Below are 288,358 nucleotides of genomic sequence, written 5' to 3'. Positions count from 1 at the left end.
CCAATTGTGCTGGCACCCAGTTATCCTATTCCTCATTATTTTGATGTACCTACTGACTGCTATTTCATTTGCTAAAATACGTGATTTTCTTACTATAGTCATTTGTTATCTCATATTTTAATTAGATCTTTAGAAGTGTTACAATATTATAGTAATTAATTATAAAAATACACTCGCAACCTCGAATTATTCACATCTGACACAATCAAACTGCAATAGCTTCCATTAAAATAATAGTATGCGCAAAGCACAGTATGTACCTATACGTTGCATAATTTAAAAACATTGTAATATTACAATGAATGTCGAGTAAGACGAAGGAATTCAATGCTTCTGCTTTTAATGCGCTTGACGATTAGAATGGTCGGTTATTTGAAATATTACTTGAGTTTTGCGTTTGTGAATACAGTTTCCCTGTGAACTGCGATTATTATCTTTGTTTCATTCTGAATAATGGAGTATTTTTTTTTTAAAACTAGGAAACGAGTGCAAGGTCGAGTTACGTCAAAATACATGGTGATTGTTCTACATTTTCATCTGTTTAGCCATTCAAGACATGTGAATCTTTTTTATTGTCAAAGTCAAAATAATAACAAAGCAAAAGAAATTTATTATTAAAGAATTTTTTTCTGTTATGAATTGATAAAAAAATAAATATCCGCAAAAAAAAATAAACCGGAATACGATGATAACTAACATTTTTATAAAATATTATAATACTGTAATATGGTACCTAATCTTATATAATACATAATATATATATATATATATATATATATATATATATATATATATAGTCTTCTTCTTCTTCTTACACCCTGTCACGTCCCTACATTGGGGCATAGGGCAAGCACAAGTTCGCGCCACTTCCCTCGGTCCGTCGCCAACTCTTGCGCCTCTCGCCATGTCAGACCTATAGCACGTAGGTCACTCTTGTAGTACCGCTACAAGGTGAAGGAGGGCCGGCCACGGTGATGGAACTCTTGAGGCTGTTCCACAAGGGAACGAAGTGTCGCACTCTTTGGCGGCATCCGGAATACGTATCCCAGCCACGTAAAGCGTCTCTTTGTGATAGCCTTAATCACCGAAAGCTGCTGTGTCTGCTCACGAACTCGGGTGTTTGTAACGTGGTCGTATCAATGTACCCGTAAGATTCGGCGGCGACATCGATTCTCAGCTGAGACTCTTGTAGCTTAGTAAGATGCCATGTCACACAGCCATACAGAAGCATTATAGCACGTACGCGTTAAACAAATGACATTTGGACGACGCTTGCAAGTGCCTCACCAGCTAGGAACCTATCTCCGAACGACTACTCCGTGCTACTTTTTTTTGTTTTTTTTATTTATTTATTAAGGAAACAAACAGTTACATATTGATTACAAAAATTTAAAACATAATAATGAAAAGTTATTGCAACCAGCAAAGTTTCCATGTATACCTACATTACAATATAGTTAAGCCTTACAAGATAGAGAGTAAGAATAACATAAATATAAAGAAATTACATAATAAAATTACATGAGAAAAATGAGAAAGAATAATGAATAATTACATTATATACTTACATATATATATATATATATATCTATTTATACAAAATTTTGGAGATATCGCGTTTAAATAAAACAGGTGAATTATTAAAAGGATCAACGGTGAAGAAGTACATATTATAATTTAAACAAGAGCGCCGAATAAAAAAGTTTTGTGCATAATTCGAACCGCTACGGCTGATATGGTACAAAGTTTGGTTTCGCGTAAATCTTGATGGACAATGGAAACCCACCCTTTCGAGTAGGTTTGGCGAGTCAACAAAACCATTGATAATTTATTAAAAAAATATTGATCAAATATAGAACGTCGACTTTCCAAAGATGGTACCATAAAAGTTGCAGTGGTCGAAATAGAATGAGATAAATCATAACTTTCGTCGTCTTCTTCGTTCTTAAGTCGGGTTCCATTACTTTTCTGCAGTACTATGCTCCCACAGAAGCTGCTAGCAATGCAGATAAGGATACATTCTACGATATATATATATATATATCGTATACAATTTCACACTTTCTACAAGTTACACCTGAAATGCACATGTGGTCTTTTGCGCAGTTTTCAATTTTAAAATCGTTTTTTTTTTTTGAAAAATAGTTACCAATTAAATTATACCAAGATGATAAAATATTATTGGCAAAGTGGAAAAAGTACTAAAAAAATGCGTTTCGTTAAATTAAATCAATTGTAGAATTGACGTAATGGGGGTGAAATTGGTATTTATTTATCATATGGGCCTCCATAGAGTAGAGGTTTGTATTAACAGATTTTGCTTTATACGAGAAATGGATGTCAGCCACTTGCTCAACCTATTAGGTCCATATCCTGAGAGACACAAATTGAAAAACAATATGTGTACTTGCTAGACCCCGGATTCGAACCTGGGACCCACAGCGTTATAGTCCAACGCTTAAGCCGCGCGGTGACCGTGGGTATAAGATAGGTAAATATAAATGATGTATATCTTCACAAATAGTTAAATATTTGAATCTATTTCCTTGATAGAACGAAGACTTTTTAGTATTTCAATAACAATCTTGCATCATACTATAAGAAACAATCGTCCAAATTAAACCAAAAATAATTAATACTAAATTAAACGTGCGTGTTTGCAGATACGTGTTTTCTTTTTAAAACACGAGTTTAATGTCTTGTTCTTGTTTTTATTGTTGATTGTTCTATATGAATGCACTTTGTATTTGTTGTTATATTCCGCTTAATATTTTTGATACCTATTGTATGTATAGTTTGTGTAATATTAGTTATAAATAATAATAACAACATAGAAATAACTTTTTATGTACAACGTTTTTAAAATTTCTGTTGAATTATTATGCTCAATATGCTCAAACTTGTACTTGATAATTATGAAGTAAATAAAAAACAAACAAATATAGAATACTGATATGTCATTTTGACATTTCAATTTGATTTCCATAGTAACGCACGTATATATTAATAATTTAGTTGATAGGACCACCTCCTTAGCAACCAATAATAGTTTTTTACTTTTTACGGATTTTTCTGAAATAACTTTCCATACAATACAGAATTAACTGAAAATAAATTCAATTCTGCTTAAAGGTGTCTAAAACTGCTAAAAGTATTAAAAGAATGCATTGGGATCGTATTCTGATATATTCTAAAAGTTTCAAATGTCTAGCTAGTCGGAAAGTTAGTACTGGACAAGCAATCACCAGACAAACAAGAATACAAGCTTATAAAAACGTTGTAAAATACCAATTTATCAGTGCAGATAATTAAATTTTCAAAATTCAATTAAATATACCGAAACAGTAATCGGTTAAAACACTTGTATAAGTACCACAATGACATACTAAGTTTATTTGAAAGTTTTGTATAACATTGTTTTTTTTTATAAGTGAGGTAGAAGAAAAAAACACACAGTTTTAGATTTGTCACATCAAAATTTTTAATACCTCGACGATGATGTATTGAGAATTCAAAATTAGTTTAATTATTACAATAGTTTTCTGTCAAAAAATATAGTTAAATATGTACTTTGAAGTACTATTATCAGTAATCTAAGTAAAACAATTATACATACCCATGCCTTGAAAAAATCTCATAAATGTGATGTGACCTCATCAATTATGAAAGATAAAATGACGGCAGTGCAAGTCAAGATTCTTTTTTATTTTCTTAAATTTTTCTTCAAGCACTAATGTGCATGGTTGCTACATCAGTACCGTGCAGCTTCGTTTCGGGACACGGAAGTGTAGCACTCAAATCTTTTAATTCTGATACGTTTATAGTGTCATGGAAGGCGGCCGTGCACAAATCTCCGCTGCATATACATGACGGATGGAGGTGGGATAACTCAAATCATAAAGGGTACTACAATCATGTCATCGCTCTTCGATAGATGACGCACTATTCGAAAAATAAACAAATAAATAATTAGACCTTCAGGTATTTAAATTGTTTGCATTTTATTATATTCATTTTAAATACATAAATACAATAATTTATTGAATCGAAATAACAAACCATAGGTACACACTACACAGTGTAATACCTGTGTACGATTTGTTCGTTATAAACGTTCTTGTTTATATTATCAACACCATATTATTGTAAATTTAATGTTGACTACATTTTTTATGACAAGTACAGTAGCATAAAAGGATTATTTAGAATTCTACCGTGAAGCAACTTATTACAATGAATGATTTAATATTTAATTCATTTGCTATTGTCCGTAGAAGGTAATCCCCGCAGCCAATTGGATTAGCACGTACGACCGTAATAAATTTCTAAATATGTATTATGGCAACCCCGAACCGTTACAGATTTTTATAAAAAAAAAATAGTGCATACTAATATAGACACGATAAAAAGTGTGTAACTGTCATAAAGAATAAGATGTTCGTTCTTTGAATTGGCGACAGCCGTATAATGAGATTATTTTGTTCCAAATTCAACTATTTCAAATGTAATACAATGATCATCGGTTGCTAAAAATGACATGTGTTTGTAAAATACATCTGCACTTTTACTTAAGTTAATATATTAAAATGTATATGTAGGATGACTGCATTCAGAGGCGGAGTTTTAAATGCATTAAAATGCTGAACCTTTTTATGGAAAACCGTAAATAATATATTAAATTCCAAATAATATTATGATTTCACAAAAAAATACTCTTGAAATATAGTATGCAATTATTTCTACCGCTTTGTTGTGTTATATTATGTTAAGTAAATTTTATAACTCTCCAAGTTGTTCAACTTTTCGATTATGCTTTTACGAACTTTGCTGGTTGAGGCGAGGTTGGCTACGATGATGGAATCCGCATGGCTGTGACGTGAGCATTTAACTACATAAGTGTTTTTCAAAACCACATAAATAAAATACACATAAAGCTTTTTTTCTAAGATTTGGTACTTTCAATTGACGCGGTTTCATAATAATATGTATCCAATAATAAGGACAATTTAAACAATTCTTTAATTTTGTAGAGCAACAAAGTCTTTCTTTTACTTCCACATTATATTATACCTAATATAATAAATATAATGTTGTTTTCTTCTTTTATTAAAACGTTGGGCATTATATTTTTCTTATCAGGTATAGCTGAGGTATTTTCTTGTTATGTAAGTTTAATAATGAATTTTACATTGTCAAATCTTGTGAATTATTTGTTGAATATAGAAAAATAGTTTATTATTTTTTTTATCAAGTGTACTAAAATGTAGAGAGGTCTAGTCGTCGGTAAGTGTTATAATAATAAATACATAAATTTAAATCAAAAAACTTTTGCCAAACTTAACGCAATTTGTTGAGTAGGTACTTCAATATATAAATGTTACTAGTTAATGTTGTCGTAATTAGATAGAATGCACATAGTTTAGTTGGTAAAACATACAATGCAGGTTTGAGTCATTTTTAGTATTGTATATAAATCTGAAGTGTTTTAAAGTTATTTAAATGCTAGAATGTTTTTTACATTATCATCCTTCTCGAGAACTATATACTATATAACTATAATACATTATTGAAATTAGATTTAAATAATATGAGATACCAACATAAAACTCAATAATTACAAGATAAAAAGAACTTTTTATATACCACGCTTTTAATTCTGTTGAATCATATAAACTTGACAATTCTTTGTATTAATAAATACTTTTTTTTGTACTTGATAGAAATACTGAATAAATATAGAATACTGAAATGTCAATTTGAAATTTTATATTGATTTCCATAGTAACGCACATATATATTAATAATTTAGTTGCTAGGACCCGCTTAGCAACCAATAATAGTGTTTTACTTTTTACGGATTTATTCCGAAATAACTTTCCATACAAAACAGAATTAACTGAAAGTGAATTCAATTCTGCTTAAAGATGGCTAAAAGTATTAAAATAATGCTTTATAATCGTGTTCTGATATATTCTAAAAGTTTCAAATCTCTAGCTAGTCGATATGTCAACTTAGTCAAAAATCGATTGCAAGATTTGGACAAACAAAAAAAAATTGTATTGGACAAACAAGAATACGACCTAATAAAAACGTGGCAAAATAAGAGGTAGGTACTTTACTTTAAAAGTATTCAGTCAGCCGTTATACTAATATCATACCCATATAACTTTTCGTCTAGATTTTAAAATAATATTTTAATTAAAATATATTAGGCCTGAAACTACACGCATAAATATAATCTATCTTTATAATTACATGAATATTAAATTGAAAACACATTATTCTTAATTTGTGCGGAGTTAGGCGCTTATAAAAATGTATATCGCGTGAAAAAAGTGGCATTTAAGGTAGGTACGCCTCGTTTGACCGCGTTCGTTGCAAAAAATCTAATTACTTCATTTATTGAACTAGTAATTATTCAAAATGATGAACCAGTTCGATTAAAAGCATGCTTACTTCTGATAATTACATTATCTGACCCTTTATTGGTCCAGTTAATAACTATGTATTTTTCTTATAAATGGTAAAGTTCCGTAAAATTTTGAGCAAAGTGTAGTGCACACAAGGTGTACGCCAGATTCTGCTTATTTATGTAGAAAAACAGGACTATTCTAACCTTAGACTATAGATACATCTAGACGCCACCCATTGCATTGCTAAATGAAGCTGCGTGCCGTGCGTTTGCTTTGTGGGCGAGCGAACGCATTCGTATAAAAATGTTCGAGATCATAGACCATTTCACTAGTGCTCGCCCAAAGTGCTCGCACTAGATGCTCAGAATTAAGATATAATTTTCTATTTTATTACGTTATATAGTATTTTTAAGCGGTCAAAATGCAACCATTAGGTAAAGATATTCATAATTTAAGTTATTTTAAAGAAAAACTAGGTCACTTGATGTTAAAATACATAATTATATACAAATAAATTAAACCGAACATGTATAAACTTACCTATGAAACGTAATACTATCTTCTTGCTTATCAGTATGGCTACCACATTTTAATACAACATACAGAACTATCTTTTCTACTTAATTAATTAAAAATATTTACCATTGACTTTATGTTTAATACAAAAATAGCAATTTTAGCAACACGGTTATCGACGCTTAGATAAGCAATAAAGTGAGATTTGGCGGCGACACCATAGCAAACCATCTTTCACATCTTTAAACCTTTTATCTTACTCTAGCGCGTGTCGCAGAGATTATAAGGGTGCCGAATACTTTCTTACTCGCACTTATGCATCGTTTTTGTTCAGGCCTCGATTTTAACTAACACGATAATACGTTGTTATTCTTGATTCAAACTATTTCACTCGGATCAATTTTGTCAAAGCGGTTATCTTTAATGTACGTTAACATGATAGAGCTGCTGCGCACTGACATTTTTTTGGATTTTTATTAAACCATTATGACGTTTGCTATAATAATGTATGTGCAATATCTCGGTCAGCTTTTAAATTGCGTTTATAATATATAATACATTATATTAAAATTTATATATTCTTCATTCTATAAACGGGGATGTAATAATTTAGTTCACACAAAATCGTCGCATCTGCAGGCTTATTCTAATAATACATCACTTTAACATCGAAAAAGAACTAATTATGATAAATACATCACATTTAGCACTTTACGTATTTTGGCGGTAAATTATGTAAAAAAATTACCCGTCCGTATCTATAGTCTAAGGTCTGAACTGTCAAAAGGTGACATCTTTTAACAGCTCCTCTCGCCGTACTAACTTTGAGAACAATACAAACTATGATAATTTTACATATTGAGAATTGAGACGCAAGATTCAACTATTTTTTTGCAATTGCATTGACATGACTAATAAAATTGTAGGTTATGTTGATTATGTCAGACGTGTCATTACAAAACCCTTGTGTTGATGAAGATGGCGCTGGTTCGGCTTTATACGCTTGTATTCGATCTTATCCGCTTGGGTTCGGCAGTACAAACATATCCAAATTTAAATTCTAATGGATTCAAACTCTATACTATTCCATTTAAGTCGTTTTTTGCGACCTGAGTTTCGCCTTTCGGCATCTTCAGGCGCCGTGTATACTAACCAAAGATAAACACACACTGACAACGAACTCTCCTTACTCTATTATGTTCTATTCTATTATTATATACTATTCTATTACTATATTCTATTATTATAGAGTAAAGAGAGTTCATTGTTAGTGTATGTATACTTTTGGTGAGTGTACACGGCGCCTGAAGATGCCGAAAGGCGAAACCCGGGTCGCAAAATACGACTTAAATGGAATAGTACAGAGCTTGAATCCATTAGAATTTAAATTCAAATTCCATCAAGTACCTTCAGTCGATAGTATTAATATATCCAAATTTGACCAACATGTCTACCAACCCAAATTTTTGCCGTATTACCAATAGATAGCTGCCACTAATCGTTTAGTGTAAAGAATACCTTCCGTGCTAATTTTGAAAAATGGAAATGACGGAAACGTGATAAATTGTATTGTAAAAAAAAATAGACCTGCTGGACATCTAAATAATTTAATTGTCATCCTCTGTCTCGCTGATAGAATTTACATTAACATATCACTTTAAAAAACATACCGCATATAAAGTTTATTTTTAAAAAGCTTACTAAAATTGTGTTTTAACGGGTTAATGAATAGCCAACATTACGTAATGTGTTTTTATTTGAAGCAACTCACTATTAAATCGCGATTATAACTTTATTTTGCTTCATTTTACTGCACCCATAGACAAGACAATAGTCTTTCCTGTACTGCCATATTTGTAATAATGAGAACAAGGTCAGTTGTTCTGATTGTTGATATCTGTATTACACTATTAATTAGTAATTAGTTTAAATCTTACATTTCAGAATTTAAAAATATATTTTTGTTTTTAAATGTAAACTATTCTCTTTAAAACTTTGTATACATATAAGTAATAACAATAATATTCAGTGACTAGTTTAGGAACTTTGAGGCTAGACTGATTTTCAGATCCCCTACGATAAAAAATATAATAAATTCCAACTAGATATCAACGTAATTAGTGAACCTATTATCAATGTATCACTTTCGTAGAATCACACCAGTCACACACGAGGGTAGTTTATCATATTTTACAACGTTTTTCTTAGCTCGTATTCTTGTTTGTCCGGTGGTTGTTTGTCCAGTACAATTCTTGCAATCGATTTCAACTAACTTCCCGACTAGCTAGACATTTGAAACTTTTAGAGTATATCAGAACACGATGCCAGTGCATTCTTTTGATACTTTTAGCCATCTTTAATACTTTGGACGCGGAAGACGCACACGGCGCGTAATGACCAAGCGGCCGATCGATGTAATTAACGTGCATTTTAAAGGGGGCAATTAAAATCTCATTATATCTTCAGCAGCGAAAGCGTTAAGCAGAATTGAATTCAGTTTCAGTTAATTCTGTTTTGTATGAAAAGTTATTTCAGAAAAATCCGTAAAAAGTAAAATACTATTATTGGTTGCTAAGGAGGTGGTCCTAGCAACTAAATTATTAATATATTATACGAGCCTTACTATGGAAATCAAAATGAAATGCCTAAGTGACATTTCAGTATTCTATATTTTTGTTTTTTGTTTTTTATTTACTTCATATCAAGTACAAGTTTGAGCATATTGAGTATAACAATTCAACAGAAAATTTAAAAACGTTGTATGTAAAAAGTTATTTTTATCTCGTAATTATATGACATATTGAGGTGTTTAATTGTTACAAAAAGTTAACCGTCCGAACTGTCAAAAAGTGCTATGTTTTAACAGCACCTCTCTTGGCTGTGTTAACTTTAAGAGAGAGATAAACAGTTTAGACGGCTAACTTATTGTAGCAATAATAATACATAAATACATTAATAAGATAAACTACCCTCAATAGCCGCCCTGCGTATAGAATAGATGCGTAGATAATTAACAATAGTTATTGTTGAGATTACAGTAAGTAATAAGTAATTACATAATATCATATTTTTTTATGTACAAGTACATATATTATTATGTTTTAGTGGTTATATTATAACCTAATGTTGGTTGCAGGATTTCTTAGGTTATGCGTTGGGTAATATCGTAAACCTACTCACTTTGTGAAAAATACAGATCATTTAAAGATTTTTAACTAATTTTATAATTGGTTTTCACTGTTAAAGGCCCCCTTTTAAAATATTCTGGCAAAATAACGTCACCGCTGCTAATGTTATTAAAATATAACATGCTCATGTTGTTTACAACTCAACATCATCACAAACTGCATTAGCCTTAATCATTTCACCTTCATTGATTTATAGCTCTTTTCTACCGAGTACATTCTTCATACTTATTAATTTGTCAAACCAAAGGGTTTTAGCAAGAGCCTGTAATCGTGTGTTGACTCGTGGGTAACACAACATGGCTGTATTTATCTCAGGGTTGTACACTTGTCGAGCGATATGTCCAGCCCATTACCGTCCAACCAGCTTTATGGCGTCTATCATATCACGTGCTTTTGTCTGCCTCATAATCTATTACATCATTTTGTTATATTCCCGCGTTGTGCGCAACATGCACATTGTGATGTTGCACTTCTAATAGTTTTTAGATTTTCCTTACAATATGCGTCGATTCATTTAGTTTCGAAGATAATATAAGAGAAGGATGACATTGCTTTTGCGCATATCGACTAATACCTACTCTATTATCAATCATCACAATCAATTTTATTATCCTCCTCTAGAAGCATTATATAAAAACTTTACTTTTTGAGTTTCATATTTTTTTTAAATAATATACCTGCCCACTTGATCTAATAAAATAGTTTTTAATTAAAAAATACTACTATTTTTAATATTTTAATATTTTATAAGTACTTTGCTGTTATATTGTTATCAGTATCCCTTTAATAATCTCAGTAAAACCCACCATTTTGTGATTCTTTAATAGCTGAATAAACAATTCACACAGCATCCATTCACTTCTCTTCCTGTTAATGCAAATTTACTGCAATTTGTCTATCTGTTATTTATTGTTGGCAAAATCTCGTACAAAATTAACAAAACAAAGTGTTACTGTTACCTTGTAAAATTAAAACAAGACACGTTAAAACTGACTTTTATTTATATGTTGATACCTATTGAATCAGATTTTAAAATTCATAACGCTTCAGGTTAAAATATTATATGGGTATCTAGTTACGTGTCATCTATTGCAGGAAAATTTTAATAAATTGTATAGTCACACGATGGCTTAGTAGTTGAACCGTGTCTGAAGTCATATAAGAAGGTGTGTATTGCGCATTTGTATTATCTTATATTATATGTGTTGTTTTTCAATTTTTATTTAATACAGAAGCAATGACTCTTCCCTAATACACACCAATGGCGAAGAATGTCTTTTGGAAAGAAATAGGCTGTAGAGATTAGAGAAAACGGACACACTTGTCATGTATATACCTACAGGAAATAAGAAAAGAATACGATATTACTACTAATTAATTAACACACTAAATCGATGATGTTTCAAAAGCTCACTGACGATATAAAATTAAGCGATGAGTTTAAATTATTTATTTTCCTACAGATTTATACACATCAAAAATCATTGAATAAAATGATTTTTAATTTTTTAAAACAATTTATGTATGTGATTGAATGCCATGGAAATTATTTTTTGTAATTTCTTATTATTAATCATTTTGAACAAAGCTGCAGTCATATACAATAGTATTATCCGCAAAAGTTTTCGGGTTTGCCTTTCGAGCCATATTGCATATTATATTACGGTACATAAGGCTGAGGTTTGTGAGGTAAAATCCACACAAAAAATCTGACATTCATCGCACAATAATCTGATATAAGTATACAATAGTTGAAGAGAGATTGCGCTGCGGCATATTTTTACATTTTCATATACATATACATTTCTACATATTATACGACAGATGTCATTGGCAAATAAAATTATTTTTGTAGAATAAAAAATAATCAAGCTATTATTTAAATACGTTAATACGCAATTATAAATTATTTTTCTTTAGATGGTAGACTTTAACTAATCGCTTAATATGGAGTTTTTGCCACTGATACATATATAATATTAATATTACCTCTACTATATGAAAATCTATATTCTCTGCTCACGAGCAATATTAAAATCATACCTAAAACATTGAAGAAACATCGTATATAAGATGAATCTTAAATATATAAAAATCATCATAAAAGTAGGATTACTGTGTCAAATATTTAGTGGTTAGTCATTTTTCGTTGCCGTTTTATTAATTGATAACAACATTTACACTTCCTCCAGTTTTTTTTTTCATTTATTTTAAAAATGATTTTAATCATTATGAATCATTAATAATTAAGATATTACATTTTATAATGCTTACTTTTATTTTAGTGAGTACTGATAACAACTGTTTTTTCCGGTTAGTTAATTAAACTAAATTCTACTTGATAGGTACCTAAAAGAGAAAATAAATGGTACAAAATTATTTTTTAATATTAAGATAGTTTTAATTAAAGTTATTGTTTATAAAATAATTGAATAAATAAACAACGAAACAAACAAATTGTTTATATAAGTAATTATTAATAAAGAAATAGGTAATTAAATATTTTTATTTAAAAAATATGACTTAATAATAATTAGGTTAAATATCTACTTGAAGCTAGTGTCTAAAACTACATCTATATGAAAATTAGTTTTTTTATATTCTAAAAATGATATGCAACACGTAAAAATAATATAATATAAATACTATGATACCGTAGAAATGTGAATCAATCTTTAAACAGCCTATTTCTGGTTTGATACTATTTTGATTCTAGGATTAATTATTTACCGTTTGATATTAATAAAGTAGTTTCCTGCTTATCTTTTTGACTAATTTTTAATCCTTTAAAATGTTTCTTACGAAATACCTACTTTATTAATGTGTTTGATATATTTATCTGTTTTTATTGTGTTAATATTTTTTCTCTATGGTCATACTATGAAATATAATAAACTTAAACTAAGTATTTTCTAATTTTCACTCATTTGCCTAATTATAGGTATGGTTCAGAGTACCAAAAGTTATAATAATATTATCATGTGAGATAATAAAAAAATCAGAATATATTTTATACTAACTAGACCAATAAATATGTTAGATAACTCGCAAAAGCGGTAAATTAACTAAATGTAGGATGAAAAATAGAAAAAATTGACAATATTAGAAGTCTGTAGAGAACGTTTGTAGAGCAGGCAAATCTCTTATTGGGATGAAGCGCTGAGAATGAAATAAAACGTACCGATTTAGTTTGTTGATTTTATTTTAAATTCTTCTTAATGTTTTTAAAGTACTTTAAAAAAAACTTAATAGTTACGGTCAGCTTCATCTAGATCTATCCTACGTTTTAATTAAATAGTTCATTAAGACAACTCATACAGTCCATGCCCAGCGGGGCAACCTTAATGATAATATGAAATTTTCAAGACGTAGTAGTGGAACAGATTATATTATTTTATATGGACCAGAGGTATGAAGATGTCTTACAAGGTATGTTCCCCAGTATTATGGCTATGAATAATATTAATTACACGCAATGAATTTGAAACGAAAGCTGTCTGAGGCCATGTGCTTTACAACATGGTCTGTGTAATGAACCTGCTAAACATCTTGTCCCGGAAAACATGCATGAAAGTGACTATTAAAACGCAATAATCCTGCATATAAAGTAGAATTCAATTTAACCAATACATTTTACATTCATTTACAAATTTATTAATCTTATCAATAATTATGATCATTTATAGTATGTGTTTTTATTTGTTTATTTATCCGCATTCACTTTATGATAAAAAAACAACCTTTTATTATTAATTTATCGAAGTATATTGCTAAAGCATTTTACAGTCAGCATATCACACAAAACTGTAAACTTTGATAGTAGTGCTAGTTATAGCTTTTACTTTGAATGCAATATAGTTAATAAATGTTTATAATTTGAACAAAATGTGCAATCTAAAACCTTCATTTATTGCAAACCGGTTATTGCATTGCATTCGAATATAATCAATAATAAGCACTACTATCGTCATTCATAATTCAAAGCCACGGCTTGAATATAGTCTACCTTTAATTATGACATAATATATAAATAATCATAAAATTCTAATAATAAAAACCGATAAGTCAGGTGGTCAATAGCTAACAATAAATTCACCATAATTATAGTACCTATGTGCAATATAATAATTTCTAAAAAGGCCTTAAATCACACGAAAAAAATATTTTAAGACCTAACGATTTATAAAAAACCATAAATTGATACAAATCAGTGTCAATTGACAATGGTATGTATGGTGATATTGGCTGCAGAACCTAACTGGCATGAAGTATATTTGGGCACCTAAATGAATAATTTCAAAAGTGTTGTCTCACTTAACGCTTTCGCTGCTGACTATATAATGAGATTTTAATTGCCCCCTTTAAAATGCACGTTAATTACATCGATCGGCCGTCTGGTCATTACGCGCCGTGTGCGTCTTTCGCGTCCAAAGTATTAAGCGTAAAGTGTTTAACCATTGTGTGCTACCAACATTCACGTATGCGTGTAAAATATAGACTTTTAATGTAAGATAAACCCAAACATTACGGGTAGCGCAACTTGGCATGAAAATGTGCATGTGAGCCATAACGTGGGAAGATCATAAAATAAATCAATGGATCAGGAAGCAGACAAATGAGTACGCGATGTTATAAAGGTCGCTAATCAATTGAAATGGCAATTGGCTTGACAATCCAAGGAGCACTAAATGACCTTGGGGACACCCTAAAACCCGCTGTATAGACAAACTTATAAATTTTGGTGGATTTACGTGACAGTGGAGAACGAATGATCAAGAAGAGTGGAGGGAGCTATGAAAATACCTTCATCCAGCAATGGATCGCCTCCGGCTGATGATGACAATGATGAAATAAAATGTTGACACGTTCAACTTTATGTATCTTGGATCTATTGTATGATGAGGTTAATCAGCCAGAAACTAAACAATTATTGTATTAGAGTGGTATACGTTTTATAACTTTGCACTTTTTTACACTTTTTACTATACTTATACGCCTCTTTGCTTGATTATCTCGCATAAAATTAGATCAAATGATGTTCATTTGTATTAATATAATATTATGTAGTAATAAATAAATAAACAGGTAATATATATCTATATATATTTTGATAAAAATGCTTGATTTAAATTAACAATCAAATCAAATGTTGTGCAAAAGTGAAAATTTTTAATTTTAACTCATATTTTATAACATACATAATTTCGAAAACACTTCTGAGAAAATATATTATAACCAATAGAAAAAAGTTAAACACCCCGCAAGAATCGAACCTGCGTCTTTCAGGTTTCACGCCCATGCACATAGACCACTATGCTAAAGGCGCCGTACTTGGTTTCGACAAATTTTAACTAATGGCTCTTAACTCATTTGGTGCTAACACCGCGACTGGCGCGTTTCGAGTCGTTGGCCATTAGATATAATTAACGTGTTATTTAAATGTGGTAATTAAAATGCAATTAAAAGTTTATCAGTGATTCTGTTTTCTCTTTGAAGCGCTTTCTAAATTGAGCTACTATTGGCGATCGGCTTCTGTATTTTAAATCAAAGTAGGTATTACTTTAACTACTAACGTCATGGATCACTCTAAGATTTTTTGTTGTAACTTACTTGTTAATAATTTTTAATTAACTATTTTTTTATTCAACGAATAATTCACAAGATTTAAGAATAAACCATTCTAATTATTATTGAACATACATAATTTTGAAAACACTCAAGAGAAAATATAGCCAATAGAAAAAATCTTTTTTGAGCTGGTATTAAAAAGGCTAATAGTAAAATGTGTCGCAATTAAGCATGGCAACCGTAGCATAGTGGTAATTATGATCAATAGTTAGAATGTTACATTCTGAAATCTTGTGAATTATTCGTTAAATAAAAGATATAGTTATTTAAAATTGTATTACACTTGATGCCAGTAAAGTCCCGTGGAAGAAGACAGAGACAGCTTTGCTTAGAGGCGGCAGTTACTCGAAGGGCGGCAAATCGAGGAGAACTATTTAGTATATAGAAATAGCTCCCTAAGCTGAGTACTTACTTAATAACGAAGATTTTTTCCTTTAAAAATTCAACTCACTGGTTTGAAACAAAATGTATTAATTAACATAAAAGGTTTAACAGGACTGTATGTTTTTGTCGGGTTCGCGATGTCTAGTTTACTTCCGTTGCCGTTGCCGTCGACTTATTTGGTAACCAAAAACGACACGAGCACAGATGATAAAAAATATTGTATAAAAAAATGGGTCGGCATTTTGTCTACGGACGTCACTGCTTTAAGCACAAAAACGTCCCAGTAATATTGAATAGTGGACTAATTAGTTTTTGTTATTAGACACCTCATCTCTCATAACTAAAGACTCTCATGTCAGTATCACTTGATTTAATTTAACACTCAAATAAAAAATGTTGTGCAAACGTTAAAATTACTTATATTATATACTTGTAATTTAAAATACAGCATACAATACTCTCAATATAGAAGATATTAACTTCCTGTTTATTTTGGCATACAAAATTCCTTATCAAAATTTCGTGCACAAAACACTTTATAGATAATAATAATGTATATAGAGATGTCTTAATTAACCTAATACAAACGTAATCTGTGCATTTCCATATCGGAAACGCCCTCTAACTGAGCGTCGTGTCTATGAGCCAGTGATTGCCATCTCAACGTAATAGCCGACACTAGAGCACGCTTCATTATCGATCAAAGTGAGAAAATTTTATATAAATCTCCTATATGAAAAAATAACATATTTATACTAATTTAATTTATATATCAGACCGAAACCTGATACCGTTTCGAGATTCCGTACATACTGTGTGGCGCAACGAACGTACTACGTGACTCTTGGTCAATATAAACACATTTCGAGCCGGATAGACAAATTTATAAAAAATAACTTATTTTATTATTTGCTGTTATATCAAATTAAATAATTACAAGATAATAAGAACTTTTTATATACAATGTTTTTAAATTTCGGTTGAATCATATAAACTTGACTTGACTAGCTTAAACGATCAAAAAAATTGTACATGATAGAAATAATACTAAAATGTCATTTTGACATGTCAAATTGTTTTCCATAGTAACCCACGTATATATTATTAATTTAGTTGCTAAGACCCCAGCCCCTAGCAATCAATAATAGTGGATTGGATTACGGATTTCTTCCGAAATAACTTTTCATACAAAACAGAATTAACTGAAAATGAATTCAATTCTACTTTAAGATGTCTAAAAGTATTAAAATAATGCATTGGCATTGTGTTCTGATATATTCTAAAAGTTTCAAATGTTTAGTTAGTCGGGAAGTTAAATAAAAATCGATTGCAAGATTTGTATCGGACAAATAAGAATACGAGCTAATAAAAACGTTGTAAAATACATGATGGTTAGATATAATGGCAAATACTTAGTTATGTTGAGTTATTTAATTACTTTTACTACATTATTTATGACTTTGGTTGTGAGATTATTGAAAATGTGGAAATATTTCCTAAAACTATGAATTTAAATTAAGGCGATGTCTTACCTAACAGAAGCACCTAGCGGAAAAATACGAAGCTTGAAATTTAAGACATTTTTTTGATAATTTACGATTTCATTAATTAATAAATATGTTTTAGAAAACATTAAAAAGAAAAATATTTTTTATGTTTAGTCAAAAATTTTACTATTGTAAAAACTGTAATAAAATGTGAATTTGTTGAATCCAACCGCACCTTATTATTACATATATTTTATAGGCATATTTGTTATTACAATTTAGTTTATTAAGTTTTCTAAGCATCCATGGTTTTAATATTTTTACATTTATTTTAAAAAATATCGATTTTTATAAAAATATAAATGTGTATAACTTGAAATCCTTTTTATTGATATTTTAGTTCTATTTCTCATATTGTGATGTGTGTCTGCAGCCTTAAGTAAGAAATAAAAATAATGTTAACCGACACACTCACTCAATAATATTCAAGGGTATCCAATACTTTCCTTATAATTACAAAAAAATAGTGCCCTGGTGGTTTTTTACGATTATCTCAAAACTCTATTTATGGAATATGACTCTAGACAACTCAAATGTTAACTATCAAATTGATAAACCATATTTTCTTATGTTCTTTGAAGAAATTATAGATTTTTTTATTTATTTTATTGCAACATGCAATAATAATAATAATAACAACAATATCGCTGAACAGTAAAGTTAAAAGTTTAAAAAAAACTGTCTTATAAAAATCTAGCTCTAATGCTAACATTAAGTTGCATTTTCTTTTTATAATTTATTAGATTTAGATACATTAACTCATCTAAATCTCATATCTAAATCTTCATAATAAAAAAATATTTAACTAAACAACATCTGACCTTTTTTACTTTTATAGAATGTGTTAATAAAAACTTTCGTCGGGACGCTGGAAATTTCATATTCATCCGGCAAACGCTGGGTAATATTAAAAGCAATAATTACACTGCTTAATTACTATTATTTTTGAATTACGGGTGTTTTCAACCGACTAATACACTTAATTTTGATTAAGACGACATTAATGACTTCAACTAATCTCTATTATTAAAAAATACCAGTTCTCAGTACGGAGATTTTTGGATCAAAGTCTTTAAAGATAACCAACATAAAAACCATCACAATATTTATAGTTCCTATGCATATCTATCTAAAACAATTTCATTTTTTATGGTTTGAAAATAATTAGTTTTTTTAACGGTAGCTTTTAATTTTTTAAGCTTTTTATGTATAGAGTTACAGGATTTGATTTAATTACCCAAGTATTAAGCTACTAATTATAACTCATTTATAATTAAGTAGCTACACTACTAATATTAAAATACTATAAAATTAATTTTAATATTAAATTTCGTATTAAATTAGCTAATTAAGCATGTGTCACGGAAACCTACACCTTTCTGATATGGTGGTAGAAAGCGCAGTGGATGTATAAAATAGAAAAAAATATTGTTTATTTTGTGAGAATATACATCTGATGTTCCTGATTTATTAAATATATATCATATTAAGACTAACGAGAATAATTATTTTTTTATTTACGAGAAATAGTAGAACATATTAATTATGTAGCCTGATAATAAATACTTAAAATCCATAAAGCTTTCAGTATATAATCATAGAAATATCTTATTAACCTTCTTCGGTATAATGCTTTAAGTACATATTTTAACTTATGTACAAAATAGTTCAATAGTAATCAATAAGCTTATGAAATAGTATAAATTTAACTTTAGAATGCATATAATATTTATAATAAATAAATCAATGAACATTTCAAATTTCAATCTTTAGAAACATGGCGTACTTACTATTTCTGACCTTATTTTGTTATCTTTAAAATAAATAATAACCATTCAAATTCCCCACAACTATGGTCTTACATTAAATTAAATGAACCAAGAGTCCATATTCGTCCTCACATTTTCTCACTTTTACACATCCATTACTATAAAACCAAATAAGGTAACAATTGTCCAGTGGCTCGACTTTGCATCACCTTGAATCTTCACAGTGATAGAGTGGATCTGTTATGTTCTCATGCCTCTTTCAAATTAAATTGCTCCAAAATCCACGACGAATTTTATCTGGATGACTGCTTATTTTTATTGTATTTATTTTCTGTATTTTTCATTTCTTGTATTGCCTGTCTTATATTATACTTTTGTAAGTTTTTCTGTTTTTTTCTCTCTCTATTTTTTTTAACTATTTTAAATAACTTTAACTTTCAATAACTCATTACAGCTGTACATAATATTTGATCCAATTTAATTTGATTTATTATGTTTTTTGTGTCCGCCTGTTATTGGGACCATTACATTTTATTTTTCTTCTATATTATATTTATCCTGTTGGTTGACCTAAAAAAATAAATAAAAAAAAATAGTATTGAAAACTTTTTCGTCTGTGATTGAAATGTGAACATAAGTATAAATATTTCATAATAGCATTATTATAAAAAATATTCACAAATGTTTCTAAATAATAAAGGCATACAATTATCATTGTATTATACCATCTTTAAGCAAACACAATATACAAAGTAATGATGTCACACGTTCAGCGCATCGGAAAATATATGAAAATGCCAATATATAACAATAGTCCACGAATTAACTGCAGGTATTTTCATAGCATAAATGCATTCTCACGACTGCCCCATACAACCGTCGAATTTGAATACGTCATGACGATGCGCAGTGGCGTAACTTTGTCATCATAAATGATTTCCTTTCGATAATCTCACTTTTATGTTTTTTTTTCTCATCGCGAGAGTTATGGAATTGACAAAATAATGTACAAAGTAGTAGTTAAAGAAGGTTAGTGATAAAGTAGGAAAGTACCCATTTTGTGATATTGAAATCTAAACTTTAAATATATTTTTTTAATTATTCTGTACAAACGTCACGAAGAGCATGCCAAAATATGTTGTAAACAACTTGATTATTTTTTTTATAATGTGTTTAAAATCTTTTGGAGACATCTGGGAAAATGTTGAAATGCTTAACATACATAATTTTGATTACACTTCTTTGCATATATTCTATACTCAAGACTGCTTTCGGACGGTATTTAGGGTAGAAAAGTATCCAACTTATAGCACTTATTGTAAAATTTATAATAAATTAGTTGTAATTGTTACAATAAGTGCAATGTTTTAACAGCACCTCTCTTGACTATGATATTAAATTTTGAAATTAGCCAATATACTTGATTATTTGTTAGGTTAGATTAGGTTAGGTTAGGTTAGGTTAGGTAGGGCAAACTCGAGACAACAGGGTGAAGTGGGGGTTTTAAAATGGCCAAACCTGCGAGTGCGGTGAAATGCAAAGCATAGAGCACCTTTTGTGCCCAGTAAGCTGCAATTTCGACGAGATCCTACAAGCCGATGAGAATGGTGTTGCGTTCGCCAACTTCTGGAGCGACACATTGTAGCTATTAAAGACCTGATACGACGAAAAAGGTTAGGTTAGGCTTTCATTCTTGAATTTTTCCAAAATCAGCTATGAAAATTGAGTTAATTTTCATATTGAATCTAATAAAATTGGAGACCGTATAGTATACGGTCATCTCTTTCCGACAGAAAACTCACGGCGAACTGTGCCACGGTGAAATGTTTTATGGACCATTTACATCTAACCGTCTGAAACATCTGAGCAACAGGGGTAAGGTGGGAAAAAATATACGAGTAAACTAATGAGAGAGAAGGAGACAGGGAGAAGACAAAAGCAACATCCAAGAATTGACAAGTGGCACTGCTATCTGATATTTTTTATACATAAAAAAGCCTACAACATTTTCTTAGATCAGGATAATAGAAAAACAGGTAACCATTAAAAAGAATATATTAATATTTAAATAATTACAAGATAAAAAGAACTTTATATATACAACGTTTTTAAATTTTCTGTTGAATCATATAAACTGGACTTGACTAGCTTAAACGATCAAAAAAATTGTACTTGATATAAATAATACTGAATTGTCATCTTGACACTTCATATTGATTTCCATAGCAACGCAGGTATATATTAATAATTTAGTTGCTAGGACCCTAGTCCCCTAACAACCAATAATAGTGGATTTGATTACGGATTTATTCCGAAATAACTTTTCATTCAAAACAGAATTAACTGAAAATGAATTCAATTCTACATAAAGATGGCTAAAAGTATTATAAAAATGCATTAGCATCGTATTCTGATATATTCTAAAAGTTTCAAATGTCTTGCTAGTCAGGAAGTTAGTTAAAAATCGATTGCAAGATTTGTACTGGATAAACAACCACTGGACAAATAACAATACTACAAAGAATATTAATAAAAACGTTGTAAAAAATATATCAATATAATATTTATGTTGACCGATTCTAAGCAAAATAAGGTACGTCATTGACTAAAAGGGAGGTCGAATAAGTGAGGAGAAAAGGGATTTATGTATATGCACGTATAGCCTCCCAGCGGGTACCCGTTAATTACAGATTCGTTCCATATTGTGCGCAATGAAAAGCGAGTACTTCTCACATAGCCTCGCGCGCGGGTCAAAGTTTACCTTTCGGAGTATAGCAACAGAGTAATACAGCGCTGAAAGGATGCCATACCTTGACAGAATCCTCTGTCGACGTCCGTGAAGATCATCTGATGATTAAGAGATTCTAACCAACTTTACTGTGATAAAGAAATTACTCGTTTTCATAACTCTATTGAAGTGGAATAGGGAAACAAATGGAAGTGGCCATTTTATTTTACGATCGCGTTTAAATAGCTGCACGATTGATGGATCCAGATAATAATCGTACTTAGTTTGCTTTGCAAAATGTAAAAATATACTAAGTGCGCTTTACTGCAAAGTAGAGATAATGATTAGTATTATAGTTGTTTTATTTTACGATCAATTTATGAAGGAATGTCTAAATCAATATATTTACCCAATAAGCTGATTGTTCACTGAATATCTATATTATGTGTCATTATCGCGTGATTATCTATTTAAAAATACTAATAATTACACTGTCTTATGCATTTCAATGCATCTGAGAATTGGCCGTTAAATGCAAGATAGTCAGAGAGACTAATACAAGGTTAATTTGAAATTTGGTACTGGAGACAGATGTTGACAGTCTCGTGAATATCTAAATGAACCAAATAATCCATGCTATCTACCATGGACTTTACAGTTTTTGGTTACATAATATGCCTGGAAAAACTTTTAGTATTTGATCAGATCAAAGATAGAAGATGTCTACAAAGAGCTTCCTCTGGAATCTAGAAAGATGGATCTTAATTAAATGGACCACTGGTTTTTTGATAGCATATATTTATTGTTCCGTTACCTACTGAAAGTTGATAAACAGAAAAAACTAAGGTCAAAAAGGAACTACGAATAACTTCTTGCAGATTATGGACCAATTTAAATTGTATGTGTTATGCATGCCAAGAGAAGTGGAGAAAATTCATGAAGACGGCTGTGAAACTTGAAAATCATCTATAAATCTTGATTAAAAAGAAAAATAGTGAATAGATCTCAATACATTTGCGAAAATTTGAAAAAATTGGCTGTATTATTTTTATCATTTTCTTAAATTAGTATGTAACCTTCGCTATGACGCTTAATACTATATAATTAATTCCAGAGACATTTATTAATGCCAGAATAATACAAAACACGCAAATAAATAAAATATTAAGTAATAACCACATAAATCGATTAAACAATAATATATGGCGGGAGATTCGAACCTGCATCCATCGAAATCCAGTCAATACTACAGGCAAAATTTTGTGAATAGCTATGCTATGCTATGAATAGTGTTATGGAAAATTTTAATTGACATCCTTCTTTTGTAATTTTGAAACGAGGCTTAATCAATTAACATGTACTTACTATGATTCTTTCCGATTCTTAAATGACGTCAGAATTTCGTGAAATTTTATTTTAAACATAATTTTTAATTTCTTGATGCTTTTTTGGTAGCCACGTTGCTATGTTTATATGGATTGCGGGTATTTTTTGTACATTTATACGTTTTTGTATTTACTAAACCATTGGTTACGAGTTCAAACTCGTGACTGGTCAAAAATACATGTTGTTTTTAAATGTGTATTTACTTTTATGAGTTGATAAATTGGCTAACAACTAATTGTTGTAAAAAATATATAAATACAACATCCACTAAGTGAAGGTCCATATGCACGGGTTAGGATTAAGCAAGGTAATAAATAGATAACATTTTATATTATTATTTTTTCATTCAATGAATATTACACAAGATTTAATGGTGTGACATTTTTTATTGGTCATAATCCATTATTTGGAGACATCCATTCATATTATCAACCAACACCAGTAGTTCCTGATTAATCTGAAATACATGATTTTTTCAAGTATAATATATATTGAACATAAATATATAATTTTGAAAAATCTCGACCATGTCCGATCTTAAAGGTGGGTCAAAATGGAGCTTTTTTTCTATTTTCAAAGCATGATCCTGGACATACCTTAAACGTTGTAGATAATCTATTTATATAATTTTGAAGCCTTATTATCTTTTATATTTATTTTAAACATTTAATGACTGCATAAAGTATTTTTATTACAAAAAATAGTATTCTTTTAAACCTCTCGCTCTAATGTTTTAGAATATAGTCATATTTCAGTACATCCATGTGAAGTGAAGTTAGGATTTTTTACATTTATTAATTTTTAAACGCATTTATAAAACCATTAGTATAATTTATATTGACATTACTATAGTGAAATATTTACGATAAAAATTATATTGATAATCTCTGTGATCCCAAATTTGACAAGAATTAGGCATTTTATTATTCAAAAAATCGGCAAGATTAACACATTTGAAGATAATTCCAAAGATATTAAATATTAACTATGTCTTTACCCATTTAAGTGTGATAAACATCCTACGAATAATGATTGCTTTATAATAATTATTGACCTAAAAATAAGGTAGTGGTTTTTTGAAATACGCCATTTTTTTGGCATTCCCCAGTGGTTAAGCTACAACATACGGCCGTAGCCATAAATTGACAAACTATAATTGAAGTCGGTAGTAAAATGATGTTAACGTGCGTGTTTGAACATGTACCTAACCGATTTTTTTTAAACAGTATTCCGTTTAAGGTAAGATTTTTTCAATTGGTTATAATACTCATATACTACTTGGTTATAATACTAATATAAAATCACGTATGTTCAATAATTAGAATCTCACATTTTTAAATATTGTGAAATATTCGTTGAATAAAATAAATAGTTAATTATTAATATATAATATACCTATATATATTATTTTACTACTCTACTAGATATTGTCCCGTAGCCTGCTTTAGTGTAAACAATTGAAAGACTACTTTGTCTAAACACTTAATTTAATAGTGTAAAATAGTTTGTTTTAACTAGATATGTATATAAATACCAAGGGTTTTATTATTTTTTTTTTTTTTAATACACTCTGAAGAAATTTACAGTCGATTTTCCGCGATATATTATACTCGTTTATAAGAATGATTTTAAAACACAGTTTAAATCGCATTACACTCTAAAGTAGCTTTAAATGAGTAAACATAAAATATTTAGCACCGTTCGGGCTCGTTAAGATTTATTGTTTTTCTTCGAACTAGTCCAAGCAATAAATCGATTTAAGGACCGTCTTATGAGTTCTAATGATTACAATCAAACGTGGGAGATAATGTACAGATTTAATATGCATACGTTCTTTGATGTTAACGACAAAATTGGTACTTTATGGCAGTAACGGCTCGTCAGTCTTGAAAGTGGGGGTTCACACCATTTACTGAACGTTTAAATACACATATTTTTATACCACACAATTGGGCCGCATAACAGGTGCTTGACACAAACCAGGGTCAATTATAAATACCATGAGACTGTATTGCTTCAATTTTGGGGATTAGGTCAGAACTTCGGTCCTGCTTCAGGTGATAATATAAACTTGAAATGTATTTGATTTATATTAAAATTAAGTTGTAGGTATTTTCTGTTGTAGATTTAAGAATATTATTATTATTATAACAAACATCTTACAAAGGTACCTAGCCTTATCGAATTTTAAGAATTCAACCGTATATTATCTGCTTTGAGGGTTGTTTATCATATTAATTATGATATATTGAGGTATTATAATTGTTACAATAAGTTAGTTGCAATTGTCAAAATAAGTGCTATATATAGAACAGATAATAAATGGAATTCCGATAGGATATATACCAATACAATAAATTTTGACGCAGGTCTTTGAATGTGCGAGTGTCCTACGAAAATAAACTACGCATTATTATAGATATGCAATAAAGTGTGTAATACACCGATATTAAATGAGCGTCAATGCATAAACCGAGAGCAGTTGTCAGTATTCGACATATTACATATTCTTGACACGTGTTAAAATTTATCCCATATTCTTCCTTACTCGAGATCGGTTGCCTGCTTCTCCTTACCCGTTAGGTATTTTAGTGTCCATTATTTCTGTTGTTCCCTGGGCCAAGGTGACAGAGCATGGAGGCAAAACCACGTAACCGATGCACTGTAGTATTTCGGCTTTGATACTCGTATCTTGCAGAAGTTCTTGGTCCTTTCCAATTTATCTGAGAGCGTCAACATATTATTATGTCACCTTGTCAATCTAAGAAATTTTGAAGATGCTTCAAAATAATCTCTTATATTCGTACCGAAGTAAAACATATTGTAAGGAATTAGCTCAATTTTCTTTTATAATATATTATGTAAGGTCATTTTGTATTATGCCAGAACAATTAAAATTCAATTATCCACGTACCGCGCAATTTCTCAATTGTCAACATTTATAATTTTATTGCAAATAAGTATCCAGGTCAAAGCAATGTGAGATATGATTATCCATTGAAATGGCTGACTGACAAAAAGAGCTTGCCTGTTCACACGTGCAGTTTTGTTTCCATACATTATGATTGCGTGATAACAATACTTTAAACGGGCAAAAAGGGAAACTGCTCAAACAATCATACGAAAGGGAGAGTTCGTAACCCCGCCATAATGAATAACATAACAGGCAATTTAAAAACTTAGGTCTAATCTGGCGAGCGCAATTGTGTGGCTTATTTTTAATAATACATGCATTGTTTGTTTTATTTTATTTTTTTAGTTTCTCATTCTATCATAAATACACTATTATTTTTCTAATTTTGCATTGTGCAAGAAAATATTAACATATTCTTATAAACCAACTCTGAAGTAGCAAAACATATATGTTTTAACAATAAAAAGTGAATAAAATTAATAACACATACTAGCTTTAGCATCTGCACTAGAGGCGGCTCTACATTAAGGCTTCGTAGGGACCATTCCCACATCGTTAAATGTCAAAAATATACGTGATTAATAGTAACGACTCGAGAAATCATTTTATTTCTTCTGAAAAATTACTCATTTCCTCATTAATAAAATCATATTATTATAAGTAGCTCGGTACATACTGTATAATGTGAGAAAGTAGGTAGGTATTTATATTTAATAATTAATGGCTAAACCCCGTCACCTATAAAGTCGTCGAGCCCCCACTAATCTGCAACAAGCAGCCTCTCATCATGCAGAGACTGAAGAGACGACGTTCGACCTAGCTCGGCCACGTGCTGCGGATGCCAAAAGAGAACTTCAATATGGCTTGCCTGTTCTTCAAGCCAACCGAATTCCGGCGTCCTGGCAGGCCGCTAAATACTATATAATATATAGAGTGTATACGACATAGCTACATAAATGTTTTTAAAATGTGTACAGCTAAATTAGCTACAGCTGAGATATCGTATTTTATTAAAAAGAATAGAACTTATCCCTTTATTAATGAAGTACACTTTTTACATTTTCTAGCAGAATAAAAAATCATTATCATTAATTGTATAAAGTAATTTTAATAATGTATTTGTACAAGGGTTTGTACAATTGTTTTTATATAACGTTTATAACATGTATTTTCTCTATCAACTTATACAAGATATTTTTCAATAATTTTTTTATCGAGCATAGATCCATGAATGGCTCATCTCACAAAATTGCGTGTGGAATGGGCAAGTTAAACGTTATAACGTATTTACTAATTAATTAATAAAAGCATGTTATATTATGACAACACAATTCAACTCTCATAGCAATGATAGAGAGCGCCTATTTTTCGTCAAATTGATGCCGTGTTTCTTACGTATTGTATATAACGCACAGTAGAACCTTGATTTTATTATTATCAACTTAACTATGAAACGTTATACCATTGTGTTGCTTCTCAGTACGGCTACCAAATTTAAACACAACATAGTTAACTATATGTTCTACTAAAATAACTAAAAATATATACCATTAACTTTATATTTAATACAAAAACAATAAATTTCAACAACATGTACTCCGCAGTATTTAAATGAATGTAATCAGTCAAATTCATATTTACTTGCGATGTTTTCAAAAAATATTTAATTCAGCCGTAGAAATTCTATCTTACTCTAATGCATAGAGGGGATGTATAAGTGTGCCGAACGCTTACTCACTCGCACTTTTGGTTCATTTTTGTTCAGGCCTTGATTCTACTTTGCTATAATATTAAGACCAAAATTTTAAATTTCCACTAAGTAAAGCTACCAATTCTATTTTTCGCTGCTTATTAAAAAAATCGGTACAAGTCGGTTATGGAGAAGCCAGCCGCAAACAGATTTTGAAAATAGCCGATATACTGGTTTATTTGTTAGGTTGGGTTAGTTTAGGTTAGGCTAAGTTAGGTGAGGTTTTCATTTTAATAATTCATGAATTGTGCTAAAATCGGCTATGACAATTAGCGCGGTTCCCGCCTGGCTTCCCCATAACCGACTTGTACCAAAAATCCATATTTTATCTAATAAAGAGTAGTTCTGGGCAGCTAGTATAATGTTTTTTTTTAAAAAAATGCAATGTCAATACTTTCGTTAATTCCTACGCTTGCTTGGGTATAATGTGTAATCCGGATAAGCTGATTACATTCCTATTATTAAATTAATAACATTTAAAAAAAAAATATAATGGCGTTAAAAAACGAAACTGACAGCGTAAGTAAGTCTTGGAAAACAAAAGTGAGGCTTGTTCCGTTCTTGCAGGCGGTAGTTACTGCTTTGCTATGTAGTATCAGTCCCTCGTGGGAATCAACCCGCGGCCTTGCCTTGACTTACGCTCATTGTAAAAAAGAATAAAAAGAGAATTATTATTGACACTACAATGTGCAGCGTAACGCTTGTTTTCAGTGAGTCAAAGTTTTGTTGCGCAACACTATAATAGCATGCGTTGAGCGCTACCGTTTAATATGAACCAGTTTTAAACAATTAAGAAAATGAGGTGGGCTTTTTCGTGCGTGAGGCAGTAGCGAAGGGTGAAGGTAGGCTATTAAGACTCGCTATAAATAGTGCACATTAAACTTTGTTACTCATAAGTATTTATTTTGAGTGAACTAATACTACAATTATTTATAGATGGTATTGGTTAGTTTTTAAAAATCAATTGAACCCTGCCTAACCAAACCATAATAGTTTTGGTATATTTTGGGCGACACGACAAAATTGTGCAAACTTTTTCATTCATACTTATTCGTTGAATTAAGAATACGTCATATTACACGTCATATTGTTAGTTCATCTTTTCAAATTCATTAAGCCGTGCCTAAACTAAACCATAATAGATACAAATATTATTCTATCTATAAAATATCCAAAGTTATGTGTGATTTAATTGCATAATTTTAGATATTTTATAAACAGATGAATTTAAATAATATTAATTGTTGACTATTATTTATTATGGTTTGGTTAGGCAGAGTTTAATTAAATTTCAAAAACTAACGAACACCATCTATCTGTAAATGTAGTCTTATTTCAATGAAAATAAATACTTTTGACAGATAAAGTTTAATGTACACTATTTATGGCAGATCTTAACAGCCTACCTCCATACCCTTCGCCACTGGTGTAAGGCGTAATATAAACGAACTTTATATCGTAATAGATTCTTGGGTTTCCACTGCGTGTACTTCTTCCTCCTTTCTTCAATGTTTCGGTCTCGTTGTAGAAGCCATTATCAAGAGATAAATGTGTTATGGTAAAGTGTAGTGAAGATATACACGCGGTGGAAACCCAAACATCTATTAAACACGATAAAAAAACAGCCGTGAAAGTCTCAAACAGTATACAACTTTATATCGTTTATATATTATCAGTATAACAGTATTGGCGCGGTCAGGCCACCGCCATCTTTAGATTAATGAAGCCTGAGCATAACTTTTTGCGCAAGCATCGAGTGGTCCACTGCCATACTATTTATTGATAACGTACTTGCAAGCAGAGTTTGGTATTCTAAAATGACTGAAGAGTATAAATAAGTTATTAGTTATTGTCGTTTAGAATCGACTGTCACATTGACAAACGTCCTAGTGTATTATGATATTATTATACACATAATAAGTTTACTTACTTTGATCGTCACTTCCAATTATTAATAACACATAACCACTAAATCAGATGAACTCCAAGGTCTCCAAGATACGTTAAAATAATCTGAAAGAAATCTGAAACTAATAATACTCCGACAAGTGAACACGACAAACGCGTCAGAATGAGCACTATATAGACAATGACAGGTCATCCATAGACAACGAGAGGGGCGAAAAGTAGAACCAATCGTGTAATGTATCGGCTTCCTTCTTCAGTGGGCAATGAGTCAGGCACAAACCACTGACTAATTTCGAGGACCCCGACGATTAATAATAAAATAAAATCATAAATTATATCTACCGACGTAGGTACCTTGTAAAGATATTACAAAATAATATTCGTGCATACATAATTTGAAAATACTTCTGAGAAATATATAACCACTAACCAGTAGGATTCGAGCATGCGCTCCTCGAGATTCGCGCCCGTATGAACTGACCACTATTCTATACTTGTTTTATCTATGAACATAAAAAAACATAATATAAGTGAATCACAGATAAATGTAATATAGAATAAAATCTAAATCTAGAAGTACGACCGCGTTACAAATACTCGAGATCATGATCTCACAAATTAATAGACAACCCAGTTATTGGTGATAGTTATGAAATCACGAAAAGGCATTTCACGTACGTTCTGAATGTCACCAGATAGAGCAATACTCTCCATCTTTGATTGTACGTATTACATTTCACCCTAGTGCAGTTAGCCGTGAGCTTTCTTGTCGGAAACAGAGTATACGATCCATCTCTATAGCATCGAGATGATAAAATTACGTGATGTTCGTGGAGTTTCTTAGCCGATTTTGGCAAAATTCATGAATAATTCAAGAATAAAAACCGAACCTAACCCAATTTAACCTAACCTAACAAATAATCCAGTATATCGACTATTTTCAAAATTTTTTTGCCGCTGGCTTCATGTAAACCGACAAGAACCGTGTTTTATTTAGACAAGTATTTTATCTCGGTAGGTACTATACGACACAAAGAGGTTAGACGGTCTTTCATAATATACGTCTATATATTTCCGATACAACATTTCACAGTGAAGTGTGATACGGCGATCATTCCTCATTCTGAAGCAGTGTCACATGGCAGACGGTACGCCATAATATGGTGATGGACCAAGAGAAGAAACTAACGTGATGTAATTCTTGTGTTTAAATATGATAAAGTTGTAAATTAATACCTAAGTGATAATTTAAGCCATAAAATATAACTAAATACATATATATTTAAATAATATTATGTAGATAATATTTCAAGTCATGAGGCAGATAAATATAAAAATTTCAATCTGCATTAAATATAAGTATTAATAGTGTGCCGATATTATTTTATGATATAGGTAACTAAAATGCATTTATAAAACTTTCCTAATACCTCCCTCGGGCAAAACAAGTTTATATAAATCTTATCTTTACCACAATTTTCTGAAGAACTACTGAATGTGTTTTTCAAACTTCAAGGAAGTACAAAATAGAGTTTGTTCATAACTATTAACTAAAATATTTTAAGAACAAAAAAACAATTTTAAATTATTTATATATTCTGTCCTAATTAATGAATATATAAATTATAACGCGCACGATGGCTGAGCGGCTTATAATGTCGTGGTTCCCAGATTTAAATTCTGGGTCTGATAAATACACATAAGCATTTAGTTTCAATTTGTGTTTGGAATCAGAGTTAGGACAAAATAGGTTGAGCAAGTGGCTAACATCCATTTATTATTATGATCGGGCATAAGCGGATGACATTATGTAATAGGCCGATCGAAAATGGACATTAAAAGTACCTCTGATAAGCAGAAAAAGTTTGCAAAAACCAAATACATTATAATATCATCCAATGTCATACATCCGATGCGGAAATACAAACATTCAGATGAGTCGAAAAAACCGACCGATTTACATACCTGGGTCTCATTGTCACCGCTAATAATGATATAGAAACAAAAATTAGAATACGAATACAGAATAATAACCATCAAGTGTTTCTTTGGAATCCTTAAACATCTAAAATCCAATGTGCTTTCTCGGAACATAAATATCCGGGTATGAAAAAACACTAAAGATGCCATTTGAATCTTGGGTTGAATATTGGGTCATTAGCAACGGTAACCGGACAAAACAGAACATGGCATAACAGAACAGTGACAAAACAAAACATGACAAAACAGAACATGACAAAACAGAACAGTGACAAAAAAGAACAGTCAGGGGAAAAATAAAACATTTTTGTGGAATCTATTTAAGTTGGGTCAGGTTAGGTTAGCTTAGGTTAGGTTAGGTTAGGTCATTATTTCGTTGTACCCAGTCACCCAATCGTTTTGAACATATTATATTGATTAAGATGAGATATCCTAAGCTTGCCGGCAACACCGAGTTAAGTCCCGTTTATTTGAGGCTTTCTAGCGATTAGGAATGCAGAAATTAGGTATATAATTTGATTTATTATGGCGTATTAAAAATCTGTGCTATTAAAAAATCTATCAACATAGTAGGGATATGACAATTTCAATATTAAATTTATATTTTTCCTGAAAGGTCATAGTCATATTTATCTTTGTTCTGTTTTGTCACTGTTCTGTTTTCTAATGGAACCATTAGCAACAAGTCTGGAAATGGTTTTCTGATTTACGAACGAAAGATCTCACGAATAATAATTAAAACAAAGAATGAATAAGTATATAATGTAGCTGAGTATATACGTGACAACCGCAAAGACTACGAGGAATTTGTGAAACCCAACATAATCCAAGCCACCAAAATTTCTCGACTCAAATGGGTTAGTTATGTTTAATAAATGGACCTGAGCTGATAAGTCCGGAAAGTTTTTGACGGAAAGCCTATGACACCAGTGGTGGAAATTCTGAACTGTGGAAGAATTGCGGAGTATAAATCTTACTAAGGAAGTCGATTTAAGGAGGCCAGGGCACACCCGGGCTGTTCCATCTAATCCACGGTGTAATAATTTAAAGTATTTTTAGCACCATTTATGAATCAAGCATATTAGATGGTATACTTATTAGGTCATACCTGCAGAACTTTTGCTCATTAAAGATATTATGAGTACATCCCACTCTGTCCAAAGATATCCACATTTTTTTTTTTATATGACATATTGTATTGTTGAGACTTTTCCAAGTAAGGTATTTTCAATAATACATTACTATTATTCTACTTATCGAGCCTATGTTGTGTGTTTATTTATGTCACCGTTTATTACAAAAGAAAATATTTATTTTTCTTTCTTCTGCATTGGCCATAGATTATTATCCTCTTAGAAATATTACACAAACTTTGCGTTTGACATAACTTGTAAACAAGTATTCTTCTTATTTTCTGGCACTAATGTTTAAATTAGAGTAAACAGACTCCTTGATTTCACCCGATCCTTCTCCAATTGATAACTGCTAGCACTTGAATTCCTTGCAAGTGTATTTTTTGTAAGCCATTGAGACTCCGATTTTTGTATTCCATTTTCTTTCTGTAAACGAGAGTCGATTTATGAATTTCTAAAAACTATATAATATACAAGTATATCATAATTCTTTTTCATACTACAATAGGCCATAAAACTCAATGACAGTATTAAAGTGAAACATTAGCGTATTTATTTAGTAATAGAAATGAAAAAATCACAAATACCCAGGCTTTCATAAAATCACATAAATATATTGTGACTTCATTGAGAATCAAACCCCGGACCCCCTGGATGAAAGTCAAGCTTAGACTACTGGTACTTACTTATTTTTATGTGTCACGTAGAAGGCACACTATTATAAACGTTGACTTTTGGTAAATGAAGGGTAAAGAAGCAAATGCAGCAATCTTGGCAAAATTGGCAAAATAACCTATGAATGCAGAAATATAGAGCTGCTCATTATGCACATGGTGAAACAATATTTGAGGGGTAAACTTTGCATTCTTTCATACAAAAATCACTTTAAAAACTCACATTAGAAGCAAAGGCTGCATTCTTCTGTATTCAATATTATCCCCATACAAAAAAGTCACGTGACAAAATGGCCGCTTGGTACAATTTGGGAGCAAACACAGCAAACTTTCAATTATTTAGACGCAAAACCAGCAAACTTATAAATTTGGAAGCAAATGTAGCAATATTGGCTTTTATAATTAAAATATCTCAATAAGTGTAGCGAAATTACTGATTATTATTATACAGATTATCTTTTTAACCTTATTGCTATATTGAAAAAAAACAAAAATTCTGCATTAAACTTATCTGCCTTATATTAGTTTTTTTAGCCTTTTCTCCAAAATACTGTTTTGGTAGAAAGCTGCTTTTCCTTATATACCCCTCAAATCTAATACAAGCGTTTTAACGAGCCTGGTTGTGGAAATGTGGCCAGGTTCTAACGTTAAAATACACGTAGATCTGTAGACAGCTAATATCCGCGTCTTTGATCCGTAGCATAATATTGGTCCCAACAATGTTTTATATTAGGCAGAACTTCAAGTTTCGTGATCAAAAATTTAAAGTGCCAAGAGCAACGTTCCCTCTAATTTCTCTATTGTGTGTGCGGATCATCGACGCATCTGAGCAGTATTTCAGTGATTTTATATAATAATAACACTAACAACGATAATTTTTTAAAGTAAATTCATCCCATATCGATATTTGTCGTACAAAATTAGAATTTTTGCACAGATATATCGATACTTTTATCAAAAATTATATTCTCCTTCCGAAAAATGAGTGGTAGAATTGTACATGTGATGGTTTCGTGCATTCAAGCAAAACTAAAATCTGACAAAGGAAACTTTCTTTCACAATATTTTTGTGTGGGGACTATGCGGGGGATGAAAACATGTGTGCGGACACACTTTGGTAGGTGTGAGCGCGCACAAACGCACACCTTACAAGGACCATTGGTCAAGAGAGAGCATTATGGTACTTTTTAACGCTTACGATCCGTTTTTATTTTTTTTAATTAAAAGATAATATATATATAATTACTTATATTACACATAACAAAATAATATCACATACCAAATACCTGAACACGTTTTAAGCCGGGTTGATGAAAATATGACTTTTAGAAATATACGTAAATATAAATTATTTTAATAGCTACGCTGTACATTTGTAGAACCTTATTGAATTTCATAATACTGGTTCACAATAATTAAAGCCTATTAAATTCTAATAAACTGATATTAATAATGAATCATATTATTATTAGATTAGTACATCAAATTAGTATATCAAGTGAATAATTTGACGTATTATCTTTGGATTATAAGTGTTTGTCTACACTCTATAGCCTTAGGGGACAAAATACTATCATGAAATTAAATTATTTCATTTGTTTATGTGACAGAGTTTGGATGCTTGTAATTCAAAAAGAAATATTAATTCTTATTGTGTGTAAACATGTAATTTAATGAAATCGTAAAATTTTCCAATACGTATTTTCACAGTACTCAAGCAGTGACAAAAAATAATGTAATTACAATGCCATAATATATAAATGTTAATTGAGATAGTATACCATTTTATAATGGTATATTTTCATGTAGAACGATGTCTTTGTATTTAGCAAGGTACGTCACTCACTTAAGTCACTCGGTAATAATGTCTAATTATTTTTAGTTACATTATTTTATTTCAGAACTTTTAAATATACAAATTAGACAGTAAAACAAAAGTTGTACAACTATGTAGACAGGGGAATCCTTTGGTAGTAAATATTAGTTTTAACCCAGTCAGATTTTTAAAATCGACAAGACGAGTGGCAGAAAATATGACTTAATAACTGCGTTCTGGCAACCATTGTGTGCACATTTTATAGAGTATTTATTTTTCTAAAATTCTTAGACCCACCATTGCTGATAAGCGTAGTTTTACGTCAAAATCTTTTTGACTCGCTTTTCTACTATTGTACTCTAAGTCTTAGAGCGATCCAAATATTAACGGTGCATGTTGGGAATAACGTTGAAATACCACAAAAGAAACCTATATATTATATGGAAATCGTCAAGAGAAACTGATGTAAGTCGTATGTCGTCAAAATGATGAAATTTAAATGGGGTAGAGATTTCGCCCGGTGAATGAATAAATATTGGACGTATTAGATTGACATAATATAGTGATATCCAAGGAACACAAAACAGTACCCTAACAAAATCCTATAATACCCTAGTGCAGGGGTCGGCAAATCACGGCTCGCGAGCCGCATGCGGCTATTTGGCTGTTGGCGTACGGCTCTTTGCCAAGTTCCCAATTCCCATTTTTTATATAAAAAAAAAGGTATGATTGTTGTTGTTTTAATATTAATTTAATACAAATTAATTTTTTCTCCATTTCATTTCGACTCTGTTTAGGAAAAAGGGCGTAACCCTAACAGAACAAATTTTACAGGAGGAGCAAAAAATATTTTTTTGAATGATTTTGGTCCAATATTTAAAAAAAAAAAGCACAGATATTGGGTACATGATGATTGATGATTTGGTATAATATTTTTTTGATCTAACAATAATTAAAGAAGTAATTACATAAAAATCATTAAAATTGAGGCTTAAATGCTTTTTTCCTTAAAATAAAACTAAATTAAAGCTCTATTAAAACCTGAATTTAGGTAAGAATTTGGCATTTGTGGCTTACTTCCTTTTTACAGAACGTGTGTTTAGTTGTATACATTGTTAATATCTAATAAAATCACTTTTCGAAAAATCGAGGGTTACACCCGTTTTCCTAAACACAGTCGATAACTTTTGAAATATATTTTTTTCGTGGATTTATCAAGCAAAGAGTTATGGTGCTCCAAATTTGTAGGTCTTGCCACCAAAATTGAGGATTTGGAAAGAGAAAAATGCAATTTTATTTCATAAGACAGCGGAGCGCTCTAAAAGATCTAAATAATAAAGTAGATACTACGATTTTAATAAGTACATGGAATAGCTTTCCAAACTCATATTCGAGATACATGATATGTATGTGAATAATCATTTTCAAACATAAACAATATAAATAGCATTTAGAGAAGCCTAATAACCGATGAGAACTTGGAGTCGCGCCTGAAATTAAAAACTACAAGTTACATAACCAAACATACAGAAACTCTCCAAAGAAATACAAGGAAGGTCATTGTTCACATTAGTTCAGTGCTCGAAATGGACAATTCTACGAACCGGAGCGCTGCATAATCTTCAAAGAATATCAAAGAGTGTTCGATTTTTTGTTGCCATCTTAAACCGATGAAAGAAATAAAAACAATCTTTGAACTTTTGACATTCACAGCATTATAATCAAGTTATGAGTATGAATACTTTAATTTTTTCTACAAGGTAACTTTGATAATCGTATCTATTTACATCCTTTATTTTCCGCCCTTAATAAAATGGCACTATTGAACTGTGCATTATCTGCATACTTTTTTATCATACGTATGGCATCACAAGTCCTGAAATTTTGTTATATCATATTTTAAATATCTAACTTAACCGTTTTATGGGTAAAGAAATTACAAGACCATAGATAAATTCTTTTTTTTTTCGACCATGTCCGATCCTAATAAGATCATATGGGCCTCCACAGAGTAGAGGTTTGTATTGACAGATTTTTTTTGTTTTTACGAGAAATGGATCTCAACCACTTGCCTAACCCATTAGGTACATACTCTGATACACAATATGTGTACTTGTCAGACCCAGGATTCGAACCTGGGACCAACGACACTATAGGCCGACGCTTAAGCCGCGCGACTATCGTGGGTGTTATATATTTAAGATGTTGTAAATATGATATTATATAAGATATTAAGTAAATTCTCTCCTAATAAAATACACTTACTAAAAGTATCATATATTTAAAATTAATAATCATTACAAATAAATACATTTGTAAGCAGTGTAACATGCAAGAAAGCTTCTCTTTGTCAATATTGTCAATTGTTATTGTAATTGAAAATGTGCTCAGCGAAATAATTTGTTCCCGAATTTCAAGGTATGATAAATTTTAATACGTTGGAACGTCATTCATACAGTATATTTTTATATTGGATTAATCTTCAACAACTGTTGTATTTACTGTATTTTGTAAATAATGCACATGTTTTAAAATCTTGGCTTTATTGAATTTATACAATGCAATGACACCGAGATTTTGAGCCGAGTTATAGACTAATTGTTTTCAATAAAAAATGAACAATAATACCACGTGGAGGTGTAAGCATATTCCTGAATGAGGGCGTTAGTGAGGAGAGGAGGGATCCAAGCTATACATTATTACATTTACATATTATTATGTCTGTGCATTCATAATTATTATACATATTTATATATAGATAGATAGTATGTAGGTATACATTTATATATTTACTACAAGGTTTACGTATTGGCTATTACACGTTGATAAACAATCATTAAGAAAAATAAGAAATGCATATCCGCATTGGTTTGTTTAATTTTTACAATAATTTCCACATGAGGTGGTACGTTTTTTCATCTTCCAATTCTCTTTTTCGACTTGCCGTGTCATCCGCTGAATGCCGACCTTTAGCTAACCATGACCGAACATATTTTTCAGGATTAAATTGCCTCAATGGCGGACCTACACTATTTATAAATCACAACGCAGCACACGTTTTAATATTAAGACATGAACTTAATGGTGTCATTATCTCATTTAAAGCGCTAAAATTTCTTTCGCATACAGCTGTTGATATTGGGATCGTCGCTATAGCTTTAAGGAGAGGTTTCAAATCATCTGGAGTTTTATTAGAATCATTACTCATTTTAAAAAACCTAAAACCGCGTTTAATATCTAATTCATTTTAATGAAATTGATGGCATAATCTGATAATGTTATCCTCTCCATATCGTATGTCCACGCCGTCATCATCTGATTTGCGATAATTATTACGATCCAGTACTTGTATACTCTCTAATAAATTGTTATATAGATTAATGTTTTCCTGGTGAATGTTTGCTTTTCGACTTACATGCGATGAACTAAAACGATGAAACTGTGTTTGGGACCAGCATGATGGTAAATCTACAGAATATTTTTCAATGGTTTCGGTTGCAACTTTTCGATTACCTAATTTAATTTTTTTATGTGCAGATATATTATTTTCCTGTGTAATGTTATTGCCTGCTGGGATTTTTACCAACTTTTAAGATAACCCATTTTCTTTAAAATGTAAGTAACATATAAGTACTTATATAAAACAGTTAAAATTTTTAATTAAAACACAAAACTTACCAGAATGTAGCGACGTCAGCACAAAACTAATTATTATAAACTTATAAACAATCAAATAAAATTACTTTTAGTTAAATTGAAGTAGGTATGCAAGTACACAAAATACTTACATGAAAGGTATAACATGACATATGGTATATAACTTAATAGATAATCACACGACACAGCACTAAAATATAGGTATTACCTATAACCGCAATGGATAATTTAAATTATAAAATAAATTTAATGTATCTGTCTAGAAATTTATTAATTGTATCTTAAATAATAAACAAGTTTTAAAAGGCATGCGATATTATTTGATTTAAATTATAAATGTATTATTATATTCACAATTCATTCAACCCGTAAAAATATACTATGTATAAAATTAAAACAATAAGTAATAATGTAGGTATGCCGAAGTGATATATGTTGTCACTCAGTAATATAAATAATTTATATCTCAAATCTCCCAAAGACTGGTGAATTATTAAAAGAGGAATGAACTGGCCAAAAGGAAAAACAAGACTAAATTAACAATTACATATTTAATTTGAAATATTTCAACCCCTTAAAAACATGTTGGTTATTTAGGGAAAACTTTTTACTATTTACTACAAAGGCTTTTGTCAGGGAACACATTTTGTCGGTAATAAAACAATTTAGCGAGCTCATCTGCGAAGGTCTAACTACCTAGTTAGGTTTTTTCATGTATGCAATATTCATTTAGTTTACACTTTACAGCTTTAGAGTCTTTAGACAATGCATTTCGCCCGAAAGAATACGTAGAAGGCGAACACAAAATTTATGACATACATAATATAATGTCATTGCATACATACTCATAAATTTCGTTTTTTTAACACGCACGCTCTTAATATTTTCGGTGCGTACCAAATTCTTTTTAAAAATGCAATGTTTTTTCTGTGACTATAAATGGAAACAATTGAGAGAAATTATACAATACCAGTACATATGCTCGTGTTTTAAAATAATCTTTTTTGAAGGCCAGTTTCATATTGTTTAAAACAATTTCGGACATTCTTAAGTACGTAATATGTACGGGTCATAGAAAATTCAGTGGTTCTAAACCAGTAAAATTATTTTTTAATAAAAAAAAAATTTATGTTTTTGTGCCTTTACCTATCAATTCATTTTCGTAAATTTTAAATCTGACCCGGAACGTAATAATATTAAGTATGACGCTAGAGGATTTTACTAGACGACTCGCTGTCCGTCGGATATTTTACGAACCGGTACGCCATTTTCGAGGTTTTAACGAACAGGAACGCCATCTTCGGAAATCCCACGAACAGGAACGGCGCTCCGGGGCGTTCCGCTCCATTCCGAGCGCTGCATTAGTTTCAAGGACTGCGTGAAAATTGTATGTTACTGATTTTCTGTAAAAAATATATTTATAATTTCAACAATAAAAACTTATATTTGCGTTAGTTTTATTCGCAAAATCGTCTTCGCTTAATAAATAAATGTATGGCTCTCGAATTTTTTTTAATCGTTGTGATACTCATATTTGGCTCTTTTGGTTCAAGAGTTTGCCAACCCCTGCCCTAGTGGATCAATTAATTAATTAAATTTGGTGAAATAGTGATAACAAAAAACTAAGAACCGAATCGTTATAATAATATTACTAATCTAATAATAGTTTTGTCAAAATATTAATGGTTTCTTATGCATGCACAGTTCCTAAATTAAAATATTACCAAAAAAGTATAGCTATGTTTCTACGTATTTTTTTTTTCATAACATCGTTTTCTTAATCCAAATTTAAAAATGTCTTTATTTAAAAACGGTGAAAAATTATTAACTATCCAAAGAGAGCATCCAGGCTTTAAATGATGTAAAGGATTTTTTTACAGTTTTTTCATAATTAACAGATTTTTTTCATTTTCCCAACCCATGATTGGACGACTTTTTTTCATAATATGCGGAATTATATCCCTCAGTAACAGTAAGTTACTGATGCGATCACTCTGACAAAACATTAATATAATAAATGGATAGTGAAACAGTTTAAGAACTACTTAAAGTAAAATTAAATTAATTAATGTATTAATTAATTAATACTTTCAGGACTTAACACAAAATGAAAGCGGCACATTGACTAATGTAATTATCGACGATAATCACCGACATACTACTAATCGAATTAATATTGCTCAATATTTCTCATGAGTTTCTTTCTATAGTATCTGAATAATATTATAACGTGATTATAATATGTTTATTCCCGTGTTAAATTAAAATCATAAATAATATACTTGATTTTTGTTTCACGAACATTATAACACGAAAATTATATTAGTAACTAATAATATGAGTTAATAATTATTATTTTTATGCTAAATCAATAATTATTATAACGGATGTATCCGATGTTTTTGGCATTATTTTATTATCTGCCACTTCTAGGTAAATAAGTTGCACTATGAATTAATACTTTGGTCGCTGAAGACGCACCTGGTGCGTAATGACCAGGCGGCCGATCGATGTATTTAACGTGCATTTTAAAGTAAGTAATTTAAAAAACATTATCTAGTCAGCAGCGAATGAATTAATACACTATTTAGCTTCCCTTTTATGTCTTAAGAAAATTTATATAAAGAGCGGAGTTGTTCCATTTGCGATATAGGAAATTTGGCACCTGCAGTTGACTGTTTTGTTAGAAGAGCGATAACGCATTTATTTATAGAGTTTGAAATTTTGTATGAGCTTATAAAACAAGTTTTATAATAAAAATCCCATTTTTGATCAATAGTGCAGTTTCCTGGTTTGCAGATTAGGCAGTCGATTTATGAAATAAAACATATTTGGTATAGCCATACAAGTGTTTTCTACTTTGTAATATTCATATACTCCATAAAATTGATGATCGTACAAAAATTTTTCAAAAATAGTTTCTCATCTTAGTTATTTACAACGTACTTTGATATTGACTTCAATAACACTTTATTTAAAACGCAATATCAAACATAAACTACTGCGGTAATTCAAATCGTGTAAATCGATTATTGTATTTCCTTTATTATAAGATCGATTTAACTAGTTTAGTTGTATAATTCAGCCAAGAGGTAACTACATAAGATACTCAATAAGAACAGTGTCGGCACGCGTTTTGATTTCGCATTGCGTGTACCTTACAATCAATGCATTTGACACCTGAATAAGGCTTAGCAAGTTACGGCTTACACTTAAATATAACGTTTACAAGAACACCTTGCAATTATATTATTTGTCAGTATTGATGTTGTAAAACTATTGCAGTTTTATTGTGCACTAAACTAATACCTGTGAAAATTATTCACTAAATAATAAATTGTTTAATACAGGGAGAGTGAATTTAGGTAAAGACTGTTTTATATATATTTTTAAATCATATAATATTATAATGTAGATAAAATTTAACAACGTTCTTGTAAAACTAAGATTAACATTAAAGTACATAATAAACTATTTTTTTTAATCAATGAATAATTCATAAGATTAGAGAATGTTTCATTTTTATATTATTAAATTGTTACCAAGTGCAAATTTTTAAATTCAAATTTTAAAAACATTTTTTTTTACATTAGCTCGTATTCTTGTTTGTCCGGTGGTTATTTATCCAGTACAAATTTTGCAATCGACTTCTCGACTAGCTAGACATTTGAAACTTTTAGAATATATCAGAACACGATGCCAATGCACTCTTTTAATACTTTTAGCCATCTTTAAGCAGAATTGAATTCATTTTCAGTTTTGTATGGAAAGTTATTTTGGAAGATATCCGTAAAAAGGAAAACTATTATAGGTTGCTAAGTGGGTCCTAGCAACTAAATAATTAATATTAATATATACGTGCGTTACTATGGAAATCAATATGAAGTGTCAAAATGACATTTCAGTATATTATTTATTCAGTATTTCTATCAAGTACAAATTGTTTTGATCGTTTAAGCTAGTCAAGTCAAGTTTATATTATGATTCAACAGAAAATTTAAAAACATTGTAAGTATATAAAAAGTTCTTTTTATCTTGTAATTATTTCTTTTATTTATCATTATTTAAGCTACCTCATCAGTATTTTTTGCTAAACTTAATAGACTTATTATTACTTTTATCATTTTCTTTGTTTTCTTCTAGTATCTCCTATATATTATTATCCTAAGAGATTTTGGAAAATACACCAACAGCTCATTTAAGTGACATTTTATTGTTATTTTTACATCTTCACTTCAAAATGTGCGCTACGGATTCATCTACCGATTGAATTGAACACATTTCAGAAATTTTCCATGATTTTACATGTACGTGACGTTTATATCCGATATTTTCTTACATACCGTATGCAATCGCCATATTTACTGTTTACGCCTCACAGAATGACGTCTTTGTCGCTTAAGACCTTCTTATCCTTTATTTGACAAACGAAATCGATTATTTTTATTCAAATATCGTAATGTAGGTATTGGCGCACTTTTTTCCGGTGAAAAAACCATAATCTTGGTACAATTCACTACGTATAATATCTTCTGACAGCGGCGTACGCCACTGTCCGCCATTTCATAGATAACGTGATATTCAAAATTTGATTTTTTTTTAAAATATTATTTTGTGGCTGTTCACTCACTCTTTTTTTATTGAATAATTACCTAGGCTACTAATTTCCATAGATCAGAATATAGTCATATTAAACTAACAAAGTTGCCATTGCAAACAATGAAAGAAATTAATACGAATTGTTATAGTTATCAAAATGAGTCATATTGTATAATATCTACCTATTTTTATCGTCTCTATCATCATCAATCTTGACCTATCCACTGCTGGATGAAGGCCTCCTCAGCCTTATTCGACTCCTTATTTACACATGAATTGTTATATTTATCAAAATCAGTGATATAATATTATTATCTACCTATCTATATATAATGCCATTGTTATCACGAGCCTCAATAAATCCACTGCTAGATGAAGGCCTCTCTACGTTGATTGTATTCTTGACAATATTGAATTTATATATTTATTAGGAATGCTAATGTTATTTATCTACATATTTATATCGTCACCATCATCATCAATCTACTGCTGGATGAAGGGTTCCGCAACGTGATCCTACTACTATCGGTTGAACGAATTTGTGATATTATACCTATTTATATCACCCTTATCATTATCGACCTGAACCAATCCGCTGCTGGACAAAGACCTTCCTAGCCTGATTCTATTCCTTTCTGCCATTTGAATTTCTGTATTTATGAAAATCTGTGATATTATATTTATCTACATATTTATATAGTCATCATCATCAACCAGGATCAATCCACTGCTGGATGAAGGGTTTCACAACCTGATTCTACTACTAGGGGTTAAACAAGTTTGTGATATTATACATATTTCTATCATCCTCATCATCATTGACCTGAGCAATTCCACTGCTGGATAAAGGCCTCTCTAGCTTGATTCTATTCCTTTCCGTCATTTGAATTGCTGTATTTATCAAAATCTGTGATATTATATTTATTTACATATTAATATAGTCATCATCATCAACCAGGATCAATCCACTGCTGGATGAAGGGTTCCACAACCTGATTCTACTACTAGCGGTTAAACGAATTTGTGATATTATACCTATTTCTATCATCCTTATCATTATCGACCTGAACCAATCCGCTGCTGGACAAAGACCTCCCTAGCCTGATTCTATTCCTTTCTGCCATTTGAATTGCTGTATTTATGAAAATCTGTGATATTATATTTATCTACATATTTATATAGTCATCATCATCATCATCAACCAGGATCAATTCACTGCTGGATGAAGGGTTCCGCAATCTGATTCTTGACAGTATTGAATTTCTATATTTATTAAAAATGCTAATGTTATTTATCTACCTGTTCATATCGTCATCATAATCATCATCATCATCAACCAGGATCAATCCACTGCTGGATGAAGGGTTCCGCAACCTGATTCTACTACTAGCGGTTAAACGATTGCTATATTTATAAAAATTGTTGATATTATATTTACCCATTCATGATATCGTTTTTATCATCATCAACCAGAATCAATCCACTGCTAGATGAAGGTTATCCAACCTAATTCTATTCTACTTGGTCATATAAATTGCTATATTTTTTTTAATTTATGATTTTATAAACCTACCTATTTATAATACCCAAGCCCCACCCAAAATAAATTTTGTTTCGATATGAATGTCCCGCACCGGAAGACTATGTTATTTAAGGTTAAAAATTCAAAATTTGACTTTTAAATATTATTCAACGGCTGCAAGCATTTATTATTTATATACTGCTAACCTTTTATTATCTAAATGGGTCCCGTGGCAGATTAATATTCATGTTATATTGGATCGCCATTTATAATAATCACATACATTGCTTTATATTCGAATTTATGAGATGTATAATTATTTATTATATTTAAATGCACGTGTTTTAACGAAACATTTATATAACTACACATATTTTATTCTATTAAAATGTCAGTGGTCGCAATCGGCGATTGCAAGCTGTTCTATTTGGCCTATCAGCCTGAGGTGGTGTCGGACGATATTGTAAAGGCCAGACTCCAGAATAGACTACGCATATGACCCCAAATTTATATTGACAATGACGACTTGAAAATCGTAAAACTGACAAATCAGCAAAATGTCAATCTGTCTTGAGGTGAATGAAAATCAATTCCGAAGGAAAAACTCTATGCATACTTCACAATTATATTAAAATCCAACACCGCCAAGCCGTCTGCAAGACCTAGCGATACAGACTGGCGACCGCCAGCTGGCTCAGCTAGTTTTAATAATTGCTCATCACATTTTTATGATGAATGTAATATTAATAGGTATAATAAGGGATATTTTGAGATGCATATAATATTTTTCGTTATGCCAGATATTCTTATTTTTAGAAACATTACTTTCATACAATACTCGATAACAAATTCTTGCAGTTTGCTTGAATATTATTTAACGTAAGGACTAGGGTTACAGTTTATTTACGTCGTATTCGGAAGTTTGTACGTAAACAGTTCACTGCAGGACACTTATTCGTGCGCCGCAGTACGTGAAACATGATTTAGTGTACCATTTAATCAAATGACGAGTTCTTCGTTGAACATTTCACCGTAGAGTATATTTGTACGTTTGCTACAACATGTGGCAAATTTTATGAGATGTCTTTATTACGTTAGGTTAGGTTAGGGTTAATCTAATTGAAATAGTACTATTTGCAAGCTGTCGCCACATTTTGTTAGATACGTACAAATGTATTCCACGGTAAAATGTTCAACGAAGAACTCGTCATTGATAAAATGTTATACGAACTCATGTTTTACGTACTGCGGCGCACGAATAAGTGTCCGACGATGAACTGCATGCGTACAACTTACATGTTACCTATATACGTAAGGAATTGATTTTAATATTATACAGCCGTGTATTTCCGATATAATATCTCACGACTAACTGTGTTACGGCCAACTGCATACGTAAAAATTTACACACACAAGGGAGTGGACAAGCCAAACTCTATAAACTTAATTATGTATTTTTGAAATAGTAATTATTAAAAATCCCCAATTCTTTATGCCCGAATCTCGCGTCATAATATTCTCTTCTTCTCTTTTTGGTCGTGCACTCATGGCTGAGGATCGTGACCACATTTAAATTTCACTATCCTTTGAGCGACTAATAATTTCTATCCTTCTTGATCTATCGCTGCTCTCAGGACAGAATGGATGGTGGCCCCAGTAGGCTCTTTCACTTGGTCGTTTCACGCTCTTCCTATGCTTTGCCTTCCCTGAAAGCTACCCAAAACTACCAGTCTCTCCAGGTTTTCCGGTCTGCGCCTGATAATATGTCCAAAAAACTGCAGAATTTTTCTCATACTGTCTAGAGCCGTTCCTTTATCTTCAGTCTCTGGATGATTGACTGGTTCGTCCTGGGCTCCGTCCAAGAAATACGAAGCATTCGGCGCCAAAATTACATCTCAAAAGCATCAATTGCCTTCCGTTTCCTTGCCTTCAGGGTCCACGACTCGACTTCTTATAGAAATATCGAGAACACTAATGTTTGCACAAGCATCATTTTTGTGGCAATCGAAATTCCCCTATCCTTTCATTATAGTGGTAAGGCGTCTCATCGCATTTTTTGCAATCTGTGTGCGTCTTCTTATTTGTGCTTCGCATCCGCCCTTTCCACTGATGGTCAATCCCAGATACACAAACTCGTCGACTGTTCCGAGGTTTTGTAGTGTATTTGTTGTTGATTGGTAGAAGGTTAGCCCTATCAACAACCATTTACTTGGTCTTATTCCTATTAACAAGTTATAAATAATACCATGTACATTTTTACCATCCAAGTAGGCACAATGTTTTTAGTTCCAAATCGTTTAGCTCCTATAAATAATAGTCAGCTTTCTTTACTGTTCATTAGAAGAAATTCGCAATACTTTTCATTACCAATTATAATATTTTACTAAGTAATTTTTTTTTAAATTAGTAATAATAAGGCCCCAATACTTTTTTTTAATTCCTATGAAATGACGATGAACACATTTCAGGCTAATGTAAAAGGCATCGACGTGTTTCTATTAGAACTTTTAACACAACAATTAATCAATTCAAACGGTATCATTTCCATAAATCTTTTTCACTACCACGCGGTTCAGAAGACAATTCTATAAAAGATGAGCTCTACAGTAATATTACAAAAGTTTAATCAAGAATCAGTGTTCCCAAACATTTTTGATCCGCAGACCAGTATAAATATATACACACATTTAATATTAATTTATGATGCGCTTTGTGACCTAAAGTAAATAAACCAACCCTGTTTCAAATTTGCTACCACACCTGGCAGGGTAAACTAGTTCACAATAATTTTGTTTTTCCTGTTATAAATTATAGACATAAATCAATATCAGATAATAAAATAAAGACATTTAAATGTGGTTTTTCAGTAGGTTTGTATATTTTTACATAGTCAGACGTTCTGTTTATATGAAAAACTTATTACATAATATACTAAAGTATGTCATTTTTTCTGCCTTATTATACTAAATTATAATATACTTACTTTATTTTAAAAATCTCAATACCCACATACTAACTACAAACAAATTTATAAAATAATGGTATAAACCATTTTAGCCAACGTGTTTTACCAATTAAGCCATCTGTACCATACTTAATCCAATAAAATTAACCAACAACTATCCGACTGAAATGTTTTGTTAATATAGACCACCATTTTTTGTGATTTTTAATCAAGGTTTTAACAATAGAAACTTATAACTTAATTATAAATAATAACAACTATTTAATTCTTGAATCTTGTGAGTTATTCATTGAATATATAAAATAGTTTCATATACATTAGATTAAAATAATGTTTTACAAATATGTGTCATTTTATATTATATTTTATATAATAAAACCTTCTGTTTGTGTAGAAACAAATGTACATATGGAAATTTTACTATGCTTTAAAAGGGATCAGTTTATCAAATAGTAAGTATATGATTAAAATTCTAATCTAGAATATAAGCCTTTTTTAAGGTAAGTACCTACATAATTAAATTAAGTAAAAAGAAACATTTTACATATATTATTAAAAGTGTAAAATAATTAAAAAAACTTTTTTAAAAATGGGTTATCCATGTATTATTATTTAGATGAAACAGCACTCAGTCTACGTATTTTTTCTGATATTTACATATTACAAGCGTTTAAAATTTAAAACTGTTCATAGGTTCATTCATTCATTAGCATAGAACAAGTGTTTTCATTTTTGATATATCTGTAACACGTCGATTAACCTTCTGAATATAGATCAGCGAACAACAAGTCACATGTCCAAGACACGAGCATGCCATTATAGCTATTACCACAATGACCGGAGTAATGCTTTTGGCGTGAATGTATTATATTGTGGATACGACGTTTATGTGAACAGTTACAGCCATAAACAAAGCTATTACTGGACCGTGAGAATTAGAAATTGTAATACCTGCAAGTGTCAGTTACTAAGTGTTAACCAAACTTGATCTTATTAATGTTCCTTGTTTATTTAAAACAGAAGCGGGATTATTTGCATGTGAAAATATACATGACATGGTACAGATAATACGTGGGTATGTATTGAAAAAAGAGACCCCAAAACTACGATGTGAAGATATTATATTCTTTTATTATTAATACTATTTTTTATCTTACAGTTAATTCATAAGATTTAAGAATGTAACATTATTTATATTGAACATACATAATTTAAAATACTTCTGAGAAATATATTATAACCAATTAAAAAAATATTTTTGAAAAAAAAATACGACACCTAGCAGGCTTCAAACCTGCGTCTCTCGGCAATCTCGGCAGTCTTTTTTATTTTAAATGAAAGTAGGTATTAAATTACCTCAATTACTAACTGACGTTATGGATCACTCCAAGTTTTTTTGTTGTAACGTACTTAAACTTGCTAATAATTTAATTTACTATTTTTTTATTCAACGAATAATTCACAAGATTTAAGAATGTAATATTCTTTTTATTGAACAAACATAAAAATGCTTTTGAGAAATATATAACCAATAGAAAACATATTTTTAAAAGTGAATCTTTTTAAGGTTCGAATCCTGCTAGGTGTCGTATTTTTCCAAAAGGATTTTTGTATTGGTTATGTTATATTTCACATTTTTTTTTTCAAATTAGATATGTTAATCTGTATATAAATTAAGTTAATGTGCAAATAGTCCTTTATAATAACATAATTACATAAAATATAACACCTACTTACACTTTTATAATATTTAATACGTCGGTAATTGTAAAGATTTTCTGTTGGAGGGAGATTCACGATTTTTGCAACATTTTTCTTAGCTCGTATTCTTATTTGTCCAGTAGTTCTTTGCAATCGATTTTTAACTAACTTCCTGACTAGCTAGACATTTGAAATTCTTATAATATGTCAAAACACGATGCCAATGCATTTTATAATACTTTTAGCCATCTCGAAGTGGATTTGAATTCATTTTCAGTTAATTCTGTTTTGTATAAAAAGTTATTTCGACACCATTATTAGTTGCTAGGGGTCTGGGGTCCTAGCAACTAAATTATTAATATATACGTGCGTTACCATGGAAATCAATATGACATGTCAAGTACATTTTTTTTGATCATTTAAGCTAGTCAAGCCAAGTTTATATGGTTCAACAGAATTTAAAAACGTTGTAAGTATACAAAAAAAATATTTTATCTTGTAATAATTATTAATCGATATTGTGATTTGATTTGATATAAATATTTACAAATAAATACTAGTTAAACACATTCGTATTATTTAACAATCGATTTTTTCTAAATTAAATTAGAAATACGTTAAAGTAATAGGTATATTATTCTATTTAGATTATCGTATATATATGTAGTAATATAATATTTTCAGGGGATTGAGCGTTTACTTAACTGTACCTAATTAATTATATATGAAAAAATTACAAAAATATTTATCCCAGATAATTTATAAAATATATTTCTATCACTTGCAGTGGCGATTTTTTATGAAGCAGATTACGCAATTAGTTTGTCAGATGAATTAAAAAGGGGCTTTAAAACAGTTGAAATCATCATTGTAGAAAATATAATGTAAAGTAAACATATAATGATTGTATGTATCGCTTTTATCACTTTTTTTTCCTTCTTTATAATAATGTTTCATGTCATGTTGTAAAGATCTTAAACTTATAATATGTGTAAAAATAAATTAAATTCAATTAAAATATACAAAAATATGCCCCTACGTCGTGTCTATCAGTTGGAATTTGTAATATTAATTATTTTATTATCAGTAGGTACATAACATCCCCATCTTCTAATATTGATGAATGTTGTAGGTAGTAGATATTCAAGTATAAACTTAGATACCTAATAATTAACATGTTATAAAGCTCACTATATAATTAGTGAAACACGTACGTGGTAAATATTTTATTTTATAATTACATAATTAGGCATAATAGTCTTCCATCAAGTAGGTACGAATAATAAAATTTCAGAGTTTCTTAATACAACAATGCTAGATATAATCAACGAATAAAAAAAAACCAACATATCACAACATAGTAAAGAATTATAATTCTCCATGTTCGGTGAGCGACGATCAATTTGTACTCCGCAGATCCACTGAGCAAAAGAGAGTTTGTGTTTTGCTGACGTTGCTATAGCAACAAAACGCAGGGCCTGACCCCAAAATGACCTAAGAGACTTATGGACATCGGTCACCTAGACTGGATGTCATTTATTCACGTGCTTATAAAAATTAATATAATAAAATAACTTTTGCAGATAATATGATATTATTATAGTTTGTGACGACGTTTAAAATCCTTTTCACATACTATTATGGAGTTAAGCGTATTATTATACTTAGCTATTTGCCGCAAATTTTAATAAATTTATGAATCAATTATTTTAATCAGTTCTGTTTTGGCGTGGATATCTTATAAGAAGGCTAATTTATATTTAAAATAAAATTAATACATATTGGTAATTATTATAAAAATAATTACAAGTAAAAATAAATTTTCATATACAATGTTTTTAAATTTTCTGTTGAATTATTATGCTCAATATGCGCAAACTTGTACTCGATATGAAGTAAATAAAAAACAAACAAATATATAATACTGAAATGTCATTTTGATTTCCATAGTAACGCACGTATATATTAATAATTTAGTTGCTAGGACCACCCCCTTAGCAACCAATAATATTCTTTTACTTTTTACGGATTTTTCTGAAATAACTTTCCATACAAAACAGAAAATGAATTCGATTCTGCTTAAAGATGGCTAAAAGTATTAAAAGAATGCATTGGCATCGTGTTCTGATATATTCTAAAAGTTTCTAAAAAAAGTCTAGCTAGTCGGGAAGTTAGTTAAAAATCGATTGCAAGATTTGTACTGGACAAACAACCACCGGATAAACAAGAATACGAGCTAATAAATAAGTTGTAATAAATGTCTATTACCTAAATGTAACAAAAGTTCTACACATAGTACTGTGTTAGTTCATCTTTACTTTGTCATCCTTATTATGTAGGTACATATATGAAACATGAGTAGATATTCTCCCCTGCTCAGTTAAAAGACATATATAATACACTGTTAATTTAGAGATTATGTTAAAACAATCAAATAATTTTACATAATATAAAAAATGGTAGTTTAAAACTTGGATTCTAACCAAAAACACTGTCTTTTTACTTAGCAGGGCGGTATTAGCTTGCATTGGTGATGGTTTAAAGGTGTTCACTAGTTGGGAAATAGTCTTAATCTTCTGGTGATGCAAATATATATACGAATGTAATATTATTTTATAAAACTTATTTATATAATATATTATATTATTGGAATCAACAATCCTATATGGATTTTGGCCGCCTCACCAAGGTTTGTAAATAAATTTATATTGGCCACTTGTTTTACCTATAGTTCCATGCTCTGTATCTAAAGACACATTAAAAAAAACCACATATGAATTGTTAATCTTGAGATTCGAACCCTAGACTCATGATTTATAAGCCGATACGTTACCAGTCGGTCATCGCGGATATCATTTAATTAAAATGATTAAAGATTAATTATTGATATCTATTTAATTTATCCTGATTGTTATTTTTGTCCGGTGATAAATTATCATTGAAGTCCATTCACATTAAGTACAATCATAGAGTCTATTATATATTATTATTATACTTATATTAATGTTAGACTTGTTGTTACTATTTGATTGACATATAATATAACGGTAGATATTAAAAAAATAAAGAAAAAAACATACATAATATACTTTTACCTAGGTACTTATTTTTATTATTGAAATGCCCCTATTTTTTTTCACTTCACAAAAGTCTAATCTTAATAAGATATAATACTTATTCTGGGTGAGTATCTACGAGACGTCACTGTTTAGTGTTTTACTGTGCATTTTTATTATAATACTAGCTGACCCGGCAAACGTTGTTCTGCCATATAAATTATTACTAGTGAATATTTTGGTTGTTAAATAAAAAATAACGAATGTATCGTAAGTGTGTGGAGATGGGATCTATGACAGAAAGAGGAATGGAGCGCTGTAGACGATGACCGCCAATAAAAACAAAAAAAAACACAAACCATTCATTTTCTCAATTCAGAATGAGTAATGATGTTCATAATGAATGAATTACCTGTGACAGGATCTCGTTGTTTAATGTTTATGCAATATCCGTCTTGTCCCTTCCAGAAAATTAGCGGATATTGGAGAGCGTCGTATGAACGGTGTGTGTCAGCGATGAACTCCAGATTATTGTTTCTTCTTCGAATCATGATTTCTCGCGTCGATGTGCGGTCGCCAACCGTGATTCCAGTAATATCGTCAACAACAGGCGCATTGAATCTAAGCACGTGCTCTCCAGCTGGTGTTTTATCAGGATTGATGACAATAGCATGATTGTCACTTTGCAATTCGTGCATGTGTGCTTTGAAGAACTTCAATAATTCATTGTGCTCATTCAATAGGGCGTCCAGTTCGCCGACGATGCGCCTGGCATTAGGCGAATTGAGGTTATTGTAGCCGCAACGTGCATCCACACGATTGATGTCCTCGCCGCCCATGAAGTAAATTTGTAAAAAAATATGTGGTTCCTTTGGCATTGGCAGCAATGAGCCTACTTTGTGGTATACTTGGCCTTTGATTTTGAACGTAGAATGGAATTGTTGACCATTTGCCGCAGTATTGTGAACTATTTCTGTTGCTCCGAACGAAGTCATTTGGAAGCATGAATTGAATGTGCGAATGGACTTCAGGAACTGGTTTGAATCTGGAACCGTGCCGATGAGCAAGCCGTTCAATGGATCTGGTGGTATCTCAATTTCTGGTAGTTGCACTTTTCCTGATGCGCAACACATCCCGGCTGACTCATGTTTGAATTTGAGCGCATGACAATGGGGACATTTTTTGTACATAGCACCAATCAGCACTTTCGGATGAGCGGAATATTCAATATCTGGCTCGTACTCGAATGCGAGATGAAGGAACGAAGCGGATGTAAATGTTCGATGTACTTGTTGGCTTTGTCGGTCATTTGCTCTGCGTGTGTTAACTACGAACCGGCGCGCTTGGCTCCGTTCCAATTGTCGTTGTTGATTTCGTTCAGCTCGTGCCTCTTGTGATTGAGATGCACGCAATTGCGACATGGTCACACGCACGTTTTTGTTATCTTATTAGATTTGTTCGTCTGCTCTTTCTGCTCTACTATTTTGCATGTTTATTGCTTTATTCGTTCGACGGCCCAAAGGTCCCCCCTTGCGTCTTGCTGGCATTGTGCACTGTAATACACGCACACAAAAATAGATAAATAAAAATAAATCTTACAAAATTTTGCACGCACTGCGTTGTGATATGCCGAATGAAATGTCAAAATGACGCGACGTTTCTCTTGAATTCTTCTCGGACGTAGCGCCATCTGTCATTCAACAACATAAATAATTTTGTTCTGTTTGAAATACGTACGACGGTTAAATTTGTTCATACAAAAATAATAAAATCGCGATTAAAAAATGGGAAGGTGGGGGTAGGAGGGTCAAATTTTGGGGTTATAGGTATTTTTTGATGTCAAATAATAAAAAAAATACAACAAAAAAATTGTCAAAAATATAAAAGAAATTTTTTTCTGGATAGAGATACCTTAATCACCTAGCGGTATGAAATATACTTGTTGACCTATTCTCATACCTATCAAAAATAAATTTAAAAAATCATAAAAATCGGTCGAGCCATTTCGGAGGAGTGCGACCACAAACATCGTGACATGAGATTTTTATATATATATAGAGATAGAACTGCTAATGGCTACGATTATAATAAATATATTATTTTTTCTTAATTCATTTTAATAAAATGTCCCTCTAAAGCGGACGAAACCGGTCCAGATATAATTAATAAAAGTGCAAAAAGTACTATAAAAATTTGCATTTTATTAAATTTTATTAATAATACAATACATTTCCACAATGAATTGACAGTTAACACAATTTAAAAAAAATGGTGTGTGTACTTATGTACGCGCGTTATACTTCTTTGGCGTAACAAAACAAAAACATAACTTGTGATAAACTAGATTCTTTGAATAGCTCTTAATTATCTTGTTAAATTACACACTCAAGAAAAAGGACCGCTTATTGGAACGCCGTTGGTTTATTTCTATAAACTTTATTTTATATTACTAAATTATATAGTGGTTTCTCGTTGATTTTATTTTTTAAGTACCAACTGTCACTCTGACGTTTAATAGTTTGTTTACGTAAGGAATTGCAAATGGCCGACATTATTAAATTCGCTGCCTAGGCAATGGAACAATTCTTAACTATAATATTATACTTACTGTATAATTGCAGTTACAGTATCATACTGTGGCATAAAGGTAGTGCGTTCGGCTGATAACCGAACAATCGGTGGTTCGAATCCAATCAAGTGCGTTTTTTTCGTGTGAAAAAATAAATTATGTGTTACATGCCACACATGCCAAAAATACACTCTGATCTAATTTCCCAACCGCGCCAAAAGAAGTATAACTTCAAAAATAATATTGTTTAGTAATTAAAATAATCCATCTCTAACTTGTAATCTTAGCACGGTAAAATAGTCCGCGGAATCGCATCCACAATATTGCAAAGGACATAAATCGAGTGGCTTACCTACTCAACGAACGGCACGCATGCTCATATTGTGATCGTGTGGTTCTCTTCTAGCACAGGTTATAGCCGGTGTACTATCACTCCATTGCGACATGATCACTGCCCATCTCTAATAATTCTAAGTATTCAATAACAACTTGTGTGTTAAAAATATATACCGTTCTTAAATTGAATTAATTATCATAATTCTGTGGCTCTTTATTGTATTTTAATCACAGATTACACGGACATTACAACGGATAGTATAATGTTTGAGGCTTTCACGGTTGTTTTTTATCGTATTATATTTTTGGGTTTCCACCGTGTGTCCTTAAACCTTTAAGACCAGTAAAGGACTCGCAGCCTTTGGACTCGGCAGGTGTATACTATTTAAACTGTCGCAGATGCTCAAAAAAGTTTATAGGCCAAACTTCTCGAACAGTAAAGAAGCGTGTGAGTAAACACGAGAGGGCATACCGACTTAAACATTTCACGATGTCAGCAATTGCCGAGCACTCCATGGATACAGGACACAAATTTGACTTTGAAACCAAGATATTGGGTCGGAATAAAGGATATTTTGCACGATTGGTAAATGTGGCCATTGAAATCCATAGAAACGAACCCGGGAATAATGGCCTCTGCAACGAACCCGAAACGTTGAGGAAAAAAGGAAGAATGACACATGGTGGAAACCAGGGAACTCAGAAACTGTGGTGGAAACCTAAAAATCTACAACGATAATACGAATAACGTGTGAAAAATAAGAGAATTCTCATAAAGGACCCTGCTACGGACATCTGCGTCTACTAACGAGTTTAACAATGTCTACATAATATTATTGTAGTGTAAATCTACAAATTAAAAATACGAAGTTGCAAAATAAACCCTGTTTACATTGTTACAAGAATGATCCGCGATTTTTGCAACAGACGTTCTGCCAAGCAAGGGAACACAAAATTATGTAAATTGGGGTGTGGTGGAAATAATAGGCTACGGATCGAGTATCATGGATATTATGTACTTAAATAAGTGCGTGTTAAATAATATGTTATTTCTAACAGTTATGTAGATATATATCATAATGTTTGTCACTTAAATGTAACGAGCATTCAATATTTGAGGGCGGTCGGTGCACTTTGTTTTACTTAGGTTTTATGGCCTGATCGTCATTAAGTACCCTGCTTCAAATCCTTGATCTATGGTGATGACTCTTAGCCGGCTCTCACATCTAAATTCGTCTCGTCTGCAACATGTCGAATAATTCGGTGTGACGTCATCGTTATTCACAAAACACACGACGCTAAACGGAGCTCCGCACATTGGTAGAATACGTTACCTATGTTAGTTTGAAAAAACAGCTGGAGTCATATGCAACTATTTTCACCCGACATGCAGCGCAGGTATAATCCAGAAATGTGACACTTCGTCATTCACTTCACTTTGGCTTGCCGTGTGACGTCACTGTCATTGCACGGCTTTGCTTATACGCACATATAAGAAAGTTCCATGTTGCGCCCGGTTTTGATTTATGATTATTATCCCAGTCGAGACGATTTTCAATATGCAACTGAGCTAACAATTCTATCGTATTATACCTTACTAACTGAGCTAATTTTAAATGTAATTTTACCTTTACATTTCAATCAGGTTAATTTCACAAAGCTAGAAATAAGGTATCGACATCTAAGAAACGTGAAAAAGTGTTTAAAATCATCATTGAGAACTGATTCAATATAATATGAATATGGAATATATATCGTAGTATATTTTTCATCTAAAAATACTTAAATGGTGAGATTGTATTTTTATCACCTCAGCCATAATCATAGACAGATTCTCATCGGTATTCGCCAGACTGGTTATTTTTAAAATATCATATTCTTAATATATAAGTAGCTTGCAGAGAAAATGATAACTTGGTGACATATATGATATTGAATCAGGTTAAAGGTTAGGGGGGAGCGCAAAAGAGCTCAATTCATGTAATCAGACCAATCAGGGTGCCACAGGTTAAATATTGACGAAGTCCCTGCATTCCGATGAATACCGAAAGGGTTGAAGTAAAGCTGTGGAGAAGGCTTTTAGAATGCCAAATCACCTGGGTCAGGGTCATACAATTCGATATAAGTATAATTAAAATAAAAGACAAGTGAATATTATTATGTAAGTTTGTTAGTTATAAAACGCACAGTTTAGTCAAAATATATTTTTAGTTATACCTACTAGTTTGCAAGGTTTGAAGATCAGATAAATACAGTTAAATTTTATGCAACAGATGTAAAAAAACTTGTGCAAAATAAAATGTGTAACGGTTGGTTTTATTGCAGGGGCGGCTTGGTATTCCTCAAAGGACGTTTTAATCCCCAATAAAACTAGCAGACGCTGTAAAGTGGGATAAGTAGCTTTTCTCTTTGTTGTATCTCGCAATTTTTTTATAGCTGTTACAAAAACATATATTTTTTTATTACTGTTGCTCCCACATTCTCCAGTTATTTGGTTTTGGCCGCTTTTGAATAATTGTTAAAACTCGTTTACCGTTCCTGATTTACTTTTTAAAATCTTTCAATAAACACAGTTATAATAATCAAATGTATTATACCTATTACCACTCTATTGATGCCAAATCCTGCTCATTTTACCATGTTTTTATTAGCTACTATTCTAGTTTGTCCGGTACAGATTTTTTCTTGTGTGTCCAGTATAAATTTTTTCTTGTTTGTCCAAGATTTGTATTGGACGATTGAAGATTTCTAACTAACTTCCCGACTAGCTAGACATTTGATTTGATTTTAATACGTTTAGCCATTTTAAAGCAGAATTGAATTCATTTTCAGTTAATTCTGTTTTGTATGGAAGTTATTATTGTTGTTTGCTAAGGGGGTCCTAGCAACTAAATTATTAATATATACGTGCGTTACTATGGAAATCAATATGAAATGTCAAAATTACATTTCTGTATTCTATAATATTTATTCAGTATTTCTATCAAGTACAACAAAAAGTTTTTATTAATAAGTACATAAATCTGTCATGTTTATACGATTCAACAGAAAATTTAAAAACGTGCTATATAGAAAGTTTTTTTTTATCTTGTAATTTTACTATTCAATTCAGTGATCATCACTGCAGATAAGATACAGTTTTTTGATTAAAAAATAACCGTTCTTGCGACAAAGATATACCTATGTATTTATTATTTTCTCTCTTTGTCTTTCAACACTACAAGAGCCACTAAAAAAGACCATTTTTTAGACATATCTAACAGAAAACATATTTATTTATTTATACAGTATTTTGTATATTCAGTACAACATTACGCATTACTTTTATTATCAATTTTTAAGAATCTATCATGCCAATGAAATAATAAGGGAATGAATTTACAAAACGAACCAAATAGGTACATTGATTAGGTCAAAGATTACTGATACCGTGCTCCTAAACAACATTCATATTTTAGAAATACGAATCGAATAAATCGAATATGTGTATAATAATCTTATAAACAAAATTCCAAGAAAAATAAATTTCTCAATAATTACACAAAAATATATAATCACCTACATAACATATTCTTTTATAATCTCATAAATAGGTAATTAACATGTTAAATACTTATTATTACCTTTTTAATATAGGTACTAGCTAGAGATTTCATACTACGTTTACATAAAAATACATAGATAGTTCCAATAAAATAATCAAAATATATCGTGTACATACTTAGGCAGGTCATCATCATCATCGGTACTACAACCCAATGTGGATCTTGGCTACCTCCAGGAAACGTCACTACTCCCCTCTGCTTGCCGTAAGCTCCCTTTACCGCCTTAGTCTCAGGGATGCTGTGTCTCTTTCTATACAGTCCAGCCACCGCAATCTAGGTCTCTCGACCCTCCTCTTCCCTTCTGGTCTGTTGAAGAGTAGCCTTTTTGGTAGTTATGTGTCTTCCATCCTTAAGACATGGCCTGCCCAACGAAGTCGCCCCACTTTCACGTGTGAGACTACAGGGGGATCTTCATACAACGCATATATTTCATGATTGTACCTTCCTCGCCACGTGCCATCCTCACTTAGGTAGGTACGTAGGTATATAATTGTAGACGTACCTAACTTTTTTATAAATAACTATTTATTAAGTACGTAGGTAGTTACCTACTACTTTACACCTTTTGTCACATAGCATATTTAGGCTTATTGCATAATAACTGTGATGCATTGATTAGTTTTTCTTATTTAAAAAGTATTCATAGTATATTACATTATAATTGCTACAAATTTAATAAATATTAAATATTGTGCAAATTTATTTTTATGCTTCTAATGTGCAGATGTCAGGTAAGTTAGCGATTTGAAGTCAATACTTTTTAGTTCTGATTTCTGAAGTTTCTATAACGTCCATTTTGTTTTAAAAAGATTCGGTTCAGGATAATATAAATATCCACAGTTTGGATGTAGTCAAGTCGCAGCATTGATTGGCGAATTCCGATTGTAGTGATAGTTATTGTGTAACGTCTAATACACTGCGGTAACCTGCTCGCAGCAAATGAAGATGCATAGGTATTCCGTTTGTTTTAATAAACGTATTATCATTTTTTTACAGCCTACCAGATTGCATTTGCGGTATGAGTAATAACTACCACTACGATCGAAATTCAATGTTTTGTGCCGCGGCCTGAACATAGTGGGCCCTGGGTGTATGATTAATCTAGATTAATTAAAATCTGGATACGCGCTATTAACGAACGTGATAAAATACCTTTGCTAGAAAGGATAGGCGAGTACATTTCGTACATGCAAAATCTACATCACTTTAAGGTGATTAAATTTAAAGGATGGACAAAATATATAGTTATGTTTTCGTTTAATAGTAGACATTAATTATTATATTGATGACTGCAGTAGTTTACAAAGACGTGGATCCAGTTATTTATTTTTATGTTGCCACTACTTACGTAACCAAATGATTATTTTACAACGATTTTATTAGCTCGTATTCTTATTTGTCCGGTATAAATCTTGCAATCGAATTTTAACTATTTTTCCAACTAGCTAGACATTTGACACTTTTAGAATATATCAGAACACGATGCCAATGTATTATTTTAATACGTTTAGCCATCTTTAAGCGGAATTGAATTCATTTTCAGTTAATTCTGTTTTGTATGGAAATTTATTTCAGAAAAATCCGTTAAAAGTAAACGACTATTATTGGTTGCTAAGAGGGTGGTCCTATCAACTAAATTACTAATATATACGTGCGTTACTATGGAAATAAAAATGACATTTCAGTATTCTATATTTTTTTGTTTGTTTATTTTTTATTTACTTCATATCAAGTACAATTTTGAGCATACTGTGCATAATAATTCATTAGAAAATTTAAAAACGTATATAAAAGTTCTTTTTATCTTGTAATTATTATATTTTAAATTTATTTTTTAGATAATGAGGGATGAACTCACTTTGGGACAAAACATGGGTGTTGAACACTATAATAACATATTTTGCATTCGCCTAACAACATACTTGTAATAAAATACCCCGTTTACACGTGCATGGATTGACTGCTAACAGAACGTATTATCGCGGTAAATACACGTGTCAATATCTATTATCGTACATGTTGCAAGATTGCATGCATATATCAAAAATGTTCGGAAGATTCTGAATTTTTATGCCACAGTTGGAATTTGTAAGTTATCCACGCATGCGCAGTAGAAAGATAGTTACGAATCTGGTCAAAAAAAAGTTTACCAATCTTCACAACCGGTCAAATAACAACATCGCGTCTAGTTTTCGCTTGAAGAATGAGATTGGCGAGACAGTCAGCACTTTTGCGTGTAAACACTGTAAACGTAAACCAAAGATTAAATATAACTGTGTAAACAGGTAAGTATTATTATGATAGTTTAAACTACACACCATTGATACCAGTAAATCCATGTACAACTACAGGCGCTATAAGTGAATATTATAATTTATAATATATTATGTGACAGAATTTTCTTCCTTGAATTGGACCTGATATGAAATAGTAGAGACTACTTTTGAAGCAGGCAAAATCTTACCTAGGACTATAGCCTTAAGAATATAGAAGGTTATGAAGTATAGGTACACTTAATAACTTAGAACTCATTCAAATAGCTGCGTGCCATATTGGATAAACTTATAAAATATTGTCACACATCTTGTTAAGAATTTATTGATTTATCTTTTATAAGGCTAAATTAAGTTTGTTGTGTTAACAATACAACAGGTATGTTGTAAAATATTTATTGACTAGTCTTGTTGGAATCTATATAAATAATTTCGTAGGTAAAATTTTTTGTTTTGTTCGTTGTTAGAAACTACCTTATTAATATGTTTGGTGTGTCAGTTAAGTTCTACATAAGCACTTTGCAACGCAGCATACAAGACTGATAGAAATAAAATCAGGCTTTATTCATAACTATTAATGATTTATTGTGTTGTTAAACATCAAATTTTCTTTATTAAATATATAGGTACAGCTACTAAATATCCATGACATGGTACTGACTAGTTAAATCTTTATGGCTAAGTAAAATCAATAACATTATATTAAACAGTAACATTTACATAAAATCAAATATAGGTATCTACTTAATTGCACGATAAAACTAATATTTATCGATATTCAAATAGCACATATTGAGGTTAATATGAATAAATTCCGTAGGTTAAAAAAAGCATTCAAAATAAATTGCACATTAAATCTTTTTCCACACTCGTCTGATGCTCGTACAGAATTCCAAATTCAAATAACGAAAAAAATGTAGTCAAATCCGAATCAATAGCAAGCAATAAAACATGGCAATAAACAGAGACAAAAAATTCGATTCTGGCGCACGCTCATACCAAATGTTATGGAAAACATCGATATTTGAAATCAATCAAAGATGCCAACTGACCGCACGTGCTCAGGTGAGAGACGGCACTATCAAATCCGAGCGAAACAAACCACGTTTTATCGCTCCGCAAGGTATGTGACTTACCGATTATGGTAACCCCAGTAAAAAGACAGAGAAAGATGTATTTGCGTTGTAAGTTTGTGAGAATAAGACGGACGGTCGGTTGGCTACGCCCCCTAAGGTTCGGTATGGCACATTGCTAAATGTGTACCACCTCCGTTTTGAGCCTAGGCAAATCTTTTCCATTCGGGTTTCGGCCGTTTGACTAGGAACATCGAGCGCTGTCAGACAGGCGTCGGTTTTGGTTCATAGGTCAAGCGCGCGTATTTCGTGGCGCTGCGGAAAACGCGCTGAAAATTGTTATCGACGTAACGCAGTGGTTTGTTCACACTTCGGATTAAAAGCGACAATCAATCTCCGGGCCTCGCTCCAGGACATGTTTTAAATAATTGCGTCTTTTACGTTTTTTGGCACAATATAAACATTTAACATCGCGATTTTGACATTTTTACGACTGTGTTTGTCAATAATGGCATAAAACTGTGATCAATAACGTAAAAAGAAGTGTTTTAACAATTATTTTAACTGTATTTTGACAAACATATGAAAGTGATATTTTAATGTGATAAAATCAGTGTTCAAAAATTTGTTGCTAACATTCAAATAATAATATTTTGCAAGCTTATAAATGAACTGTCAATAAAATTAATCTTCTATATTTAAATGTTTCTAATAAATTATTATTGCCACTAAAACAAAATGTACGTATGTGTCGAGACTATTGAAAAATATTAAATGTGTAATAATAAATTTTAAAATAATATAATATGTAAAATATGAAGTCTTTTTTTAAATGACATCATCCAGTTATCAGTGAAAGTTATTGATTCGTTATAATTCACACCTGACCGCGAATATGCAAATAGTCTTCGTTTTGTCCGCTAATGAGTTTTGACATTCTTGTGATTTATTATTTATAAAAGACTGTTGATTTGGACACATCAATGTCGTTTGGTGCTTCATTTGGATTTATGTAATTATCACGGACGCGTGAAAATCTGTCCGCGCACATCGTGACAGAAGAGACATCAACGCAACGTCAAGGTAAAAATTAAAACCTAAATTTTCATTGAAGAAAATAATACGATGACTATTTATTTATCTAATTTTAAAACATAATACCATTTTATAAATATGACAAATGTCCTTTAAAATCACTATTCTTTTTAGTTACATCTGTATTTTAATTATGTTGTAGATAAATTAAGTTCCTAATCACAATTTAGGAAAAGATCTAATCTAATAGATACCTACCTAAGTATCAACGTATCTGTATAATAATAAGTATAATATTTTGTAGTTACGAGTGTAACATTTACAATATTAATTTATCAATGAAACCAATGAATATGTAATTATTCTAAAATATTGTAGCAATAATCCCTTAATATAATCTTTACCTGCGTACTGAAAATAAAAAAGGTTTTAAATAAAACAAAACCATTTATTATTACAACGACATTTTTGTGCGCTGCGGTTTTGTAGCTACCATAAGTAGGGTAGAAATTTTCATCTAGGTTTTGTCTAATTCTTCACCTTTTACATGGATAATACTCCTTAATCCTAATGAATACTTTTTGCCACAATAATAATAACCTAAGCCCTAAAGCGTTGTGTTTATTAAAATACCCACGTAGTTACCAAATGAGCACTTCAATATTCTACGAAATGCCCCATGAAAATTTAACATTAAAAATACATTTGTATTTTTAATAGGAAATATCTTTGTGCATATTATATACCTACTTACCACTATTAGCATTATCTAGACCCGTTTTACTAAAAAGGAATTGGCAAATGGAGTTTTAAGTAATTCATTCTAATTACTAAAATTAATTACTACGTTATCTACTCAATATTTTTGAGGTATTTTGTATTTTCATTTCAATCGTAGTAGGTATATAAGGACCTACTTATAAGGTACCAGTTTTTAATCTATATTTTGAAAAATTGTTGTAGACTTTGACTCTATATAGATTTCATTATCATATTAAAACTGTAATTTATTGGAACAAGCAATAGAGGTAGGTGGTTGGAATTAATTTGACCATATTATGTATATTATGTACATTGATTAAATACTCTAACCATCAATTATTACTTATTTGTGGTAGGTTTATAGTTATAATGTACTTTTCGCTACATATTATGAAATACATATAATAATTGACGTATTTTTAAAACAAGCTTGGTAGGTACTCATGTTAGTTTATTTTTATGTCAGCAAAAACAATTCGACACAATAATGTATTGAAGAATATTTATTAGATATATTTAAAAGTCTATCTTCTTACTTATTGGTAAACAATTATCTGCATTTTGCGTGAAACCGCTAGAACTGAATTCATATGACAACCCCTAACATGCAGACATAACTGTTTCTCAAACAAGTACAAATTCCTAAAACCAAATAAATATTAATAGGTTTTAAGGATTCACTGAAATTTGATTGTACATTTTTATTCCGCAATATTTTAAAACACTTTCGTTAATTAAATAATTAAAAATATCAACTCTTTTAAATGGTTCTTAAACTCGCTTTATTTAATTAATAAAAATGGAGGCCGATTCTTAGGTGTTATAAAATATTATATGCGGTGAAGCAAAGAGTTCACTACACAAATATTATTTTGTAATGTCATGGTAATTATTATTTTCGTCAATATTACATTGAGTAAGCAGATGTTTAAAATAAGCTTGTGAATTAAACGAGCATGTGCATAAGAATCTACCTATCTACATTCTACTACTCCCTTACACCATAATATTATAACAATCAACTCATAACCGAATAATGATTTATTTATAAGGTACCTGCGTCATTTTTATTTAGATTAGCATTAGCAGTGTCCCAAAATCTATTAAAAAGAGTCAATCTATGACGATGTTACAGCTATTTTCTAAATACAGAGTAGTTAATGAAAAATATACCCACCTACTTAGTTTTGTTGAAACCAATAAAGTTCCAATTTACTCTTCTATAAAGCTAAAAATTATTACATACCTACGCTTTTTTGGCTTGTCATTTGTGATGTAGACAATCCAATAACAATGTATGTTGACTTTTAATGAAAATCAATAATCATTCAACAATATATGATCCGACGGTATGAAACCGTTTCCGATAATATTAAATACACAGTGTTTTTACCTACATAATATTATCTTTAGCATCACACATATCAATATAACCTCATTATTTATTTATAATAAACTAAGATTTTTTTACTTATATATTTAACAACCTACTCGTACGTGCTTGTAAATAACTTTTTGTAAATATTGTTCTGTTTTTGTTATCATAATATTATTGTGTCTTTTTTTGACATATATTTACAAAGTATGTGTACCCGTAGGTATTTTATATATAAAGAAGCAATTAAACATGACTGGGTTTTTGATGAACAATAATAATCAAACGTCAATAATTAATTTTCTTAAATCTGACTCGATGCAGGTGCCATTATGTTTTCATTAACCTGAATATGTAATTATATAGAAGATGTATATCATTAATTTGAATATACAATATTATTAGAAATCCGTTGAATATAAGGTAAGTATCATAATATAACCAACCAGTAGAAAAGATTATGTGATACATTAGACTAGTAAGAGTTAGACAGTAGTAATATCTACTAATAATCAGACATACATAATATTATTATTAAAAGGTTAAACAGTAGTTATTTATATTTAATCGATCTTTAGTATGACCTAGTGGGGGTGGAGGTAGGCTGTTAAGATCGGACATAAATAATTCACACTAATCGTTGTCAGTCAAACGTATTTGTTTTCATTGAACTAAGACTGCAATGTGTATATTTATTGGCATAGTTTTAGATATTTTATAAAATATATATTTTTTTATCGATTATGGTTTAGTTAGGGAGGGCTTAATGAATTTAAAAAAAATAATTAACGATGTTTGTAATATCATATATTCTGAATTCACTGCAAACGAAAAAATGACTAAAAAGTGTGCACCATTTTTGTCAAACCACTCATAGCATACCTAAACTATTTAATTTATATTAGGCAGGCTTCAATTGAATTTAATATCTCAAAATTGTACTATTAGTTGTATTAAAACAAATAATTTAGTATGCACTATTTATATCAAATCTTAACAGCCCACCTCCACTCTTCGCCACTGGATGACTACAACTGACATTACAGCTCGATTGAATATGCAAATACCCACTACAATCCACAAACTATAATAATGTAGATATCATTTGCGTATCCACGTAAGACGCGTAGGTACCTACTCGTATTAGATATCGATCTATTGAGAACGTTTTTAAAATAAAATATCTATTAATAAACTATATAATTTTATTTAAGACTTAATATAAGTGGGTTGATACTCAATATTTAAGAATTTTAGGTATAATTTGCAATAACTATGGAAAAATACATAAAACCAAATTTTAATCATTCTTAACAACCACAGTAATAATATTTACTCTAAAGCTAAATAATATATCTGCTTATATTAATAAAATTGAAGTGTGTATATGTGACAGTTGAAAAAACTATTCGATCAATATTATATGTACCTCTTTTATTTTATATGTGGATTAAGAAATGAAATGTTATATAGGTATTATAATCTGTAACATCTAATTTTAATGTGGTTTCATGTACGACTTTTGTATGTTACTTTTATTTTAGCGTAGGTATAATGAGTAACAGACGATTTAATATTTAACTCTCTAGAATGAAAAGTTAAAAATAATCCATTATGTCAAAACGTCAATACAAAGATTGATGAATTGCACATCCAAAAACGTTTAAATTTGAAGAGTATTTATTTGAATTTAATTAAACAGAGTCTTCCTTCAGCCCACGTGAACCAGTTTTAAGGACAGTGCTTTAAACAAAGTCGTGCATAGTTTTTTAAGCTTACATTTCCTAATGCAAATAGATAATTACCGAAAAATATTACTTGCATAGTTAAAAAAACATTTATTTTTAAAGTAAAAAATCATTATTACTAAATATATGACGTGTTATGCGTCTAGGGGAGGGGCATTATTAATTGCTAAAACTTATTAAAATTGTAGTAATCTAAAATTCTAATTAGGTATATGTAAAATATCAATAAATTTTAATTAGAATATTATTTTTAGTGATATTTAGTAGCCCAGTAGTTATTAAGAGCCATTATTACACTAATTAATAATAAGAATTTACTGTTTTAAAAATATGACTTTATTTTTATCACCTAATTTAAACTATTATTTAAATTTTAGTACGTTATTTACTAATATCTTAGTTTTAGAGTGTTTTGACCATGCTTTACAAAAATAAAGAAAAGGAAAAATGACAGCGTGTCATCTTAACAATGTGGACATTTCTTTAACCATAAACAGCCAAAAAATTCCAACTTATTTGAATCATATTGAATTTATATTAAAACTAGTAATAACTTTCGAATACAAATCACAAAATTTTATGTACATACATATAAGTGCATACAGTTTTTATAATTTGAATAGTACCTAATTATTATACAAAAATTGCAATGTGTCATTTAAATAAAAAATATCTGTAAGAATATGATTGATTACGTAATGAGGAAAGCAATGCATTTAGATACGTGGCAATATTTATAGTTCACATTTTTTTGTAGGTCTAGTCAAAATAATGTTTGACTGTGACAATGGAGGCTGTATGTCATTGAAACCTTTTAAACCATTGATTAAAATGAATTGGACGTTATAACAATAGAGCATGCAAACACTCATTTAAAATGTTTAAACAATACAATGTTATGAGAGTGATAATTTGTTTGATTGGTAACATTTTCCATTGCAGGTACCTATTTTAATATAGAAAAAATATTGCATACGCCATAAGTATTTCTCGAATTTAGTTTATAAGATATAAAAATGATTTCTAAATAATTCTAATGCAGTTTGATAATTTTGTAACGACTAAAACAAATTAATGTTTAGGTACTTAAATAAAAACGTCATGATAATTGAAAAATATGCCTGTTTTGCTGTGGTACGTATATAATATTATAATTATTTTATACCTACCTACATATGCAGGGATAAATAAGTCACGCAACGCCATCTAGTAGTAGTATACATAAGGTAGTGTAAGATTTTCAGTATTAAAATAATAAATAATAACGAAAAGACATCAACGGGCGGACAAGAGAAAAACCCGAAAATTGAAATATAAAATAAAATAAGGAATACTTAAATAATTGATTCTAGTAATAAGGCGACTAAAACGAATTATAGCAAGATATTGTGATTAATACAATAAATATTATATTTCCATCTACAATAATTCTACAACATTGTAATAAGGGAGCATAAATTGCATTATAAAAATAGTTATAATCCAAAAATTCTACTAATATGTCCGCCTAACCTTAAATATTGACGGCCCTCGTAGTCTAGTGGGTAAAGCGTTGGCTTTTCAACAGGGGCTCTAGGTTCGATCCCCGTGGGGTCACAATATAATAAATGTAATTTGTAATTATTGTTTCACTTATATTACTAATTACACTACTGCCATTGGTCCTCATTCAATGACAGGTATGCATACATATTTTTTATAACAATTAAAATTAAATAATTTTCATATTCAATTTATCACCTATTATAACTTTTCTGCAATTAGAGTTAATACGGTTTAATGATTAAATAAATATAAGTAGTTATAATAAAATTATTATGTGAGTTTTGTATACTTATATCTACGGCATGTAACTATTCCGATTAGCAAAGTTTATTTATAAAATATAGCAAATTCCTATAACAAAAGAAACCAAAAAGTAACACACTTTTGAAAAGCATGCTTACTTAAAATTTTCGTTCAAAATAAGGTAAAAACTGAGTAACGATATAAGTATATTTTATCTACATTACAATACTTATTACATGTCAACAATTAAAATTTTCCATAAGTTTATATTTATACACATGATATACCTATAAGAGACTTGATAGTTATTTGTTTGCTACTGTAATAGATTTTTTGGGCTATCACCGTATGTTCTTTCAGTTAATTTCTTCTAAGTTTTGGGCTTGTTGCAGATGCAATTCTCAAGAGATAATGTATCTAAGTGTACTGTAACTGAGCTAAAAGTTAACGTTCCTTACAGTGTAAAAAGGGTGATAGTATGTTGAGTCACTTACTTAAAACAGTTTATTACAAATATAAATTTAAAAATAAATCGTGATATCCGAAAGTACGAAAATGTTTCCATAAAATAATGACTTTATTCCAAAATGCACTGAAGTTACATAACAATATTCAAAAATTACCGATATTACTTGTGCAGTTTATTTCTCACAGGTAGTAAGTATTACCTATGTGTAGGTAACATTACGGGTAGGTAGGTAATAAAGCCAAAACTTTTACCTATACGATGCCAACACGTATGATGCGCCACCCATACATCACGCTATCAAATAATAAAATTAAATTACGACTACACTGTACTAAACCAAATTATACAATCTCTTGGCCGATACACAATTATTTTTAAACACTAAATTGAATAATTAGATCAATCCACGTGAGAATTACTTCACCAGTGAAGGGTTGTGGTAGTTAAAAGGGTAATAATATCTATTTTAACAAAACAATTTATCTATATTATAATTTTTAATTTACTATATATGATTTAGTAATTTAGCTACAGATTAGATTCATTATTTTTTTCTATTGATTTACACATGGGGAAATACGTGACGCACCGTGAAAAAACCCAGTTATAACAAAATTATCATACAGGGAAATGTTTTAGGGAAGATAATTGAACAGAAGATGAATGTCATAGGTGAAGAATCAAATATGATATTACTTGACAAAGGTAGAACATGTTTTTTTTCAGTCACGGGTTTGTCTCTGAGATAGACTTGGGTTATATACCTTAAAGAAAGTCAATATGTTTTTAGAGAAAAATCAAGTAGGTAGGGTATTATTAATTTAAGGTAAATTATCTACCTATTATTTTAATAAAGTTAAAACATGTTGTTTTCAGTCACCGGTTTATCTTTGAGGTGGATACTTGAGTTACATATATACATTTTAAAGAAAGGTAAATATGCTTTTAGAGAAAAATCAAGTAGGTAGGTATTATTAATTAAGGGTGAATTTTCTACCTACCATAGGAACCTTGCGGAATAATTTGTAGCAACATTTTTTGATAATTTATAATATAAAATATTTTAATTAATGAATACATATTAAAACAAAAAAGCAAGGAGAATCCTATATGCCAACAGAGAACCAAGCGAAAAAATACGAAGCTTGCAATTTGAATTGATAATTTTGATAATTTACAGTTTGAACTGTATTAATTATTAAATATTATGTATCCGAAAACATTCAAAAGTTTTTTTAATTTTTTTAATTCAAAGATAAACTTAATATATAACTTTAATATGTTTTTAAAAAAATGTGAATTCGTTGCAGGGTATTTGCAAGGGTAGTTAATAAATTTAGTTTATTAAGTTTTAAATTTTTCGTCGTTTAGATTTTTTATATTTATTTTATAAACATCGATTTTTATAATAAAAAAAAATGTGTATACATAATTTGCAATCTTTTTTATATAATATCTACCAAAGTGTTAGGATATTAAAGTAAACCGTCGTTATTAAGTAGGTTTTCTTGTTATTTTTTTCTAAATCAAAATATTCACTGGTGGTTTTTATGTGTCAGCAGTTTGTTAGACCCAAATAATAAACACAATAATTTCTTGATATTTTGAATGAATAACAAAAAATCTTTGTTAAAATTATAATATTGTCATCTCTCAAGGGTGACCTAAAATTTATATCGGATTGTAAGAATCGATAAAAAAGATACACAATACATAAAGAAGTACCCACCTAGCATCAAAATAAGTAAATATAAAGGAAGGTACTATATATAATGCAGCAAATTATGAAGTAATAATTAAATCATGGATTTTTATTATGTTACTACATACCAACATATTTAATTTATTTCAACAATTTTTACGTGGCGCCACTGTCAGTTATTCTCACACGAGTATGTTTTCATAGTGTTTCGTTCAACGAATTGGAACAAATAATGAGATGTTTTTAACAGAACACCTACGTGACTTTTATGCTAATAGCATGTTTATTTGAGCATTGCTCGTATTTTCGATTATTTGGATTAAAAATGGTCCAATATAATCGTTCGGCACGAGTATTAATTACGATACTGAGTTCTGATTTTTCAGATAGCCATTTTTTGTTTTATTTCTATGAGAATTTATTTTGAACTTGTATCCGGTGAACCAAAAAAATATATCCTATATTACCTAGTGATATTTAAAATCCATATATAGATTGTAGAAGTATTTTATATATATACAAATTAGCATAAATATTTTAAGATAGGTACTTAATTGTTATTAACAGAATTCATAATTTATAACAAATTGTGTAAGTATAGGTACGTTAAAATATGAATATATACTAATATGTTTCTTCCTACTCACAACCGTTAAGTCAATATTGACAAGTACTTAGTTTTAATTATGTTATATAAAATTTAAATACATATTTGCAATAGGGTAAATTACTAAAGATTGCAATATTTTTTGATACCAAAATACCGGTTTTAAAGATCAGACAATACCGATATATTCGGTATTGAAAGTGGAAATAAATGTATTAATTAACGTAAAAAGTTTAACAGGACTGTCATTTTTTGGCGGGTTAGAGAAATATAATAATACTATAAACAAGTGAGCATTATTGTGTTACACATACACATTTAAAAACACTTCATAATATAATTTTTTTGAAAGATCGTTCCAAGAAAAAAGTACCAATAGTTTAACTACTAGATTTTTGTAAACAGCAGCATAAGTACCATTTATCTACTATTTGTCTATTTTTAAATAATAACATAATAAAATATACCTATTTAGATATTTTTGCTATAAAATATATATATTTTAAAGATATTTTTTATATCTATATCTTTTCGTAGGTTTTTCCCATATATATGACCAAAATACCGGTATTGCAATCTCTAATTACAACGTTATCTACAATGCATATTCAAATAAAATCCACGGGATATTTACTGTGAATGAATACCTATTTGATCACCAAACAATTCAAATTTACTTTATAATTAGTTACTGCATTCTTTAGGATTATTTTAAAAGGAATTTTCTAACTTTTATCGTGTAATATAATATTTCATTTAGTATTTTACGTTATGAGTTATTCAAATATATAAAGAAAATACTCCAACCTTTATTATTAAACGAGTAGTCAATGCTCATCTTATTATTGTTTTCTTTTTTTTCAAAATTGGTGATAATTATTTTCTTTCAGTAAATCGATTTAGAAAAAGCTCGTGAGTCTTTCTATATATAGAATTGTAGGTTGTGTTATAAATTATAAGTCAGTTTTTTTCTATGATAAAAATAATTTTTATAAATCGTCCTTTGTATCATTACTTGAGGTTATTAGTCTGCTAAATTAAAGCTTCTCTTGACACTTGTTAGATTAAACTCAACTACTTTAAATAATCATATTAAACTTTAAAAATTTTACGATATAGTAGTTAAAGAGTTTATTTTATATTTTGGTTAACATAATATTACAAACATTTCAGATTCGTAAGGTAATTTATGTTGACTTAAATAATACATAAAAAATATGCAAATTGCTTTTCGATATACATACACATTACCTTCATAAAATAAATAAGAAATTTGTTTGAATTGAGTGCTACGTGTACGTATCGGATTATCTCATTTTAATATTATAGTAACATTTCCATTATAAAATACATACTTATATCATATTATAAGATGTAGTTTTTTATTGTAATTTTCATTAACTACAATTTAAGCAATATTACACTTCACCTCATTATTTTCACCAAGATAAAATATTATGTATTTTTCTCATTGGAAATAAATTTTGTCTGTCTTCATTATTAACCACAATATTTTTACTTATTAATATACTAGCAACTAAGGCCAACGACCAACTAAATATATTTAGGCCGGGGCATGAAACTGCTTTTGTTTAAATTAATTTTGATCGCAGTAATGTGGTCAACTATTATGTTGAATACTCCATCTTATTATTACATTAATTTGATAGGTAATCGAAAATGTTTCATCGGATCTATTCGTGAGGATCCGTGTAAGATCCATGTAATTTAGAGTTTTGTTAGTAATATATATTTAAAAAAAAAATCAATTGTTCTTGAAAATAAAATTGTGGTAATAAAAACTCCTATATTTGTGATTTGTCATATTGATATTTTTTAATAATTATAAAAAACCATAAAAATAGCTTTATATTTTTTTAAACTATATTACAATGTATATATGGAAACTTTGCTGGTTTCAATAACTTTTTGTTATTATATTTTAAATTTCTGTAATCAATATGTAACTGTTTGTTTTCCTTAATAAATAAAATAAAAATAAAAAAATAATTGAACACCTTACTATTAATATTTTATTTATATGCTTTACTTATAAAATATTGTATTATGTTTATGGAATAATCTAGTACATACATAGTAATTATATGAATTAATTAAATATAGCACTCACGTATCGGAATATCTTCACAACATATTCCAGTCTTCGATATTCGTTGCTATATCCCCCATTTCAACAACGCATTAACTCCATTCAACAACACATTAACTCCAATTAGTTTCAAATTAGACTATGTACACGATTTCGTACAACTCTTAAACACAAACCCGTAAGATGTTTAAATATTGTGGGGCAGGTTTCTTCTCAACGTGGGATAGTGGACGTGATCATTACTTGCTGTATGAAACATTTAAGTTTAGATTCCATCAGTTTTCAAAAAAAAAAATGAAAAATATCAACAATAGTGTATTATACCTACATCATATAAATGGTTCCATGAGAAAAATAATGAACATGACAAAACAGAACAACGATAAATGTAACTATGACCTTTCAAGAAAAATATAAATTTAATATTGAAATTGTCCTATCTCTATTATGTGATAGACTTTTATTAGCATAGATTTTTAATACGCCATAATAAATCAAATTATATACAGTGTTTCCGTACAGTATATTATATGGTGTTGCCGGAAAGTCAATCAATATAATATATTATGTTCAAAATGATTGGGTGACTAGGTTTAACAAAATAATGACCTAACCTAAATAGATTCCACAAAAATCAATGTTTCATTTTTCCCCTGGCTGTTCTGTTTTGTCATGTTCTGTTTTGTTAAATTCTGTTTTCTCGTGTTCTGTTTTGTCACTGTTCTGTGTTATCATGTTATTTTTTGTCATGTTCTGTTTTGTCCGGTTACCGCATCAACGATAGGCGAGCGGTACAGTGTCTGCTTATAAAATGGTAGGTCTCGGGTTCGCAAATCCAGATCAGCCGAATTTACATTTTTTTTTCAATATAGGTATGTTTTGTTTCAGTGCACGGATTCGATTGATCGGGCAAGTGGCTGTCATCTATTTCTCATCAATAAATCTCGTCGTGAAAAGGTCGAGATCCACACCTGATTATATAGCTGACTATATTAAAGATAACATTGAAGATGTATTAGTACACAGTGAATAATAATATAGTTTTTTAGTTTCATCGTGATAGTATCCTATCTACTGAAAAAAAATGAATAGGATTTTCTTAAGAAATACTCTTTTGCATTCCAAATTGATCTCTATTTGGTTGATTATTCTTCTATTATATATTATCTGCCTGGCTTTACTCTTCTGATAATGACACTAAATTCATTTCTACTAAAATCCTATAATATGTCAAAGCGTAATTTCATGAAGGAAAGCAATTGAAAAACCGAATTAAATATGGTATAGAATACATTTATTATAATACTTGACATGAACCGATTCAATTAATTTAATTATTAATATAAATTCAAAATTAAGTTATATATACAATTATATTCACAGTTTTTTCACCATGTGTTTTTCCTTCAGGAATTCTCTGAGAAATCATCAACTACTTCAACTTTTACAATATTGAATCTCTTTATACACAGACAAACAAACTATCACAGTCTATGTATCCCAATTTTATTTATCATTCTGTAATTTTGAGAGGAGTTTCTGGTCTAAGTGGATATAATCCATCGTTAAACAATAGAATTTGCGTACTGTTTATGAGTATACCTTTATTGCAAATGATTACTAACCGATTCATGTATTAGTATGATGTTGATGAAAGTGTTTTGTATATAGTATTTCTTTTTGTTCTTATCCCATTTCTTATTGGAGTGTGACAACTATTAGAATGGTCTCTATTTTGTCGTCTGCTACCTGTAAAAGTTTTATAGAACTACACTGCTAGCTAGCTAGCTACTTGCAGAGGTACAAGTGCACAGTTTTGATGATTTTCTCTACTATATAATAGGCAGTTGATTGTTATATGTAGGTATAACGATTCAGCATTTACTTTAGCTTTTCTTTCATATAATATAATTAACGTACTACCTGCATTTATAAAATAAAGTTTATTTATACGTACATACTTAAATAATATCAGTAACATAGGCATCAATAATATGTGTCATGTTGCTCCTAACTATCGCAATATACTTCCAATTCTTATGCATTCAAGTGCAGTAATAATCAATACGCAAACATATCATATCTTTATATAGAATATTTACAAGCAATTTGTATCATCAAATGGCAAATTGAGCTATTTTTAATGTTTTTTTGAGAAATGTAATGGAAATTTTATCTCTTGCAAACTTATTGTCAACTAACACCGTAAAGCTTCTTAATTGTACAATATTATTCTACGTTAACGTTTGTGTGTATCTAGTCATTAGTAGTTATATTATATTATGTATACAAATGATAATACTGACAATTACTTACCTGTGCATCATGATCCCTATACCTACACAATTCTAAAAGTTACTCTTCGTCACTGTAAGCTAATACAGTGTTTGTTGCGTCCACGTCCTATATCATTAATTTTCCCATGCCGATATGCTAGCCAAATATACTGACGTATCTTTAGTATATGCCAATCATAATCTAACATATTATTCTAATAATTCATAAGCTCTATTATATTCAAATTATATATCAATGTATTCAGTATTCGAGAAGACATACGTTAATATGGTGAGTAGAAATGTTTCAACTCAGACAGTCGTCATACAATTAACTTTACCGTTGCATATTCAAACATTTTTTTTTATCCTCGTGTAATAGTATACGCCGTCAATTTTATGCATAACGCCAAACAGGCGTGATGATAATGCCACAAATCTCACGGGATATTGTCTCGACCCACACACGTCGGTGGTGGACTAAACTTTTCACGCATCCTCTGCGCATGCGCCGGTCACAACATTGCGCAGCAGAACACGGCGCAACCAAAATGTTGCGTGGGTGATTCCCGACCGGACATATTATATCCATTATTATAAGCCGCAATATAATACTATGAAGAGCGCCAGAAGAATAATTAAAGTATAGTCTTGTTAAATGAGATCATGCATGTTCACACTGAGAAGCAATAATTGTTAACGTGGTAAGGATAGTGTATTAATTTTACAAGTATGTAGTGACAAGCTTAAAGCTTGGATAAGCTTTTCTAATAAAAATATGATGTGAGAATTAAACAGGCAAGAAATGTAGGTACGAGTCGGTTATGGACGACAATTGTCAGTTGAATTTGGCAAAATTCATGAATTCAAGAATCAAAACCTAACTTAACCTAACCTAACTCAACCTAACCTAAGCTAACCCAACCTAACAAATAATGCAGTATAAATATCGGCTATTTTCAAAATCTATTTGTACCGACTTGTACCGAAATGTATTCAGATGGGTAATTGAAATACATACTATATCTTCTCTGCAGTCATAATCATAAATATATACCAACTCAAAGTTTTCAAGAATTGGTTTTACTAGAGAAACATTACAATATCATTGCAGTACCTAATGCAGTACTCCAGTAATTTCATTTTAAAGAAAATAGTACTAAATATAATTCAGATAATATTTATATAAACAGAAACTTGAATTCTTTAGCCACAGTATGCTAAATGACAAATATATGTACTACTTCACTTGGTTATCCATGGTAAGATAGAAGGCAAAAGAATACTAGAAAGAAGATACATTCCTTGGATGAAGAGTCTGCGTTAGTTATTTGATCAAAACACACAAAGACTTTTCAGAGCTGGAATGCATAATATGAAGGAGTTTTTAATAAAACTATACTAAGCCATTGGTGAGAATATAATAGTAGGAATAATTTTAAGCAGTAGATAATTAGTCAGCAAATGGTTTACGCCCGGTTTCTGTAAAAAATGTCAAAACCTTCTTCAGTAGGTATCCGAAATTGATGCAAGATTTAAGAGAAATATAAATTTTATAGTTGTATTAGCATAATTAAAATTCATTACTCTTATATTAAATTTATCTATTTTTGAATAAATGAAACTATAAATCATTGTATATTAAAAGAATTTAAAATTAATAGTACGAATAATGTATATTATTATTGATTTGCACTATTGAACATTGTCGGTGACTTTATTTATTTGCATTAGGTGTAATTTAAAGAAACACACGGCGCACTTTTTTTAAAATCTATCTCGAAATAAGTACCACAATAATATCCAAATGAAGTTGAAATATCTACTGTCAATGTAAAAAAAGTTATGCTCTTCACACTCTATTGAGTGTTAAAATTTACGAAGCAGTTTGCTTATTGTAACGAAAATACAGTTTTTATTTGACTGACAAAATATAATTATTTCTTATAAGATTGTGTCAAACTACTTTGTCGTAAACACAAATATTTGGTTTTGTGCTGACTGTAGTAAATTGTTTTATTGTTTTATGATTTTAATATAAATAATATTTTTAATTGATAACTATTATTGACGTACCCAATATAAGACTCCCATTTAAGATTAAAAAAAAACTTCTTAAAATTGGAAAAGACGCATCAGTTCCAACAAATAATAATAAAATCTTACTAAAAATCCGGAAAATTTTTCTACTGTGTAGATAGTTATAATTACTAAGAGCCTTAAAAAATAATACTTTATCAAAATAACCAATTACTAGCACATGTGCCAGTAATAGGAAAAGTACTCAATCACGATACCAAATGCCTGGCTTTATCCCGAAATCATTTAAATTGTCAGTTTCTTGATAAACACTTAAATGTAGACAAAATGGCAAGGCTATTGAAACATTTTCTTACCGTGGCACAAATAAAATGGCGGAAACAATCACAAAATATAACGGAGCACTTTTAACGCACTATTTTCCCGCTATTTTGTTAATCCTGGTGTGATGAATGTTGCTTGTCGTAGACAATATTAATTGCTGAACACATTTTTTATACTTGGCAGACTAAACTAGGCTTACATATCTTATATTCTTACGTTAACTTCAAGGGTGCTGATAATTGGTAGAGTGCCAACAATTGGGTGCTTCACCCTAGTTATACTCATTTCTTACGAAACTGATTCTGTTCATAGTAGTATCGATAAAATTATAGCCACACCAAGGGTAGTTGCTGCCCGGTAACTAATTCAAAATTACTAATAATTACATTAAAAAATAACCCGATTTACAAATTAATGTGTTTTAACGTTTTTAATGTATTTTAACGTTTTTAATGTGTTTTAACGTGAACGATATGAAACTGTATTGTATATTGATTGGAGAGTTCAATAAAAAATAGCTTAGTACGAAAACATGATATAAAAAGTTTTCAGTTTCTTTGAATTTTTAGTATTATAACTTCATCAACACATTATCTCTTGAGAATATATATATAGTTTATAGACACCCGTTGTCGTATAAAGAATAATTACATTTTTGTACGAACGTTTCAATATTATATTGCAACTTTGAGAGAATGCTTTATAGTATTTTTAGTAACCAAGAGTAGACCTTTTAAAGTACCTATTGAATCAAAATTATCTTTTTTTTTCAATAATATTAATATTATATAGTTTAATATAATTATTATAGTTTTGATATTTTTATGTATATCGCCTCCCGTATCTACAGCTAAGATTTTTTTAAATACATTCAATGAAATCACCATCTATAAAAATGACTAGGTGAGACTGGTAGTATAATTTAGGCATAAAACTGTCATTGTGATGTAAATCATCATCTACTACAATCGGTGTTGGCATGGTCATGTAATTTGATCATAAAGATTTATTGGCATTCACTGGTCGAACTGATTCTGTTATTTTGTCGAGTTGCAAATTCAATGAGTTATTAATTTAATCAGTAACTATCATTAACGGATATTATTATTATGGCATATGATTTGTTTACAATTGAATTACAACAATACGCATTGTATACGATATTATGCCAACATTTCGGAATATTCAGTTAAGGTTATGTATTTTTAATTGATAATGTTTAATCAACAATAAGCTCCTTTCAGACGCGTGGGATTTCGGCGAGTCTAATTCCCATACGTTATCATTGTTTTGATATATTATTGTTTTCTATGTGGTCTTTTGAATTTTATAACCTCTAATCCCAAAGCCAGCTACGTGCACAAATATTTTACTAATCAGCAAAAATGCAGTAAATAAATATTTTTTTACAATATCGTTAACACAGTGAGATAAAATGAATAAAGTTGATTTTGAGAAAAGGAAGCCGATCGATTGCTGAAATCTATACCTACATAATGAATCACTGAGATTTAAAAAAATATATAATATAATACCTACCCCATTTGAAATTAAAATACCAATATTGCATTCATTAAAAAAATGTCCTGAAACTACAAAGCAACAATGGCAACAACAACTTAAATAAAACACTGTAAATAATATTAAACAAACAATCCCACTATTTAAAAAACAAAATAAACGTATACCTAGTTAAAAAAAAATATTTGAAATAATATGAAACAAACATGAAAGTAAAATTGTGTCGAAATTAGTATTTTTAACTTATCTCTCACCGTTGCTTTCGGGTAGCGATATCTTGAAAACACCTATGATAATTATTCAATAAATGTTTGTGCGAAAAAAGCTTGAATAAGATTATAATATTGCAAACCATTTGATAATTCCCTTTGTAACCACAGTCATGACGTCTTCTCTATTATTACTTTAATGTATCTTCCTGTCAAGCACCAGGAGCAACGCTTACGAGATTAATCAATGCGCTCCCTTGAGACTGTGTAGACTTTAATAATTGTATGCAATGTGATGTGTGTGGTGTGATATATTATTTTTAAATTTTATATTACTCTTTTTATTTCTTGATTTTATTAATAACAATGACTGGCCATTGTTTCGTATTTATAATATAACCTTTATTATTATATTAACATCATTTTGTGGAGATCTTAAATTAATAATTTGTATTTGTCGTAGTATTTTGCAGTCATAGCTCCCAACCCGAGATCCTTTCTTATGACTTATTCCTAATGTCTACGTAACAGGCAAAAAGGTCTATCACGTCATATTTGTCCACACTGTATAACATTATTAGAGATTCATATAATAGAAGGTAACCCATTTCCCGTTATTTTTTGTTCCCTGGTCATAACCTTTGGGCTTTGGTGATATGCCACATCTCATAGCCATACGGGACTTAAAATGGTGATAAATATATTTAAAACATTATAATATTATGAACACCTTTTCCTAAACACACGTAACGATTTAAAATAGACCGATTCTAATGAATATGTGTAATTAGTATGCTACTTTGGTGTATAAAGATAATTTGATTTTAGCTCTAATCACAAAAACCACTCGGAGTCACGTAAGAAATAAAACGAATATCAGGTTTTTCCAAGAGCACTTTCGAAATCGACAGCTTCTATGCTTATTGAAGTGTTTAATAAATATTGATTATTTGGACGAATCGATTGCAAGATTTTTTTCTTGAAAGCAAAATTCTTTACTCTATTTGATTGTACTAACGGTTAATTTTTTTTTTTAAATATTTGACTTAATTTGGGAACGATGATGTCTCACTTTACTTATAGGTTGTTTCATAATAATTTAAAGGTAATCGACAAATAAAAATAAGTATGACTTATTAATTTATTCGGTAACCGGACAGATTGAACATGACAAAATAGCACAGTGACAAAACAGAACAGTGACAAAACAGAATATGACAAACAGAACATGACAAATCAGAACATGACAAAACAGAACAGTGACAAAACAGAACAGCCAGGGGAAAAATGAAACATTAATTTTTGTGGAATCTATTTAGGTTATGTTAGGTCATTATTTTGTTGTATCTAGTCACCCAATCATTTTGAACATAAAATATTGATTAAGATATCATAAGCTTGCCGGCAAAGACCCGTTTATTTGAGGCTTACTAGCAATTAGGAATGCAGAAATTAGGTATATGATTTGATTTATTATGGCGTATTGAAAATTTATGCTATTAAAAATATATCAACATAATAGAGATAGGACAATTTCAATATTAAATTTATATTTTTCCTGAAAGGTCATATATATATTTATCGTTGTTCTGTTTTGTCACTATTCTATTTTGTCATGTTCTGTTTTGTTATGTTCTATTTTGTCATGTTCTATTTTGTCATGTTCTGTTTCGTCACTGTTCTGTTTGTCATGGAACCATTTATTCATATTAATTAATTTTTCAAGTGAACATCACTACCAGTTTTATTGCTTCTCTTCTTATAATTATGATAATATATCATCATCATCAGTCGGGGTCAATCCACTGCTGGATGAAGGCCTCCCCAAGCTTTCTCCAACTCTCTCGGTCCTGTGTCGTTCGCTGCCACGTATTTCCGCCGAACTTTACCAGTTCGTCAATCCAGCGGCTTTTAGGGCGACCCTGTGGCCGTTTTGTACCCCTTGGGTACCATTGGATGACGGCATTTGTGCAGCGGCCGTCCTTTTGGCGAGCAATGTACCCCGCCCATCTCCATTTCAGCTGTTTAGCAACGTCTATTACATCGCGTACTCTTGTCTGCTTCCTAACCCATTCGTTTCTCTTACGGTCCTTTCGCGTGATGCCCAACATGCACCTCTCCATGCCTCGCTGTGTGACTCTTAACTTTTGGACATCTCTCGTGTTGAGGGTCTACGTCTCGCAGCCATACGTGAGCACGGGTAGCACACATTGGTTGAACACCCTACGCTTAAGACATACTGGTAGGTCACTCTTGAAGATACTATTCAGACGTCCGAAAGCACTCCATCCCAGCTTTGTTCTTCGAGCAATTTCATCGTGCATGCTTCCGTCTATGGACACCTGCTGTCCGAGATAGATGTAGCTGCTGACTTGCTCGAGTTGGGTGCCAGAAATACAGATAATCGCAGGGTCCGAAAAACAGTTCCTCATCACTTTTGTCTTTAAGACATTTATCTTTAGACCGACCGTTTGATTGACATCCGCGAGTTCTTCCATTCTACCTTGGAGGTCTTTCGGGTATTGTGAGAGCACCTCAGTCACCTGCGCTTTGCAGATAATATATAACTTTATTCATATACGAAAAAACTACAACAGACCACCCTTTCCCGTTTTTAAAAGTTATTTATTTATATAAGAAAATTTATTATTATTTCAGCTAGTTTTTAGCTTTTGAAACTAAAAAATACCTACTTATATGAAAATCATTAAATTCACTCTCCTCATTGTAAAACTGTGATATTCATATTTTTTATACAAGTCTGCATACTAGAAGTCAGACGGGGATAGCGGCAATTTTCATGAATTCAATATTGATAACATAACGGCTAACCTAACAAATAATCAAGTATTTTTCTAAATTTGTTTCCCACTTGGTACCTATAAATAGACAAAAATCATACTATCTTGCTAATAATTACCCGCAGTTTAAAATGTTATGTACCACAGAAAACTTTTAGAAATTTAATCAATTTAATATTCTGTAGAAAAAGCTGATAAAACTGTATAATAAACGTTATATTATGATCATTTTTCAATTTATAATAGTGACGTTAAAAAAACAGATATTTTGTAAAATTTAACGTATCATATAACATTATTATATATTAGGCAGTTAAAAATTCGACTAATTGATTTGTCAAACGTAATATATAATGCGAAAATAAGCTTGTTTGCAATTTTATGTCTTTATTTTGTTAAATTTATTACTTCCCCAGGAAATGCTTTACATAAGTCTGTTCTAATGCCTTATTATTATTGAATACATTTTTAATTACTTTTTACAAATTCACGAATTAAACAATCAATTATTATCACCTCGTTAAGTCCTATAACATTCTGAAGCAGGTGTGGGTAATAATATTTTTTTTCAATTAATAAACATCTAAAGAATTAATTAATATTTTTGATATAACAAAAATTCTATACACCTACTAGTTTATTTATTTCTATACCTACCTTTAAATATTACGAAGATTATAATGTGGAATGGTGCCATATATATTAGTGAATCGTATATTGTTAAAAAAGTAAGATTCGACTTTCTGTACAAGCCAATTTTTCTTTATATACCACCACTCCAAGCAGTAATGGAGCAATGAGTTGAACCAGGACACTCTTCTTCCGCCCGTTTCTTGCTTAACAGGAATATTTCCTTGAATAAAAGATGCAGAAGTTGATATTTGTATACATCCTTAAAAGTACCTACCTTGGATTTTGTAATATTACTGTTTTTTCAACTGATGCAAAGCATGCATTTATACACTCTTGTTTCAAAAGTTTCAAGTTTTCACTCCTTTAAATACAATAGAAAAGCCATAGCATCTGAGAGCCTTATATCAAGGTTGTTGACTATGTTACTCAGTCGTGTAAAATCTACAATTGCCTCCTCTTCAATGGTATTACCTCAGTTATCATTCAAAGTGCAACCTAGGCATAACATACCGAATGCTAAACAATATGTATCTATTATTTATTGCAACACAAAAAATCTCCCTTTTTTGCGAAATTTATTAACTTAATTTTCATATTACGGTTTTAAATCATGATATAATATTAATCCAACCACTCACTGAACTCACAACTGAATGATGCTGATACCGAGTATCCCATGCCTTCGATAATAAATGCAATACATAAAAAATATTAATGAAGTAAAAGTTCTTATTTACGATTTGTGTGATATTTGTTTGGTAAAAATATATGTGGGTAGGTATTAAAAAATCTTATTTCAGCCGTCAGCATTTTTCGCTGAGTCAGCACTAACTTATAACGCTGGCGACCTGTAAAAATTAATATAAAAATAATTTAACAATATTTTCGCGATCGATTTATCTAGTCTCGGATTTACTGATAATGCTTGTTTTTACAGGACTCGTTGATCGCCACATATATTTTAAAGAGTATTTTTTAAGTTATATAATATAATCAAATAATGGCAAAAGCCATATTTTTTCTCTAAAAAACATAAAGCAAATTATTGGTTAAGACACTCATTATTTTAATTGGTACTGTTCGGTTATGAGGAAAACAGCGGAAAACACATTTTGAAAATACCCGATATACTGGATTATTTTTGTTAGTTTGGGTTGGGTTAGGTAAGGTTTGGTTAGGTTAACCTAACAAATAATCCAGTATATCGGGTATTTTAAAAAGGCTTCAAATTATTGGGTAAGTATATATATGCATTAACAGCAAGTATTTTAATAAAAAATCGAGCAAGTATTTTATTAAAAAGGTGGGAACTATTTAATATGAACAGCAAGTAAAAAATGATTATTGGTAAGTATTATAATATAACAATGGAAGTATTTAAATTATGATAGGGAATTATTTAAATAATTTTCGGGATTTATTTAAATAATTATTGGTTAGTATAAATATCAATTTGTCAGTATAAAACCTATTTTGGACAGATTTTTTTCTTTTACAGAAATAACTTATTTAGTAGCTTCCTTAATATGTTAAATTTAGTAGGATAGTATTGTTTTTTCTATCTGGCTCTCCAGAACAGATTGTACTATTAGAATGGTATTTCTCTATTATTTCATCCCTTACGCCCATTTAGTGTAGCAGCATATGTGTATCTATAAAATGGCTCAATGATGCAATGCGAGTCTCCTGAGCAAGCTTCTAGTGCATTTAAGATACTATTTCATTTTAACTATCAGCTGTAACTTAACTTAACTGCACTTTCCGAACCATCAGTTGTAGGTAGCTGTTAGGCATACACTCTTTATCTAAGCGCACTTCAAAGATATATGTAACCTAACCTTATGAGATTCAAACCCTTAATCTCTACTTCATTGCGGAGTTAAATAAATTGTAGTGTCTATTATATACATTTTAAACTTTGCAATAATAACTTCAGACTTGTATAGTGCTTATTACATATTATTTTCAGTATCAGAATTAAATAATAAGACAGACTTCAGTTGTTTACAATAAATGTATTTCTTGTGTTCAAAAATTCACAATAATAATCAATGGTAATAAACATATGACAGAATAAGATGTTTCCTTCAATGAAATATCAATTACATACAACCTATTACTAAAGACGACCGATGTCGATCAATGTGAATGATTGAAAATGATAATCTAGAATACACACCCAGTCAAACGATAACATAAAAATCTTTTCCTTCAATTACGTACAACCTATTACTAAAAACGTTTATGAAATTCATAAAAGAAAACATAAAATTTGTGTTGTTTTTACTGTTATATTATTTTATGCAAGTCTACATATAAATAACACAACATTTTAGGATTATCGGAAAACATTCCGATAATCGCAACTTTTGACAGCTCGATTTTTTTATTCGTTCGTTGATCAGTATCAGAGCATAGACAAATCGGACGACTTATTAATAATTGTCCTCGGACTTTTGGCTCGCCAATGGCAATACGTTTCACGGTCTTGTTTACGTTACATACTGTAATAAATTAACAATATTAAATTATTATCTGATTTGGCATTTACACTAATAGTAAAAATAATAATATACATATTATATAAATAATTAAGATACTTACTTAAATTAGTAATTTTAAAAGACGTTGAAAAAAACCTTTTTGTAGTGATGAATAAAAAACATGTAAAATATAAAAAATCCACGAACCCTAACTAATTAATTTAGCATACAATTTTAATTGAGATAAATTTAATATCAAACTATTAATTATTGTTGTACCCAAACTGAGATTCATTTTTTTTTATAAAATTAGACAATAATAGGTTCTTAGTTTAAAAAAATGATCTCTGTAATATTTGTAGTACCTACCTAGAGAACCTATATTTTTGATCAATTATTAATTTAATCTTTGAGGTTATTCGCATTTATTTTGTGAAATGTCCATCTAGCTCTTTTTTCTGCACCTCTGCGACTTCTTATTTGATCTTATTTTAATGATAATATAATCATAAATAGTTTGTTCTTACCGATATTCATGAATGCATAGACTAATATACTTTATATGCGATAATGGTAACCCTAAAATGCCGTGCGCCCCATTGAATGTTTTTTACTTGTCATACTATCAAAATAATAATGGATATTGATTTTATCTATTGGCCCATGTCATTTAAATAATGATTATTTATTTTTACTACTGATTTTTGAATATTATTTCTTGCTGTACCAATATTTTACATTCAACATTAAAACTGGCGGGCTTATACCGATACTTTGAAATAAATACTTACCATTCATTTAAAATTCTGACAGTTGTTATTTAAAAAGTTTCAAAATTGTCTATTAATACTTTTTTCAAAAATGCACGCCTTTTAAAAATGTGTTTTCCGCTGTATTCCTCATAACCGAATAGTACCTTATTTTATTTAATGTGAATGAAACTGAATTTGGTTACAGAACGGTTGGTACCAAATATAGAAACGACATAATATTCATTGTTTTCGAATTGGAAATTATTATTTTGGAAAAAAGTACATTTTTACTATTTTAATAAAATATAGCTTTACATAGTACTTAGTTTCTTTTATCTGCTTTTTTTTTTAATAAACGCAAGTATAAGTAAGTATCTTAGCAATTTTTCAGTAAAGTTTTATGTCTTCTACTTTACAGAGTATTTTAAACGACTTAAAGAGGTTGTGTTCCAATAAACGATTAAAGAATAAACCATCATTTTAAATTATTTTCGAATGTCCATAAATAATTTTGGCACATTCTTAACGAACCGCGATCGCTTCGCGAATATAGGTTTTTCAATTTGATTCATATGTCTTGAAACAATTACTCCATGTAAAACTCGGTAATTTGGCAAGGTGACTTTTATCCAGGGCTATAAACTTTTGATTTACGATTTAAAAAAAAACATATCAGACGTAATTATAAAATAATAATATGATTCAGTTAACCTAAGTACAACTTTGTTTATTAGTCAATATGAATTTTATGAAATGAGTTAATGTGGTTTTTTTTTCAAAGTCATTTTTTGCTTCTATTGTTAATTTAGTTTAGACTATACTGATAATTTATATTCAAAGATAAACTTACAGTTATTATAAATAAGTTTTAATCTCTAAAAAAGTCAGGTTATTTATATAAAAATATTACTTTATGAGGCTGGGGCATGCTTCTGGATGACGCCAAAAAGTACGACATAGCCTCAAGGGTTTCATCGTCGTGGTCGACCCTCCGTTACCTTGCAGCGGTGCTTCAAAAGCGATCTACGCGCTGCAGGTCTGGAGTGGCGGGAGGAGTTGGCGATGGATCTAAGGAAGTGGCGCGAACTTATGCTTGCCCTAATGCCTATAAATAAGTGCTATTAAAAATCTATCAACATAATAGAGATAATTTTAATAATAAATGTTATATTATTCCTGATGGGTTATGGTTCTATTTATCGCTGTTCTGTTTTATCACTGTTCTGTTTTTTCATGTTCTGTTTTGTCAACGTTCTGTTTTATCATATTCTGTTTTGTTATGTTCTATTTTATCATGTTCTGTTTTGTCCGGTTACTTATTTAATCTATACAAAGTGCCGAGTATTAACTCTATTAACTCATATTAAGTGAATTGGCAACCCTGTGTGAGAAAGATCGAGATCGTGCGTTACAAGCTTTAAGTGAGATTTAAGCAACTTTTAAGCACAGGTTATCCGTTCGATTCGGGTAAACGACTCCCAAATTGCTGGGAATTACCTACATCGACACAGTCGAGCAGGGTCGCAAGTTCCCGCCTAAAGCTTTGCACGTAGATTCACAATATTACTATACTGCGAGCATTCATTCTCTGAAAGCTCCGCGAATCTTTCGCGCATCATTTATGTATATTTTATATTAACTACTGTCTGATAACGGTAAAAAATCTAATTATATTTTACTAATGTAATTAAAATATCACCATGTATCATTTTATAGCAATATCGTGTCAATATTAATGTGAATTGACTATTTTAATGACCTGCCAGAATATCATAGTATCTGTATTTGCAAGTCGTTTATCTTGAGCAGTAACAATATATAATAATATGTATGTTTTCTTACAATGATAATTATATATTAATGAAAAACTACTTTTATGTTTTTATTGTCTGCGTCAGATTTGCTAGGTATTTAGGTATCTAGGTAAATAAAATTCCTATTGCTATAAGATGTGACCATGATATTTTAATTAAAATTGCGTACAAGCTCCTGTTTTTTTTTAATAATAGGAGTATTAATTATTGATCGATATAATTAAAAATTAATTCAATATTATCTATTATTTTCATTAATTTTATTTTCTAATAAATCTAAATCACATATTATAATTGTGTCAGTATTTACATTTGAATTTAGAATTCTATTTTCTTTGTTAGCTGTGTGTTGTAGTTATTAGATTGGTTTATATGATTATGCAACGCTGATATTTAAATGGCATAATAATCATATTTATATAATTTTAGTAGATTATATGCAAAAAGGCTTCTTTTCATGATTTTCAGACTTACACATTGAGATATAAGGATTGTTAGGTACATCAAGACTAGTGTTATTATATTTAATTAAAAGAGTTTGCTGATCTACTGATATCATTGCTTAAATTAAAAATAATTCAATTATTTGGTATAATTTGACCATTTTAAAACGTTTTTGTGCATTTAAAAAATAGAGAGAAGTCCCGTTTGCTTCTTACCTGAAATGTCTTTAGATTTTTTGGTACTATTCGGTTATCAGAAATACAGCGGAAACACACATTTTTAAAATACCCGATATGCTGGATTATTTGTTAGTTTGTGTTAGGTTAGATTGGGTTAGGTTAGGTTTGGTTAGATTAACCTAACAAATAATCCAGTTTATTGGCTATTTTCAAAATGTGTTTTCCGCTGTATTCCTGATAACCAAACAGTACCGATTTTTCATATAATAATTAACTTTAAAAGATAGCCCAAATTCTTATTTTTTGTGTAGTACCTTAATCATATTAAGAGACAACACGAATAGTAGAACAAGTTGTATCAGTGAGAAAATAAGACGTCACCAAAATGCGGCTTAGAAATCTCCTTAATTGGTACAAGTACAACTCCACCAAACTTTTCAGGATAGTAAATTATAGTGAAAATATTCCCCTAATGGTGGCCAATCGCCGATAAGAGATTACATGATAATAGGAAAATATAGTTATTATGGGCTTTCTATATATAATATGAGCAGTTTTAAAATCATCACTTAATTTTATTAATTTACTACAGTCCCTGAATTTAAAATTTTATTTTATAAGGAAAGTTTGATTAACAGTAAATAAGCATTTAGCCTTATAAATAATCTCTTCACAACAAATTGGGAGACGAAAGATTTAATTGAATGTTGTCCAGTATAAAAGCATCGAAATTGGCTTCTGGCTATAAAGAACCATCAATTTATTTTCCTAAAAGGGTAACTCGTCTTAAAAGAGAGATTTTATTTCACCTAAACTGGTTATAAAATAACTGTATGGAAGTAAGTGAGTCTGTATTTGTTGTTGATGAATTATTATGTAAAAATTATATTGCACCAAGTTTTTAATATTAATTCATTTATTCAGTTATCTACCATAATGATGACAATTTTAGTAAGGAAACATTAAATAAAACAATATTACGTTTTCATATATTTATATAATTATTAATAAAATTGTCATCTAAAATAACTAATTATTTTGATGAATGGTACTGTATAATATACATTTTATTGCAACTTTTTCTTCTTCTTCGGCCATATCCGCCCCTTGGTTGGAGCATATAGACACCACGCGACGCTCCAAGAGTCCCTATAGCTTGCCAGTCTTCTTGCATCGTTCCAGGTTATACCATCATTCCGTAACTTTGCCGTATATACTCAATAAATAGTATTGAACGGCCTTTCAGGACGCCGGAATCAGGTTGACTTGAAGAACAGGCAAGGTTCTCTTTGGCATCCGCAGCACGCGGCCTAGCCAGGTTGAACGTCGCCTCTTCACTCTCAGTGTGATGAGAGGCTGCTTGGGGCATTCTCTTAACTAGTACCCGTCGCCAAAATCTGTTTTCGAGCCTCAGTATACGGTTGCTCTGAGCGTTCGTAAGGTATCATGATTCGCTACCGTAAAGCAGTACCATCAGAATGGAAGCGTCGAATGGGTGGTTTATTTATATTTTGTATATTACTAAGTTGGTACTATATTGAGATTCGGTCAGTAAACTTGTCAAATAGGTAGGTAAGGTGACAAGTATGTTAATCTAGAGTCATATTTCATAATATTTTTGACAGGATGTTATCAAAAGGTGTTCAGTGGCAAACAATGAACAGTTAAACAGCAGTTCCCATGCTGTCAGAAGTAATCATTGACTGAGTAGCTAATTCTTTTTCTAGGAATTGCATCGTTAGGCAAAAATTCCTGGTAGTATCTCCATTGAATACTATGCTTTGCAGATTAACAGGTTGAAAATAATCCATATATAATTGGTTAAATTGTATGAAGTTTCTTAGAAAATGAATCGTGAATGGTTTGAAGGAAATGTTTTAGAATGAATCAATGCGTATTAATAATAATTTTATTGGGTATTCATATCAGTTTGATCATTGAAATATATTATTGAAGTGTAAATAATTTTAAATTGAGATTAATGAACGCAGGTTAAGCAACAGACTTTTTTTTCTTATGTTTATTATGATCATCATTTTTTCATGTTATGCGAAAAAATAAAAAAGTAGACCATAATAATATTGTTTCATAATTATTCTATTAAAACGTTATTATTAAAACGAATATTTATCTAAAAATTAAACTCGTGATATTAAGATTTTTATGGAGATTGATTTTTGCTACTCCAACTCTTCATTTCAATATCAATATTCCTGGGCATTATGTGTACTTACCTTCATCATTAAATTTGATACAGTAATATATATGTGTACATTGTACAATAAAATCTAGAGATATCAAAAAGGAAACCCTCTAAAATTTTACTGGTTACTAATACAATATAATATATTGATTATATTATAATCAATAGTCAATTAAGCCAAGATATTAATATACTTATATCCATGCTCCCCACATCCTCAAGCGGGCCCCCCTAACCGATCGCTAATATAAAAGACAGTATGTCACTCTACAGTAGCATTTTTCAAATAATTTCTAAGGTAAAATTAGAGAATTTTCTTGACGATACACGATCCTACTTAGATCATAAAATGGGTCTCTAAAGAGTGGAAGTTTGAGTATTAACAGATTTTTGTTTTTAGAAGACATAGATATTAGTTGTTGCTCAACCTATTAGGTCCATACTCTGACTCCAAACACAAGTTGAAAAACAAGCTGCTCAGCCATCGTAGGTATATGGGTGTTCAGCGTTTTTTAGCTTTTTTTTATATCTCTGAATACATCGACTTGAATTATTACAAAATTGCTGAGTATCGACATAATATAATTTAAAAAATTACATTACACAACCACATAGTATTTAATTTTATTATCATTAAATTTTATTTTATTACTACTCACTTAACTAGTTGACCCACCATCGTGGGCTCCCAGAGGCTCACAAAAACGTATGTGCTGATCTGACTTGGTACAAGATTTGATATTTGAAGATTTATATAATTATTGGTATCTTTCTAAGGCTTTTCCAAACTGGATGTAAGTTTTAGTGTATCCACATTCTTATCAGTAAACATGTTTTACGACAGACAAAACAGAACTCTAAAAAGAAATTATTATGAAATCAGGATGTCGTCGTCATCGTCATAGTCAATAATTATTTCATAGTTCGAGTTCATTTTCAGACGGTATTGGAACAATTTTTTAAATCCAAAATGTGCTTTACTACCTTTTTAATACAATTTTCAAACTAACTATAAAACTGGTTTTATAACAAATTTTATCTCGTATTTGGTAGAATTTTTTATAATTAATTGTACCTATCGTTAAGTATTATTTATTTATTATAAAAATGTTTTTTTTTATAATTATTCACTTTGTAGTATGTATATTAACTGTCAATAATCTAAATTTGACCGGTCACTCAATTTTTAACTACACGTATTTCAGGCAAAACAATTTTATCAATACATTAATAAAATAATACCTAACCATTTTGCTGTACCCATTCTGAGCATACCTAATAACCGTGTGAAACATTTTTAATGAGCCTTTGAAAGTGTACAAAGTTTTTTCTATATACGCCAAAATGTGCAATCATTTTTTTATAATTTAATAGTTTTTAATGGCAACATTCACATCTTATAGACAACATGAAATAATTATCATTGTCCATGAAATACATTTATATTATAAGCCACGCAGGCTTCATTTTTATGATAAATATACTAAGTAATCTTCTTCATAGCATTTTAAACCGTTACACGTGTTCTTTTAGAATTTTACAAAATTGAGAGCCATCTATTTTTCCATATTTTGGGAGATCTGTCGCGATGAAAACTGTCAGCATAAATGGCAGGCTTAGGGAAGTTGAGGCTTAATGCATTGACCAATAAATAAAACCCATAAATCACATCTTTCAACTAAAATAATCATTATTAAGAATGACTGATAACACATAATAATATTAGTCATTTTTTTGTTTACAAGTACGTAATGGTTGAGTAGTTATATTATGGGCTCCTTTGATGATACTTGCAAGTTGCAAGGATTTTCTTTATGATATGAGCTATATGTTATGCAAAATTTATGAGAAATACTTTTGTAGCTACAATTTTTTATTTGTATATTAGTTTTGAACGGTTTTGAGGCCCCTTTTCAGATTCTCTAACGAATTTATCATGTCATCTGCACCAAAGAAATCCGCCGTCGATATGTGGGGTCCTATTATAGTCTCAGCAATTAAGTGAAACTAGAAATTGAATAAGTACCAATAAGAGGAATGATACAGTGCCCGCATATAACTCCATATGTTGTGAGTTAGAATCCCGCGTCTGACAAATTCATATGTTCCAATGCATTCTGAGTAAGACAATAATTAACAAACGTATCATTATCATGGATTTAAAAAAAATAGTGACATATTGATATTTTCCTAAATAGAATTAAAAAATATTCACTGATAATCATAGTAGTCTGAATAGGTAGTGATTGTATTATGTCTGATCTCACAAACACAATAATTATATTATAACATTATTTGATCTGTATATCTATATATCAGTAATATTCGTGAAATTTTATTAACAATAATAGTTGTTATTATCGAACATCGATTATGCTAAATTCCGCTCTATATTAAGGTTTTCTACCACACCTTCTGTTTAACATCACCTTCCAACTACTCCCAGCGTGCAAAGATACGATTTGAATGTTAGTTCATTGGAGGTAAAAAATACTTCACTCAAATAGTCAAGTTCAAAAGACATTGAAACTTTTCTCAAATAAAGGTTGTAAGTAATTATTCACAAAATTCATAAAATCACATAAGTTGATCAAATGCACGTTGGAAAAATAAAACAAGATTCGAATCAGTAACCAATGACTTTGGATGTGGATACTCTGCCAATCTTCATCTCGTAGATGCTAATTAATATTGAGTATTACAACTTAATTGCAGTAAATATGGATACACAAGGGGTTGGGGAGAAGGGGGTTGTGTCCAAACCCTTCCTCTAGAAGTGAACAAAATTTGGTATCTAACAGCCACCACAACGGGGTTTTCCCACTCCTCTCGGCATTCTACGACGCGCAAAACCTATAGTATTTATGCAATTATCTGGTGAATGTTTACTTTTGTATTCCGATGCGGCGAGTTTTAAAGATAAAATAGCGTGAACGACACAAAAGGACAAATACGATTCTAATAATAATTAGCGTTAAACCACGCGCATTTGACAATCACATGTGATTGCGAGAACTTGGAATAACTGATATGTCGACATTCTAAGTTATACCTGCAGGTCATGTGTTAATCGCTAGACTCAAATTGTCTGAGAATTTACCTGGAAAAGTGCGGTACATTAGTGAAAGGAAGTTACAATTAGTAGGCAGGGTAAACGTGGAAGTCGTTGGAACTAGATTTTCCACCTTAAAAATGAATAAAACAATATTGTGATTTTTTTAATCGAAACGATATGTGGATTTTCTTTTTTATATGGAAAGTAAACGTTTTTAGTAACCCCAAGGGCTCACCAGCATACTGCTATTATATTGATGATTGAACTCTTGTAATTTTATTCTTGTATATAAATAATGGCTGCGAGACGTGGACCCTCAACACAAGAGATGTCCAAAGGCTAAGAGTCACACAGCGAGGCATGGAGAGGTGCATGTTGGGCATCACGCGAAAGGACCGTAAGAGGAACGAATGGGTTAGGAAGCAGACAAGAGTACGCAATGTAATAGACGTTGCCAAACAGCTGAAATGGAGATGGGCGGGGCACATTGCTCGCCGAAAGGACGGCCACTGGACAAATTCCGTCATCCAGTGGTACCCAAGGGGTACGAAACGGCCACAGGGTCGCCCTAAAAGCCGCTGGATTGACGAACTAGTAAAGTTCGGCGGAAATACGTGGCAGCGAACGACACAAGACCGAGAGAGTTGGAGAAAGCTTGGGGAGGCCTTCATCCAGCAGTGGATTGACCCCGGCTGATGATGATGATGATATAAATAATATTTTTACTGTAATTATCACTTCTTCAAATGGGAAAAACCAAACCCTAATTTTAAAGTGAGAAGTATATAAAATTACTATTTATTGTATATACAATTTTTATACCGTGATTAATTATTATATTCTGAAAATTCAATCATGTTTTATAATATGTGACTTGTTTTTTACCAGACACATTTTCTCGATGAAAACAGTAAAATAATTTCATAGTAATTGAATTTTTGTTGAAATCATTTGACTTTTAACGTATTTTTCAACTTATTTTATCAGTAGTCTACATCATAAAACTAATAGAGAGCTAATGTAATACGTATATCAGAATATTTCAAAAAAATCTATTTAAAGACAAGCAATCTCATAAAAGATTCACATACTTACAACTCATACATATTTGTACATGCATGTTCATTAAAATATTATTCAGTTACACTTAATATTTTATTTTCTATACTCGTGTTTGAATTGATTCATACAATATTGTTTTTACAATCATTTTTTATGACTCTAGTAAACCTTAGTCATATTATTATTCTTATATGATAATTGATTTGATTTATTTTTCCATTCTTACATCATCGATTTATATATTTTACAGCGTAGTTATTTGTTATTCTGTCACATCAAAACGAATATGTAATACTTATTAAGACAGAGTAAAATATTGAATTTTAGTAAAAGATCGCCGACAATTTCTACAATTACAATATCTGAAACATCGAATGTAAGTAGGTATTATAGTATGATAAGATATAATAGCAGAGCTAGCTGGCTGTCGCCAGTCTGTGTCGCTAGGTCAGCTTGGCGTCCTAATGATGGTGTTGGATTTTAATAAAATTGTTCAGTAGGCGCTGTAGTTTTCCCTTCAGGATAGATTTTCACTCACTTCAAACAGTTTGACATTTCGTTTTAATAATTTGGCCTCTATTTTATGTCGCCTTATCAAGCTTTAATACGCATGTTACTAGATGGAAATAATATCCAAGGATGTATGAAAAAGTATTTAAAGTATTGTTAACTATTAGGAATATCTATAATTTAGGAACGTGCCTAATTTAAAATAACAAAAAAAGATTTTCTAATGTTTTCCTACAAAGTTAGTTGGTAGCTAATCTCATGATGTTTTTTTAACCACGGCCAAAAAATTTAAATAATAATTATAAAATTAATAATCAATAAAATTATTTAAATTTCCAGAACATTGACTAAAACTTTTCTGCAAAATGTAACATAAATATAATATTCACGTATAATTTATTTAATAACTATATTTCAAAGCATACTATGACATCAATTATATTTTTGTATGTTTTATTCGTCTGTTATTTCATAATTTTACTTAAAAATAATATTTTTGTATTTGGGACAAGTCAAAAGATCCTTCCGTATTTCAGGCTTCAAAATTGTGAATAGGTAAAATTATATATAATACTGTTATTATAATTTGTTGAATACTGAGTATTTGATATAATAAAAAGTATAATTTACTCTAGCTCATAAATGTACAGAAAATTAGTAAGCAGAACAAAATTGTTTTGATTACGCAATTTCTATAAGTTGCTCAGGGTTCAACTGTCCAAGGCATTGATGATCTGATACAACTAGTCTAGGATAAGATGTACTTACAAAAATTCAGACACCAACCTTAGATAGAAGACGACACCAAAAGAATACCAATTATATACCTAGTTACTTTTGTTAAAATTACACTTTGTCTCTTCAGATCATATCAAATTCATTCACTTGATCGTATAGTTGTGTAAATATTGCATTATGCAAGTGTATAATAATATGAGCTTATATATGAATCTATATTCTAAGGTCTTATATATGTATTTATTAAGGAAACTATGTTTCGTAATATATAATGTAATTTTGTTAACAGTTAATCTAAAACTCGATAATTTCGACGGTTTTTAATTTATTTAAATTCACTGTACTATCGGCTAACCTGCATAAAACAGTGTACTACGATTATTACTTACCTTTATAAAACTATGTTTAATATTATATGCTATAAATGTTTTATAATTTATAGCAATGATTTTTTTTAAATAATTACAAGATAAAAATAACTTTTTATATACCCCGTTTTTAAATTTTCTGTTGAATCATATAAACTTGACTTGACTAGCTTAAACGATCAAAAAAATGTGTATTTGATAGAAATAATACTGAAATGTCATTTTGACATTTCATTTTGTTTTCCATAGTAACGCACATATATATTTATAATTTAGTTGCCAGGACCACACCCTTAACAACTTATAATAGTGGATTCAATTTCGGATTTCTTCCAAAATAATTTTTCATACAAAACAGATTTAACTGAAAATGAATTCAATTATTCTTAAAGATGGCTAAAAGTATTAAAAAATGCATTGGCATCGTGTTCTGATATATTCTAAAAGTTTCAAATATCTAGCTAGTCGGGAAGTTAGTTAAAATCGATTGCAAGATTTGTACCAGATAAACAACCACCGGACAAATAAGAATACGACCTAATAAAAATGTGGTAATTAACAAGAATTTTAAAAAGAATAAAATATGTTTTATTACTACTTTTAGAATACATTAAACTAATAGTATACATCGCTATTCTACTATTAAAATAATATTGTTTTATTGTTATGAAAGGTGAAATCAGTTTACTATTTTAATTGTTTCCTTACCTAGTATTTTTGTTTGTATCTATCGATAAAATAAATATAGGTGATACAACTATTTTATTTTTTCTATGTGGTTATTACAATTACAATAATATACAATCCGTATATTATTCTACAATAATAACATTTTAACATAATATGTGCACGTCAAAGGCAATTTTTGAGGTTTCGATATTATTTTAATATATTCTTAAAACTATGTGGACCCTTTATGTTCCAGTTCTCGCTCGTTAATTTTCTTTCATATTCGTACATCTTCTTCAGTACGGTTTCGTGTACTAACTCTATATAAATCCTCTGAATTATTCGCAATAGCTATTAAAGTACGAAATCCGGTGGGTTTGGTTGAGACTCTTTTTAGATATCTATACATACCACATCTTCCCCCCCCCCCCCCAACATTGTACCTTCTCTTTACAGGTGACAAAATATGGTTGCATCGTCTACTTTCTTATCTCCTCGTCTCTGATAGAAGTCACACCACTGCGCACCATATATCTTCCGTAAGGAAACCGGACAAAACAGAACATGACAAAACAGAAAATGACAAAACCGAACATGACAAAACAGAACAGTGAAAAACCAGAACAACGATAAATATAACTATGACCTTTCAGGAAAAATATAGATTTAATATTGAAATTGTCCTATCTCTATTATGTTGATAGATTAGATATCCAGGAGAAAAATGAAACATTATTTGTTGTGGAATCTATTTAGGTTAGGTTAGGTCATTATTTCGTTGTACCTAGTCACCCAATCATTTTGAACATATTATATATATTAAGATGAGATATCCTAAGCTTGCCGGCAACACCGAGTTAAGTCCCGTTTATTTGAGGCTTTCTAGCGATTAGGAATGCAGAAATTAGGTGTATAATTTGTATTGTTTTTTTTAATAGAACGCAATTTTTTTTTGTAGTACTTATTCCACTTTTAATCAATAGATTAGGACCGGTTTCGTACGCCTCAGAGGGACATTCTCAACTGAATATTTTTTTTAAACAATATTAATCAAACAAAATCCAAAGCGACAGAAATAATATAACAATAGTTTTGTCATATTATTTCTGTCGCTTTGGATTTTGTTTGATTATTATTGTTTAAAAAAAATGTATTCAGTTGAAAATATCCCTCTGAGGTGGACAAAACCGGTCCTTATCTATTGATTAAAAGTGGAATAAGTACTACAAAAAAAAATGTGTTTTATTAAATATAAACAACAATACAATGCAGTTCCACCATGAATTGACAGTCAACAAAATAAAAGAAAAAAGTACGTACTTTGATTTAATATGTCGTGTTGAAAATCTGTGCTATTAAAAATCTATCAACATAATAGAGATAGAAAAATTTCTATATTAAATTTATATTTTTCCTGAAAGGTCTTAGTTATATTTGTCGTTGTTCTATTTTGTCACTGTTCTGTTTTGTAATGTTCTGTTTTGTCATGGAACCCTTCCGTAACAATATTCGATTCTCAAAGCTCACCATTGCGATCAGTCTTTATTTTCATGACTCACTTTTGTAAAGAATCACTGTAAATATAAAAATGTTGCTAATAGTAAAAAATAATAGCTTTTTAGGAGTGTCAGATTCAAACACATAAAATCATTATATGTACACATTGTGTGTACTTTAGTCGGTTAGCAAATAGATATATGGAAAAAATCGACACGAATGTTATGAATATAAGAGCATCATCATTGCCAGACACCTAATGTGAGAAATGTTAGGCACGCAGTAGGCTGACTGAATGTTTCATTTGAAAAACAAAACGGCTTATATTTCACTAAATAGACTTCGTGACATTCAAATAAAGTTGAAAACAAATATTTGAAAAAATGAGTAGATATCTACAACACAAAATCTCACATTAAACGAGTGATTTTTATTAAGCCTATGTCTTGGTGATGGCATCACACGTATTATGTTTAAATATAATATTTCATAAAACTTAACTTATTTTCACGTGACATATATTTTGAAGCCAGCTAACAAGGAATGAATGAGTTACTAAACTTCAGTGGCAAAGGGTGGAGGCAAACTGTTAAGATTTGACATAAACAGTGCATACCAAACTGTGTCAATAATACTTATTTATTTTCCGATTTAAGAATACAATTCGCATAAATGTTGCTGGTTAGTTTTTAAAATTCAATTAAACCCTGCCTAAACCAAGCCATAATAGCTTAGGTATGCTATGGGTAATCCGATACAAATAGTGTTTTTATTGAATTAAGAATACATACTGCAGATGGTTTAATTTAGTTTATTTAAATCCATTAAGCTCTGTCTAATCTAAACCATAATCGATAAAAAATTATCTTCTATCTATAACATATCTAAAATTATGTATGTTTTGTTGACATTGTTTTAGATATTTTATAGATAAACGAATATTTTTTGACAGGTTTTAATTGGATCATATAAACAAACAAACAATATCTAGACATTGTGGTATTGGTTCAATTAAAACAAATATATTTGACAGACAAAGTTTAGTGTGTACTATTTATATCGGATTTTTAACAGCCTACTTCCACCCTTCATCACTGCTAGACGTGGTCACCAGTGGTAAAAATAACCCATTTAATTTATAAAATTCATATTGTTCCATTCCGGAGAACATTAAAAAATCTTTACCAACTCTAAATATTAACAGAGTGATCAGATAATTATTGTGCCTTGAGTACTGTAAATAGTAAAGATCCTTTTAATATTAATAATTGATGACATAATAATATATCCAAAACTAGCAATCCAATTACTTTGTCCACATGATATACATAATGAAATACGGTTTGATGCCCCTTATAATCAAGAATATTGTAACTACTGATTTTTGTTGAAGAAATCCAAACAAAACTCTACTTACTCAGTAGTAATAATATCTCTACTCTACAAGATGTATGCCTCTTATTAATGTTAGTAGTAGTTTTTGAGTTAACCAAAGAGAAATACTTGAATTTGATCATTAGTATAATTTGGCATATTATATTATTATATACTATCCTTATACATTTTTTTTATATAGAGGAGAATTTTACTTTCAAAATAAATATTATAACAGTAATCATTTATTCTTGAAAATTTGTGCCACAAAATATTTAAAATAGTGCACTGGCTTCTAATAATATAACCTCCTGTAATTAAAAATCATCACGACTTGATCTTCTTAGCTCCAGTTTATTTCGTTTAACACTCTTAACATTTGACATGCAATGTTTTTCGGACCATTATATTGTATATTATGAAAGTTGTTACGAAGTTATTTATAAAAAAAACTATATTGATTTCTTACGCATAACATTTTATAATTATTAATTTTAATGAACATTTTTAAGTTTATTTAGACACAATATTTATAATTGAAATTTATTATATAAATATTATGTATTACACCTGCAGTGGCGTTGTAGTGTCAGAATACTCATCTTTAAAATTGTTTATTAAAAGTCACTTATTTTTTTATTTATGTGAATTCTACTCATAAAAATATGACCTGAATTTATATTAAAATATTGATTGAATATTTTTTATGTACTATAGATTTTTAAAATTACAAATTTCCAAATGTATGCTAAGTTTGACTGTTAATATTGTCAAAGTTTTATAATTATTATAATTAATTAATAAGGTAGCTTATTGATGAACCTGCAGTAGTTGCACGCGATACACATATTATTTGAATCATTTCTCGGCAAAAAGAAAGTTTTTTTCTTCTTATAATTTGTACCGGTCACTTCCGAAAAAATATCTATTAAGAACAAACTCTACCGACAAAAACTTTCCATATAATACATCCATTATAAAGACACTTCACAAAATTCGTGCAGAATATAGGCAAAAACAAAATTTTTACAGAAATAAATGCAGGGGCTATTTAATGATGACATTTTTAAAACATAATAATGCTTTTATAATTTATATTTTTAAATAAAAACGATCAGATTTCATAGACTACTTGGATGTATATTTCAAAGTTTTTTTTAGTTTTTAAAAAGCATATTATATTTATCGTTGAAAATAGTTAATAGATAGGTACGTACAAGTTTATCCTTAGATCTGATAGTAAAAGAAAGATTCACAATTATTTGTCTGGAATAGAAAATAATGTGGATATGGCGTTTAGGTTACCTTAGGTTAAGTTATGTTCTAGAATACTATGTGAATAAAGATGTGTTATAACTTGAAGATAGGTACTGGTTATTGATATATAAGCATAAATGGTAAACGAGCAAGAAAAATACATACAACTGACCGATCAAATTATGAATGCCATCGGCTGATAATTGGAGTCGGTAATCTGTTTAGCTGAGACCAATGATAGATGCAGAATTATTACAAATAATTATTGTGATCCTCAGTAATGGGATAGTGACTAAATATATAATAAAATAATAATAAGATTTGTATCTATAGAAATACTTGCAGAATTATCCATAAATTTTACAAATAACTTATTAAAAAACTAAATAACTTAATATTTAAAAACATACGTATCTTCTTTTAAAGCATGCTCGACCCTTAGTTAGAGTAGTATTTAGCGACATTTCAGGTCGTTAGAATCCGGTTGGTTTGAAGAACATGTAAGCCAGGATGAAATTGTCTACAGGTATCCAAATTACGTGGTCGAGTCAGTTCCAATATCGCCCTTCACTATCGGTGTGATGAGACGCTACTCGCTCTGTCCGCTTATCTAATTATTACTCCCAAAGTCACAACATCCCACCGCACATCTAGTGTCTATTGCAGATATCTGTTCTCAAAACTCAGTAGCTGGTATATTATGGTTGCTCTAAGCAGAATGCAAGCGTCGAATAGACATACGTAAATTTATCGTAAATGTGTACACATTAAATGCGTTTAAATAGTTTCTCATCAATACCTCTACGTATTGATTCTATACAACTTGCATATTAATGTAGTGATTAATGGATTAATAATTTTATTTAAGATAAATAAAAAATATATTCTTGGAACAATCAACTTTGATGTCCATTCAATATAATACGATTACGAAATCATATACAGTCTAGTTCTTCGTAGATCGTTTTGGTTTTTATTGTGAACATTAGAGTCATAGAAATTTCCAAGAACATTTAAAATTCGGACGTGTGATATTTTTCTCACGATTCATATAAATATCTATCCCGTGACGAAGGTTTATTTTGAGCCTATTAGAATATTTTATCGTTAAAATAAATGCTGTTAAATCCGTGAAAAATATCCTCTTCTAACGCATATCACAAATCAACGATTCCTCAAACAAAATTTCATTTATTTTATAAACACTTTGGTGTAATAAATTAATAATTACACTCATTTATAATAATTATATTATGATATTTAATCAATTATTTTACACCCAACGCAGAACATCTGCATACTTAAGTCTTATTTGTAATACCAGGAACGGTATAAGGTAGCAGAGGCAAAAAAAGATAAGAGTTTTTTAAGCTACGCAACTTTCGTAAATGGCTCAATGTTTAAGGCATTTGTGATTTGCTACAAATATAGTAAGCTTGGAAGATTACGTACCTAGTAGAGAAGTAGAGATGCTTTATAACTTTGCACTCCGGCTCGAGGATGAAGATGATGTAGGGAATATATTCTTAAAATATTTGTTTTTAATACATTATATATTTATTTATTTATTACAACATTAATTTAATACAAATGAATATCATTAATTTGGTCTAATTTTATATGAGGTAATCAGGGAAAGAGGCGTCTCAGTGTAATAAAAAGTGCAAAAAAAGATGCTATATACGATAGTCGAAAGTATAATAACAATATCATTGATCATATTAAGACTACCTTCAAGTCATTTAATAATTTAATATGAATAGGTATTATTATATATTTTACAAACTGTCTTATTCTTATGAAAAAAAATTAAGTATATAAAGTAATTTTATACTTAATGGTTTAGCTAAAATATTTTGAGAATATTATTATTTAAATAATAAATATTAATATGGTTGATTACGTATGTAATTTGTAAGTCATACATATAATAAATGACTAGGTTTTTTTTTATTTTGAAATATTTCTCTTTCGATGATACATTTTTTTTCTTCCATTTTGGTTCAGTTATGTATGTAGGTGTTTAACAATTTTTCGTTTCATGAATCATATATACAAAATTTGACAAGAACATTATAGCTTTACTAAAATAAGAGCGATAAGGCGCATATAAGGCGCGATGGGACGTGCGATATTAATGTAAGATCGAGAGCATTAAGCTCCCTTGTTACAGATGCGATTTATCTGAGTCCGCCCCCACGGTGAGAGAGAATTCAGCGCCGTCATTTCAGCGCCGCCATTTTGCTACGATATATTTCAGCGCGAATAATTTTTAATCATTAAATATTGCTATATAATATTCTAAAACATGACTTTAGTTAGAAGTAGTGTAAACTCAACAATGTCATGTGAAATAATCATAATAATACAAAATATTACTTAACAGCAAATATTTTAATAAAAGAAAATAAATTAAAAGAATTTTACTGTGTAAACATACTAAAATGCTTTCAATATTTGATAAATTCATTTAATCGTCAATAATAATATGTAATTTTTAGTAATGTATTCATAATAATTATACATATTTTGAAAAATCGAATTCCAGGGTACTCAAATTGATTACAGCAGAATCACAGACAGTGTAATACAACTGTCATCATTTATAATTTGTATTTTTAATTAATACAACTCTCTGGCTATTTTTTTAACCGATATTTTCATTCATTTATTAAAATAATTATCATAAATTTATTAGCCGCATAATAAATACAGCATCTCAAAATGTATCAAATTCTGTTAGCTATCATTTTAAGTGACTTCTTAGATAAGTAATGTCTTAGCGAAATAAAAACGTCTCGGCCCCAAAAAAAATCTTTATTTTTGATAAGCGCATCGTGAAACAGATATAATGTAAATTAATACTCCTCGACGAAAATATAAATAATATTATATTGCTTGCCTTCTTACTCCAATGCATATGCATGGCATTTGTTTTAAAAATAATTTAATAGACATACTTGCCTATCTAGGGTTTTAATAACACTGTAATAAAAATGTGTAACTCAGACCATTTTTTTGTATATTTTTTATTTTAAAATAGGAATGCCCAAAAATAATTATTATTCTTATAGTTAATCTTGTTTATTTTTGTAACTTTTTAATAATCCTAAAGATATGTAGGTACTTACCTACAATATACAATTATTTATAATTACAGTGAGGGAATATATTATGGCCAAATTCATAGACAACATCCGCTAATAAATGATATATTATACTACATTATATACCTAATTACATTATATATTAAAGTTTATGAAATAAAACATAAATCAAGAATAATTATTTGTATTTACCGTACACGCAATATATTCCTGCGCTGAATTATTGCTTCAGCAAATTGGCCGCACTGAATCATATGAAACTTTATCTCATTCCATGACATTCTTAATTAAAATTATTATTTTAAAAATAATTATGTATTAGTACACTGAAATAAGCGGCGCTGAATTGTCAACACGGGAAATCGGCCACACTGAATCACACTCAACCCCGCCTCCACGATCGTAGAATCGGCTCATTTGGCTGGATTCCCTCGTGATCGCCTCTGACCTCTCAACACCGATCCTAGATAGGAGTCGATCCGGCCACCATAAAAAACAACAATGCCGCGACCCGAAATAGATGTGCGCCGGAGATAAGGAACGCGATCGCATACAGGTCGGCTTCAATAAAGAATAGGCTCAACCAAATTATATGCCACGAAGTCTACTATTACTCTCTTAAACGCAGATTATGTTAACCCACTGTGGTCTAATTTAAGAAAACATCTAATAATTTATTTACATATTATACCATTTTGATTCCTTATTATTATTATTATTATTATTATTAAGACATCGCAAATCCGATATTATAGAAAAATAATTACAATATAAAAAGAACTTTTTATGTACAACGTTTTTAAATTTTCTGTTGAATTATATAAATTTGACACTTTGTACTGAATAAATATAGAATACTGAAATGTCATTTTGACATTTCATATTGATTTCCATAGTAACGCACCTATATATATATATAATTTAGTTGCTAGGACCAATAATAGTCTTTCTGAAATAACTTTCCATAAAAAACAAAATTAACTGAAAATGAATTCAATTCTGCTTAAAAATGGCTAAAAGTAATGCATTGGCATCGTGTTCTGATAATATTATCTCTCAAATATAGATATATTATATACTCGTCAAATATAGAATACTAAAATGGCATTTCAGTATTCTATATTTGTTTGTTTGTTTGTTTTTTATTTATTTCATATCAAGTACAAGTTTGAGCATATTGAGCATAATAATTCAACATAAAATTTAAAAACGTTGTATATAAAAAGTTTTTTTTATCTTGTAATTATTTATAATTAAAAATAATCCTTAATTATTGAATAAATATAAAAATAGTATTAGTTGAACAGAAGGGGTCAACGATCACTCCACAAAGTGCCGAAATATTAGATTAAAATCGATGCCCGGGGTTATGTGGGGCAGGCCGATACAAAGGTGTCGGATAACGTTTCGCCTGAGAATGAGCCAGTTTGTAAACTAATTACTCTCTAAACTACTGTTGATAGTACGCCCTGTGTTCACGCACGGAGCTTTTGATTCACGGAAAACGTGAAATGAGCTTTCATGGGTGATCGGATAGTAAACAATCAAATAGTTCGTCAAATAAATAATAACTACTAAAAAATGTCTGTTTTTTAAGTTATATTCAAGAAAGAGCAGTAAATCAAGAGGAACAGTCGGATTTAGCCCTAGATTGGGCATAGTTGTCTGCTTTTGATCTTTTAATTTATATATTGATTATTTTAATAACAAGCTATAAATTATACTTTCTTGATTATCTAAATAAACATTGCCGTTTACTTATAAACCGAGTTTGTTCTGATAACTTAACTATCCAATTTTGCTCTCAATATACAATAAACAGCCAAAACAATAAGTACATTTTAAAAATGTCACTTCCATAGTGTGGAATGCAAATGGCAGCAACATAACATTACTTTATTTTAAGAACCTTTCATTGCGTACCTACTCAATAAAATAGAAATACATTATATGAAAATTGGAATATTAGAGTGAAAATATATAGACATTTAAACATACTCCTAACAATTTTAATATAAATATGATTCATGACGATTTTACAATAATATACTTACTAAAAAACACCAAGATATCTGGTACAAAAAAAATACTGAAAGACACACGAGTTGACACCTTTTGTTTTACTTATGATAATTAATTAATTAATTTATCAATCCAATTATCCTTTTTACTAATGATTACTAATGTATTTTCATATATTTTTTTAAAATAAATATGAGAAACTACTCAAATAATTCAAATGATATGAGGACAAATTATCGAGCCTTCCATAAACTACAAAAGAGGCACATAACCTTTTAAATATAGATATTGTATACATACACAACTTAGTCTCTACGAGATAATTAAGTTCTATAAGTAAGCGGAAACGCTATGCATAGGATCTAGAGCAATGGAATCACCTTTGGGTGGTCTCGATACAACAGTTAACTGAATCAAACCAATGACAGTTTTTTGTCAAATGTGTACTTTTGAATCGTTTAAGATGACTTATTTAATGATCAACGCCTTTTATTTAACACGTATTTTACTAACCATATTATTACTGATTTAAACCCTATTTTTACGTTCAAATATGTTGATGAAACTCAATACAAAAAACCGTGTCTTCTATCTAAACTAGTAATAATATAGATTTTTTTTTGTACTATATAATACTATTATTTAATTTTTAATACTTCGGTGAAGGATTGTTTCAAAACGTTACAATAGTAGGCAGGTTCTCGTACGAACCGCCCGTGTGAACTATTTTGTCCTCGCAGGAATGTATACCATAAAACTATCAGCTGATGCAGTTATCTAAGGACTATTTTATGATTAAGATAATAATATCTAAGTCTAAAAATAGTATTATCGCTAATTTTATTTTAATGGTTGTTAAAGCTTATTTTTTTTTATGAAGCTTTTTATAAATAAATAAATTTTCATTTTTTTTCATACGGTGAAAACTTACTAAAGATACAAGCAATCAATAGTATTTACATACGGAGTCACCACGGAACACAATATGAATAAATATAATTCAGATAAACTATACCCCAATGCACAACATTTTGAAGCAGGGTTTTGAATGTGTGAGTGTCCAACAAAAATGAAGCACACATTATTATAGACGTGCAATAGTATGTTTTGAAACAAAATTAAATAAATATAATAAAAATACGGTTTATTAATCTCTATATTGATAATGAATAATCCACGATCAATTTCAATGTAACATTAATTTAATTTCCTTGTGCAGCGCACCAAAGTATATCATGATCCCATTGTTATCATTACAGTTACCATTATGATCATAATAACATGTGATATATAACAATAAAAAATAACCTTAGAGCAATCATAATTATTTAGTAAGATACTCGTAGATATACGACCATCAATTACACCTTAATAAATATCAATTTAAAATGGTCCAAGCGATTTTATTCGAACCAACATTTTTATTTCGCGTTCAATAACTTGACAGGTGATCATCAATATAAAAAATGTAAAACTTGATTAACGCTATATTGTCCGCATGTCCTGAAAAATGTCTATGGTTATAAATCTGAATCAAACGTGTCAATGCGTCAACGTATTTGCGCATACACTATTACCATCTACTTGATACAATTTTTAAAATAAGTTTGAGTGTAAAAATTTTACCATATTATTTTCAAGTAGACAGAGCATAATACTATAGACTTCCAAATATCAAAAAATGTACCGTTGACATTTTACTAGGAATGTTCAATTGTAATCAGTAATTTACGTTTTATAAATAAGCGAAGTAGTAACGTAAAAATTTAAAATACACCAAACTCCATACATTTTAGTCTGCCATAATTAGCTTTGACACATTTTATTCTTCGGTTCGACGATTCGGTGCTGGGACAACTGGGTGCCACGCAATCGAATAAAATACAAAAATTAATGGACATTCGTGGATTATAGGTACTTAAGATTATTATATTATTATGGTGATAATTTAAATATACACACGTAGATAATGATTTAATTGTGCATATTTTTAAGTTCCAACAAGAAGAGAGTTCTTTTATTTTTATATAAAGCCTTAGACATGATAATTCTTAATCCGCAATAAAAAAAATATATTTAGAGCAAAATGAATTAAAAATCCTACGTAATAGACAGAAACTGATTAAAATTACTCCTCTACTTTCTGTATAATATCGTAACAAAAGTCTATTTATTTTATTCGACAGTGCGGCGCCCAATTGTCCTAGCGGCCAATTGTCACATTCTTTTAATAGATAAATACGATGTAAGAAATGCAAAAATGAGCTCTAGCTGCATTATAAGAAAGATTAAATTGCAAACTACCTTACCTTATATACATCATTATTGTTGTCTTCTCCCTAATACTGGAATTATGGTGGTTCTTACGGTTTTTTAGTCAGACATCTATTAGGTTTTTTGGAAAAAATTACCCATTTTTTGTTGATAATGTTTTTATTATGTATTATAATTATATCGATATCAATGTAAGAAGTATACTTTACTCTTTAATCTGTGCTGCTGGTAAGAGAGCGCACATAAGAATTTGATTGCCGCATCTCAATCGTGTTTATAGTCTAAAAATAATGTAAATAGAAAAATAAATATGTACGCATTATAATATTTCAGTATAAATCAATAAAAATTATAGATTTATAGCAACGTACGAATTAGTTAAACGTCCTACCCATGACGCTTTTTTCTGGAATATAACATGGAATAAAAATTAAACGATTTTTGTCAGATCTGAGAATTTAACCCATTCATATGATTTAAGAGCTTGTACTACACCACTATGAGAACATTATTTAAATTTGCAACTAATTGATTTCATTTTAAATAATATATAGGTTAAGTTAAATATTATTCAGTAACTTAGCTAGATTTTAAATATATGAAAATTATAGTTTTTTATGTATAATACTATTTTTCCAAAGGTAATTTTCAGGAAATCAATGAGTCAATGAACACAATATTTGACCGTGCAATAAGAATAAGTCTATCGTATAAAATATTACAATTTAATCATTTAAAGTTAATTTATGTGCTATGGTTAACTATGTTTGAATGTGGTCAGCGTTTTGACTATCGCTTGTAGTGAATATAATTGCATCAAATTTAATATATCTATTTACCTAATAGTATCCATATGGTATATTTATAGTAGAAAAAAAAATTCATGGGTTACAGTTAAATACTTAGTAAAAATTACTGCTTTAGTATTTAAATATTTTTACAATAAAAAACACTATTTATACTAATATGGAAATAAATTACCTATATAATCAGAATATTAAACATATAATATCCCAGTAATTATTATTGAATTCAACTGTTGGAACAGTGTAAATGTTTAACCGATGCATGGGTATATACGTGTCAAACCACACAATGCTTTAATTAACCTCTCATTTTTTCAACAATGAATTGCCTCTTTGAATTTTAATAATATGAAAAATAGATTTTAATGTAAACAAATCATACGTTTTGTTTGAAAGGCTTTATACGAAATTATAACGTTAGTTTATAAACGGATGTATCGAATTATACCGGGCATATAATAGAATCATTCGTGTCAAATAACCCTTAGTTAAATGTATGTAAATAATTGTGTTCTTGAAGAGAAACACAATTAAATCGACTTTGAACATTCTTTACAATTTCAAAGTAAAATTAACATACATACATTATATTTCATCAATAAATTTGATCAAATGATTTAGAACACAGGTTTTCAAACTTATTTCCACCACCGCCCACTTTGATATTTAAAAAAAATCTAGTGCCCCCATATTTTTCAACTTACATTACAATCTGTTGCGTATCTTAAAAACAGTTATTTCAAATATAATTTTTAAACATGCATTATTATATGGATATGATAGATAGGGTGTGACTCATATCCTATTTCTTATATCAAAGATTGTTTTAATGAGAGGAAATAATAGTCATACCTAATCATATTTAGAAGTATTTTTATTAACATTAAAAGAAGGCTTTGAATTTAAAACTTATCTAATGTGAAGGATGAATCTGATGCATTTTGACGAGTTTGTTAATATCAGGCTCAAATTCACTTATATACTGCCGTCAGTAACTTGCAGCCGATTTCTCTTTTTAGTTTGCAACGTAGCTACACCACTAAATACGACGATGGGAATGTTATCAGAAATCATTGAATAACCGACCATAACCCAGGGTACATTTGAGAGATTAGCGCATCTCAAGTGGTGTCGTGTCTAGATTCAGTCGGATTTTTATAGATAAAATTTGTCTTCCATCGCCCCTCTAGATTTACTTATCGCCCCTTATTTTTTTTGAGCCTTCTATTGCCACCCTGAAAGCCTCCAGCGCCTACAAGCCCACTTTGAGAAAGACTGATTTAGAAGGTAAATTATATAGTACGTAATGTATATTTTATTGAATATAGAATAAGCATTTGATTATTATTATGTAAATTATTTACCATTTCCGCTTTAATATGGAGTAACTAGGTTACCATAATACCTGTTGTCATATCTTCTTTACATTTTTTGTACGGAGTCCTTATTTAAATACCTACAATCAATAATAATTAATGATTCAGAGTAGAATTAATTTTGGCAATGTTATTATATTTTCATGTTACATACTTATTATATATAATTACACTATCTTCAAATCACTGCCAGATGAATGACTTTCTAAGGTAAAATAATATACATCACCCAAATATGAGTGGATGTTACAGAGTTATGTTAGGTTAAAATTACTATAACTTAAGCTTTATGAAATCATTCATTTTGTCTTTTGAAGAACTCCAATTTTTATAAATACGATTTATACCATGTCGTCGCTATAGGATTTGTTTCCCAAATATCCATTTTTGTCGAAATCGACATTTTAATGCAGTTCAATTTCTTTTATCGAACTCTACCGAAATCATTTATAAAAACTATATATTTTTATCTAGGAACAGAGATATTTTTTTAAAAAACCCTAAATATCCAAGTTAATTTCGGTCGAAATATATCTCTGGCTGAGTTTTTATTTGCCGAATTTCCGCCCACTTTCATATTTTTCGGCCGTCCGAGGTTCTCTTTCAAATTTCGTCTTATTGATATTGTTGTTAAAGTTACTATTGTTTTAATGGTGAATTCATCAAATTTGAAGAGATCATTCATAGCTGATACATCACCAGTTCGTCCTGAACTTACAGTAGAGTTATGGAAGTGAGTATTTTAACCCAAATAACTGCATTTTGTTTTGATAAATGACACAAAATCCCAACGGTTATATGAATTCTACAGTGTGAGCCGGAAACTACTATGACGTTAAAAATAATTATTATTTCAAATTATTATTAATCAAACATTGTTTGTCTTTATTGTACTTTTAATCTAGGCATTTCTATGAAAATAAAGGCGATGCTATTATTTATTTTTGAATGCGCTGATAGTTAATTTAATTTAATATGTATGTTAGTAATTATTTATTTGGTGAATATTATATACTTAGGATATTGGTACCTACCTAATATTAGCAGCCAATGGTAATTAATTTATACATGCTATTATTTTGTGTTGTTATTCCTTACAATAGTAAATATATAATATTATTTGGTGGTTTGTAATAAGTTGAATTGTTAATTATAGAAATATATAGATATAATAATATACAGATGCATAAATTTTTTTTGGAAAAAGTATTAATATAAAATTGTTAGTAAGAACAAGTTAGTACCATCATAAAATATTGGAGAAATCCGTGACGTCGGTTAGTAATTGAAGTAGTAGATACCTACTTTTATTTAATAAACAAAAACCGATCGCCGATAGTAGCTTGAAAAATTCTGATGAGCAGGTATTAAAAGGCCAATAGTTAAAGTTTGTCACCTCGTAGCATAGTGGATAATTCGTGGACTGGGGCGTAAACCCAGGAGATGCAGGGTCGATTCCTGCCAGGTGTCTTACTTTTTTCAAAAAGATATTTTCTATTGGTTATAATATATTTTCTCAGAAGTGATTTTAAAAATTATGTAAATGTTCAATTATAAGAATGGTACATTCTTAAATTTTGTGAATTATTCGTTCAATAAAAAATAGTTAATTACTTCCGTTAAAAAGCGATTTCCGCATGTTGTTATTACATACGAACTTGGGTAATTACGATCATTAAGTATTTAAATAGTAGAAGTAATTATTAACAATTATCGTGTAAATAAAAATATAACATTTGAGGCGCGTACTTTTTGACCATTCAGTAATCCGTGGGCCGTGCAGCAATACGCTACGGTCTTAAATCCCGAACGTCCTTGTTTTGTCCCGAATATCCATTATTCTGAGAGAGCGCTAAAAATTTCCCGAATATCCACAGTGAGTACTTGTAAATAAAACGCATTTTCTGTGCATTTAATGATTTATACCAGTATATTATTCTTGGAATCTATTCTTAAATAATGTTGCAATCATACAGTGTAGAAAGAATGATTGATACATCTACTGATATTTAAATATACGACAATGAAATTTGTTTTTCGTCTTCTGTAAAATTGACATTTGGTCTATTCGGGAAACAAATCGTATAGCGACGATGTATCTAATAACTATACACCTAAATAATCTTTCAAGCAATTAGCTTGTTTAGTATCATTTTAATAAATTAAGATATACTATATTATACGGTCCCACTTTACGAGAGTAAGCTATCTCTTTTTATAATATGCAATCACAATAAATAGATACTCTTTTCTACTTGGGTTCCTTTTTCGTTGTGGCAGAATCTCGTCTCTAACGTAACAAAATATAATATATTCGATATAATTTCCATTAAACATCGTCATTTAAAAAATACAATAATTCATCTAATGATGTAAATTTAAAGTTTGTTTTGTATATAGATAAATAAAACTGTTGCACACTGTCATTAGACTATTAATTTTACACTTTTTGTCTTCAATCTCTGATTTTATTCGCAGCTTAGTTGCTTGAGGACATCTATAAAATCATATCATACTATTTGTATTTTTCAACTATTTTAGTGCATTTTGTGATTATTTATAAACAAATATTAAAAAAAATGCTTCAACAACATTATTTTATTACTTCTCAAGTTATTATTGATTGTGTATGTGAGTTGTTAAATTTGTACTAGTTTGAGAGTATGATGGCAAACAACACAGAAATTGCAAACAACACAGAAATTGCAAACTTTTATCATAAAATTCATTTCGTAAGTATCACTCGATATAAAAGACGTTAGTAATCTGATATGGCATAGGTTCTAGGATAAGTAGATATTGTAATGTAGCCAATTTACGTTAAGAGGCAACATCCAGAGAAAATAAAAGATGGCAACTTACACATAGTAATGCTTCAGTGACGTCCTAGGAAATTGTAGCTTTTAAGTAAAATGCATGATAAACACATCCTCTGATTTTTATAAACTATATGATTGTAAAATTAATCCTAATCTTACGAAATCTTCTCTTATTGGTAGGTAGTTTAAATAAATTATTCTTACTAATATGGACAAATTTTATTTGATACGGAGATATCAATGAGAAGTACCTACGTGGTCAAGAAGGCCATCGGTATATATCGAAATACTAACAAGATTCAACTCCCAATGCCGCGTCAATACCTAAGTGTTTATATGGTTGTTTCTCTTTTATATATTATATAAAGACAACGGACAAGGTTTAAGGTGACTTCCGATTTTTTTGGCAAAGTCCATTATACGTTATAATATTATATCATTTCCAATCAAGACTAAACCTCACAGTTTCAACCCCTTACCACCAATCCCAACACACTTAGTGTGAGGCCTCAGTGCCAGCGTTCGGCGCTACGTTGAGCGTTTTGCGCAACTCAAACGTATAACCAAAAAAAGACACTACGAACATTTTCACACACGGTTATACGTTCGAGTTCCGCAAAACGCTGCCACTCAAGACGTACACTTATACTATAAGCAACGTTATCTGTCGCTGGATATAACATACTTTGAAACACTTTCTGTTATATAGCCTATCTAGATCAATTAATGCACAAATTATTTTTTCCGCGAGACAGCGATAATTTTGGGGATTTCATGAACCATAACGGCGCTCCGGTGCGCTCCAATCCATTTCGGGCCCTGGTTACAGCCCAAAAACTAAATACAATTACAGCCATTCGTGAAAGTTTCAAGCAATTTAAAATGCATGACTTTTGAAATTTACGTAATGCAATTGCAAGTATTTAAAAAGAGTCAAATACTCAGAGTAATAATATAAAGATAGTGAGTATTGTTCGGCAAAATAAAGCCATGTTTCTTACCTATAAATAACGCACAGTAGAACCTCAATTCATTATAAATAACTTAATTATAATAATGTTGGTTCTAACTATGGCTAGACACAACATAGTTAACCATATTTTCTACTAAATTAACTAAAAATAATTACCAATAACTGTATATTTACTTAAAAGCGTACTTCAGTGAAACGGCAAATAATTTTCAACAGTAGGTGCGTCAAAATTTCTCACTCGTTGCATGAACTCGCCAATCGGAGACCGATAGTCGAAGTGTGCGCACGTCGATTTGTTTTGTCTTGGCGTCGGATGAAAATATTCTTTAATCGTTTAAAGATGACATGAAAAAAAGAAAACATGTGAATGAATATACTATTATTATTAGTAATATAACAATAAACATAACATTAAATGGACGCATGTTGGATTTTTATGACAAATTATATTTCGTTCAGCACGCGTCATTTGCATAATCCGCGCATCGCCTAGCCACGATCTTTTTAGACCATGCCTGAAATATAGCCTTAACACAAAAACAATAAAAGCTCGCAGTTTTTGAATGAATAGAGTCATTCAAACCAATATTTACCGGCGACGTGTACAAAAAATATTTAATTCAGCCATATAAATTCTATTTTACTCTAACGAGTCTAACGCATGTTGCGGAGATATGAGCGTGCCAAATGCTTTCACACTCGCACGTATGGTTCGTTTTTGTTTAGGCCTTTGTCAAATACAATATTAATGTTATTTTAAAAATGCCAATATCAGTACAAATGCCAAATATTGCGATCGCTGCTCTATTACCAACAAGATAGATGTCACTTGAGTTGCTGTGTCAACATTATTTGAAGACGTTGTGTGACCTCGTTCAGAATCGCAGAAAAATACATATCTCAAACGATTGGTCAAGTTTTTTCAAATAATATGTATTTTCGTATCATTAATGTTTACGTTTTGTTCACACAAAAAATATCGCGTGTCGTCAAATACCTTTGCGATCGTCAAATAATCGTGGGACTTTTATGACACATCGCAGCTACGGACAAAAGATAGCATTGTTTTTTTAAATATATATTTTGTCAAATTAAAAGGCTTAATTTGAAGCGAATTACCGAAAAAATGCTTTTATTAATGTTATGTCAGATATATCACACGGTTTGAGAAGGCCATTTTAAACAAAAACTGACTTTGAATTGTAAAAAATGGATTCAGTACAGCTATTATCTCACAACAAATTAAATTATACGATTTGTTTGAAATTAATACTTAAGTTCAGTTTTTTCTCAAGATTATATGGTAAATTAGTTAAATAATAAATAACCTTTGAACAATCGTATAACTATTAACTTTTTCAGGTCATTTTTTTATAAACGTGTAGTGTTACTATTCTGCGTAGTATAAAAACTTTGTAACTATCGTACCTCGGCGACATTATAATATGAGGACAAAATGATAATATAAATTATATTAAATTAATTATACAGGTTGTTTTTTTTAACTTAATAGCTATTATCGTTGTAATATCATTATCGTGTTCCCAAAATTATACACACTTAAAAACTGTATTAATTTAAACGTAAACCAAATCATTTACTTTCCCACAGGTTATAAATGTACATATTATAATGACATATTCAAATATAAGACTTACTTGAAAACCATTATCTAAGAAAATATCAACGGTATCTGTAGTAGAAAAAGACTATTTTATAATTTATCTCATAGTTTTTATTCTATATTAAATTTACATTAACTCATTAAATACTGAATAAAAAGGATTTGAATATAGATAAACCAACAGTCAGGTCAAATTTTCTAGTAAATTTGACAAAGGTTTACTAAAATTTTGACAAATTTTGTATTATAATATGTTTATTTTAATATTTAAAACAACTTGTGTTGGTATTGAAACAGTTTAATGTATATTTTTCTTTTTAAATATTTAACTGGCTCTATACCTTCAGCGAGTCATCTTGCTCTATAATTCCGTAATTGACATGCCGCACATACACATTTCGCGAGTTATCTTGCTCGACTTTAAATTCAAATTACTAGCCAATGTCGATTGATTTGCATAATCTAAAAAATTGAGCACACAGTTACATTTGTTTGAATAATTATGAAATACTAAGCAACAAATTATTGGTATTACAACAATTATAGTAAGAGCTTCACACTACAGCTGCGGCTTGTCAGATACTGACATAGTAATATCGTGAGTTAATAGAAAATAAAAAGATAAGTAGAGTAAATTATGATATTTAAGGACAAGCAGCGTCAAATTTTCAATGAGTTTTTATCAAAATATTATTATCTCGATTAAATAATCCGTAATATCCATAATATATATAAAATTATATATATAGATTTAGTGTTATAGCCAATTGTTTTAGCTTTGCTTAAGTCTAATTGTATCTTTTATGACCTCTTTATCATTCTGTATTAATTTGAATGCAAGTTAGCTACTTCATATTTTAAAATAGATTAATGATGAAGATACGCTGTTTTCTTACTACGTTTTATTCAGCTGCTTAAAAACTATACGCTAATATGTAATATAGCTTACCGACTTACGACCTTTTGATTTAACAGCATCCTTATAATGTGAGCGACTACTGTTACGACGTTTTGATTTACGTTAAAAAATTTCCTTGATAATAATGAGCATATGGGAAATTGTATGCAATGATGCACGCCAACTGCAACTCAAAGACGTGCCACATTATCATCGCTATGATAATGCACGAATATTTGTTTTATTTTACTTGTTTCATTGTGTTTCTGAGTTCTTTTTTTTTCCATTAGAGGATACCCGATTACTCTATCATTGCACACGGTTATAATTATGTGCATATGAATATTTATTCATGTTCAATGCGGTTATTTTTATCACATTTGAATAATATGCAACATTGATTGCTAACACATGTAAATATGAAAGAAAATAAGTCAAACTTATTAAAAATACATTGTAAATAAAATTCTTTAATAAAAAAATATCATCTTCATTACAAGACTATGTAAAGTTTGGAGGTACCTTAACAGCATGTTTATGAAATATCTGATAGCTATTCCTATCTAATTCCTAAATAATTATCCATTCTTTATTCACTATGCTTGGGGTTAAAGTTTTTCAAGTTTTCGAGCTATTTACATAGTCATCAAATCGTATGTGTATTTTATAAAAATAAGTGTGTCCGATTTTCTATTCTATGGCATATCTAGCTCAGACGGTCAACATATTTTTTTCCACGAGACGGAGCGATAATTTTACAAATTTTACAAGCCGAAACGGCGCTCCAGTGCGTTTCGTTCCATTTCGAGCTCTGGGTCAAACGGGATCCCCATGATAAGAAGCAATTTGTGGCTTTCCGACGAATATGATATTTAAGAGGATATTCTATATGAAAAATTTGTTTAATATAATATAGTAGATCTGTGACTTACAGACGTCTTTTAAAATCTTATAGAAATGAATTTTGTCGTAGGAAGAAACTTGGAAAATGTCAATAAAATCGTTAATTTTTTAACAGAATTAGAGAATACTCCCAAGAGAAGAAGTAATATGACATTGGATTGGTATCATTACTCCAATACTAAACATCCCCAATATAGAGTTTTTGACCACCTATATTTAAAATAATAAACTAACAACTTCTTTTTCAATTAATTTCCGAGATTTTAAATTATTCAATGTGACAATACAATATTTAAAAATTGGAATACCACTTTACAATGTCTTTCTAAAAAAACTTATTTTTTTGATATTTATGCTTTTGATTAGATATATTCACTAATCGATTCCTTGTGATGAGAACCTAACCAGTTAAGAATTTAACATAAATGCCACAACCATATTTATTTATTTAATCAACACTTTATACAATTTACTTTAATATACAACACATATTATGTAGATGCTATATTTATAAGGTACACATTTATATCTTTTCTTAACAGTCTAAATATATCTTTATCCTTGTTTACCTTATTCTCAGATTTTATTCATACTTAACTCAGCATTAAAGTCAAGCAAGTGTACAAATAGCCAAATTTGAAATAAATAAGTTTTCATAAGAACTATATTTAATTAATCAAATAAACAACTAGAGTTCACTAGTTGCACTTGAAATAAACAAAACCAGTCTAGAATAATATTAAAAATGCAAGATAAGTACTTATTATTGTGGTATTCAATTTTTAATACAAATTTATAACGTGAATTAACAGTTTTTAAAATAAGAAAAGAAAAGAATTACTTAGAAGATTTAATTTAAAATTATTGTCTTTCAAGTAAAGTGTGTAGTTTATTTATTATGCTTATATAATTCACATGGGATCGTGGTAATAATTAGATTAGTTAACATACTGTTTGTTCAATCATAACATTGTGTATTTAGTTTCAACCCTCCCATCCATCCTCCTTTTTACCCGTTTAATAATAATATTATGGTACCTATAAAATGATATTTTCATGATATTAGCCATCATGTTTTGAGCTCACAGCAGAACCGGTAGTTGACTGACGGTAAAAATATGTCAAAATTATTAAGAAAATGATTTCTGACACTTTTTCTAAGTATTACAAATAAGATAATTGACCCGATCATGGGTTAAATAATATATTTCAACCAAAAAAAAAAAAATAGAAACACTAGTGTCATAATAATATAATTTATTTTTTTCGGCTTAAATAAATAATGAAATCAAGGCAACCTTCATTATTGTTTCAAAATTTTATTCAAATTAGATAAGCGTGGTGGATTATTTTTTATCTGCTTTGTTAAATTTTTAATGATTGATTAAATTTGATGCAGTATTTTAAAGAGATACGATAAGTTAAATTATTGTAGCAACATTTTAGAATGCAAATTTTGTAAATAATTTGGATTTATTGAACTTGTTTTATTATTAATCAAGAATTTATCAGGTTTCACAAATTTTTAATTGATTAAAATAGCACAAAACATGATAAAAAATGTTAATTTACTTGTAGTTTGATACCATTGTAATACAGACTTGAAAAAAATATTTTGCTGCATGAAGACATTCATAAGCTAACTTTACTCTATTCTTCCCATATATCAGTATTTTTTACATACGACGTTTTTACGAATAAATAAATCAAATATTATGTAGGTTTCGGATTGCTATGGTTTTATTGCAATTCCAAAAAATTATGGCATTAATTAATATTAATAATAATAATAAATCACTCGTAACCTTACTTAATCTAACCAATTTGAATCCAAAGAATAATAATTATAATTTGGACATGTTTATTACTCTCATTTTCAACTCTCACTAATAGTCGGTTCATTTCAGACAAATTCACAAGTTTATAAAATAAAAAAAAAACTATTGACTATTTACTGTGGTACTGAATAAAATCAATAATAAAAACGATTCTACCAAACAATAATATAATGTACAATGACCAGTTAAATGAATTATTTGGATTACTATTTGTTTAAATAAATAAAACACAATTTTATAGTACCTACTTATTTCACTTTTTTAATTAAATTTTGGTCCGGTTTCGTCCTCCTTAAAAGGACATTATCAATACAGTTTTACCATAAATTGACAGTTAACACTATGAAATAAAATATATGAATTTATTCCTGAATTTTACGACACCTTAAAGTAACTAAAAATATACTTAGTAAAAAACCTCTTATTTATAAAGTATAATATTTAGTTCGTAGTTGTTTTGCTTGTGTCAAATTTAATAAAAATCCGAGCGTGCTTTTAGCAGTATGTCCAATATGCCATCTATTTTTATAATAATATTATAATATTAAATACACTTTAAGCAATGACGAATGTATGAGGATTTTTTTATAATAACCTTGAATTAATCTACTTTCCACGATTTTTCAAAATAAATATGTTACGATATTTGTAAGTTAAAAGGATGTTAAAATATTTATTGAACCAGTTTTACTGGAATAGAATTATACCAAGTAAATGTCATGTCAATTATTTGAAACTTATCAGGTCATCGCTGTAAGTTATTATTCATACAACCTTTACCATAATAAGGTGTTTATTGCTAAAATGAACTTGTGTTTCTAATAACTTATTATTTTAACGATCAATTATTTATTGCATTAAATCAGCGCATCTTGAAAAAAATTATCAATCGTGAAATATCATTCGAGTAAAAGTCAAGTTTACGCTACCAGTGTCCTTGTTAAAATAAATTTTATTAATTATTCCAACATGAAGCCGTTATAGTTATGACACGCTTTAATGTAGGGTTTATTATTGTTTTTTTACATCCATGACTTATGTAATAATATAATTTCAATAATTTATTCCAATACTTAGACTACTAAAGATACACTATCATATTATTTTCCGAATACATGCGGTCGTTTTCTCGGTTTTCTGCAAATTTAATATCATAATAATCATCAGTCTGAATCTATCCACTGCTGAATGTGAAGGCCTCTCCAAGCTGATTGCACTTCTCTCGAGCCTGTGTGCTCTGTTGCCACGTACTTCCTCAGAACTTAACCGTTTCATCAATCCAGCTGCCTTTATGCGGAACTATGTATCTAGCCCATTTCCATTTGAGATTTTAGCAAATTTTATTACATCGCAAACTTTTATCTATTTTCTCATCCAATCATTCCGCTTTTTGTCTTTTCGCGTGTCCTTTTGCCCAGCATGCACCTCTCCATTCCACGCTGTGCTACTCTTAAGTTTCTGGATCTTTTTTTTACTTAGCACACGTATATGTGATTACGGGAACCTTACACTAGTGACACTTTGCGCTTTATTCACAGTGGGATGTCATTTTGGAAGACATTATTCAGGCGGCCAAAAGCACTCCAGCTCAGCTTTACTCTGCGAATAATTTCATGAAATATACATCCATCTATAAACACTAATTGTTGTCCCAGATGGATGTAGTTTTTCACTTGTTCGAGCTGATTCACGTGACATTGCTTTATTTATCAGCTTTTATTTTGACTGTATCTATCCTATAACCTACTGCCAGAACTAGAAACTTTTATTTTAATTTTTAAACAGTTTTATCCTCTAGTCCAAGGCCATCATTTTACTATATTCGATATTCTCTCAATGAATCCATCAAGTCAATTATACGTATCTTTGGTGTGGTATAACTTTTAAAGTGTTGAAAAAGTCCCAAAAGTCCCTTTGCTTGATCTTTTATTTCATATCTTTATTTATTTTCCTTATATCTTCTGAGAACATTAAAAGATTTATTTCACCCATTGTATTAATACACAGTAGATAGAGATACACAGTTTTATGCCGTATTATAATATTATTTACTATCTAAGTACATATGGAAATTTCATTGGCTATGTAAAATACTTATATTCATAATGTGTAATTCAAAGACTTATTTAACTGTGCATTAATTATCCACAGCTATGACTTTTATACAAGATTAATGATTATAAAAATACATATTATTCATAATGGGTATGTACATAATATTTCATGTTAGCTTCAAACATGTGGCACTATATTGTACATTTGCAGATTAAATTTTCTCAGAAACATTAAAACAAGTAGACAAAAACGCTTTGATATTTAGTTGAGCTATAAACATCTCAAATCATTATACATAATTGATTATTTTAAATTCTTCAATAAGGAGCTTACTACTTTAGCTATAAATAATAAAGCATATTTATTTTCTTTCCCTTATTAAAATAACATTAAAATAATGTTCTTGTTTGGTCATATTTGTAATACTAGTGTTTAGAGAATAATAATTACAAGATAAAAAGAACTTTTTATTTACCACGTGTTTAAATTTTCTGTTGAATCATATAAACTTGACAATTCTATATATTAATAAATCCTTTTTTTGTACTTGATAGAAATACTGAATAAATATAGAATAATGAAATGTCATTTTGATATTTCATATTGATTTCCATAGTAACGCACGTATATATTAATAATTTAGTTATTAGGACCCCCTTAGCGACCAATAATAGTGTTTTACTTTTTATGATTTTTTTCCGAAATAACTTTCCATAAAAAACAGATATAACTGAAAATGAATTCAATTCTGCCTAAAGATGGCTAAAAGTATTAAAAGAATGCATCGTCACCGTGTTTTGATATATTCTAAAAGTTTCAAATGTCTAGCTAGACGAAAAGTTAGTTAAAAATCTTCAATCGTCCAATACAAATCTTGGACAAACAAGAAAAAAATTGTACTGGACAAACAAGAACACGAGCTAATAAAAACGTGGTAAAAATAAATAAATATATGTTGTTTGTTTAATTAAATAATAAAATCTATTTAAAAAAACATAAATAATATGTACTTAATAACTTTCTCTTGTCTACTAAACCATTGTTTAAAATTAGTGAAATTTCCTAAATTCGTTTATTTTTACGTTTATCTTGTTTTCGTTTTATAAACTAAACTTCTCTATACTAATATTAATATATAAAACATAACTGGTAACACATCTATTTAGTCAGTAAGTAGCTACAAAAAAATGCATCCGTCTTGAGATCATGTTAATCATACGTTTTATGTGTGGTTGATAATAATTATCTTATTTAGGTTGTGTGTTCTAATACTTCAAATACATGTGCATCATACTCAGTTTTGGCTATCATCACGCGATGTGTATTAACTTCCTTTGCAAAATACTATTTTTGGTGTATTATTTTGATATAATCGGTTCAATGTAGAATAAAATATGATTGTTTAAGAATCGACAATTTAGGTTCATAATTTAGTGCATGTTCTCCATATTACGATAATAAAATATATTTTTTGAAACTGTTTTGTATCGAATTCTCTTGCATTATACCTACTTGTATGTATCTTAATTTAGAGTTTTACATCGGCAAAGAATTGTAAACTGTACTTAAGGATTCACTAAGAATTTTAACGGTATTTTAGTGATAATACTTATTTTAAAATGAAAAAAATATTAGGTATATGATAGTTTTTTATATTACCTAACAAATGGCAATCATAACTAAATTTCACATATTTTGCGAGTTCTTGCTTTCTTCCTTGGAAGGGCAGAATAGTGACAAGGCTAACTGGCCTTTTTCTGCTGGGTTTTCCACGAGACCACAATTAATAATTGCACAAAGGTCTCTGGGCATGAACTCAATCTGTGCTATTCAATTAAACCTCGAGAGTTTGTAAGAAACATCTAAAAATAATGTTTTTAAGCTAACGTGAACATTTCACAAAAATTATGTTATATATTTTTTTTTAAATAATTAATAGAGACTTGCATGATTATTTCATTTCTTCTATTATAGTCGTTATCATTATTGGCTTTATATTCTTGTATAGATCTTAGCTCCTACCATGATATCTGTGTGTTCTCCAGTTTTGAATAATTAATAAGATAGCGTCTGTATTTACGTTTAGAATAATCGTTTAAATGCTCAATATCTTCGTATTACACACTAGCAATAACACTAAAAATTCATTTCTTGTTCGTTGCGATTGATTTTGTATAAGGTTGTTGATTTTTGGTTGCTAAGGTTTTCTACTCTGATATTTTCCACCTGTCACCGGTGCTGCCATCTATGTTGCACAAACGTATTCAAACTGAACCTTCCATTGTTTTACTCCAGGTTTATTGTCCTTAGTTTTATTGGAGTTAATATGTTTTCTTTTTCATTGCGTTATGATTCGCTCAAGATAAGCGTCTCGCTTTACAATTTTTTTTTTGATTCTTAAAAAAAGCGATAGAGCTCCAAGTTGTACCTCATTTGGCAGACGCCGTTTTCTAGAAGTGTGACTTTTTTACAGATTACTAATAATTTTTAATTAAATGATTATTTCAAATAAATCACTTGCAGAATGTTGACACTCACTCATCTACAACATTGGATTATAATATAATATACATTTAATATTAATACTATCAACCGAAGGTACTTAATGGAATTTTGATTTAGATTCGAATCGATTTAAGTTTTGTACTTTCCATTTGAGTCGTTTTTGCGACCCGTGTTTCGCCTTTTGGCATCTTCAGGCGCTAAGTGCACTCGCCAGTCACTCACTAGGTATTATTGATATATCTCATCAGTCAAGTTCATTAAATTCCTAGTATTGACGATTTAAGACCTCTTGAATGTAGTATGTATTGATTAATATTTAATGATCTATTATTCGGGTTTGACGATGTATACGCTTATTTATTGTATAATTAGTGATAGGAGTTTTTTTTACAAACACTTCATAGGTGGGTGATACAGTTTATACCTACTTTGTTGTATTCGTTTATTATATAAGTTAGAATAAATTGTATTTGTTGTCAGTGTATTTATCGTTTGGTGAGTGCACATTGTGCTTGAAGATGCCTAAAGGTGAAAGCCGGGTCGCAAAAAACCACTCAAATGGAATAGTATAAAACTTAAATCCATTAGAATATATGCGTTTATCAAAAAGTAGACGACGATTCATTTGGTAGGTAATTCCTCAATGAATAAAAACCAAAGTTTTTACTTTATAATGTATTATTTAAATAATACAGTTAATAATAGAAGTAATATTTTGAATGCAGTTACATATTACTTAAAGTGCCTATTTGTCTGTATTTTTAACGTTAATACGTCTGTCTTTTTTTGGACAGAAGCACTCTCTGAAAACTTTGGCTAATGAACATTTTCCCACGATCAAGTACTACCTGCTTAAAAGCATCTCATCAAACAATATCCCATCCTTTCCACACATCCGCGACTATTTTTCATAGACCAAACCAATAGCTCGCCGCTACACAACATGTAATTGGTCTAATTTTGTGTAATTTCGGACCTTCTTATGGTTTTTTGTAGCTATTTTTTTCGACATTGCTGCCGTGATTTATATAAAATGGATTAAATTCGTATACAAAATTTCCTATTTCTTCTGCAAACTGTTGATTTGCATGGAGGTCAGACGTATTAGAGAAGATGTAATGATTTATAACTTCACGAAAGAATTTTGTTGATTTATTTTCAATTTTGATAGAGTAATGTTTTTTGAATGTCACAATACTTAACTATCTTTGAGTTTGTTTACCATATTAAAATCATGGGAATCTTTTATAATATCAAATAATATCACCAACGTAAAACACTTTTTGTGTAAAAGATTATAATTAATTGGTTATAGTATTCTTTTTATCAATGATACGTAGATTAAATTAAAAGATTAGAGTTGGTACATATTAAATTGTATTTGATATTTTAAAATCGTGAATGTAAATAAGTAAAGTATATAACAGAAATCGTCAAAATACAATGTTCCTTATGTATAAATTATAATCACAGAACAAATGAAAATCGGAGTGTGTACTTAACTATATGTACGCGCGTTAGAAGTTATACTCATTTGGCGTAACAAAACAAAACTTGTGATAATCTAGATTCTTCGACTGGCTCTTAATTAACTATCATTTTAAATTACACACTCAAGTAAAATGGCCGCTTATTGGAGCGCCGTTGGTTTATTTCTATACACTTTAACTTATATTACTAAATTATATAACTATTAATTTCTTCTTATTTTTATTTTTATAGTAACAACTGTCACTCTGACATTTAATCGTTTGTTTACGTAAGGAATTGCAAATGGCCGACAATAATAAATTCGTTGAATAGGCAACGGAATAATTCTACTATCAAACTTACGTTTGTATACAGCTGACTGATTCGCAGCTAACTTTATACTGTCGCGCACTTTCGTAATGGTGTAACGTAACGCGCAGCTCTCAATTTCACTCTCTACCAAACGCCCCAAAAGAAGTATAACATCAATAAATAGAATTCCGATAGGCAAAATTCAATATATTACATTTTGATGCATGGCTTTGAATGTGTGAGTGTCCTATGAAAATGAAACACGCATTATGCACGTGCAATAGTGTGTCAGTATTCGACGTATGACGTATTCTTGACACTCCTTCCTTACTTGAGATCGGTTACCTGCTTCTCATTACCCGTTAGATATTTCAGTTTAATTATTTCTGAGTTCCCTGATTATAATAGGCATATAAGAAAGTAGACAAAGTAATCAAAATGTTTACTTAGTCACAGAATATGGCATATTTACATGCATATTGTGACTGTAGTTTATCATTATTTTGGCCACTTTGCTCAACCACTAAGACGATGGATTTATTTTACAACGTTTTAATTAGGTCGTATTCTTGTTTGTCTTATGGTTGTTTATCCAGTACAAATCTTTCAATCAATTTTTAACTAACTTTCCGACTAAGTAGACATTTGAAACTCTTAGAATATGTCAGAACACAATTCCAATGCATTTTTTTATTACTTTTAGCTATCTTTAAGTAGAATTGAATTCATTTTCAGTTAATTCTGTTTTGTATGAAAAGTGATTTTGGAAGAAATCCGTAATCCAATCCACTATTATTGGTTGGTAAGGGGGTGGTCCTGGTAACTAAATTATTAATATATACGTGCGTTACCATGGGAATTAAAATGATATTTTAGTATTCTATATTTGTTTGTTGCAAAATACCAAAAAAATGATTTGTTGACATTTATTGCCTTATTTGTCCTAAATTTATAATACATAGAATTGTCAAGTTTATATAATTCCACAGAAAATTTGAAAACGTGGTATATAAAAAGTCCTTTTTATCTTGTAATTATTTAAATATATTTGATATTGAATATATTAATTTACATTTTTTTTTGTACCTACATTTATATATAAATATGTAGTATTATAAACATTTATTTCTCATTACAAATCTGCACGATATCTATCAGATACTAGACTCTGTAGGTAGTCACTTGACTTCTTATTTTAGTATATAGATGAGTACTTAAAATATTACCCGAATTGAGTTATAATAAAGTCAACATTATTTCAACTATGAACCTGTCGAAAGAATGCCTTGTAAAATGCTTAAATTGTTCAATTACGCGCTTTACAGATGACTACTCTTGTATACTTTTACGGAATAATATCAAAACACACCAATTAGTCGTAAAATAAATTATTTTAAGTGTTGACATACGCCACGCAATATTCTTACTGATCGTCAAGATTTTGTTGCAAAATTGGATTCACTTGCTGCTCATTCTAATCAAGGTTAGCATCATATTTTATCATTTTTACAGTGGTTTGTAACTATCATTTGAAAAATATTTTAATAATATTATGTTTTTCGTTGTTTTATGAAATAACGAAAATTTAAAAAATATGTTGGTTATATTTTATTAGCGCAATAATTATATTATAACAGATATTTTAAACAGTTAATAAGCAGTTGAGTATAAAATTGAGGATTTTAAGATGTAAATTTACTAAAAACTCTATCGATACTATGACAATAAAGCACTCGCAATAACGCAGTATCCAAAAGATAGGATTTAAACAAAATTAATTTAAATGCGCAAACAGAAACTTGAATTCTTTGGCGAAAGTGTGTTAAATATAAAGAGCATAGAAAGAACGAAAAGAATAACTGTATCTCGGCTTAAATTTTGAGTAGTTCGACCAAATAAATAAAATATAATAAAATAAAATATATAGGAAAGAGTTTAATAACAAATAGACAACCTCTGGTTAGAAGATGGCATTGAAAGAGATATAACAACCAGGTAACGAACAGCTGTTGTTTATCTAGATTGGCTCAATACATATTATGCATCAAATCAAAGCTAAAACCTATTCACGAAAGGGTCAAAACACGTTATTTAAGATTTACTTTTGACTCTATATACGAGTAGCTCGATTACAAAGTAGGTACTTATTTTGAAAAAATGTACCTAAAAATTGTTGTAATAATAAAAGGTCATGAAATAATTAAAATAAAAAATCACTTTGATTTATAACCATTATATTCTTTTTTTGAATATCAGGGTAAAAGATATTTTTTTAAAAATACATTGCTGAGCTTTGAAGATTGTAAGTATAAATACAAGTAAACAAAAATGATTAAGCTTCAATTAATATTTGTTTACAATTTAAAAATATAAGGAAATAAATATGAATAAATATAATATTTTGAGAACCGAAAGGAAAAAGATTTGTTAAATTATTTTCCTAGGATCGGTAATTCAGTGTCTATTATATTATCGCGTAACTTGGGTTGCCCTGCTTGATTCGTTGCACAGTGTACGGCAGTTACGATACAACTTTATTCTTAGTCCGTAATAATAATTCTCCAAGAGTAAAAAAATAGTGAGCGATGTTCTTAATCGCATCATGGATAGCGCAAGAGTAAAGTCATATGTCACGTAGTTTTAAGACGACTGTGGCCACTGTCAGTAAATAAACCAGTATTTTTTAAAGATTCAGTATACTTGGTGTAAAATTAAAATAAATAATAAAATTTAGTTACTATTAGATTTTTGCTATATATGTATATATTACCGGCTCTCAACCCTCACAGGGACGCCCTAAATCCCACTGGATAGAACAAAGTCATAATGTTTGGTGTATGTACGTGGCGTGTGCCCAAAAAGTGGAGGGAGCTAGAGGAGGTCTTTATCTAGCAAAGGATCGACTCCGGCTGATGATGGATGATGTATATATTTTTTTAAACACTTAAACAAGCCACGTGGCCTAATGACAGTAGTGTAGTTAAACAGTATTGTACTTAGTAATAGAAGTAGCAAGTGTATAGCAAGGGGATAAAAGTATAGCGCCTTACGCACTTGACTACGGGGACTGTGGGCCGCCACAAATATATAAAAAAATATTTACGATAGGTATTTCTCTCGTATGGTTCCACTAGCTGAGCGACATATCCAGTAAATTGCCATTTCATCTGCCTAGCGATCACTATCACAATAGATGAAGGCCTTTTCTAGCTATCTGCATTTTTCTCAGTTTTTAACTCTTCTCTGCTACGTACATCCACCAAAGTTTATGGATTCGTCTATTCAATATATTTTAGGGCATCCCCATGGGCATTTAGTACCCCGTGGGTACCACTGTATGACTGGATTCATAATATTTGTTTATGTTTTTCTCAAAACTTTGGCCCCATGATCTATTAGATTGTTAAAAAAGAATATATTATATTTTAATAATAACTACACAAAAGCCTCAGCAATAAGTTCCTAGATTAAAACTACCATGTTTTAATGTGCCAAGTTAAATATTAATAATAATTTATGGTGATCAATATATTCACAGTAAAACATTGTCAAGAGTTACCATTAAGTATTGTAATATAAAAACTTTAAATAAGGCTTTCCGTAGTTATTGTATGAAAAAATACCAATTGAATAATAAAATCCATTAATTATTTTGTCATAGTACGTAGTTAATAATATTTTCAAGTACCTATATACGGATTCCAGTTACCAGTGTGTGATCAATATTTCTATGAATTCATCTCGGCTACTTTTTATTTTGTTTCTTTTCGGATCTGGTCCAAAGTGACGTCACTTTCGATCCACAATGGCAGGTACTCGACAAGGTCAACCTTAAAAAGCATCGTGTGGGATTCGCCTTGCCTTACCTGCCGAATAAAGTGATTTATGATTTTAATCGATTTTATCTCTGTTTGTTTTAAAACTCATTTGTCATGATGCTCTTTATATTTATTTTATTGCACGTGAATATAAAAGGAACTGAATTCTTGGATCGTTTAAAAAGAAATACAACCACACCTTATACATACAGTAATTTTACAACCAATCTATAACGCTTCTCTGACTATACTATTATCTTCTCTAATATCAGTCGAAGTCCAATTTCTACATGTTTGCCCAGAGCCTAGATTTATCATTTCTAAACGAGTTAAAAACTATTTAGATGTATTTTTTCATTTCAAATACCACACAAATAAATCAAAATAGCTGGAGCAATGTTTATTTTTTCTCACAGTTTTCAATTAGGTGGGTACCTTCTTGAAAATATATTTTTTCTTTATATATTTATTTAAATATTTACTAGTTATACTTCTTATGGCGCGTTTGGAAAATCAGATCAGGATCAAATCAAAATTGGAACTTTGCCGTATACCGTAATAGTATGTGGCCATATTTTTTCCGATACGACACCTCATGGTGAACTGTGGTACTGCAAAATGTAATATTATGTACAATTTATATGTAATTGCAGATGCGTAGTATTTACATCAGGGAACACAGAATTAATGGGAACGGAAATACCTAACGGGTGAGGATTATCAGGCAACCGACCTCGAGTGTGGAAGAATTGTGATAAACTTTAACACGTGTCAAGAATACGCTTGTCTTTCATTCTGACGACTGCTCTCGGTTTATGCACTGACACTCATTTAATATTGGTGTATTTGAAGGACGCAACACACACTATTGCACGTATATAATGTGTTTCATTTTCGTAGGACACTCACACTTCAAAACCCTGAGTCAAAATGTAGTGTACATATTGGGGGAAACCTATCTGTTTTGTGATTTATATCAATGCATAAAATATAGTGAAAAACACAATGTTGGTTAAAGATTTGCTATATTTTTATAGTTATATTTTATATATTTACTATTACTAATATCTATATCTTTAAGGAGAATATATACATTTTCTGTATGAGTGTGTATAAAAGTTTCTTTCATACTATATATTTATTAGATTATATATTGTATTTAATTTTATATATAACACATGTGTAGAATGTAGATTCACCAGTGAACTTTCACATCATAAACAACATCTCTCGGGTTAAACAATTTTATAGGCTGGTATACATAAACACGGTCGTAGGCAATTCGATAAATCATTACTAAGCCCGTTCTGACAGTTTTATTTATTGTATTCAATACAAATATTTGAATAATATGCATTACAAAATGCCAATGTATAACGATTTGTTTGGTTTAATTCAGTATCTTACAAATTTTATTATTGTTGGAATACTTTCATTTTATTATAAATAATCTATACTTCAAACTTAATAAATAACCGTTTTAAAAAAAGTGCTACAAGATCTTGAAATAACTCATATATGTCATAATAAAATTAAATATAAATAGTTTATCTATTTTATCTTGAAATATAAATATAAATATTAAGCGCCTATGATGGACGAGTAGTATAGTTTAAGATTATAAAAAAAATATATTTTGTATATATAAAAGGTATACATTATGCTGAGACAGGTTTTATGCGAATGATGTAAGCAACTCATAAAAACATTTAAAATGAGGCCTCAAAATACTTTTCGGGAAGAGGCATGGACCCTTTTAGCATTTATAGTTGTTGATAAATCACTATTATGATATTGAAATTAACCCTTATTTTTAAGATGTGTGCTTGACAATAGAAGACAACATTACAAAACATCTATTTCATTTATCTTAATATATATATATATGAATTAAGCATAGTATAGCAGCACAATGCTCTACATATGAACAACACAGAGTACAGCTGCGAATTGTGGATATCTTTGAGAATGTCGACGAATTGAAAGGTGCCCTGGCGGTGGGTAAGACGGAAGAGCTTGGCAAAATTGTAAAGTTCTTTAACATAACTGGAGTGAGGGCCTGATCGGCAGATCCTCTCTCAGATGAAAAAAGGCAATATGACAGCGAGTTGCATTCAAATCCTCGGTAAAATCATAAAAAAAGTACATCAAACTAGTGAAACCAGTACTACATTTAACATAAGCCAAATGCAAAAGCCTTTACTCTGATAAAGATGTTACCATATAAAGATTAATTAGATATATTTTTGTATTTCCTGGGTATTACAAAGAGTCTACAATTACTAATAATATACACATTCACAGGTCTGAGACTGCGTATGGTACGTTTTTATGTTCTCTCAATTTTTTTCTATGGTATGGAAGTATTGACGCTAAACCAAGAGATGTCACGGAGACTTGAAGCTTTCGAGATGTAGCTGTATAGACGCATCCTCAAAATTCCTTGGACTGACCGGGTGACAAATGATAAAGTTCTCAATCGAATGGGGAAGGACCGAGAAGTTCTACGTAGTATCAAAACCAGGAAACTACAGTACCTCGGCCACATTATGAGAGGACAAAAATACTGCATTCCCCAACTTGTCATTCAAGGAAAGCTCGATGGTAAGCGTAGCAGAGAACTGCGCCGCATTTCGTGGCTTAATAAACTCCGTGATCGGTACGAGTGCAGCTCCACTGAACTGTTCAGGGTAGCAGACGACAAAGGTCAGATTGCCTTGATGGTGGCCGATCTCCGCTAGGGGATGGCATAATAATAAGAAGTAATAGGTTATTGCTAGACTATGATTGAGTGCCTAATTATAATTAAGTTTTCTAATTCACAATATTAAATATCTTTTACATGACAGAATATAATCAAATAATAGAGTTTTTGTGATATTTAAAACATTTTTGTTAGTAATGATCTGTGTATCATTCTTAATTGCTACAACAGTATAAATATTTTAAAACAATGAATGCTTCACGCGTAAAAAGAATTGTTTTCGAATTAGTAAAAACTTTTTTTGTAAATATAAATTGTAGGCGTTTAATAGACACGCATGCCCTAAATAGTAATCTTATTTTCATAATAATAAAAAAAAACATATTGATTAGCTAAGAATCGTTAGTTAATGCAAAGTTAAACTCAAATCTCAAGGCAATTGTAACGTTTTCGATATATGTGTTTTAAATATATATCAACTGCCAGTATAAACGTTTACATCTTTAGACAAAGGTAATAAATTAATCCCAGTTTAATCGAGGTGATGCGCAGTGATTCTACGGTTTTGTTAAAACGTGCACTACAAAATGGTATTTAACTTAGACAAATTTATTCGATCTTAGAGTGACCATGATTTTAATATAGTGATAACACGATTAAATAACACGACTGAACTATATATTTCTACAGCTTCAACCACATGGTACATAACATAGTAATTATAACAATGGTTAATCAATTAATATAATATTTTATAATATTATGATTACTTCAATTTCAATTAAATTCGTTATTATATTTACTTTATTTTACACTATGTATCGGTGACGAAGTGTGGATGTAGGCTATCATGATCCGACATAAATAGTGCATGCTAAACTTTGTCAGTCAAACGTATTTGTTTTAATTGAACTAAGGCTACAATGTGTAGATATTGTTTATTCGTTTTTAAAATTCAAATAAACCCTGCATAATCCAAGCCATTGTTGATAATAGTCGAAAAATATTCCTCCATCTATAAAATACTTAAAATTATGTCATAACATTCATTATTTTAGATATTTTATATGTAGAAAAATATTTTTTATCGATCGGTTTAGGTAGGGCGTAATGAATTTTAAAGAACTAACCTACACCATCTGGAATAGTGAAATACGTATTTTTAACCGAAAGCTTACGGGCCGCACAAAATTGTGTTTTTGCTAATTACTTTTCAAATGCAAATTGACACGTTAATTACAAAATTAATTAAAAGGGCCCGTAAGCATTGTGTTAATTCACCGAAAACAATTAAGTATGTTTAAAAAAGTGTGCACTATTTTGTCAGATCGCCCATAGCATACCTGAACTATTATAGTTAAAGTGTTTAGAAATAAACCAACGGCGTTCCAATAAGCGGTCCTTTTTCTTGAGTATGCAATTTAACAAGATAATTAAGAGCTAGTCAAAGAATCTAGTTTATCACAAGTTTTGTTTTGTTACGCCAAAGAAGTATAACTTCTAACGCGCGTACATAAGAACACACACCGATTTTTTTTTAAATATATTTTAATATAGCATTATAATATGTTCCGTCTCTATGCTACATAATTTGTCATTATTTATTTTTAGAAGTGAGGGTGAACCATATTCTAGTATTAAAAATATTTTCCCACTGGTTTTGTATCATAAACAACACTTATGTTGAGACTTGGCCGAAACCCAAAAGGCAAAGATACCTTCGCTATTTGTACGTGTGAAAAACAGTGATTGGCCAATTAAAAATATGGTGCTCTCAAAAGTCGTGAGCTATGAATTAAGTTAATGTTTGTTAGGTGCCTTTTATGTGCGTTTTAGTATGCAATGACGGCTCGTCATTTACTTAAATTAACCATTTAATATTATAATAAGTACCTATGAAAGAACATTATATCCTCCAAGTCTGCAAAAGTTTATATTAAGATTATCAGTATTTACTTATTTAGACCTAGGGTGGTCAACATTGTACAGCGAACATCTTTGAAATCGTGGATTGTAAATTCTGCATTTAGCAAAACATGAAAAATTATTTTTTTCAATATACTCGTAAATACGGACCCAATGGATTTAACCACAGAACACAATATAATAAATAGAATTCCGACAGGCTATATTTTGATGCAGGATTTTGAATGTACGGGTGTCCTACGAAAATGAAACACGCATTATGCACGTGCAATGGTGTGTGTAATACACCAATATTAAATGATCGTCAGTGTATAAACCGAGATCAGTTGTCAGTATTCGACGTATGTCATATTCTTCACTCGTGTTTAAGTTTATCCCGGTTTCTTCCTTACTCAAGATCGGTTACCTGCTACTCCTTACCTGTTCTGTATTTCAGTTCCCATTATACCCGAGTTCCTTGGATTTAACAGATAGCTTACAGCTATTCCTTGTAAACAGCGTGTTAGTCCACCTTTATGGAGGCCTACATGTTTAACTGCGTAATTTACTTTATTTATACAGAAATTTTGTTAAATAACCAATGTCCGTCAAAACTATCATCAAATATTTTTTATAACAACATTATTGCTTAAGTACATTGAATATTTGGCACCTACGTCTGTCTAATTACGTAGCCGTAAGTAAAGCGGCCATTTTTATGTATATATTATTTGAAGCTGTAAGTCGTGGTTACTAAATATTTTCTATAGTCGCGTAAAAACACCCCTAGCTGTCTTAAGTCGGCATTTCAGTTCAATAGTATAGTCCTAGTTATTATTTAAAGTGCAACCTAAGTATACAATTTAATATGCTTTTTCCAAGGACTCTTCATTAACTTCGCATGTTTTTTCTGAAAAAAAAATATATGATCGACGTATTGATTAGGTTTTATAAACGTTTTTTGACACATAACCATAAAGAGTTTACCCTCACCTGCACTTTTATATAATAATTTATTAAATTGTATTATTGTCATTTTCTCTTGTTCTTGGTGATTCCCTTATGGCTGAAGATCGTAGCCACCGTTTAATTTTGTCATCTTTTAAGTGACCGAGACTTTTCATCCCTCTCGATTTTCTGCTTCTCTCAGGCCAGAGTGAAGGCTGACCCAGTCATCTCTTTCACTTGGTCACTTCAAAGCGCCGACGCTTTTCCTATGCTTTACCTTCCCTGCAGGCCACCCAAAACCACCAATATCTCCAGGTTCTCCGGTTCACTCTGAATTGATATATGAAGGGGTTATCGCAAGACAATGATATGCCACATAATTATGAACTTGGTGATTTTGAATAAAACCAATTCCCAGGGCATACAGTCACGTTTTACACTATTTTTTAAATACACTGATGTCTTATGATCAATGTGTAGTTCTTACAAATTCAAATTTTGCTAAAAAAAAATGGTTATAACAATAATATGGTATGCCATGGCAGTCAAAATTGATATCGGTCAGTCATCCACGCCTTCTGCTCCAAACAGAATAATAATATGTGAGATATATCGAACATTTTAATGAGGATAGTAATTGTTCCTGTTACAATAGTGAACGAACAAGAACATTAAAATGCTCATATCTTCAAACTATGTTTCTGTGGCATATCATTATCTTGCAATAACTCTTTCATATGACAAATTAAGTAATGTCCTTTTGATAATAAGTTTGAATGAAATTAATCTTCACCAGTTTCTTTTCGTTGTATCATAATAATATTGTAAAGAAGTTATATATAATATAATGTATATTTAAAATTGTCTTATCGAATTTCATTATACCATTCTGATACGGCGTCACTGGGACTAAATCGGCCCCATATATCGATCAACAAAACGAACTATTTGTGTTTTCATCATAGAATAAATTATAGTTTATACGCCGTGCGGAGTACCCAAGTATCTGGTCCAATAAATTTTGTTAATGATAAAGACGGATGACCAAGAATTGAGCTTAAACTGAAGAATAAATCTTGACTCTTTCAAAGGAGGTCTCAGAGGTGAACATGTCAGATTTTGCATCCCAGCAATTGTGCTTAGTATTGTTGATGCCTGTGCTTTACTTTGAAAAAGTGAGATCGATTTATGACGCAGATCAAAAATAAATAAGTAGGTACTGCGGTCTATTAATGATGGTGGGTGTGTTAGAGGTGGGTTATTAAGGTAATGTGATACGTTTTAAATCTTGTGAAAGAGTTTTTTTATTGTCTCAAATAATATATTTCACATCTTATAACTCCAAACAAACGAAACCCAATGATTACCAAATATAATTCATTTCATCTTTATACAGCGCTATCAAAAGGTCCTCGTCAATGGCACTCAGCTCGAACAGGTGAAAAGCTACATCTGTCTGGGACAACAAGTGTCTATCTATAGATGGATGTACATTCGATGAAATTGTTCGCAGAGTAAATCTAGACTAGAGTGCTTTTGGCCGCCTGAATAATGTTTTCAAAAGTGACCTTCCACTGTGTCTAAAGCCCAAAGTGTTCAACCAGTGTGTGCTTCCCGTGATCACATATGCGTGTGAAACATGGACCCTAAGTAAAAGAGAGATCCAGAAACTTAGAGTAGCACAACGTGGTATGGAGAGGTGCATCCTGGGCATAACGCAAAAGGACAAGAAGAGGAATGAGTTGATAAGGAAGCAGGGTTTGCTATGTAATAGAGTTTATTAAAAGCCTTAATTGGAGAAGAAGTACAAACCGCCCGTAAGGTAGACCTAGAGGCCACTGGATCGATGGAATGATAAAATTCTGCGGAAGTACGTGGCAATGCAATGCACAGTACCGAGAGAAGTAGAAGCAGCTTGAAGAGGCCTTCATCCAGCAGTGGATAGATTCTGGCTGATGATGATGATGATGACAGCGCTATCTCCTATCAAGTAATATTAACGATGAACTCTTAATAAATATCATTGTCGATTAAACTGTCCCCCTTATTGATCTTGGTATTGATACTTGTTCAATATATCCATGTGGCGGAAATATATAGGATTTATGCAAACCATATTCTCTAAAAATATCCTAAAATGTAAACGCAAATAGAATAAAGGCTGTTCAAGACGGTTGGGCCAACTATATAGCATTTAGAAAACTTCCGGCGTCATACTGGCAATGTGAAGATCTCTTTGATTTGATTATTGGACAGTTTTGTCATTTTTTAAATTGTTTCTATGTGTTTCTCTCTTCCAAGGTAACTTTTAACGTAAAGCCATGTAAATTTAGTACATATCGACTTGATTCTTAGGTTACTGATGCTTTACATTAAACGTAGGGTGATATTATATGCCTCATTATAACTCACCTATGTGATTTGGGGGCATCATTAACTTCAATGTCCTCTTAAATCTTGTAAATTTTGATACGATGTCATATTTTCGTATAAAAGTAATTCATTTACAATTTGGTTACAAAGACGGTCGACAAGATTCCGTTTTCTCATATAAATTGTTCGATATACTTAAAAAAAAAAATGCCTTCTGGTCAATTTTGTCATGCAGTTATGTACATCAGAAAATTATATTAGCGCAATACAACATATTTTAATTTTAAGTTTAATTTATTGGTTAAAAAAATTATCTAAATTCGTATCCTTAGTGATTTTAAAATGATGTATTATGTCTAACATGAGAAAATATTACCGGTCTCTGGTTTGAAAGATAAGGGAACCCAACTGAACAGTAAAAATAAATTGTAAGTAAATTTAAATCACGTTCGCTCCAATTTTGTTTTTTAGGATTATTTATTAGGAAACGTATGAATTTTCGTTAAACCTGGGTCTGAAAAATTCACATGTTATTGTTATTTACATTAAGTGTATTTGGAGTAAAAGTATGTACCTAATATGTTGAGCAAGTGACTAATATCCATTTTTCGTAACAACAACGTTTGTCAATACAACCTTTACTCTATGGAGGCCCATACGATCTTCTTAGAATCGAATATGGTAGTATGTTCATATAATGTATTGTATGTTTTATAGATTTTTCCTATACATATACATATACAACATATATTTTCAAACGTAAAGATATTTAAAGATGAATTTATGTATAACGATGTAATACAATTTTAATACTGTCGACCAAAGGTACCTACTTGACTAATGCACTTGAGTACCATTTGAGTAATGGAATAGTAAAAAATTTAAATCCATTCGATGTTATACAAATTTGAATATATCAGGTGAGTCAATTATAAATTGAAAACAGCATTTAGTTTCGTCATACAAATATTTTTTACTTTTTCCCTGAACATTATCTATATAGATCTAAATATTATATTATACTAGCTGACCCGGCAAACGTTGTTCTGACATATAAATTATTTCTAGTGAATATTTTGGTTGTTAAATAAAAAATTACGAATGTATCGTAAGTGTGTGTGGATGAGATTTATGAAAGAAAGAGGAATGGAGCGCTGTAGACGATGACCGCCGATAAAAACAAAAAAACACCAACCATTCATTTTCTCAATTCAAAATGAGTAATAATGTTCATAATGAATGAATTACTAAAAAAACACCAACCATTCATTTTCTCAATTCAAAATGAGTAATTATGTTCATTATGAATGAATAACCTGTGACAGGATCTCGTTGTTTAATGTTTATGCAATATCCGTCTTGTCCCTTCCAGAAAATTAGCGGATATTGGAGAGCGTCGCATGAACGGTGTGTGTCAGCGATGAACTCCAGATTATTGTTTCTTCTTCGAATCACGATTTCTCCCATCGATGTGTGGTCGCCAACCATTATTTCAGCAATGTCGTCAACAACAGGCGCATTGAATCGACGCACGTGCTCTCCAGCTGGTGTTTTATCAGGATTGATGACAATAGCGTGATTGTCACTTTGCAATTTGTGCATGTGTGCTTTAAAGAATTTCAATAATTCATTGTGCTCATTCAATAGGGCGTCCAGTTCGCCGACGATGCGCCTGGCATTAGGCAAATTGAGGTTATTGTAGCCGCAACGTGCATCCACACGATTGATGTCCTCACCGCCCATGAAGTAGATTTGTAAAAAATTATGTGGTTCGTTTGGCATTGGCAGCAATGAGCCTACTTTGTGGTATACTTGACCTTTGATTTTGAACGTAGAATGGAATTGTTGACCATTTACCGCAGTATTGTGAACTATTTCTGTTGCTCCGAACGAAGTCATTTGGAAGCATGAATTGAATGTGCGAATGGACTTCAGGAACAGGTTTGAATTTGGAACCGTTCCGATGAGCAAGCCGTTCAATGGTTCTGGTGGTATCTCAATTTCTGGTAGTTGCTCTTTTCCTGATGCGCAACACATCCCGGCTGACTCATGTTTGAATTTGAGCGCATGACAATGGGGACATTCTTTGTCCATAGCACCAATCAGCACTTTCGGTTGAGCGGAATATTCAATATCTGGCTCGTAATCGAATGCGAGACGAAGGAACGAAGCAGATGTAAATGCTCCATGTACATGTTGACGTTGTCAGTCATTTGCTCTGCGTGTGTTAACTACGAAACTGGCGCGCTTGGCTCCGTTCTAATTCTCGTTGTTGATTTCGTTCAGCTCGTGCCTCTTGTGATTGAGATGCACGCAATTGCGACAAGCTCACACGCACGTTTTTGTTATCTTGTTGGATTTGTTCGTCTGTTCTTTCTGCTTTACTATTTTGCATGTTTGTTGCTTTATTCGTTCGACGGTCCAAATGGCCTACCTTGCATCTTGCTGGCATTTTGCACTGTAATACACGCACACAAAAATAGATAAATTAAAATAAATCGTACAAAATTCTGCACGCACTGCGTTGTGATATGCCAAATGAAATGTCAAAATGATGCGACGCTTCTCTTGATTTCTTCTCGGACGTAGCGCCATCTGTCATTCAACAACATAAATAATTTCGTTCTGTTTGAAATACGAACGACGGTTAAATTTGTTCATACAAAAATAATAAAATCGCGATTAAAAAATCGGAGGGTGGAGGTAGGAAGATGGAAATTTGGGGTTATAAGTATTTTTTGATGCCAAATAATAAAAAAAATACAAAAAAAATCGTCAAAAAAATAAAAGAATTTTTTATCTGGATAGAGATACCCTAATCACTTAGCGATATAAAATATACTTGTTGACCTATTCTCATACCTAACAAATATACATAAAAAAAATCATAAAAATCGGTCGAGCAATTTCGGAGGAGTGCGACCACAAACATCGTGACACGAGATTTTTATATATATAGAGATTGGTATGCTTTTCATGAAATTCTACAAGCTCTAATAAGAAGAAAATTATTTCTTTATAGAGGTGTTCCAGAGGTCTGGGGCATGCGATTAAGTACATCGTTGAGAGCGGATTATCACATGGGTTGGCGTGAACACGTGCTACGAATCATACAAAAAATCATACCACGCTCTTGTATTTCATATTTAAAGTGCAAGTCCATGATCGGGATCCTTTGATCGAGTCTGCGGCTTTTACTATAAGCGTAATAAATTTTACTATATATTTTTTATTAAGTTAAAGCAATTTTTCTTAGAACGACTTACAAGTTTAACTTCTGTACTATAATAATTTCACTCGTACTTTACTTACTTACGTTATTTTACAACTAATATAATCTACCCTTAATCCTCGTTAGGATGCAGAGAAAATCAATTTAGAGATTATTTGTTTTTGAAGCCAGATACCTAAAATTCGATATTTTTTGTTAATTCAATTTAAAAATTACCTTAATCTGCACAATGGCCGCCTCCAGGTTAATAGGGCTCCCTTTGGTCTGTTGGAAGCTTCTTCCACCGCTGAATTCTTAAAAACAATAAGTTTTTTCTATACAAAACAAAAGTTAGGTAACATTAGACATCAATGTAGAAAATAGTGGTTATATTAATAATAATATTCATTATAATGCCTTATCGTTACCTAACATGTCGCTCATTTATTTTAATATAAACTAGTGTGTATATTGTATTATTTACTATACGAGGTAATAAAAAAATATGTATATACTACTAAAGTATTGATAGAACTTGTTGTTTTATTACAACTTATACTTATAACTCGTGCTTAAAGCTTTTATTGTATGTATATTGTAATTAAATAATAACACTGTGGTAAAATTATAGGTCTTGGGGGAAATGTTTTTTATTTGCAAATTTAATACCTTTGTTGAAAATACATTATATTAAAAATCGAAGGTCATAATATGTCTATGGACTGATTAAATTATAGCAATAATTCACAAGGGTTCTCAAAGAATTCTGTCACGTAACAATCTGTGAATTATCACAACCTTTACAATGAGTTTACGTGTAACTGGAACCCTGAACCATTATACTATGCTACGTTTTCATTAGATCTTTGAGCCAAACAATCCATACACGCAAAGGTTTTTGTATAATATTTGTAATAAAATAGTGAATTTTTTTCAATTTCTGGTAGGTACACACAAATGTATTTTGAACAAATTGACAATCGAAATTTTACCTGTTATAATCACCAAACGTCCACAAATTTACAATTTAATATAGATAAAATTTGAGTTTCAATATTTTCTACATAATATATCATAATACTTCTTTGTAGGTGTTATACTTATTACTGAGTATTGTAACCTCAACTGAGGGAAACAATTCCGTTACCCCTGACGGTCTTCTTCTCATCATCATCATCATCATAATAATCATCAGCCTGAATCTATCCACTGCTGGATGAAGACCTCTTCAAGCTGCTTCCACTTCTCTCGGTCCTGTGCGTTGCATTGCCATGTATTTTCGCAGAACTTTATCATTCCATCGATCCAGCGGCCTCTAGGTCTACCTTGCGGACGTTTTTTACTTCTTGGATATCACTGAATGACTAGATTTGTCCAACGATTGTGTCTTCTTCGAGTTATGTGTCCAGCCCAATTACATCGCAAACCCTTGTCTGCTTCCTTATCCACTATTTACATTCTTTATTTTTTTTATATTCTACTCTTTCTTAAGCTTCGCAGCCCCGATCTCCATGATTGACAGAAAAAACCCCACGGCGTTCTTCACTGAGTTTAGAAGGTCTTAAACTTTATAAGTACCTACTCTATTTCTTTATATTTCTCCAGTAATTACTAGCCTCTCTATAAATCTTGGTTCTCTTACAAGTAATATGGCAAAAAAAACTAGTTCCTATGTATGTATCTTATGCAATATAACGTTGAGAGCCTATCCCAGGTATAGAACCTGCAGATATAGGCGTAAGTGCTTTCGGAAATCCATGAATTTCAACAATTCTAGTTCTGCAAAAAAAAAATGGCTGATGTCTCCCTTTAGCTTTCAGTGTCATACTTTAATGGTTATATACTATTAAAGAATTTAAAAACATAATTATTTTTTTATCGTGAACTATTTTATATTTTTATTAGATTAATCAAATATCCTTTACTTTTTATTAAAATAATATTACCTATCTACTAGAAACGAATCCTAATGGAATAAATCAAGTGTAATTCAAATGGAAATACCTAACGGGTATGGAAAAACAGGGAATTAAACCTACTTTATTGTATTGATTTATTAATATAGTGTTAATAGTGTTCATAGTCAGTATGAGTTTGCCTTTTGGTGAGTGTACACAGTACCTGAAGATGCCGAAAGACAAAACCCGGGTCGCAAAAAACGATTCAAATGAATAAGTATAAAACTTAAATCCATTTGAATTGTCATTAGTATACATTAACCTACCGATGCATCTATCATTCTTTCTAAAAATTGTCAACGATTAACGGCTGACAAGCATTTCTTGGCGCAATTCTAAATTATGTATAAATAAATAAATAAGAAATAGCTATTCTTTATTATATATTTAAAACTATAAACCATAACACTATATATAATATATATCCTGCATTTACAATTAACACATTCTGTAATGTGTTTTGTATGGATAAACTCTTAGTGTATGTCCATAGTATTATGATATTGTAGCCGGATAACTTTTTGATCTTATTACAAGTGTAGGTTTGCAATCGTGATATAATAACGGCTGATTATGCGCGGCTCGTTTTATACAGCCTGTCGGCACTGTCTCACACTGCCTCGATCAAATCTAAAGGGTGCTATAATACCTTACCAAACATATCTACATATTAACATTACCCTTTGCAATATTCAAACTTGAACTATTGTATTAATTGCACTGGATATGGCATAAGTCTGATATAATGATTATTATTATAATTGAGTCATTTTACTTATTATCAAAACCATTATATCATCATCGTCATAACCTGATACTATGCAACTCTACTATACTCTGTAATTTGTATTATACTACATAATAATTTATCTAACGTTATATGCTCCTTGGATCAAGTAAATGAACGCTGCGCTCTACCTCTAAGCCCAGTCGCACATTGAAAATCATGTCGACTGGGATATAATCATACATCAAAACTAGGCGCAATATTTCAACATCATGCGGCTATTCAAAATGAAAAAAATCACCTCCTGCACACGTACCGAAGCGATATTTTGATATCATGCCTGCGCGCTATGTTGAGTGAAATTCGTTACTTGCAACGCCAGCTGTTTATTTTTTCAAATTAAAATGTCACATTCAACCTGTTTTGTAGAGGTACGTTTTAAATAACACGTATTTTGTAAATGTCAACCTAATTATATCGACATAAATGTAACGTGTTGCAGTCGAGACAAGATTTGATGAGCGACCCGGCTAATAACCGATGTCGCTCAACAGTATTGACTTTATCGGCCAAAATTCTACAGCTCTATCATATAGATACATCTTGTAGATGATATTTATTAGTTTTCTAGAATTTTGGAATCTATCTGTTTTGGAGATTAAATTTTCCTGAGTCTAGCTTGGATGTGTTAAAAAACTACATGCAGGGAACTCATAAATCAAGAATACGCTTGTTCTTCATTCTGATAGCTGCTCTCAGTTTATGCACTAACGTGTATTTGAAGGTTGCATCATACACTTTTGCACGTTTATAAAGTGCGGTTCATTTTCGTAGGACACTCACACATTCAAAACCCTGCATCAAAATGTAGTTTATTATGGTATAGCCTATTGGAATTATATTTATTAATCTGGCTACAAGGTCCAGTTTTTCATTTTCTCTTTCCAGATAGTCATACCACCTCACATCCATAACCTAATTTCATACCTTATGAAAACTCAGTATAACATGGTTGCGTTGGCTCTTTGTAAAAAAATTGACATATAACACTACTGCAAGGTTTCATCAGAATAAAAGCATTAAACTGGCAGTATTTGATTTTGGCTAAGTATTTTTATTATATCTTAGTTAACGACCGTATCTGCAAACTACATTTAATCCATTAGTTAATTCAGAGGTTGGAAATATAGGAAAATGGTAATATGATTACAACCGCTAAACATGTTCTAGGTTTAATTACATATTACTATAATTATATCAGTATCTAGTCACTAGTTGATATAAACTGTGAATTATCTAAGCTGGTTTCACTAGTCACTATACTGATCTGATACAGTTAATAACACTACTTATAATATATTAAAAAAAAATATTTTAATTAAATACTGAATAATCACATGATTCAACAATGTTAATTCTCTCGTATTGAAAATACATCATTATAAAACACCTACTAATAATTTTTTACATGTAAATTTTTCGTATTACATTTCACCGTAGCACAGTTCGACGAGAGCTTTCTTATCTGAAAGAAATGAAAAAATTACGCGTCGTTCGTGGAGCATTGCAGACAATAATATTCCTCCAAGAATGAAAACCTAACAGTAATAATCAAGTATATCGGCAATTTTTGAAATTTACATGCTGTTGACGTCCTATAAATCGTCAAGAACCGTGTTTTATTTAGACATTATAACAATGAAGTTGGACGGTCTTTAATATACGGCCATATATTTCCGATACAACATTTCACTGTAAAGTGTGATACGGCGAACTGGATGCGTACAAATTTCCGGAGACGCTAATAATTAATTTATAATTTCACAAATAAATTTGACTTACGCCGGGCGCCACCTATAAATCTGTGTTATTATTTTTCGTTTACTCGATTTTAATCACAAAGCTAATAGATTTACTTTGTCAAGTCGTGTACACTTTGAACGATATTAATATTGAATGTATTTCATACTAGTAGAGAACCGATATCTCAAAGAACAATAATAGCACTCAGCTTAGAGTCTCACTTGGTCTACCTCTACCAATATTTCTTTAACTTTTCTAATATATTTTAAAAATTATTATACATTATTTAAACTGTAATAAATTTCATCTGCTCTTGAAATATATATTTTTTGGCACGGATTTATCTATTATGTCAGTTATTACGTCGATAAAAACTTTTTGAAAAGTTAATTTATTGAATTTGAAAAGATATGTGCTTTTTTAAGATATGATATTTTATGTGAACGTAATGTTAGTTAGTACATCACGCGTCTCACGTCTCGCAGATTCGAAGCGTGTTGGATCAAAAGTGTGGAACGAAGCTGCAATGTTTCCCGCCAAATTGCACTGGATTACTTAGCTACACAATACCGGAAATGGTTCCGTCAGGTATTTTTAAAATGCGTTCTATTTTCGATATTAATTCTATATTATGTAATATAATCAAATATTATAAAAAATGACTGCACTTTCCATGTATACATATTATTATTGTAATTCCCGCGATATTTTTACGTGACTGAACGTATCATAAATGCGTAATATACATATATATATAATATCTATCTAAACCATACCTGATCTATCAAGATTATATGGATCATATAGGTTTATATTAACAGATTTGTTTTTACGAGAGATGGAGTTTAGCCACTTGCCCAATCTATGAGGTCCAAACTTTTTAAACACAAATTTAAAAACAATATTCTGTATTTGCTAGACCTAGAATTCAAACCTGGGACCCTCGATGTTATAGGCCAATACTTTATTTGTTGTTATCTATATACATAAATATATTTAAGTAAGTATACATTTCATTCACAGACTAAAATATTCTATAAATAATTTCGATGTCTTTTCCATATAATATTCAAGTTGTATGTAATGACTATTTTATAATAAATAATACGAGTATAATATATATTTTACTTCGATTGGTGGGGTAACATTTATTCCGGTAATTTCTATAATATTTAATCAATGATAGTATTTTATGATTACCTTCATAAAATGTATTAATTCTTCTCCTCTTTTTTATTGAAAAAAATAAAGATTTTGCTCCTGAAATAATTTATCTAAAAACTACAAATATTATGTTTATTATGAAAACAAATTTATTTACATGAAATAAAATTATATGAACCGATTAATAATTATATAAGAGCTCTGCGACGGAGGAGAGATTTTTGTACTACTCAAGGCCTGAACAAAAACGATGCATAAGTGAAAGTGATAAAGTATTCGGCACCCTTATAATCTCTGCGACACGCGCTAGAGTAAGATTAAAGGTTTACATATGTGTGAGATGGTTTGCTATAGTTTCGCCGCCAAATCTTAGTTTGTTGCTTAACTAAGCGTCAATAACTTGCGAGCGCTTGTTGCTAAAATTGATATTTTTTGTATTAAACATAAAGTAAGTGGTAAATATTTTTAGTTAATTAAGTAGAAAAGATGGTTCTGTGTGTTGTATTAAAATGTGGCAGCCGTACTGATAAGCAAGAAGATGGTATTACGTTTCATAGGTAAGTTTATACATGTTCGTGATAATTTAATTGTATATTATTATATATTTTAATATCAAGTGACCTAGTTTTCTTTAAAATAACATAAATTATGGATATATTTACCTAATAGTTGCATTTTGATCGCTTAAAAATACTATATAACGTAAAAAAAAATAGAAAATTATATTTTAATTCTGAGCGTTTAGTGCGAGCACTTTGGGCGACCATTAGCGAAATGGTCTATGGTCTCTTGTATACGAATGCGTTCACTCGCCTCAAACCAAACGCATGACACGCAGCTTCGTTTAGCAATGCAATGGGTGGCGTCTAGATGTATCTATAGTCTAAGGTACTACTAGTCCGACAACAAGATCTCGTCGATAACTGTCATTGTAGTCACATATGGAAGACTCCTCATTGACGTGACCATGACAGGGTGGCAACGCGTGCTTAAATAATGTATCGGCTTTCTTTTTGGATGCAACTCATTTTCTTCTTCCCTATAAACCAAAAGATTACCCTTATCACCTAATATATTTATATTTTTATTATAAAAAGCATCAAATTACGTAAATTGATGGATCCATACACCACGAAAGCGTAAAATGAAATGATAAATTTAGGGGCATTCCTCATTTGAAACGGAAGTACGATAAACTGCATAGAAGGGGCTTGTTAGTTCACAGTTTTAACACGTATACAACAATTTCTTGTTCGACAATATGTTTAAGTTTATATCTGAGTAGATTAAGTTAAAAATAGTCATTAATATTGACGTGGAACAATATCAGTTATCAAACGGTATTTCATAAAACATTTGAATGTTTTGTTTTCAAATAAAACATTTTTTTTACTAATAACTGATGTGAATAATAAAATACCTACATTAGCTCAACTGTGGCCGTTTATAATGTATTGCAGCAATTTTCTATGATAATACATCTATTATAACTATTCTCACTTTAATAACAGATCAAGTTTGTCAAACTTTCATCCATGTATGGTTCGATCATAAACCAAGTTCAAACAACTCGATCATGTGAATTATTACCTAATCATGGACGTAAGACAAGTGATTTATAAACATAGCATAAGGATCGATTTGCTGTGGCCCCACTAATCCGTGAGCGCTTGGCATATCGGAAATTCAATTATTATAACCAGGCATGAGACATTACTCTGGGTAAACAGGTAATGATTGAAATATTATATAGATAAACCTTTGAGATTGTTCCTACTTAGCAAAGGTTAAATATTTTAATTGTATACCTATAAAAGCCTTCTAGTAATGTTAGTTCTAGTCATTTATTAATTTTTTTCCAATTTTTGCAACTTATTTATTTAATCAAATCGAATTAAGTGAACATAAAATTTGAACAAAATCATAATACATGTTTTTACGTTCAATGCATTTATTTAACTCACAGAACAAAAAATAATAGAATTCCGATAGGCTTTATTCAATACGCTACATTTTGATGCAGGATTTTGAATGTGTGAGTGTCATATGAAAATAAAACACGCATTATGCACGTGCAATAGTGTGTGTAATACACCAATATCAAATGAGCGTCAATGCATAAACCTAGAGCAGTTTTCAGTATTCAACGTATGACGTTTTCTTGATAGGTGTTTAAATTTATCCCATATATAATTCTTCCTTACTCGGTTACTTATACATGTAATTGAAATAACATTTACATTTGAATAAGTATTAATTATAATAGTACATTCACGTTGATAGCAATTTCTTTTGTCACACATAGAACAAAGATACATTTTACTTTCACTTGTTAAAGTTAATATTTCTAATTAAATAGAAGTCTTGTTGACAGCATCGATATACCTAACACAAAATAAAATTGTCAGCATATAATATTAAATCAAATTTATACACCGATAGTCAATTTAAAATGATATTTCAGCATTTTTTTTTAAATCACACTTAATAACAATTATTAATTGTACTTGTCAGACTTAATTAAATATACCCATGAAACTTCAATCAATTTATTTTTTAATTATTTTTGCATCTTTGTTAGTTATCGATGAAAATGCTATTGCATTATATTGTGATATGATTACAAAATGTAGGATAGGATGATAAAGGAACTAACATCGACCCTCACAAGTCATGAGTCATAACATTTCATGTATCACGACCACTTGCCGATAGATCGTGCACGGTCATCACAAAATAACTAATTTAGCTCTAAGTGTCCTGCATATGGTATATGTTATAATATATGATATGAAGGTGATCTTGATCGTGGTTTCATTCTAAATTTCGTGTGCGGAAACGAATCCATAAATCAATTCGTATAGAACAAATAATCCGCCTGTTGAAAAGCTAAAAGGTACCACACACAAAGAATGGATGTATAACATAATAATGTATTAAATTAATCTTAAATTTGTACACTTCTAATAGCGAAATATGATAATTAATCTTTTCAATAAATTCAGCATTTACTTAGTGATAATACCTACATAATGTTTTTTTTTAAATCTGATATCACTATAATTTTCGAAGGTGACCTCTTATTGTACTTAAAGTAAGCTTATGAAATATTATTAACCATTAGTAGGGATTCCAATCTCGGGATCCCGAGCTATTTTTGATACCTATGAATCCCGGGATTGATAAACATAATCCCGAATCTTTCGGATTGATTTTTTTTATCAATTTTTATGGAAAATAAAATAAAAACTAAAACAAACAGAAAAAATACTTTTAATAACAAGTAACTACATTGGAAATAAACTGAGTTTGAATGATGTTGAATTTATACTTATGTTTAAGTTGCCGATTCATTTAATTTTTTCACATAAATTAATAAAAATAAAAAAAAAGGAAAAAACAATGCTTTGCACTATTAACAAAGTAATTCCACCATTACCCCATACGTTTTACGGAAGTTTCATATTTGGCTGAATAATTAGATTTATGAAGCAAAAAGGCCATAAATACACCATGATTTTCTTTACTATTTTAAATCTCGCTAACCCATTCATTAAGTCTTTACAATCAGAAACAGTAATCTCATATTAAATTCACATTAGTATTATTTATATTACAATATTATTTACTCCATTAAACTTATATATTTCCAAGATTAAACGTATACAATATTAACAATAAATGTTTTAAATAGTACAAGTTATACTACATTTATTTTTGACCGATTTTATCAATGTTATTAGTAAATATAAAAATTTTATATTAACAATGGAAAAAATGCCAATCCCGGGATCAGAATTTTGGCTCGGGATTGGATTCCCTAACCATTTTTATTAAAGATATTCAAAAAATATTCCCTTATTTATAGAAGTATGGAAAAATTCCGATACAATAACGATTTCCAAATTGATAAAATAGAAAAAGACTAGATATGCCTTCTAATAAACTATGTTTGACTAACCAACACTATTTACAAAATGTGGTCTTAGTTTATCCAAAATAAATATGTATATTTAGTGTGCACTATTTATACCGTATCTTAACAGCCTACCTCCATCCTTTGACACTGTTATACATAAAAATATATAGGTATATTAAATCGCTTGCATCTTTCAGTTATGTAGGTATTATTCGAAGTTTTGCGTTCGTTGTAGAGGCCATTGTCAAAATGAAATCTAAATAGTTATAGCTATACTTTTGCGTTTATCAATGCAAATGATGCTAAAAAAGATTAATATATTATATTCGTACAATAAAATATACTGTTTTCACTAAGTGCCGACAACATATGAAATATGAAATTTAAACCAGAAATGGATGGTTTTCATAAACTGTCAAATGGTAGGTTTTTGATATATAAAAAAATAATACTTGTCAATAGATTATTGTAACACTCAACAATAAATAAATATATCAACGGAATATATGTGTTGCTCTTTGCGGTTAACTTAACTAAAAGAATATGTACCTATTTTGTTTTTCACCACAATTAATTATTTTATTATTGAAGCTTCAAAACAAAAGTTTGCCAATATATTATAATATTTTATAGTTGTTATATCAATGTACAATTTTAATGATTTTTGTATCTTTTAATAAAAATTATTTAATATTTTTTTTCATAACGTATATCTTGACTCCAGTCTTTGCATTAGAAATGATATAGTAATAATACTGAATCAATAATATAATATTATTATTTGTTACTGACAAAGAGACTACATGTGCATATATGCAAAAAATAATATGCACCAATAATTATATAGTATTTTCTATAATTAATCTGCATTGATAAAATGCATTTGAAGGTTATTCGAATTGACTTAATTACGGAGCAAATAATTAATAATACGTACTCATTATTTTTTAAGTCTTGACTTCTATTGAATTACACATGCTTATTTATAATAATGATTTATTACCAGTTTTCAATCAAAATTAATATATATTTTTAATAATCATTTTCCACAATATTAAGTGAGCAAGTTTTTTTTTAAATTGAAAGCGCGATTCTTAAAATTGGCTATAAGTATAACGTGTGTTGTTTTATATTGATAAAGCAATTTTTATTAATTAATATATTACTTATATAACTACTTTCATTTATTACCGTTTCATTTGTACTGTAGTGTTTTCAAGTTTATTGTTATGGCCATTGTGCATGCCTTTTCTCTAAATAAAATACTTCGAGAAAAAATGAGGTATTCTTTCATATTCACTATTATAACTATTTTAACCTTTATAATTATCTTTAAGAAGGGATTATATAAATAATTAACTTTCAAATAGATTATTATTATATTATTGTATATCAGAGTTCATGGAATTCAGTGCTCGCATGATTTTTCTATCATTAATCTTGTGTAATTAACTCGTCGAGACGACATTATTAAGTCCGCCACTGATTTGATTCCCTTATCCATTTTTGTGATCCCTATACCTGCTCTCACATCTAAACTCGCATTGTCTACCGCACACCTATAAATCAAACCTTCCAAGAACGTCGATCCGGTGTTGCATATGAAGACCGCGCACATATTATATCTTGCGACTGTCGCACGTAACCTTCGAAAAATATAGATGTTTGGATGCGGCGATCGGCGAGCCAGTATAGGAATGACCAATTCGTAGGTGTTACTATGCGCCCAGCATTTTTGACTCGCAGCCCGAGAAGCATGAATCTCGTCGATTGCTATAGTAGATATTTTTTTCAAAGTAAAAAGTCGCATTCGACCAATCTTTGAGCTCCATTTGGTAACGTGTGTTTTGTGAATAACGATGACGTTACATCGACATGTTACAGGCAAGACAAGTTTTGATGTGACAGCCGGCTACGTGTTATATCGAACATGCACCTCTCCATACTTCATTGATGTGATAACACACTTTATGAGTTATTTTAAATTTAATTTCTATTTTTTGCACCCTTATCACATTGGTAAAATAAAATGACATATTTTTTTAACAAGTTTAACCGTCTAGTTACTAGTATATATGCAAAATTCATATATTGTATACATACTATTTTCTTCATAGTCATTACTTATGAAAACAAGCTACAGTAATAGTAGAAACTGTTCATAGCACATCCTACTTTTGTTTCATGTTATGTTGTGGTTAACATGACAAGAAGAAAACAATGTTTTTACTAAGTGCCGTACTTTCTTTATGTATGTTGTAATAGTCAATTCTGGAGCAACTGGGTCAATACGGATCGTGACAAATGTGCTCTACGACAGGTGATTACTATCAATTTACCGGAGCCTGGGAAACACTTGTGTTGTTTTATTCTACCTCAAAACCCTTCAATTAATTTTTTGATAACTTAAATAAACTTAATTTTTCGTCGCGAAAAACAGTTTTTCAACAAAAAATAATAATACAATATTTTAATGTTTATATAATGAACTTACTTTGATCAATTTATCGTTTTTTTTTCAATCAATAAACATTATTAGAATTTAATGAATTAGTTATAAAAACACGATTTTGAAATACATATTTAAAAAAAAAGTTGGAACGAGTGAGACTCTTTCACTTTACGGACGAGTGCTTTTGCCGTCGAGCTATCGTTCTGTCTATGATAATGAATTAATTAAAAACTATACAATTTTTTCAAAGTAATAAGACTTAAGTATCTTAAAGTAAACCTTGATTTTAAATACAAAAATACGATTCTGTAATTGAGTTTCAAAACATTTTTTTTAAAGAACATTTGTTAATTCTGGAAAATTTCAAATTACTTACATCCTTTTTGTAATCAACAATTTTAATCAGAGATGGCAAATAGGATTTGATCGGCGTGCCAAAATAAGTCGATTTTTTTTCACAGAGTGGAGGTTTGTATTCACAGATTTTGTTTTAACGAGAAATGGATGTCAGCCACTTGCTCAACCTATTAGGTCTATACTCTGGCTCATACACAAATTTAAAAACATATGTATACATTGGTAACTACATATTATATTGTTTATTGAATATATATAAAAATGATACACTTGAAATGAAAGAATAGCAGGAAATGTAAAAAACATTTGATAACACACTAATTTTTGTTTGAGGTTTTTTGTTAAATGTTATTTGCAGACTTTTTATATCAGGCTGATATGTCGTTGATTGCAAATTAATACATGCTACTGAATCTTTATTTTTCAACCTATCTAGTCTTTAAATGTACATAATTCAATATAGAACATCAACTGTTCAGTGTTGCTATAATATACATCAACATGATTTCGCTTTGATTTTATATTTTTCCTCTATAAACGTTTCGTATAAATATTAAAAAATAACAGGAATTAATTTTTTTGGCGTGCCGTCGAACACTGTAAGCGTGCCACGTATTTTCCATCGCTTATCTATTGTAACCATATTAAAATAAAAGTAAATACACACTTTCAAAAATATTACTACATGTAATAAGTAAAAAAATACGAGTAAAAATGTGTATTTTATAGTTTATAATTTGTTAAAAAAAATTAATGGTTTTATTAAAAATATTTTACTATAAAAACAGAGCAAAATTGTTTAATCATAATAATTGTTTGAATTATCCTTCACAAAAATATAATAAGCAACTTAAAATATTCTATTTTCTAGTTAATAATAAATCAAAATGTGACGTGTTTTATGTTTTTAATTAAGTAAACCGAAACAAGACATAATCAAAATAACAAGGTGACGAGACTTGCACAAAATAATAATTAAACTAATTAAAATAACAACCTGCCAGTATAACGATTTGTAAAAGTAAGGTACAATGCCATATATATCACGAATACTGAGATCACATAGGGAAGTTGGTATAAGATGAGCCTAACAGCTGAACTTAAAATAAATCTTATAAGGAAATTATTACGTATACAAATCCAATACAAATTAATGCAATCCGTGATAGTAATGGTACAGTAATTCTATTATGTGTTGTGTTCTACTGTCATTCAAAGTGATGGATACAACGATGCGATTTTTAAACATTTCCATGTCAAAGGCAATGTTGATTTGTCATTATTATGCAATTATTATCGAGTGTATTATATTATCATTCTCACAAAACAAATAATCATACACCACAAAGGGGATGGTGTTGCAGTTGTCATTAAATGTTTTAAATTATCAAAGACTACTATGTCATCATCAGCTGCAATTTTTCATTCAAATTACAGATTCAAATACGTTCATATTCATGGCATTGGGATAAAAAAATATATAATAATAATAATATGTTAACAATATTTATATGAAAAATGGAGTATTTAGATAAGTAAAAATAAACATTATAAAAAACTACATGAAAATATTATACCGAACGACCTAAGTAAGATTATTTAAAATAATTATAAAACAACATCTACCTAAACTTATTCTCGCTTAAATGGAATACATCAATATTCGAATCATAGAACAAAGTTAATGCCCCGCATAAAATATCATATAAATAAGTCGTTTTGTTAGTAAAAATATTGATTTTTTAAATAAAATGCATTTGAAAAAAAAAATCAAAACAGAAATAAAATAACTACATACCTAATCGTTGTGTAAAATATTTAGCCAAAATTACTATTTCTATTTTTTCTGCTAATAATCTCTTCCAAACCTGTCAGTATCTCGAGCCTCCAGATACCTAACACCGTCAGTAGTCATCATCAGTCAGCTAGAATCTATCCACTGCTGTATGAAGGCATCTCCAATCTGATTCCACTCGTCCCGTTCGTAACTGTTTCGTTAATCTAGCAGTATCTAGATATACATTTCGGACGTTTTTTTATCTCTTGGGTGCCACTGGATGACTAGATTTGTCCAAAGATATTCACTTTTTTAACCTTAGCAACCTTACCATTTATATTTTATATATTTAATGAACTGTATTACAACATAAAACTAGGTTCATTTGATTATCAAATTATTCCATTTTTGTCCATTTGCTTTATATCCAGCATGTAACTAAACACTAAATTTCTGTATCTATCGGTTATAGAATTCTAGTATTCTAACTTGCGATCTCTTTTTTACGGAGGATTCTAATATGATCATTAGAAGTATAATATATTATACAGATAGGATATTTTGCATTATTGTAAAACATTAACGCCGAACAGTATTTTTTTGATTGTTGGAAATATTTTAAAGACATATACCACTGACTTTTGAATTTGCGGTAATGAATTTGCGGTTTGAATTTTTATAAAAATCTTTACATTGACGCGTTTTTAAATAATAAGCTTATTTCTAATATTAATTCAGTCAATCACACCCCAGAAAATACTATTGTATATTTTTTTAGTCGAAATACCATATTTTTGTCTTCTTATTTCTAGTTGACTAATCTATCACATTTCTACTCAATTCAAAATTTTATACCCACAATTTTGCACAATTAACCCCTGTATAAATATAATTTGCACAAAAGTCACGTTTATAATTAACTGAAATTTTGTACGAGTGGAAGTGGTACTCAAATGTAATAGTATAAAACTTAAATCCATTAGAATTTAAATTCAAATTCCATCAAGTACCTTTGGTCGATAGTAATAATATCATAACTATAAGCTAATATGATATGCATTTCTCTCACAGCTAAGATCCTATTGTAATAATAACGTATTTCATTTGTTAAGGAACAATATAACAATTGCCTTGGTGAATCTTCGATACAATTTTTATGCGGAACTATTATATTCTCAAAGGTTGATCTGTGCTAAATGTAGGCGTTTTGTATGAGATCAAAGGAGGGTCACCGTTCGACTCGTGGAAACGCAATGGTAGATAAATCTTTTGAAATCAAAGTTAATTAAATAATTGATGACTGTGAACTGTATTTATGAACATTCATTGATGAGTTAAATTAATTATAATATAGTATTATAGTTTTTAATGTTGCCACAAATAAAATAGTTACAGAATTTGGAAAAAGATATAACATTTAAGATGTTTGAATGTCATCTCCTTGTTTTCATTAATTTATAGATTTTAAGACATTATAATATAAACTCAATGGTTTTAGTAATATTAATATCTATGCCATATTTAAAAATAGTTAGTATCTACTAACTATACCCACGAAGGTTGAGCGGTATCGTGTTGGCTTATAATTTTTTTGGTGTGTAATTCCGGGTCAGAGTCCCGACTTGGTAAGTTGAGAAAGTGACATCCATTTATTTTTATTAGTCTATTAAGAAACCTTTTCGTAAGGCAGCCAAGATTCACATCGGATTATGGAACCAAAAAATGCATTTTCCTGGTAAAAATATATTATTATTATAACACTAAATAGGTATAGCACGATTTCGCTGAACTCGTTCATTTTTCAAGAAGCTTATGTGATCGTTCTTTCTCATCCACACTGTTTTATTTTTTTGATTGATTGTATTGTGTATTTTGCAGGATACAATTCTTGCAGGATACATCACTTTATCCGCATTATAATCACCTTTAAATCTCTCAAATGAAATATTTATTATCGTGGTAGATTTTTGGGTTTCCACCGTGTGTACTTCTTCCTTCTTTCCTCGACGTTTCATGGCTTCCGGCACTATCAGCAAAATCCAATATTCGAGCCGGTATATGCGGTGGTCGTAACGATTGACACATACTCTGAGCAACGTTTTGCAACTCTGCAATGAGCCCAAAACGTTGAGGAAAGAAGGAAAAAGGACACATGGTGGAAACCCAAAAATCTACCATGATAAAAAAAACAACTGTGAAAGCCTCGAACGTTGTAGAAATTAATATTTCTTATCTAAATGCCACTTTGTTGATTTTTAAACACTTTTATTTTGATTTAACCACTCCCAAAGTTAAATTGAGTACATTATTGTAGAAATTTACATTTACAGAGATATATGATATTCATAATCGTGTTTCCTATGTGATACAATAATAATATAATATTTCTTCATACACATATTAATTTTAATGTCGTTAAATACTTTCTATAGAAATATAAAGGTACATACTCGATATACTATTACCATACTAGTAAGCATCTGTTAAATTATTATGTGAGTATTGTTTATTTTCTTTCATGAGCCGATTGAAATAAACGATTCCTTCATTCCAATATTTTTTTAAATTAAGAATTTATATGTATGTTTAAAAGTCTTCCCCCTGTTTTGTGTTTTGTCTAATGCATTACATAAATATATACAAGACAAATGTATTGTGTAATGTATTAATAATTTAAAACTATAGTAGATAATAATTATCGTAATGTCTAATTCTGTATTTTAACTGATCTTATGAATTTTCAATAAGCACTTTGTGTTGATTAAATAATTGTTATTTTATATCAGTTTATTGATATCAATATTAATAATTTACAAACGAATGTTTAAAAAGTAACCAAATAGGTGTGTTTACATAATACGTTTTGTTTTCTATTATTAATAATTAATATTTGTAGCATATAAACATTAATCACTTTTATTGTAGTAGAATTTCCTCGAAAATTAAATTAAATAATGTAATTAAAAATGTAATTTTTTATTCGCTAACTAAATATGTTTAAATATTACTCAAGCCTTAAATCCCAGGTAAACCAATCATTAATCAGTGTCTTACATAATTTAATGTACCTACCTGATTTAAGGTACTAACTATTTATATTGAATTGGTTAACTCAGTATTTTATTTTATTTTCAATACGAAAAAATATACACATAAAAAAGAGACTTCTGTAATATTATACTTCCTCGAATCTCGTGTATGTAAGTTCGCGCGAAGCAAAAGTTTTCGATTTTGGATCGTGATATGGTAGAGGCAAGTAACTAGAACTACTAAGCTCTTATTTAAAATCATTTATACAAGCTGAAGATCTTTTGTACCGACCTAATAGCGTTTAACCCTGTGTGATGTTATTAGTGTGGGAGAAATATATTATTTAGTAGTACGTACATAATATATCACGAGCAATATGTACAATCTACAATTTAACTGACTTTATACCAGAGCCAAAAACTGAACTAACCGTTTATTTTATATGAAGCTAAATAGTGTGTGTTTATCATTATCATTAAGAGTATTTAATTTTTGTGGCTTAAATTTTATTATTCAATCATTTTTTATTTTCATTCTAACCATTTTAAATGCAGATACAAAAAAAATATGCACATATTCGATAGATTTTCCTGTTAAATTAGGCAAATTTATTTTCTAATAGTAGTAATTTAAAATACATCAGACTATTAGTACTTACAACCATTAATATATTGATCAAACAATTGCGATTGGCTTGAGACATCGTTTAGAATTAAAATAAGCAAGACATTTCATATTAATTGGATAGAAATAAAAAATCCAGTCTCCATAAAACCAATAATTTAACGATTGTTTTGGTTTATGCCTTAATAATTTCAATATTGATAACGGCTAGTTAGGAAAGTTAAAATACAAAATAAACATAACCGTGAAGTGTATGACAACTAATTATTTGACTCTTATATCCATAATCTGATATGAATTATTGATTTAAATAAAGAAAAACCCACAAATTATGGTTAATTCGTTTTTCTCACTTCATTTTCTTCTTTTTTAAAAGTTTCAAGCCAAATTTAGACAATAAATCAGCATTTTAGCGCACATCATTTAGACACATCGTATTTAGTCATGTTTAACGTTATTATCTAATAAAACCTTTTTTTTAAACTGAATGTTATGTCCTTTCTCCTTTATTTTTCGTAAAAAGTGAAGATAAAATCGATCGTGTTTAGGAAAAAGGACATAACTTACATTAGACAAACCTTAGACACAACCCAGAACAAGTTTTACAGGAGAGGCAAAAAACGTTTTTTGAATGATTTTGGTTTAACATTAATAAAAAAAATAAACATAGACATTGGCTGCATGATGATTGATGATTTGGTGTAATAATTTTTTGATCTACTAATAATTAAAGAAGTTATTACAGAAAATCATTAAAATTGAGGGAAATAGCTTTTTTCCTAAAATTAAAACTTAATTAAAACTCAATTACAACCTGAATTTAGATAATAAATTGGCATTTGCAGCTTACTTCTTTTTTACAGAATGTTTATTTAGTTGCATACATTGTGAATATCTAATAAAAGCACTTTTCGAAAAATCCAGGGTTACGCCCTTTTTCCTAAACACAGTCGAAATATTTTAGCACGTGTTTATATCGCAAAATTTTCTCCACTCGAGATATGTTCTTTTTTAAAACCATGCCCAGAAGGTAACCCATTTTCCATTATTTTTGTGTTACTTGGATAGGACATATTTAATTATTATGGCAAATTTTCCACGATAAGTATAATATAATAAATACACATAGAAGTATATTTTTGAATATTATTATGTATACGATAAAAATAGATTTAAATATCCAGTGATGAAATAATAAAGTATGTATCCTTATAGTATTTACATATTATTACTAATTTTATATTTAATATTTCGAATAAAAATTGATCGCAATTTAAATTTAATGCACATGGTTAGTGGATTCCTGGAAATTTTGGACATAAAAATGCTCATATTTCTAAAAATAGATAGAATTTTAATTTTTTATTAATTCAAATAAAAAATATGTACTTAGTAGTTAAGTCACATAAATAAATAAATAATAACCGAGGTCAATTTCATCTGCTTAGCAGAACATTACCAAAAGTCGTTTAATTTAATATATAATAATATGTAGGTATATAACTATTTAAACGTAGTTTATATTAAAAAATTTGAAAGCACTGCTATATGTGCATTTATAAAGAAAACAAAACTTTCAAAATATAATTTAATTAGTCAAAAATGTGCGTTAACACTGTTCATTGTAATATTAGAACAATATAACACATAGATATTTTGGTAAAATTGATTAAAAGTAGAATTGGTTGAAAACAGTTATTGCTCTGGTAATTGACATCAACAATAGAAGGTTAGTAATAAGTCAAACAAAAAATCTTGCCTAATCCAGTATGTTAATTGAAACTTTAAAGGACATACTGATGATAGAAGGAATGTAAATTACCGTTTTTACTCTGTAATATAGTGACTAAGCCAATAATAGACACTGCGTTTAAATTTTAAAACGTCATAATTTGCAGCATACTGAAAGTGCGCTAGCAAGAGTTTTTATCGTGACGAAGTTACAAATTTTTTTTAGTAAAAAAAAAATAGAACAATTAAAATAAAGTTTTATCTTAAATTCTCAAATTATTGAAAATGTCTTTTAGGCTTTACAATCTAAATAAATCATTATGAAAATAAGTCAAGCTACTGTGGTTATGATAAATTAATTAATTAGTCTAATTTTAACTAAGTATAACAATTTTTTGAAAGCATTCATATTATATATTTATTATAACGTTTTTATTAGCTCGTATTCTTATTTGTCCGGTACAAATCTTGCAATCGATTTTAACTAACTTCCCGACTAGCTAGACATTTTAAAGTTTTATAATATACCGGAACACGATGCCAATGCATTCTTGTAATTCTTTTAGCCATCTTTAAGTAGAATTGAATTGATTTTCAGTTAATTCTGTTTTGTATGAAAATTTATTTCGGAAGAAATCCGTAATCCAATCCACTATTATTGGTTGCTAAGTGGGTGGTCCTAGCCACTAAATTATTAATATATACGTGCGTAACTTGGAAATCAAAATGACATTTCAGTATTCTATATTTGTTTGTTTGTATGCTTTTTATTTACTTCATATCAAGTACAAGTTTGAGCATATTGAGCATAATAATTCAACAGAAAATTTAAAAACGTTGTATATAAAAAGTTCTTTTTATCTTGTAATTACATTTTTTAATGTTAGCTCAATTTCTTTTAATACTTTTTACACCGTTGTTTAAATATTTTCCCTAAACAAATACATACACACAGATAAAATAACGCCAGAACCGAATATCTTAATTTGTTATTGATCATAGTGCACCTTTGAACTCTTTTCCATTCTATAATACGTAGCCATGCACCAGGTGGAGAGAAGAAACACCCAACCTCCAACCCACTACCATTTAAATAACGAGGATTGACGCTAACCGCTGTGGGTCGACGATAGGAATCATTCACCAGATGCCTCATATAACGATGGCTTAAACCACGGCGGTGCAGTAACTAATATGTCTGATTAAAAGTAGATTATTCTGGCGTGGGAGTAGATAGGTTATGACCTCAGAAAATTTCTGCTTTTCTGATGACTTACTGATATTGTTGAGGAACGAATTGTTTGATTTCAGTAATATTAATTACCATTATAATCATCATATGGGCGGCTCTCGTGATGCAGTGCGCAAGGCGCTGGCCTTCCGTCACGGAGTTCTGGGTTTGATTCCCAGTGAGGTTAAAATATTATATTTACATAATCAAATATGTAAATTCTTCAAGCCTGGGTGTTTCACCACTATCAATAAGCTTCACGGCCTGTTGTGATGTTTAATAAAAAAACAAATAAAAAAATATTGATCAATACACTGCCGAATAAAGACATTTTTATATGGATTATTTTTCTTTCGGTCATGTACATTTCGTTGAATTCTTTTCATGTTACAAATTACAGGTATAAGATATTCAGATTATGATTTTATATATGATATTATATTATAATATACAAATGAGAATTATGATATTAAAAATGCAGCGATGAAAAAATAATATTTATTCACATAACATGCCAATAAGTTTAGGAACCTACAACCAATAACTAACCTTAACAATTTATAAACCAACATACACCTAACTTGCCTTCACACGTAAGATATAAAACTTACTATTTTTTCACATATATATTAAGTAGATACATACATCACATTACCACATTTGATTTTAAGAGTATTATAAGCCTTCTCGAAGTGGAGATTTTATTAACATTTTTTTTCCTCCTCTTATTCATCTTATTGTGGTGGGGCCAAACACACGTGGAAAAATAACATGTGAATTTATCATACTAAAACATGACATTGTAAATAACTACGTTACCGTTTGACTATCGTGGGCAATTTTCCATATTATACTTCATCAAAATCTCGACGATTCAACAGCATCTAGAAATCGGTAACCTTTGATGACTACATTTATCCCAAATTTTTAAATTCTTCGATCTATTTAGTCTGCTTATAACCGCTTAAGCTATTTATTTACGTACATATACCTATATGACAATGAAACTATGTGGATAATTTTAGAATAAAACTTAAGTATTAATTGAATCTAAATTCTAATTGTAATCCATTTTAATAATTTTAGCGACCCTGGTATCGCCTTTTACTATACTGGAATAAAATAGTATACTTACCCTCAGTCAACAGTATTTTTACTACGTTTTTATTAGCTCGTATTCTTGTTTGTCCGGTACAGATTTTTTCTTGTGTGCCCAGTACACATTTTTTCTTATTTATCCAAGATTTGTATTGGCCGATTGAAGATTTTTAACTAACTTCCCGACTAGCTAGACATTTGAAACTTTTAGAATGAATCAGAACACGACGACAATGCATTCTTTTATTATTTACTTGAATTCATTTTCAGTTAATTCTGTTTTGTATGGAAAATTATTATTGTTGGTTGCTAAGGGGGTCCTAGCAACTAAATTATTAATATATACGTGCGTGAATATGGAAACAAATATGAAATGACAAAATGACATTTCAATATTCTATATTTATTCAGTATTTCTAGCAAATACAAAAAAAGTATTTATTAATACATAGAATTGTCAAGTTTATTATTACTAAATTAACTTTACTAATTACTAATTACTAATTTAACATTACGAAATAGTAATAGAATCATTTACAAGGATCGTAGATTCGTAGGTAAAAAAAGTATTCATAGTGCTAGTTTCAAAGTACTGTGATCAAACAAGATTTCAACGCACGGGCAAGCGGGCAGACTATATCTTGCAATGGTAGGATGGTGTGTGACCAATTTGGCACCGAGGATAAATAAATGTATGCAGTACAACAGACTAGATACGCTTTGCCAATAGAGATATTTCTCTATTTTATTGTTATTAAATGCGTTACCTATTTTATGGTCCACACAAGGGATCCCGAGCTATTTTCGATACCTATGAATCCCGGGTTTGATAAACATAATCCCGGGATTTCGGGATTTATTTTTTTTATCAATTTTTATGGAAAATAAAATAAAAGCGAAAATATAACAGAAAAAATAGTTTTAATAAAAAATAACTACATTAGAAATAAACTGAGTTTGAATGAAGTTTGATTTATACCCATGTGTAGGTTGCCGATTCATTTTATTTTTTCACATAAATTATTAAAAATGGAAAGATTGAAAAAAACAATGCTTCGCAACAAAAGTAATTCCACCATGATATCATACGTTTTACGGCAGTTTCATATTTTGCTGACTAATTAGATTTATGAAACGGAAAGGCCATAAAGACGCCATGATTATTTGCTTTACTATTTTAAATCTCGCTAATCCATTCATTAAGTCTTTACTATCAGAAACAGCAATCTCCTATTAAATTCACATTATTATTTACTCCATTAAACTTGTGTATTTCCAAGATTGAACATATACAATATTAACAATAAATGTCTTAAATAGTATAAATTATACTATTTTTGACCGATTTTATCAATGTTATTTGTAAATATAAAAAAATTATATTAACAATGGAAAAAATGCCAATCCCGGGATTGTCAAATTGTAATCCCGAAATCCCGGGATCAGAATTTTGGCTCGGGATTGGATTCCCTAGTCCACACTATTCCTATAAAATAGATATCAATGTCTAAGGGATAACTATCTGACGAACAATGTTATTTGAATTTAACGTTTCCACTGCCTATGAATAAACATATGAATAAAAAGGATGATATTTAATGAAAACTTATAATCACCACTGATTCTGAATATCCTGTGCATATATTAATTTCTATCGTATCTATCGTCAATTTTGGATGCAAATCTATTATTTTATTAAATTAAATCAAACTTACTATACAGTGTAACAGTTTTATTTGATTATATTTTATTAATTTTCATACGTACATTATTTGTTACATTCTAATTAAATTGTATGTAGGTACATATTTAAAAGTTATTTTTTTTTGTCAATAAGGGTAATTTTTATGATTTTTTTTAGATGACTATAATTTTTCTGAAAATTTTCTGACAGTTATCTATACTTATAGCGCCTGTACACGTGCATTTACTTGCACCAATAGTGTGTATTTTAAACTATCGCGATAATAACCGTTTACACGTGAAAGTGCATACTGTTTCGCAAATATAATTCTTCAAGAGTAAGCGAGACGCGATGTTGTCATTTTATGATCCTATTTGACAGGTTGCTAAAATCGGTTAACTTCAAAATGAGTCTCTGCGACAATTATGCCACCATCGTTATACTGCGCACGCGCAGATATTATACAGTCCAATTTTCGCTTGAAAATTCAGAAGATTCTGAACTTTTTTAATCCATGCATGCAATCTTGCAATTTTCACGATAATGCGTGTTTACACGTGCATTTTTCGACGTGCGATAATAATATGTACGTAAATCAATGAACGTGTAAACGGGGTATAATATTAATGTTAGTGATGTAATACGAGGGTGGGTCAATAAGTCTTTAGAAAAGCCGACAGGTGGCGCGAATTGTACTGTAAGCGGTTTGTTTTCATGCAGCGGCACTACCGATTCAGTATGCTGCGAAGTTTCAATCAGATCGGTCGGGTTGTTGTGTGTTTCTCGTACATTTTAAAAAAAAATTTGCTTGTGGAAAATGGAAAAATGGAAAATGGAGAAAATTGAGTTTAAAGCTGTTATTAAACATTTTAATATAAAAGGGTTAACAGCAAAGGAAATAAAAAATGAGTTGGATTTAGTTCACGGCATATCTGCTCCTTGACTTGCAACTATTTATAACTGGTTAAATGAATTTAAACGTGGTGGTACAGCAACAAAGGATGAACCACGCTCAGGACGTCCTGTAGAGGTGACTACACCAGAAATGATCAATAAAATCCACGATATGGTGTTAAGTGACCGAAGATTAAAGTTGAGTGAGATAATTGAGGTTACAGGGATCTCAAAAGGTAGCGTCATTTCTATTTTACATGACAAATTGGGCATGAAAAATATTTCTGCAAGATAGGTGCCGCGTTTGCTCACAGTCGACAATAAACGCAATAGGGTGGTGGCCTCTAAAGCCCTGTTGTCGCTCATGCAACGCAATCCGGATGAATTTTTTCGTCGCTTTGTGACTGTAGATGAAACATGGATACACCACTATACTCTTGAGACAAAAGAACAGTCAAAGCAGTGGATTGCGAAGGCAAACCATGTCCAAAGAAGGCGAAAACCGTAAAATCAGCTGGTAAGGTTATGGCTACTGTATTTTGGGATGCACGTGAAATTATTTTCGTTGACTAATTGGAAAAAGGAAAAACAATAACAGGGGATTATTATGCATCTTTATTGGACCAGCTAAAAAACAAAATTGAAGAAAAACGGCCTCATTTAAACAGGAAAAAATCCTCTTTCATCAGGACAATGCCCGTGTTCACACATGTTTACGATCAATGGCTAAAATTGAAGAATTGAAGTTCGAATTGGTCGACCACCCACCGTATTCGCCAGATTTAGCCCCCAGTGACTTTTTCCTTTTCCCAAACTTAAAAAAATGGCTAAGTGGACAACGTTTTTTTTCAAATGAAGAAGTCATCGATCGGACAAATGCTTATTTTGAGGACCTTCCGAAAACTTATTTTTCTGACGGTTTAAAAAAAATTGAGAAACGTCTAATCAAGTGTATTGAGCTCCAAGGAGATTATGTTGAGAAATAAAAAAAAAATACAAAAATAAAAAGTGTTTTAATGCTTTTTTCTAAGGAATTATTGACCCACCCTCGTATTACAATATTTCTGGTTAATAAGCCAAAGGAGACATTTATGGCCAAATTAAGTTATTTATTCAGTTACATTTTTTAAAAATATCTGTTTCAGTATTTGAAAAATGTGGTTACTAGAGTAAGTACATTATGGAACCAATTTATTATTATTATTAATCATTTCCTTGTTTTTTCATGCAAAGTGGTTTTGATAGTAATTTTGAACAATTACAAACACCCAGGCTTTGACAAAAAAAACATAAATATTTTGAGTCCTAACCGGGTCTAACCTGGATCTCCCGGATATAAGGTCAGTGTCACGACGAGATCCGCCTACAAAACTAATTAAATTCTTATTTTATATTAGTATCCCATAATATATTACTTATTTAATATTATAATTATGTTATTTTGCCATTATGAACGCATTAGAATTTGTACCTACTAAGATTAATATATAGGTATTATGAATAATATTAAAATCAACAGTAGCTAAGTAGCAACACTTATAGAGATAGTATTAGTACCATGCCAAATAATTTATGAACTAAATAATATATTACATACCTACATTGATTCTCCCAACCCTTCACAAAAGTCAAAAGTCAGCCGGTCGGTATAGTAGGTACCTATCAGTTTACAATGCGAGAGATTCAGCTCGTGATCGGACGACCTGTCTCTGTAATTAATGCCAGATCATCCGTACTACATTCAGCATTATTGTTTGACCTCATGAGGTCACAATAGTATAGCACTCCTACATATTATAAGAAATCGATTTTATATCGTACAAAATAATAGTTTCTTATATTATTTTCGTGTCGTTAAATTTTATGTGTCGGACGAGTAATAATTATCATTTTTGAACAACGATTAAAAAATCTTTTATTATTTATTCATTGCATATTTTTTATTATTTTATTCGTCCAACGAAATATTTTTTTATTCATGTAATACAGTAAACTATAAAACATACGTAGTGGGTTTATTGCGTACGAAAAAGCGACTTTCAAAAGAATATTTTTAAATAATTATAATTGTGAATCTGAAATATAGTATGTATTTTGTAAAACACACATAGCTCGAAAAAGAGACAATCGCTGGACAAATTTAGTCATCCAGTAGTACAAAAGAACTACAAAACGTCCGAAAGGTAAACTTAGAGGCTGATGGATCGATAAAATGATTAAGGTCTACTACAGGAGTATGTGGCAATTTAACTCACAGGATAGAACAGGAATCTCAGAAATAATGGGAACTGAAATACCTAACGGGCCAGGAAAAGCAGGTAACCGGGTATCTTGAGTTAGGAAGAATACGGGATAAATTTAAATACGCGTCAAGAATACGTCATGCGTCGAATACTCACAATTGCGTTTTTTTTTTAATTTACTATATTGGTATTTATAACCTATCGAAATTCTATTTATTAATCTGTTCTGTGAGATAGAGAGAGAGGTGTAATCAGCTTGAAGAGGCCTTAATCCAGCATGGTGTGTAAAATTCCCACCTCCGCTCCCGTTATGTATATGCAGCCACGTCATACGCGGCCGGCTAACATAACCCTTACGTGTGCCAGATCAAAGAATTTAAGCCCTCATTTTGTCCCGAGCAGAGCCGCACGGGACTGGTGATGCAACCTTGCACCGAAGTGCGAATGCATGATGTTATCAGGCTGGTTATGATAATGATTTGTAAAACCTTCTTTTGCTTTGTGTCAAATAAAAATCAAATTTGCAATCAACGCAGATTTTAATCTTATTTTACTGAAGGAATTTGGAGGATTTGAATTTAAAAGTTAACTAAATATAAATTAATATATCGTATAAAATAGCTCACAAAAGAAAAAATATTTTTTATTAATACCCTTTTAAACTACATATATTATTGTAATGACGTATTTACAAATTATGATACTGTTTTATTACGATATTTTACTAATCTTTATTTATTATTTTTGTTGCAGGTAAGAAACTCTTCAATTTTGAAAAAATCAACTGACTTGATTTCGAGTAATTGGTAAGCAATAAACTTATTATACAATTATATTTACTCTATATAACCAGAAAATATTATTAATAATTATGTGCTTATATATTATTTTTGTAATAATACATTCATGTACCTATTTATATTTAAATGCAACCTAGTCATGTATAATATATCATAATATTATAGTATATCCAGTTTACACCGGTTTACGCTTGTTCGCTTAAAATATTAGATGATTAGTGAATCAGTAATTTAAAAAAAGCAGAATAAATAAATTTTAAAAAAGTAATAAAAAATCGACTGATGGTATTTAAAATAATTTCTTATTATGTCAAGTGACTACACACATACATAAAAATTTTTGTGTACACGTCTCATTGGTGATACCACAGTGCCTAAAATATCTAAAGGCAGAACCTGGGTTACAAAAAGGGGACTCAAGTGGAAGATTACAAAACTTAAATTAATTAGAATTTAAATATTTTTTTTATTTACGTTGTTTAAACCTGTGTATAACATAAGCAGAGGAATGTAAGTTAGCTAGTGAAAATAAGTATTGAAAAAATTAATAATGACATTTAAATGGCACTATATGCCTTATGATAATACTACTACAGTTTCTAACAGACCACAGATTTTTAATGACACTCAATGTTGAATGTGGAGCAAAGCTCTTACTACAATCGCTGTAATACCGATAATTTGTAACTTAGTATTTCATGAATATTAAAAGAAATGTCACAATGTGTTTATCTTTTTAGATAATGCAAATCAATTGACAGTGGCTAGTAGTTTAGGTTTAAAGTCGGGCAAGAAACTCGTGAAATTTGTATGTGCGGCCTGTCGATCACAGCCTTATAGAGTGACATAACTCGTTGAAGGCAAAGAACCGGTAAACAAACTAACACGTAAATAATTAAATCTTTATAGTACCTATTAATAACTACATTTTTGTTTTAAGTATCTTAAAATTTGATGAATCCGTTATGCAAAATGTCTTTACATTTTTACACAGGCCAGCGGCCTCTAGGTCTACCTTGCGGACGTTTTGTACCTCTTGGATACTACTGGATGACTAAATTTGTCCAACGATTATCTCTTCTTCGAGCTATGTATCCAGCTCAGTATGTAATTACGATAAATTGTAACAATCAACGAGCATGCATTCACAAATTTTGCAAGTATCTCAAAATAACCATAAAATAATATTGTTGTAATAATTGTTCCTATTTTTGGCGCAATTTATTAGTGTCATTGCTCTGGTTCCAAAAATAGATTGTAAAACTAATCTATTAATGTGATCCAGCTGGAAAATTGAATAAATTACAAACAGATATTTTCTATAGACATTCGATAGTCTTGACGCTTGACCAATAGTGGGATGTAATCTTTATTGCAAACGTTAATTTGTTTAAATACCATGATTTTTTTCTAGATTACCATCCTCATTATGAGATGAAGCTAAAAAACTGGAGATTTCAACGCAGGTAAATCAAGAAGAGTCTAGCAATCACTCTTATATGTTAAACATATTTTTTTAACGGATGATCGAATGTCATAAATATCTACACACCTATTTAGGTGCTAAAATTATAATGATAACCAAATTGTGGAGATATTTATTCATTGGAAAACCAGAGTTATTATAATAAATTTGTTTTTAATGTGACATTTACACTATCACGGCTCCCAATGAAAGTATACATAATCACTATCTTCGTATGTCATACAATTATATTTAAAAAATCTTTGATGATATTGTTTTTTTAAATCTACTAATGAGCTGATTTTTGTAAATGGAATGATATGATAAGATTTAATTAGCAAATAGTTAGGCGTCATTAACATATGAATTATAATTTTATCCCAATCGATGACTTTTTAGACGTTTTTTTCCTTTAAAAAATGCGACATTTTGTTCATCCACTAATCTTTTTTTAATCTCGCACGTTTTTTATTGTGTTTTTGATTGTTTTGAAAAACATGTTATTTTATTCTATAATTAAAACCGTATTGGGTTTTAAAAAACTCAAAAAAAAATCTTTGAAACGTTATAGTGTTACTAACATAAATAATTTGGATTTTACCATTCGTGTAATTATTATCATAATATTAAATTAGTCCAATAATTATACTCCAATATTTCATCTACTTTTTTTTCATAATGATTCTATCTCGCTAGTATTTCTAAAATAACATTTGTTTATTAAAAAGACGAGCAACACGCTAGCTTCACATATTATTTATTTATTAAAAAAAATACGTTCAGCACATAACAAATTATTAATTAAAGACGTTCACAACATGACATTTAGAATAAAAATTACAAGTAAATCAACTAGAGAAAAAATAAGGCAGAGAAAAAAACAAATAAAAAACAATAAAAGGCATTCATATAATTCAAATGAATATTTTCAGTTTTTAAATTATTGTTGCTCCCCTCGGAAGAAAAAAATGCAGGAAATAAAATCGTCAACCACTTAATAACAACATTTATTATAATATCATATAATATTATCAAAATATTTAGTAGATACCTATATAATATTCTAATCGATTAAACTTATATTTTTTGTTATTCAATACAAGACGTTGTATTTTTTGTTTTGAAAAATCAGAAAAACATACATATTTGAAAAAAATCCTAGAAAAAATGGACCTAATGAGTATTTTTACTCTTATTTATCACAAAGTAGATTGTTGAATATTTGATGTAAGTACTTAATTCGCATAAATCATAGACAGGTCGATAGATCAGAGGTGGGAGCACTCACCTTAAAAATGAAAGACGAGTCCCTCTCCGTTAATTATTTTTTTTCTAAAATGTATATTGTTTTTTGAAAATGACAAAGTTTTATTATTATTCGAAACGTATTTTTGCTACTCTTGTTTTGCCTTTCTGCATTATCAGGCACTGTGCATACTCATCAACGTCTGGATTTACAATATTTTCATATATGGTTCGAGACAATTTTTTTAGGCGCCCACAGCAGTGGCGAAGGGTGGAGGTAGGCTGTTAAGATCTTACATAAATAGTGGATACTAAACTTTGTCAGTCAAACCTATCTGTTTTCATTGAGCTAAAACTACAATGTGTGTATAGTGTTTGTTAGTTTTAAAATTTCAATTAAACCCTGCCTAATCCAAGTCATAGTCGATAATAGTCAAAAATATTCGTTTTTCTATGAAATATATAAAATTATGCCATTAAACCATACATAATTTTGATATTTTATAGATATAAGAATATGTTTTATCTATAATGTTTTGGCTAGGCAGGGTTTAATTAAATTTTAAAAACTAACCAGCACCATCTGCAAATTGTATTATCAGTTCAATAAAAATAAATAAGTATGACTGACAAAGTTTAGTATGTATTATTTATATCGAATCTTAACAGCCTACCTCCACCCTTCGCCAGTGGCCCATAGACAGATAGATTTAAAATAATCCAACTTTCTGTGTAAAGATAAATTTGAATAAATTTAAATCACTCGTTTCGAACAATTATTATAATGTACCCAGTTACAGAAGCGATGTTTCGATCAGACCACAAAGATACCATATCACATTCCTACCACTTTTCCGATATGAAGAAACAACATTTTTGCCTGAACTCAAAATGTAAAACGCAACCAAATGGATATATAAGATAATCAATTTAGCATGTGTTAAAATGTCACTTGTGTGGACATGATCATAATCGAACAAAATACAATCGTATTTCTGCAGTAAACTGTGTGTTTAATTGGCAAGCGTCACATTGCAGTGCGCAGATCCACTTCTTGTTCAAATTATGACGCTGGATATTTATTGAGTTTTAACTGTGAACTGCCATGTTGATTTTATTGTCTTTTTAATATAATTTATAGCAAAACTTATGCAAATATATCAATGCAATCTGGTAGCAGAGTTTAATTTAAATCAGTAGCGCTGAAGTCGTAAAACGACTAATTTAGTATTAATTAAAATATTTCATGCTGACAATTACAATATAATTTAATTGACTCTTTATGGTAGTTTTATACTATATATTATATTTAATTTTACAACTTTTTAAACGTTTAAGATGATTTTTTCAACATTATTTTAACTGTCATAAAGACAAACTTTACTTTTTTGGGTTTTTGCTTTTTTCAATATCTTTAGATTTACAACGGAATTTATAATATTACTTACTTACTTCACCCTGTTATGCTACAGTAATGGAGCATAGAGCAAGCACAAAGTCACGCCTCCCGCCATTGAGACCTGCAGTGCGTAGATCGCTTTTGTAGTACCACTGAAGGGTGAGGGAATGTCGCATTTTCTGGCGGCATTCGCATCATTTTCAGTCACCGATGACTGCCGTTTCTGGTCATGGACTCAAATGTTTGTAACGCGGTCGTACCAATGTATTCCTAACATTCTTTGAAGCTTGATAAGATACCATGTCTCACAACCAATTATTGGACCACAGGTAGTGCGCACACATTGAACAAACAATATAATATTTTTGGTCTTTACATAAGACAGCCTAGACAGCCTCTAAGTTGTTTGAATGCACCCCGCCACACCTATGCGGAATCTGAATTTACTCTAAATATAACTTCACTTTTAACATAGCTACCCAATAACTATTATAATATTATTATATTCTATTTTCTTCTGTTATAATAAATATAATTTATTGATTAACAATATTATTAATTTGTTGCAACATTATTTGTAATAAATTAAATATAAATTTCCAATACCTAATATAACATAGTTTTTAGTGTTAACTGATTCAATAACCAAAATAAGGCTTTCATCTGAGTGGTGACGTTTTTATGACAAGTTGAACATTGTTTTACATTTAGTACTGTACTTTAACTTTTATTTGACTTATTAATACATTATATAAATTTCAAGAGTAATGATGTTTTTAGCTAACAAACTCTTAGTGTCTTAGCCCAATAACTTGATGATTTATATTTATTTACATTAATATAATATAATACAAATATACGACATTGTGAGTGATCCGTTTTTACATCTAACTTAGTTTTCATTTTAAAAAAAAACTACAACTTTTGATACGATATAAAGATATTATACAAGTTCAGTCGTTCATGAAAATAACAAAAAGCATTTATAAAAAAATATGTAGTGCTGCAGCGTTTCTCATTTAGTGAGTTGCAATTTAGTCTCCGGGTCGCAAAAATAATATTTCGCCTCGCAACATATCATGTTAAAAATATAAATTAAGCATCTTTTTGAAAAGTTAATATATTATTTAAACATGATATCATTATTTTTATTTCGCTTTATGAATGTAATGTTCAAATTTCTTGTTTTTGGTTTTTCCAACAAACGAGATTGCAGACTATATTCGCATATATACGCATAAAAGCATAAGAATAAATCAGTCATATTATAATAAATCGTCATGGTTTAATTAATTAATTTCTTTATTAGTTTAATTATTAATTTTAATATTCAATACTGAACATAGCTACCTACACGAGATTTGAGATTATTATCTTCTTATAAAGAAAATATACAATTATCAAAGGTGTTCCTCGAAAAGGGTTTATATGCAAAACTAAGTTTTACAGGAGAAAGGAAAACAACATAAAAAACGATAATGTCAGTGATTTACCCATGATTTTTAAGGCAATAATGCCAATGATAAAAAATGTAACCATAGAAAGCAGTAGCTCTTCAGCAATTCACAAAAAAAGTCAAAAATACCTAAAGACGGACTTGGCTGATTTTGAAATCTAGCGACACATATCACTGGAATTCATGTTATTTATTTACTTAAGTATATTTCTTTTCTCCTGTAAAATTTTGGTTGTTTCATAATAGACCCCTTTTCGAGGGACACCTCCAATTATTAAAAAATAATATAATATAATCAACACGCATAATAATACCTATACTTTAAAACGATAATTTGTAGACTGTAAAAATAAGTATATCTGTACAGATATTGGTCCGCAAAAATGCATAATGTAATATGTAATGGCGGTCAAGCTTGGGAAACGCTGGCATATTGTATATTAATATTATTTTAAAATTAACAGCAACCGGTTAGTGATTTTTTAAAAAGCAATATATCTCGGTTGTTATATTAGATGGGTGATATTTTACAAGATGACAACCTGCAGACGTGAAATAAATAATCCACTGAGATCATCTCACTCGTGTTGAAAGCAGGTTTATGCACTTTTGTTCTTATTTCCACATATTATTTGTATGAGCTAATCATTTAATTCTCAGATTTAATTTAAACAACAGTTTGTATTTCTGATGAATCGGATGCACGATTTGAGTAATGTGCATCGCAAGTGTTTTTATTCTTTAGTCATTATTTTAAATTAATAAACAAATCCCTTTTTTATACATTGACCGAATGCATTTATATATCGAGATGTTTAGATGAATATTATATTACTCTTTGTTAATTATAATCTATGCTCGGTTTGCTGATATTTTTATTTTTATTATTCCATCATTCAATTAATATTAAATAATGACATAGCCGATTCGATTAAAAAAATACAATTACTTACTATCAATAGGTAGATTAACAATGCAGAAATTTTATTCTAAATATTCTAATAACCATGCAAATACTATTTATTTCTATTAAATATGAATGTTTTTGATTTTAAGATTATTTTACTAAGCTAGGAAAATATATAAATATGTCTTCTACTTCTCGTGTCTTCGTGAGATCCGATGCATAGGTTGGCTGCTTGCTTAAGTTTTGGTAATGGTATATCAGCAAAAAACAGTAGATTTATTATATTTTAAAAATAAATTAATTATTTTAATGGCACTTTGTCACTAATATGCGCCAGGCGCAACACACATAAATAATATCGGAGAGGGGTCCATTTTGAAAAAGAAATCAATATTTTTGTATTGATTTTTATGAGATGAGAGGAAGCAGTTAAGAATATCCAGCAAGTACCACTGACATCCATGTTAACTCCAACTACTATTACTCTTATAGCATCCCGTCGCTTCAACTGCAAAATACCACACTTTCTCAGATACATTTTCCATACCCAAATCTCTGCACTTTGACTCTAGCGATGGATAACCTGGCGTTTACATATAACTAAGCTATAGAGTGCACATCGTTTAACGGTCATAATTATTAACATCGTTAGTATCCATTTGTGTCGTCCGCCCTGCCCTGTCTTATTTTTTAGACATGTCGGAATATTAAAGCGAAAATTAGATGCCCCAGATAGTTACATCAATTTATGAGGGCCATAAGTCTTTCAGTGTCTTCATGTCTTACGTGTCGTAGAATGCCAAGAGGAGTAGAGCCAATCCGTTCATAGGTTGTTGGTATTTTTTTTCATTCCGGGGGGGTTGAAACCTCTTAAGTTTGCGCCTATACTTGCATATCATATTGTTCCTATTTTTCCAGATATAATTATTTTATTATTCTTGCTAAGTTTATGAAACAGCTTAAATTGCTGCAGTATATTCTAATTGAGTTTGCCAAGTATATCACGTATCCCGTGGTTTTCATGGCAACAAAACATCTCTGTTCGAAATGAAATAAACTCTCGACATAATGTGAACGCCCGTTTACAATTGACCGTAATTTTATTTCGCATCGATACTGCTTCCCTTGAAACATCAATAATAGTGTATCTTAAAAAGAATGCATCAAATTATAAAATAATATACATTACTTTCAATACTTATTATTAACACTTCACAATAATCACATTAAAGAAGTCAGTCAATACAATTTTTTAATGAAATTTTCTGAAGATGAGGATTTTTATTATTATTATTTATTTGGGCTTATTTCAGAAGCAATGCGAGAGATAATACATTGAAATGTACTATTAGGTATCAAAATAATAAACGCTGCACTAAGAGATACGGTATAAAAATAGGTTTGACATCAAACGTTGCTCAAAGTAAAAATATGATTATCACTGTGAGCCTATATAGATGTAAGATTGAGCAATGTAGATTTTTCTATAACCCACATGCAATACTACTTTAAAATGTTACCCGTTGTCTTAATCATCACTCTTTTATTATTCTGTTTATTTAAATATATTACTTTACCAACTGTAAAACTTACTTATTAATTTATGCCGAGTATCTAAAACTCAAATGTGTGCAGAATAATTTTTCAAAATGATGTTTTTAACCAGCTCGTACACCGAGAAAAAAATAAAAAAAGGGAGTTTATGTTACTGCTAAAATAATAAAATACATTAATTGACTTCATTCCGTTGTATAATAATTACGCCGTAAAGACACTCTATTATTAATTTGTTTCTCTCTACACTGAAGTTGTTTTAATAACTCTATATTGTATTCATTTTTAATTTTATTTAATAAAAAAAAAAAAATTATTACATAATTTAAGTCTTAAACAGACTCAAAAAGTCGAATATAGTCTATAGCTTCATAATGATCGTCCTAATATAGCCTGCGCATTAGTATCATAAAGCCTATGTGTCCCTTAATAAATATTTCACCATACGAGGATGAGTGGTAAAATTAGCTGTGATTCATTGAATCGTCTAAGTGAATGCACATTTGTGGTGCAAAACTGGTGAAACTTGATCTCTTGATAAGACAGATCGAGAGTTATTTTAATGTCGCGATGGATAATAATCAAAGACGTGATCTCTCTGACGAGTCGAAACATTAATGAAACATTCAAAGTATAGGTATACTAACAAATTAAAATATTTATGCGAATTCCACAGTATTATTTAATACAATTAACATAATGTGACTTGTATATTATTTTTGCACTAATTTATTAGTAAATAAGATACTTTATTTGAGCTAATACATATTATCAGATTATAATACATTGTATTAAAGGTTGGGTTAGATTTATTTTATAACAGTCGATTTACTATCTACTGTTTATTATTTATGAATTAATATAAACTATCAATATACAGAAAAATTACATAATATTATATACATTTATTAATAAAACATTAGTATTAATAATAAATACTATTAAAGAACCAACCTCCGTATTGTATAATGTGAATTTAAAGTACACAGGTTTATAAACACTAAAAAATAACACAATGTAAAAAGAAACTTTGCCATTCACCCATCCTTCGTGATCCAATTTATAAAATACATATCATTATAAAAAATATCAATTCCCGTTGAAATTATAACCTACCTATTTGATTTTCTCAAAAGCCTTTGTTTCTGTGATTATTTTACTGCATCTGATAGACTATTATTTTCAAACAATACTGTCATTGGACGTTATGTTCTGTTATAAGAAATAAAATAATATATGAAAAAAAAATAAGAAATTAATATATAATTTACGTATTAAAGGGAATATAGTATTATTACTTAGATTGTTATATTATGTAAAAATGTGCAGTTTTTTACAATTTAAAGCTATACTACCTCAAGCAATTGTAATACGTTTATACAAGTTGTAGAATGATAATAATATATCACCACTAGTTTTGATATGGAATAGTAGATGATCGCATACTTTAATTGTTATAAATGATGTCTGTAATTTGGCACGGGCTGAATTTATCCACTTCTACGTGAAGGCTTTCTGTGACACTACATAGTTTGTTAAAAATATTATACTACTGTTATACAGTACCTACATCGTAATATTTGCGTAATATTCTCTCATTTCAACACGTTTTATTTCATTTACCTTCATACTGCTTGTATTGTTTAAACTGAATACAAAATAAACAACCATTTTCAATGCCGTCGTGGAATGTGTATTAAAACGCATTGAAAATGAGCAAATGAATTAAAAGCACTTGTTTGTAAACATAATGCATTGAGCTAATGGTGTTTGTCTATAAATATGGGCAAAGTCACCTCATTATTGTCTAAACCTATTTCTGTTCATACCTAGCAATGTGCAAAAACATACTTCACTTTAAAGCAATTAATTTTAGCGTTCGCGGTTTCAATAGATGTGCTAATTTTAATTTATTATTCATCAACTTTTTCAATCATACTTTACAAAGTTACAGTTTGAGGTAAACTATCTCAATCAAACTCGTTCATCATTTCATTATATTCTTCATCTCAACTCAGGCAAGGTTTTTTATGGCTCCAATGGCGATTGGAGACTACCAGTTTGACTCCTGACCATCGCTGCCAAGGTCTTTGGGTTTGGACTTGTCACCCGACCAACATCTCCATGTAGCGAAGAACTACAGGATACACACCGCACCCTCCGGGAATGTACCTACCTACAAGAATGTGTTCTGAAAGAGAAGATATGCTCAAATCGGTCTAATCAACTGTTGGGCCTATGGAGCCATCCGATCTGGTCGCCAGAAAGGTCAACTATTATGCTTTTAAAATATTAGTATGTCCGCATTGTTTTTACATATTATATTATCTAAATTAATTATAATCATTTATTCTTCCTAATTTTTCGTGTTCTTCTCTGCCATGGGCACTTTTTATTAAATAAAATTTCAGTAAACTCAGTCAAAGCACACTTGAGTACGTGGGTACCAAGCTTATGCTCTAGAGACATTTGCAGGTGTAAACAATTCCTGTGGGTCTATTCCATACTTATCGACCGCTAAAGTGATAAAGTGATAAATATTATCAAACTTAGGGTAGGTTTGTATCAAAATATTAGCACTTATTGTAACAATTACACGAAATTGGTTTTTATTGTTCCAATAAGTGCGATATTTTAACAGCAGCAAGATAGGCACTGTTAAAATATAGCACTTATTGCAACAATAAAAACCAACTTCGTGTAATTGTTACAATAAGTGCTAATATTTTGATACAAACCTACCCTAAGTTTGATACTATTTATCACTTTAGTGTTCGATAAGTATAGAATAGACCCACTGATGCTTCATAACTGAACGTAGGACATCGTAATACGCTAAATTAAGACTGAATAGTGTGCGAGGTGGGTTGTTTTGGAGGGAAATGTTAGGTAGGTAGTGGTATTTACATCTTAAAGTGCTCAACAAATTATGATATGTGACAATTGGTTTATGTGGATTAAATCCAGGTAACAATTAGGTACATTAATTATTACTAACCGACGTCAGGATCTTTCCAAATTTGGATTTTCCAGATTTTAATTTGGTTGAATAAAAAAGTGTTTATACCACACAATTAGCGATACCCCACGATATAGTACACATGAAATACGAAAATGAAAAGAGGACAGGCATAAAAAATATTAACAGACTGATTTGTTTTGATTTTTTTTTTCATATCAATGACAGGCAATGGTTACATTTAAGTGCACGTTCCACACTATAGTTTAATCTATACGAATGTCTAGTAAGTGTTCCTGATGAGTTTTCATGAATTTAGACGCATGCTCTACTGATACCTCACCTCACGACTTTACCGCTGCTATCAGCTGAACACAATATATTATTGAGAGTCTCTTTCTGAGAAGAAAATAATCTTTTCAACGATGTTCCGTTTATTTTATTATCTTGGTAAAGGAGTAAAAGCCAACACGGCTTCTTAAATTTTTTGATCATTTATAAATTCAAGAACACAATAATTAATATTCATTAAAATGGTATCGTTGGTGTTAAGTTTATTTATTGCCATTAATTATTAATCAATAACAAATAAGCATAGTACACATTCTTAGTATTGCTTATTCTATGCTATATAATATTATATCAAAGTAATCTTTAACTAACATCATATAAATCAGTCCAAATCAATATTGTTTCAATAACATTACAATTATTATTTAGCTATTACTAAAAATATTGTTTTTCTTGCGCTTTATATTTCCATTCGTTTCCATGGAAATTGGTTTGTTATTTAAGTCAATATAATATTTGTTCACGTTTGACAATATAAATACTATTAAATCTCAATAAACACGTATCTTATTATTATAAATTATTGTAAAAGAGCTTAATATGTACATACAAATTATTTATAAATATATACCTCTATGACCCGAAGTGGAACTAACTGAGTTCGTTTCTTTAAATCATTCTTGTCTTTAAACTAAAGAACATTTCGTAGAGGTATATATACATGCTCCGCTTTTCTTCATTCAATGAATAATACTAAATAATGTAGCAAATCCATCACAAAGGCCATCCGTATAACTTCCACGGACGCTCTCCCTGTCCTGGCCGGAATCCTTCCTCTTGACCTGCACGTACAGGTACGCGGTGCATCCACGATGCTTCTCAAAGGTGAGAAGGCCGTTTTTGGTAACTTGCACCTTGCCCCGCTTCCAAAACCTTGAAGGTGATGAGGAAGCGAACAATACGTCTAATGACGCGGGGTGCACCATCAAAGATCTGGTAGCAAAAGTTGGATGCTTCTACCAAGGGCAGGTGTATATATTTGTTCTTACCATAAATACAATGTGTGATTGAAAATAACCAAATTGACTCTTGACCACTACATCAGTCAATTTTTGACAGTCTATGGTGGAATCGCTGCCAATCTCCACTAGGACTTGTTTCGTGGCCAACATGTTCATGTGGCGGAAAACTACAGGATGCAAACCACTTATTATATTGCATTTAAAAAAATACTTAGTCTTATTGCAGACGTGATGATCTCTTCACATAATTTTGTTTATCCGTTTTGTTTAAGCTTTGTTTTTTTATATCTTATATATCATTAAATTTATTTATTTCTGTTAGGTCTCCGCGCCTTTCTATCCAATGGCACCTTTTATTAAATTACATCTTTCAGTAAACTCAGTCAAAGCTCACTTGAGAGCGTGGCAATCTCAGTCTTGGGTATCTGCTCCTAAGACATTCCCAGGCGTAAACAACTACTGATGCTTCACATCAAAACGTAGGCCTTTGTGATACGCTCGATTAAAACCGAGTGCGGTGCGGGGCAGATTGGTTTAGAGGGGTCCATGCTTGTGTTGTATCAATCAGATTCTTTAAATACAAAACCGAATACACATTGACATACGTAATTAATAATATTAGAAAGTATTAATGTATATTATATATTTTTAATAAAATATATAGGTATTTTGTATAACAATGCCATGCAATATTACATTATACCTGATCTTTCAGGTCATTTTACATTAAATTGGCTACATTGCCTCGTTTAGCTTTGCCTATCATTATTGATGTTAATCAATCACTGCAGCGCAATCGCGCAATCCTGTCAGTGTGATATTATCCAATAAAACATCCGAGACTGACCGCACAACTGGCACAGTAGGCTGTCACACAAATCACATTAATATAATTACATTTCCGATTGTGCAACGCCATCTTTTAACTAAATACCTCACGTGACACTTGCACAATGCTACTTTTAATATTTAGATAAATGAACCATTTATCTGAGTGCTACTTACTTATTTCACATGTACTTACTGTGCATACATAATTTTGAAAACATAATAAAATCTTTTTGAAAAAAGTAAAACACCAGGACAGCAGTAATCGAAGCTGCATTTCTCGGGTATCGTACCCATTATGCTAAAGGAGACATACTTAATTACGACAAAATTTAATTATTGGTCTTTAATACTCACTGAAGCGTTTCCTAAATTGAGCTACTATTTGGTGATCGACTATTGTATTTTAAATCAAAGCAGTTTAAATCAATGTTCTATTGGTGATAATATATTTTCTCAGAAGTGTTTTCAAAATTATGTATGTTCAATAATTAGAATGTTACATTCTTAAATCTTGTTAATTATTCGTTGAGTAAAGAAAATAGTTAATTAAAAATAATTTTAGATATGTCAGTTAAAAGCTGCAATTTTTTTCTCGCTCAACTGTCACCTATTTCTCTAAAGACTTGAAAAGTGTTTATTAGGTGATAATTCTTTCTATCAAAATCTGAGGGTGGTCCAGTAATCCAATATTAAGTGTCCATAGAATGCTTTTCCTTTTTTTTTAATGACACTATCGATGTGAAATCATTACTAATAGATTTCTCCACCTTTATCTCCACCCACGGTGGCCGCGCGGCTTAAGCGTTGGACTATCACGCCGTGGGTCTCAGGTTCAAATCCTGGGTCTGGCAAGTACACATATTGTTTTTCAATGTGTGTTTTAGTCAGGGTATGGACCTAATAGGTTGAGCAAGCGGCTGACGTCCATTTATCGCAAAAAAATCTGTTAATACAAACTTCCACTTTGTGGAGGCCCATATTATGATCTTATTAATTAGGATCAGACATGGTCGAAAAAAAATATTTACCATAGGTACATCATGCAGTAAATTTACGTTACTCGTTATTAAGTATGACGTTTTATTTTGACTTTTTTCTTCATCAATAGCATCTGGAAGAAACCAAAGTAGAACCGGAACTGAAACCTTTTAAATATAGGTTTCAGTCAGGGTATGGACCTAATAGGTTGAGCAAGTGGCTGACATCCATTTCTCGTAAAAAACATAATCTGTTAATACAAACCTCTACCCTGTGGAGGCCCATATGATCATATTAGGATCGGACATGGACGGGGGAGGGGGATAAATTCTTCAAGGTCAGTGTAAACGATTTATTTTATGGAAATTAATTCAACATCGTATTATCATCGTTGATTTTGATTGGATTAGAAGTGTTTATAGAGTTTTATCGTTATTTATATATATACCAGTAATATTTACTTCGGCTATATTATGAGAGGACAAAAGTATAGCATTTCTTGACTTACTTTCCAATGAAATATCAATGGAAAACATAGCAGAAGATGATACTGTATTTTTTGACTTAACAACCTCCGTATTTGGTACAATTGCAGATTTTTGGTAGCATATAATAGGGAATGGTTTAATATAAATATTGATAATTTAGTTTTGGAATGACGGGTCACTAATCCGCCCCTGACGTCGGCATAGGAGAAAAACACCCAAGTCCAGGTTGAATGTCACCTACTTGTAACCGTCTTATTTCGAATTCAGAACAAACGCAAAGTAGATTCATATCATGTTCTTAATTCGAATTGCATTGCACGATTTTCGCGCCAAACACGTAACTGGGCCAAAAGCGTTACCTGCCTTATTCACGAACACGCGTTTAATTTGCTAATCCGGCGTTCGCACGGTGCAAGAGGCAAGGAAAGTGAGCAGGTCCGCGCTACGCTGACCACGTCTTGGAATAAGAGTGAATCTATTGTTTTCAATTTCGCAGCCGGTGAGCTAACACCATGTCACTGTTACGCGAGCAAATGAGCGTTACGTACTTAAAAAAATAAACCACGCGGTCGATACGGTTTGTTGCACATCTTCAATCAGGTACGTAGCCATGTATGAAGAAAAAATGCCAAGATGCAACTGTTTATGAAGAATCAATTGGATATGACCTAGCTTTGTTTGTTTATTATAACACGCGTATGAGATAATAATACGTTCACTATGACGACGGTAAGAAAACCCAACTCATCAATTATGACTACTGATATTACGTTAAAATAATTCTATAATTAGACTTAAATATTATGACGTATTGTTTTGGTTTTCTTTCTCATAAAGGGTATTTAGACGTAGACATTTTTTGTCTGGGTTTTCCTTCCCGTAGCAAAATGTCTCTCGTTTTCAGGTGACACAATATGTTTCGCATTTCACCCTTCTCTATTAGCTACAAGTGGGCTACACTGTCCTAAAACATACACCATCTGCATTGCCCGGAGACGCCGCGTGGATGCTAGTAATCGTGTCCAAAAATGTTTATGTATGCAGTTCGCCGTATCACACTTCACCGTCAAATTTTGTATTGAAAATATAATATACATAGACGTATATTAAATACCGTCCAGCCTCTTTGAGTCGTATAATAGGTACTGAGATAAAATCCATGTATAAATAAAACACGTCACTTGTCGGCTTACAGGAAGCCATCGGCAAACAAATTTTGAAAATAGCTAATAATACTGGATTATTTGTTAGGTTAGGTTAGGATCTAATACAATTGGAACATTATTGTCTGCAATGCTTCAAGAACAACGCGTATTTTTCGTTTTCTATTTCCGATAAGGAAGCTTACGGCGAACAACGGTGAAATGTAATACGTACAATTTACATATAATCGCTAGTAATAAATGATCTTCTGTGTCCATTATATGGCGTCACAATATTTTATATAATTACACAATTTGGTTTTAGACTTCATAACCAATATTTATCAACCGCTAGTCAAATACGATCATTCTTGATACATATCTAGTTAGTCATAAGAACATACTGATGCTTCACACCTAACGTAGGGTTCCATGGTACGGTCAATTAAAGACGAGTGACGCGGGGGGATGTAGTTTTGTGGGACCATTATTTTCAATGTCTACTCATTTTTTTTTTTTAAATAAAAGCTGCTGTCATTTCATTTAAGTTTAAAACTATTTATTTTACAGAGGTTGAATTTATTAGCAAAGTTTTTCACTGTCACAGTTCCGTGAGTATGATCAAATTTGTTTTCTTACTCGACATATGAAAAATTTTGACCCCATCTTTGTTTTTCGCTAAAGTAACGATAGTATCAAATGAATTATGATACGATTAATGTTTTGTTTTAAATGTAATTTCCAATAATATTTTTAAGCTGTTTTCTATCGAAGGTTGGCCAGCAACTTACCGCACATTTTCTTATCCTAGGCCAATGGTATCACATCTCCAATGCCTTAGACATTGAGCTACTTATAGAAGTTACGTAGCCAAATAAGCATCCTTTCATCTGCGCTTTTTTGGCCTGCATTTTCCCCCGCATTATGAGTTAGGGTAAATCAATCATCTCATTTTGGAAAATATAGCTGAAATATTTAACTTTTCTTCACTTAACAATAATTGTTATAAGTTATTTTATCTTATTGCATTGTCGTTAATAAGTCTATATTTAATAATTTTAACTTACCGTTTTAATTCTGTCAATTGGTTCAAATGGTTCAGTTAGAAAACAGAAACTATACAATAACTTATATTTTACAACGTTTTTATTAGGTCGTATTCTTATTTGTCCGGTGGTTGTTTATCCAGTACACATCTTGCAATCGATATTTAACTGAATTCCCGACTAGCTAGACATTTGAAACTTTTAGAATATATCAGAACACATACTTTTAGTCATCTTTAAGTAGAATTGAATTCATTTTAAGTTATTTCTGTTTTGTATGAAAAGTTATTTCGGAAGAAATCCGTAATCCAATCCACTATTATTGATTGCTAGAGGTCCTGGGATCCTTGCAACTAAATTATCAATATATACGAGCATTACTATGGAAATCAATATGAAATGTCAAAATGACATTTTGATCGTTTAAGCTACTCACGTGAAGTTTATATGATACAACAGAAAATTTAAAAACGTTGTATATGAAAAGTTCTTTTTATCTTGTAATTATTTTTCTATTATTACTTATTAATAATAAAAACATGCACTTTTTCATAACATTCTCAAATAGAGTAAAAACTTATTATCATTTTATCCCTTTCTATTATATCAATAATATCATTTATCTAAAAATATATTTAACCATTTAATATTAACAACGAAATATATCGTTGTTCAGCTAGAAATGCTAACAACGTTCGTTATTGACGTTATAATGCTTGAAATAGTAAAATATTTTGGAAACTTCCTACTACAACATTATCAAACCGATTATCATATCGTTTTTTTAAACACATTTAATTACTTTTTTTGCTGATTAGATGATTTATTTCTTGTAAATTAAAGTTATTTACCTATTTCATTATAAAACTTTTAATTGTCAATAAAACGATAAAAGTAATTACGCGCCTATACGAGCTATTAGTGTATCAAACTTTAGGCTGAAATACTCTAAAATGGGTTGTATTTATTATTACTACTTTTGTTGTTATTAGTTTCCCGTACGCAATTTGTCAAAACACGAGTAATATTCTGATATCGCACAAATAAGGTAATGTGATTATAAATAATACCATTTTTTAACAATATTAATGTATTATAAATGGTACGATTTCTCACTGGGAATTTATAAAACATCACAGCAGTTAAAGGGTTTTAATGAGAAACTTGCTTCGCATAATTTAATCAAATCGATACGTGGTATTATATCACTTTGCAAAAGCAATAAAACACCTTACACAAAAACACTTGTAATGTATAAGTTCAAAAAAATCGATCAATAAAATTAACATCCTGATCTCATTTAATGTTCGGTCTAACCTTAAATAAAAAATTAGACCGCTCTTAAAAAATCAATGCCAACCTTATAAATAGATGAATAATAATTTGGATTATTATATCATGCCGTAAAATCGGTAACAATCGAAAGTGGCGATGTGAAAATTTCATGTTTACCTCGTCGGAAACAAAATGATCGATGTATTGATATTTCAAAATCGTTGGTCAAAGGAAGGTAATTAGGGAGTTAAACGTTTTTTTTCAGTACTTAAATTTACAATATATATTTTGTAAACTTCTACAAATTACGTTATTAGTCATTATTCATTCCATTGGGTTCCAATATTACAAAAGATAACGAGGAACTGGAAGAAATAAAAACCCGAATAACCGCTGCAAATAATTCGTACTTTTCATTGCTGCCCATATTTAAATCCAGAAATGTCTAAAGAAAAACTAAGACCCGGCTCTATAAAACCGTCATACGCACAGAAGTTGCATATGGGTGTGAGTCATGTACGCTAAATATGAAAGCAGCTAAAATGGTGGACTGCTTTGAGAGAAAGATTCTGAGGCGGATATACGGACCCATGAATAATGGTGGGGAGTGGAGAATTAGGTACAACACGGAACTATATCGCTTATACGAAGATTCAAAACTCTCCTCCTTCATAAAACTCCAGAAGCTAAACTGGGCAGGCCATGGCCAGCGCATGTCTGAGTCACGGATACCGAAGAAGATCCTCGAAGGAAACCCAGAGGGGAAAAGGCCAGTGGGAAAGCCACGCACACGATGAGGTGATAACATTACAAAAGATGGCAACCAACTGCTAAAAATCAGGAACTGGAAAAGACGTGTGGAGGACCATTCCGGCTGGAGGACGGCGATAGAGGAGGCCAAGGTTCAACTTCAGCTGTAGCGCCATCGAAGAAGAAGAAGAAAAAGAAGTCATTATTATTATTATGCGGTACACTATCGGGGGGATGAACATAGTGTTTTTCTTACTCCCGATGTTATGTTTATATTCAAAATGTTGCTTGATCTGTGTGTGAAATAGTATATTCGGGCAGTGATGAATAATACACGGAGTTAGTATTTTCTTGGTTTTATTTTGAAGTAATTAATTTAGTATAAACACGGCAGTAAGAAATGACTATCACACTGATTTGAAAGGTTCACATTAATTTCATACGGTGAGAGATACAGAACAGTGGGGCAATCAATTACATTATAAGAAGGCCGAAAGACAACTGTGTTCTAGGAAGGCTCAATGACAACTGTTCCATTTCCGTCGCGTTGTTGTCTATGGTATATAAATGACCATAGACAATAACATGTCGGTTGTAGGGTTATATACAAAACCTCAACAAAACGAATGCTATGAAACTATAATCACTGGTAGGACTCTTAACTCCAAACAGTTGAGGCCTGAGACCGACATCATTCCACTGAACAATAATATCTGTTAATAATCCAACGGGCTCTTGTTTACAATTTAAGGATATTTCATGCTCAATTAAGATCAAATAGTAATCAACTTAACACTGCTAACTAGCAACTCTTTATTAAAAACATTGTGTTTATCAAAATATAACATAATACTTAATTATCTACTGCAATTACTACATATTCCACATAAATAAATAACCGTCACGACCGGTTTCGTCTGCTGAATGCAACATGAATTAATTATTAATAAGATCACACAATTGACAATATTTCATTGAGCGGACGAAACCGGTCCTGGTCGTAATAAAATTTTATTTGCATGTTTTATAATATGAATAAAAATAACACTTTTTTTACATTTCAATGATCATTTTTTAATGTAATTGAGGGATTTTTGTTCATAAAATTATTCTTTTTTTTTCCTTTGAAAACTACTATAAAAATAGTAACAAGCAGGGAAAATCACAAAAACATTCAGTCTTTATAAAATGATATATATATATATATATAATGGGTATTACCGGGTTAAACCCGGAGCCTCTGGATCAGAAGCCAGTGCATTACGTTTTACTGTATTGAACTATGACGACCGCAAATTCAAGGCTTTTATAATATGAATGTTAAATAATATCAGGTAATAAATACTATAATATACATTTTACAAAACAATTACTATCTATAACAGTCATCTTTTAATAATAGAAAAATAGTATAATCATTAAATTTTACTTTAAGCTAATTTACTTACACACGATGAGTAGTTTTAAGTTTTTTAATAAAAATACTTATCATTTTATAGACGTCATAAATAAACTTAATAAGTAAAACAAGAATAAAATCATAACAATAGACTGATATCACTTCTGCCGGCAGCGATCGATTTGTTCTTCTCACATCAAATGCATCAAAACCCACACAAACGGAACATTGTACAGAATGCTAATTCAGTCACGAGCGAATGCTAGTTTTTTTTCAATACTCACCAGTGCGGACGCGCCTAACAGGATCAATAAATGATTTTTTCCCACAATAATAATTGCATTGATTTGAATCGAAACATCTTATGCTCTCATTTTGCCCTCCACTATCGATCGGGAGTTTGATTGTCCGACTCTTATCTCTGATCGCGACTTTGACTGTGATCAGTACCGGAACAGGAAATAAATTTGCATATTTATTATTGTATAACTCTTTATATTTCGTGATTAATGAACTCTAAAAGATTTATAATAAATACAACATACCTACCAATTGTGATAGATAACACTGCAAAACTATCTATTTTTTTAGAACATAGGAGTTACTGAGTCACATTTGGTCACGTGGGATTCCTTAATGTCTTAGGTTACACAATGTCGTCTGTTAATATTCTAACACATTTTTTTAAAATCATGTTTATTTTATCCAGAATCCAAATTATAGGCCTTCTTTAGTTCATCGTTCTAAAAAATGTCTTTACTATCTACGATCAGTTTCATACTATTATTAAAACATTAACTATTACTAACCAGATATATATATACATCTTGGACCGAAGGTAAATTGTTTATATAATGATACAATTATTATTAGTATCAGTACCTACCTGTAAAAGTAAATTATTGCAGTCAAATACACCAAACTATCATTATATTTTATAATATTTAACAAAAAGTAAATATATTTCCGTTAGTCATACGTACATATTAACGAAACTTTGAAACATAATATATTTTTTTCTTAGGCCAAAAATTCAACTAGGTACGCCAAAACGTTGAGGGATCGCTATCATGTGTTATAATTCAAAACGGTCATCCAAAGTCTTTTTATTTAGGTATAATTTAAATTATGATATAATATTGATCTTTATTTTAGATTAAAAACAATAAAAAACAATATTATATAACATTATATAACATTATATATTAAATTTATTTATAAAGGTATTATGACGTATTACAAGAAAGTGGAAACTAGCGCAAACAAAAATTTTAAGTAGCCAATGTACTGGATTATTTTAGGTTAGACTTGGTTAGATTAAGTTAGGTTAGGTTATTATTTTTGAATTCATGAATTTTGCCGAAATCGACTATGAAAATTGCTTCTGTTCCCGCCTGTCTTCCAGTAAATATACTTGTACTGAAAATTTTACATACACCGTTCATAAAGAAACAAAAATTATAACATTATTTTAAACAAAACAGTCGGGATTAAATCTTTTGGAATTTCAACTGTATTATTACAACGTTTTTATTAGCTCGTATTCTTATTTGTCCGGTGGTTGTTTATCCAGTACAAATCTTTCAATCGATTTTTAACTAACTTCCCGATTAGCTAGACATTTGAAACTTTTAGAATATATCAGAACACGGTGCCAATGCATTCTTTTAATACTTTCATTGATTCATTGATTGACACAGTTTTGTATGAAAAGTTATTTCGGAAGAAATCCGTACTCCAATCCACTATTATTGGTTGCTAAGTGGGTGGTCCTAGCATCCGAATTATTAATATATACGTGTGTTACTATAGAAATCAAAATGACATTTCAGTATTCTATATTAATTGTTTGTTTTTTATTTACTTCATATCAAGTACAAGTTTGAGTATATTGAGCATAGTAATTGAACAGAAAATTTAAAAACGTTGTATAAAAAAAGTTCTTTTTACTTTGTAATTATTTTTCAAATAGCTTATTACAATTTTTTACGTTGGTCAATGTTAAATTTGAATTCATCCCTGTAATCTCGTCGTGTCGGTCCGGTATTATAATTTGGTGCCGCCGTAGCGGATCGTTGTCACTTCCATATTTGTCCTAAGGGGACAACAATGGTAAATATTTTTGTCGCAGTCAGTGGTGCACCATTTACAATACCAAGATTTCTTAAAATCTCAGTCATCTTCTAGTAGTTAGATATTCATATCTTATTGCCCATTTCACAGGACAATCCCCCACATGTAATAGCTCTATTTCTATCATATTATATCGATGGCTTAGAGCTAAAATATTGTATCTCCAGTTTTGGTCGAAAATGAGTTAGGTACTGAAATGCACCAAAGATAGCCAATATTTTTATGTGTTAAAATATCGCATTTTCTAAACCTACCATTTCAAAGATATATACATATTAACATATATTATAAATCCTCCAGGCAATATCTTTATGAGCAAAGATATTGTATCTCCATTTATCTTTATTCTAAACGAAAGTCCATGCCAAAATATTGTATTTACATCAGATACAATGTTTTTGACAATAAATATATTTTACACACTGATCAACACTAGAGATACAATACATCTTGTATTGAAAGCTTGTTTACCATTTAGTTTGCAGCGTTCTGATATTTGATATTACGTTTGAAATATTATTTTAAAACGCCATATTGATTGATTTTAAAGTACAATTATCTTCTTCTTCCGCAGCACATGGCCAAGCCAGGTCCAACGTCGCATCTTTACTCTTAGCGTGATGAGAGGCTGCTTGGTGCGTTCTCTTATCTCCTCGTTGCTCCTAAAGTCATACCACCGCACACCCAGTATCCGTCGCAAACATCTGTTTTCAAAGCTCAGTATACGGTTGCTTCGGAGCCTTCGTAAGGTTCCATGATTCGCTACCGCAAAGCAGCACCATCAGAATGCAAGCATCGAATAGACGGCATTTGGTTTTGACCGAGTACAATCATGAGTCCCAGACAATCCACATCGAGTTGAATGTTGCTCCAGCCATACCCATTCGGATAGCGAGCTCTTTCTGCAAAATGCCATCTCCCGTGATGTGTACCCCCAGGTACTTGAAGCTGTTGATGCTCTTGATGTTCTAGCTCTATTTCTATCATATATATCAGATGATAGAACACAATACAACATTTTTATTTTTATCAAAAAATAATGTGCAGTTTTGATCATTACTGCATCGGCTATTTAGGTATAATATTTTAAAAACATCGTTTAAATTAATAGCCTAACCAAACCACATAGAGAGACCCTGACCATCACATACGCTCTTAAATAGGCGATCACTAAAACGTACGTTTGATGTGAAGTATATTTTTATTATGGCTGGGAATGTCTTAAAAGCAGTTACCCAAGACAGAGTTTTCCCCACACTTAAATGGTCTCTAACTTAATTTACATGACTTTGTGGGAGAGAAGAGCTCGTATATGTAAAATTTAAAACTGTTATAAGGATGTAATAAAAGCTAATAAAAACCTGCTAAACAATATAATTATATAAAAAGATCTTCATGTTGACAGTATGACGCCTCAAGCTGCAAATGATTAGTAAAATATAATAATGTGAAAGTCAGTTTCTATAGTCCAAAACTTTGTATCTACAATTTGGATTACGACTTAATGATACAAAATATACAAAGCCCACCAAATATCACCAATATGTAATGCTCGTTTTATTTACGTGATAAACTTTAACGGATTTATTATGGTATCTCTGTATTTCCATTATATATATATTATATTAATATATTATTTGTAAATTCAGAATATACAATATTGAACATTTAATAAACGAAATCTCTTAAAGTAACAATACATTGCACGAAAGTCATTTGTGTATAAGAAATAAAATATTAAATTATCCTTTATTGTCAATATCTTCTGCCTTTAACAATCCCCATGGTGATGTGGTGTAATGGCAGGGTGTTGGCCTCAGAACCTATAAACAAGAGTTAAAGTATTTGTTCCACAGTTACTTAATTATATTACATTCAGACGTACACTCAAAGATTAATATTCTAACGTGCATTCAAAAATAATATCATAGTGCCTGAAGATGCCGAAAGGCGAAACCTAGGTCGCAAAAAACGACTCAAATGGAATAGTACAAAACTTAAATCCTTTATAATTATATTATTACATTATTATTAATTTTGTAAAAAAATATTTAATAAATATGTTTTTTCATCAGATGCTCATCACATTAATTAACATGTAATATTATAATTTAATATTGCATTACATGTGTAGGTTTACATATTTAAAAGAAATTACAATAATAAAATGAATTATACATGAATAATCGTACTTGATTTAAAAAATTCAAGATCATTTTTTATACATTAAAATTAATGTAAACTTCTTAAAATTAGCTTATATTATATTTTCTTAGATCGCTATTTTTGCAATATAAATTAATTGTCCCACCATATTTGGAATACACTGAATGTAATATTTTTATATTATTCACAAGTTACGTTGGCAGAGATGCATTTTTTCCTTCCGTCTAGTTTGAACTACACCCATGCACATGACAAAGTATATTTAATTATAGAGCGATTATTGCTACATCTCTACAAAGGCATCCTTTATGGAAGTTTTTTTTTTAAATCAGACAACGACTATTAAAAAATGAATTGCCAAATCGTTTTTGGCAACCGATTAATGTATGTCTAATTATTTAGATATACCTACTGATGTACTTATATAATAATTATAGTCTATATAATATTTTCGATGGCTTTTTTATGTCGATCACTTTAATAATAAACACTCAATATGTTGAACATACATAATTTCGAACACTCTTCGAGGAAATATTAAATAGTAAAAACCTTTTTTGAAAGAAATTTGGCACTCAGGAAGATTAATAGATTAAGAGGCATTTTAGTTAAAATTTGTCGCAATTAAGTACGGTACCTATAGCTTAGTGATATATGTGCATGGGCGCAAAACTCGAGAGATGCTGGTTCGACCTGCTGGGTGTTGTATTTTTTTCAAAAGAGGTTTTTTCCTATTGGTTATGTATTTTCTCATAAGTGTTTTGAAAATGATGTACTATGTTTAATTATTAGAATGTTACATTCTTAAATCTTATAAATTATTTGTTGAATAAAAAAAAATAGTTAACTAAATATGTAATTTACTATCCAAAAATTAGATAAAACCACTATTATAATACAATTTTACATTTTCATATTATTCGATTTTCTGATTAAATAATAAATTATATTTCTAATATTATAATTATTAGTTGTCACTAGTGAATGTATATATGTTTTATAGATAAATATTTCATAAAACATCCTTATATTAGAAGCAGAATCATTGCACTAATTTTCGGTGGATCTGAAAAAAATCCAGTTCAACGTTTAAATTTTGATTTGAAATGTTGAACATAGAAATTGTGCAAATAGAGTCTCATGGATGGTCAAATGAACCAACAATATTGTTCAATTCCTGTTTCTAGACAGACTTTCTTATGTTTGATCATATAAGTCGCAAAAGTATAACAATCTGAGAAAATTCTTGATATATGTTCAAACCAAAGGTTGTAGAGTACTATAAAGAGCTCCATCCAGATGAACGGACTAAATCAAGAATGTCACTGATTTCCCACTAACATAGGCACCTGCATGACGCTAAATGTAGATAAGGACAAAACCAAGTCATAGAAAAGGTTATCAGAAAACCAAATCATCCTCGTAAAGAAGAAGACCCTTTTTTTCGTATAAAAAAACTTAAAAACCATGTCATACCTGTAAGTAAATTTAGTCGAGAATAATTCAATTGGGTGCCGTAAGATATTCTAATATTGCAATAATTCTAGGCGATCTACATAAATTAATTATGCCATTTTACTCTAATAATCAATGAAAACCAAATACCGTTCAATACTTATGGACAATTATGGAATAGGAAATTATGATTAGTGTATCTAAATGATTTTTAATTTTTAATGAATAACGTCGTTTACACTTCCTAATAATTGATAATTTTTTTATTTAGTACCGCGATCAAATCTTTATATATCTACTACAATAATGCCGCAATCAAATTTATAACGGTGACACCTCTTTGTTGTACATATAGCCATTATTTACAAGATATAGTTGAGTAAAGTGTGCTTTATTTATCGAATTTCATAGAAGAAAAATCTTTAGTTACGTTTATCTCAAAACTATGTTATTGAAGATAGACCCCCGTAATCTTAGGTTACATGTAAGCTATACGCATGCAATTTTATCGTGGGACACTTATTCGTGCACCGCAGTAGGTGAAACATGAGTTCGTATAACATTTTATCAAATGACGAGTTCTTCGTTGAACATGTCACCGTGGAATACATTTGTACGTATCTTACAAAATGCGACGATAGTTTGTAAATACGATAGAACTGTTCCAATTAGATTAACCCTAACCTAACCTAACCTAACCTAACCTAACCTAACTTAACCTAACCTTACCTAGTAGAGACATCTCAACATATTGTAGCATACGTACAAATATACTCCACGGTGAAATGTTCAACGAAAAACTCGTCATTTGATTAAATGTTACACGAACTCATGTTTCACGTACTGCCGCGCACGAACAAGTGTCTTGCGGTGAACTGTTTACGTACAAATTTCCGGATACGGTAATCCTAAACCCCTGCAATAACGCCGTAACACCAAAAAAAATCGAATATGAATAACATAATAAAACCATATTCTCAAAAATAATTTTTAAAGACTTTTATATAATGTACTTGAACTTCACCCACATTAAATATTAGGAATTTGATCTTTTGCATGCATAAAAAACTCAAATATTTATAATTTCAATCATTGTTATAACAATACCATTTTAATATTTAAGTTAAGTGACAGATGAGAAATGGTGTTATAACTTCCTGGATAACAACACTTACTAATATATCAAAATTGTACCAAATATTTCACATAAAAAATACAACATCTTTAACGACAAACGAGTTTCATCAGTAGTTTACCTTTTCAAAACACATTTCAGTAATAAATTGAGTGAATTTGTTGATGTGCTGGTATTTATGGTACCTAATTTATAGGAAGAATATTTGTTTATTGGATATAGAAGTCGATATATCAAATGACACACCTAATAAATAATTTTACCACATCAGTAGTGCTATCAATCTATTTAATACCAAACTAAATACAGAAGATATTAAATTCATAGTATCTATTTTCAATTTTGTTCAAAAACTTTGTAAGTATTATAATAGTTTTATCTGTGTATTTTTTGGTATTAATAATTATTGACTCTTTAACCTATGTACTGCAGATTGTTTCACGTAGATTTCTCGTAAGATGAAGACACTTTTTTTTGTGATTTTACCGAGGCTTTGACTGCGACTCGCTGTCATATCGCCTTTTTTCTTCTAGAAGGGGTTCCGTCGATCAGGTTCTCACTCCTATTCTGTTAAATAACTTTACAATTTTGCCTAACTCTTCCGTCTTACCTACCGCCAGGGCACTTTTCAATTTGTCGACATTCTCATAGATATCCGCAATTCACAGCTGTACTCTGTGAAGTTCATATTTAGGGCATTGTAGTGCTATATATGTACAATTTCCTCTAAAACATAACATTCATCGCAGAGTTGCGATTTGCTTCTTCCCATGAGGACATCAAATCTTTTGCCCATGGTGTACCCTGTTTTTAGCCTCAGTTTTAACTTAAGCTCATTCCTCGTCAAAGAAGACTCTACAAACCAGGATACCTCTTGAGGTTATGGTAGAATAGACTTACTCCATTTCCCTTTTTCTAATGATGCCCTATGGTGAAAATCTATCCACATACTTTGGAAGACACTTACTTAAAATATACTGTTGCAAAGTACTGTTATTTTTTTTATCGTAATACATGTTTGGGTTATCACCGCGTATTCTTCCTCCTTCTTTCCTCGATGTTTCGACTAAAATACTACAACCACGGGATTGAACCCGTGGCTTACCAAAGACATGCACTATACTAACTAGGCTACGGTGGATGCCATACATAAATAGATATCTATATCAGAGAGGAAATTATCATTTCCACACTACGCATATGGGCTTTCACAAGGATGAAATTATGTTAACAGTGTTTTTAAGAGGAATAGTTAGTCATTTAATGGTGGAACTGAGCTGTGTAGGTAACGTCGTCATTACAAATAGGTAGTTCTAGGTGTAGGTGTGGATACAAATATCTCAAAGCACTATGTACATTATTTAACGATCTTTCAAGGCAGATGTTTATTATTGTAGCACATAAATTCCGCGCAGCGCTCTCCGCAAACTGACAATACAACCCTAGGGTCATGCCGGGGTGAAGCTGTATAATAAACGTTTAACCCAACAGCGTCATAAATGCCTAACCTATTTGTGTCATATTTGTATGGCATCACTAAACTTCGGATTGTCATATTTATTTTTTGTCATAATAAATCATGGGAACGAATATTACTTTGCGCATTTTGTGCTCCTTTGCAACGCCAGGCCGCGCTCTTAATCCGGAGTGGAGTTATCTGGAAAAAAATATTTATAACAAAATGAAACCACATTATCGAGTTTATTATATAATTTCATGTCAATACAGCGAAGGCTTTTTCCGATACACTTTGATTGTAAGAAGCTTACAAATGTATTGTTAGTAATTTTATATAGGTAGATACTGTTATTTCTTAATAAAAATATATGGTTATAGACAACACAATTAACATTATTATATTTTCTATAAAGTAGTTAAGAATAGTGAATTTTCATCATTTTTAATTAAGTATAATGAACAAACATTAAACACAATAAAATCATGTCAATTGTATTCTGTTCAATTTATTTGACTTTGTTTTGACAGTTTTGTAATGTAAGTCTTTGAAAATATTCATAATATCTACTAATAAAATAAGATAATTTAATACGCGTATATAGTCACCTATATTATCTGAGGCTTTTGAATAAATTTTACGTTCCTAAATATTATAATATAGTCGTGAATATAAAATAAATATTGATGAAAAAAACATTGTTAATATTATGTATGTTCTTTTATATCTGTTAATAGATTGGACTTTTCTCCTCGCGATGTTTTGATTAATATATTCTTATCATTTGCTTATGTACGTTAAGACAATTGAAATTAAAAGCGTTAACAACAATTTTATCTACATTGTTAAAATTGGTTTATTTTTTTACACTCTAGTTATATAATTAATTGCATTGATTCTCCTTCCATCAGTATTTTAAGTAGTCCAAGTTTGGACAATAAATAGAGAAGTTTAAATTATATTCAAAAAGCAACATAATCATGTGGTTGCTGCTAAAAGTGGGTAAGTCGTTAATTTATATATATAGAGTTAATAACAGATTATAAGATAGAACATACGCTAAAAAGATTTAAATTGAGGAATGATAACTGTTGTCCATGTGACGGCAACACATCTCAAACTGTGTGACATGTCATCAACGACTGCCCTATACTAGGAAGGGAGCGATGGACTCTCAGGACTCGATGTAGACAGCATAATCATGAAATTAACCTCCAAAAGTCTCACGAAGTACTAAGTAATAGAAGAACACAAGAACACTACACAAAATATTTTATCCTGGCCATAAAGAAAATTAAAGATATAAATGTAGGAACCTAATTAGCCACACATCAATGCAACTAAGCCACCCAACCACCTTGTACGAAAAAGCAAGGGCATGGTTATTAATATTTAAAAAAAAAACATGATTTCGAGCACAAAACCGGGCTAATTCATTAGGGTTTTTAGATTCTCTTAATTGAAACTGTCCTAACTGACAAAAAAAATGATTAAATAAACTGCTACTGAAAACCCAAATTAACGTAGTAGAAATTCATTTAATAAAAACTGGCACAGTAATTTTATTTAAAAAAATATATATAATGTTTATCGTACCTCTCCTCAAATATGTAACCCTAAAATCTCGATCGAACATAAATGTGTAACATCAAAATTTCACGGCGTCTAGGTACATTTCTATAGACAGTAGAAATGTGTCGAATCATCTCGTCAAACAAACATGTCGTGAATCATACAGTCAATCATTTCCTGTAGCGATTACATTTCGACAGGCGAACATGTTAAATCAAATCGGCCAGTGCCTTACACAAATTCTTATTATTAAATATATTAATAAACAACATTTTTGTTGAATTAATTTATTATATAATTTATTTTGCTTGTATTTTGTTTTGACTATACAGTGAAATTTTTTTATCGTTTCTTGGCGTTTGGTTTTATTAAAGAACCAATTAAAAATAAATAATTGTCCATTATCATAAGACATTTTCATATTAAACAGATAGTTTATTAATCGTGGGGCTGTTACCAAAAGTTGGTAAGTCGATAATTTAGGAATTTAGAGTTAGCAACCGATTATAATACTATTATATAAACATGCATGCTAGAAAGATAAGAGTTATCTCATATAATATAGAACATACACATAAAGTACAAAGAAATTAGCATTTTGCCTGGTTTTAGAGCGCATGTCAAACTTTCAAATTGCAATTACTCCATAGCATGGTTTCGAGATTTACCAACTTTTGGCAGTAATCCCACTTATAAGGTTGCTGCCAAAAGTTATTAAGTCTCAAAATCATGTTATGAAGTAATTGCAATTTAAAAAATTACATGCTCTCTACAATCAGGCATAATAGTGATTTCCTTGTAGTTTATGTAAATGTTCTATATCGGATGATCTTGAAATTTTTTCCAGCAAACTTATTATTTATATATAGACACATAATCTGTTGTTAACTTTAAATACCTACATTATCGACTTACCAACTTTTGACAGCAACCCTTTGATTTATTATAAAAAAGTCTTAGTTTATTAGTACTGCAAGTTTCCATTCTGCAATCATCATTTACTATTCATTTTTTTTTAAAATAATATTACATATTTTCTTTCCATGCATTTTGGAAAATAAGAAAATAGAGATTAATATCAGATCGTTCAATTTTGTATGAAATATTCATAAAATACCAATGAATGTACATAATAATATGTAAATTATACCGTTAATATAGTAGATTTACTCACAGAATTTATTATTTGTTATTTATTGAAAGATAGCAAATTTAATGAAGCGCCTAGTTTCAAAGGCCACTAAAACGATTTTAGGTAGTTCTGAGAAAAATAAGAAAAACTATTTTAGGTAGTTTTGAGAAAAGTGTGAGAAAATCATATCTAATAAATCTGTAAACTTTGTGGATTTATTTTTTTAATTCGTTACATTCTAAGGAGTATTTTGGCTTTCCATTTTAGGGGTATTTGAAAAGCACACCCAACCATTTTAGCAGGTTTTGAAATTTACTCTAATTTTTGATCATACGTATTGACGGTTTTGAACGTTTATTAAAGTTCAATCTTTGGCCATCTTATAGGTAACAACAATATCCATCTAAGTGCATATGTAACTCAAAATTTTTTAAAACCCGTTTTAGAGGCTTTTGAAACTAGGTGCTTCAAATAACCATTATACCCTTACTTTTTATTCTAAATAAAAAAAATACCGAGTGATAATGCCACTGGCTCTTCTCATGTTTAGTCATCTGTGAAACCATTAACATTATCCTATCATTTGTTTATTTAACAAGCCGATTAAAATAAACGATTCCTTTATTTGCGTGTTGGTTTTTTCAAACTTTATAATTTGCGTTTTTGTGTGTTTTCAGTCATATCACCCCTTTTAATACCTTTTTTCTATCTATCTCTGCCTTACATATTTTCATTTGTTTTCTCTCATGTGTTACAGCATTTTTTATATTATTTCAATAGCCACTTAAATGGGTTCAACAATAAAAAAATAATACAGATATAAATCATTAACTATACTTAGCAAGTTTTCGTATTAAATAAAATGGGTTGGTTATATAACAAACCAATAGAAGTATTAGTCATTGGATGCTACGGCACATTAATATTTATACGACCATGCATTTCATTATTCTTTTGCGCCACCAACATACCTTATATTTCATTAAGTCAACATGTAGCTGACCTGACATCTAAAACTACGCAACACACTTTTCACACAGAAGAATCTACGCCAATGAATTCAATTGAAATCTATCACAATAATGTTATTCCCGCCTAATGTCCCGTATAAAAGGCGTGAAAATATATGACAATGAATTAAAATCCGTGAAACTTAAACAAACTGTGTTAGGTACAGACTCTAAGAAAGGGCTCGTTAGCTTAACATGCCCATATAGATAATAACCTTACATTTTTCTTATTCTGTACAAATTTTAATATGCAATTCATCTTCACGTCAATTTTATTCATCTAAATAATTCCATATATTGATGGTTATTTTTCTATATAAACTATTTCTTCGTGCAGAATAAAGAGTTTTTTTTGCGTTGAAGCTTTCGTTTTTTTTTATATTGTGATTAATTGCATAGTGCATTGTATTTGAATTTATAGCTATCAATCGACGTGCTTTTTGTTCGCTCTCAATTTTGACTTAAACGTTTACTTTGTAATACTCACTTACTTTCATGAAAATTTAATATTTTTAGTGGACAGCCTAAAATAAAACTAAAGTGTTAACCCTCCACTTACGTTTAGTTTATTTTTTTCTCATAAAAGTTTTTAATTTTGTTTATTGCAATATTAAGGGGGGGCATGCTCAGCGTAGGTCAAAATGGAGCTTTTGTTCTATTTTCAAAGCATGATCCTGGACATACCTTAAACGTTGAAGATAATCTATTTATATAATTTTGAAGCCTTATTATCCTTTATATTTATTTTAAACATTTAATGACTGCATAAAGTATTTTTATTACATAAAATAGTATTCTTTTAAACCTATCGCTCTAATGTTTTAGAATATTGTCATATTTCAGTACATAAATGTGCAGGGGTGTTATGATTTTTTGCATTTATTAATTTTTAAATGCATTTATAAAACCATCAGTATAATTTATATTGACATTATTATAGTGAAATATTTACGATAAAAAATTATGTTGATAATCCCTGTGATCCCAAATTTGACAAGAATTAGGCATTTTATTATTCAAAAAATGGGCACATTTGAAGATAATTCTAAAGATACTCATTATAAGCTGTTTTTGACCATTCAAGTGTGATAAACATCCTACCACCACATAATGTTAAGGACCCTATATGAGCCGTCTTCTTGCTATCTCATATTAATTGTTTTGTTTTTTCGAGGCTTGTCCCCTATCCCTGAATATCTGAATTGGGTCACGCATAAATTAACAATAAAAATCAATTTCAAAATTTATATTTGTTAACGCTATTTTGGATTAGTTTTTTTTTGTTGATAATATGCTTATTTTATCCGCATTGGTTAATTGCTTAAAAGAAAAATTATTTTGCTAACATAGTGGACTTTATTATTATAATAAAATCTTCAAAAAATTATTAATGACCGGATTTATTAACGAGAAATAAATTTTGCAGCGGATATTCCGACAAAAAAAATCTATAAAGATTTAAGCTACATGCTTGTTTTGGGTCACTCTTGATTCAAAATAATTAATATGTTGCTAATTTCAATATCACGAATAGTATGCTAAAATATATTCAATACTTATTTTGTTTTAATTTCAGTTTGGTAAAATATAATTAATACGGTGTTCTTCGACGAAACTGCATTTAAATATCCTACTAAATTCAGCATGATCACATACATCTTCTTTTTTTACTGGCACCATATTCAGTTTTTAATTGAAACAAATGTATACTAGATGAACCATTCTTGTTACTCCCTGGTTTTTTCATATCTCTCAAATATATTTTATACAGGATTTCTTGCGAGTAAAAATCATAATGAGCTATAAAAAGAGCCAAATCTCGAAAAATGACTTTGTATCAGTTTTAGGTGTCTAATGTATTTTAATCTAACTCAACACTGTCCCTCATCTTTTAAGAGCTCGACCAGGTTTTTGTTTGCCTTCCGGGTTACATGTATAATTCTTTTTTATCATTCGGATTTATATATATGCTCCTACTCAATATATTATTTACGTGCACAATGTCATAATTTTCTATCACGATCTTATAAAACTATTGCTTTACGACTCATCAACGTACTGCCTGGAAATATAGACATATTAAATGATACGTTACCTATGGTAAAAAAATATTTACTAGTCTTTACTGTGATACGAATACTTAATGCGACAATCGTTGGACAAATTTAGTCATCCAGTAGTATCCAAGAGGTACAAAACGTCCGCATGGTAAACCTAGAGGCCGCTGAATCTATGAAATAATAAAGTTCTGCGGAAGAAGTGGCAATGCAATGCACAGGACCGAGAGAAGTGAAATCAGCTTATAGAAGCCTACATCTAGCAGAGGATAGATTCAATCTGATGATAATGATGATGATGACTACGATAACACACTACGATATGTACCTACTTCTATATGATATAATAAACATATCATTATAACCTGTTTTGACCCACTGCTATATGAAAGCTTCCTTGGTTTTTCATCACTCTTCTCGATTTATAGTTTTTTGTGGCCACATAAATCCACCAAACCTTTATATCTCGTCAATCCAGCATACTGTGAGACATGCGATATTTCTTGGATACCATTGAATTATTGCAATTGTCTAGCTGCCATCTTGACTATTGATCAGCGCATACTTTCGTTTATTCCTTTTTTCCTAATTCCTTTTTTGTTTTTGTTAATGCCCAACATATACCTCTCCATACCACGTTGAGCAACTCTTAGTTTACATATTTATGTAACCATTGAAACCACATATTGGTTAAAAATCCTGTCCTATAGTCACAATTGGAAGATACTTAAAAATCAGACGTCTAAATGTACTCGATGCTAGATTTCATCATTATATTATTATAACGTCATCTATGGACAATTATTGTTATCCGAGAGTTTTAGTTGCAGACTAGGTTAATTTTGGTTGACCCAAAGATTTTGTATGCTAATAAATAAATAAATAATAATTTGAATATTTATCTACATACGATGAACCAGTCTTTGAGTAATGATTCGACGTAAAAAGAGCAAGTTGTTGTAACGCAATTCGTAAAAAAAAATACCTATTTGAAAGTGTAGCACTATGAGATCATAATGAAATCACACCTGCGTCACCGTGTTAATAATATTATATTATTCTTAATTCCCACACAGATTTTCAAAGCAGCGTGCTATACCTATTTAAAATTAATGGACCATCAAATTTAGTTGCACCTCTTGCTCTACGTTGCTTTATATTTAAAACATCAACTAAGTATAATGCTTAAGCGCCACCCACGTAGTGTGTTGTAGGCTCGTTAAATATAACTAAGTATGATAGGGAGTGTACCAATTTTTTGCATCATTTTTGAATAAATTATCATACTTACGCTTCAATTGTCATTAATATATTACTAATAATAATTTAATATATATTTTTTAATTGTCTATCATTTATTTGCTAACGTTCTCCCTATTTTTTACCATGTTTTTATTAGCTCGTATTCTTGTTTGTCTAAGATTTTTAACTAACTTCCCAACTAGTCAGACATTTGAAACTTTTAGAATATATCAGAACACGACGGGAATGCATTTTTTTAAATACTTTTAGCCATCTTTAAGCAGAATTGAATTCATTTTCAGTTAATTCTGTTTTGAATGTTTCGGAAAAAAATCATTAAAAGTAACATTTACTACTCACTATTATTGGTTGCTAAGTGGTATCTAACAACTAAATTATTAATATATACGTGCGTTACTATGGAAATCAATATGAAATGTCAAAATGACATTTAATACATAGAATTGTCAAGTTTATATGATTTAACAGAAAATTTAAAAACGTGGTATATAAAAAGTTCTTTTTATCTTGTAATTATTATTATTTGTGTGAATCATAATATCATCTGCTCAGTAAATTTGATACAAAAATATTTTTGCGTAGCTAAACAAACTCGTCAAATGCCGCGAAAAAATAAAAATGAGTTATGTGAAAACGATAACCGTGCGGTTACGCGTCAGGATCTCGGGCTCAAATCCTCGGTCTGGCAACAATTCACATATTATTTTTCAATATGAGTTTTATACCCAGAGTATGAATCTAATAGGTTATACAAGTGGGTATTATCCGTTTCTCATAAAAACTAAAATCTATTAATACAAACTCCACTCCATGGAACTCCGTGTGATATTCTTAATAACGAACTAAGCTACTACTTAGAGCACTTGGAAAATCAAAATTTTGGTTTCGCAGATTTACGTATGCACATTTGCACAATTTAGAAAGAATAGTTTCATTTGGAAACCACAGTTGATACGGTTGATTTTTTTTTATCAATAATCTTACTTGATGATGATGATAATGATGACATTTTATCATGTCATAAAAAAGCTGTTAATGATTTGAGTTCAACCTAATTCATAAAGTCAACTTGCATAATTAATATTTATCTCATCATTAATTAATACGATTAAATATTGACTGAGCAGGGTTGAGACTTAATATATTATTAAGGAATTGATGTATTTATCGTTTTTTTAAGATTTTTGACATTTACATATTAATTAGAAAACATTTTAAACAAAAATATATTAGTGTTCATTTACCACAAAAAACTTTGTGTTTTAGCCTTATTTAAAATACTTTTATTCTCTTCTGCCTAAACTTAACAAACTTTATATCGTCGATTCCATTTAAAATTATCTTTTTGAGTGGCTAAAAATCTTTTATCCTTTTGGAAAAATAATGATGTGTGTAGAGCAGGGGTTCTTAACCGCTGCCCGCGGAGTCATTTTTGTGCGCCCCTGGCAGAGTTGAGAAAAAGGAAAATTGATCAAATAAAATCAGGAATATCTACACATCAAACGTTTTTTAATAACATTGTCTAAATAAAAATAAAAATGCCACATTTAAAATTTCGCATTTGTTAACACAAAGTAAAAAACCATTTTTAGACAGCGAAATTAATTAAGAAAGCGTTTCTCATTGGTATCGATAATCTCTTTGAAGGATTTTTTAATAAGCGTGAAATTATTTTGGCAATAATTCAAGATGTGCATTTATTTTATTACATAACTACTATGAGAATCCAGAAGATGTTAACTGATTTACAAAGTCAGTTGAAAAATGACATAAAAAAATGTAAATGGTTCTCACTGCAATTAGACGAGTCGACAGATATATCTGATATGGCGCAATTAATTGGAAGTATGCATAAAGATGGTATTCAGTAATTTTAGTGTTAAATAATAACTACTAAAATTTCTACCAATGCAAGAGCAAACAAGAGTCGAAGATATTAATTTTAATATCTTTAAAATTTACGGGACATAAATCCGATGTGCACCCGCCACTATCATCCCAAATATAAAATTCGACCGCTACCACAAAAAGGTTAAAAACCCCTTGTGTAAAGAGTCGTCATAGTTGTTTGGATGTTTAGAAGAGAGAGTTTATTTTTCGTTACAATAATAAATACATACAATGGTAAAGATGACAAAGTAATGTTATAATCGCGGGGTACAGATTTACTGATGAGATTGACTATATTAATGAACTGCTTACGATGTACCAATATGTTACTATAACCAAGAGACTGGACTTGTGATGAGTAGTGCGCCGAGTAACGGACTCAACGTGAGTGAGGATTTATAGATTGCCCTTGCTACTTATACAAACGCCGTTCATACATTACAAGAGACATTGTCGCAATTATCAAATTATAATAAACCTTAATGGTCTAGATTATGATTGATAGAAATGCTGACTATCGTTTTCGCTACGTTGTTTTGTTTTGATAACAAAACATACATATGAAAGCAGGGCTAGCGAACGTTTTTACGTACGCGTGCCAAAATTTCCCAAATATTATTTTTAGGCTGTCTGACATGCCAAGAGTGTTTTATAGGGAAAAAAAGAAAAAAATAGTTATGAGAATTTTATCAGATGTAGCATTCTCTCGCTACAGCGGTCTCAAGCATCGTAAATTGATTGTAAATCAGTTAAAATCAGAGGTTCGCGGCGCGGCTTCCCCCACCGCCTGTTGAGGTCAGTGCGATAATAAAACCGACCTATGCCATTTAAATTAAATGAATTTTGATTATCTGCCTGCTATTTTTTGTACAATTCGATCTGTCATTTATGTATGAATTTCGTTGTTTCCGTTTGCGCATCGATCGGTAAGTATTATTAAAAACTGAGGAAAATACGCATGGCTATCATCAGTTTTTTTCTCTTCAACATAAAAAAATTCGCATGCCATAGGTTCATCATCACTAAATTCAAGTATGTTTATTACCCTTTTAATACTGAGTGGTAAGATTGCTACATCCTTGACACATACTCAGTGCAGTAATTTTGTCCCAATTTTACATATTAAAATTACTATAATAATATTGTAGTAAATAAATACTTTATATCAATTTTTTAACAGTAATTATGGTGATTTTTGTAGGTGCCAATAATGAATGGAAATCCTTCGACAAAAAATATATTTTTCATTATTGAATAATCATGATACTTTAAAGTAAAGATTAACAAATCTATTTGGTACTTCACAATATATTGAATGTAATAATTATTGATTTGCACGGTCCACCCACACACATTAAAAATAATATTGTGAATGAAAATATAAAAATTGGAAAAAATGCCCCGCCAACCGACCGCCATACAAAACGCGCGATTCGAGTCTATTTTTTTGTAGATCGGTTTTAATCTTCGCGGCATAAAAAATAATTTCGATTTAATGAACGTGCTTCGCAACGCCTCCTTAACGTCAATTTTATTACCAACCCGGTAAATGTTATATTTTTTTCCGATCGAAATTATAGATTGATTATTTTTAATCATACGATTAAATTAGATTAAATCCGCTAATATATCATGCGGTTTACGTATGAGCCATGTGTGCGAGCCGTTAAATAAAATAAAGTTATTAGAAATTCGTGTACATTGTTGATTGAATATGTTCACGTAATAAATAATAAATACAAGGTACTCTAAATTTTAATAACGCAACAGTACCTCTTCAATTCTATGATACTATACAGAGAGACATCAGGTTAAAACACCTCAAGAAAATTACAATAATTCAATCAATTACTCATAATCAAAGCGTTGGAGCGGAGCTCGGAGCAGGAGCACAGAGCAGTGGAGCAATGGAGATTTACCCGGAGCAGGAGCCGAAGGTTACATGCAAGATGTACGTATGCAGTTCATCGTTAGACACTTATTCTTGGGCCGCAGTACGTGAAACATGAGTTCGTATAACATTTTAACAAATGACGAGTTCTTCGTTGAACATTTCACCGTGGAATAGATGTGTACGTATCTTCTAAAATGCGGCGATAGTTTGCAAATCGTACTGTTCCAATTAGATTAACCCTAACCTTACCTAACCTAACCTAGTAAAGACATATCATAAAATTCGCCACATGTTGTAGCATACGTACAAATATACTCCACGGTGAAATGTTCAACGAAGAACTCGTCATTTGATTAAATGTTACACGAACTCATGTTTCACGTACTACGGTGCACGAATAAGTGTCCTGCAGTGAACTGTTTATGCACAGATTTCCGGATACGGGAGCGGAGCCGAAGCACCGAAAATTTGTAGTACTCCACCGCTCCTGATGTTTTTTGTATTATTAAATTTTCATCCTGAAATCCAAAAAAATATTATATTTGACACTTTGTAACACTGAAATTATTTAAAATACGCCAACACTACCGAGTGATAAATAACCTCACTTTTTTGACACAGGAAGCAGATAATAAAAGGTGATTTCTGACGGAAATTTTGTTTAAGTAATAGAATTAATAATGAAAATGACGAATAATAAACCTTATTTCAAAATCACCTAATTTTTTACAATTTGGATACATACAATACCTATTAAAACCTTTTACCCGAAGCGGAGCAAACCCTGGAGCGGAGCTGGAGTGGAGTAACTCTAAAAAGGGTCCGCTGCAACCCTCTGCTCATGCGTCATGATGTAGATAACACCATAGAGATATTCTACAGAAAGAAAACCACAGTGTCCAATGCATAATGACATTGTCAAGAAATAGTTATCACTAGAAAGACATAATCAATTGCACCGCATTTTCATAATCGTGTTGAATTGCAGAAGGAGCCTTCCCCTCTCTCTGTGCATCCGATGCAATGTAATTTAGTTTACTAAAAACTTTAAACAGAGATGGAATATATAATAGTATGGTTCTAAGATACTTATAAGATATATCGATGAGTAAGGTCTGCGGAATACTTAGCCGACTCGCACATCAAAACTTGCCTCATATGCAACGTGTCGAATACGTTGATGTGACGTCATCGTTATTTACAAAACACACGTTGCAAAATGGAACTCCGCACATTGGTGGAATGCGACTTTTTAGTTTGAAAAAAACATCTAGTACTACAAGCAACAAATCGCATGCGTCTCAGGCTGCAAGTCAAAGCTGCCAGAACGCATATGCATACCGACGAATTGGTCATTCCTATACGGGCTCGCCGGTCGCCGCATCCCAATATATCCACGTTTCAAAAGGTTACGTGCGACTGTCGCTAGGTGCCTATGTGCGTGGTCTTCATATGCAACATTGGAGCGACGTTTCTAAAAGGTTTGACTTATGGTTGTGAGGCAGATGTGGTGAGTTTAGATGAGCGACCCGGTGTAGAGCTTCCAAACCAGGTTAAACCGATGCCAGCTAACCGGATAACCGTGCGTTTTTTAAATAACAAAAGAACCTAACCGACCAAAATCTTAGTAAGTATTTGAATGAAAGAGACAATTTAATAAAGGTAATAGAATATGATAATAAATACATTTGATAGCAAAATTGCGTTACATTATAAAATACCTTATCTTTGTTTACGCATGTCAAAATACTCGATCAGTTTTCTTGCATTTGGCTTTTGCAGAGTAGTTATTCCGACAATGTAATAAATAATAAACGACTGTCCTTTTTGCCGTATACAGATGTACTCATATTTAAATATGACAAATAATGAATTGTTAAATCTGACAGTTTAAATCAGTGAACCAGTTATTTATTCCTAAATAAACTGAAAACGGTGTAGTATTTTTACTATTGTTAATTGGATACCCTAGGAATACACACTAACGCAATGAACGCAATGAAATAAGGTCCGAAAGTCTATGATAATGATGTAAATAAAATGTTTCTTAAATGTATCCAAATGGGAGATTTAAGATTAACGTTACATTATTACACTCGCAGTTTTTTACTCATTCCGTATCTAAATCGATCATGACCCGAAACAAAACAAATTAACAATAAAATTATTAAAATGAAACCATTTAAATTAATTCATTACTGCAGTTACGAATAAAGAGTGGATAACGAAATAGGCAAATTTTCTAAAGGGTTAACGCAATTATTGCGCCAATAATTTGAATCTCGTCCGTTGTTCTACTTTTGGCCATTCAGGTTAATTTATGAATTTATTACACGAACTCAATGAAAAAATGCATTCGTCGCGGTCTTTCAACCTTTTTTTAAGTTTCTCTAACTCCATTGTTCATTAGTATCAAATTACTGATTATTATTGTTAAAAAATTGCATATAAATGACAGTACGTATTTGGACATTTGTAAGAATTAATTAAAATAAAATATAATATGTTATTCAACTTAATTTTATTCATTGAATAAAACGGAAGAGAAGCATTACTAATTATTAAAGATACCTACATAAAATGTATGCATAGTACATAATTTGATATAAATAAAAGTATTTCAAGCTATACACATTTTTTCAAATCGATATTTTTTAAATTAAAAATGAATTAGATTTATGTTTTATTGTTTTTAAATTGGTACTTTAAAATGTATGTCATCATAAAAAAATATTAATTTGCGGGCTTTGTATTCTGTCGCTACATACCGCTAGTGAAAATATCGTACCGTAAGTAATATAATATTATTATACATTATGTATTGTAATTTTTTTTAAATACTTAAATTAATAATTGTATATTTACCAGAGGTAAAAAGCCTGGATGTATTGAAAAACGAAACCCCAGTTACTAAAACTAATTCAATTTCAATTAAAATCAAAAAGAAGTTAATAAATTGGCGTTTATTGATTTAGCTTCTACTACTGTAGAGTGTAGACCATTTATTCTGTATTTTGATGACGTATACTCATTATTTATATATAAAATTTATATTAAGTATAGGGCTCTTTTTATTTACTACTATTGGCACTAAAGCAACCAATTTTACTCCAAATAACAAAGATTAAAAATCCATCTCCTTTTGAGTAAACAAAACCTATCATGATTATTATTCAATTTCATGGATTAACTTTAGCTTCTTCGATGTATTTTTCTATTCTTCTTTATAAAATTTTTCATCTTCTTTAATACTCTTGTCTCAATACTGACAACTAAAGTAGTACACTACATCATCGAACGATATAAAATATGATAATAATATAAGTAGACACTTCGACAAAATGTATTATTGGTTGGCAGGTATTGAACGCAGTGTTGTTAGTTGTTATACATAATTTGACATTTAGCATAGAGTGCAGATCGGTTGAAACGAGCTTGACGTACTCGCAGAAGTGATTTAGGCAAATTCAGAAAATAGAACTACATGGCATAATAATTTTTATTATTTATAATTATTTTTTTTACAGATATTGTTTTTTTCTGTCTACTACGACATCATTAAGAAAACTATCAAAGAGATAAAACTGCGGCATTAACAGAAAGTGTCTACCAGATGAACCTAGTGGAAAAATTCATTTATAATTTATTATAAATACATCTTTAAGTGTTTTAATTAACGTATATAAAAACATTGAAAGAAAAATATTTTATATTCAATGTCAAAGGTGAAACAACCATTTAAAAAACGTTTTAAAATGTGACTTCGTTAAAGGATTTCATCTTGTAATTTTATTATATAAGTATTATTTTATGGTTATCTTTATTATAAAAAAATATTGTAATAAATTATCTCTAATCTATAGATTTTTTGACTAATTCATATTTGAATGTTTTTTATATATTTTATTCAAAAAACATCGAATGACCATGATTATCCTTACGTAATAGCACCTTCTTTATGGATTATTTAGTTTAAGTTAAAACAGTTTTTTATATTTGTGAGGATCAAGGGAATAGTATAAAAAGGGAAATTAATAGTATTCTTCTTCGATTTAAATATATATTTTGTTTTATTGTTAAACAAACAAACTTTAAAAGACCGTATTTTGGTTATCAAACTTAAAAAGCTAATCCCAGCAACTAAGTAATATATTATTTTTAATCCAGAATTTCCAGAATTACCTATATCAGAAACTTCTTGCAGTTTTATAAACATACATATTGAAATAATCTAAATAAAATTATCACTTAATGATGGTATGTTATAATAAATTATAATTTTTTTTGTTATGCATGTGCTTATGTCTTATACACAAATGTATAATATAATTGTCAATATCAGTATATATTTATACATAGCTTTACCCTCTTCAATAGCGCCATAGTCGCACGCATTGGAACTCGGCTTTCATAAGCAAGCAGATCAAATCGGTAATAACACTGACTGGGCGTGCACCTCTTTGATGCATTCTCTTTGGGTTCCCACATAACCAGGTGGTTCTTCCTCTATTGTTCGTGCATACACAGGTCGAAATAGTGATGGTCTTGAACAACCGGAACTATTAGCTAATCTCATCACCCCGGTACAAGGTTTTGATGTAATAATTTTATGTTATATTTATCGGTAACAATGGTAATTAAGAAACCTCTTAACATCACTTCTATGATATTAACTATTGACGCATGGTAGGTATATAATATAATAGTCATTATATTAAACAATATAAAACAATACTATTTTTATTTCGATAATTATTCGTCAAATGATTATTTTCCCACAGCTTTTCTACAAGGCATGCTTACTTTTAACTCTCTTGAATCTCGTAGGGTACTTCTGCTCTTGAAACATTTTTGCTTGTTATCGCGAGGGACGGTTTCCAATCCTGATGTCCTAAAAAATGTGCCTGTCATTTACCTACGTGGTCGCAGCCATGATTTATTCTGGATCTGAACCGTTTCCTCATATCAGGCTACATTAGCGAGGGATGCAAGACTAGTCAATGTGATCCCCAAAGACGTAGACATTTTCAGTGACGTGTATTTTGTATTCTAAATTTTATTTTTCTATATAAAATTAATTGAAAACATAAGTAAGTTTTTGTTTATTATTATTATATAATATATTCTCTTCTTTTATCCTGTGAGGGTAATATTTGTTATGATGTAAATCTCATGTTGTGAACGTCTTGAATTTAGACTTGTTTTGTCCACAATGTTTTGTTTTCTTAAATAAATAAATACATTTATTATATACCTAAAGGCAATAAGTTTTCATATCGTGAATCTTTAGCGAGCATCTAGAAAGTTTTAACGTAGAATAGTTTTATTCTCAGTCATAAAAATCACTTTTTTTATCTATTAATTAATGAATCTATCAATAAAAAAACTAAACACATTTAAAGAGTGACAGGTCTATTATATATCAACTACCAATCAATAAATCAGTGTTATTCATCTACTTTGTAGATAACTCAATTACCTAATGTGAATTTCTGTGAAAACCTATGACCATGTGGTTTTGATTATTTTTTATAAACTATTATTACTTATATTTTTTCTGGGAACTTTACGAAATATTTTCTGTTTTTCATTTAAATATTGCTAAGCTTTATTTTAAGTGACCACGTCATTTTTTATTACCTAACATCACAATAAGTATGTTAATAAAAAAAATACTATCGACTTATGCCAATCTGTAATAGATCAAAATTTTTGATCTGTTTCTTAAGATTTAAAACAGTTATTGTGTCAAATCTAATTTTGTATTCATTGTTTGTTGTGTGAAGGATTTTTTATATGCGGTTTTTGACGGGAGGTTAACGTTAAGGGAGTTTTTCTATACGGTATTTGTCATACCTACTACCTTAAAACCTTAAACTTATACATATTATACGAGTACATACTCTCTTAAATAATAAAGTAATAGTAATTACATACCACTGCTTAATCTGCAAGCCGGATAACTCCATTTGGGCAAATCGTTTAGGAAGAAGAATAAACATAATTATTTAACTATCGAGCAGAATTTAACAATTTCAAAAACAAACTTGGAAGTTACTGTTTTTTACAAATAAGCTGCACTATGAATTAATACACTCTGTTAGCTTTCCTTTTATATATACAGATATTTTATATAAATTGTGGAATTGTTTACGATATTGGAAATTTGGCACCTGCAGTTGGGTGAACGTTAACGCATTTATTTACTTATAGGTTTGAGAGTGTTAAATTTTATGTGAGCATATAAAATATGTTTTATAATAAAATCCTGTCAAAAGTGCAGTTGGCTAGTTTGCAGATCATTTGAATAGCCATTTTTTGATAAAAAAAAAATTATATCCTCAAATAACGTGGATATTATGCTTTATTTGCACGAAGAATATTTAAGTCGGTAGCTTAATGGTAATTTTTTGTTAATATGTATATTTCTGAGGTCTGATTGGTTACTTTTTTTGATAAAAATGGTTAATATTCTATTTTTTTTATAAATATTCAGACATGAATAAAATTAACAAAAAAATCTCTCAATATTTTTAATCTGTAGTTTTGCAAAACCAATTGATAAACTAATACATTTTAAAAGACCTAACACATTTATCTAACAGTAGTTATTTACAGTAGCTAAGTATATATATTTCAAATTAAAAAATGATGGTAAGATGAAACTGCCTCAACAAAGTCAGGTGTTAAACAATGAACATCATACGTCTATTACATCCGTCCAATTTGTTCATCAAGCTTCGTTACAAGCCATAATTACCATCCAGCTTAGCCTGACTTAACAAACTTCAATGCGAGTAATTCGCTCGGCAATCAGCCCAACACTTTTGGGTCACCCCATTATAAACGTCAATAATTATTTAAACTGTATTGAAAAGTTCGAGGGCGTAACAGAGAACCAATAGAAAATCAGTGTTTTTTTATACGACAACTCAATCAAGTTTCGGACTACTGGGTATTATACTATTAATTATATTGATTTGCGTCTTAGATAAGTATTTTTTGCTGTAAGGAAACGAGTATATAAGAAAAAACATAGCAAAGTCATTGTCGATATTGAGTGTATGTACATACGTTTCATTTTGTATCCATCATATTCAAATAATACGATATACAGTTATATGAATTCAGTCCAGTTAGATAATTACATATTATGTTTTAACTCCTTGTTAAAAATGCTTTTGGATTTCAATCTGTCAATAGTCTCTTTCATATATGAAAAGTTGATCTCTTTAAGCATATGAAATATTATAATTATTATAAGTAATGCTTACGTCAATTAAATTTAGTTGGTTGAACTTTATTACAGCATCCGCATTCTTCATCATAATATACTAGACTATTTTTAAAATTAAAGGAATATTTTATGAATTTCTTTACATTTGAATTTATTTTATATTTTATTGTAATTATGATCTCACATTATAAATAATAAAAACTCAGTAGGTATATAATGATTATGTAATGTTTATGTTCAACCAAATTGCTTCGCATGTTGATATATTCCACTTGCGTGAGGTGGACGCTATTTTTTAAATTGTTAAAATAGGGTCTCCTTAGTAAACTCGATGTACTTCTTTAAACTTATATAGATTTATAATTGTATTTTCACTGCTTTTGTATGTTTTTATGTTCTCTTTTTATTTTTTCATTTTTATCGTTTTTATCACTTTTTTATAATAATGTTTCATGTCATGTTGTGAACGTCCTAAACTTATAATTTTTAATGTCCAGAATATGTTAAATAAATTAATTGGAATTGAAATGGATAATGAAATTTACCTTGATTAATAATTGATCTTCGTTATATGCCATATCATGTTTCTTTGACGTTTCCGATTTATTGTATGAAGGTGTCTCTACGCTGATATAATAATATTATGTACACATGACACTAATTCTTTAACCATACTAATTTTCGTTGTGCCTCTGAAGTTTTTTATTCATAAATATTGCATTCTTACTGCCATGAAAACTTTTTGGGTTACTGACTAGTATGGCAGTACCAAAAAATCAGACAGTTGTCATAATCACATAGTTTAGCCACATCTCTTCATATACACACCCATCCCTAATATCAATGATAAGTTTTCTCACAAATTTGAGTATATTCAAAGCGGTCATACTAGTATACTTCAATATTTTGAAGATATATCCATTTACAACATTTATAAGCTCACACCCTTAAGATATCCTAAGCGGGAGTTGTCCACCATCAGAACGATATTAACCTTATCATCTGCTACTCGGAAGCGGAACAATTCGTTGAAGGTGTGGTCGCATGTATGTTCTTGGTCTTTGATTTTTCTTTTGATCACAAGTTGGATAATGATGTACTTTTCTGATTTTGATCATACGCGGAATTCCTCGGTCTTTTTCTATGTAATTAACATGTGTCACCTAATCAGTCCAAGGAATTTTGAGGATACGTCTATATAATCACATCTCGAAAGTTTCAATCTTTCGTGACATCATTTGATTTTACATTGAAAATAATTGAGAGAACATAATAACAAACATATTCATATATTAACAGAATCACTGCTAACCTTTTAATCACCTTATAATTACCACATAAAAGTTGGTTAATCGCGCTATTTATAGTAGAAGTCAAGTTCATTCGAATGGCTATTATCAACGGTAGTACAGAAGCATATGCAGTAAAGCATACATATTCACTAGCTAAGTTTCATAAAATATTCTTTGTAACATTTAAAATAAAGTATTTAGGTAGCAGGTGCGTATGTAGTATATTATTTCTAAGAAAGAATAATTACGATTTCATTAAATCTGAGCACAAAAGCGCGTTGGTATATTAACGAGATCTGTCTACTGCCCTTATAGACCAAGTTATTCACACAGTATTATTATACATAATCGAATATAAGCTTTCATTACGGGAGCACAAGCTTTCAATTGTATAATCACATCTCATTCTTCGCATCATATAATACAGAAGCAGCTTATTGTTGCTTAGTTACGTGTGCGTAATGGTCTCTTTTGAACAAAGCATTGTTTGCAATTACATTCTGAATCATTTTTTTATACTCATATAAGTATTCATCTGTTGATTTAATTTTAATTACTGATATAGTAATGATTTTTCTTTGTGTATGTGTATTGAAGATACTATAAAAGAGTATATTAATATCTTAACTATAAAAATAGACGATTTTTCATTTTTAATTATCAATCACACAAAAAAGATACCACTTTAATATTTCTTCATTTTTAATCCAGTATTTGATAAATAAAACCGTCCAATGACAGTTTTCAATTAAGCAGATGAGGTGGTTATTTTGTACCAATGTCTTATAAATATGCGTATCAGTCAAAAACTTTAATCAAAGAGTTTGAAAGTACGTAATTTCAGTACACAGTGGTAAACTATCGCACATGAGTTTATTTGCAAGGGCATCGCAATAATTTCAATCTAAAACTGCTGATCTATACCTACAATGTTCTAATTAAAATTCTACTTCGTGGATTCTGGATAAATTAATACAATTTCGACCGTAAGTGTTTCCAGTAGATTTTTAAACTAATAATATCAATCTCGTTTTTACCGAGTTTATACGGGTAACGTACATAGAAGGCCCTAAACAGATTTAGAACCATGGTAGGGAGCACCCAAGACAACATGGTGAAGTGGGGGTTCTCCGATGACCAAACCTGCGACTGCGGTGATATGCAAAGCATGTAGCACCTTCTTTCATGCAAGGTTTGCCTAGTAAGCTACAATTTCGTCGAAATCCTACAAGCTGAGGTAAATGCTGTTACTTTTGCTAACTTCTGGAGCGACACATTGTAGCTATTGAAGACCCGATACGACAAAGAAGAAAAACAATATCGTTTTTGATCATTTCTAACAAACTAGTAGACCAAACGCTCTCATAAGTGTATGTTGTATCCATGTTTAGATCTAAATCACAGTTACAAACCCAACATATTTGAAAATGTTTGTACAAATTATCTCCACCCTTGAAAGGTATATGAGCTTTTCATTAGAAATTTACGTGTAATATCTTATAAATTTATTATCAACTACTTTCTTCAGTATATTTTTATTTTGTAGTTTCAAACTTCAGAATATGCACAATGTTACGCCATTTTATTAAATCCATTACCTCGGCTTGTTATGTCAAATCTGTAGCACATTCATTACTGTTGTAGAATAATATTCACATTTTTCAGAATAGTTTTCTACAGCAAAATCTAATATAGTATTAATAATTATCATATTAATATAAATTAGAACTAATAAGTAAATATAAAATATTTAATATAAATTCAATGTTACCTATTTTTGTTTATAAAGATAATGTGAAGTAGGTATAATTTTTTGGGTAGGTACTTGATATTGAAAATAATAAATGAATGTTCAGTTTCATAAAAAATATAAATATGATATAACATCAAAAATTCTGTCGCAATAGTTTGAAATATCTTCTTTTTTTAATCTTGTAATATTAATTAATAATAACTTAATATATAAAAATAAAACATCAATAAATATAAGGTACCTATCTATTTATATTATTTTAAGAGTATAATTCGCACCATATATTGATTATATTTTTTTTTTATTAACAATGTTTAATTTATGGAAAAAAAGTAGAATTCCAATTTTTTGTTATTGTTTTATAAAGTGTTATAAAACATATAAATATGCTATAAAATCACAGAGACTATCACACCATATTATTTGTATTGTCTTTTTTTAAATTTAATCCAGCTGTATTAATGGTATACAGTAATAAAATAATAATTTAAAACATTTATACAACTTGTATTTCGAGAAAAATTATCATTGAATTGATGTTATCGCATCGGTGAAATTAAATATGGTCAAATTTAATGGACCATCCAAAAAATTGTGACCAACGATATTCGTTTCGATTTTTATCCGCCCACCTCACTTGTCGACCGGACAAATGGCTTATTCCCATTTTTGTCTGCCATACGAGATGACTGCCGTTTGTTTGGTAGCCATCTCATTAAATTGGGCCCAATCATAATCATAAACAGTGACGTCCCTAGGCCAAGTTCCGCCTCCAATGTGGCCCGTGCGATTTGTCAAAAATCATATTTTAACTCCCAGTAAAAAACTCACCGACTAAAAAAATCATTTTATTGAGATATTTACAAACACTTTCACCTTATGAATCTTTTCTTTTTGGATGTGATCTTATTAATTATATTATATTTTTATAAATTTGGAATATTGCGAAGGCGTTGTTTTTAAGTGTAATTAAATTTTGACAAATAAAGCATTTGGTAAACGGTAGTATTTTTAAATGTAGCATGTCATTTCTACTAATACAACCTAATAGTTCCCTCCAAGCCAAACCGCCCAGCACCATACTCGTGCTTAATTGAGTATATCACGAAGCCCTACATTTAGATATAAAGCATCAGCAATTATTGTATATACCTGGGAATGTTTCCCAATACTGATGTCACCACACACTCAAGTGTACTTTGACTGAGTTTACTAAAACATAATTTAATCAAAGTGCCAATGGAAGAAAAGCGTACGTAGAATAATTAACAAAAATAAATTATTCCAATTAATTTACATATAATATGTTAAAACAATACGAACATTCTTAACTATTTGAAGAAATCTTCACGCCCTCAATAAGACGCCGCACATTTTTTAAAAGCATTATAATTGACCTTTGTGGTGACCATGTTGGATGGAATGTCGACATAAATTATAGTGATGGTTTTATAAATGCGTTTAAAAATTAATAAATATAAAAAATCTTAACACCACTGCACATTTATGTACTAAAATATGACTATATTATAAAACGTTAGAGAGAGAGGTTTAAAAGAATACTATTTTATGTAATAAAAATACTTTATGCAGTCATCAAATGTTTAAAATAAATATAAAGGATAATAAGGCTTCAAAATTATATAAATAGATTATCTACAACGTTTAAAAAAATGTCCAGGATCATACTTTGAAAATAGAATGAAAGCTCCATTTTGACCTACGCTGAGCATGTCCTCCCTTAACCATCCCCCCTGATTGTCATTTTGTATAAAATACGTAATATTTTTCTCCACATCTGACAAATTCAATATATTATGTAATCCAATTTTCTGTGCTCTATAGTCTATCAGTATGCATACCATGCCTGTTCTTAACTTGGTTATCTACGATATTTTATATAGATGTATCTACACACTAAATATAATTATTAAATTCGTAGAATAATATTATTTGAATTTCATAGTAACCAATTAACGGTTAAGAATAGAAAATAAACATTGTTCCAGCTATTCATAAGTATTTTTTTCTGTAAATAACACCTTTCTACAACAGCAATTACCAATAAATAATTTTTAATGTAGACGTTAATGGCAGAAACCGAGAAGACTGGAAGAAACTAGTGGAGGACTTCGTCCAAGAATAAATCGACTTCAACTGATGATGTTAATGATTATGCAGCATTAATTCTTTTTAATGGATGACTCAATCTACAGATTTCACATAAATTATTTTTAAAATACTTGTGAAGAAATAAATATATTATATTATTTACACACTAAGTACAGTAAAATACCATGTTATGTGCATCGACAGAGTATTAGTTATATTAATATAGATTATTTAACTCAGAGTGATTATTAGGCATATATCCAAAAATCAATATGTTTTTTGCGAGCCGCGAGATCTAACACAGTTTTAGATAGGTAAGGCCACCTGCCAATATTATTTATTCTCTCTTTCCAATTTGCCGCCTCCCCTAATATTCCACTCATCAGTTGGTGCCTAACTTGCCTACCTTCTCATGACGGTACTGATCGTGAATTTTGTGTAACCGAAATGAAATCTCGCCCGCCAATCTTATTTCGCATTTCGAGAACAGATACCGTAGGAAGACAATCAATATAATTGGATTGCTTAATTTTTGTAATACATTTTGCTTCCTTTTTCAGCATTGCTTCTTTCATTATAAATCACTTTATAAACAATCAGCACAGTCTCGAGTATTATGATTAGCAACCAACGCACAATAATAACAGATCTTTCTGCCGAATCTGAATGACAGAACGTCATCAGATATTCTTAACTGTAGTTCGAAACTGACAGTTGAACAAAATATTATTATGACAGCAAGACTTTCTTTTATTTCATTTAAAGTGCACGCATATAAAAATATATATTATGCCTCTTACTATTTAGATTATAAAGTATTAGTATTAATAAACATTTCATTCCCCCCACTGATAAATTCGTAAACATACTACTGTCCGATAAGAAGATCTAGGCAATAACCGGTATTATAATAAGTCGCTAGAGTCGAAGTGCGATTAATTAAATAGGAGGTGCTTGTTAGTTCACAGTTTTAGCACGTGGACAACTCGTTGATAACCGGAAGCTGTTGCAGTCGAAGTGCGGTTAAAAACAGGAGGGGCTTATTAGTTCACAGTTTTAACACGTTGACAAGAAGATTTTGTTTGACAGTAATAAGTTAATTAAGTACCTACCTACATATTTTTCCTGTTATTGAAATCAATTAAATTTAATAAGCATTTCATGTATGACCTACTAGTTTAAATTATCGTAATTAGTTAGGAGTCTCATAGCATAATTGGTTAATACACAGATTGGCGCGACACTAATGGTTATACGGGTTCAAATCCCGTCGAGGTTCATATTTTATTCAAATATTTATGATTTTTTTAGTGATTATATCTGAGGTGTTTTCAAGTTATGTATGTTCAATATAAGTATATATTTTCTGAGATAATTCAAAATTATTTCGTTTCAAATGAATATTTTCACCTATATTAACCAAATATAATGAAGTGTTCAATCGATTTAAACCATTAATGAATCCATCATTAATCTCGAATAAATTTCATTGGCATAGCGAATAATGAATATTCAAAGCAATCAGTAAGAAGTGAGCTGCATGGCTATTAAGATTAAAAAAAACACAGTTAGTCTATTGATCGTGAAACATTTCTATGAAGCCGTAACAAGTGAATCAGATTATTCAAAGTCCGAGCTGAAAGAAAACGCGGAGGTAAATCATTCACTGCTAAGTAGGGGAGGTCGCTTAGCATTTATCATATCCAGCAATTACAGCTTTGTAGTACTAACAGCCTATTTATTAGCATGTCAGGGTAAATTATTTATTTGCAGGAAAAGGCCTAGATGCACATCCATAATAATATAATAATTCCATTATTTAATGTTCACGTACTTTCTCATTGAATCAAGAATTTCCTTTTTTTATTTTGAAAGCTTTATTATTTTTTATTTTTGCACCTGTTTTTTTTATTAGTGTCGTGTAAATAAGTTATTACTAACAGGTTGAGCTTTTTAAGTGGACTGTAATTATTTTGAGGAATGATGAGGAGTTTGGACATAGGGGAAGGGTGTGATGAACAAGAATGCCAGACACTTATCTTTGTGATGATGTATGATGGCTTCATGGTTTAGTTTCAACTCTCACTCGCGTGATATTGTTACTTTGGGTCATCCGGTTCGTACACTTAAGCACTTTGTGCCAGTTTTATGGATTATACATGAGGATGTATGAATGATGAGGATAGATTCTGAATGAGTCTGTATTTATTGAGTAAATCACTTAAGCTACGAAAAGCTATTAGAAGCTCGCTCACGCCCGCTATCGAGATGTTACTCAATGTTCTTTGTAACACCGTCTCTCATGACCCGTAATTTCTTATTGATTGTCTGGTGACAATAACACTGGGGATTAGGAGGTGGGTGAGGAGATAGGGAATGGAATGGGAATATAAATGGCCCAACCACTAATATAATTAAAGGGTGAGTATTTATATGTTTATTTATTTTTAATTTGGTTCTGTACACTTTCATTATTCATTGCAACTCGTATTTAGTATTTTGACATCTTTATACACTTTATACACAGTATACACACTCACCTATAAAAAATCTCTAAAACCATTTCAAAATATGTATGTATAGAGTGTACATTCTATTGACGAGTATGCATAGTCCCTGAAGAAGTCATAATTTTTAAAAAGATAATTGTCAATTCTTTTACATATACCGTTGCGTCACTTAATGCGGTTTGTTTCTGTATATTCTGTATCAGTGGGATATAATATACACATATAAATAAATGTATTTGTATGTGCGCAGTTTTTAGAAGACAATATTATATACAGAATAGTGGCAAGGGGTGGAGATAGGTTGTTAGGATTGTTTATCCTATCCAATTACGGAAAAGTTAACTAATGTTTTTACAATTCTCACAAAAGCGTTTTCTAATTATTTTATTTATTATTTAGCAGTAAATTGGCTTTTGTATTTTACTTCAAAGTATTAATAATTACCTTAATTACTGTGTCAGTATCTCTCATAATTATTTTAATAACGTACTTGTATTATATTTCTCATAGGTGTTTTAAAATTATGTAGGAATGTTGTGTATGTGTTTTTAAATCTTTGTGAATTATTCGTTGAATAAAAAAATAATTTATTGAGATATATTTATGTTCTGTGACATCATTAAGTTCTTCAATTTAAAAAAAAAATCATGTCTAATAAACCATAAATCTTTATCAACATTCAAACAATTTCACTGATAGTGATACTACTCTTAATTTTTTGTTAGATCCAAAAAATCCTTCTGTATAGAAATGTTGCCAAGTTTTTTAAAACAGTTAGTGGTACTTAAACATTTTTCTTCAGAGTCAATTTCATAATTGATTGTAAAAATAATGTAAACATAATATCGTCAGTCCCAATTAAAAAAGTCGGATCTGAAATTTTGTCATTTTTGGATTATTACGTAAAAGTTATTTAAACACTTTAAACATTTATACCACAATCACAGTTTTTTTTGTTTGTTTGAAAAATTTCGAGATATTCAAGTTAAAAATGACGGATCTACCGAGAGTGTCCGAATAACAATGTCGGTTCTTACCAACCGACATTGTTGGCTGGGCATGGGTGAGTAAGATGCGTCGGATCTAACAGTTGCTGCTATGTTCACCGGACAGACGGATGTTTTTATAAACGTTTAGAAAAGTTTCTATAACCCGTACTTTTATTCATTATGGCAAGCAATAGGTCACAAAGGATATTTGATGAAACATCTTTGATTGCTCGTACTGAAAAATAACATTTTGCAGATCCGACTTTTTTAATAGGGAACGACGATATTATCATAAGGTCACTTATATATTTTGAAAATTATCTTAAATATAATCGATTATCACAAACCATACAACAGTTCTGGGTTGATGGGCATGGCCTCCCCGAAATATCTACAATACAACTTCAATACTTCCTGAAAAAATACTATTCAGTTTTTTAAATGTGTCAAAATAATGTAAGTCTATAACAATACTGTTGAACAAGTAATTGCTTTTAAAAAGTTTATCACCGTATCGTATAAGATCAAGGTTTCTGTACTCTTCCTTACATGATTCTTAAATTAGTAACCGTACAAAACATCTTTATTATTTATGGAGCAGATGTTATTGGGATATTTTAAAATGTCATATTTAAATTCATAATAATATCCGTCAATCAATTATAATATATTATAATAAGTTTTATATAATAAGTCATAGATACGTCAAACGTCGACAACTCTCGGTTTATGCATTGACGCTCATTTAATATTAATGTATTACACACACTATTGCACGTCTATAATGCGTGGTTTATTTTCATAGGCCACTCACATATTCAAAACCCTGCTTCAAAATTTACTGTATTGGTATTATAGCCAATTGGAATTCTATTTGTTATCTGTTCTGTGATCTCGCGCCTTCCGCCATGTGAGACCTGCATCGTTGCATAAGGATACGGAGTATCACGTTGTCTGGCGGTATTCTTAACACATATCCCAACCACGTGAAGCGTCTGTTCGTGATTATTTTAATCATAGAAAGCCAACGTGTCCGCTTACGAACTCAAGTATTTGTATCGCGGTCGTACCAATGTAGCACTAAAATTTGTCAGAAATATCGACTCCCAAAGTTCAAAAGTTGGCTTTGAGACACAGCGTCTAACCAAGCTTAAAAAGTCTCGGCCGAAAAGTGTCGGCCGAATCTCAAAGATACAAACCATAGTATATTGACATCATAATAATATGCATAATTAAATAGTACATAATCAAATATCAATCAATTCTAGTGGATTTAAGTTACGTACTATTCCATTTGAGTAATTTTTTACGATCCGGGTTTCGCCTTTCGGCATCTTCAGGCACTGTGCACACTTATCAAAAGGCAAATAAACAATAATTCCATCCATTCCCAATATGTTATCATTGTTTCCAGAATGGACGATTTTACACCTCTTGAGTGTAGTACTTTTATAGTTTATAATTACTAATGATCTATTATTAGGTTTTGACGATTTATTATACACTAAACGAGTGTATTATTATTAATAATATAGGGATTTTTTTACAAACACTTCAACTATTAATCATTTGTTATATTTTTTTATTGTGCCCCTGACTTGATAAGTAGGTAATGGAGTTTTTACTTACTTTATTAAATGTATTAATTTGTTATATAAGTAAGAGTTAATTTAGTATTCGTTGTCATTTCGTTGTATTTATTTGCCTTTTGGTAAGTGTACACAGTACCTGAAGATGCCGAAAGGCAAAACCCGGGTTGCAAAGAACGACTCAAATGGAATTGTGCAAAACTAAAATCTATTAGAATTTAAATTCAAATTTCATCAAGTACCTTCGCTCGATAGTATTAATGCAATAATCAATTGTTGAAAAGTATTCAAAAATCATTTGACCATCTTTAATTAAATAAGTCGTCATAACTTAATTAATTAATTATCATAATATGCATCTCTTATGTATTGGCATGATTTTAATAGATACGATATATTAAAAAATATCGTAGTCGGTACATCGTGCTTATGTCGAATTTTGATAATAATTACACAAAATTTAATCACCATCTATTGACATTGAACTCATAAATTGCTTTCAAAAACCGATATAGAAGATCATGAATAATAATTGAATTAAAGATATTAGGATACAATATACATCCTAGTAAAATATTACTAAATAATGAAATCGTTGATTGGGTTTTAAGCCGGTATGTATGTTTTAAATTAAAATTTAATTAACAATGTGATTTATTTTTAATTCCAGATGAATCAGCAGTGTAAAGTGTGCGGAGAACCAGCTGCCGGTTTCCATTTTGGAGCGTTCACCTGTGAAGGATGCAAGGTAAAATTATTTCCATACAATCATTATACCTACTATAATCTAATATACATCTTATTATAATATAAGCTTGTTTGAAATACGAATCAATCCATCATTTAATTTCTTTAATATTCTATTATGCATCGTAACATCAATAATTTACGATGTAATTAATATTTCATTTAATTAAAGCAGAAGATTGAGTGAAAATTAGGTCAGTTTTAAGTGAACATTCCAAATTAAATTGTTTTTTAATAGTATAAGTGAGCCACGTAATCATTCGCAAGGTTAGACGTCTTTCACAAAATCTTATATGTAAATAGTTTGTTGATCTCAAAACAAATTAAATTAAACACAACATAGAGTGTTTTATTTAGAAGAAATTTTTTCTAATAAAATAACAATCCTTTTTCAAAATATTTAAAAACTATTCTATATTCCACATTTTTTTTTAAATATTTAAACTTTTTTTGTTGCGTTTGGGCTTCTTTTTAATTGAAATATTCACTTACACGAATATTAAACCTTTTTCATAAATCAGATTTTGTTTAAAATAAGTTAATAATTACCGATACTAGACTTCAATGTCCTAAAGCATTAATGAACATCCATGATGATTTAAAAACGTAATAATATATATCAAAGAACGAAAAAAAAATTATTTTACTATATATTCGATTTATATTATTATGTAATTACCCCAAAATATTCTGGTATTTAAAAGAAAGGTAATTAACCACTATCTTAAGATATCTTATCTTTCAGGGCCATTCGTCTATTGAATCTATAAATGACAGAAACTTATCTAAAATACCTAAAACCATACAGCCATAATAACGCCACCTGTTATTCTCTAACATTTTAAATTGAGTTTCCTTAAAGTTTCTTTTTGGACTCAAAAGTATATTCTTTTTAATACTACAACAGGCCGAATAATAGTAGAAGTAAAATAATTACATACATATCGAGGCTTTCAAAAAATCACACAAGTGTCTTCTAACCTCACCGGGATTGTACTTGGAGCCCCAGGATGAGAAGCCAGTAAGGCACTGAACTACGAGGGCTACTGACTTAAACATACTGCCTTTCCCTTAGGAATGCTTACATACTGTAGTTTAAACACTTGAATGTGTTTATATCTCCTACTTATACGAGGTATAAATGAGAACTCTGTCATTCTTAGTAGTATTGACCTTTTTGTTCCTGATCCCTGATAGAAATCGGTAGAATTAATCTGTCATTGGTGATTCTAATTGGAATATCAATAACTCGTTTCGAATATTGATATATTCCTAAGTGGGCTTGTTGTTTTATGAATTCTTAAAATAAGGTTTACTTAGGTCATTCGGTGTACTTCCGTGTACTTTATAATTTTTATAACTATTTACTCTTTATACTGTACTTCTAAAACTGCATCGTATTATATTTCTTTGTTTTTTTATACTATTTTAATAGTATATATTACATTTGGTGGCGCTTTGAGCAGTGGACTATAATTTGAGGAAATGCCGGTTGGTAGATTATGGATCTAGAGGGGTGGATTTACACAGGATGCCAGACACTGACCTTTTGTGTCGAGACGGCTGACGCGCGCTATAGCCAGTTTGGTGTTCACGCACTCACGCACTGATAAACGGACGGTTCGGAATGTCACTCTCATGGTTTCACTTTTGTTTTGGGATAAATGATGATTACGAGTTCAAGATAGATGATAGACACGACGTTAGCTCAAACCTTATCAGATGTATCGCAACGAAGATCAAACAGATGCATTTTGTATGAACCACTCTGTAGTTAACGCAGCCTTGTTTATATCCATAACTTTAATAAAACCCTACGCGCTCGGCAGTCTTTAAGTAACTCAATGTTATTCGCAATCACGGTCATTTTATGACCCGTAATTACTGGTTACCTGGTCTTGTGTCAATAATAAATAAGTATGTGAGGTAGGTAGGGAAATAAGGAATGACGGCCACCATATTTAACCCAATCAGCTTTGTTTTTAATTATCGTGTTGTGAAAGTCCATTGTAAAAGTCTAAAGTAATTTGTAAAGTTCACTATAATACGGAGAGGGAAAAAAACTAAAAAAATATTATATTTCTTCTCATTAAAGCTCAGTGGATATAAACAGATGTAACAGGTAATAAATCAACGCCGTAATCAGTTTGAAATGCGTTAAAATATCGATCAAAAATAACGGGTCATGCTTCTTAGTTCAAAACAATGTTGCTCACTTGTTCCCGCGTATTTGCTCATCCAAACGTATTATCTGTGAGGCAAATCGTCCAGCGTTGAAATCGTAATAAATCACAGCGTCTGTGTGACGTCATAGACTCGGCCTAATCGACGTAATGGCAAATAGTCTGTCTTCTTCCACATGCCATTATTTACACGCGAAAAACGAATTAACGAACAATTCGGTACTCCGCGCGAGTAACCAGTGTCCGTCCGTTGTTTCGCGATTGCATCTTCTGGCGCATCTTTGGGATTATTCTGGACAGTGATTCGGCCGAATAAAATTCAAATATAAGGTTATCAAATAATACAATATATATATATATACTTATTTTTTTTTTGTCAACAAGTTGATTGCGTCACGAGCTGTTTGCCATGTTGCATTATCTTGTTGTAAGTAAATATCGTTTAGATCAATATCATCTAATTCATGCCATTACAATGCAAACACACTAAGTAATCATGTTTCTGTAGCGTACTCCATTGACAGTAACTTATTACCTAGGTACTCCAAATGCGACGATTGATCTTATTTACTAATCCGTTTAACCAAAAATGAGCTTCATCGCTGAAAATGATTTTTTTATGAAATAACGAGTCTGTTTCAAGTTGTTCTAAAGCAGAATCAGCAAAACTTTGCCCTAAAGAGCATAGATGGACCAAGAGTTTAGAGAAAAAGAATTTGTCGCTTATGTATTTATTAGACTAATTAGAATAAAAAGCATTCTATAATACTTATTATTCTATATTCACAACGATCTAATCGATTTATCTTTCAACCAATAATAATTATTAACACCACCAAAGTAGTGTGTATAATTCTCTAGAAAATATAAATTATTGGTGCGCAAAATTAATCACTAAGTTAAAAAATCGTCAGATATATAGCATACTATTATGACTATATATTATATACTTATTTAACTCTCAGTCTTTTTTTTTGATGCGTATATGGAATATATTATTCATGTCAAAACAATGTTATATATATTAATATTATATAGAATGTGTACTTTACTTTACATTTGAGCAAATTGCAAATTTGTTTATTCCGATAAGATCAACTTCAACTAGATGCTTTTGCATGCCAGTAGTTATTAGGCACGCAACTCTGCGCCGTGAACCGTGCCAAGCCATTGGCATGTGTAATCTTGCCACTTGAGAGACCAGTGATCAAATTTTGTTAATGTTTGCCAGTTCAAAAGTGAAATTATTCGCATTTTGCAACGTCCCAGTCAAAGTGTTTCGTTACAATAGGCCAGTTACAAAAACAAAAGTTAACCATAAAATGTTCACTTCCATTTGAACTCAATTCAACGATTCTTAGATGCAATTTGCATTCGTAACGATGGTTAAATTTTTACAGCAGAAGTACTCAATGCTCATTTAAAAATACAAGACTCTATGGTATACTCTCAAGGAGATTATAACACTCTACTCCTAATACATTATGAATAGAGCTTTTATTTCAGTTATAAGTAAAGCTTCTGTATGCTTTTAACATGCAGTACATTTACTGAGACAATATATCGAATAGTATGAATATATTTTTAATATTCAATAAATATAATATTATAAACCTAGATAATATTATCTTCTTTTTTCTCATTCTTAATTTAATACTATCACTTTGTTTATAGTCGAATCATATTGGCTGCCACAAAGTAAAGATTATAGTAAAAGACTTTATAAAATGAGAAATGGTAATTTTTGCTTTGAACAAAAAAAGTATCTGCATTTCTTGACACGGAATCGAATTCAATAGCTACTGATTTGAGAAACATGCATTTTATTAACTACCTACCACCCTTCCATGAGACATGCTAATGTATATTATACAATGAGCTCCAAACTCTTGATTTTTAACGAATTTGTGATAAAGAGCCATACATATATTTGATGTATACACTACATGAACGCTTGGTGTAAGATAACTTTGAAAGTTAAGTGTAATAAAACGTATAATTTCAAAAGAACCACCAAAAAACCAACTAATAAGAAATGATATCTAAATGGCAATGGTTTAGATAATATGTAGATCTGTGAATGACATTTTTTTAAGAACCATGGAAAAACTGAATATTTCTATCTCTACAGATTGGAAGGCATAATATTAGTCTGTTTTACTAGGACTGGTTGAGATCCATCCTTTCCAATCATTGAATCCTTGCACTCGTTCAAATATATGCTGAAAAAACACCATGCACTATTTCCCGTCGCTCGCAGAATCGATGGCTTTGTATTCATGCACAGGCGGCCTAAGTAACCAACTAACAACAGTGTCAATTTAGATGATTAAATATAATAGTGATACTTTTTAGATACTGACTTGTCACAAGACTGCCCTAAAACGGAGTGAAATTACGATTCAAGTTAGCTATTCTATACACAATGCGGCTGTCGATGGATAAAGTGATAAATATTATTGCTTTATCATATTCATGTTTATCATATTTTTATAATAAGCTAGACCAAAACAGCTATCTATCTCGTTCTAAAAGTCAACACAGGCAAGATAGGGGCTGGGGCTGTTCAAACATGGCACTTTTTGACAGTTTAGATATGGTTAACTTGTTGTTACAATTAGCCGCGTCAAAACATAAATATGATAAACTACCGTCGATAGTCGCCTTGTGTATAGAATAACTGCCCAGTTTGCGAATAAAAACTGAGCGTAGTAGATGGATATAAAAAAGGCATTAATCAAGCAATGTAAAGATGATCATATTATTATACATACACAATTATATGACTACCTATTTATTATTCTATCAAAAGTAAAAATATATCGTTTAGTCGTGATTAGTTTTTTGATGTTTTTGAAATGTATGTTTGCATAGTCTTTAGTTGTTAAAAAAATTTATAATGTAAACATTTTTTTGGTAAGTATGATTTTTTTGTTTTTTTTTATCCCTGTGCACTTACTTGCAACAGTTTAAAGCAAGGCTAATGAAGACAACTGTACCATATCCAAAATGCAAGTGCTTGACTGAGCTTTTGACAAATAATACATTTTATTGTTTAGTCCGCTAAATCAGTCAATTGCCTTCTAGGTCGCAGCCTTAGAAACTCTAATTAGGCAATTCAAAATAAATCAATCATAATTGCATTATTTAAATTTAAATGAAACTGTTGCTAAACGGCGACTTCCAGACTGTTGAAACATTTGAATGTTTTTTAATCGCACATCAGACTATTTTTGATTGTAAAATAATTTTTATATCTCACTCAAAGCTTGAATTAAATGTTTATTTTCCATCAAAGATTCTTTACTTTTCAATCATTCATTATCAAATGCAACTAAAATAATAATTGTGCATATAAGTTCATTTCATTTTAATAAATCTATTTTTATTGTATATGGCGGATCATTTTAACTTCTCATTCAGTATGAGCAGTTAATGAGAAATAATGAAATAGTATTTTAGAAGTTACATCATATTTTGTAAAAATACAGTATCATATTGGCCTCCAGAGGAGATGGGCGGACGAAGTCAAAAGAAACTCATGGAGACGAGTATGACGGCATTGTGATAACTGGACGCCAGGTTAAGTGGGCGCCGCACTGACAAATGAAATAAGATTCATTAACGTAATAAATATACGATTTGATACAGAACGTAGACGTTTTAATAAGTTTCTATCTACTACTTACTAGTCTTAATTAATTTTGCAATTAACATGTTTTTTGTTGCGGATTGAGAATTATTATGCCTGATGCTTCACATAAAATTAAAGAACTCTCTTTACATTGGAACATATTATGCATAATTAAATCATTAACTCACCAAGTTATAATAATATATAAGAAGTATTAAATATATATTTTAAAAGTATCTATAATTCACGAACGTCTATTTATATTTGAATTTCATTCACCCAGCTGTTCCGGCGCCAAATTGTCCTAGACCTAGTATAACCGACTGAAGAGAAAAAAAGAGAGAGATATCCGCAAGGGTGGTTTTGCAGTCATTTCTGGATCTAAATATTTGGTAGCTCCATCATTAGAGTGAATTTTGTATGAGTTGTCGTGTGACTATTCAATAAATTAACTCGCATTCGCATGTTAAATTCCTTTAAAATGAATTTTAAATAGAATTTATAATTTATTACACAAATAATACTAAAAAACATGCTTTATAGTAATACAGTATATGTAAAATTAAATATATGATGTGTTGGGTAAATGTTTAAAAACTATTCCTCTTAATGCAATATAGCCTCTTCACTATGAAGTCATATGATAGAATCGAACATGGTTACATGATAATTATATATAACCAATATATAGATGGATACAATTTAGATTTTTTTTTTCAATTATTATTGTGAATGAAATTATTCGCAATAGATTTCTATTGACATCAAAGTATACCGTTACTTAAGTTAATTCTGGACTTCCGATCTCATGCTCCTTCACAATCACGTGACAATTCTAAATATTCAAGAATTATGTAATGATATGCTTACATATTACTATGGTTATCCATTTCTCATACGCTAGATATGTCCTGTCCACCGAAGTCGTCCAATCAAAGTATTACGTATAATGGGCTAATTCTTGTACAATGCATGTAACTCATTATTATTATTATTGGCTCTACAATCCTATGTAGATCTGAGCCGCCTCATAAAGAGGTTTAATAACAAATTTTTGTTTTACAAAAAAAATAGCTGTTAATCACTTGCTCAACCTCTTGGGTTCATACTCTGGGTCCAAACACTCCTCGAAAAACAAAATGTGACCCACGATATTATTAGCCTGACGTGCTCGGCCATCATAGGCAATTTATTATTGCACCAAAATACCAACCCCCATCGGCATAATTTGTTAAAAGCCTTATTATTCATAAGAAAATAATATTCTTTATGTAATATTAAATAATATTTAATATAATTTATTTAAATCACTTTTTACTTATTTGACCTTGTTTTCATATTAATCCATCTCTGGTGACTCTACAATGACTGATTTCAATAAAATATCAGCGTTCAAATTTGTATTAGATAAATCAATTTTGAATTATTCTGTATTTACTTAGTGGTCAGGCATTTTGATTTTATCGACGCGAAGGCGCATGCGCACAACTGGACCGTGAGTTGATGTCGGCGGTCGCCAAATGTTGTGCTCCGCTGCGCTTTTATATCAAAGTAATGTTCAATGAACAAAATTATGACAGTCAATAATTCAGATTGCAGTTTATTTATTATCTGACACCAGAATGTTTGTTTTCTTGCATTCCCAAACCGCAAAGACGGCTTGGATGTTTTTTTTAACTCAATCGAAGAATTGAATTAGGCAAAAATTAGTTCAATTCATTCAAAAAAGGTTGCGCTTTCGTTTGAAGTAAAAGAAAGGTTTTTTTAATAAAATTATAACATTTTTTATAAATCGTAAAAAAATATATCGCAAATATCTTTATTAAGCTTTATACATAAGAGAACACCAGCAAATCTGTAATTTCTTATATTTTTTTAATATTATTGACATATTTTAGCAATCCTATTTAAATTGCACTGGTATCATAATTTCATATATATTTATACTGTAACATCCAGTACACATAAACCGGTAGAACACGCTTTCTTTAAACTTTGATGTTACGCTGCTTTCACATTATACGGTTTTGACTGTACGGAAAAAATCTAATGGCGACATTCTTTTAATGCCCTTTTGACATTACATGGTGACAGTTAAAAATAGAAACGGCGCCGTAAAGCAACCTTCATCACCACTGTATTCACGGCGCCCGGACGGCCACCGATTTTATATTAGACGGTTTTAAATCGTACGGTCAGCACAACGATCAACCACAAACTGAGCTTGTGATGGAAAAAAACCGTACATAAACCGGAAAGTGTGAAAACAGCGTGAACTTGTTGCCGACTCGGATTTTTACCGTTCGATTTTTTTGTGTACACACATTAAGCAACCTTCGTCGATTAAATAATATAACATCGAGGGTAAGAATAACACAAAATTCATCTCCCCGATTATATATATTATATGAGATTTTCTTGAACACGTTTCGTCGCTAATTTTCTACAAACACGTATCTCAATTTTTGTCAGTTTTACGTTGTTTGATGTAATGAATTCAGAATTTGAATACGCACATATTCCACTAATACGTATCTCAAAACGGACTTCACAACATAATAGATTTAAGCAATAACAAAAACTCGTATCACAATAAAACACTTTTATAAATATTATAAACTCGTATCTTGAGTTACGTGTTTGTAAGTATACAGAATACTGAACTCCGACAGATAATTGTACTGAATCTCTTTCTTGTAAGTCAAGATACGTGTTTGCTGCAGTAATATTCACAGTAAAGTTGCAACGCATTCTTGTATCTCCGACAATATGACTGATCGTTCGAAAGTTTAGTGCGATAAATTGAAGAAACATAACATTTTTTTCATGAAAATATGTGTAACTATACTAAATGGATATTTCATAGAAGAAATTTTATTTCTAAATTTAAAACTGAGAAAATAATGTGGTTATTTGCCTCTCCTGAAAAGTTATGATTTTTGATATCTAGAAAATTACAGACGGTTTGTCCTATTGGGGTCAATCGAAAACATATTCTTTCCAAATTACTACTGCATTAACTTTTTTATATTCATAAATGATAGTTAAATAATGTTTCTTTCTATAAATGCTATTATAATGTTGAAACCAAATTGATGCATTAAAAAGCAGTATGTATTTCCTAATACATGTCAATGGGACGTAACTGTCGCAGCTATTTCTTTTACAGGGCCTCATTGCAATGAAATATTTGCAAATAAATAAGTATCGGTTTCCGTTCATCCAATCTCACCCATCGGTGACCGACGTCTGGTGCCATTAGGTAACAATACGACAGTACCTAATTGTTTGATTCATTTCACAATAATAACGAGCGAAATTCATCTAATTATTCCGACTGTCCCAGACTGTAGCGAATTCTATCAGTTGATATCATGATGATTATTGCATTGATTTTTTACAACATTCCTAATTAAACGCAGACTTCACGGGGTTTTTTTTTTTTTGAAAGAGGGAAAAATTCCAACATTTTTCTGTACTAGGTAATCGATTATGATAACATTACTAAAGGCTTACTGGCGCAGGTATATTAAATAAAGACTCGTATTTAAATCGTGACATCAATACTACAACTAGATAACTCTGATTTGGTTATTGTTGGGAAAATTAAATTTAAACTTTACTGGATTAACATAACTAAGCTACAATTATTATTTAAAATAAAAATGGAAAATTGTGTTTGTCTAATTGGGAACAACTAAATAATGTTTCAATTGTATGAAAAAATATTGTACATTTTAATGCATTCATAGTTAAGTTATCTAACATTTGGAAACACAAAATTAATACAGTTTCCATTAACTTCTGACTAACCTAAGCATTATCCTGGTATGGCCATGATAATACGTGCTGTCAACAATAAATTTATATACTCGTAAACGGGGTATTACCAATAATATTTATCCATAATCTTTCAAAATTTAAACTCATTTTACTTGCAGAAAAAGGTTGTATAAACTGACAAAATTCAACTATTAGGTATATAAGTGGGTAAAAACGTCCCCCCAATAATTATAACGTAATGTGAAGGAAGTATTTTTAATATATACTACGTTTTATGTCAGGAACTTCTTCAAAAACTGTAAAGTTGTGGTGTCACGATTTTTTTTAACATTATGTGGTGCTGTCATTATAATGGATAGATCGGACGTGTTCGGGTTTCTCCATCAACCGTGAATGGGATCTACGGAAATCAAGGGATTTCCTTAGATCTATCAGATGCCCTCGTAACCTTTTCAAGATAATACTTTGACAAATCTGTCAACGATGACGAATCAACCCCTGAGAAATAGCCATTATCATAAAAACATAAATTATCATTAACTATCACTTCTAATTATAAAAATAAAAGCTCTTTTTTTGCATTCTTGTCTCATTTTATTGCTAAAAACAAAAAAAAATTGATCCGTGATGTTGTTATTAAAACTTGTAAAATCTTTAAATTGCCAACCGTTCCTAAAATATACATACTTTTGGTTAATGTTTGACATGCATTTTTTTTGTTTTGGTTCAATCTTGGATTTAAATTAACTAAAATCTAAAGCTTGTAGATAATTACTACTATTTTTTCCGGATATAAATATTATATTGACAAGTCTATTTATTTTTATACCCTATAAAAGTTTATAACCTAATTGCTTCTTTTAACCAAAATAAGTTTCCTTCAATATTTACATTAAAATATTGTGTAGGTAACAAATATTAAATTAAATGACAAATTACATATACAAAAAATATATTCTGACAGCTTTATACAAAATAATATTAATGACAATTTTTAAAATGATTTAGTAATCATCTATTGTTTTATTAATATTTACAATAAATACCCAATCAAAGTCACCTGAAACAAAATTATGTTGTAATATATTTCCGTATGTTGATAAAATATTAGAGCTTGTGGTTTTGTGCAACCAGTCTACAACATAATTATTAAAGATATATTTTTTTACTGCACATCAATCATAGAGATTACTTATGAATCCGATGTGTTAAACTGGCCACCTAAATCAACAAAACTGAGTTTACAATTTTAATTATATTTAGATGCATCAAGGTCATATAAAAGACCTGCGCTAGCTTTACTGACAAAAAACGTGTTAACAATGTATCCTAACTGCAGATTACGAAAGCGACGCTTGCGACCATATAACATCCTAAAGCCCAATTATTATACTTCCCAGGATATAATATTAATATAAAAATACTTCTTAATACTAATTAATATACAATCGATGGACTTCGTATGTGATATGCAATATTTTTGACAGGGGTAGTTAAAATGTTATACAAACACTTTTTAATGAAATTAAATACAATCAAAAATAATTTAGTTTATTATTTAAAGTAACTGTATTTTTGTTTTTATTTAATTTGATTACCTCCTGATTTTTTAAGTTATACTTCTTTGGGCGCATTTGGAAAATCAGATCAGAGTGTATTTTTGGCGTGTAACACATAATTTATTTTTTCACAGAAAAAAAACGCACTCGATTGGATTCGAACCACCGATTGTATGTTATCAGCCAGACGCACTACCTTTACGCCACAGTATGATACTGCAATCGTGACGATTATACAATATAATATTATAGTTTAGAGTTGTTCCGTTGCCTAGGCAGCGAATTTATTATTGTCGGCCATTTGCAATTCCTTACGTAAACAAACGATTAAACGTCAGAGTAACAGTTGGTACTTCAAAAATAAAAACAACGAGAAAACATTATATAATTTAGTTATATAAATTAAAGTGTATAGAAATAAACCAACGGCATTCTAATAAGCGGCCCGTTTTCTTACGTGTGTAATTTAACAAGATAATTGGGAACTAGCCGAAGAATCTGGGTTATAACAAGTTTTTGTTTTGTTACGCCAAAGAAGTATAACTTCTAACGTGCGTACATAAGTACACACCGATTTTTTTTTTCACATTTTAATAATTTTCTTATGCTTCCACTGATAAAATGGCATTGTATAATATGTGTATTGAGTTTTGTAGTTCCAATGCATAAGATAAGAAACAGGATAATTATTAATAATATTAGTTATGTTAAAAAAAAGTATGTGATACAGTTCAACACTGATTGTTTATTAGGTTGATGGGTCGAGTTGTATTTAGTTAAGTGCTTCCATGTAATGTGGTAGATATTAAAATTTACACGGTGCCTAACAAGTGTAACGACAAAACCAAAACACTCAAGTGCCAACGATTAACGGATAACGTCTAACGGCCAGATTATGTTGACTCACGAGCGCTCTGAACCGTTGCTGTTGTCGATTTCAGGCTTCCTCAAGCAGCACCATTGCAAAATCGCCTTCCTGCCGCTGGTCTGTTTAAGCCGCTTATCTTTTTTCTGCTCTAGATTGTTTATTTCTATTCTGTACGCAATTCTTTTCAGATAATATCGGGTTTCCGTTTGATTCAGTTTCAAGGACATCGCACAAGTACGGCTGGATAAATAAAATCTTCGCAAAAGTGATAAAATTAGGCCAGATCAATTTGTATTGTTGCCGCTAATCTCTTTTTGTTCATTGCATATTATAATATTAAGGCTAATTCTCCTTTTATACTATTCACTTATCCGTTACTAAAATAAATTTTAAACACAAAATGGTAAACAACTATTTCTACTCAAAACATGTTGGGAACAATAGAAAAATGTACATCAACATAACACTAAGCTCACTAAGGGTGCAAGTTGTACTATAAATTTAGGGGAGTAGGAGTACAGTATACATGATGTACAACTAAAGGTGGGAACAGATTAGGACCACGCGACGAAACGTAATGCGTCTAGAGTGGTATCATACATTACCATTTTTATTGTATACTATGGAACAAAAACATCATAATAACACCTGACGTGACGTCATGCAATCTAATCATTCCAATTCAGCGTGTTATGAGTGGTGGGGGAAAATACCCTACCCAACACATCGTGAGGAAGTCTAGTCGTAATCTCACGTATCTCAGTTGTCAATATCATCCTTAATAATATGAATAATTAATATAAATAAAATATCTATTATTATTATATACTATTTAATATTATAATATATTCATAAAGCTCCTTAAACTACGATGTATCTACTATAAAATCCATCTTATATCGCTCATTACCGTTTCCAAAACTTTAATAAGATGATGAAATTCACCATAATATACATTTACTTATTGAATTATTTCATGAACGAGATATCTCTAGATTCGTGCTTTTCGTAGTTTTTACTTTTCAATATGATATTTTGAGGTGTCGCGTGTGTGCGATGTGCGCTGTTTGCATCAAGTGCAGATATGTCGCATGGCGGGGCGTGTTCTTTACATGTTCCAAACTTAACGTATACGTCATTTATTATGATCTGGTGGAGGTAGGTTGTTAAGATTCGACAAATATAGTGTAACTACACAAAACTTTGTCAGTCATACTTATTTAATTTCATTGAACTAAGAATAAAATTTTCAGATGGTGATGGATAGTTTTTAAAATTCAACTAAGCCCTGCATAACCAAATCATAATAGTTTAGGTATGCTATGGGTTATCCGATAAAAATAGTGCACACTTTTTCAGTCATACTTATTGATTCTCGTTGAATTAATAATACTTTATTATTACCGATGGTGTTGGTAAGTGTTTTTAGTCTGGACCAAACCATAATCGATAAAACATATTCTTCTATCTTTAAAATACCTATCTAGAAGTATGTAAAGTTAAATGTCATAATTTTAGATATTTTATAGATAAAGGACTATTTTTAACTATTATCCACTATGGCTTGGATTATACAGGGTTTAATACAGTTTATTCTAACTTATATAATAAATTAATACAATAAAGTAGGTAAACACTTTATTACTTATCAATATAATATCACCTACCTATATACGTGTGTACTTACCTTTTGGTGAGTGTACATAGTGTCTGAAGATGCCGAAAGGTGAAACCCAGGTCTCAAAAACGACTAAAATGGAATAGTACAAAACTTAAATCCTTTAGAAGAAATATGTATAATATAAATGTATTGTATTATTATCATCTGGCTATCTGTAATTTTGTAATAGTAACGTAAATGTCGTAATAATACGATAGTTAGGTATCTATTTTAGCTTTGAAATATGTATTGTTAACTTTACATGTTACAACTCGTTATTGCTTGTTTAACATTAATCTTTATATGAATGCATGCCACTACTACAAATATTAAAATCATCATTAATAGAATCGTAACTTTAATAGTAAACTTTTGATATAAAGGTCATGGATGTTTTGTTCTATAATGATGTTAAATCCTATAAAATAATATGTGATTCAATCAATTTTATAGCTACTTTAATAACAAAGTAAAATAATCAAATTTTAAAGTACCCATATTATTATATTATGACATCTGCGCTAACTTTGGTATATACTTCTGAATATAATAAAACGTAAATAAAATATTAATATACTAGTGATTCAGTTTATTTTAGTGTTTATTAGATATATAATTTTGTTAATAATATTTAAAGTAAATTGAACATTTATTTATAAATCACATAAACAGGCTTTGATTCTTACTACTGGGTGTTCTCACTGAATTAAATACTCATTGCAATGCCAGATGTAGGATACAAAATGGCACCCATAGTTTCCAATGACATTATTAATGGACGACGCACAGTAGCTAGCAAGTAAATTCGCCCATAGTGACATTTGCACGTGCATAGGTAGACGTCACGCAATTTCATTATGCGATATCACGCATCGGGAATTTATAGCAATATGACCTTTATTGTAATAGCGTTAGAGCAGTGTTTCTAATGTCAATGTTCATTTGAGCGAACCCGTTCGAACCGAACCATTCGGCAGACCCAACGCATCCCCCACATCCAACACCCCATGCAAAAGCATCAGGAATTTATAGCAATATCACCTTTATTGTAATGGCGTTAGAACAGATTATGCCATTCGGCAGACCGGATAAAACAGAACGTTTAGCCATCTTTAACCAGAATTGAATTCATTTTCAGTTAATTCTGTTTTGTATAGAAAGTTATTTCGGAAAAAAATCCTATAAAGAAAAACACTATTATTCGTTGCTAAGGAGGTGGTCCCAGCAACTAAATTATTAATATATAATACGTGCGTTACTACATTTACTTCATATCAAGTACAAGTTTGAGCATATTGAGCATAATAATTCAACAGAAAATTTAAAAACGTTGTAAATAAAAAGTTCTTTTTATCTTGTAATTATTTTAAAAATAGCTTTCTCTTTCCTAACCAAACTATCTGAAATAACATAAGATTTATAAACCAATTAACAAAATAATAAAGTTATAGTTAATAATAAAATAAAGTATAAATAGGTAATAGTGTTTTTATTCGTTAGTGGTCCGCGAATTTTTTTTCATATTTTTACTGGTCCGCGGGTATAAAAATCTTGGCGAACACTGTTAAAGTCACTTCGATAAACATGATATATTATAAATTTAGTTGATCTTAGGAAAGTCATTTAGTGTCTCTTGGATACCTACATGGGATAAAATCATTTGTCGAGATTGTTGGATTAGTCTATTGTGATAAAAACAGTGTTTATTATAATAATCTATTTTTTTGCTCCAAAATTTTAAGTCAGTTTAACCTTAACTTAAATTTAAAAGGCTGCCTTCAATGACTCTGATGCGAACTGAATTACTAAGGAGATTCATTCTCACATTCAAAAAGTATTGTGTATCCGGCATCAGTGATAGCGAAACCGAATTAAAATACCATAAAAACTGACTATTTTTTTCAAACAAACGACTTTATGGGAAAATGGGCACTGCAAAATTCTATTATTCCAGTACGCTTACAATGCATTTCATAACATTTATACGGCTACCGTTTTATTATAAATTATGCAACCGATCTCAACAATGCTGATTCATGGCAACTTGTCTAAGTAATTTTTTGAAAATAATAAATAATTTAAGCCGAATTGACCTTGCACTGTTCCGTTACCTTAATATAAATTTTCAGCTGTTGCCAACTCGGGGTTTTTTTTGCACATAAAAAAATCACAGTCATGATGCGGGTTTTTAATGTGAGTTATATAATTACAAACAACTAATCAATCACTAGGTTTGGAAACTAACAATTAATATTATTATTATGACTGTGTGAAAGTAACATTAATATTTAAACTTTGAATAACTGAACTTCAATTTATTATTCAATATCATATAAAATTAGCTCGAATAAATGCCAATATGTATAAAAAAGTAAATTATCACTTTCACTCCTAATCTGGCCGTATGGGCCTCCATAATGGAGGTTATTTTAACACTTTTATTATGAGGAATGTTTCTATCACGCAATATATTGGCTCATTGCTCTGATATAAATACACTTCGGGGAAAACATGTAAAATTCTCCTGATGCTGATTTTAAACCTGCAAAATTTGCAGGCAGACGCAGATACATTTTATGTATATTCTGGATAAACATTAAAATAATATTGTGTGCAGTATATGTACGCAAACAATCTACAATAATTATTAATACTAGAGAATAGGTTATTTATATATAAATGTAAAGGTCATCGCCATGGACCAAGATTTTGAAGCAGGATACTTTATAACGGCCAGGCCATAAAACTTAAGTAAATTGAATATGCGTTATATTTACGTGACAAAATTGAATGCATATGCGTATGTAAACATGTTTTTATCCCATATGTTTCCACACTCGAGATTCTTAGCCTATTATAGGTACTACACCCAGTAGGGTAAGCCAGTTTCTATTGATTTTGTGTTTATAAAAGTTATATCATATATACAAAATGGTTATTATGTAAATAAGAATTATATAAATTTTATATTTTTAAAATATAACTTAACTATGATCCTAAGTATCGTTGTATAGCAGTTAAAATTACAGAATTGAGAAAATTGAGAGATTACACGAAAAATAAAACAACTGCATAAACATGAAGAGAAGCTCATATTTTATAACACTCTGAATAACTTAATAATATATCTAAATAACAGATTGTTAATGGATCATCATTATCGAGTATTTTTAATAGCTCCGATGTGATTACTTAGTAAATTAGACGTATTACTGTCATATTAATATGAGACAGACATGACATTGTATTTTACCACGTTTTTATTAGCTCGTATTCTTATTTGTCCAGTACAATTTTTTTCTTGTTTGTCCAAGATTTGTATTGGACGATTGAAAATTTTTAACTAACTTCCCGACTAGCTAGACATTTGAAACTTTTAGAATATATTATCAGAACACGACGACAATGCATTCTTTTAATACTTTTAGCCATCTATAAGCAGAATTGAATTTATTTTCAGTTAATTCTGTTTCCTATGGAAAGTTATTTCGGAAAGAATGCGTAAAAAGTAAAACACTCTTATTAGTTACTAAGGGGGTCCTAGCAACTAAATTATTAATATACACGTGCGTTACTATGGAAATCAATATGAAATGTCAAAATGACATTTCATTATTCTATATTTATTCAGTATTTCTAGCAAGTACAAAAAAAGTATTTATTAATACATAGAATTGTCAAGTTTATATTATGATTCAACAGAAAATTTAAAAACGTGGTAGGTATATAAAAAGTTCTTTTTATCTTGTAATTATTTATATAATGTAATCATGCTTGCACAACATTATTATTTCATTGAATTATAATATTATACTAAGAAATCTTTCTAACAACTGCATGAATTTTCATGTAACTTAGACAAGTTTTACTACAATGTGCACTTTTCTATTATATTAATTTAATAAATTGTCCAAGTTTATTATATTTCACCACAACTAATGTATAAAATTAGAACAGAGGTAAGATAAAATTAGTTATAAACTATGTTACTTTTGTCATGAAATATTTTAAAGGTTGACAATGGGTCGTTAGCAAGTGTCCTCGTTAGAGAAATAGACGCAGTGAAGCGACGTTTGGTAACGGTCTTTATAACTTATAATTCAATGCATAGGAAAATTATTAGATTTTTTTCAATGGCCCTTAGAATTAACCGATAACTTATGTGACTATTGGTCCATTAGTTCAAACTATATTACATTTATATATATATTATGCATGCATGATGCTTCTTTGAGTTTTTGTGTACCTATTTTATTAATATATTGTTGGTAGTTAACAATATGAGTGTAAATTTATTAGATTTTTTTATTTAAGGCGACGTGCATTGTTACTGTAATCATACTAAAGACAACTCGAGATAGAATACAAAACGTAAAATATAATAATTTATTATTAACTAATAATCAACATTTTAAAACGATTTAATTACCTATTTAGTTATAATATCCTTTAAGCTTGAACTGTCAATGGATTTTTCGCATATACTCAGAGATACCCGGTACAAAATAACGATGCATATTATAATAAATCATTTATTGCTCTTTACTTAAGAATTAAATAGAAAAATGCCAAAACTTTTCATTTCTTCTCCAATTTGCCTCCTCTTAGAACAACCCTTTTTAAGCATCGCTTGATGTGCCTTTACCCACAGCACATTACTGACAGTATCCATCAGACTTATTTAATAGGAATGCAAGTAACACAAGTAGAAAAGGTTAGGGGGCGACAAAAACTTATTCAGACTTGTAGCATGTTGATAATTATTTTTTTAAATTGTGAAAAAAATATTAAATTAAGTCGATTTGTTGTTTAATATCTGCAATATATCAATTACATAATATAGATATAATTTTGTCATACGATTATTCACTTGATTTTATTTTTTTTTAATAATTCTCCGATATCGATATGTGTGAGTTTTTTTTGATGTTTTTCTTTTAGCTAAAAAAACTAAATAAAAAACAACTATTTTGGTCTTTGACATTATAGATTTGATGTAATTTATTATTTCAAAAGAAACATTCAATAAAACATGCAATTATCGGTAATATCTCAATTGTGTCATGGCTAATTGAACACCGACTAACCTATATTGTAGGAAAAAACAGCGACGGACTTTGATACATTTTGTCAAACAAAAGAACCCATATGTAAGTAATAGGCAGTTATTACATTATGCCTTTTACGTAATATGTAGAAAATTACATGTCGCTTTGTAAATGCTGTGAGTTGTACTAAATTACTGGCCGATTTTGCAATAGTTGCTAATGTCTGAAGCTTTCTGTAAACTTTAATAACCTAATATTAATAAAATTATATAATCAATATTCAAAGATGACTGACTTTCATGACTGAGGATCTTGACCACTCCAAAACTAATTTACTTGAGGATGTTTGGATACCATCCGAAGCTTTATCCGACTGTCTTTATCATAAGTATGGTTACATACGCTAGAAAATATCTATATTTAGCTACATATTTCACTGACTTATCATTATCATCAGCCGGGATCAATCCACTACTGGATGTAGGCCTTCCCTAGCTCCTTCCACTTTTTTTGGTCCCTAGTATTTTGCTGCCACGTACATCTACTGAACTTTATGAGTTCATTTATCCAGCGGGTTTTAGGGTGTTCTCTTGGGCAGTTTTTGTCCAGCGGTTGTCCATTCACTGAGCGATTGGTCCAACTTATTTCCATGTCATCTGTTCAACGACCTCTATCAAGTCGCGTACTTTTGTCTGCTTCCTTATCTATTGGTTTATATGCGGTGTAAATGAGAATCTTAATCTGCAAGGTGCAGAACTGACACGCCATTGATAATTATTGTAACTCCAATTGAGAATGCAATAGTTGTGTTCAACTGAATCTTTTATTTATATATTCCACTTGCGTGACGATGAATTTAGATGGATGTTGTTTTCTGAATTTTTAAAATAGGGTCTACTTAGCTCATTCGGTGTCCTTACGTGTGTTTTTTAATGATGTTTTTATTTACTTATCTAAATAAAAATGTTTATATATATATATATTATTAATACTGTTACAAATATCTTTTTTTTTTCATGTTGTGAATAGCTTAAATTTTGATTTGTAAAATTGAATATACCTATGTACATTTTACAACGTTTTACTTTTATTTTTATTTTACAAGGTTCTTTGCCTGGTACAAATCTTGCAATCGATTTTAACTAACTTCCCGACTAGCTAGACATTTGAAACTTTTACAATATATCAGAACACGATGCCAGTGCATTTTTTAGCCATCTTTAAGTAGAATTGAATTCATTTTCAGTTAATTATGTTTTGTATGAAAAGTTATTTCGACACCATTATTGGTTGCTAGGGGTCTGGGGTCCTAGCAACTAAATTAATAACATATACGTGCGTTACTATGGAAATTAATATGACATGTCAAAATGACATTTCAGTATTATTTCTATCAAGTACAATTTTTCAAGTCAAGTTTATATGATTGAACAGAAAATTTAAAAACGTTATATATAAAAAGTTCTTTTTATCTTGTAATTAATTTATTATATAATTTATTATATATCAAAATTATTATAATATATACCTGTGTGAGATAAACTGTATATTACAATTAAAATTTCATACATGCGTATATAATATTTATTTACGTGCAATTTGTTTTCATTCGCTATTATAGTGAAGCGTACAGAGGTAGGTAATTTATAGGTTGTCGAAGTAATTCAGTATGCTTACTTCATTTTCTAGTATAATGATTTCATTTTTACTACACAACATCAGTAATGCTACAGGTATTGAAAATTTTATATTGAGCAACAATACTGCTTATACCATTTAATGTTTCGTTAGGATAATAATACCTTTGACTAATGACAGTGTATGAGGAATTCCAAGATATGAGCACTGCATGATAAAAAGGGTAATGCAAATAAATGTATAAATATATGTCGAAGTTTTTTTCAATCCTGCTAGTCGGGGTCACCAGTTTGGTAGTAAGAGGCAGAATATCAGAATTGAATACATTTATTCTTACAACAGTTTATTCCACCGTTTTTTTTCAATTTATATTATTAGTTATATAGTATTTATGACTATTTAAAAAAAGTAACCATAGAGATAGAGATAAGCTTAGTGAAGTTTTAGATGAAGATTTTGGTACAGTTTCGTGTGGAGAATTTCTTGTCTCTAGTTATGGTGTTGTCTTATTTAGAGGATTTCAACATTGAAATTTATCAATAATAATAATAGGAAAGTTAAAAATTATATATAATAAATAATACTTTCTACCTTTCTGAAAAACACTAGTGTACCATACAGCAGTGTAGTAATATACGTGAAACAATCATAAACATCAACGCTGTAATAATATTACATAAATGTATTGTGATCTCAACGGGAATCAAATCCGGAACCCCCAGATGAGAAGCCATTGCTTTACGCACAAGACTACCAATATCCCGTTTAACCACAATCTGTACTTCGACTAAAAATATTTGATAAAATTTTGTTTCAATCGTCTTTCATTTAATCATTATAGTAAGTACAATCGCTTATAAATTGTGTAAAGTGATTATTTGACAGTTATTTTCACTCGTCGACATTACATTGTAAAATTATTGGGAGCCTATGTATTTAAAACTAATATTTAAGTGAATACATGTGATTAGGAGATACTTAAATAATTTTTTAGTTAAACCGTATATATATTATAATAAAACAATTCGGCGAATATTACTTAGCGTAACTATAAACCTACATTATAGTGTGGAAATTAAGCGCCTTAGAATGAATTTATATTGGACGTATTGGATATTTATTTACAGACCTATTTACAGACACTATTCACCACTGAGTGAGCCAGAAATATTTCTCTACAATCTACATTGACATTAACCAATACTTTCTCTGTTAAGTTGTCTGAGAAGAAAGAATCTCACACCTATATAGAGCTTACCGTTTTTCTTAGCTCATATTCTTGTTTGTCCGGTAGTTGTTTATCCAGTACAAATCGATGTTAACCAACTTCCCGACTAGTTAGACATTTGAAACATTTAGAATATAACAGAACACGATGCCAATGCATTCTTTTAATACTTTTAGCCATCTTTAAGTAGAATTTAATTCATGTTTAGTTAATTCTGTTTTGTATGAAAAGTTATTTCGGAAGAAATCCGTAAAAAGTAAAACACTATTATTGGTTGCTAAGTGGGTGGTCCTAGCAACTAAATCATTAATATATACGTGCGTTACTATGGAAATCAAAATGAAATGTCAAAATGACATTTTAGTATTCTATATTTGTTTGTTTTTTATTTACTTCATATTATCAAGTACAAGTTTGAACATATTGAGCATAATAATTCAAGAGAAAATTTAAAAACGTTGTATATAAAAAGTTTTTTTTATCTTGTAATTATTTAGGATAGCGACGTTGTCGTGCTTAGGCGCTCAGGTTTTCCACGTCATTTTCCTCCCTTGTTGTATATCTCTAAATAAACTCGCAGTACATTGAAAAGAAAATATAATTGCCATAAAAAAATATTTTTACTAATAAATAATATCATTATCTTGTAGCGACCAGCTTTCTTCAAGTATTCTTTACGTTATTTTGCCGTGCAATATTTAATTTATGTTATTTTGAATAAACATCCGATCGACTGTCACTTGCTTGTTACGCGACATTGCAAAGTGCCTGCTTCATTATCTATCGCAGTGGTTTGGAACATTTTCTATCGTCCACCGTAACCTGGTCTGGTTGGATAAAATTTTCAAAACTATTTTTGATTTTGTCATGGACAAAAATTTAAGTTAATACTTCACATTATATAATCACAAATATATACGATATCTATATCAACACTGTCTAGAATAATATCTAAATCCAACTAAATAATAATATTTATTTTTTGTTTCGATTAGTTTTTGATTAATTATTTTATCAATATTGTATTTTTTCAAAGTTAAAGCCTATTAAAACTCAGTTAGACTTCATAATTTGTATAATACTAAGTGCTATGTGATAAGCATTTTTTTTTAAATCCATACACAAAGCTTCAGTAATTAAACTTTATAGCAAAAATTATATTAATCGGTGTTATTCGGGCTTAACTCTTAAATTTTGAATGTACAAGAAAGCAATTTTAAGCTTTGATTTGCTCACATAAATCTTGGTTCAAATTTTGTCCAACATTGAGAAAATATTTAAAAAATAAATAACTGAAGAAGAATATGGCAATATTTTGATTACAAGGGTTTTTGATCATGTGTTGACAAAACTAACCACTGTGTTTGTTCACATATCATAATAGTATTACCAAAGCGTTTTGAGCATTTCAGATGAAATATAGGTTATTACTAATTGAAGATAAGACTACAGTGACGCAGTTTTTACTCTTAATATAAAATTACCAAAAAAACAGTTATTAGGTTATGCCCACGTATTACCAAAATAATGTTGATTGGAACGTAATCTTATTATTATTATATATATATAATATAACATAGACATGATAGTTTTAAAGAATCTTCGTCTGTTTGTAATAATACAAATTATCATGAATTAATCACATTTAATTTTTAAGATGTTTTCTTCAAAAAAAAATGATACTTGATTAAAATTAAATTAGTATTCCGATTAACAAAACTTTTATACTACTCTATATGCAATCTGCCTAACGACCCGTATTTCATCTTTGTTATCATCAACATCAATATAATACGCAATTACATTATGAAAAATTTGCACGTGCAAATTTTATAACGTTTTTTACTTAATTGAGGAATATTATTCTCATATATTTTATTAGTCTAGTGGATCTAGTCATCCAGTGATATCCAAGAAGAACAAAACGTCCGCAAGGTAGACCTAGAGGCAGCTGGATCGATGAAATGAAGTTCTGCGGAAGAACGTGGCAACGCAATGCACAGGACCGAGAGAAGTGGAAGCAGCTTAAAGAGGCCTTCATCCAGCAGTGGATAGATTCAGGCTGATGATGATGATAATTTATTACTTTACTTTATCTATAATAAATAGTTATAACTTCTAAAATTTGTTCGTTATATTATATTTACCATAGGTAGATTCCAAAAGCCAAAAAGATTACATTAGAGAACAGTATAAAAATTGCACCTATTATAACTTACATAATTATATATATAATTTTGAAAAACACTTTCTGAGAGAATATATTACAACCAATAAAAAAAATCTTTTTTGAAAAAAAGTCAAATATTGGAGATATTTCACGACGTCGGTTAGTAATCAAAGTAATAGTAAATAGTTACCTACTTTGATTTAAGAAACAAAGAGCACTGACGAAATTTGTCGCAATTAGTATGTCACCTCGTAACATAGTGGTAATGCACGGATAGGGCGTAAACCTGGGAGATACGGGATTCGATTCCTCATCGGGTTGGCTTACTTTTTTTCAAAAAAGATTTTTTCTATTGGTTATAATATATTCTCTCAGAAAGTGTTTTTCAAAACTATATATGTTCAATAATTAGAAGTTGTGAATTATTCGTTGAATAAAAGAAATAGTTAATTACATATAGGATATATTTTTAGAATTATATTTCCAGTAATAGTCAGATAGATATAATCTTCATGTTTCACTTATTATATTGTTTAAATTTGTAATAGTAGCGTCAAATAAAACATTTTTTAAGCGTGAAAACAATACACTGGTGTATCGGTGCTCACTGGTTGCACGGCACTGCATTCCGGACAGAGTGCCATTTTGAGTAAAATAAAATTATTGTCAAACGATGTTGCCTTATGTAATAATATCGGATTCAGAGTATGAAAGCAATTTCCTAAGCAAATCTGACTTTTTATGTAACCGACAAGACTATAAAAATTTGCCAGTAATCTGGGAATAATTAGCACAATGGACAAATTTCATTCAGCTCGGCCAGTATATGGCCAGTATATGGCCAGTATAGAAAGACACGTTAACCATTTTTATAACTTTTGTAACATGCATATACCTAATAATATATAAACTGCCTGTTTAATTGTCACGTGATTATTTTTAGTGAATTTTATTACTTTTAAATAAAATGCGGTGTTTTATTGCGTACGTGAAGATCTCTTCACATAAATTTTGCTGTCTGTATTGATTTTCTTTTTGTTAATAATCCTTGCCTACTATACTTATACTTAACTTTTTTTTAAATACTGATAGGTATTAATGGTATATCTCATTAGTTAATTCCATTAAATTCCTTGAATTAACGATTTTACACCTCTTAAATCTAGTATTTATTGATTATCAGTGAAATGTTTTACGTACAATTTACATGTAACCAAGTTTATTAATATTCTTATGCAAATGGAGTGTATCGATCAGTACTCAACGTCGGTACGGCAAACTCATACACTGATTAACAACTTATTAATATTTCAGAGTTTTCATTTACACCACGCATAATATTCACCTTTGCATCTATTAGGGATTTGATCTGATGATCCGGTATTATCTCAAACGGTTAGTCGCACGGATGCTAAAACAGTTTACTTCACTTTTGTTCGTGATATTTCCGAAGGCCAGCCACGAAATCCGTATTAACTCAGCACGGAAAAAAACACAACATAACCCACACCAACACACGCTTTTATCGTGAGACTATTCCGAGCACACGAACCTAAAATAAATAATGCCTCATATATTCCAATTTTATCGTAATTACTGCGCATCATGTGTAAACAGGAACATTTATCAACCGGTCGTTATTTCAATGATTATTGCTTCGGTTAGAAAAAGTTATAATTATTATGAAATTTGTGCTATCCATTCGAAAAAACGTGGTGGTTTTTTTATATTTAAGTCGCTACATACGTTATTTTAACAGTAATACGTTATTACAACGTTTTTCTTAGCTCGTATTCTTATTTGTCCGGTGGTTCTTTGTCTGGTACAAATCTTGCAATCAATTTTTAACTAACTTCCCGACTAACTAGACATTTGAAACTTTTAGAATATATCAGAACACGATGCTAATGCATTTTTATAATACTTTTAGCCATTAGAAGTAGAACTGAATTAATTTTCAGTTAATTATGTTTTGTATGAAAAGTTATTTCGACACCATTATTGGTTGCTAAGGGTCTGGGGTCCTAGCGACTAAATTATTAATATATACGTGCGTTGCTATGGAAATCAATATGACATGTCAAAATGACATGTCAGTATTATTTCTATCAAGTACAATTTTTTTTGATCGTATGAACTAGTCAAGTCAAGTTTATATGATTCAACAGAAAAATTAAAAACGTTGTAAGTATATACAAAGTTCTTTTTATCTTGTAATTATTTTGTTTATTTTTTTCCAATAAAATACAATAATAATGACAGATAAAAGATATAATATACATATCGATACCACAGTTCAATAAGGAAACAAATAAAAACCTTGGTTTGAGATAAAGGCGTTTGAAATGTTTGCACAAATTCTAACTCTATTTGAATGCCATAATTTTTGACGGAAATGTGTTTTATTAGTTTAAAATAATTCAATAATGCACAACAAAATTTACCTAAGTTAATCAAAGAATCAACCTAAACATTATCGTACATAATTCAATTAATGATTAATCCCAGAAAGAATTATTAGATTTTTTTATTTATATTTTTTTCTGTATTATAAAGAAAATACATTTATATTAATATATCTCTATACATTTTTAATTTTTCTCTATATAACTACTAGTACTTTACCATGTTCAATCCTTAGAGTATCATAATATAGGCCTGTGTAAAAATATGTAATTCTCTTTAGTTACTTGTTATGTAGTATTATTTAAATCAGTTTTGTCTCAAAATTTGTCTCAATATATAACTACACACTATTTCCTTCCTTTTCCATATCCATCTCCAATTTTAGTAGAATCATATGGACCTACATAGGGTGGAGGTTTGTATTAACAGATTATTTTTTTACGAAAAACGGATGTTAGCCACTTGCTCAAGTTATTAGATCCATACTCTGACTCCGAACACAAATTGAAAAACAATATGTGAATTATTTGTCTGACCGAGGATATTATAAGCCGACGATTAATCCGCTAAGGTATATTTATATAGGTTTTACATTAATTTTAACACTACAATAGGTGATGAGACCCAATGACACTAGTGTAGTTATATAATCAATCCAGACTTTGAGAAAATCAATAAAAATATTTCAGCAAATATTTATTTTCTAGAGTTATCCTTCGAAACTCAGGGAAATAACTTTTAACCACGCGTACCGAAAATAATATAAGTATAACAAAAGTAAGCGATGCTTATGTACTCATAGTTTTATGCGGATCAATAGCTTAGAGGCCAAAGCAATGATCCGGTAAGTGAAAGACGCGAGTTTGACTCCTTATCGGTCCAATTTATGTTTTTTTTTTAGAATTTATTCTAATAATGTATGTTTCTGAGATTTTTAAAATTTGTATTTTTATGTATACGTACCTACTGCAATAGTAATAATATATTTATTATTTTTTATGTTCCCATAAATAACATTTTAGACTAACTAACTATCTAACTAGAGAGTTAGTAATTCACATTATGTTTTAACATGTTTTATCTAAATCTAAAAAACTGCGATATTTTTTAGTATGTACTATCTTTAAGAATATACAAGTATCTTTCACAAACAGACCATTTAAACAGGTCTAACTATTATAATATATTTGTTATCTCAACCAATAGGCTGGTTTCAAAATACACATCGAAAAGAAAGATCATAAAAGTTTATTAGATACTCCAAGGGAAAATGGCATCTAATACTGAGTTGCACAAAACTCTTGAGAAATATTTTATGGTGTATGGTAATTATTCCGAGTGTTCATGTTTTTTGCATACTCTGTTAAGTAAACTTAGTTTATTTGCAGTGAGCAAATCGTGTAAACGCCTGTTTAATTGTCGGGTATGCAATCTGTTATTCAGACCTATTTGTTAGCATGGTATTCGCTAAATAATTTGTTATATTCTCTAGTATAATTTATTAAGTGTTTAAGAGAATCGAGCATTTCCTTTTTTGGTAATTCATGATAATACGTACTAACAATATACTGAGACTATTATAATTATTATGTTAGGGTATTAAAACATGTAGAAAAATAATCAAGGTAGATATTCAACATAATATATTCTGATATTAATTTGTCGATGTTTTCTGTTAATTTTGTATACATAATTGAAAATATAAAATACAAACTGATTTTAGAATTATTACTAAGTATATTTTAACGGTATACAGGTGGCCCTCAACTTTCGTACGTAATTGGTTCCTGAAAATGCGTACGAATTTCGAATGTACAAAAGTAAAGCAAACGTAGAGTAAATTCGTATCAAAGGTAAAAAAAAGCGACGGCGCCATCTGTTTTCAACTATTGAATTTATACGATTATTTTGTTAGGAATTCAGATTTATTTTGTACGACCGTCAGGTCACATGGCCTCAGTCTCGTTTACCAAAATGTATGCAATACGGTAGTCTCCAAAGACATAGTAATAAGCCTTTGCGTAATATATAGATTGTTTTTAAAATTAAAAAATAACATTATGTAATTATTTTTGATGTGTATTAATGTTTAGGAAAATACATAGTTTAAACTCATCGCTCAATTTTATATCGTCAGTGAGCTATTGATATCAGTGTTTACCTATTCACCAATAAGAATATCGTATTATCTTCCTACCCACGATGGTGGCGCGGCTTAAGCAACGGCTTATAGCGTCGTGGGTCCCAGGTTCGAATCCTGGGTCTGGCAAATTCACATATTGTTTTGCAATTTGTGTTTGAGTCAGAGAATGGACCTAATAGGTTGAGCAAGTGGCTGACATCCATTTTTTGTAAAAAGAAAATCTGTTAATACAACCTTCACTCTATGGAATCCCATATGATTTGATTAATATCGGACATGCAGAAAAAAAATCATCCTACTTACCGTAAGTACACCTATCTGACAAGACGTATGCTCTTTTTCTGTGATCTCAACAGCCTCCCTCTTTCCAAAAGTCACCCTTTACCACTGATCTACGTCAATGTTAACCAATCAGCAAAGTAGTGAAGTACGTGAAATAATTTCATTGAGTTACAATATTACCATAGTAATATTATTTCTAAATTGTGATAAGAAATACAACACAATCATATTTTCAAATATAGAAAATTCTATGCAGGTGTATATTTGTAATCAAATTATTAGGTATGCTTTTAAGCAAATTGATCAATAAATAATCATTAATTTAATGTTGTAACAACCAAAAATAAAATTCTTTTAAAATACAATAATATATTATAGCAAGTATATTTTTAAAATTCCATGCTGTTTCATTGGGAATAAGAAGACAATAGGTCACACACTTTTGAATTGTTAAATCTTAAAACTATTTTATTGTGTTATTTTAATATCATATAAATTTACATAATTTCAAGTATTACGCATCGATAAAATCATTCAATATTGAAATGAATTTTATTTTTTTTTAAGTTTGTAAGAGATTGACTTTAATACCGCACAAGACGAAAGATTTTTTACTGCTTGTTCATTTTACGGTTTTTGAAATAGACGTTTGATTAAAAATCTACATAATTCTTGTCATTATTTCCATATTTTTCCATTTGTGTGGCGTCTAAGATCAGCCAATAACAGTAAAGAAAAACAAAATATTCACTCATAATAAGAGGTATAAACATGAGGTTGGATTGTACATATGAACAAAAAATATATCTTTACAAACTTTTACGAATATTTGTACTAATTGAGTATTAGTCATTAATTTTCACCACAAACAATAATAAATAATAAATTTTTGTCTACATCTTTTAATTTTTTAAATAATTTAAGCTTATAATGAATGAAATAATTACGAGTACCATTTAACTTATTTATAAATTCATTCAGGAACTATAAAATAACAAAGTTAAATACACAAGATATACAAATTATCCATTCTACATTAAATATTCATAATTTAGGATACTCTTCTGATATTCTTCTTTTGTTGCCGACTACTATGTTGGTGACCAACTTCCAATACGCTTCCCCATCCTGGCAGTTCCATCGGATCCCAAAGGGCATTGAGCCGATGTTGCGTAGCCAAAAAAATATCTTTCTACTTACGCTTCTACTACCTTCTATCGTCACCCGCATTGAGTTGGAGAAAACTTCTTATTTCAGAAACCATGGCCAAAATATGCAGCGTTTCTTTTCTTCATAATATATAGAATTAGTTTGTCTTATTGATATTATGATCATACCAGGATAATAGATTTATAGAATGGAAAGTCTTGGTCGCTCAAAAGATGGCGAAATTCAAATGTGGTCACGATCCTCAGCCATGTACACTCATGGCTGAGGATCCAGAAGAGGACCAAGAAGAAAAGATTTATACATCCGCAACTTGAATATAGCAATTATTTTATTTTCCAACTAACCCATCAGGTAAGATTTTATCAATGCAGATATTTCCAAAAAACTATTCACCTGAGTGAATATTTTCCTATAACAATTCCATCAATATTCGCAACATTTTTTTGAAATTTCATATTAAACTAACTTTGCCACGATATCGACAAATTTTTGTTACTTTACTTATAGTATTGCTAATAATTTTACAACGTTCTTATTAGCTCGTATTATTGTTTGTACGGTGGTTGTTTGTCCAGTAAAAATCTTGCAGTCAATTTTTAACTAACTTCCCGACTAGCAGCTAGACATTTTAAATTTTTAGAATATATCAGAACATGATGCCAATGCATTCTTTTCATACTTTCAACTATCTTTAAGCAGAATTGAATTCATTTTCAGTTAATTCTGTTTTGTATGGAAAGTTATTTCAGAAAAATCCGTAAAAAGTAAAAGACTATTATTGGTTGCCAAGGAGGTGGTCCTAGCAACTAAATAATTAATGTATACGTGCGTTACTATGGAAATCAAAATGAAATGTCAAAATGACATTTCTTTATTGTTTTTTATTTACTTCATATCAAGTACAAGTTTGAGCATATTGAGCATAATAATTCAACAGAAAATTTAAAATCGTTGTATATAAAAAGTTCTTTTTATCTTGCAATTATTTAAATTAATATCAAGATTATTTTTAATTGAGATACAAGATTATTTACTGTCTTTATCATCAGATTCACTGCTGGATGAAGGCCTTCCTAGGTCCCCTCATAATTATTCTCGGTCCCTAGTTATCCGCTGCCACGTATATCAAGCAAACTTTATGAGTATATCCAGCGAGTTTAACGGTGTCCCTGTAGGCATTTAGTGGTACGACTATTATGACGGCATTCATCCAGAAGTTTTCCACTTGCCGAGTGACATGTTTATTCCACTGCTATTTCAACTACTTAGCAACCTCTATCACATCGCGTACTCTTTTTGTATTTAGTTGGATAGTGATAAATTGAATGTGAGTTTGTTTCTGAGGTTATTCTTAATTACGTTTGTAATATAATATGAAGACCTCAAGGCAAAAACATGACGTTAACTAACAAAAATTACTTTTGGAGAAATTGTTCTGTATTTTATTCACTTATAAAAAATTAAAACATTTTTGGTGGGTATTGTAGTTAAAGAATGAAAAAAAAACAGATGTCATATTTTTTAATGTATATTTTCATTAGATATACATTTTTATCAACTTCAATATAAAAATCTGTACCTAGTTAACATGTTTTTGCCTTGGGGTCTTCATATTATATTATCTGCATTCAATTATCCATGGGATAATTTTTCTGTAAATCATTTTAAAGCATACTGCCTCACAAGAGTGTTGTATTTCAAATATGGCTAAAAGGTTAGACTTTCTTGGATTAAATAATACATAAATAAAAGTATTTTTCTCAGCTTTAATCATTGTTCAAAGAAATAATACTGATGATTGATGATGCCTGCAAAATGAATGCGATCATTTTAGTTAAAGCAAATATCACGACTTCGGAACACGTCAACATTTAATGATGTGAAATTTGTTTTAGTTAGTATGTAATACGATTATTAAATAATATGTTCTATAGGGAAAATTATTTTAATTAGTTTAAAAAAAACCATTTTTAGACAACTTTCTTCATTACTCAATATTTTAATTAGATTTTAATAAGTGAGCGTGGATTATGTGAGAAATTTTCCCATAGTTTTTGACAACATTATTATAATTTTGAAGTCTAATCAAGTCTTAATCAAAAAATTAATGGTTTATGATGTATAATAAAAAAAAATATTTAATTACAAGCTGAGTTATCAGTGATGGGCATTTAATAATTACGAGCAGAATGTCTTTCTTTTAAATATTTCTTGGCAGATATTTTTTTTTGAAATACCTACATAATATTGAACGTCACACTTGTAATTTTACCACGTTTTTCTTAGCTCATATTTTTGTTTGTCTGGTGGTTGTTTATCTAGTACAAATCTTGTAATCGATTTTTAACTATCCTCCCGACTAGCTAGACATTTGAAACTTTTAGAATATAAAAGAACACGATGCCAATGCATTTATTGTACCGTTTAAAAAAAATAAAAATAAAGTCGGTTAGGTACATGTTCAAACACGCGCGTTAACATAATTTTACTCCCTATTTTAATTATAGTTTGTCAATTTATGGCTACGGCCGTATATTGTAGCTTAACCCCTAGGGAATGACAAAAGAAATGGCGTATTTCAAAAAAACACTACCTTATTCTTAGGTCAATAATTATTATAAAGCAATCATTATTCATAAGATGTTTATCACACTTAAATGGTCAAATACATAGTTTATAATAAGTATCTTTAAAATTATCTTCAAATGTGTTAATCTTGCCGATTTTTTGAATAATAAAATGCCTAATTCTTGTCAAATTTGGGATCACAGAGATTATCAATATAATTTTTATCGTGAATATTTTACAAAAATTATCTCGTAATAAATTATACTAATGGTTTCATAAATGCGTTTAAAAATTAATAAACGTAAAAAATTTTAACACCACTGCACAGTTATGTACCGAAATATGAGTATATTCTAAAACATTAGAGCGAGAGGTTTAAAAGATTACTATTTTATGTAACAAAAATACTTTATGCTGTCATCAAATGTTTAAAATAACTATAAAAGATAATAAGGCTTCAAAATTATATAAATAGATTATCTACAACGTTTAAGGAGTGTCCAGGATCATGGTTTGAAAATTCAATAAAAACTCAATTTTGACCTTCGACGAGCATGTCCCCCCTTAATAGAAGACTAAAACAAAACAGATGAGAAAATGAGTAGAGTAGAAACTAATAATTGTAACATTTCTACTAAGTTTCCCAAGTATATAAAATACGTCCTGCACTCCCCTGGATACCTTAAGAGTACCTAAAATTGTGACAGCATTACCTCTTTAAATTTATATGCTTAATCGCTGTCTTAGGTTCTCAGTTGAACGGCACTCACCTGTTTTATCAATCAAACGACGACTGACCTTAAGGGGGGACATGCTCGTCGAAGGTCAAAATTGAGTTTTTATTGTATTTTCAAACCATGATCCTGGACACTCCTTAAACGTTGTAGATAATCTATTTATATAATTTTGAAGCCTTATTATCCTTTATAGTTATTTTAAACATTTGATGACTGCATAAAGTATTTTTGTTACATAAAATAGTATTCTTTTAAACCTCTCGCTCTAATGTTTTAGAATATAGTCATATTTCGGTACATAACTGTGCAGTGGTGTTAAGATTTTTTACATTTATTAATTTTTAAACGCATTTATAAAACCATTAGTATAATTTATTACGAGATAATTTTTGTAAAATATTCACGATAAAAAATTATATTGATAATCACTGTGATCCCAAATTTGACAAGAATTAGGCATTTTATTATTCAAAAAATCGGCAAGATTAACACATTTGAAGATGATTCTAAAGATACTTATTATAAGCTATGTCTTTTACCATTCAAGTGTGATAAACATCTTATGAATAATGATTGCTTTATAATAATTATTGACCTAAGAATAAGGTAGTGTTTTTTTGAAATACGCCATTTCTTTTGTCATTCCCCAGTGGTTAAGCTACAATATACGGCCGTAGCCATTAATTGACAAACTATAATTTAAGTAGGGAGTAAAATGATATTGACGCGCGTCTTTGAACATGTACTGTTTAAAAAAAAATTAAAAAAAAATCGGTTAAGTACATGTTCAAACACGCGCGTTAACATAATTTTACTCCCTACTTTAATTATAGTTTGTCAATTTATGGCTACGGCCGTATGTTGTAGCTTAACCACTGGGGAATGACAAAAGAAATGGCGTATTTCAAAAAAACACTACCTTATTCTTAGGTCAATAATTATTATAAAGCAATCATTATTCATAAGATGTTTATCACACTTAAATGGTCAAATACATAGTTTATAATAAGTATCTTTAAAATTATCTTCAAATGTGTTAATCTTGCCGATTTTTTGAATAATAAAATGCCTGATTCTTGTCAAATTTGGGATCACAGAGATTATCAATATAATTTTTATCGTGAATATTTTACAAAAATTATCTCGTAATAAATTATACTAATGGTTTCATAAATGCGTTTAAAAATTAATAAATATAAAAAATCTTAACACCACTGCACAGTTATGTACCGAAATATGACTATATTCTAAAACATTAGAGCGAGAGGTTTAAAAGAATACTATTTTATGTAACAAAAATACTTTATGCAGTCACCAAATGTTTAAAATAACTATAAAGGATAATAAGGCTTCAAAATTATATAAATAGATTATCTACAACGTTTAAGGAGTGTCCAGGATCACGGTTTGAAAATACAATAAAAACTCAATTTTGACCTTCGACGAGCATGTCCCCCCTTAACCACTAAAGCAGAGGATCCAAATGTTAAGAAGCGCAGGAAGTGACATACGGTCGTATTTTTTGGCTTTGTTAGACTGAACATGACGACTGTACTGATTTATTCAGGTGAGATGCGGTAAATGTATCCACCGTAGTTAGTAGCATTTCAAACCGTACATTTCCCTTCCTTTAATTAAATGATAAAAAAATAATGATTATTTAATAATAAATTAATTATTTATTTAAATATGTTGATCATTTACTTAATTTATTAATTATATAATATTATTTATTGTTTCCACACCTCAGAGTAATGATATATAGAGAGGGCCTATTTTTAGGCAAAATGAAGCCGTGTTTCTAGCGTATAATGCACAGTGGAATATCGATTTTATTATTATTAACTTAACTATGAAACGGTATACCATCGTGTTGCTTCTCAGTACGACTACCAAATTTAAACGCAACATAATTAACCATTTTAATATTTTCTATTAAAAAAACTAAAAATAATTACCACTAACTTTATATTTAACACAAAAACAATACATTTTAGCAACACGTGTTCGCAGTTTTTAAATAGGTGTAATCAGCCAAATCAATTTTTCCGGCGACGTTTTCAAAATTGTTGAATCCAGCAGTAGAAGTTTTATTTTACTCTAACGCATAGATCGAATATATAAGCTTGCCGAATGCTTACTCACTCGCACCTATGGTTCGTTTTTGTTCAGGCTTTGGTCCACACCAAAATTTATGACATAACTAATGATTTTTTTTCTTTTGTTTCAGTCATTCTTTGGACGATCATACAACAATCTGAGCTCTATATCGGAATGCAAAAACAACGGAGAATGTGTCATCAACAAGAAGAACAGAACGGCGTGTAAGGCGTGCAGACTGAGAAAATGTCTAATGGTTGGCATGTCTAAAAGTGGTTCAAGATATGGAAGAAGATCTAACTGGTTCAAAATTCACTGCCTTTTACAAGAACAGCAACAAGCAGCAGGTCAGTTAAGAGCTAGTCAGGGAGGCCAACCTCCAGGAGGACCCAATAGAGATTTACTGTTAGAAGAATATCATAAAGGCGTATCTCTAGAGAGTCCAAATAATGATGAAGAAAACAGAAGAAGAACTATGGCAGCAGCTGATTTCTTTATGCCGATGCCTTTCCCTGGATTACCTCTGACAGGATTTCCTCCTCCCATGTTACCTCCACCACATCTTTTATTTCCAGGTAGCTTCCATCCTGCATTATATCCTCCACGTGGACTTTTAAAACCTGCAACGAATAACAATAACCGATATACCAATAATAACAATAATGAAACTAGCGTAGAATCTTTTACGAAACGGTTTTACTTAGATGCCGTTCTTAAGTCACAAAGGTCGTCTCCTTCAAGTGGTAGTGTTAAAGACGAAAGTATTGATCCTGAAGAATCCGATTTTCCAACGCCTGAAAACGAACTTCCAAAACCTATTCCTTTCACATTGAATTCGTTAAATTTTTCAAGAGGTTTGACGGTCTCGCGGAAAGGTTCATCGTCACCTGTCCAAGAAAACCCTATGGATCTTTCAATGAAGTCTGGAAGTTTTTCCAGTGAAGAAAGAAGAGCATCACCTGAAGAGGAAGAAGAAGAAGAAGAAGGAGACGCTGATAGTGAATGTCCTGGTGATGGAATCGATGATGCAGATACTGGAGAGCTTTTCTCCGCAAGACACGATGTAAAAAGATTAAAATTACATCGAACAGCGCCCTTAGATTTATCCTACAACGAAAGTTTAGGGAAATCAGTGTATTTAAGAAACGTAAATCCAAATTAATAATTGACTGAAAATGTGCATTATTTTTAAATTGATTTACAATAAAGTGTTCATAACAATAATCACTCCGATGCCTTTTTAAATAAAAAAAAATAAAAAATAATTGAAATAGAATTCGTATGTTAGGTAAAGAATAATATTATATCAAAAAGTTCAAAGTAAGTAAAATTAGTTAAAATAAATTGTTAATATTTTTTTAGATCTGACAATATTCAAACAAGTGTAAATATATTATAAAAGTTAAAATCTTTTTTAATGGTGTAAATTTTATTTTTACAATAAATTTTAGTTTTTACAAGCATTTGACATTTTATTAAATTGAAAACTGAGTGGTGCTAATTTATATGATAATAAATTAGGTAGATATGTTGACTGTATGCACAACTATTATACTTAGTATTTTGAAAATTTTTGAATTACACATTATTGTCATATTTCAGCTATTTATTTATTACATTGAACTATTAACATCTAGAAAATTACTTTTCGAGTTATTTTGGGAAAAAAATAAATCATATTTTAAAGCGAAGTGCGGTGCTACTGTGTATTTACTGAATGCATTCTGCGACAAAATACGATAAATGCAATTTAATGCATTGTAATAATCATTTTCATTATAGCGTATTTTAAATAATCAATACATTTGTATCCAAACATATTTTTAAAACATCGCTGATCAACTTTCAACTAAAAAGAAATTGTTGTAGATTTTTTTTATTAATTCATAATTTTTGTGTATTTTTTCTGGAGAAAAAATGTGTAGGTATAATCAAGCTGTGATATTATGGTCACAATACCAAAAATATAGTATATTATTTAATAAATGCGTATTGATTATTAAAAATACTTTATAATGTGACATCTATTCTATACACAAGACTTCTATCAGCCGCTATCGGCAGCTATCGACGGTTATTTTGTATCAAATTATTAGCACTTATTGTAACAATTAAAATAATTTAGTCGTAATTATTACAACACATGCTATGTTTTAACAGCACCTCTCTTGGGTGTGCTAAATTTTAGGGCGAGATAGACAGTTTTGACTATTTAGACGGCTAACTTATTGTAACAATTATAATACTTCGATACAAACATATAAAAAACTACCCTTAGTTTGCCGCCGAAAGCAGTCTTGTGAATAAAATAGATGCGCTGTTATATTCTGTCGGTGGAGGTCTGTAGTAGCATTAAACTTCCCTTAAATTACTGGTTTGTATTCAGCAATGATCATAATATAATATGTACAATAATTGTGGGTAAAATGATGTTTCGTCGATGCAAACACATTCAACTCACACTGACTTGCAAGAGAGATGACCTCGTTATCTTGTTTATTTTGGTATTAATTCAAATGTCTGCACTTTTATTACATTTTCTGTTATTAGTTTATCGCATTAAGGCATTAATAACATTATAAGATACTACATTTGGTAATTGTTTGTTGAAAAATAGTAATTCCTATTTTAAATTGCCGGTTTGTATTTAGCAATGGACATATTTGTACAATAGTGGGTAAAATGATGCCTTGTCAATGCAAACACATTCAACTTGCACTGCCATGTAAATTATTTACAAGATGACCCTGTAATCTGTCGGCACAATATGATGTATTATTTTCTTTATATTATAATACTGTTAATATTAAATTTACAACAATAATTGCATACACGATATAAGACATACAACAAACGGTCCAAAGTTACACGTCATTATGCAGTATGAATATTTTAATAATATAATCCGGAAAAGATTTTTATCATACAAAGAAATCCCTATTAGTCTGTATTTTTTGTGTGCATTGCCTTCTTTAAAAATACTATGGCAAGGTGCATTGCCATGCAACAAAGTATATGATATCAATGACCAGTATGAGATTATATCAAATCTATTATTATGATACACTCTTTTTACATTAATATATGCTTTTGATACTAATCCATAATAGTTTTCATGCGTTAATATTTCTAATATTATTCTTCCTCTAGATGATTTGAATGATTCATTTTTTATTAAGACTTCCATTTTTGATCGACAATGCAAATTTATCGACAATCATTTTGCAATAGCATCCAATTCGAATTCATGCTCTCCTAGTAGTTAAAATATCTATCATTTTAATCAAAGTTTTTTAAAATGTCAAATAACAAAATTGATCATATTTATACTTTGAAAAGTTTCAGCGTTCGATAATTTTACATAATTCATATTATACTTCTTAGTATTTTCAACATATAAATAAATATTTACTACAGCACATATTTCTGACATAGTAAGCTAAATACCTATATAAAGTTTGAATATCGAATTTAGTGTTATTTTCTTATATTATAAACACATAGTTTTCTCACCCCCATAGAATTGAATTTACTATTCTGCATTTCCTATAACGGAAATAAATTTCAGTAGGCAATTATATATATTTGAGAAAAAATGTTGGTTTAAAAACAATTTAATAATTTAAATAAACACAATATAATACTTAAATAATTATATCGAATAATTAGTAGGTACATATTGTACTTTATTTTAATTAATAATATACATTATACAACATTACAAAACATGTAACGTATTAAATATTTTGACTTTGTAGTAAATACTAAGTGATATGTATATCATATTATATTATATTTGAATTTTAATAATTATATTAGATCAGTGGGTCTATTCTTTACTTATCGAACGCTAAAGTGATAAATAGTATCAAACTTTGGGTAGGTTTGTATCAAAATATTAGCACTTATTGTAACAATTACACGAAGTTGGTTTTTATTGTTGCAATAAGTGCTTTATTTTAACAGCAGTAAGATAGGTGCTGTTAAAATATAGCACTTATTGCAACAATAAAAACCAACTTCGTGTAATTGTTACAATAAGTGCTAATATTTTGATACAAACCTACCCTAAGTTTGATAATATTTATCACTTTATCACTTTGGCGGTCGATAGGTATAGAATAGACCCACAGGAGGGGCGGCCATCATATTCCAATACGTAAGGCATTGTCTTCTCATCCATGGACTCTGGGTTTGATTCCCAGTGAGGCCACAGTACATTTATAGTTTCTCAAAGCCTTAGTATGTGTGATTATTTACCTTATATTACTATACTACTGACATTGGACTGCATGGCCTGTTGTAGGGCTAAAATTAAGATTATAACATTTAAGAACAAGTAGCTTTTAAAATATATGTGTCTATTTAAAAGTCAATTATCCATCGAAAAAAAACCGTGATGTAGTATAATTCCTATTATTATGGTCACATATAGTACCTACATGTTTGTTTATTAAGGTCAGATTTTCGGATTTTTCTCTTTGCTAATCATCACTTCGTTTATACCTATTTATTGTAAGGGAAATATTATGCTTTTGAAATTAATATAAATGTGTGGGTTTAGTATCAATTTAATAGATATAGTTATCTGCTATAAATTATAATCAATAGTTTTTTTTTAAATTTCAACACCCTGGTATTTTACTTTCATTTTTTACTTTTTACCGCGTTTTTATTAGCTCGTATTCTTGTTTTTCCGGCACAAATATTTTCTCTTTTGTCCAAGATTTTTAACTAACTTACCGACTAGCTAGACATTTTAAACTTTTAGAATATATCAGAATAGGACGACAATGCATTTTTTTAATACTTTTGGCCATCTTTAAGAAGAATTGAATTCATTTTCAGTTAATTCTGTTTTGTATGTTTCAGAAAAAAATCGTTAAAAGTAATATTTACTACTCACTTTAATTATTGGTTGCTAAGTGGGTCCTAGCAACAAAATTATTAATATATGCATGCGTTACTATATAAATCAATATGAAATGTTACATTACAATTCTGTATTCTATAATATTTATTCAGTATCTCTATCAAGTACAATAAAAAGTTTTTATTAATACATAGAATTGTCAAGTTTATATATGATTCAACAGAAATTTTGAAAACGTGGTATATAAAAAGTTCTTTTTATCTTGTAATTATTTCACTTATTTAATTTCAATTTCAACACTTGGTTGACTCAAATAACGTACCTATAACTAAAGGGATGAACTATATAATTTGTGTAAATAATTTCTAATACAACGATAATGCCTTAATCATCTGAATTTATCAGATTTTGTTAACGACAGTTATCCATTTTGATTATCCACGACAGTAATTGGCAGCAAAATACCATCTGAGTGATTTTAATGAGTGATCTTTCTTCGTCTCGTGATATGACCCGGTTGATTCTCATTGTCAAAACGTCACCGGTGCCAAGTACAGAGATTTACTCTAATCGGCCGTTTATAATTTTCAAATAACGGCGGTCAAATGTCATGAGAACAGTGCAGAAAACGATATCTAGATAAATGGGATCAGGGTTGTACATAAAAACATAAACATCCATCACATATAATATAACCACCTTTTCAAGAAAACAAAATAATTTTCTTACTTACTTATATAAATCTTCTGATAATACTTACCGATTTAATTTTACCCTGAGCTATCTTTCTCCTATCAGTCACACGCAGTTTTTCTGCGTCCCTCTTGAGGTTATCCACCCATCTTTTCAGATGCTGGGGCAGGTCCAAATGCCGATAGGGGTTTCTCCATAAACTTTATGAAGAGTTCTAGGTCTATCACATTTAACAATGTGACCAGTCTATTGCCCTGAAGACATTGACTATATCGGGTTTAAATAGTGTTCGCAGAGCTCAACATTCGTGCAAATTCTTTAAGAGCTTACATAAGTGAAACGGCAAATATTTCTCAACAGTATGTGGAACGAAATTTCGGCCGCGTTGCCGTTCCGAGAGCGATAGTTGACCTGTTCGCATGTAAATTTGTTTTGTGATGGCGTCGGAGGAATATATTCTTAAATCGTGTAAAGATAACTAAAAAACGTTCCGCATGTACTTGAAAAAGAGAACATATCAATGAATATACTATTATTATTACAAATATAATAATAAACAAAGGACGCATGTTGAATTTTTATGACAAATTATATTTCGTTCGGCTCACGTCATTTGCACAATCCGCGCATCGCCTAGTCACGAAGCCTTAATCAATCCAAGCATTCTACGTAGATTTTTCGTATATGTGTTTATAATCTAATACTATGTAGGATCCGTAAGAGTGTAATATTCCTAAATCTTGTGAATTATTCGTTGAATAAAATTTTATAAATAATGCAAGTCTAAACTTTTGTTTTATTATATACCGAAGCCAAAATTTTACATTATATTGCAAAAGTAGCTATATATAGGTTATAACCTACATGTGAATGGACAAACTACATCATTTCCCATATATTTAGATGAACAATAACAATAGGATTCATATGACATATGAAGATACATAATAATATTAGAACGTCAAAATATCTGAGAATAGCAGTTGTTTGAAACAATAGTTTATGGATTTTAGTTTATAAAATATTGATTCAATACTACCTTAATTATTCATATTTATAAGTTATTTCATGAATAATATTATCTGTTGAAGATGTACTTAACCAAATCGTTTCTTGGCCAGGCTTTATGAAAACTTCTTGTGACGTCCCTGCAAGAGGTTAATGGGACGGCAATTGTTATACCCACAATTCTACTTCCATCAGGCGCCGGTTACGATTATCTTCAAATGCAATTTATAATTTAGCATTTGATAATAATTCTACGTCCATTGCACATGCAGATTGCTTGCGATTAAATTGTCGTTAACAAAAGTGAATGCAATTTATCGCTCGGACCGTTTTGATATCGTAAAATACTTTTGAAAACTATGAATATCTATAGAATCAGATTTTATTTCCATCATATTGGTGTCCCTCGTATTTTAATGCGTAAAGCACTGACTTTTTACACTGGAGTCCTGGGTATGGTTTTCGGTGAAATCAAAAAACATATTAATATATGTAAATATCTTATGATTGTTTCACTACTGTAATTGGTGCTCTCGTTGTTTTTTATAGTTTAAATAAACTCTTATCTAAGGACAATTTTTACAGTTTTGAATTGTCATTAGTTATTTTAAAATTACGTACAAGGCCACTCTTCAGTAGGAACCGCTGACATTTGATGTTATTGTTATTGAAAACTACTCTGTCATTTATGTCAACATTGCGTATATGCTTTAAATCAAAATAATCCTTAATTCCTTTTAACTAAAAAATATTAAATCACAACCTTATAATTAATGAATTAATTGAAAAAAAAAACTTCAGAAGATGTTTTCAGATTTTTTTTTTAAATAACCGACTTAAATCGAATGATATTCGAATACACACCGTTCATTTACCAGGCGAGAACTTATAGTACGAGTAGATAGGTTTCTTTCTTCTGAATAGTTCACAAACTACGATGTTCTTAATTGCGTTGAATATAACGCTAAATTCATTACCATACTATTTAAAATTAAAAATAATTTAATGAATTTTAATCATAGCAAATTACAGAAGATATTTACAAATATTTTTTTTGTGATTAAATAATAATTGATTTAAAATGTATTTCTGTACCCTTTTAAAACATAAATAAAGATAAAAATCAATACCTACCACTTATTTTCTTTTATAATTTAATACAAAAAATTATATGGAAAAATATCAGTAATAATTCATTATTACATTATATTTATTTTGGCATCCAAATATTTATTAGGACTGTGTAACATTGATAACAATGTCATATGCAAATTTCATATGAACTTTTTACGTCATTGTCCTTTTTTATCATATTATTATCAACGATTTATCATTTTATATCATAATAATACTTACTTCTCCTTGAAATATCTTTTTTTATAACAGATATGATTTAAGATTAAAAATCATAATATAATCTCATATCAACCGTGAGGCCAAAATTTATTAAAGATGGTCAAAGTTCCATACAACATTATTACAATATACGTCACTTTAAGAATATATACAACTCGTTTGCATTACATTTGCGTATAGGTGCATCTGATTGTAATCTGAACGTTTCATAATATATTTATTCATGTATCCATAATATTATTTTTCTGTACGATCGATTTTTTTTAGAAGTGGTAATATTATGTTTTATAAGTGATTCATTATATAGTATTCATTAAAATTAATTAATCTAGCAATACCGCTTTCTTATATGACGAAATTGGTTAGTTAAATCTACCCAACCTTTGCAATCACGTTTGTGAACGTGTCTTTTTGACTTTTCTTCATTATGTCCTGATCTGAATGTCTCTGAATGTACCTGAAAATGAACCATGCAATATAGATATGCAATAGTGTGTGTAATACACAAATATGAAATGAGAGTCAATGCATAAACCGAGAGCAATCGTCAGTATTCGACGTATGACGTATTATTTACACGTCTTAAAATTTATCGCGTATTCTTCCTTACTCGAGATCGGTTACTTGCTTCTCTTTACCCGTTAGATATTTCAGTTCCCATTATTTATGAGTTCCCTGTTATGGGCACATTCCGTCAACTTTTAGAGTCATATTATAAATCTTCTTCTTTTTAACGCTTTTTTTACGTCATGTTCGCTCGTTTTTCTGTACACAAAAAAACAACTTTTACAGTATAAGGGACACAAATTACAGATTATGTACAGTGAAAATTTTACTTTCTATCAAAATATACTTAACCATGTAAAGCGTAAACTGTCTACTAACTACGCAATTAAACCTTGTACCTCACGAGCAGACAGTTTTTTGTTTGAACGCAACCACAATATAAGTACATATTTATACCATTAGCGGTGTACTTTTAACGCATTAGACTCATTTAAACGGGATATAACATAATATTATTTTGACTAAACGTATTTAAGCCTATAGGCGTTGTTATTTTTCAAACCAGTGATTAGGCTTCGTATCTCAATTTCTAGACATACTCGGAAATATAGATATTTTTAAGACTATTATCATAGCCATGCTTAAAACTAAAACATTGATATAAATCTAAAGATTTCTTATCAAAATATAATTAATTTGAATAAGTAGAAAGTACTAGTACGAATAATTTACAAGATCTAAAAACATAACATTCTAACTATCGAACATACATAATTTTGAAAACACTTCTGAAAAAATATATTATAACCAATAGAAAAAATCTTTTTTGAAAAAATTAAAACACCCCACCCCGCAGTGTCGAAAATTAGCAAGTTCAAGTAAGTTACAACAAAAAAATCTTGGAGTGATCCACGACATCGGTTAGTATTCAAAGTAATACCTACATTGATTTAAAATACAAAAGCCGATCGCCAATAGTAACTCAAGTTAGAAAGCGCTTCGGAGTGTATTAAAAGCCATTAGATAACATTTGTCGCAAATAAGTATTACGCCTTTAGCGTAGTGGTATATGTGCAAGGAGCATGCTACCCAATTCCTGCGGGGTGTCTTACTTTTTTCAAAAAAAGATTTTTTCTATTGGTAAGTAATATATTTTCTCAGAAGTGTTTTCAAAATTATGTTTGAGAATAATAAAATTGTTATTTAATTGTATATTATATGGTAAATCGTAATATATTAGTACTCATACATAGCAAAATATGTTGAAAACGAAACATAAGTATGAATGCGATCATTTTTTTCATCATCTCAAAAACATACCCAGTAATGGTTATAAATTAAACTTTGGTATCTGCAAAATTTAATCTGTCAGGTGTATTGGCATGAAATTGTTTTTATCAATACATCATTGTGTCAAAACCTGCTGACAAGTTGAAATTGTAGTTTATTTTGATGATGTTTTGCTCAATGAATATAATATTAATAATCATGACGGCTTAATAGTGAAAATGATGTAAAAATGAATACACCGTTTATTTAATTTTTAATTACCTTGCTAATGTAACCATAGTCAAATTGTAAATGAAACGACTGACTTTTTATAGTTTATCATAATATACTGATATATTTTATCATTTAAAAATACATTTTTTTCCGACAAAATAAACTCAATTTTCAGCAGATCATTCTAATTATTAAAGTAGTAATTACCAATAATAATTGAGTGAGTAGATAAGCTCTACACTGAATTAAACTCTAAAATAAATCAAAATATATTTCAAAATTTATAGTATCATTAAAACCGTCCTTTAAAAACCATTCAATGAATAAAATATTTTATTATTCTACTACGAAAATCGTCATATTATGAAAAAAGCTAAAAGTACTAGTCATCAATTAGCAGCAAAAATAAATATATATTTGTAAGTTACAGATTCGAATTCCACCATTTAATAAATTTTATTATGTATATTTGAATAGATAACATAGTTTGAGGGATGATAACTGTTGTCCATGTAACGGCAACACATCTCAAACTGTGTGGCATGTCATCAACAACTGCCCTATACTAGAAAGGGAGCGATGGACTCTGAGGACTCAATTTAGACAGCATAATTATGAAATTAACCATCAAAAGCCTCACGAAGTACTAAGCAATAGAATAACTCAAGAACAACACTACACAAAATATTTAATCCTGGCCATATAAACAAACCTGTTAGGGTCATCGCCGCTGTCAGCTACTATCTTGAAAAATGGTGAACTATTACTATTTTTCATTTTTCTAGATATATAAAATGTTTCAATTAATAGTGGAAAATACCTTAAAACTACAAATCTTTTATAATAGGCCTCTTAAACATGCATGGATTTACTGGCGGCAGTAAATATTATCGCGACCTTAACAATAAAATGAAAATGTAAACACGTATTATCATGCAAGTTACAAAATTGCGTGCATGGATCAAAAAAGTATAGCGGTTTCTGAATTTTCACGCGTCAGTTGAAACTTGAATGACATATGCGCATGCGCAGTAGATACATAGTTGCTAACCCGTCGGAAAAAATACGAACTACGTAAGTAGTTTAGTTCTAACTACGTTAGTAGTTAGAACTATGTTTAGCAATTATTTTCACAATCTGTCAAATAGCACCATACAATAACAACAACGCATCTCGCTTAGCCTTGAAGAATGAGATTGGCGAGACAGTCAACACTTTTGCGTTACTGTTGTTATCGCGATAGTTTAATTTACACACTAGGTACTAGTACCAATAAATCCATGCAGGTGTACAGAGTTACATGTAAGTTGTACGTATGCAGTTCATCGTGGAACACCTATTCGTACGCTGCAGTACGTATACAGCTCCGGATACGGGTGTACAGGCGCTATAATAATAGCTGCAAAATAGATATTATGCATAGTGCTAGTATCCAGTAATAACATTCTAAAAACACTTTGTATTATTATCTACTAATTGTTCACAATTGGTTCCATATTATTGAAAGAATCTAAAACATATTTTTTCATAAACGCCAATCTTGGATAATATATTATTATTATAATAAATTCTTATGAATTATGTGGACAGGTTTTTAATTCAACATGAGTTTATAAAGGTATCATACCCATCTTCGGTGTAGGTATACAGAAACATTGGAGCTAAAATATAAACGATTAGTTGTTTAATGGGAACAGGCAGTCTCGTACGAAGAGTTCGTGATATTTCATTTACATCAAGAAGTAAAAAAAAATCATCTCACGTAGTGTTTAGCGCATCCAATTTATGTGGTAATTGGAAACTAGTTCACTCGTATTAATTTTGATATGATAAATCGATAGAATATAGCATTTTGAGACTACGTGTACTCGCCGGCTAATATTTTTAATTAGGACCAATATTTCAATAGCAACGTGTTGAAACGGAATAAATCTCAATTGGATTTTATATTTTTTTCAAAGCTGTGAAATTTACTGAACGAATTTATTTTAATTACACTATATCACCGATGAGCTGAAAAACCCGACATTACTCGGGTGTGTTTTATGATATCTACTACGGGCACGTGCTTTGTTTCATTTTTTATAAATTTATTTATCTTTATTGCAACATCGAGAATCGGCAGTTTATTTTAAAATATAATATATAAGAAATGTACAATGTAAATTATCTCTAAAAGTAAATCGACAACAATATCTATCGATAAATGTTTCAAATTGACAGCATTGTTAAAAAAATATGTGTATTAAATGAAGACCAAATATTTTGAGTCCCAGAAAATACTATTAAATTATTATCATGAACTTAGCAAGATTCATCAATAATATTGATTCAGTTGATTTTTTACCACGTTTTTCTTAGCTCGTATTCTTGTTTGTCCGGTGTTTGTTTGTCCAGTACAAATCTTGCAATAGATTTTTAACTAACTTCCCGACTAGCTATACATTTGAAACTTTTAGAATATATCAGAACACGATGCCAATGCATTCTTTTAATACTTTTAGCCATCTTTAAGTAGAATTGAATTCATTTTCAGTTAATTCTGTTTTGTATAAAAAGGTATTTCGGAAGAAATCCGTAAAAAGTAAAATACTTTTATTGATTGCTAAGGGGATGGTTCTAGCAACTAAATTATTAATATATACGTCCGTTACTATGGAAATTAATATGAATTTTCAAAATGACATTTCAGTATTCTTGTTTGTTTTGTTTTTTATTTACTTCAGATCAAGTACAAGTTTGAGCATATTGAGCATAATACTTATCTATTTAGATAGTATACCGTAGTTATGTCTTAATATTTTTTTTTGTTATAAAACAAAATAATAAATATGTACAAAATAAAATTCATAACATTGTACTCGTGTAATCTTTAATACTTCACATTTTAGTGTTATCCTGTTCATGTCGCAAAGAGTTATCTTGGGTTAACCATTCTCTTAACTTATTAAGTTTGTACCTATTATGAATTCACATATTTTAAAATTCACGAATATTCTAGACGCAAGATTTAACAAAGATTACTATAAATTTTGGTGGCTTTTCCATGTAATGTATATTCAGCAAAAAATGACACATTGCTAAACTTGTGTGTATCTTATGGTGTAGTTATTGATAAAAAGGACATTGCAACTAAAATGTAGAACATTTCTAATGCCTTATTTTAATTATTCAAGTTTAGTAGGTAACGTTAGTAGCTTGTTTTAAATTATAAAAATTCTTATTCAGTGTAATAATAATATAGTTCATCATTTCATTTCATTATTTGTAATCTTAAACAATCCGATTTAAACTGTTGTGAAAGTCAGTTGGTTGATTATCTCAAATGCGAGCAAATAGCTCAATCTTCTCGAAGTATTAAAATTAATTATATGTATTTTTTTACACATCTTCTTTTTTTTATGCATTTGAGTGGCTCTATACTATTTCTTTAATTATCAACCATCAAACATTCTAGGTATCAAAAAAAACTTCTTGGACTCTTTCCCACACTTGTTGATAATTTTATATTGGCTCTGTAATCCGGTATAGATCATATCCTTTAAAAATACTATACTAATACTTTTTTTACTCAGTACATTTGTTAGGTATTCATACAACATTTTGCAACCAACCGGGTGGCTCTCGTGGTGCATTGCGTAAGGCACCATCCTGGAGCTCTGGCTTTAATTCCCGTTATGAAAATAATATATTTATGTGATTTTTTTAAACCCTGGGTATTTGTGATTGTTCAAAATTACTTACAACCACCGTGTACAAAAAAACAAAGACAAAGTTAATAATAATTTTTAAAAAATCCTTCTACAACCATGTTTTTTATTGAAATTTTAAAATGTACAATGGAAAACAACACAATTATATGTATGTTCAATTTGCTATCACCCCATACCGTAATATGCCTAAGTACCACACTCTGTAGTATCAAATAGTTTCACACAATATCCAATGATTTCCATATAAAGTATAGTTTAGCCCAGGGGTTGTGATTGCGGGCTTAAACCATTTTTATTAAAATACTGAAAATATTCAAACCTGCATTAATGTCTTCAACTTTTAACACACTTTTTTTACCTCTTTTTATATTCAAAGAATTTACTAAATACAGCCATACGATGATTCTTTATTGTTATATTTATCGGGTTCTTATAATGAATAAAGTGATTGAAATTAAATAAATTAAGACTACTATAATCATATATAATAGTATTTATTCAGAAATATTATCGGTCTTCGTTGAAATTTATATATCTATGGTAAAATTTTCAAATTTTTAAATATAATATCACATCTAAAAACTTTGTATCGGTGCGTTCTATATTTGAAATGCTCAAAAAATCTATAATATAACTAGCTGACCCGGCAAACGTTGTTCTGCCATATAAATTATTTCTAGTGAATATTTTGGTTGTTAAATAAAAAATAACGAATGTATCGTAAGTGTGTGGGGATGGGATCTATGACAGAAAGATGAATAGAGCGCTGTAGACGATGACCGCCGATAAAAACAAAAAAAACATCAACCATTCATTTTCTCAATTCAAAATGAGTAATGATGTTCATAATGAATGAATTACCTGTGACAGGATCTCGTTGTTTAATGTTTATGCAATATCCGTCTTGTCCCTTCCAGAAAATTAGCGGATATTGGAGAGCGTCGTATGAACAGTGTGTGTCAGCGATGAACTCCATATTATTGTTTCTTCTTCGAATCACGATTTCTCGCGTCGATGTGCGGTCGCCAACCATGATTCCAGCAATGTCGTCAACAACAGGCACATTGAATCGACGCACGTGCTCTCCAGCTGGTGTTTTATCAGTATTGATGACAATAGCGTGATTGTCACTTTGCAATTCGTGCATGTGTGCTTTGAAGAATTTCAATAATTCATTGTGCTCATTCAACAGGGCGTCCAGTTCGCCGACGATGCGCCTGGCATTAGGCGAATTGAGGCTATTGTAGCCACAACGTGCATCCACATGATTGATATCCTCACCGCCCATGAAGTAGATTTGTAAAAAATTATGTGGTTCGTTTGGCATTGGCAGCAATGAGCCTACTTTGTGGTGTACTTAGCCTTTGATTTTGAACGTAGAATGGAATTGTTGACCATTTGCTGCAGTATTGTGAACTATTTCTGTTGCTCCAAACGAAGTCATTTGGAAGCATGAATTGAATGTGCGAATGGACTTCAGGAACAGGTTTGAATCTGGAACCGTGCCGATGAGCAAGCCGTTCAATGGTTCTGGTGGTATCTCAATTTCTGGTAGTTGCACTTTTCCTGATGCGCAACACATCCCGGCTGACTCATGTTTGAATTTGAGCGCATGACAATGGGGACATTCTTTGTCCTTAGCACCAATCAGCACTTTCGGATGAGCGGAATATTCAATATCTGGCTCGTACTCGAATGCGAGACGAAGGAACGAAGCGGATGTAAATGTTCGATGTACTTGTTGGCGTTGTCGGTCATTTGCTCTGCGTGTGTTAACTACGAACCGGCGCGCTTGGCTCCGTTCCAATTGTCGTTGTTGATTGTGTCCAGCTCGTGCCTCTTGTGATTGGGATGCACGCAATTGCGACATGCTTACACGCACGTTTTTGTTAGATTGTTGGATTTGTTCGTCTGTTCTTTCTACTCTACTATTTTGCATGTTTGTTGCTTTATTCGTTCGACGGCCCAAATGGCCCCCCTTGCGTCTTGATGGCATTGTGCACTGTAATACACGCACATAAAAATAGATAAATTTAAATAAATCGTACAAAATTTTGCACGCACTGCGTTGTGATATGCCGAATGAAATGTCAAAATGACGCGACGCTTCTCTTGAATTCTTCTCGGACGTAGCGCCATCTGTCATTCAACAACATACATAATTTCGTTCTGTTTGAAATACGAACGACGGTTAAATTTGTTCATACTAAAATAATAAAATCGCGATTAAAAAATGGGAGGGTGGGGGTAGGAGGATAAAAATTTGGGGTTATAGGTATTTTTTAATGCAAAATAATAAAAAAAATACAAAAAGAAACCTTCAAAAAAATAAAAGAAAAATTTTTCTGGATAGAGATACCCTAATCACCTAGCGGTATGAAATATACTTGTTGACCTATTCTCATACCTAACAAATATACATAAAAAAAATCATAAAAATCGGTCGAGCCATTTCGGAGGAGTTCGACCACAAACATCGTGACACGAGATTTTTATATATATAGAGATATTATCGTTTAATATTTTGTGAAAGTGAAAAGAGTTTTTAAACCCATAATTAACGAGTGGCTTTTCACTTAACGCGTTTGAAATGGAAATATGTTATTGTAATCTCTTTTTAGGCATGATAATTTGAAGTTTGCCACATTTTGATTTGATGAATCACTTCTCACTTGAAATATTTCAATTGATCACTAGTGTGGAAACAGCAATTGTGAATAAATAATCATATAATAATTTGACTAAACTACTTTCCACCAATTATTCGGTAACACAGAAGCAGTACTTATAAAAGATGACTGATAGTTATATTTTTATAATAACAATCTTGTATTATTATGTTCACTTAACCTATCATTAGCAGAGTAATTTTATGAACGTATGACAAATGGTATTTTTTCTATAAGGCTGTGCTATTTCTACTTCTTTATTGCATTCTCATTAAACTTCCTTCTAAACTTCATTCAAAAGCTTGCCAATAGGGCTCCGTGGTTTATAACTTTGCGCTCGAGCTCTAGGATGAAAATTATGTATTATATTTTAATTTTTTTTTTTTTACTTATATTATCTAATTGTTTTATTATTACTACATAATATATGAATACAAGTGAATATCATTTGATCTAATTTTATGCGAGGTAATCAGGCAAAGAGGCGTATCAGCGTAGTATTGAAAAATAATGTGTTGAGTTATAGAGCGTATACTCTACCTGAATTGACCACTGAAGGTGTTCAGAGGAACGTAGCGACCTTCTTCTTCCGTAGCAATCCTGAATATTTTTTCTGATAATTATTATTTTCAAATTATTACTATTATTTTTCGCTTTATGACTAAAGAATTGAAGAACTCTCTATATATACATTTATGAAATCATTTCGTCATCTTTATCTAAAGGCATTAATTTTACATATTTTCTTCGATAAAGTAGTGTTAACAATTATAAACAATAACGGAAAAGACTTGATCTTTCATAGAGCTGTATTTAAAAAGTGCAAAAAATTATGTGCATAAAACTACTAAGATTCATTCAATTAATATTTTCAGAATCAACTTGGATAATATATTATTATATAGTCAATTCCAATAAGTAAAATTTGTTTTAAAGTTAAGAAATACAAATTGAAACAAATTTGTAAGTTCTAATGGATTTATGTTTTGTACTATTCCATTTCAGTTGTTTTTTGCGACCAGGGTTTTGCCTTTTGGCATCTTCATGCGCAGTGTATAGTCACCAAAGGAAAATACACACTTTGGTGAGTATACACTGCGCCTGACGATGCCAAAAGACGAAACCCGGCTCGCAAAAAACGACTCAAATTGAATAGTACAAAACTTAAGTCCATTCGAATTTAAATTCAAATCGCATCACGTACCTTCGGTCGATAGTATTAGAATTTGTAAGTAATCGTAAATAATAAATAATAAAAAAATTGCAACAATATGAAGGACGATGTTGCTATCAATAAAATTGTGCAAAACTTAACATACGTTTGTCGAAAATTAGTTTATAGTTTATATGTTTCAAATTTTGGACCTCTTGAAGTCTGTAATACGGAAATCATTCAAAAATTATTGCTCAAAGAAAAGAAAAGTATTCAATTTAAAACCGTAATTTATTGAAGAAATCTTAATGTTTCATATATGTTGTTCCTTTTAGAATTTACCAACTTTTAATGCTATTTCATATTTTAATATAGTACCAGCTCAGAAAATTCCGTAAATAATTAAAATAATGACCAATCAGGACTTTTTCAAAGAAGAAATGACTTTACGCCATATTATGATTATTAACTTAAACACTTACATATTGTTTGGTTGCTACTAGTGTGTCAATATTTTATTATCGGAACCCAGCTTTTATAGGGATTATCAGATTGGTTATTTATGATAAAAACATTTTTTTTCATTTATTTCGACTAATTTTGTGGTGATCTAATAATACGCAAAGCACTTTTTCACATCCCAGGAATTTTGAGTACGATTCCTTGGAGCTCACAATATATATATTTGACTCTCTAATTAGTTTCGTTAAATCAGTAGATTAACTATATATACATCTTTAAAAATAAAGACAGTTTCAGACCCAATTCAATTATGGCAAGCTTTTCTAGAGTATACAAACATAACACTTTGAAGAGCGCAATTGTGGCGCTTTTATGGTTAGATACTCTGAGCCATAAGCTCTATTATTCGAAGCGAATACGGACGAATGAATTCCGTACGGTAATTACTCTCCCAAAAATTGTTCAGTCACCGTTCGTGATGGTGATGTGATGCTGATCCCCTTAACAAGTGACAAGGCTGACTTGTCGACGGTTATATATCACCATTCGGCACTCTTGCTACAGCGTATTCAAAAAGCTTACTTCCGCACTGGAAGCTTTCGTTGAATAAATAAAATTAAGCACAATCTGTATAAATTTAACGTGGGTACGTAAAGAATTTAGATGTTGACTAATTTCAAGGCCCACATGATAGAAAAACAGAATAGAATAACTGCTTATTGTATGACTCTATGAAATTGGATAATTCTTTATAAATTTTGCGTATATTATAATCTGTGACGGATTATTATCGAGTGCTTATAGTCAAACAACGTTATCTATAGTTTTTTTTTAGACAGGTAACGTTATTTTACATTTTCGGCTACATGGTAGTAAAACAACGTTATGTCAATTTTTACTAGTTTCTTCTTAAATCATCAGTAAAGTTTCACATTAACATTATAAAGTTACCCTTGTTTTCTTATTTTTTTAAAACCATACCTTTAAATATTAACATCACCATAACCAACATAAATGTACAATACACAATAAATCATAAAATACGAACATTAGATTTTAAATAAACATCTCTTTTCTTGAGTTACAAATAACTAAAAAAAACATTTTTTGTCTCTTCTGTAAAGTTCCACGTCTGTAGATAGTGTTGTTTGACATTAAGAACTCGATTATAAATGCTGTTTTTAGATTAAAATCTTTATTCTAATGGATTCAAGCTTTGTACTATTCCACTTAAATGAATTAGTACAGAGCTTGAATCCATTAGAATTTAAATTCAAATTTCATCAAGTACCTTCAGTCGATAGTATTAATATTAAAGGCTTTATATTATAAAATATACACGTCTGGCCTTTCTTAGAATTGACCCTCTGATACCTAAAGGAAAATTGCATTAAAACACAATATAATTTATGCTTTAATAAAATTAATACATTACGTGGTATTCACCACAATATAAACTTGTAAAAGTGTGTTTCGGCTTGCAATGTAGACTTTATCAAATATAATTACTTACATTTTACTTATATCAAATTTTATTTACGGATGGTCCCAATTAGGGATTCCAATCCCGGGATCTCGAGCTATTTTCGATACCTATGAATCCCGGGATTGATAAACATAATCCCAGGATTTCGGGATTGATTTTTTTATAATTTTTTATGGAAAATAAAATAAAAGCGAAAATATAACAGAAAAAATACTTTTAATAAAAAATAACTACATTAGAAATAAACTGAGTTTGAATGAAGTTTGATTTATACCCATGTGTAGGTTGCCGATTCATTTTATTTTTTCACATAAATTATTAAAATGAGAAAGATTGGAAAAAAACAATGCTTCGCACTTTTAACAAAGTAATTCCACCATGATATCATACGTTTTACGGCAGTTTCATATTTGGCTGACTAATTCGATTTATGAAGCGGAAAAGCCATAAGTACGCCATGATTTTTTGCTTTACTATTTTAAATCTCGCTAATCCGTTTATTATGTCTTTACTATCAGAAACAGCAATCTCATATTAAATTCACATTATTATTTATATTACAATATTATGTATTTACTCCATTAAACTTGTGTATGTCCAAGATTGAACGTATAAAATATTAACAATAAATGTCTTAAATAGTATAAATTATACTAGATTTATTTTTGACCGATTTTATCAATGTTATTTGTAAATATAAAAAATTTATATTAAGAATGGAAAAAAATGCCAATCCCGGGATTGTCAAATTGTAATCCCGGGATCATAATTTTGGCTCGGATTGGATTCCCTTGTCCCAATATTGAAGCTTGATTTGATATAAATAAAAAGGATTTCAAGTTATACACATTTATATTTTTTATAAAAATCGCTGTTTTTTTAAAATAGATATAAAAAATATTAAAACTATGAATTAGTCAAAAATTTCTTAAATGATGCTTAGAAAACCTAATAAACTAAATTTCAATAATAAATATTACCATAAAATATATGTAATAATAAGGTGCGATCCGATTCAACAAATTCACATTTGATTATTTTTTTTACAATTAATTGGACATAGTTATGCAGAAAGTAGCCAGTCCACAAAAAATAAAAAAATAGATATGATATAGATCAGATGCGAGAAGGTTTTCTCTACGTTCTGCTGAAAATAGCCAAGCCGCAAAAAAATATTCTTGAAACAAAATACTATTAACAATTTTACATACATTTTTAATAATCATGTTGTTACTAAAGTGCCATTATCTCAGTTCGACATTATTATGGACTGGCTATATTCTGCATAACTACGTTCAATTGTAAGTTTATCTTTGACTTAAAATAAAAAATATTTTTCTTTTTAATGTTTTCAGATACATATTTATTGATTAATACAGTTGAAATTGTAAATTATCAAAAAAAATCTCATATTGCAAGCTTCGTATTTTTCCACTAGGTGCCTCTTTAAAAACGGCTCAGTAAAGGCTTCACCTTAATAGGTTGAGCAAGTGGCTGACATTCATTTCTCATAAAAACAAAAATCTGATAATACAAACTCCACTTTGTGGAGGCTTATGCCCTATATAAACCTATTAGGATCGGACATGGTCAAAATAAAAAGATGGAAATAGAGTATTGTCATAATATTATATTGAGATATTATTTTTTTAGACGAACACTGATATAAATAATATTACATAACAAGCAACTAAAGTGAATTACCTTTTTTTTACACCTTACTATTTTTCTACTTGATTTAAAATTAACGTTAGGGACTAAAAAATATTCACATAATTCTAATGACAAGCATTAAATTAATAAAAATAAATATCAAGATTTTATTATATATAATAAATATAAAATTTATTTACAATATTTAATTAGTGTCATTTTTAATCATTCTGTAGTTGTATTTCAGAGCGCTTAATTATTCAATAGAATGGAATGAAGAGCAAAATGAATACACACGGTAGTAAAGTATGCTTGCACTCAATTGACGCGAAGAATTTTTTCAATACACTTTTCTAATGGCAGCCTTTAGACCCAGTTGTGCTCCTAATTAGAATCTAAACTCAAATAAATAATAATGCCTTATAAATAATAATATTTAACTCGACTACTGTTACCGCAGTACCCACTGCTGTCGTTTAAATATTCTAACAACCGGTCCCCAGTTCAATTTCACATAATTAAGTAGTTTGTATTGAGAGTGTATTAAGTTTTTTACTTATAAACTTATTGGAGTAAAATAGCACCGCAGATATATTGGAACATATTATATTTGACGATTTTTTTCTATAATTGCCTAAAATTAAAAAATGTTAATTTAAAATACGTAATATCAATAGGTAGTGATGTCCATAAACTGAAGGTAGTAAGTACACTGGGGTATCGAAAAGCCCATACAGGGCATAACGACAAAAACATATCAATTTTAGAATTTGTTAAAAATTAAAGGTGTCCAATATAATTGGGTTTAGTAAGAATGCCATAAGTCTAGAATATACATATTATAGCTTTAAAAAACGACGTTCTACCGGACGATAAAATAGTCCAGTTACTAAATTAATATTAGTAAAAAACGTTTCATATAATTACGATAATTGCATATAAAATATTTTGGACACATCAAATAATGGTCCTTTCCATCATTATCTGATCTTTGGCGAGACAACAGCGAATTTTACGTGGTAACATGTATTAGAAATATAATTCAAAACTTTATAAATTCATTCATCTTTTGTTTTTAGTAATGCCATATCCAGGTGGTGCGATTTTACTCGCGTGTAACAAGTTGCGCATTCTCCAGGTACATATGACCTCATTGAGCCATCCACATGCATTCACGGCGTGATGTCTGCAGCGCGACAAGCGCAAGCAAATGCGAGACTCTCTAGATCGCGGCGTTTATAGACATTTCAAAATTAATCACGACCATTTGGCGTTCACGTTGAACTTTTGTTACCAACTTTTCTTGTAAAATTCACTCTGATAAAATTATTTTTCTGCCATTTTACGGGAAGGTCGCTGGAAAAGAAGGAGGTTACATACACGTTCCTTATATTTTGATTGCACGCGCGATTAACACAACACAATGATATAACCGGTCAGCAAGTTCGTAAACACTGTTTCAAATACATCTCAAACCTATTTTAAGAATTGTATTATAGTTTACAGTGCATACCGATTTGTATGCGTTGTCATAGAATAACAACCAGCTCCCATGAAGCTGTATTTGTTTGGTGAGCATCAACACTAGCCATACTCATCGTTACCAATACGGCGATACATTTTTTTACTGTAATATTAACAAAGCATATTCGGATGGTACATTTTAAATCATTTCTACGAATTGAATCGGTGCTTGGCGATTCTTTGTATACAAAACTCTTGAGACGCTGATTGTTGAAGGCTTTTGGTTGGTTCAATTAATTTCTAAGACTTGTCATGAGTTTAAAGCATGAGAAGTAGCTCCCACATCAATTTTAATAAATGGTTTGAAAGTCAACGTATAGAGGTATGATAATTAAAAAAAAATATTTATCAAATTAGTCGCATTTTTCAATATTAGCTTTTAATTTTTTTTCTTTGTCGGTAGTATTAAGGAATCGAGTGACATATAAAAAATAAAAAAAAACTTGAAAATATTTCAACCAAATCGGGTTAAACTGAAACCTGCTAACCGGTGTTGCCAAATGTTGTTGACAAAAACATGCCAGCCGGGGAACGAAAACAAGCTTTTTGGTAGGAAAAAATGCTAGATTTTGTTAAAATAAAATTTCAATACATTTTATAATTTTTGAGACTTTTACGGCTGTTTTTTATCGTCATAGATTTTTTCCGATCAAAAAAGTGCCTAAATTGACAAAAAAAATATTAATTAATCAAACAGCTTAATAATATGATAAGTAATAATAATTAGGTAATACCAGAGAGTGAAATCCCGACAATCGTCAATTCGATACCACATACCTAAATACATATTGTATTTTAATATATGGTACCATTTTAAATCAGTATAACGCCAAGAATGCTCCTATTATTAATTGTATTGTGTTGTTTTATTTAAGTACTGGCCTACCATAACTGACTAAATAATTCTTATTTTCAGCACATTTAAAGCTGTTGAATGCATCAAAAAACGCTATACACGTAGATAAGCTAGATACCTATCGAAAAATGGTAGATCTGGCAATAAAAATGCTAAGTTAGCTTTGCTGCGTCTAACCGGCTAAATAACCGAAAACCGGATAATTTTACTCGGTTAATTGGCCAAAATAATTGTAGGTATTTGAATAAAAGAGACAATTAAATACAATAGAATAGATTACCAACAAATACATGTGGTAGCCAAATTACTTTGCTCTATAAATAATTCCTTATCTGTATATATTTATTTCGCAGGCCAATTAATATACTAGGTCAGTTACCATGCATCTCGTCCTTGCAGAGCAGTTAAATTTCCGACAATGTAATAAATAATTCAACGACTGCTGTACATTTTGCTGTATGCAGATGCACTATAAAAGTAAAAAACTCATATTTAAACTTGATAAATAATAATGAATTTTTAAATTGGGCTATTTAAACCATTTAACTGGTTACTTATTCCTAAATAAACGGAAAACGTAGTAGTATTTTTACCTTGAATAATTAGATGCCCTACATTGCACTGTTTTTCTATTTTTAATACTACAATACAAAAAATTACATAAGCAATCAAGCCTAATAAAATTACGCATTTTAACTTCACCCGAAATCATATCCAAAATTCCTTTTATGATAAGAATGTATCAAGGAAAATACAAATAATGGGAAGTGCATTAGGTTCCTTCTGGACGTGCTTGGAACAAGGCACACGTATAAAGTGTGGATTAATATGGAATTAACTTAAACACGTGATAAAGGATAAAATACTATTTTCAATATTTACGTATGTAGTATAGTATGCAATAAAGTCACTTTTGAATTTCCAAACACGTTTCTTGGTCAATAAATGCATTGCGTCAAATTACAACTTGTCATACACAAAGAAATTGTTCAACTATATTTGAGGGGTATTACAAGATTTCTGTATTAAAATATTTAATAACGATTCCACAACGTTTTTAGTCCGGCATGAATTAGTAATTTTAGGAATATTAATATTCACTATGTTAGCAGTATTTAAGATATTGCTTATAAATAAAAATTTAAATGGCAGGCTTATGGCTTTCTTTGTAGATGCTATTGATAATTTACGTGATTGTATATCTAAATAATATGGTTCATCATGGTGAAAAAAACTTTTTAAGCTTTTGACAGTATTTGTGTACGTTTCATTTAATCTCAATACAGTCTTACAAATAGATTTCAGATTACATGTGTGAAAAGAGATATAAATGAGTGTGCAATGCACAGTTTTTTTCCCATTAATTTTATTAGCCTGTTTTAAGCTTTATTTATATTTATAAAAGCTCGATCTACGTATAAGAACATTTTTCATTAAAATATTTGGACGTCTCTTTAACACGATATTTTATTTGATTAAAAAACTGAATAATTTCCCTAAATTATTATATTTATAAAATAAGTTTTTGATTAAATGAATATGCTGCAGTGAACAATGAAAGTTGTATAATTTGTTATTAATCATTTTCAATAAAACAAAAACATCATGATTGATTTTTCTACGACAATGATCACATATTATAATCACGCAAGCTATATTCATCAAACAATGGCAAAACAGAAAGTGTATTTTGGATTAACCTGAAATTACATAAAAACTTGACCACTTTCTCACCGACAATGATAGTGTTATAAAAGCTACGATCAATCATCGGATTTTGAGCCGAGCCTTAGATTTC

At 30.1% G+C, this 288,358-nt stretch overlaps 1 protein-coding gene across 1 annotated transcript; it reads left to right on the top strand.

The window, feature by feature from the left end:
- The first annotated feature begins 64,034 nt into the window (after positions 1–64,034).
- LOC147063229 (uncharacterized) lies at positions 64,035–264,346 on the top strand. The gene is made up of 3 exons (XM_085959632.1): positions 64,035–64,173; positions 227,851–227,928; positions 263,235–264,346. The coding sequence occupies exons 2-3, from the start codon at positions 227,851–227,853 to the stop codon at positions 264,264–264,266; spliced, it is 1,110 nt and encodes a 369-aa protein (XP_085815758.1). The 5' UTR covers positions 64,035–64,173; the 3' UTR covers positions 264,267–264,346.
- Positions 264,347–288,358: the final 24,012 nt, after the last annotated feature.

The sequence above is a fragment of the Rhyacophila brunnea genome, unplaced genomic scaffold (genome assembly GCF_057557595.1).
Source record: "Rhyacophila brunnea isolate RB1 unplaced genomic scaffold, BYU_Rbru_1.0 scaffold_9, whole genome shotgun sequence".
In the NCBI taxonomy this organism is placed as follows: domain Eukaryota; kingdom Metazoa; phylum Arthropoda; class Insecta; order Trichoptera; family Rhyacophilidae; genus Rhyacophila; species Rhyacophila brunnea.
Note: the sequence above shows the minus strand (reverse complement) of the source record. Positions and strands in the feature narration are given on the sequence as shown.

What these genes read in the sequence shown, in the direction of transcription:
- LOC147063229 (XM_085959632.1), top strand. Translation starts at nt 227,851, where the DNA reads ATGAATCAGCAGTGTAAAGTGTGCGGAGAACCAGCTGCCGGTTTCCAT. An exon ending in TCACCTGTGAAGGATGCAAG is followed by an intron (nt 227,929 to 263,234) that starts GTAAAATTATTT and finishes CTTTTGTTTCAG; the next exon opens with TCATTCTTTGGACGATCATA.